General features: G+C 49.5%; 1 long non-coding RNA gene across 1 annotated transcript; it reads left to right on the forward strand.

Moving 5' to 3' along the window:
- Positions 1-33,070: 33,070 nt before the first annotated feature.
- LOC140396736 (uncharacterized) lies at positions 33,071-211,815 on the forward strand. The gene is made up of 3 exons (XR_011936607.1): positions 33,071-33,164; positions 145,115-145,221; positions 211,694-211,815. It is a non-coding gene; the product is annotated as an uncharacterized lncRNA (long non-coding RNA).
- Positions 211,816-288,358: the final 76,543 nt, after the last annotated feature.

Below are 288,358 nucleotides of genomic sequence, written 5' to 3' on the forward strand. Positions count from 1 at the left end.
TCTTTGGCAGTGGTGACACCTGCTGCTGGTCATGACAGCATGCCATATTAATTCTTCTGAACATTGATGACTCGTGAGTCATAACAATGAAGCCCCTTGATTCAGACAAAGCTCCCGCTGATTATAACATCTGAACTCCTTGATCAATAAAACAGCACAAGTAAAAACTGAGCGATTTAATGTTGTCTGAATCTTGAAATGTGATTGATTTTTCTCTTGCAATCGTTTCCTCCTGTATGTTTCTTTTAAGTAAAGTCGAGCTGCATCTCAACCACTGCTTTCTCATTGTGGGGCAGGTATAATTAACCTAGAGGGGAAGGAAATTCTCCTGGGAGAATTTTCTGTTCGTAATATCCTGCTGATTTCTTTACGTGAATGGACCTTCCGCTGAGGTTGTGGACTTAGTGACCGTCTACTGTTGCTGGGATTTACTAGCTGGTGTTTAGCAGGTTGGCCTCCTGTCTGATTGAGGAGCCACTTGTTTTACTTATGAGATATCTGCCTTCCTCCAGCTCTATTTCTTGGCCACGTGCCAGTGCCTTCGCCTCAGTATTGGTGGCCACGCCTTCAGCTCCCTTGGCTCTGCAATTCCCTCCATAAATCTCTCTACCTGTCTCTTCTCCTTTTTGACACGCCTTAAAAATATCCCTTCGATCATGTTTTTATCTGTCCTGTCTCCTTTGGCTCGGTGCCAATTTTTGTCTGACAACATTCCTGTGAAATCTGTGGAACGTTTTATGATTTAAGGAAGTTTGTTAAAGGTGCCCGTGGGAATAATCAACAGGGAAAACTGGGTGTTGGGCAAGTGTTGAAAGTCCAGCCTTCTCCAAACAGGCCAGCCCCAGAACAGGTTGAACAGACTCAAGATGCAGAATGACCTTAATCCAGCTTGCAGAAAAATGCCCAATGTGATGACCACCATTTCCCCAAAATGACAGATGTACCTCTGGGCTTCCTATTACTGACCCTGATCCATGAGTTTGCATGGAAGAAGTATGTGTTTTCTTATTCTCAGAGTGAGTAATCCAATTAAATATATCCAGCAGCATGCATTTTGTTAGTTTAAAAGTAAACAAGGTTATTTATTCTCACACTCGTACGTGCATTTGACTCAATGATTATGCTCCCACAAGGCAGGCCGGGAGTTTCTTACATAGTTTTGGCGCTTTGAAGTTGAAGTGAGGGATTTGTAAAACAAAGGAGACTAAGGAAACTCTGAGGTTTCTTCTCGTTGTCATTCTAGGAGGTTGATTGACAGGTAATTTTAACTGGAACAGTTTGGGGAGTCCTTTGTTCAGGTGGGGTTTCCCGCTTTCAAGATATTGCTATTAATTAGCTGGGCAGCTTGCTGATTTGCAGGTAGTTTGCCAGCTTTGGTGGAAGTCTCTGCCTGCTTCTTGCTGATTTCAAAGAAGAGTACAAAATGACTTATGCAAGTTTGAAGTATTTTTTTCCAAACAAAAGGGTGGTGCGTATGTTGGTTACAATCATCCTGTGTTGTCATTTGACACTTTAATTTATCACCCAGTTTAGTTTGGATGTAATTGGACACAGTGGCCCATAACCTCTGGATTCCCCAGCATCTCATTTAGGGGGGACACCTATGATGCTCTGGAAATCCATCTGGGACATTCCCATATTAGACAATTGCTCTGCGCGAGGCACCATCCAACAAAGCGATTTAAATCGCAAACTTTGGATTGTTCCTCCAGTTTTACCCTGATAGTTACTCTGAAAGAGTTAGAAGGAAACAAAACTTCTCACTCCCGAGAAGCTATTTTAAAAGTCCAGACCCAACCTTGCACGGGACACCCCGCACAAACACGACCCCCAAGCGGACCCACCACCATCCCCACAACCGACCTGACCCGACCCTACCCCTCGTGCGACACAGTCCGTACCTCTTCTCATCCTCCCCTCTCCACCAGGTCCCACCCCTGCCCGCCACCACTCCCGGTCTGACGACCTAACCCAAGTCCGACCTCCCTCAGAGAAGGTGACGTACCTCTCTGGTTGGGTGAGATGTGGGGCTGAGGAATTCCAGCACAGGTAAGTCTGGTGAGAGTGACAATCCAATGGAGATTGCCACTCTGCGGAACTTATGGGCCGATGTGTCAGTTTGACTCAGTTAGCCTAGACTGGTGTTTACACACAAGAGTCTCCTCCCATTTCAATGATCTCACCTCAGCCTCTTGGCACATCTTTCCATTCCGTTTTTCCTCTCATGAACTTATTTTGGTTCCTTTTGAAAGCTATTTGCCTCAACCACCTCTGAGGGTTTCAAGATCTGCAATCCAACCACGCTCTGAGTAAAGAAATTTCTCCTCGTTTCCCTATTGGATTTGTTGGGCCGTGTGAAGGGTCAGGGCTACAGAGCGAAATGACAAAAACATTTCTGCTTGAAGAATATTTTTGCATTGTGTGTGCCAGCCTCGGGGTGTCCGGTTCCTATCCCTGGAAAAGTCAACCTGTGTTGATGATAAAACGGCCGGATTTATGGCCATTTTCTCTGTTGCTGACCAAAGGTGACCAGGTTGATTCAACTCCAATTTCATAACTTAAGACAAAGGAATCCTGTGCTGACACTCCAGAGGAGGCAATGTTCATCGCTTGGTTATCCTCCACTCCTCTTGTCTATTTGCATTGTGGATCATTGAGTGTGTGAGTCATTTTGCCAGCTCATGTCTGTCAGCAGCTATATCACTGAAATACAGATAATACACACTTTAATTAGAATTCACCAATGAGAAGTTAAATTAACAGCTCCGAGTAGCAGTGCTGAAATGTCGCACGTTGGCAGATCCACAGGAGAGCAAGTTCAACCCAAGCACAGTGCTGTTTTCTAATTAATCTTTACAGCATTAGTTCATGTTCGAAGTATGCTGTTTCATTTGTAGTTTCCTCTAACTAAAATGTGATCTGGATTTTCTATTCAGTTCATCTCAACAGTCGCTTATCAAGTGCTACAAGGGAGTTTTCAGTGCAGATCTTGGTTAATTTAACCAAGTTTGGGCCTTCCTTTCTCATCCGTACTGTGTGAAGCTCCTGGTTTTCCAGATGAAATGTCCAATTGTCAGCCTATGCATTTTATTTTTATTTGTTTTTTGGATGTGAGCAACATCTGGGTCGTAAAGTTTTGGGACTCTTCCCCATATGGCAATTACTAAAAAAAACAATTGTTAATTTTAAATCTAAGGTTTGAAGATATACTTGGTGAACAAAGATATGAGGGAAAGGGCAGCTATTTCACCAAAGGTCACATATCAGCCATGGTCCCAATGAATGGCAGATCAGGGTCTCGGCTAAGTGGCCTCCTCCTGGAACAATGTTCCCATGAATAACGCAGTTCCACACCAAGCACCACATTTACCAACTGAGCTTTTGAGCAAGTCAAAGAATTCTTGCCCACTTTAAAGAAGATGAGTCATTCGTGTGTTGGATTTCATGCTTCAGTCCAATTGCCGTGCACCATTATATCAAGGAAGCAGTTCATCCAAAACATGAGTCAAATGAACTACTATGAGGTTGATGAGTCAACCATGAGTCACAATGCCTTTCAACCAAAAGACTTGAAAGATAATGACCCAAAGGTAAGGGGCGGATTCTCAGTTCCTGATACTGAGTGTTGACGCCAGGGCAGGAGTCACGTGGACTTTCACAACAGTGAAACCTGCGTTGAACCAGGACTGATTCAGCGACTGTGGTGGGGCTCGCACCGGCGCCACGCGGAACACAATCAATTCCAATGAAAAATGGTGCAGGATTCGCCGGGTCCATGATTGACACTCGAGAGGCTGACAAGCTGCAGCCGCATAATCACATTCCAATCCCCACACTCACTCATCCCAGCCAATAAGATGGCACTGGTTGTGCTGGAGTGCGCCCATACAGCTGATGGGTCAGCTGGGGCCAGAGGGCAACTGGGGGTGGGCGGGGAGGGGGGGGGGGGGAGGTGGGGGGTAACCTGGGGGGAAACCTGCACGGCCTATGACCCTTGTTTAAAGTGGGCTGTCAGTGGCATGCGCAGCTGCATGGCAGCCTTACTGGCCGCGGCAATGATGTTCCATGCCTGTTCATCCCAACCTCACAGCCAACCTCCTGACCACCCCCCGCTACTCGCCCCCCCCCCCCCCCTCACCCCACCCGGCCCTGGCAGAAGACCCCCGGCCAGTGGCACAACTGTCAGCAAACTATGACGATGTTGGACACTTTCTGTACCCCCCTCTCCTTCCCTCAGTAGCCATGGAGCCGGTTTCCGCACCAAGTGAACCGCACCATCAGTAAAATCGGCCCATCGAAGGCGGAGAATCGCGGAGGCCCACTGATGATATGCAAATAGTGTTTACTGTACCTTTGTTCCGGACTGCATTGATGCAGCTGTTGAGATGAATTGCGATGTTCCATTAAATCGGCGCCCGCCTCGATTATGGCGTTGGAACCTATTCTCCACCCAATTGGGTTTCCTGATTTCGGCATCAGCCAACAGAGAATCCCGCCCAAGATGTTCCATTCATAAATACACCTTCTCGGAGAGCAGGAGATTTGCTTGTAATGCATGCACACTGTTCCACGCTTAATGACAGCTGGTGGGAAAGAGATGGCGAGGTTGAGGGACAAGGTGGCTGAGGGGGTTGGTTGGGGGATGTGGCCCTGGGAGTCTAAACGAACAATGGGGATCTGAGAGGGGGCAGAGGAGACCAGTAGCCAGGAACCGGAGAGAGGTGAGCAAGATCCTCTCATTACATTGCAACATTGACTTTAAAAGCATTTCAGTGCTGTAAAGCACTTTGGGATAGCCTGAGGTCATGAGAGACACTTCTAAATACAATTCAAGTGGAAAATGTGCCTCTTTCCTTCAATTAATATTTAATCCTCTGTTTGAATGGCAGTTTCTAAAGTGCATGTTTTAACACCGTGTCAGGTGATATTATTGATGACAGAACCTGTTGTTAAGATATACACACCCTTTACACCATTAAAATGAGCATTTGGACTGCTAATTTTCAAGTGTTTTTCTCCGAAGAAATTTGGCAAAGTTCACATCACGTTCAAAGTAATGCAATCTTGCAAATGTTATTGTTTCCCCTTAGCTACTGAAATAAAATGCATGAACCTCTAATGTTTCCAAAAATAAATTCTGTTGCTTTTCACTGGGGATTGTAAATGGATTTCTCCTGCATGTGCCAGCTGTTCTTGTCCGTGTTCACCTCTGTTTGTGCCACGTCTTAGTTGGAAATATCAGGCCAAGATAGGCAGGAAGATTTTCCATGGAGAGTAAAAGCTGAGTGAACAAGCTTGGGTTGAATTTCACCTTGGCTTGCGGAGTCTACGCAGATGTGCATTATTTGATAGATGAAACAAGATTGAACAGAACACAACGCTGATAATGATTTGCAAGCATCATTTAAAAAGTAAGGGAGCTTTTCTGATCTAAAGAGCGTCTTGTTTGATCAATAGCTATGAGCTGTGTTTGGAAAGTGAACGCTTGAAACATTGGTTTGGGAATATGTTCGATCCCCACTTGGCTGAATTTGCAGCGTGGCCTAAACGTCTGAGTGAAGAAGAGGAGAGAAAATCAACTGGACCGTACCTGGTATGTTTGAGTGGATTTCGGCTGAGGGAAGGATCAGGTTTTGGCTTCAACGCCCCACGATGGACAAATAACCTACCAATGCTGGAGCCCTTTCTGCACAAATCTTGTTGTTGGCAGGACAGGTTAATAGTGCTAGTGGGATCCTGATCTTTAGTAGAGACATAGATTGCACACAGTTCAGCCTGAGATGAAGTGCTGCACTGTGTTCAATTCTGGACACTCCACTTTAGGAATGGCATGAAGGCTTTGTAGCAACCCCAGGAGAGGTTTAATTGAGCAGTTCCAGCAGTGAGGGATTATGGTCGCATGAAGGTACTGAAGAAGCTGAAGTTGCTCTCCTCGGAGCAGAGGAGGCTGAGAGGAAATTTGATGGTTAACATCATGAAGAGGAAATAAAAAGAAACTGTTTCCAGTGGCTGAAGAGTTGATAATCAGAAGGCACATATTTAAGCTGATTGGTGAAAGAAACAAAATCCACATCAGAAAAATTGGTGTTTAGGATTTGGAATGCAAGGGAGATAAAATGGTGGAAACTGATTAAACAGTAGCCTTCAGGAGCAAATTGGATAAATAGTTGATGGAAAAAATTGCAGAGGTACGGGGAAAGAGCAGGGAATTAGTCTAACTGGATTACTCTTCACAAGAGACAGTACAGGCTCAATGAGCCAGTACAGGCTCAATGACCCGGATAGCCTCCCTCTGTGCCGTATTGATGATTAAAATCTCAATGTTGGGTCTCACACATGAAGAATGGAATCAGGGTGACAGGTATCAGAGAGCTACCTCTTCACCATTGAACTTTACCAATGCAACAATTAGAAAGAAAAGAAAAATGAATAATTTGCATTTATGTAGCATCTTCCACAGTGTCGGGATCTGATTCATCCACTGGCTCTCAGCACAGTTGGCAAGGCCAGCATTTATTGCCTATCTCTAATCGCTCAAGAGAAAATGGCGGTAAGCAGTCTTCTTGAATTGCTATAGCCCACGTGGTTAGACCAATAGTGCTATGGCGGGGAAGGAGTTTCAGAGTTTTGACCAAGTGACTGTGATGGAACAGCAGTATATTTCCAAGTCCAGATGGTATGGGGCTTGGAGGGGAACCTCAAGGTGAGACTGTTTTCATACACCTCCTTCCTTTGTCCTTCTGGGTTTTAAAACGTCCAGATTTGTGAGGTGCTGCCAAAGGAACTTTGGTGAGTTGCTGTAGTGTATCCTGTAGATGGTATGCACTGAAGCCACAATGTACTGATGGACTCCTCTTCACCTTAATGCATGTAGCTCCAAACCACACTCAAGCAGCTCATCCAGGACAAAGCAGCCTAGTATTGCTGGCTAGGCCAACATGTATTACTCATCCCTAATTAGAACATGGAACATGACAGAGCAGTACAGGCCCTTCGGCCCTCGATGTTGCGCCGACCTGTGAAACCACTCTAAAGCCCATCTACACTATTCCCTTATCGTCCATATGTCTATCCAATGACCATTTGAATACCCTTAGTGTTAGCGAGTCCACTACTGTTGCAGGCAGAGCATTCCATGCCCTGACTACTCTCTGAGTAAAGAACCTACCTCTGACATCTGTCATATCTATCTCCCCTCAATTTAAAGCTATGTCCCCTCGTGCTAGACATCACCATCCGAGGAAAAAGGCTCTCACTGTCCATCCTATCCAATCCTCTGATCATCTTGTATGCCTCAATTAAGTCACCTCTTAACCTTCTTCTCTCTAACGAAAACAGCCTCAAGTCCCTCAGCCTTTCCTCACAAGATCTTCCCTCCATACCAGGCAACATTCTGGTAAATCTCCTCTGCACCCTTTCCAATGCTTCCACATCCTTCCTATAATGCGGTGACCAGAATTGCACGCAATACTCCAAATGCAGCCGCACCAGAGTTTTGTTCAGCTGCAACATGACCTCATGGCTCCATTGTGGATAGCACAATTGCTTCACAGCTCCAGGGTCCCAGGTTCGATTCCGGCTTGGGTCACTGTCTGTGCGGAGTCTGCACATCCTCCCCGTTTGTGTGTGGGTTTCCTCCGGGTGCTCCGGTTTCCTCCCACAGTCCAAAGATGTGCAGCTTAGGTGGATTGGCCATGATAAATTGCCCTTAGTGTCCAAAATTGCCCATAGTGCTGGGTGGGGTTACTGGGTTATGGGGATAGGGTGGGGGTGTTGACCTTGGGTAGGGTGCTCTTTCCAAGAGCCGGTGCAGACTCGATGGGCCGAATGGCCTCCTTCTGCACTGTAAATTCTATGAATCCTTCCAATAATGCGGTGACCAGAATTGCACGCAATACTCCAAATGCAGCCGCACCAGAGTTTTGTACAGCTGCAACATGACCTCATGGCTCCGAAACTCAATCCCTCTACCAATAAAAGCTAACACACCGTACGCCTTCTTAACAACCCTCTCAACCTGAGTGGCAACTTTCAGGGATCTATGTACATGGACACCGAGATCTCTATGCTCACCCACACTGCCAAGAATCTTACCATTAGCCCAGTACTCTGTCAGTTGAGAAGGTCGCTGTGTGCTGCCTTCTTGAACCGCTGCAGCTTCTGTTTTATAAGTTCAGGATTTTGTCCCAGCAACACTGAAGGAATGTCGACATTGTTCCAAGTCGCTACAGTGTGTGGCTTGGAGGGGAACGTGAAGATGGTGGTGTTTCAATATATCTGCTGCCCTTGTCCTTTTAGGTGTTAGAGATCACGCGTTTGGAAGATGCTAGCATAGGACGCTTAGTGAGTTGCTGCTGTGCATCTTTTAGGTGGTACTCACTGCTTCCGCTGCGCATTGATGGTGGAGGGAGTGACTGCTGAAGGTGATGAATGAAGTGCCAATCAAGTGGGCTGCATTGCCCTGGATGGTACCGAGCATCTTCAGTCTTGTTTGAGCTGCACTCATCTATCACACTACCGGTGTGTGCTTTGTAGATGGTGGACAAGCTTTGGGGAGACAGGAGGTGAGTTACTCTCCACAGAATTCCCAGCCTCTGACCTGCTCTTGTAGCCAAAGTATTTATATGGCTGAGTCCAGTTAAGTTTCTGGTCAGTGGTAACCCCGAGGATGTTGATAGTGGGGGATTTCAGCAATACCAAGCCATTGAACGACAAGGGAAGGTAGTTAGAGTCTCAATTGTCATTGCATGGCACTTGTGTGACACCAATGTTACTTGCTACTTGTCAACCTAAACCTGGATATTGTCCAGGCTTGCTGCATAAGGAAAAAGACTGCTTCAGTATCTGAAGAGCCGTGAGTGGTGCTAAACATTGTGCAATCATCCACGAACATCCCCCCTTTTGATCTCATGATGGAGCGAAGGTGTTTGATGAAATATCTTAAGATGTTTGTTCACTCCTTCCTGCAACAATGCAACATTGCTGCGGTGTGCACTATGTACAAGATGCAATGCATAAAAGTCCAAGGCAGCACTTCCCAAATCTCCTCTGGTGTATGGGAAAACAATCACCTCCAAGTTACCCACACACAATATCTTGACTTGGAATGGTTCCTTTAATATCACTGGGTCAAATTCCTGAACTCACCATCTGATAGCACTGTGGGTGTATGTACATCACATGGATAGCAGGTTTTTAATTACAGGTTCTGCGAACTTATGACCAAAAGTCTCCTGCTTCGATTGATGACTTGGTTCCGGACCATTTTGCCTTGCTCTTTGGTCTCCCAAACTCTCTCCTTTCTCCCATCTCCCCCTTCATGTCTGTGATGAAGTACTCTTCTGTCAAAAAACTGTCAGTGGAGCTTTGTTATGTCAAAATGCTGATTGTAACATCAATCCCAGTCACTTTGATTGTGCTGTCTCTGGGTGAGATTGACGAAAGAATTAGCTCCATTATCCCCAGTTCTCATAGTGTCAGTATACACTGTGGTAAACATGTCCTGTACCTCAGTGGGTCAATGAGGCAGCTCACTACTGTTTTCTCAGGGGCTTTCAGGGTCGAGCAATAGGTGTTATCATTGCCAGGGAAGCCCACATTCCCGGAAGGAATACTTTGGCAGGAGATCCAGGAATCACTCACTAAATTTCCAGGTGCTGGTGTTATTTTTCAGTGATCCAGGCATTTCACTTCAGCTCCTGTTAGTTTCAAGGATATAGGGTGGGATTCTCCCCTACCCAGCGGGGCGGGGGGTCCCGGCGTGATGGAGTGGCGGGAACCACTCCGGCATTGGGCCGCTCCAAAGGTGCGGACGTCTCCGCACCTTTAGGAGCCAAGCCCTCACCTTGAGGGACTAGGCCCGCGCCGGAATGGTTTCCGCTCCACCGGCTGGCGTGGAAGGGCTTTGGCGCCACGCCAGACAGGGCTGAAAGGACTTTGCCGGCCTGCGTAAGTCCACGCATGCGCGGGAGCGTCAGCGGCTGCTGACGTCATCCCTGCGCATGCGCAGGGGAGGGGGTCTCTTCCGCCTCCGCCATGGTGAAGACCATGGCGAAGGCGGAAGAAAAAGAGTTCCCCCACGGCACAGGCCCGCCTGTGGATCGGTGGGCCCTGATCGCGGGCCAGGCCACCGTGGGGGCACCCCCCGGGGCCAGATCACCCCGCACTCCCCCCAGAACCCGCCAACGCCGCCTGCTCCCGGAGGTAAGATAGGTGGTTTAATCCACGCCAGCGGGAGAGGGTTGACAGCGCCGGGACTTCAGCCCATCGGGCTGGAGAACCACCGGGGGTGGGCCCGCCGACCGGCGCAGCGCAATTCCCGCCCCCGGCGAATCTCTGGTGGCAGAGACTTCGGGACACGGCCGGGGCGGGATTCACGCCAGTCCCCGGCGATTCTCCGACCAGGCGGGGGGTCGGAAAATCCCACCCATGTTCTTTTGAAATTGAGGGGATGCTTTGTTTTTTAAGCCTTCTTCCCCAACCTAATGACTGATAGATGTGACCGGTTAGCGCACAATTATATGAATTAAAATCCAATCTGGAAGCTATGTTCATGATTTCCTGTAAACAGCGACGGCAGTTCAAAAATGTGCATCGGCTGTGAGGCACTTTAGAATGTCCTAAAGTTGTAAAGGCATGTTCGAGGTACAGGTCTTTTTTTCTTCCCTCTTCTCTAGTTTGATGCCAACATTGTCCTATCTTTGCATCGATTGATGACTTGATTCTTGACCATTTTGCCTTGCTCTTTGGTCTCCCAATCTTTGCCCTTTCTCCCATCTGTCCCTTCATGTCTGTGATTATCTCTTCTCATCAACTGTGTATTTCAAAATGTTGGTCGTGACCCTCGGATGGGTCATGGGCGATGGTCGGAAGGGTTGAGGAACTATTGTTCGCACCATTCCCTGGGTGGCCCCGAATGCGGGAGGAGCACCCACCGGCTGCTACTGGAATCTTTATGGAGAATGGCGGCTGCTGCCACATTTTACTTGAGAAGGAAATGAGGCTGGATGCAGTCCTCCGGCCAGAAACGGCAGCATTGAGCCGGTCACGTGCCCTGCAAGTAGACTTGATGTCAAGCGCCCTCTATTTACATGGTTTTGGCGTCAAATCAAGCAAGACAAGAGGACAGTGAAGATAAATCATTTTCTCACAAGTAAGAGATGGTCGGAGACACTAATAGGCAGTGTACCTACTGGCCAGGATCTCTCATCTGAACCTGCTGGAGGGATCTGTTCAGGAGAGTCCAGGGCAGGACAGAGCTGTGCTAGTGTTAAAGATGTCTTGAGGTCTGGTTTTGTAAATTGTGCCAGTGCAAATAAGGATGCAAAGCCCATGTGTGTGAGATGCAGGGATGTAGTGGCAAATGAGAGAAGTTTCAGATTTTGAAAGGGAAGTGGTGGGTAAAACATTATTTTCGAGGTGGAGACACCAGCGTCAGTTGTTAACTTACAGCTGATTCCAAATGAAAAGATTCTGCTGCTGTATCCTGGGTGGGATTCTCAAAGCCCGGGGCCGTGCCGGAGAATCCCCGCGACCGGCGCGAATCGCGCCACGCCGCCCCGACGCCGACACGTGATTCTCCGCAGAGCGGAGAATCGGCGCCATTGGCGCCGGCGTGGTTGCCGAGGCGCCGGTCGGGGGCAGCTCTACGCAGCCAACCCGCCAATTCTCAGCCCAGAATGGGCCGAGCGGCCGTCGTAAAAACGCCGAGTCCTGCCGGCGCCGTCCATACCTGCTCTCAGCCGGCGGGAACTCGGTGTGGAAGGGTTGGGGGGGAGGCCTGTAGGGGGTGAAGGGATGTCCGACCCCGGGGGGGGGGGGCCTCCGATGTGGTCTGGCCTGCGATCAGGGCCCCCTTTCGCATTGAAGGTTAACAAACATGGCAAGTGTCATGAAGGTCGGCCGGTGTGGGACATAGAATTTACAGTGCAGAAGGAGGCCATTCAGCCCATCGAGTCTGCACCACCTCCTGGAAAGAGCACCCCACCCAAGCCCACACCCCCACCCCACACCCATAACCCAGCAACCCCACCCAACACTAAGGGCAATTTTGGACACTAAGGCCAATTTAGCATGGCCGATCCACCTAACCTGCACATCTCTGGACTGTGGGAGGAAACCGGAGCACCCGGAGGAAACCCACGCACACATGGGGAGAACGTGCAGACTCCGCACAGACAGTGACCCAAGCCGGGAATCGAACCTGGGACCCTGGAGCTGTGAAGCAAATGTGCTCACCACTATGCTACCGTGCTGCACCAAAGGTTAGCCAGTTGGCAAAAGTGGGTCCCGGAAAAAAGTTTGAAAAACACTGCATTGGTTGACTCTATCCACTAAAAGTGGGGCGAAGAGTGAGTGGCACTCACCTGGACCTTACATAGGTGCCGCTCCTTGTCTGAAAGGACAGACTCAAACAACTACCTTTCTGGTCTCTAATTCTAACTGGTTCATCCCCAAGTCCTTGAAGCTGTGGAATTCATTACCGCTCCCAATCTTACTTTCCTTTGAGCAATCATCATGATGCCAAATCATCTCAACTTTGTGATCTTGCCTTCCACAGCGATTGGAATTGAGTTATTAAATTTCATACGAAAAATACAAGGCACCCTTGTGGCTTAGTGATGAGGGTCTGTTTCTCATTATGTTTGGAGAATAACTAAAAAACAGGCTGGGCCAGCTCAGCAGGAGACCCTTCAGGCTCTTACTAAATATAACACCCTCCACCAATTCCTTTTCCCAAGACTTGGTGGCAAATTGAAAGTGAATCTCACACGCCCACACTGAATACCCAGTGGGTACTGACTGGCCTCCCAGATGCAGCCATGGCTAACTTTGTGTGATTTTGGGTGATGTTATCAGTGAAAAATAAACATCACAACTTATTCAGGCGTGAATACAGGCGACACTCCATGGAATTCTGTGGGGCTGAGGGATTGAGAGTGCCGACCTCCATTTGCCAGTTCTTAAACAGAATTGGTTGATCACGCAAATCTGACACAAAAAAGCCCTATTTTCCCGCACGTGAACTTCTCAACCCTTCGAGACCACAAAGTTATTTTGTAGGATTTTTGAAAAAAAAATTGGAATACAGTGTTTGGCTTGTGACAGAGAATAAATTTGATTAATTTGAAGCATTTGTTTTTATTTAATAGAAATAGAAATGATATTTTTCAAAGGTAAAATATGATTCAGCATTCAGTGGTACTAAAAGAGAAATATATTACATCAATTTATACAACTTTGCACTGCAGCTATTGGCTCATACATAAGTAGTTTACCTCTAAATTGTCAAGCACATAGTTACAATCTTCACGTTACAATCATCAGAACAGATTTACAGAATTAGAAACTTTTTATACCATCCAAGAGGCACGAGGGAAGGTCCCACAAGGAGGAGAGAGAATAATAGACATTGAGTAAAAGTTGGGCAGAGAGTTTTGGAGCTGACTGAAGGAGTCATCAAGGGCTAAGACTTCAAGCAGATTGTTGAAGGTGGGGAGGTACGAAAAAAGGGTCGAGGGATGAAAGAAGTGAATTCGAGAGAGCAGCACCATGAAAAGTGAAGATCCTGACGCAGTTTCTGCAGCAGGAATTGCACCCATCAATGGAAATCTGAGTGCTAGTCAACAGCTACAACAAAAGGAGGTTTCACAGGGAGAACAAAGTGCAAAATCAAGTGAGGAGGGGGTCAAATAACACCCCTTTTTGCCCTCTCCTCGCTTGATGACAACAGGGTTTTTTTTGTTTGAGAAGGATATACTTGCTAATTCAGTGAGTATTTAATTGTAATCGTAAAAGGACCAATTGGACATATTTTCTTGAGTTCAATAAAAAAATTGGTAAGCTTTAATTACACTTTAATTGATACAAATATTTGTTGATCAAGAGGAAACATCGGGTCCACATCCACCTTTGCCTGGCCATTGCTCCACCCTTCTACACTAACCCTTCCTCCCTTCCTTCGTCAAGCAACAGTCCAAGCAATTTGCACTGCCACCACCAGTCTGAACCATAGGCTGGCATTTACAGATACGCATAGAAAGAGGACAGTGCAGTGGAAACGCAAGGTTAACCACGGACAAAGTCTACTTTGCCAGGTGATGTGTTGGGTGTTCTGGATCCGTGGAACACATACAGGTCACCAACACTTGAAATAGTGCAACACTCTGATTCCCCCTGTCTTTATAGTGCGTGTGCTCGAACTGGTGATTGGCTGCGGTGTTGTGTGTGTTGATTGGTCCATCAGTGTGTGTCTGCACCACGATATACTGGTGTATATTATGACACCAGGTGCATTCTACTTAGGTACAATCATAGTAGTTGAATGTTTTAATTTCTGATTGGTGGGGAACTTAATCTGGCGGACAGATTTCGATGAGCATTCATGACACGGTCATGCCTGCCAAAGGGATTCCAACATTGTGAGTTGGGAAGCTCGACCAACTTTTAAAGTCCTCAGAACAGAATTCCAAAATTTAATCCCGTCATCAGGAAACTAATTATTGGCCGCCCGCCAAATTAAGTTCCCTCACCTGCCAAGGTTCTTGCTACTGGTGGGCCCGGAAGATTCTGACCAAAGATGTTGACGGTTCCCCAGCAGACTGTAGTGCTGGCTCAGATTCTTTCAAGAAACTTCTGTCAGCGACAGACCTTCCCAGTCAACAAACAGGGCTTGGAGATTACCAGATGGGTTGGAGGATTCAATTTCCTGACAATGGAATGAATTTTTGCAATTTAAAGCATTTCTCAACTTATGTCTTCTCCCTCAGCTGCTTGTCCTCAGTTCTGGTGAGAAAGCATGTGCTTGTCACCTTCATTCTCCAACTGTCAGGGGAATAAAATGAAATTGCCTGTGTATTCCAAAGGTAGCTGAATTATTTTACGCGTGGAACCTAACATAGCCAGGGTCCCAATGTACAAGCGATTCGCCTTATTCGCTTATCTCCAACAGTTGAATACCTGAAATGATTGCTTTGCTAACAGGACAGGAGAAGTAAGTCCTTCACACCCTGCTGAAGTTATCTTTGGTGAGTTTTGCACACAGACTGTCTCCACTTCAACGATATGGAATGCAAAACTTATAGTAATGCAAATTGGGGTTCGCCATCTGAGGCTGTGAGTTCAAATCACTTTATCCTGTGTTTTTAAAAACCTCTCTGTGAAATAAAGCAAATTAGCGCGGGCAAGAAAAATGTAATGTATATAAGTAACAACTGTTTATAAATATGAGAAAAGCCAATGAAAAGATTTTCTATTTTCTTTTTAAAAGCTTGTTCCCATGTAAGACAAACAGCCTGCTCGATTGGACATCATATCCAGCACTTTAAGCAGTCACTCTCTCCACCACTGACGCACAGTAACAGCAGTGTGTACCATCTACAAAATGCAATGTAACAATTCGCACCTTCCAAACTGGCACCTCTACCACCGACAAGAGTTAGAGCAGCAAACATGTGGAACTCTGACTTGAAACTATATTGGCATTCCTTCATTGTCACTGGGTCAAAATCCTGGAACTCCCTCACGAACAGCACTGTGGTCCTACCACCAATGATGGCTCATCATCATTGTCTCAAGTGCAATTAGGGATGGATAAGAAATCATGGTCTTGCCCAATAACAATTTTAAAAAATAAGAACTGAACCATGCAAAGGTTCCACTGATGTCAACTGGAGATACTTCTATTTTTATGTTTAAAACATTTATTTTCAGCCTTCGTGGGCCGAATTAAAGTAGACTCTGAACTGCTGGAGAATCCACAGAATACAGGGAGAAGAAATTGGTCTTAACCCGGTACTGGAAATATGGGGCTGGATTCTCCTTTACAGGGACTATGTCCCCAAGCTGTCGTGAAAACTGTGGCCTTTTACGCCGAAGAACTGGTGCCAAAAGGCCACATATTCACAACCCTGCAGAGGGCTAGCAGGGTGCCGTCGTAAAGCTTGCAGCTCCAACTGCAGATACGGCCCCCCGCACCTCTAGGTCAGAGGCCACGCATGCGCACGGTGGCGGCCTCCAGTGGCTGGGCCGTGCCCCATGGCGGACATAGATTGTGGAGCTGGACTGCAGAAATAGTGCCCCCGATCGTCCGCGTGCCCGACCTGGACCACCCGCCCAAAAATACCCCGGTCCTGTATGAGGCCCCCATGCCCTCCGATTGGCCCGCCCTTGACAATTGCGGCCGTGGACTGAGTCCGCAGCCACAACGCGAGTATCCCGAACGACAGGACCAGATTAGATCCACGCCATCGAGACTTCGGCTGGTCGGGGGCGGAGAATAGCGCGGTGGGCCTCTGGCAATGGCCGCAGGTGGGGGGGGGGGGGGGGGGCGTGGCGTACTCCATGGGCTCGCCGCTTTTCGGGGGCCGGAGAATCAAGGAACCAGCGCTGGTCCTGATTCCATGTGTGGAACTGGATTCTCCGCCCCGCCGCCGGACACGATTTCAGTGTCAGGGTGCGGAAATCCAGCCCTTGGGCTCTTGAAGTTGCAACCTGTTCTACACCATGTCCAAATTTGTTTCGGATTGACTTTGATCGCAATGAAGATAAGACAATCGGCGGGATTCTCCATCCCGTCGCACCCGTTTTCTGGTCCCGCGCACCCCCGCCGGTAGCAGGCTTCTCCATCCAGGCAGACGGCCAATGGGGGTCAGGAAATCCGCGGGTGTGAATGCGCTGCTGGCGAAACGGAGGATCCCACCGACGGAGAATCCAGCCCGATGTGTAACAAGCAACCAGGGAGGAGCAACTTCACTCCGCAGATTCAAAATCTAAATATCTTTCCAACTTTGACCCCACAAAACAAAAAATGGGTGAGGAGGTGCAGGAGACAGTGGGAACATGGTGGACTACTTCTCCAAACAATTTTAGTGTCTTGCTGATCCCACATCCAATACAACATTGGTTAGGCTGCCGGATCAGGTGGGTGTGGCAAACAGAGGTCAGTGTCGGAAATTCAGGTAGTTGTCCTCACAAGTTGTTTATGTCCAATGTATTTTGTAGAGCTTTCTACATTTTTGGGCCTGTGTCAAATTCCGATAAATATGGTTGTGGTGAAATTGACAGAGCTAAGTATGGAGCCACTCACAAGACATTAAAATGGAATAAAGCACTTGTTAGGTCAGCAATATTTTTCTGTTTTGCTGGAAGGGGCAGTGCTCTGGCTGTCACAGCAGGGATTTGGTCAAGAGGCATACCTTGTTTTCAGGAGCAGTTTCGTGAAATAAAATGTCTTCCACTTTGTAATATTTAAAGAGATGGAAATGAAATATAAATCCATCACTCCAATACACTAAATTTATTGAGCCGCCCATGTATAAAATGAAGGCATGCAGGCTTCCGTCTGTTTAAAATCTCTCTTGCATTACGTTATTATTCATTAAAGAATTGAAATACATCTGTGATTAATAGCATCCTGCCAAATATTACATTGGCTGCTTAACTGCAATTGCTGCAGATACCAACTTTGAGCAAGCAGTGAGGGAACCTCATTCTTTGCTCAGCCTGAGCCAGGGCCTCCAATATGTCTGAAGAAAACATGCTTTAAGCTGACTTGAGTACTATCGTAAACATTTCTAGAACTGGAGCCAAGCTTACCCGTACTCAACGTAATCTGCAGGTTATACCTTGAATGACCAGGAAGCCAGTGGTAGGAAGAACATGGATGTTAATTAAGGTAAAATAAAGTCTGCTCACGGCAGTGAACTATTTACACTATACAGTTCCGTTGGGACAACATTAAAAATGTTCCCAGAGGCAACTCAGGCTTAATTCAGTAACCTGAAATATTGAAGAATTTTCTGAGTTTCAACTAAAATATATATATATATTTTTTAAAAATATGTTTATTCAAATTTTTCAACAAACCCTCCCCCCCCCCCAACAAGAAGAAAGAAACAAGAACACAACAAGCAGAAATTATACATTGGATTTCCCTCATATACAATAACACCCCATATAACATTTAAAAACACAAATAGGGGGAAAAAAACACCTTCACCCAAATGCCACCCCAAAAGAAATCCCCCCCCCCCACCCCCCCCGTCCTTGGGCTGCTGTTGCTGCTGACCTCCTCCTAACCACCACCTGAGAAACCCTTGCACAGACCCTCGCCAGGCAAACTTTATCCTCTCCAGCTTGATGAACCCTGCCATGTCATTGATCCAAGCTTCCACACTAGGGGGCTTCGCATCTTTCCATAGTAGCAAAATCCTCCGCCGGGCTACCATGGACGCAAAGGCCAGAATACCAGCCTCTTTCGCCTCCTGCACTCCCGGTTCGGCGGATACCCCAAATAATGCTCATCCCCAGCTCAGCTTGACCCGAGCGTTCACCACCTTGGACATAGTCCTCGCAAAACCCCTCCAAAACCCATCCAGCGCCGGACACGACCAGAACATATGGACGTGATTTGCCGGGCTCCCCGAGCACCTCCCACATCTGTCCTCCACCCCAAAAAACCTACTCAACCTTGCCCTTGGAGCTCGCAAACGTCCCATCGATGAACAGGTCCCCCATTCTTCTAATCCCTGCCCAATGCCAGCTCCGAAACCCCCCATCCATCCTTCCCGGGACGAACCGATGGTTCTCCCGAATTGGGGATCAAACCGAGGCTCCCACCTCGCCCCTGTGTCACCTCCACTGCCCCCAGATATTCAGCGTCACCGCCACCACCGGACTCGTGGTGTACCTTGTCGGCGAGAGCAGCAGCGGTGCCGTCACCAGCGCCCTCAGGCTCGTGCCCACACAGGACGCCATCTCTAGCCTCTTCCATGCCGCCCCTCTCCCTCCATTACCCACTTACGGATCATCGCCACATTGGCTGCCCAATAATAGCCGCACAAATTTGGCAGAGCCAACCCCACCCGTCCCTGCTATGCTCCAGAAACACTCTCTTCACCCTCGGGGTCTTATTCGCCCACACAAATCCCATGATGCTCCTGCTTACCCGTTTGAAGAAGGCCTTGGGAATCAGAATGGGAAGCCACTGGAACACAAAGCGAAACCTCGGGAGGACCATCATTTTGACCGACTGCACCCTACCCGCTAGTGAGAGTGGCAGCATATCCCATCTTTTAAAAACCTCCTCCATCTACTCCACCAACCGCGTCAAATTGAGCTTGTGCAGGGCCCCCCAACTCCTATCTACTTGGATCCCTCGGTACCGAAAGCTCGTCTATCCCCTTCCCTGGTCCCCTGAATGCACCACAAGGAGCTCACTCTTCCCTACATTGAGTTTATACCCCGAAAAGTCCCCAAACTCCCGCATGACATCCGCCATCCCCTCCACTGGATCCACAACATACAACAACAGGCCGTCGGCATACAACGACACCCGGTGTTCCTCTTCCCCCCCGGACCAACCCCCTCCATTTCCTGGACTCCCTCAGTGCCATGGCCAGCAGTTCAATTGCCAGTGCAAACAACAAGGGGGATAAGGGGAACCCCTGCCTCGTCCCCCGGTACAGTCCGAAAGTACTCTGACCTCCGCCGGTTCGTAGCCACACTCGCCACCAGGGCTCTACATAGCAGCCTGACCCAACTGATGAACCCCTCCCCGAACCCAAACCTCCGCAACACTTCCCAAAGATACTCCCACTCCACCCGATCAAAGGCCTTCTCCGCGTCCATAGCTGCCACTACCTCTGCTTCCCCCTCCACCGAGGGCATCATAATCACATTGAGGAGCCTCCGCACATTTGTATTTCGCTGCCTACCCTTCACAAATCCTGCCTGGTCCTCATGAATCACCCCCGGGACACAGTCCTCAATTCTCGTAGCCAGCACCTTCGCCAGCAACTTAGCGTCAACATTGAGGAGCGAGATCGGTCTATATAACCCACATTGCAATGGATCCTTGTCCCGCTTCAAGATCAACAAAATCAGCACCCTGGACACCCTCCCTCGCCTTGTTAAAATTCCTCACTAGCAACGGGCCCAGCAGGTCCACGTATTTCCTATAAAATTCAACCGGGAACCCATCCGGCCCCGGGGCCTTCCCCGCCTGCATGCTCCCCAACCCTTTAACCAGCTCCTCCATCCCAATTGGCGCCCCCAAACCAGCCACCTCCTCCTCCTCCACCCTCGGGAACCTCAGCTGAGCTAGGAATCGTTGCATCCACTCCTCCCCGCTGGGGGCTCAGATCTGTACAGATCCCCATAGAAGTCCCTAAATACCTTGTTTATTCTCACAGCACTCTGCACCGTATTACCCCCTCTATCCTTAACTCCACCAATCTCCCTCGCTGCCTCCCTCTTATGAAACTGATGTGCCAGCATCCAACTCGCCTTCTCCCCATACTCTTACGCCCCCCCTGCGCTTTCCTCCACTGTGCCTCTGCTTTCCCCATGGTCATCAGGTCGAATTCCATCTGGAGGTTCCGTCGCTCCCTAAGTAACCCCTCCTCGGGGGCCTCTGCATAACTCCTGTCCACTCTTAAAATCTCCCCACCAACCTCTCCCTCTCCCTCCTCACTCTCTTCTCCCTGTGGACCCTAATGGAGATTAGCTCTCCCCTGACCACCGCCTTCAACGCCTCCTAGACTACCCTCACCTGCACCTCCCCGTTCTCGTTGGCCTCCAAGTATCTTTCAATACACCCCCGCACCCGCCCGCACACCCCCTCATCCGCCAACAGTCCCACATCGAGGCGCCACAGCGGGCGCTAGTCCCTCTCCTCTCTCAACTCCAGCTCCACCCAATGCAGGGCGTGGTCCGAGATGGCTATGGCCGAATATTCCGTTCCCTCCACTTTCAGGATTAGCGCCCTACTCAAAATGAAAAAAATCCCCATTATCAAGCTTCCTCCCTCCAGATCCGGAATCCGACCCAGGATGCGTTTCATAAATCCGGCATCATCCCAATTCGGGGCAGAGACATTCACCAGTACCACCCGCACCCCCCTGCAACCTACCGCTCACCATCACATATCGACCTCCATTATCCACTACAATATTCATTGCCTCGAACGACACCCGCTTCCCCACCAGTATTGCAACCCCTCTGTTCTGCGCATCCAGCCCTGAATGAAAGACCTGCCCTACCCATTCCTTTCTCAGCCTAACCTGATCTGCCACCTTCAGATGTGTCTCCTGGAGCATGACCACGTCTGCCTTCAGTCCCTTTAAGTGCGCGAACACCTGGGCCCTCTTGACCGGCCTGTTCAGGCCCCTCACCTTCCAAGTTATCAGCCGGATCGGGGGGCTACTCGCCCCCTTCCCCCCCTGCCGACTAGCCATCTCCTTTTCTAGGCCAGCCATGTGCTCGCGCCTCCCGCACCCTCCAGTCCTCCAGGCGGCGGACTCCCGTCCTGACTACCTCTCCTACTTCCAGCTCCCCTTTGGCCAATACAACAGCAACCCAGTTCCCTCCCCTCCCCCCCTGCCTCCCGCTAGATCCTCATCTAGCCATTTTGCTCCCCCTATGACACTCCCGTACGTCAGCTGACTCCTGCTGACCCCAGCCCCTCCTGCCATTCCATCGACCCCCCAGTGTGAGAATCCCCCCACCCCCTGGCAGTCAGTTTGCGCTCCTCTCCAGCACCGCCCTTCCCCCCGGCCCCTCCCCCATCCTTCCCTAACGCAGGAAAAAGCCCACGCTTTCCTGAAACGGCCCCGCCCCCCTAGCGCAGCTCCTTTTTGCGGCCTTATACCAACTCCCCATCCCCGGGCCTCCACCCCCCCTCTTCCTTAGCCCGGTTACAACCAGCCCTCTTCTTAGCCACCTCCGCACTCCAATCTTGGTAAATTCGGATCTCCGTGTTTTCCCACCTGCTGCTCCGCTCTTTTTTGGCCCATCTCAGGACACACTCTCTGTCCATAAAGCGGTGGAACCTCACCACTACAGCCCTTGGCAGCTCATTGGCTTTGGGTCTCCTTGCCAGGACCCGATGAGCCCCATCCAGCTCCAGGGGCCTCGGGAAAGCTCCCGCACCCATCAGCGAATTGAGCATCGTGCTCATATATGCCCCGGCATCGGGACCCTCCACTCCTTCAGGGAGACCCAGAATCTGAAGATTCTTCCTCCTCGACCTATTCTCCAGGTCCTCAAATTATTCCGCCCACCTCTTGTGCAGTGCCTCGTGCGCCTCCACCTTCACCGCCAGGCCCAAGATCTCGTCCTCTTTCTCCGAGGCTTTTTGCCGCACCTCCCGGATCGCCGCCCTTTGGGCCTTCTGGGTCTCCACAAGCTTCTCAATCGCCGCTTTCATTGGCGCCAGCATTTCTGTCCTCAGCTCCTCAAAGCAGCGTTTAAGAAACTCCTGCTGCTTCTGCGAGCACGCTGCTTGGTCTCCACCCGCTGCCATCTTGCTTTTCCTCCCTCGTACTTTCCGCTGCACCAGGATCAATTTTTTCACCACTCCACTCCTGGTCCAATCCATATAATGTCGAGGGACCCTTGCTGTCACCTTCCCACACTGGAAGCCGTCAAACAATTGCCGTTGGGGCCCCTCTGAAGAGCCCAAAAGTCCGTTCCCGGCGGGAGCTGCCAAACGTGCGACCTACCTAGGCATAGCCGCAACCGGAAGTCATTTCAACTAAAACATAAACTTTCTTATCTCACTTCTCTCCCACTCTATTTTCTTCTCTTCCGTTCCTTCTTTATCTGATGGCAGTGTCTCACCTGAGACTTCAGTTCCGTAGATGCTCATAACACTCATTTATTTATAAACCTCGACATTGATTGTTGGCAAGCATTGCCATATGATACATCTCAGCTGATCCCAGTGCTTGGGAATGAGTTACAGGCTGAAATCTTTTTTTCCTTTTTTTTTGGTGGAAGCAGGCTCGATGGGCCGAATGGCCTCCTCCTGCTCCTATTTTCTATGTTTTTAAAAATAAATTTAGAGTACCCAATACATTTTTTCCAATTAAGGGGCAATTTAGCGTGGCCAATCCACCTACCCTGCACATCTTTGGGTTGTGGGGGCGAAACCCACGCAAACATGGGGAGAATGCGCAAACTCCACACTGACAGTGACCCAGAGCCAGGTCGAATCTGAGACCTCGGCGCCGTGAGACTGCAGTGCTATCTACTGAGCCACCGTGCTGCCCCTACAGGCTGAAATATAATCACTAAGAAGGGGTTGGGGGTGCTGGGGGCAGACGTTGAGTGGTTTATAATGGATGCTTAAGAAGGGTGGCACGCTGGCACTGCTGCCTCAGCGCCAGGGAGTTTGGTTCGATTCCGGCCTCGGGTGACTGTGCAGAGTCTGCACATTCTCCCCGTGTCTGCGTGGGTTTCCTCCGGGTGCTCCAGTTTCCTCCCACAGTCCAAAGATTACCCCTTAGTGTCCAGGAAGGTGCAGGTTAGGTGGGGCTACGGGATTGGGGGGGCGGGGGGGGGGGGGGAGTGAACATAGATAGGGCGCTCTTTTGGATGGCCGGTGCAGACTGGAGGGGCCGAGTGGCCCCCTTCTGCATGTAGAGATTCTTTGATTCTATGATTCTCATGAGTAACAAGCTGGATTTAAACTGAGAGTTAATTATGATTTATGTCCAGAACAGTGGATATGGAGAAATGAGTACAGGCTGGATTCAAATTGAGGGATTTGGATGGTTCACGTACAGAATAATGGATAACTGTGAAACAGACTGGAATTTAATCGAGGGTCTCAGGTGTTTTATATATAGATGGTTTGTAATAAAGGATACCTGGTTGTGAGCTACTGTCTGGAGTCTAACTGAGGAGTTTGGATCATAGAATTATGGATACCCGCTGGAATCTAATCGAGTGATTGGTTTACATGGGTGATGATGGTATTATCTTGGAAATCCTTTTAAATATCCTTCAAGGTGAGTTGCCTCTTGCGTTTTTGAAATGGAGCTATTTAGGACTATTATAAATCACAGAGCAAGTGACTTTCTGTTGTTGGGGTACCCGTAGATAGCTGGGTTCACTTGACGGTCTCTGTGCTGTTGTCAAATCATTGCCAGAGAATAGAAAAGTCGAAAATATGACAGTTCACAGTCTTGTAAAATATGAAACTGCATAAATTTACATGCCATGATGAGTTTTAACATGTGACAGCAAAAGCCTTTTTTGAAAGGTGCAATGGACAGTTTGATACTGTCACTGTCATTCCTTTCACAATACCGTTGCAGTTTGAGTTGAATATTAATCAGCGAGCATTTGATGGCATGATCTGAAGGCGAAGAAAAGAATATGAGTGAATTTTAATACAGTTGGAACAAATTCAGGTTCCTTCAGTTTAAGATCCTGTACATGTTGGAGGATTAAATACTGTACATTTCCAGGAAAAGCTTGTATCAGATTATTTATCTCTCAAGAAATAGTGATCCACATAATGAATTACTTTTCGGGTGCAGTGATTTTTATAATGTTGCTCAAATTCAAATGTTATTAATGCGCAAAACCTCACCAACAGCAATGGTGAATTGACCTGTTTTTTGTGGTGGTATTGGTTGAGGGAAGATGGTTGCCCAGGACATTTTCTGCTCCATCTGTCATGCCATGGATTCTTTAACATCCGCCTGAATACGTACTAGGCCGACATAGGCTGGAATTCTCCGGCCATTGGGATTCTCCGTTCCTGCCGTCAGTGTAACCCCACCCGTGGGTTTTCCGGCAACGTGGGGTGCTTCATTGGGAAATGTCATCGACAAGCGGCGAGAGTAGGGAATCACGCCGCCACCGACCAGCGCACTACCCAGCGGCTGGGGGACCGGAGAATCCAGCTTCCCATTTAACACCTCACCCCGAGGTGCAGCATGAGTCCTTTTAAACAAGCACCATGCTCCATTTACACTACGTTGTGTAATATTGTACAATTGTAGCACAAATATACTACAGTTATATTACTGTAATAATGCACAGGAGGCAGGGGTACCGTCACTACACCAGTATTTATTTGCAATAACTATATCCAACAGCAGCTCCAAACAGTGCTGCTAGTATTCCAGTCAACTGGTTCACAAAGCCTACACAGGTGCTTATATGGGCCCCCTAGCTGAGCTATCATTGAGGGAGCTCATACTCCAACTGGCCAACCAATAATGCCAATTGGAGGTCATTACAATTACACTGAGCTTCAAAGCGCAATTTTTGAAATGTTGCAGGCGATTGTGCTTGGTTTAACATCCCGGGCAGGATTCTCTGATCCTGAGGCTAAGTGTTGGCGCCGTCGTAAACGCCTTTGTGTTTCTCGACGGCGTCAACATGGCCTCAGGAGCAGCAATTCTGACCCCTACAGGAGGCCAGCGCAGCACTGGAGCGACACACGCCGCTCCAGCTGCCGATCCCCGGCGTCAGATGTGCAGCGTGGGTCTGCGCATGCGCAGTGGCTCCCTTCTCTGCTCCGGCCCCGACGCAACATGGCATAGGGCTACAGGGGCCGGCGCAGAACAAAAGAGGCCCTCAGCCCGAGAAGCCGGCCCGCCGATTGCTGGGCCCCGATACGGGACAGGCCACAGATGAGCCCCCCCGCCATCTCCCGGGGTCGACCTCCCCCCTCCCTCACCAGGCTGCCCCCGGATGGATCCACGCCCAGGTCCTGCCGGGTAGGAGTAGGTGTGAACGGCTCCGGCGGGACCCGGCTTTTTCTCCCGGGTGGAGAATTGTCGGGGGGCCGCTCGGCGCCTCGCCGACCGTGCCGGCACCAATGGCGCCGATTCTCCGCCCTCCGGTGAATCGGCGGACCGGCGTCGGGGCAGCGCGCCGCGATTCGCGCCCGTCCCAGCGATTCTCCGGCCCAGCCCTGGGAATGGTTATCAGGACAGATAAAATATGCAGAAAATGGATCTTGATCCACTTGCTCTCTCGAGTCATCTGCAGTTCTTTCTTCCAGAACACACCCTCTGCTTTTCTGGCTTTGTTTTTTTTTGCAATGTGTGACCCTCCCCTTTCTTGTTGGTGGCAGATTGTTCAGCCACCAGAGCCCAACACACTGGACCTCTCGCTTGATTCCACAGCTCTCACCCCTCTTTCAACAGAGTTCTTCAAAACCAACTTCTTCATGTGAATCTGCAGTTACCTTCTGGGAATTCTCTTCAGCTTCCTGCTCATGGTGCCCAATGCCCTGTGAAGTGCTTTGGGAATTTATTACTTGGAAATTTCTGTATCCGTGCAATGGACTCAGGTGGTATCCTTAACAGCAGTTTTGCAGCTGAATAGATCTCTGTTATTGCACTCATTAAATGGCTCTTGTTAAACTTACATCCAGTTGATGAAAGAGAAGTCAATTTTTACTCAGTTTTAGATTTATTCACCAAATGAGACATTCCAAATATAAAACTCCTAACTCCACATCACCACTGCCAAGAAGTGCCTCTTTATACTCTTTTGAACAGTCAAATTAACCAATGAACAAATGGTCAGACCCTTGAAAGCGGTATGTTCATGTTATTTCATAGAATTTACAGTGCAGAAAGAGGACATTCAGCCCATCGAGTCTGCACCAGCTCTTGGAAAGAGCACCCTACCCAAGCCCACACCACCACCCTATCCCCATAACCCAGTTACCGCACCCAACACTAAGGGCAATTTTGGACACTAAGGGCAATTTATCATGGCCAATCCACCTAACCTGCACATCTTTGGACTGTGGGAGGAAACCGGAGCACCCGGAGGAAACCCACGCAGACACAGGGAGAAGGTGCAGACTCCGCACAGACAGTGACCCAAGCCGGGAATCGAACCTGGGACCCTGGAGCTGTAAAGCAATTGTGCTAACCACTGTGCTACCGTTATTGTCAAAAGAAAGTCAAAAAACATGAAAGCAAACTTATCAAATCAGAACTTCATGATGCACTCTAACCCCCGTGGTGCCCACCAGTCGTACTGCTGGACACCATGTGCTCCCTTGCCAGGAACACCCGGGCATGGCTATAACCTTATAAACAAGTAATTATCCAACGAGTGCCCCCATCTGTACACACTTAACCTTAATTTATACAATCAGCAATAATTCACATCCACCCATTCATTGGGATTGACATTGAGTCCTGGTGTAAAATGGTTGATTGGGAGTTGGCTGCATGTTTCAGTCCACCCACATGGCTTTGCTTTGACAGCACGTTAGAGGCCTCTAGTTGAAGTGAAGACATGAACCCTTTTTCTTGGCAATAAGAATATTTTGTTTTTGTGCCAGAATTTGTGATGGATATTTTTAGTTTTAATAAAGTGAGTTCATCAAAAATAACTGTCCCCAGTTGACATTGGGAGTGAGATTCTCTGGCTCCCCCATAGCGTGTTGCTCTGGCCGGTGGTGGCCCGCTGTTCGCTGGCAGCAAGATCTCCGCTCCCACCGCTGCCAATGGGATTTCCCATTGAATCCAACCCACCCCGGCAGGATGCCCGCAGCAGGAGTGAGCTGGCCTACCAGTGTGAACACCCAGAAAATCTCGCCCTGTGGAGGGAATGCAGCTGAGTATTCTTTATCCCAAACCACGGGGCCATTTATGGATGCTTTGGTTTCTGATATTTTCTGTTTATGGATGTGACATGCCTGCTATACTGGCTATAATTAGGATGAAGAAGTGATGACTTGTGGAAAACTAGCTCCCCATGAGGAGTTGGAGAAAAGGTTTTGTGTCCCTCAGGCACACACTAAGCCATTTCTGAAACAAGTAAAGCAACCTCTGGCAGACTGGACTCGGCACTCATACCTGTTCTTCCAACGACTTGCTGATTCCACTTGGATTGCATATCATTACTTGCCTGAGCGGCAGCATTTTTTTGACTGAACTGAGTTGCCACGGTAGGGTTCGGGTCAGAAGGAAAACTCTTACAACAGCTGGGCAAAATGGAAGGCAAAGAACCAGACTTCCTGTGCTAAAGGTTGGGTCCTGTTGGCGAAGTTTGTGATGTGTTTGGTTTTCACATACATGGATAAAGGACCTCAACCGAGATTACTATGTACATTCTAATCAGATCATAGAATCCCTCCATGCATAAGGAGGCCACTTAGCCCATCGAGTCTGCACAGACTCTCTGAAAGAGCACCCTCCTCGGCCCAATCTCCCATCCTGTCCCTACAACTTTGTAACCCCACCTAACCTTTGGGCACTTTGGGCAACTTAACAGGGCTAATCCACCTCACTTGCATACCTTTGGACTGTGGGAGGAAACCGGAGCACCCAGAGGAAACCCGCGCAGACACGGGGAGAATGTGCAAACTCCACATAGACAGTCACCCGAGGTTGGAATCAAACCCGGGCCACTCGCACTGTGAGGCAGCAGTGCTAGCTACTGTGCTGCCAGATATGTTGGACAAGTTGTATTTTGAAGGAATCTGGATATTCTGACTTCAGGAACAAGAGTGGTGTGATGAGAGAGGTGTGATGATAATGATGATTTTCTTGAACGTACTACAATACAAAAGATCCTAAATATTATGGCTCGAAAATATTGGGCTAGATTTTACAGAATGCAGTGGTCCCTCTATTGCTGGGAAGGGGAGTGCTGGGGGAGTCAACCCACGGTGCCCATCATTGCCCCAGGACCAGCATTTAAAAAATATATATTTTAATTCAGGTATTTGAAAATTTTCATAAAAATAACATTCACAATGACATCAACATGGTATAATAAACATTCCCCCCCCCCCCCCAACCCAATCTTCACACACCCCAACTATAAAACAACAATCCGGGCACCCCCCCCTTGGAATACTGCATCTGCTGACATTTTAATTTCCCCCGAGAAAGTCGAAGAACGGCTGAACCCGACCAGTGTCCCTCTTAAGGCGAACATTATCTTATCGAGACTGAGAGACCCAGCCATGTCACTAACCCAGGTCTCGACACTCGGGGGCTTCGAGTCCCTCCACATCAACAAGATCCGTCTCTGGGCTGCCAGCGAGGCAAAGGCCAAGACGTCAGCCTCTTTCGCCCCCTGAACTCTGGCTCTTCCGACACTCCAAAGATCGCTACCTCCGGACTCAGCACCACCCATGTTTTTCGCACCGTGGACATTGCTTTAGTAAAACCCAGCCAAAACCCGCTAAGCTTTGGGCATGCCCAAAACATGTGGACATGATTTGCTGGGCTTCCCGCGCATCTCGCACACCTTTCCTCTACCCGAAAAACTTGCTCATCCTAGCCCCTGTCATGTGTGCCCGGCGAACTACCTTACATTGTATCAGGCTAAGCCTGGTACATGATGAGGAGGTATTAACCCTGTTAGGGCATCCGCCCATAGACCCGCCTCTCTCTCTCCTCCTATCTCCTCCTCCCACTTGCCCGTAAGCTCCTCAACCGGAGTTTCCTCCGCCTCTGAAAGCGCCTGGTAAATATCTGAAACCTTCCCCTCTCCCACCCAGGTATCATAGATTATCATAGAATATCATAGAATTTACAGTGCAGAAGGAGGCCATTTGGCCCATCGAGTCTGCACCGGCTATTGGAAAGAGCACCCTATCCAAGGTCAACACCTCCACCCTAGCCCCATAACCCAGTAACCCCACCCAACACGAAGGGTAATTTTGGACACTAAGGGCAATTTATCATGGCCAATCCACCTAACCTGCACATCTTTAGACTGTGGGAGGAAACCGGAGCACCCGGAGGAAACCCACGCACACACGGGGAGGATGCGCAGACTCCGCACAGACAGTGACCCAAGCCAGAATCGAACCTGGGACCCTGGAGCTGTGAAGCAATTGTGCTATCCACAAGGCGACCGTGCTGCCCCTGGGGGTACTGGAGACTACTCTATCCTGTATCCCCCTTGGCGGCAGCAGCGGAAAGGCCAGCACCTGTTTTCTCAGGAAGTCTCACACCTGCAAATACCTAAACCCATTCCCTGGTGGCAATTCAAATTTATCCTCCAAGGCTTTCAAGCTGGGAAAGCTCTCATCTTTCAATAGATCCCCCATCCTTCTAATTCCTGCCCTTTGCCATCTCCGGAACCCACCATCTAGCCTACCCGGTACAAATCGGTGATTATTATAAATCGGGGTCCAAACCGATGCTCCCTCCACTCTCTTATATCTCCTCCATTGCCCCCAGATTCTCACAGCTGCCACCACCACCGGACCTGTCGACTATGGGCCGGCGAGAACGGAAGAGGTGCCGTTATCAGTGCTCCCAAACTGGTGTCTTTGCAAGACGCCGCCTCCATCCGCTCCCATGCTGACCCCTCCCCCACTACCCACTTCCTAATCATGGCTATAATCAGCCGCCAGTAGTAATTGCAGAAGTTCGGCAGCGCCAACCCACCCTCCCCCCAACTACGCTCCAGCAACACTTTCTTCACTCGCGGGGCTTTACTCGCCCATACAAAGCCCCAAATAACCTTATTCACCTGCTTGAAAGAAGCCTTTGGGATGAAGATGGGGAGGCACTGAAAGACAAACAGAAATCTGGGGAGGACCGTCATTTTCACGGTCTGTACCCTCCCCGCCAGTGATAGCGGGAGCAAGTCCCATCTCTTAAAGTCCCCTTCCATTTGTTCTACCAGCCGGGATAGGTTTAACTTGTGCATTGCCTCACATTCCCAGGCCACCTGAATTCCCAGATACCGAAAGCTCTTCCCTACCATTCTAAGCGGCAGCTGTCCCAGTCTCTTCTCCTTTCCTCTTGCCTGGATCGCCAACATCTCGCTTTTCCCCATGTTCAATTTATAACCCCGAAAAATTGCCAAATTCCCCCAGGATTCGCATTACCTCCCCCATCCCATCCAATGGGTCTGAAATATGCAAGAGCAGGTCATCTGCGTAAAACGAGACCCCTCCACCCCAGCAGGGGGTTCCGACTCATATAATTTACGATAGAAATCCTAAAACACCTCGTTCACCCCCGCAGGGTCCAGGACAGTATTCCCGCCTCTACTCTTTACTTTACCTATCTCCCTGACCTCCTCCCTTTTCCTGAGCTGGTGCACCGACATTCTGCTTGCCTTTCCCTCATAAATCGCCCCAATTGCCTTCCTCAACTGTTCCACCGCTTTTCCTGTAGTCAACAGCCTAAACTCCGCCTGTAACCTCCGCCGCTCCCTCAGTACCTTGCGTCCGGGCCTCCTTGTATCTCCTGTCCCCCTGGAGTATCTCCTCCACTAACCTATCCCTCTCAGCCCGTTCCGCCTTTTCTCTGTGGGGCCCCTATCGAGATTAATTCCTCTCTGACCACTGCCTTCAGAGCTTCCCAAACCGTCGCTGCGGAGACCTCCCCCGTATCATTTGTTTCCAGGTAGTTCTGGATGGACTTGTTAACTCGCCCACAGATCGTTTCGTCCGCTAGCAACCCGACATCCAGTCTCCACAGCGGGCGTTGCCCTCTTTCCACACTAACCCATAGATCCACCCAATGCGAGGCATGATCTGACATTGTGATTCCCGAGTACTCTGTATCCACCACCTCCGGTATGAGCACCCTGCTCAGAACAAAAAAGTCGATGTGAGAGTATACCATGTGGACATGTGAGAAAAAGGAAAACTCCTTCGCCCTTGGCCGTGCAAACCTCCATGGGTCTACTCCCCCATCTGTTCCATAAACCCCTTCAATTCCTTTGCCGCAGCCGGCCTCCTCCCTGTCCTGGATTTTGACCGGTCCAATTCCGGATCAATGACTGTGTTAAAGTCTCCTCCCATGATCAGTTTATGTGACTCGAAGTCTGGGATCTTACCTAAAACACGCCTCATAAATTCCACATCGTCCCAATTCGGAGCATCACAATTCTTCCACTTGCTGCTCCGTTCCTTCTTGGCCCACCACAGAATGTGTTCCTTGTCCAGGGATCGGTGAAAGCGTACCACCATGGCCCTCAGCGGCTCGTTCGCTCAGGCCTTCTTCATGGGGCTCTGTGCGCTCTATCCACTTCCAGGGGCCGAGGAACGCCTCAGCCCCCATCAACTTCTCCAACATGTCCGTCACATAAGTCCTCGCATCCGATACCGCACTACCTTTAGGGAGGCTCACAATTCTAAGATTCTGTCTCCTGGACCTGTTCTCCAGGTCCTCCAGCTTCTCCTGCATTCTTTTCTGGCGGTCGTTCATCATCTCCATCTTGGTCTCCAGCACGGTTATGTACTCCTCGTGCTCGGACACCTTTTTCTCCATCTCCTAGATCGCTCTCCCGTGGGTCTCTTGATTCTGCACAACTTGATCAATCGAAGCCTTAATCGGGTCCAGCGTGTCCATCTACAGCTTGGCGAAGCAATCTTCAAAAAACTCCACCAGCTGCCCCGTCGACCACTGCCGTCTCCCCGTGGCCCTTGCTCTCCGCCATGCTTTCCCAGGAAACTGCAATAATGTTATTTCTCCCTGGACTTGCCTGACACCAACCCTGTGGAGATGCAGCTGCCAAGCTTCCTCCAGGGGTTAACAAAAAAACAGCAGAACAGGATGAGGCTCTTCAATTGCCATTAATTGACCTCATACGGGGTCAATAGGTGCATGGGCAGTTCGACTGCCCGACGGGCTTCCTGCTACCTGTGAAATTTCAGACAAGTCAGGGGCAGGTGGCGAGGCAGCGGGAAGAGAACCCACTGGATTTTACAGTCATATCCCACCTTCAAAGCCAGCAACAGAGACATATCACGCCTGCCCCATTACCTTTTACTGCGAGAATTGTTCTTTTCCTGCCCTCTTACACTGGTTCCGCCTGTCTGGGAACCTGTGGATCTGTGGTGTCACGCTTAAATGGCCAAATTTCACCTGTGAGTCAGCGTCATGAATGCTGGCAGATTACACAAACATCAGCATGTCTGAGCAGAGCCATTCCAACCCTCGCTCAGCACCCATTCTTTTTAGTACAGGCCACTGGAAGCAGAATCAGAGGCCCTGGCTGATTGCTGTCTAATATTGCAACCTGCCTGGGATCAGCAAACTCAAGAGAGAATAACAATCAAACCTGCAGGTCTCAAGATCATGCTGATCAATTCAGTCCCTCACTAAGACATGCTGTTAAGTAATAAGACGTGCCGTTAGTTAATTTGGACATTCTGAATTCTCCCTCCGTGTACCCGTACAGTCGCTGGAATGTGGCGATTCGGGGCTTTTGACAGTAACTTCATTGCAGTGTTAATGTAAGCCTGCTTGTGCCAATAAAGATTATTATTATTATATATTAAATTATAAGCTGTCTTTATTTTCATTCCATCCAGTCAGGCATTTGTTGCCTATTCAGAACCTCATCTCCAGAAGGTGGTGCTTCGTGAACCACGACAGTCTGTGTGGGGATGGTGCAATTCATCTACAATGGTAGAGGTAGGAATACCAGGATTTTGACCCAGTTGCAATGAAGGAACAGTGACATCTGTCAGGGTGGGGGTATGTGACTTGGCAGGGAATTTGAAGGTGGTGGTATTACCATGCACCTGTGGTCTTTGTCTTTTGAGGCGGGAGAAGTCACATGTCTGAAGAACCCTTGACAAATAACTGCTGCGTATCCTGTAGGTTGCAAATCCAGCACCATAGTGGCGGATAATGTTGACGTTTCAGCTGGTGGATAGGGTTCCGGCGAAAGAGAACAATTGAAGCTGACTGTCCCAGCTAATGAATTTCATTCATATTAGTTTTTGATTGTCTGAAATCAAAATTGACAATGTTAATTGCTTTGTAGAGGTAGGATGCTGGTTAATATTTTTCACGTCAGACCCTGCTGTCAAATGTAGTCCTGAATTATGTTCACATCAAAAATCTCTGCATATATCCTCTTGCAATTCTATTAGTGGCAATAAATGCAGGTCAGGTTCATGTCCAGTATTGATTCTTGACAATATTGTTTGGTTAAATTACCCTGTTTATTGCTAATAACATTACAAGCCTTGTGTTGCATTCTCTCGGAGCCCAATCTGGAATGTTGACAAATAAATTGCTAAATGCAATCCTATTTTGCCTGTTCTGACAGTTCAGATTAAGAAAAGAGAAAGACTTGCATTTATGGACCAGATTTTAACTTATTCAGGAGACTCCATGGGGAATGGGGGGAGGGGTGGGGGGGGGGGGGGGGGGGGGGTGTAATGGCAACCTGGATGCGGTTTCAGGATTCCCAACCCCACTCCCGACCTGGTGGGCTTCAGTGTGAGGATAGACATGTCCTAGGGTTGCATGTTATGTGGGGGGGGGGTACCCTTTATTTGGGACGATGCTCAGTTCACCAGCAGTCCTGCCACCACCAAGAGCCCTTTAGTGGGCACTGCCAGGACTGCAAGCAGGCCCAATAAAAAGCACCATGAATCACGGGCCAAGGTGTGGCTGGGCATGAAATATTCGAGCAGTTTAGTGATGGGGAAGGGTTAGGGATGGTGGGTTTTGGCAAGCAGGTGGATAGGAAGAAAGGAAGGATATTATCTTCGGAGTGGTCTTTGCCGTGATGCACAATGTGCACCCTGAAGATATGGTGTGTAAATAAGCATTATGCAATTGGCTGAAGACATCAGAGAACCACCGTTTTCCCTGGGGCTCAGCTGTTAACAGTCTAATGGAGTTTTGGATTCTCAGTCAAGCGTAATTGTGTATTCTTGCATCCTCCAAAAAAATGGCACGTTATCAATGAATGACTTTTTTCTTTGTAGGTTTCTTTTGTATACATTTTATTGTTACTATTGGGTTGGGTCTTCAGTGGGTGAATGGGCATGAAGTGTCATACCTTGGCATGGGGGTATGAGGGTTCATAAGGGGTGGGTGTCGGGCATGCAGTGGCAGAAATAGGGTATGGGGGAATATGTGGGGGTGAGGAGGGATTGAGGGCTGAGGGCTACAGGATCTTACTTTTTCTATGTAACTGGGATGAAGGCTCCCAGCACTGAGGCAGACCTTTTAAATACCCCATTTTGCACTCAGCAGCCCTTGTAGCTGCCTCTGAACCATTACCCTGTCGGCTGGCTTGACTGCAACCACACCCAACCTCAAACTTTCACCCGAGGCAGGCAGGCTGTGCCATGAATATTCCTGACTCCCACTGCCTGCCTTGGGGATGAAAATACAGCCCGATGTCATGGGCTGGATTCTCCGCACCCCGACGGCGAAATTGCGTCCGGCGCCGGGGCGGAGAATCCACTTCGGCGCGCAAAATTGGGACCAGTGCCAGTTCCCCGATTATCCGAGTCCCAAAAAGCCACATATGGCCTACCTGCGGCCCTGGATGGAGGTCCACCCCGCCATTCTCTGCTCCCGACCGGCCGAAGTCCCGATGGCATGGATCTAATGTGGTCCTGCAGTCGGGATTCTAGCGTGGCGGCTGCAGGCTCAGTCCGCGGCCGCCATGGCCGGGGGCGAGCCGACCGGAGGGCAGGGGGCCTGAAACGGCACCGGACTAATTTTGGGCGAGAGTTCCAGGTCGGGCGCGCGGCCGATCGGGCGCACTATTCGGAGGGTCCAACATGGAGCACGATGCGGCCTCTGACCCAGACGTGCGGGGGCCGTATCTGCAGCAAAAGCTCCAAGCTTCCCGACAGTTCACTGCTAGCGCCCTGCAGAGCTATGAATATGTGGCCCTTTCACGCCAGTTTTTCGGTCATGAAAGGCCACAGATTTTATGACGGCGTGGGGACATAGTCCTAAAAACAGAGAATCCAGCCCCACATCTTAAGTCAGCTCCTGGTTGTCCAGCATTTCCAATTTCAAGTTCAAATCCTCAACTTTTCCGACCTCTGTAATTTCCTTTGCCCTAAAGCCCCAGCCCAGAACTCTCCGCTTGCCTGACTCTCGCTGTTCCACCCTGGCACCCTTGCCCTATCGTTGCCGTAAGACAGCTAAGGCACATACTGCCCAATTCTCTGCACCCTGATCACCCCTGTTCTTCCTTTGCGATTATTATTAACACTCATCTCTTGGACAAAACCTTTGGTTAACTCTCCGACTTCTGTCTGATCAAACTCTGTAAAGTTCCTTGCCATGTCTTTCCACTGTGAGGTGCTAAGTAAATGCAAGTTGTTGTTTTCTTGTAATTTGTAGCTGAGGAGTATCAGTCTCATTGGCCAGTCCTGTAAAGTGGAAATACATTAATTCCGGACATTAATAATAACTTCCTTTCAAGTGCACCAATTATCCTTGACAACTAAAATTTGGAATTAATCCTTTGCAAGATCTTTTCTCCTCCTCCAAGAGACAGGACTGTCTCCTGATAGTGCTGTCAAGTGCACCCATTAGCCCTGAGCTTACTGAGGTCCTTTCATATTCAAATGGAAATTTTAGAAGGTTAAAATCAGGAGTTGATTGTCAATTTATTATCAGCATGTCCTTACCACTTCTCACAGGGGCTACTGAATTCATTAAGTTCTGTGTAAACGAATGCTCACACCTTCTAGTGGAGCAAACGTAATATGACATGGCTGATGGGAACCATTCCACATTAAACCGAGAGCAATTGCTCACTTCTAAGATGAAAGATTTGGGAAGGCCTTCTGTTTGCCTTCTTTAAAATTATTAGTCATTTTCGTGTGACGTCATTGACAAGGCCCTGCTGTTCATGTCAGGGTGATGATACAATTCTGTGACTTACTAGGCTACTTGTAAAGGTGCGTAAGAACTAGAATTACCACACAGAACTGGATAGGACTGCAGATTCCTTTTCTTAGAAGTACATTTGTGAACCAGTGGATTTTTATAACAATCCAACAACTCTGTGGTCACTGATAGCAGCTTTTCTCCTGTTTTTTTTAGTTGGATTTAAATGATCAAATTGCGATTGTGGGATATGAAGTCATACCCCAGGCCCAAGCCTTTGATTTATCATCTGAGCATTATAACCGCTACACTGGTATACCCTGGCCCTCTGCTTTCCAGTTTGTGCTCTTAATTGCGATCTTGGCAATCCTGCTGTAGCGTGTTGTTAGGTTGGCCGCGAAGGACATGGGGATCATCAATAGATCTCCCCGTGGGCTTGGCGGAGTATGAACTTCCCTCTTGAGCGGGTCGGTATTCTGTAAATTCCCAGGCTTAGACTTGTGCGCTATAAGCTGCAGCACTGTTATTATGTAAATGGGAGGAAACGGTGCTGGAGGAATGGCCTTGGCGAGATTATTAAATGTGCATGTGTGGAATATTGAGTGAGAATTGTGGCTCAGCGGGAATTTTTGCGAGATTTAGCAACCTGTCGGAATGTAGGAAAAGGAGAAGAACATTTAACCTATTCTGGCATTCATTGGGATCATGCCTAATCTGTTATCAGACTAGTTCCACATCCTTGTCTTTGTTTTTTCTTCCTCAGTACCTTTGATTAACAATCATCCATCCAACTCAGTTTTAAATTGAATTTTAATTTAATCTGACATCAATTGCCATCTGCACAAGAGTGTTCCAAACTTGGGGATGAGTAACTATAATGTGTTAGAATTCTTTACATTGGTGAGGTATTCTTAGAAAAGGTAATGCTGATGGGATGAGACATGATTTGACTGGGAAACATTCCTGAAAGGAAAGACAGCGGACAGGCAATGGCAGGCACCCTTGGGCGGGATTCTCCCAGTCCCGCGCCGGGCCGGAGAATGCCCACGAACGGGCCATGCCGCCCCGACGCTGGCACACAGTGCGGAGAATCGCCGCCATTGGCGCCGGCGTGGTTGGCGCGGCGCAGGTCATGAGCCGCTCTACGCGGCTGGCCCGCCGAATCTCCGACCCGGATGGGCTGAGCGGCTGTCGGAAAAGAGCCGAGTCCCGCCGGTGCCGTTCTAACCTGCTCTGGGCCGGCGGGACCTCGGCGTGTAAGGGTTCGTTGGCGGCCTGTGGGGGGGAGGGGAGGTCTGACCCCGGGGGGGCCTCCGATGTGGCCTGGCCTGCGATCGGGACCGACTGATCGGCAGTCTGGCCTCTGTGGCTGGGGGCCTCCTTTCCTACGTGCCGGCCCCTGTAGCCCTGCGCCATGTTGCGTCGGGGCCGGTGCGTTGAAGGAGGCCACTGCGCATGCGTGCGTTGGCGCCAGCGCTACTGCGCATGTTCTCTTTGGCGCCGGCGGAACTGCTCATGCGTGGATCCCAAGGTGGCCAGTTCGTGCCGGGATCTGCAACTGGAGCGGCGTGAACCGCTCCAGTGCCGTGCTGGCCCCTGTAGGGGCCAGAATTTGACGTGGGAGCGGCCCGTTCACGCCGTCGGATTTTACGACGGTGTGGACGCTCTGCTGTGGGATTGGAGAATCCTGCCACACTCCAAAAATTGTTTATTTCTATTTGGAACAAGAGTAGAAAGGGGCTGTGGTCAAACCATGGCTGACAAGGGAAATTCGAGATAATAGGAGATTCAAAGAGAGGCAAACAAGTTAGCAAGAAAAAGCAATAAACCTGAGGATTGAGAACAGTTTTAAAATTCAGCAAAGATAGATAAAGGGATTGATTAAGAAGAGGAAAATGAAAGTAAGCCGGTGGGGAAACATAAAAACTGACTGTAAAAGTTTCTACAGGTACGTAAAGCGAAAAAGATTGATTGGAAACGATTATAGGCCCCTTACAGTCAGAAACGGGGGAATTCATTTTTTAAAAAATAAATAAATTTAGAGTACCCAATTATTTTATTTTTTTTCCAATTAAGGGGCAATTTAGCGTGACCAATCCACCTAAGCTGCACATCGTTGGGTTGTGGGGGTGAAACCCACGCAGACACGGGGAGAATGTGCAAACTCCATACGGACAGTGACCCAGGGCCGGGATTCGAACCCAGGTCCCCAGTGCCGTAGGCAGCAATGCTAACCACTGTGCCACGTGCCGCCAGAAACAGGGGAATTCATAATCAGCGGCAGTCGTGTGTGCACGGTTGACGCGGTGCCTGTCGAGGGCCATTGAAAACGGCCCCCGCGGCGATTCTCCATGGCCGACGGGCCGAGTTCCCACTGAGTTCCACCACCGTGGTTCCAACCTGGACTCAAACTCACGGCGGTGGTGGCCGTTCTGGTGGGGAGGCGGGGGATCAGACTCCAGGGGGGGCCTGCACGACGGCCAGGCCCGCGATCGGGGGCTACCGATCAGCAGACGGGTGCGATCTGGAGGTGGCCTACCTCCTTCTGCGCAGGCCCGCTGTGTGGCTCCGCCATGTTGCGCAGCGCTGGCGCGGAAACGGCCACCACGCGCATGCGCGGACCAGCACCGGTCCTGGGGCTAAGTGTTGATGCCGTCGTAAACGCCGGAGCGTTTTACGATGGCGTCATCTGGCCCCTAGGAGCAGCGATCCTCATCCGCACAGAGGTCAGCAACGCACTCGAGTGCTTCACACAGCTCCAGCTGCCGATATGGGCGCCAGCACGGCCGCTGCGAGTTCACGCATGCGCGCCATGGCCGGCACGAGTTTGTGCATGCGTGTGAGGTTGCCTTCTCCGCGCCGCCCCCCCGGGCTAAAGGGGGCAAGGGATAGGGGGAAGGCAGGATCAGGGTATTGAACCTGATGATCAGCCATGATCATAGTGAATGGTGGAGCAGGCTCAAAGGGATGAATGGCCTCCTTCTCTATGTGTGTATGTTTCAACCACCTTTTACATGATTGGTACCAGGTGGAAGAAAGACGTGGGTGCAAGGATGCTCCAAAAGTACCGTATTGTTCGGATCATTAGTTTACTGCTTCCCGGCCTCAACACCAACCGGAACAACCCGAGACCTTAACCACTGTTCACACGCTTGGTCAGCAGACAATAGGGCTCCCGGAAATGGGGAAGCTGTAAGTTGGTGCTTGGGCAACGGTATTCCCGAGTGGTACACAGCTGGCTGGGTGGTTCACAGCAGTGGGGTCTACGCTCAGCCCAATCCTCGGACCAAGGGAGACCTCTCTCCTGTTTGCCAGATTTTCCATGGTCCTTTACTGTCTTCTATTCAGCCATGGCTATTTACACATCCTCTGGGCAAGTCTTTTGTTTCGGTGACCAGTCCTTCTGTCATCCATTTTCCCTTGCACCATCATCCCTTTTGTCATTTAATGACTTCTGCCCTTCAGTGGAGGAGAGCAGGTGCTCCGACTTTTTTATCTTTCAGCAGCAGAGCAATTTTTTCAAAACTAAATATCTCCTGACACTGAAGTCACAGACCAAATAAAACAGGAGGTTTTCCAGCATATTTTCTGCAGTTTTGAGTTCATTATGGTACTTTCTCCAAAGGAACAAAACACTCTAATTCATCCCAACAATTAAAACATGCTGGTTAATGTAATGGTTTCAGGACAGAGCCCTTTGATGAATCACTGCAGTTAATATACATCTATATCGTGGGGCCGCACGGTAGCCTTGTGGATAGCACAATTGCTTCACAGCTCCAGGTGCCCAGGTTCGATTCTGGCTTGGGTCACTGTCTGTGCGGAGTCTGCACATCCTCCCCGTGTGTGCGTGGGTTTCCTCCGGGTGCTCCGGTTTCCTCCCACAGTCCAAAGATGTGCAGGTTAGGTGGATTGGCCATGATAAATTGCCCTTAGTGTCCAAAAATGCCCTTAGTGTTGGGTGGGGTTACTGGGCTATGGGGATAGGGTGGAGGTGTTGACCTTGGGTCGGGTGCTCTTTCCAAGAGCCGGTGCAGACTCGATGGGCCGAATTGCCTCTTTCTGCACTGTAAATTCTATGTATCAACTATGTATGTAGCAGCTGAAGGGTCTAACTCTAATTTTTTAGACCATGCCCCTTTCTTCCCAGAATCCTCAATTATCAAAAATAGTTTATCATTGCATATGCATTTCCTTCCCCACCACATAGTCATAGAGTTTGACCCATTGTGTTTGGACTGCCATCAAACACCTGTCTATTCTAAATCTATTTTCCAGCACTTGGTCCGGAGCCATGTATGCTTTCGCATTTCAGGTGCACGTCTAAATGCTTCGCGAGGCTTGCCACCACTCCCAATCTTTGAGGCAGTGAGTTTATCACCTCTGGGTGAAAAAGAGTTTTCTCAAATCCCCTCTAAATCTCCTACCCCTTACCTTAAATCTATACCCCATGTTTATTGATCCGTCTACTATGGAGAAAGATTTCTTCCTCATCTAGCTCTGTCCCTCATAATTTTCCACAACTTAATCAGGTAACCCCTCAGCCTTCTCTGCTCCAAGGAAAACAACCCCATAACCAGCCTCTCTTCACAGCTGAAATGCTCCTGCCCCAGCAGCATCCTGGTGCATCTCCTCTGCATCGTTTCTCGTGGAATCACATCCTTCCTACAAGGTGGCGACCAGAACTGAACACAGCACTCTACCTATGGCCTAACGAGTTTTATGTATAGCCACCCTAAGCTCTTATAGTCTTTGCCTCAGCTAATAAAGATAATAATTGATGTCTTGAAACCAGCAATGAAATGACTGCTGAATATTGAAACACCCAAGGAATACAATAACGGATGGGACTAAAGAAATTATCACTTATTTGAGGTATGACAAGAATGGCGATGTCTGTGGACCACCAACAGGATACCTCAACAAGACACAGCATCATTAGGGGAAGAATAAGCTGATGGGAGGTAAAAACTGAGTCATGGGGCTGGATTCTTTGGCTGCGCCCGCTGCAAGTTGCCAGGTTTCCAGTTGCCAGGAGGGAGTGGCTGAAGAATCCTGCTCATTCACAATTTGGCTCTGGTTATTTTAGCTGTATGTAGGATATCCGTTAAACTTGTTTGCCAATCCCTCCGTCACTGACTCAGAGGGTTTCAAATAATTTGGGGGAATTTGGTGCATCAAATTAATTGGTACCCTCAGTGCAATGCTGAGGGAATGCTGCAGTGTCAGAGGTGCCATTGTTTGAATAAGCTCACAAATTGGCATTTCAGATTGAAGATAAAGATCACGTGGAATTTTTAAAAGGAGGAATAGGCAGTTCTACTGAGGCCTTTGGCAAGCAGCATCCATCAGCTGGCGTCACATTGCTGAAGATGTTGTGCTTCAAGATGAAACAGGGCGTACTCATTCTTCTGGCTCCATGCCGTTGCAGAAGAACAGAAACATAATCTGCTGTGTTAACCATTGAAGGTTACCATTGAATCGTAGAATTTTGCAGCACAGAGGGAGGCCATTCGGCACATTATGTCTGTTCCACCTGAGACCGTGCTGCTCAGCTGAATCCCACTTGCCAGCTCTTGACTCCTAGCCTTATAGTTTCTGGTCTGCCAATCACACATTCAAATCGTTGGCAAGTAATTAATCTCAGCGTTGATAATGGGATTGTGTATGAAAATAATGTTTTCCTTTCCCAACGTGGTGGCAGTCAAACATTTCAAAGTGACTCATCACTTTGGGACGTCACTGAGAGATGCAACAAGTGCGATATAAACGTATCGCACGTTATTTTCTTCTGTTTGTTACGAAACACGGAAACCGAAAGGTGTGTTTTCTGTTGAAAGTGTTTATCCTGAAAGAGTGGCTGCTTTGTATATTTTTGTGGCTTAATTTTCAAGTCATGTTCTTTTCTTAATATTGCTTCAGAAAGATTATAAAAGATTGTATGATTGAAACTCTCTGAAGGGTTAAGTCTAGCAGCAATAATTTGTTCCTATGTTGACCATTGTAATCGGCTGTGATGATGTGTCTGAATTCATACTGAAGTGTATAATCAAAGAAATGCTTTGGAATGCAAATAGCTACTTGCAGAGGAAAATTGATCTTGGGTAAGTGATTGTGACATTGAGGCATTATAATTTGAAAATGTCACATTTGTCACTTCTCTTCATTTGAAATGTTTCACGTGGTTCAGATGGAAGAAAGCAGAAAATTTCATTTGGAAATAACCGAGGGGGAAAATGTGCAATTTTTTTTTCAGATAGTTTCCTTGTGACTCACTAAGCGTGCCCTGAAACCAGATTGCTTTGGTTCAATATTTTATCTCTTGGCTCTCAGCTGTGAGGTTATGACAGCGCAACAAATGTTATTTGTCAAAAGAAAACTGCCATCAAATTTCAACACTGTTACGTGGTTATGCATTTTAGGTCAGTTTTTTCAAAAAATTCTATAACAGAAGGACCAATCTGAAGGAAGAACTGAACCAACAAGAGATTACAAGCAAGATTATTGTGATGAATCAATCACCACATCACAAGTGATTGGCTCTGAACAGATAGTCATAGACAAAAATGGTCATTGCCAGCTCTCCCTAGCCACATGCCACTTTGATAATTGTTATAGATGATGAAAATCCATGGTTCCAAACGCTTAAGCCAAGTGTTTGTTTAGCCCATCATCACGTGCCCTCCATTAAAGGGCCAATGTCCATCATCTGAAGTGCTTGTCAGCTGTTCTTGTTGGGGAAAGGGTAGAGTGGTTTCTGACAATGCCCTTTAACTGCCCTCAGTCTGTACATAGCATACCCTTGCAGTATGATATCGTCCTGGAGGATGACAGGCGGCTGAGCACTCCCCGCAGATGTGACTGTGCATTCACAATGAGGGTCTTAATTAGACTCAAAAGAACCATGTCCTTTCACCCACAGTCTGGCTTCTGGTAGTTTGCGTCCAGTGACCTTGACATTAAATATTGACCCCAGTCCTTGCACTTATGTCATGAATGGTGCTTTGACTGTCATAACCAGTACACTGGGACCATTGAGGCTTTTAGGTTCTATGTTACTCTTACTCAGCAGCTGTGGTCCTTGATTGCTGCCGTACCTTTTTTGCACTTTCTGCATTGCTTCTTTTTATACAAGCCATAACTATGCAACTTTATGATCACTTCACTGCTTTGAAATAGATCCCAGTGTTTTGTTAGCATTTGTGATTGCTTTGGAAATCGAAAATCTGGCATTTGATGATTTATTCACCTCTATCTCGAGACCCCTTTGCTCTTCCACTCCACTTTTGGAGGGTGTGGGTAATGTCTTTATTTTTGCTACCAAGATGCAACACCTCACTATTTATCAAGGTTAGTCTGAATTAGACACCTAACAGTCCTGTTCTGACTTGTCCAGGAAGCGCAAGGACAGCATTATATACAGACATACGAATTAGACGCAGAGGTTGGCCATTTGGCCCCTCCAGCTGATCTGATTGTGGCCTCAACTCCAGAGCTGGGATTTTCCAGTCCCACCCGTGGCAGGACCAGTTGCAGGTGGGCCGGACAAATGAGAGATGCAGCCAAACATCTATTGACTTTGGACAGTGGGACCGGAAAATCTCACCTGATCTGCCTGCCCCGGTAATCTTTGACTCCCTTGTTCGTCAAGAATCTGCCTTTAAAATATACATTGACCTTGCATCCATCGCTTCCTATGGAAGATTCTTGACCCTCTGAATGAAAAAGACCCCTTACTTTTCAGTTGTGTTCCCTTGTTCTAGTCACTCCCACAAGGGATCACCCTCTCAACATGCACTTTGTCAAGCCTCAGGATTTTACATGTTTCAATAAGATCACCTCTCACTCTTCTAAACTCCAATGATACAGGTCCAGCCTGTAAAGTCTTTCCTCAAAGGATAACGCCCCCATCACAGGTACCAGCCAAGTGAACCTCCTCTGAATTGCTGCTCATGCATAATGCATTCAGATTGTTCATTGATCAAGAAGACCAAAAGTGGACACAGTACTTTGAAAGTGGTCTCACCAACGCCCTGTACAATTGGAGCAAAACATCCCGACTTTTATCTTCCATTCCTCTTGTAATAAATGACAACGACTGCTTGACTTGTGCCAGGAGATCCTTTAATAAGAGTTGAATGGGGGACAATGTCTATTTTCATAATGCTTTACTCGCCTTTGAATTTTACAACAAAATATAATTTGACTGCTGGAGCAAGTCTTAAAAATTGTGCTTGACTTTAAATCCTGACTTAACGAATAATGAAACTCAGCTGCTCTCGACTTCAAAATGCCCTGATTTACGACAGATAAATCAGATTGGTGACTAAAGCCTTCTCTTCAAGGGGAGAGTTATTGAATCGGACTTTGATTATGACTCAAATAACGCATATTCAGTGCCTTAGAAAGTGGTGGTAAATCATCTGTAAACTCATATTAGTCAGACTGCCCCATAATGTTTGGGTTAGTTTGTACTTCTTCTGCTTGAGTTGTAATGCTTAAAGCCTGTGATTAATTCACAAAGCAAAACGCAGATGAACTGTAAGAGTGGGCAAAAATTAAATACGTTGAAAGGCAAAATAAGCAGTCGTGCACCTCCCAAAGTACTGCCAGTGAGTCAGATCCATCACCTAAAATTAATAACGGCAACAGAAAATGATGGAAATGCACAGCTGGTCAGTCGATATCTGGGGTTAAAGAGCATTCAGTGATCAAAGCAGGATCTTCCCTGAGGAATCTACCCTCCTCAGGTAGGGTGGCTTCCTTTGACTGTTTAGAATAGAGCCCCCTCCTTGAATATCTCGAATGGGAACAATTCCTCAAGATTCAAGGTGGGTCCCTGGCAGAGAATGTTTTAGTTGGGAACCTGCCTCAAAACTTCTGAGGTTGCAGCCTTTCGACAGTGTTTTGACTTGGGCCACTCCTCATTGTTTTGGATGAAACTATTGCTCAGGACAATTCCAGAGTGACCATCATTTTCATGAGAGAAAAAGAGCCAATGTTTCGGTCCAATGACTCTTTGTCAAAGCTATCAGACAGAGAAAGTGAGAAATATTTATACCGTGGAGTGAGAATGAAAGATGAGTCATAGCCACAGAAACCCAGGGAAAAGAGTGTTAATGGCAGCCCCCAGAGAGAACAAAAGGCGTGAAAGAGCTGAATTACACAGATTGCTGGAACAGGAAAAACAGTTATACCACCTTCTTGTAATTGACATTGCTACAAGGTTCAGCGTACTGATTTGCTTCATTCATAAATTCCATTCAAGCTGGGCCTTTCTAATTGAGGCGAACTAGGTTGTTAATTTATTTCAACTTTTACATGCAAATTGAATAACAAAATGACGCCAATCAATTAACTTTATTTTGTTGGGCACTGACCCATAGCTGCTCATTTGCTGAACTAATAAATTTCTGAAAGTGTTCTATTATGTAAAAAAAAAAGTGCTTTTTGCAGAAAGGAAACAAGACCAAACTGAAATCTCGACCCGACTGCCCATATCTGCTCCTCCCATCGAGGGGTTTAGGCTTGATTTACTCGGGGTCTGTGACTTTGTGATACCTTTCCATGAAATGTTTGACAGTTCTCCTCTGTATCCTTTCATGATTGGTCCTGCTCTGCTTTGGGAAAGCGTTACTGCTCAAAATGCAAGGATGTGAGTCAAGAACTCAGGAAAGCTTAATTCATCAACAGTCATATTTGTACGTCAGTCCCTTCGCTGTATTCTATCAGTCAACTCTTTGTCTCAGGAATGTATTAATCAATTGCAGGTATTACAATGCATACTTGTTTTGTGATTCCATCATGCCACATCTTTATTAATATTACTACCACAAACATAAATCTCATGGACTGTGTGACTATTAACATACAAATGCTCCATGTGCTTGGTTGAATACCTTGGTTCATTATATATCAGTGGAGGCATTAATCCATCAAAGTACAATGAAGATCATTGCTATTTATTCACCTTCTTAAAAAAAAAGTTTGGTGGTGCTGTGGTTAGCCGGCCCACAGTCACGCCCCAGAGCGTGACCCAGTTATCACCATAACAGCTTTGTGGTCAGACCGGATGGCCAAGGGCCACCACAGCTCGATGGGCCATCTCCCCAGTGGATGATGAGGAGTACCCTCAACAATGCTGCAATTGCAGGAACCGTGGGGGTTGAAGCTACCAGAATCGACAGCGAGCGCCCTGGCCAGGTGACACAAGCGACACAAGTGCCCGAGCCAGGGCTTTGCACATTGCCCCACCCGAGGAAGACAACTTCATGCAGTTAAACTGCAATTTGGCCCCCAAAGTAGATCCAATAAGAATAAAACTCCAAGTTTTATTCTCCAAAACTCCAACCATCACCCCTTCCTTGGACATGGAAATCGATAGGGAGGTTGTTGTTTCTATTAATGGACAACAAACATTCCATGAGCTCCTTTAGGGAATCCAACACCTGGGCTTGAAGGATACCAAGGCCTGGCTGGCAACTTACACTGGGAAACCATTGACCATCTTCGGGACCATGGTGACTCCAGTTACCCACAGGCAACAGTCGGTCGAGCTACCACTGGTAGTGGTGCAAGGACCCGGACCCAGCCTCCAAGGCCGTGATGGGTTACAAAAACTCCACCTGGACTAGCAACAAATTGTCCAGATGGGTACTGGCGGTTCGTACAAAGTCCTTGGAAAAAATTTGGAAATTTTCGAGGAAGGCCTGGGAAAAATAAAGGCTTCCAAAGCAAATATCTACATTGACCCGGAGGCCCAACCGAAATATTTTAGGGCATGACAATCCCATATGCCCTGTTTACGAAAGTGGGTGACAAACTTTTGTTTATTCATTCATGGGATGTGGGCGTTTCTGGCCGGGCCAGCATTTGTTGCCCATCTCTGAGGGCATTTAAGAGTCAACATGTCTGGAGTCACATGTAGGCCAGACCAGATAAGGATGACAGATTTCCTTCCCTAAAGGACATTAAATGTGAACCAGATGTTTTTTTTTAACAACAATCAACAATAGTTTCATGGTCGTCATAAGACTTTTTTAATTCCAGCTTTTTATGGAATTCAAATTCCACCATCTGTCCTGGCGGGATTTGAACACATGTCCCCAGAGGATTACTCTGGGTCTCTGAGCCGGCCGGAGAAATTGAGCAGCATACGCCCGGTCCAGTTCACAGAGAGGGCAAAGCCAATAGTTCTGGTGTTGAAGCCAGATAAGTCTGTTGGCCTGTGTGGCGATTACAAGATGACAGTAAACAGGGCCACCCGCTTGAACAGGTGCCCCATGCCACATGTAGAAGACCTGTACGTGAAGTTGGCCAAGGTCATCCATTCACAAAGCTGGACATGATTCACGTGTACCTCCAGTTGGACATGGCCACGTCTAGAAAATGCATCAGCATCAACACCCAGGGGGTTGTATGAGCACACCTGGCTTCCATTCGGGGTGTCATTGACATGTGTGATTTTCCAGCAGGTAATGGAAAATATTCTCCAAGGGCTCCCCAGAATGGTTGTGTACCTGGACGATGTACTCAATACAGGAGCCACCAAGACGGAATACCTGGGAAACCCAGAAGAGGCCCTGAGATGATTTTCCATCATGGGTGCCAGACCAAAGAGGGCCAAATGCATCTTCGAAGTAGAAGAGGTCACTTACCTGGGATACCACTTTGATAAGGGCGATTGCGCCCGGTGGAGGAAAAGGTTTCGGCTATCAAGGGAGCCCTGACACCTAAGAATACAAAAGAGCTGAGGTCGTTCCTAGGCTTGTCAGTTGTCACGGAAAGCTCATCCCAAACCTGGCTACCTTACTGTGCCACGGGTAGCACAGTGGTTAGCATTGCTGCCTCACAGTGCCAGGGAATCATGGTTCAATTTCGGCCTTGGGTGACTGTCTGTGTGGAGTTTGCACTTTCTATCCCTGTCTGCGTGGGTTTCCTCCGGGTGCTCTGGTTTCCTTCCACAGTCCAAAGGTGAGCAGGTAAGGTGGATTGGCCATGCTAAATTGTCCCTTAGTGTCTAGGGATGTGCAGGTTAGGTGGGGTTATGGGAATAGGGTGGAGGAGTGGGTCTCGGTGCTCTTTCAGAGGGTCGGTGCAGACTCGATGCCCGAATGACCTCAATATGCACTTGAAATTCCATGGTTCCCTCCACACACTTTTAAAGAAGAACCAGAAATGGGCGTGGAAAGCGCCGCAAGTGGACACATGTGCCAGAGTGGAGTGGCAACGATCATCTTCCAAACTATTGACGCACTACAGTCTGTCGCTCCACTTGTCCTCACATGTGATGCCTCTTCACATGGCATTGGGCAGTGTTGTCCCATCGGTGGGCCGATGGAATAGAAAGGCTGATAGGTTACGCGCCCAGAACTCTGGCCGATGCAGTGGCGCTATGCGCAGATTGAAAAGGAAGGACGGGCTGTGATCTTTGCAGTTCAGAAATTCCATCAGTATATCTATGGGCATCATTTTACGGCAATCATAGACCATAAGCCCTTACTTGGCCTTTTTAAGGAAAATAATACAACATCGCCAAAAAGCTTTGGCCAGAATCCAACGGTGGGCATTGCTGTTGGCAGCGTATTAATACACTTTTGAATGTTGTCCAGGCGCACAGATTGTACATGTGGATGTCCTCAGCTAACTCCCACTGCCTGTAAGCCCCCCAGCCCTGCCAGTGGTGGACAAAGTTATTTTAGCAGCGAACTTTATGGGTACGTCACTCATCACAGCCACACAAATTCTCATGTGGACCCAAAAGGACCCTGTATGTGTGAAATTGCACCATGTCATCCTACATGGCAGACTACAAGAGAAACTCTCAGAGAAACTGCAGGCCTACCTAACAAAACAGCAGGAGCGCAGCATAGAAGACGTCATCCTCCTGCAGGGAGCCCACGTGGTTGTCCCGCTGCCAGGTCAGCGAACCATCGTGCAGGACTTGCATAGTGGACACCCAGGTGTTCCCAAGATGAAGAAGCTCGCTGGGAGTTACATGTGGTGGCCAGGGCTCAGTGGTGACATCGAGCAAATGATGCAGCGATGTACAGCTTGCCAGTAGAACCAGAAGCTCCCTCCGTCAGCCTCGCTTCACCCTTGGGAGTGGCCGGAATGCCCCTGGGTGTGGGTGATGCCCACACAAAGTGGATAGATGTGCACCGAATGTCTTCCACTGCTTTGCGAGTCACATTGGATAAGTTACACGAATCCTTCAGCACCCGCGGGATTCCAGAGGAGCTTGTCACTGGCAATGGTAGCCCCTTCACCAGTGAGGAAATTCAGAGGTTTATGCACAGTACTGGAGTGAAACACATCCGAACCGCCCCATATTGCAGGCTGGCTGAAAAAGCAGTCCAGACATTGAAACAGGGTATGAAGAAAGAGACTGCAGGTTCTGTTGAAACAAAGCTGGCATGGTTTCTATTTAATTACACCACATATTACAACCAGGGCGAATCGGTCCATCAACCCTCCTGTCGACCATCCGATAGCCAAGAAGCTCTTCTCACTCGGGACCTGTGCACAGGCCAGCAGGACGTGGATGACTCGGCATCATAGATGGGCATAGAATCCTCAGTTCTCTCACAGGACACTGGGTCAGAGACGGACCTCCGCCAGGATCCCCTCGGCGTTTGGCGCGAAAAATGTACTCCCCAACACGATACACATTCTCCAACCTGATGCCACAGCTGCTAGAAGCACAGCCACAGGCAAAATGGTGAAGGACACCCCCTCTGCAACCAGCTACAGGGGAACCTTTGGACTTTGCGGGGGTGGGATGTAATAACCCCCATGAGACCCATGGGGACACCCCAATTATCTCCCCTTGGGACTTGTGGAATATGAGTGCCCCTGTTAGTGGGTAGAGGCCCACCAACTGGGGCTCGTAGAAATCGCCTTAAAAAGGCTGGCAGAAACTGGGACCGATGTGATTGGTCGCACCAGTTGGGACCTGTGGACTGTAAGGCAGGTTGCGGCCTTTGCTTTTGTCATTGAGTTACCCTTCATTTGAGCTTACCTTCTTGGGCCTCCAGAGCTTTTATAGACAGCAAACTAAGCACCATATTATAGAAGAATGTCCAGCCCACAGACTGAGTGCACATCTATCCGCATTCAACACAGCAGGACAAGAAAAAAACTGCTTGGCTTGGGAACTTTGATTCACTAAATAAATACGTTTGTGTTGATCCTGCTCGTGTTCATGAACAGCGTGATTTTGTGACATCTGAACTGCTCAAGTAAATTAACTGGGCCCGATTTTTGAAGCAAGATTGATAGTCCAACGCCCGGATAATTCACAGAATTTACAGAGCAGAAGGAGGCCATTCAGCCCATCGAGTCGGCCCAAATTAACAGGTCCCAACCATTTTAATGTAATTTTGAAATGTTAATGGCCTAATTGGGCAGGAGGGGACCAAATTAGCAGCCTCTACCGTCTCCAGAAGGTGGAAGCAGCCTGCAAAGGGCCGCAGCATTGGCAGGTGGCAGCCAACACGGGGGTCTGCTGCTGTGTTACAAAAATGCAGGCAGTTCCTCAGAGGGCTGAAAGCATTAAGACAAAAGAAAATGGCTATTTAGGAGCCTGTTTCCCTGCTCCTCTCTTTATTACTGAACTGGGTCTTTTTCCTGACCCAGTCCCCTCTCTCGGGCTCTTCCTTTGTGACCACTCCCTTTGCGGCCTCTTACTACCCCCCCCCCCCCCCCCCCCCCCGGCCTGGGACTCTTCTTCTTGCTGGCTCTCTGCCATCCTTACCTAGACTGGTAAATATGACTTCAGACCCACAGCCATGTGGTTAAATGTTTTCTGAAGCCACTGAACACCCGCATTGAGAGATCCATTCCCGGCGACATCACAGCAATTCACACTGCTTCAGCTGAAGCCATTGAATGATTGTTCACCTCAACATCGAATGATAACTGCTCACCCAACCCGACAAATAAAGGGAAACTCTTCTTTATTTAGTTGGTGTGCACACTGGGGCACAGCTTCTGATAATCAGCCCGAGAATCATCTCCCCACCATTCCTCAAAGGGGGAAAAGGCATGCATGAAGATAAGCTTAAAGAAAAATTAGGTCTTCTCAAGCTGGAAATTGTGACTTTTATGTTAAGTCCTGTCTGGTCACCAATGCGTGTGTAAAACAATTGAATCATTTTGTTTTGATTGCATATTTGTGAATTTGGAGAGAGGAGGGGGAAATGGTGGAATGGTTGGTTTTTACTCGAATATACACTTGGGCAAGATAGCAGAGGACTAAACTTGCCCAAAAAAACTATATAGTGGGAAGTTTAAAAAAGAAAATTGCCCACTGATAAATGTATTAACTCTTACTCCTTTGTGATATAAGATTCTTGTTTCCAATGAAATAATGAACAAGTGGGCACCAGATGACATGTACTGTAACCACTTAAAATAGCCCTGCTCTGATTGTGTTTCAGTTTAATCTGTGCGGAGAAATGTTTCTATTGGATTCTGAAGGCACAACTGACATGATCTACAGAGAAACATAATGCTTTGAGCCTCTTCAATGAGGAGCTGGCTGCCGTTATCAAAGCCGTGCCTCTCATTGTATCCCTCTGTCAAAATGGACGCAGCTCAGACCCCGGAAAAGTATTCCATTCAATTGCTCATAACTCGAGGGATGTGGAAGGCAGCTTAACGATATTTATATTTTCTCATCGTGGTGTTGATGGGCAGCTCACTGTTCACCCAGCTGAAGTAACACAAACATCTTGTGGAAATGGTCAGCTTGCTTCGGCTGGTTGCGCGTGTTCCCTGGATCAGAATGCTGTGTGTTCCAGCTATCCCTTTGCAGCATTTGAGCACATCATCGAGCTGGCACTCAGTGCACTGCTGAGGGAGGCAGCCTTTTAGATGTGCGTTATTTCAGATCAGACATTAACCCCGGTGTTACTGTTTGGTGGACCTAAAAGGAAGATCAAAGAGTTTGGTTGCTGCCTTCTCCAATGTTCCTCGCTTAATCAGCACTATCTCAAAGGAATTAGAGTGACATTTATTTCACAGCTGTTTGCCTATCTTGCTGTCTGCAAATTAGTTTCTGCATTTGTTCACACAACAACAGGAACTGAAATAAATGTAATTCCTTGGCTGAGCAGTGTTTGGGATATCCCAAGGGTGTGAGAGGCAATACATACGTGAATGCAAGCTGTTGCTTTCTTTCTCTCAAATCCACTTTTAATTTCCACACAGTGACACCTGCAAAGCCCCATCAGCTCTCGTCCAAATGTCCTTTCCTGTATAGTTTGAGATTGGCGGACATGGTATACTCAAGACAGTGAGCTGGATTTTCAATTGGCAGTGGGGTCAGGGTTAGGTCACTGGACTAGTCCAGGCTAATGCTCAGGGGAGTAAGGTTCGAATCCTAGCACAGCAGCTAGTGGAGTTTAAATTAAATTGGTAAATCTGGAATTGAATAAGCCAGTCTCAGTCATGGTGACCATGACAACTATCAACAATTGTTGTCAAAACCTATTAGATCGGTAATGTAGCTAACAGGGAAGTGTACACTCCTCGAGCCACATGGGGACTACCATCAAACCTATTTGTGTCCAATTTTTGAAAGTACTGGATGAAGTTTATAATTCGACGTAATACTGGACATGACAACAGAAAAACTTTGTCCTTACTTGTTCCCAATATAATGCAGTTGGGAGTTCACTTGACCAACTCCTTCCCTACCTGCTGCCTCAAAGCTGTGCCCAGAAAACACTTCCTACAGCAAGACCTCCAATGTATGCTCAGAATACTTCTTACATTGTTCTTACATTGCTCCCATTTAATTGCACAGTCAAGGATTCCCCAGTCTGTGGTCTCTAAATTGGCTGCCAGCAGATCCCTGCCAGTCCCAAACAAGGACTGGCAGCTGTGCAGACTTGCCAGCATCACCAAGAGAGGTGGCCACTAAAAGCTGTAAGGAGAACGATAGGGCATCTCTGTATTGAAACATTCGAGTTAGATTTGTTTATCTCCCAGGACCAGGCAGTCAGGCACCTCTGGTGGCAGCATTGGGGCCAAGGGGGTCAGCTGTGATGACCCCCATGCCCAGCATGGTAGCCATGGTCAAGCCATCTCTAACTGGCGGCTGCTCCGCCAGTGGCAAAATGCTGGTGGTCCGGGAAAATGACCCTGAAATGGGCCTTTTATAGGCTGACTGCCTCCAGTGGGTGGGCGGCCTTGCCACTGATGTTCCCACTGATGGTAAAATGGCAGGATTGTGACAGAGAGTTCCCTCAACATGGCTTCCCAGCATTTTTCTGGAATCCCCTCCTCCTCGCTCACTGGGGTTCAGTATAATCCAACATTTTAAAGTTCAGTTCCTTGGAGAGTCTGCAATTGTTCTCCTCCCAGCAGAGAAGATTAAGGAGATTGGTAACAATCCAAATTGTTTTGAGTGAAGTAGAAAAGGAGAAACTGTTTCACTGGCATTGTGGTCAGTAATTGGAGGACTCAGATTTAAGGTAATCAGCTAAAGTATGAGAAGAGAATTGAGAGAGATTTAATTTTTTAGACAGCGCGTGACAGCAATCTGAAAGGGTGATAGAAGCAGATTCAATCATAACTTTCAAAAGTGAGTTAGATGTCGATGTGAAAAGGAGAAAGAACAGGGGAGTGGAATTAATTGGATAGCTCTTTCAAAGACTTCTCAGAGGCACAAAGGGTGAATGGTTTCCTTCTGTGGTGCAATAATTCTGATTCTATGAAAGATTCCTATTGAATTTTGATATATCATTACCTCAAATTCAACTTTGATCTGTAAAATTGTACCGACCGCACAGTACATTTCTCACCAGACTTTGATCCTGTGCAACGCCGTATCTGCAGCATGCGTGCCAATGTAGGATTTAAAATATTACTGGCAATTCGCGAAGCTCTCAATTTAGCTCCAGAAAGTTCAATTGTTGAAAATGGGACAGGTTAATCAGCAGAGCGATATGAAAATATACTTATTAATTCAGCCAAGTTACAGAAGATTCATTTTTACAAATCACCTGAAGGGTCCTCCATCTCATTTGCCCACTTTCAAGGATTTTGGGAGTATATTCTGACCCCCCGCTGGGCCGAGAATCGCGGGGGGCGGTGTGAATCCCGCCCCCGCTGGCTGCCGAATTCTCTGGCGCCGGGAATTTGGCGAGGGCGGGAATCGCGCCATGCTGGTCGGCGGCCGCTGGCAGCGCCCCCCCCGGCGATTTTCCGGCCCGCAATGGCCCGAGTGTCTGCCGTTTTCGGCCGGTCCTGCCGGCGTAAATTAGAGTAGGTACTTACCGACGGGACCTGGCTGCGCAAGCAGCCTCTGGGGTTCTCGGAGGTCGCAGGGGGATCTGGCCCTGGGAGGTGCCCCCACGGTGGCCTGGCCTGCGATCGGGGCCCACCGATCCGCGGGTGGGCCTGTGCCGTGTGGGCACTCTATTCCTTCGCATCGGCTGCTGTGGTCCTCCGCGATGGCCGACGCGGAGAAGATCCCCCTGCGCACGCGCTGCGATGATGCCAGCACACACTGGCGCTCCCACGCATGCGCCAACTCGCACCGGCCAGCAGAGGCCCTTCGCCGCCGGTTGGCGTGGCACAAACCACTCTGGCGCCGGCCTAGCCCCTGAAGGTGCGGAGGATTCCACACCTTTGGGGCAACCTGACGCCGGAGTGGTTCACGCCACTCCTTCACGCCGGAGTTGCCCGCCTCACCGGTTCGTGGAGAATCCCACCCCTGGTCTGGGCTTAGTTAGCTGGCCTCAACCAGGACAGCAGTGGAGGTGCTCAACAATTGGTCTCATGTTGAGTGAGGGAGGGGAAATAAAGATAAGCTGGCTTGAGTGCTATTCAGTAACTTGTTGGAAGTTCATGTTACTGGAGGACAAGATCACACTTTAACTGAGAATGCTCTTCCCCATCCAGTTGGCACTCACTGTGTTGCTTTCACATGACAAATGAGACTGGAAGGTGATTGATTCTGTGCCGTTGTGCTTTTCCATGAGTCAGCAGCTTCAGGAAGAAAGGACAAGGTTAGAGCTGATAAAAAGTTACTGTTAAAAGAGCTGGTTTGTACTCGGTGGTTTCAAAAATAAGATTTGCTAATCAGATTGTGGAAAGAATGTGACAAGAGCAAAGCTTTATGATTCACAAAGCGTAAAGCCATAAATTCACACGAACTCTTACCTCCCATTAATCCAAGATCAATTTAATCATTATTCATTGTTTTGTTCATCTCCAGCTCTCTTCTGAAGCCACTGACCATCATTGGGCAACATCATACTTCCCAACAAGTATCTACGCCTCAAACTGTCTTTTCTCCTTCTGTGTAATTGTAGCATTTTCTGGAATGCTTCTATTTGCATTTCCTTCTTCAAAATCGACTTTTCCCTTTATTAAAGGAACAAATCACAAAGGATATTCCCCACAGTACCTGAGAAAATGAACTGTTTATAATGGCAGGAATAGAAAGAAAGAACTTGCATTTGTACGATCCCTTTCAAAGTGTCAGGATGCCTCAATGCACTTTACAACCAATGAAGTGCTTTTGAAGTAAGGGATAGAACCCAGCTGCCAATTTTGCCACAGCTAGCACCCACAATCAGAAATGTGACAATAATTGGATAAGTATATTTACTGTTATGTACACAAAATAGAATACATATAGAAGAGAAGGGAACACACACAAAAAACAAAACAAATTTTAAAAAAGTTAGAATAAAATAACTGGTATTATGTGCTAGCTCAACAACAGCCGTTCTGTACAATTGGCAGGATTGTTTTTAGCACATAAGTAAGCATCTGTTTGTGTGTGTGTGTGTGTGGGGGGGGGGGGGGGCGGAACTGGAGGGAGTGCATTTGGGTGCCGGGGAAACAATTACAGAACAATTACAGAGGGCAATACGTGAATGGATCTGGTGTTGGTGTTGTCGCTTGCTTCTCCCAGACGGTTTTCGCTGCCGTTGTCGTCTCACGATCACCTCCGCTTCAGCCGTTCGTCCCGTCTTTCGCCCGGATTTTCCTTGTTCTCTGCTCCTGTAGATGCCAAGTTTGTTATTGTTTCCTGTACCCTCCTTCCGGCTGTCATTCCCTTGCCTCCACCCCCCCCCCCCCCCCCATACCTCACTGGTTCCCCTCTATTGTTCCCTGTCTCCTCCCTCTTCCACCCCTTCTCCTGTGGTTTGTCTTTCTTTTCTCTTAGGTTTAGCTGCTATCCCCCCCCGCCCTCCCCCTTTCCCGGTCTAACCCTCCCTCCCCCGCCTCGGCTACTTTCCTCTGATTCTTGGCTACCTGGCTATTCTTCTGCTTGTTCGTTGGCCACAAACAGTTCCCGGAACAATTGGGTGAATGGCTCCCACGTTCTGTGGAAGCTGTCGTCTGACCCTCGGATGGCAAATTTGATTTTCTCCATTTAGAGAGATTCTGAGAGGTCGGACAGCCAGTCTGCAGCTTTGGGTGGTCCTGCTGACCGCCAGCCGAACAGGATTCTGGTTTCCGTGTTTTTTTTGTCTCTCGGATGCGACTGTCCGGATAAACTTTCACAATGTTGGTTGAGAGATGAATACTTGTCAGAATGCCAGGGGCAGGATTCTCTGCCGACGTGATTCCCCACTGGTTCAGCACACAGGACTAAACAGCTGGCTTGAAATGCAGAACAATGCCAGCAGCGCGGGTTCAATTCCCGTACCGGCCTCCCCGAACAGGCTCCGGAATGTGGCGACGAGGGGCTTTTCACAGTAACTTCATTGAAGCCTACTTGTGACAAGACGCGATTATTATTATTCTCCGTTTTGCCAGCGCCCGGGGGTTTCCCAACGGCGCGAAGTTGCCCCACAGTGGGAAACCCCATTGACCGGCCGCTGCGGGGTGGAGAATCCCGCCCCAGGTTGAGGTTATAACCTTGAAACAGTGCATGGGATCTTTTCCATTAGCCTGTGAGGACAGATGGAAACTCGGTTTATCGTCGTATCAGAAAGTCACACCTGCTGCTCAACTCTCCCCAAAGTCCCTTTTTCACTTCAGGCGGCCTTCCTTCGTGCCCAGTAACTGCTAGTCCTGCACCACCCACCTCCCCCGGCTGCCCCCCCCACCCCCCAATCCCCCATCCACCACTCACTACTGCCAGCCTTCCCTACTCTTGGGACCCAGGGATGCATGCAGTCCCTGTCCTGTCCACTGCATCTTCTGGTGCCGCAGGGACTAGAGAGCTTCTGACCAATCAGATTGGCTGATAGATCTCTTCCGCTCGGCAACAGGAAATCACTCAAGTGCGGCCTCGGCGGAAGAATCTCCCGGAGGCCAGAACAAAGGCAAATTGCTGTCAAATAGCGAGTTGTTTCTTGGGGCAGCAGCCACCAAGAACCACACTGTTAAACACACCGGAAATTGGACATAGACATTTTTCTGGTGAGTCACGCCAATAGTCCTTTGTCCAAAGAAATCTTAGTTTGCAATCCCCTTCTCTTATTTTTTTATTTTATTTTTTTATTTTTATTGATTTTTTAATAAATTTAGAGTACCCAATTGATTTTTTCCAATTAAGGGGTAATTTAGCGTGGCCAATCCACCTAGCCCGCACATCTTTTGGGTTGTGGGGGTGAAACCCACGCAAACACGGGGAGAATGTGCAAACCCCACACGGACAGTGACCCAGAGCCGGGATCGAACCTGGGACCTCGGCGCCGTGAGGCAGCAGGGCTAACCCACTGCACCACCGTGCTGCCCTCTCCTTTTCTTACAAGCAGTTGCTATTCTCTGCTACTATTGTTAAGCTCCAGAGGTAACTCTACAATAAGAACTGTGAAGCAAGTCTTGTCTTCTTCAACTCCAAGTTGATTGTGTTTAATAATCACTTCTCCGCAACACAACATATGCTGGTGCAGTCCATTAAACAATAAGTGCGACCCATTAAACAATTAAAACCCCAATTCTAACTTCAATACAAGGGAACATTAACTCTTACCTAACAATTGAGGAGGGTGGTGGAGCCTGGTGCCAACTAGAGGGGGGACATTTTTGCCGAAGAGAAGGGTAGGGGGTGTGAAGGGAGACACTTTGGGAGGGCCCTAATGTGTTAGGCAGGTAGGTTCAATGTGGACTGCACTCGATGCAGGGAAGCTAGAAACAGACATTTAACACTGGAGAAGATCCAACACTGTTTTATTCAACGATAGAACTGATATACGTATTCAGCTGTGGGTCGACACTATACTGAACTGACTGGAGACCTTTTCGTAGCCTGACCAGACTTACTAGTGTAGCCATCTGGGATGGCCACTTCCCGATTACAAAATGGACACTTTGCAAAGATTGCAGGGAAAATGAACAATACTAAGAAAGCGAGCAGGTGCAAGGTTTGTCTGTTGATTGGAGCCATAGCTCCCAGACAAGACTGATACTGCAAACCATTTCCATACTAATGAGCCATCCCCAGGAACAAAAAGGTAACATTTAAATAAACAATACCAAGACAGGCACCCCGGCGCCAGAGGAGACCAGAATAAAGCAGGCCAACGGCCACCTAGGACACGCCCAGCCATCAGGGCATCCACCCCTCTATTGGAGGAATTCGATGGAAACGATTGGGAAACGGCCCAATTAATTGGGGCAAAGTTCAAGGCCCGCCCAAAAGCACGCAAAGCCCCTTTTGGGTATAAGAAGAATCCCCCAAGAGAGAATCGCTCTTTTGCGGCTCCGGGTCTCACCAAGGAGAGACCTGCCCAACAGCAACATCAGAACAAGTCCAAGGTCAACGCATGCTACGAGACATATGCTCCTAGCTGTTATTCCGTACCAATTCGACCCCAAGAGCCTCAGAACCGAACAAAGGCCATTGTTCCTCTGACTGAGTGGGCGCCCGAAGCTAAGTATAGGCTTTAGCAGTAGTGATAGTTTAGTTTGTAGAGTTTTATGCATGAGTATATTTGACTGTGTGTGTAAATAAATGAGCATTGAGTTTGAACTTACTAACTGGTGTATCGAGTCTTTGATCAGTATTCAGTTTTGAACCTTGTGGCGGTGTCGAAAGATACCTGGCGACTCGAGAGAGAACATAATTAGAATTAAGGAAGGCGACCATATTGGCCGACATCTTCAGAGCCAAATTAAGAGAAACACAATTAGCAACACTAGCTACCGCATGGTGTTTGCACTTGCTAGCTCGTAGACTCTGATTGTCTCAGAGGCTGGGTCCCGAGAGAGTGGGAAACCTAGTGCCCTCTGGCTTTATAGTGGTAGTGTCCTATCTGGTGATTGGCTGCACTGTGTTGTGTGCTTACTGGTCATCCTGTGTGTCAATCACTGCCTGTCTGCATCTCATTATATACGTGAGTGGATATTATGACAGGCCCCTATGTCAACGATCCTTGGAGAGGGGGTGGGAGATGAGGTTGATGTTTGCGAGGGTGTTAACATGGGGGTTCTGAAGTCCCAATGCTAGAGATGTTGGAGGGGAGGCCTTGACTGTCACTCAGAGATCAAATTGAAAATGGCAACTGGATCCTTGTGAAACCAGATTTGGCGGTGTGTTTAGGCCCCATCCCCCTCAGTGCAAAACTTGCTCCCCTCCAAAAAAAATTCAAAGTGGATTGCACCCAACTCTTGGAATCCAGATATTGGGTGAAATCTTCCGTTCGTGGCAGCGAGATCTTCCATTCCCGCCACCAGCTTTCCCAGTGACATGGGCGGGTGCAATGGGAAATCCCATTGGCAGCAAGGGGAAGTCGGCCCACAGCAAGCTGCCTCCCGCCGCTGAGAAACACGCTGGGGGGAGGGCAGAGAATCTTGCTCATAATCCTGGTAAATCTATCCTGCACACAGGAAATATTTATTTCCCCTCAATTTCAGAAGCTGAATTGAGGGAGTTTGGACTTGTTTTTTAAAAAAAAAACATTATTTCGTGGGGCGTGGGCATCGCAGGCTGTGCCAGCATTTATTGCCTCTCCCTAATTGCCCTTGAGGGGGGCATTGAATTCAAATTTCACCATCTGCCATGATGGGATTTGACCCGGGTTCCCAGAGCATGACTCTGGGTCTCTGGATTACTAGTCCAGTGACAATACTACTATGCCACTGCCTCCCCTTAATACCCTCTGGTTGGACACTGGTTCCGGCAGCTAAGTAAAGATATAGAGATAGAACAAATAGATAGAACAGATATCTTGGTGTACGTTCTTTTAACGCAGTTGGTGATCTGTGGGAATTTTATGTAAATACATTAACCAGTGCACTGCCAAAGGAAACCACGCTGCTTATTTATTTCCGTGGTGTCCTTGCACCCTAAGGGTGATTTTTTTTTTTACAGTTGAGTGCTTTACAGTGCGATGATTAATTAAACTTTCTTGGTGAAATTGTAATGCGATTTAGCCTGCAAATGTGTCACAATTCATAACCTTTAAAGAACCACAACTTCACAAGGGGTTCTCCCGCTTGTGTGATTCAAAAGTATTTAAATGTGAGAGTAGGAGTACAAAGAATATCTGTTCTATAAACTAATGCTAATGGCTTTATTGTTGACAGTTGTTAAATCAAATGAAAACCTTTCTTTGAAATCATTTTGGAAGGGTTTTTAATGAGCAGCACCCACGGTGCAGTTTGGAATAAATCTCTCATTTTCCTGTGAGTCTTCTTTCTCCGTCACACAACATCTACATCAGAGGGGCGGTTGCAACTCCTCAACAAACGACTCACTTCCTGACTCTCTCTGTACTTTTTTCTCTGCCCGTCTGTCTTCTTATGTCTTATTCTCTCTTGCGAGGAAAGGTTGTCAGAGGTTAGGTTTGTATCCACTCGAGACTAGCAGAGTAAGAGGCAACTTGACTGAAACCTTTATGATCTTGAGGGGTGTTGACAGGGCGGATGTGGAGAGACTTGTTTCCTCTTATCAGAGAATCTACAACTAGGGGTCAGTGTTTAAAAATCAGGGGTCGCTCATTTGAGACGAAGGTGAGAAGAATTGTTTTTCTCTGAACAGCCTGAATCTCTGGACTCTTCCTCAAAAGGCAGTGGAAGCAGAGTGTCAATGTTTTTAAGGCAGAGCGAGATAGATTGTTGATGAACAAGTGGATTAAAGATTACTGGGTTACAATCTTATATGATCTTATTAAATAGGGGAGCAGGCTCAAAGGGCCAATTGGTCTCTTCCTGCTCTTAATTCGGACATTAATTTCTTTCTATTTTTGTCTTTTTCTCTCACCTTTCTCTGATTTTTACCCCCTCCCCCCTCACTCACTTTCCTTTTCATCTCTTTTGTCTCTCTCTCTCTCACTCCGTTTTTCTCTCTGACTGTTTACTCCTTCCCAACAGCACCATAACAGTGGGGAACAGTGGGGCTGAATACTGGTTTTGCCAACGATGCTTTCAGGCAGCGGATTGACTTTGTATCGTTTCCCCTCCCTCAGAAATAAAACAAGCCCATGCAGTCCTAATAAATCCTGAGGAAGGTTCCTTCACAGCGAGTGAAGAAGCTGAAAATTAAATGTGGTGGAAGGACAGACCAAAACACGCTATTTGAATGTTATATTGTGAAACCCGATGAAAATACTTTACGTGGCTGGATAACCTTCTGGTACAATGCGGTTGTGGAAAGGCGAATGAATCAATGTTAATGTGGCATTCAAAGTTTTCACTGACTGTACAGGAGCTGGAAACAATAGCTTTCAATTCCCATATCAACCTGCCATTGAGTGCAGGTGCAGCTGCCTGTAATACCCTTGTACTGCCAGATGAAGGCAGTATAAACTAAGAAACAGTTTACGCAAGGCTACTGGTGCAGACATCCGCTCACTGACTGACAGGCCCATTCCAGATCAACAGCCAACCCAGAATATCCTCTCCGCACCAGTTTTAGTGAAAGAAATACAAAGTGGTAACCCAAACTAGATTGAACAGATGATGGATGCATTGAGGGAATTACGGAGAAACTATCTGAGATTCTGAGGAGTCTTTTCACCTAACTTGCCCAGCAGGACGCTGACAAAAATCAAATACCTCCTGTTTTATCCAACGCCTAGTTTTACTTGGCAAAATGTAAAGTAAGAATCACAGGACTGATTGGAGTGTTTGGTTCTGACTGGGTGGGTTTGTTTAAAATTATGCTGTGTGAAATTTAAAATGCTTTTGCAAAAAGATCCATGACTGTTGCTAAGATGACGAAGTTTGTCTTGAATTGCAGCCCCAGGGGGCTCGATTTTATAACAATAATCTTTATTTGTGTCACAAGTCGGATTACATTAACACTGCAATGAAGTTACTGTGCAAACCACCCCCCCCCCCCCCCCCCCAGTCGCCACATTCCGGTGCCTGTTCGGGGACACTGAGGGAGAATTCAGAACGTCCAATTTACCTAACAAGCACGTCTTTCAGGACTTTTGGGATAAAACCGGAGCACCCGGAGGAAACCCACGCAGACTCGGAGAGAACGTGCATACTCCATACAGACAGTGACCCAAGCCGAGAATCGAACCCCCGGTCCCTGGCGCTCTGAAGTAACAGTGCTTACCACTATGCTACTGCGCCCTGGAGGTTGCCTGAATTGGATTTGCATGAGACAGGAGTAAATGTCCAGGTTTGTGTTAGGCGGAAAAGTGAAGTGAAGAATTGTTTGTGCCTCTTGCAGGGCACAAAGCACTTCAGAATGAATGAACTTGGTTGTGAAGCGTAGCTACTCTTATCATTGTTTGTTTTTTAAAAAATATATATTTTATTAAATTTTTCAAACAAAATTTTTCCGTTTTTACAAATCAACCTAAAAATAATACAATAACTAGTAAATAACATTATTTAAATAATATAGTGAACTAACAAAATAACAAAAAAAAAATAGTGCTCCCCCCCCCCCTTCCCCCCCCCCCCTGGGTTGCTGCTGCTGTCACTCTATCTACCCTTAACGTTCCGCGAGATAGTCAAGGAACGGTTGCCACCCCCTGGAGAACCCCTGAGCCGATCCTCTCAACGCAAATTTTATTCGTTCCAGCTTTATGAACCCTGCCATGTCGTTTATCCAGGCCTCCACGCCGGGGGGTTTTGCTTCCTTCCACATGAGTAAAATCCTACGCCGGGCTACTAGGGACGCAAAGGCCAGACTGTCGGCCTCTTTAGCCTCCTGCACTCCCGGCTCTTCCGCTATCCCAAATATCGCTAACCCCCAGCCTGGCTTGACCCGGACCTTCACCACCTTTGAAATCACCCTTGCCACGCCCCCCCCAGTACTCATCCAATGCCGGACACGACCAGAACATGTGTGTGTGGTTCGCCGGGCTTCCCGAGCACCTCCCACACCTGTCCTCCATTCCGAAGAACCTGCTCAGTCTTGCTCCCGTCATGTGTGCTCTGTGTAGAACCTTAAATTGAATCAGGCTAAGCCTGGCACACGAAGACGAGGAATTTACCCTGCTTAGGGCATCAGCCATAGCCCCTCCTCAATCTCCTCCCACAGCTCTTCTTCCCATTTTCCCTTCAGCCCCTCTATCATCGCCACCCCCTCGTCTCTCATCTCCTGATATATTTCAGACGCTTTGCCCTCCCCGACCCATACCCCGGAAATCACTCTATCTTGGATCCCCTGTGTCGGGAGCAGCGGAAATTCCCTCACCTGTTGCCTCGTAAACACCCTCACTTGCATATATCTGAAGATATTCCCCGGGGGCAACTCATATTTTTCCTCCAGCACTCCCAGAATTGCAAACGTCCCGTCTATAAACAGGTCCCTCAGTTTCCTAATCCCTACTCGTTGCCAACTCTGGAATCCCCCTTCCATCCTTCCTGGGACAAACCTGTGGTTATTCCTAATCGGGGACCACACCGAGGCACCCCGTCACCCCCCTATGTCGCCTCCACTGCCCCCAGATCCTCAAGGTTGCCACCACCACTGGGTTTGTGGTATACCTTTTCGGGGAGAATGGCAGCGGCGCCATCACCAGCGCCTTTAGGCTCGTTCCTTTACAGGACGACATCTCCAGCCTCTTCCACGCCGCCACCTCTCCCTCCCTCATCCACTTATAAACAATCGCCACATTGGCGGGCCAGTAGTAGTCGTTCAGGCTCGGCAGCGCCAGTCCCCCTCTGTCCCTACTGCACTGCAGGAACCCCTTCTTTACCCTCGGGGTCTTCCCTGCCCACACAAAGCTCATAATACTCCTGTCTATATTTTTGAAAAAGGCCTTTGTGATCAGAATGGGGAGACACTGAAATACAAAAAGAAACCTCGGGAGGACCATCATTTTTACCGCCTGCACTCTGCCCGCCAATGAGAGCGGCAACATATCCCACCTCTTGAAGTCCTCTTCCATCTGCTCCACCAGTCGCGTCAGACTAAGTCTGTGTAGAGTTCCCCAGTTCCTGGCTACCTGGATCCCCAGATATCGGAAGCTCCTTTCCACTCTCCTTAACGGCAGAGCATCTATTCCTCTTCCCTTGTCCCCGGGGTGTATTAAAAAAACCTCGCTCTTCCCCTGTATCCCGAGCCTGTATCCTGAGAAATTTCCAAATTCCCTCAGTATCTGCATAACCTCTGGCATCCCCTCTACCGGGTCCGCAACATGTAGCAGTAAGTCATCAGCGTAGAGCGACACTCGATGCTCCTCTCCCCCTCTAACCACCCCCCTCCACTTCTTGGAGTCCCTCAACGCTATGGTTGAACCAGTGGTTCAATTGCCAACGCGAACAGTAACGGGGACAGGGGACACCCTTGTCTTGTTCCCCTGTGTAGCCGAAAATACCCCGATCTTTGCCGGTTTGTGATTACACTTGCCACTGGGGCCCCATATAGGAGTCTGACCCATCTAACAAACCCTTCTCCGAACCCAAACCTCCTCAGCACCTCCCACAAATAGTCCCACTCCACCCTATCGAATGCCTTCTCCGCATCCATCGCCGCCACTATCTCTGCCTCCCCCCCCGGTGGGGGCGTCATCATCACCCCCAGCAGCCGTCGAACGTTAACATTCAGTTGTCTCCCCTTTACAAACCCTGTCTGGTCTTCATGCACCACCCCCGGGACGCAATCCTCTATCCTTGTCGCCAGCACTTTTGCCAGCAGTTTGGCGTCTACATTTAGGAGTGAGATAGGCCTGTATGACCCGCATTGCAGCGGATCTTTATCCCGCTTCAGAATTAATGATATCGTCGCCTCCGACATTGTCGGGGGTAGTATCCCCCCTTCCCTGGCCTCATTAAAGGTTCTCGCCAGCAGCGGGGCCAACAGGTCCACATATTTCCTGTAGAATTCCACCGGAAACCCATCTGGTCCCAGGGCCTTCCCTGTCTGCATGTTCCCCAGTCCCTTAGTCACCTCATCCACCTCGATTGGCGCCCCCAGACCTGCCACCTCCTGCTCTTCCACCCTCGGGAACCTTAGTTGGTCCAGAAAATGTAGCATTCCCTCTTTTCCCCCGGGGGTTGGGACTTATATAGCCTCTCATAAAAGGCCTTGAACACCTCATTTACCTTCCCTGCTCTCTGCTCCATAGTTCCCGTTTCGTCCCTAACTCCCCCAATCTCTCTCTCCGCTATCCTCTTACGAAGTTGGTGGGCCAGCAGCCGGCTCGTCTTTTCCTCATGCTCATATCACATCCCCTGTGCCTTCCTCCACTGTGCCTCTGCCTTTCCTGTGGTCAGCAGGTCAAACTCCGTCTGAAGTCTTCGCCTTTCTCTATATAGTCCTTCGTCTGGGGCCTCCGCATATCTTTTATCCACCCTCAAAATCTCCCCCCCTAACCTCTCCCTTTCTTTGCCCTCTTGTTTCTCCTTGTGGGCTCTAATGGAGATCAGCTCTCCTCTAACCACCATCTTCAGTGCTTCCCATACTACCCCCACCTGAACCTCACCATCGTCATTGACCTCCAGGTATCTCTCAATACACCCCCGCACCCTTCCACAGACCCCCTCATCCGCCAGTAGTCCCACATCCAGTCGCCAGAGTGGGCGCTGCTCCCTCTCCTCTCCTAGTTCCAGATCCACCCAATGCGGGGCGTGGTCTGAAACGGCTATGGCCGAATACTCCGTTCCTGCCACCTTCAAGATCAGTGCCCTACTCATAACAAAGAAGTCTATTCGGGAATATACCTTGTGGACGTGGGAGAAAAAGGAAAACTCTTTAGCCAACGGCCTGGCAAATCTCCACGGATCCACTCCCCCCATTTGTTCCATAAATCCCCTAAGCACCTTCGCCGCTGCCGGCCTTCTCCCGGTCCTGGATCTAGACCGGTCTAGCCCTGGATCCAGCACAGTGTTGAAGTTCCCCCCCCCATTACCAAGCTTCCCACCTCCAGGTCCTGGATACGTCCCAGCATCCGCTTCATGAATCCCGCGTCATCCCAGTTCGGGGCATATACATTCACCAGCACGACCGCCTCTCCCTGCAATCTACCACTCACCATCACATATCTGCCCCCGTTATCCACCACTATGTTCTTAGCCTCGAACGATACCCGTTTCCCCACCAGTATCGCCACCCCCCTGTTTTTCGCGTCCAACCCTGAGTGGAATACCTGTCCCACCCATCCTTTTCTTAACCTAACCTGATCCGCCACCTTCAGGTGCGTCTCCTGGAGCATGACTACGTCCGCCTTCAGTCTCTTTAAGTGCGCGAACACCCGGGCCCTCTTAATCGGCCCATTTAGGCCTCTCACATTCCACGTGATCAGCCGGATTGGGGGGCCGCTCGCCCCCTCTCCCCTCCGACTAGCCATCCCCTTTTCTGGGCCATCTCCCCGTCCAGGTCCCGCGCACCCATCTGACCGCAGCTCCCTCATTCCCCCTCCCTCTCTGTCCCTTTTTCCCCACCGGCGCCCACATTTCTTCGTGTCCCCCCATCAGGGGGAGAAAAAATTCCCCATCCAACATTGAACATAGAACATCGAAAATACAGCACAGAACAGGCCCTTCGGCCCACGATGTTGTGCCGAACCTTTGTCCTAGATTAATCATAGATTATCATTGAATTTACAGTGCAGAAGGAGGCCATTCGGCCCCCTGAGTCTACACCGGCTCTTGGAAAGAGCACCCTACCCAAACTCAACACCTCCACCCAACACCAAGGGCAATTTTGGACATTAAGGGCAATTTATCATTGGCCAATTCACCTAACCCGCACATCTTTGGACTGTGGGAGGAAACCGGAGCACCTGGAGGAAACCCACACAGACACGGGGAGGACGTGCAGACTCCGCACAGACAGTGACCCAAGCCGGAATCGAACCTGGGACCCTGGAGCTGTGAAGCAATTGTGCTATCCATAATGCTACCGTGCTGCCCTTAAGACAAATAAATCTACACTATATCATTTTACCGTAATCCATGTACCTATCCAATAGCTGCTTGAAGGTCCCTAATGTTTCCGACTCAACTACTTCCACAGGCAGTGCATTCCATGCCCCCACTACTCTCTGGGTAAAGAACCTACCTCTGATATCGCTCCTATATCTTCCACCTTTCACCTTAAATTTATATCCCCTTGTAATGGTTTGTTCCACCCGGGGAAAAAGTCTCTGACTGTCTACTCTATCTATTCCCCTGATCATCTTATAAACCTCTATCAAGTTGCCCCTCAAACTTCTCCGTTCTAATGAGAAAAGGCCTAGCTCCCTCAACCTTTCCTCGTAAGACCTACTCTCCATTCCAGGCAACATCCTGGTAAATCTTCTTTGCACCTTTTCCAAAGCTTCCACATCCTTCCTAAAATGAGGCGACCAGAACTGTACACAGTACTCCAAATGTGGCCTTACCAAAGTTTTGTACAGCTGCATCATCACCTCACGGCTCTTAAATTCAATCCCTCTGTTAATGAACGCGAGCACACCATAGGCCTTCTTCACAGCTCTATCCACTTGAGTGGCAACTTTCAAAGATGTATGAACATAGACCCCAAGATCTCTCTGCTCCTCCACATTGCCAAGAACTCTACCGTTAACCCTGTATTCCGCATTCATATTTGTCCTTCCAAAATGGAGAACCTCACACTTTTCAGGGTTAAACTCCATCTGCCACTTCTCAGCCCAGCTCTGCATCCTATCTATGTCTCTTTGCAGCCGACAACAGCCCTCCTTACTATCCACAACTCCACCAATCTTCGTATCGTCTGCAAATTTACTGACCCACCCTTCAACTCCCTCATCCAAGTCATTAATGAAAATCACAAACAGCAGAGGACCCAGAACAGATCCCAGCGGTACGCCACTGGTAACTGGGATCCAGGCTGAATATTTGCCATCCACCACCACTCTCTGACTTCTATCGGTTAGCCAGTTCGTTATCCAACTGGCCAAATTTCCCACTATCCCATGCCTCCTTACTTTCTGCATAAGCCTACCATGGGGAACCTTATCAAATGCCTTACTAAAATCCATGTACACTACATCCACTGCTTTACCTTCATCCACATGCTTGGTCACCTCCTCAAAGAATTCAATAAGACTTGTAAGGCAAGACCTACCCCTCACAAATCCGTGCTGGCTATCCCTAATCAAGCAGTGTCTTTCCAGATGCTCAGAAATCCTATCCTTCAGTACTCTTTCCATTACTTTGCCTACCACCGAAGTAAGACTAACTGGCCTGTAATTCCCAGGGTTATCCCTAGTCCCTTTTTTGAACAGGGGCACGACATTCGCCACTCTCCAATCCCCTGGTACCACCCCTGTTGACAGAGGACGAAAAGATCATTGCCAACGGCTCTACAATTTCATCTCTTGCTTCCCATAGAATCCTTGGATATATCCCGTCAGGCCCGGGGGACTTGTCTATCCTCAAGTTTTTCAAAATGCCCAACACATCTTCCTTCCTAACAAGTATTTCCTCGAGCTTACCAATCTGTTTCACACTGTCCTCTCCAACAATATCGCCCCTCTCATTTGTAAATACAGAAGAAAACTACTCGTTCAAGACCTCTCCTATCTCTTCAGACTCAATACACAATCTCCCGCTACTGTCCTTGATCGGACCTACCCTCGCTCTAGTCATTCTCATATTTCTCACATATGTGTAAAAGGCCTTGGGGTTTTCCTTGATCCTACCCGCCAAAGATTGTTCATGCCCTCTCTTAGCTCTCCTAATCCCTTTCTTCAGTTCCCTCCTGGCTATCTTGTATCCCTCCAATGCCCTGTCTGAACCTTGTTTCCTCAGCCTTACATAAGTCTCCTTTTTCCTCTTAACAAGACATTCAACCTCTCTTGTCAACCATGGTTCCCTCACTCGACCATCTCTTCCCTGCCTGACAGGGACATACATATCAAGGACACGTAGCACCTGTTCCTTGAACAAGTTCCACATTTCACTTGTGTCCTTCCCTGCCAGCCTATGTTCTCAACTTATGCACTTCAATTCTTGTCTGACATCGTATTTACCCTTCCCCCAATTGTAAACCTTGCCCTGTTGCACGTACCTATCCCTCTCCATTACTAAAGTGAAAGTCACAGAATTGTGGTCACTATCTCCAAAATGCTCCCCCACTAACAAATCTATCACTTGCCCTGGTTCATTACCAAGTACTAAATCCAATATTGCCCCGTCTCTGGTCGGACAATCTACATACTGTGTTAGAAAAGCTTCCTGGACATATAATAATCTGCTGTATAATAAACCTCCCCTTTCCCCACTTTACATTCCTGTACCACCACCTCGTTACTTCCCCCCCAACATCAACCTCTCAGATCTAGTCCAGTTTCTCTTCTTGAATGTCCATGCCTCATCTGCCGTTTCGAAGTAGTAATGCTTGCCCTGATGCGTGACCCACAATCGCGCCGGCTGCAGCATCTCAAATTTTATTTTCTTCCTGTGAAGCACCGCCTTGGCCCGATTAAAGCTCGCCCTCCTTCTTGCCACCTCCGCACTCCAGTCCTGATACACTTGTATCACCGCATTATCCCACTTGCTACTCCGTACCTTCTTGGCCCAGCTCAGGACCGCCTCTCTGTCCATGAAGCGGTGGAATCTCACCACTATCGCCCTTGGTATTTCACCCGCCTTTGGTCTTCTCACAAGGACCCGGTGCGCACCTTCCACCTCCAGGGGGCCCGTTGGGGCCTCAGCTCCCATTAGCGTATGGAGCATCGTGCTCACATAAGCCCCAACATCAGCTCCTCTGCTCCTTCGGGGAGACCTAAAATCCGTAGGTTCTTCCTCCTCGAGCTGTTCTCCAGGGCTTCCAGCCTTTCTATGCACCTCTTATGTTACGCCTCATGCGTCTCCGTTTTTACCACCAGGCCCTGTATCTCATCCTCATTCTCGGCTGCCTTTGCCTTCACTCCACGGAGCTCTATCGCCTGGACCTTTTGTGTTTCCTTCAGTCCCTCGATTGCCAGTAGCATCGGCGCCAGCACCTCTTTCTTTAGTTCCTCCGCACATCGTCGGAGGAATTCCTGCTGGTCCGAGCCCCATGCCGTCTGGGCTCCATCCGCCGCCATCTTGCTTCTCCCTTCTCTTCTCTGCCGCTGCTCCAAAGGATCCTTCGCAATCTGGCCACGACCAGTGGTCCTTTCCATGCACACACGGGGAGGGATCTTCCTTTGTCACCCCACACTGGGCTTGGTCTAAAAAAAATTCCCGTTGGGGCTCTCGAAAAGAGCCGAAAAGTCCGTTAGAACGGGAGCTGCCGAAACGTGCGACTTAGCAGTGCATCGCCGCAACCGGAAGTCACTCTTATCATTGTTGACAAACACAGCAGCCAATTTGCACACATGGCCCCACAAAGGGAAAATGAGGTGTAACACTGGTTAATTTGTTTTGGTGTTGAATGATATTGGTCGGGACACCCAGAAGGCTCCCTTGCTCTTCTTCAAGAACTGCCACATCATTTTTTAGCGTGACCGGAACAGCCAAGTGGTTCTCGCTTCAATGCCTCACCTGGAAGACAGCACTCTTGGCAATGGAGCACTCCCTCATTACTGAAGTGTCAGGCTAGATCATGTCCGAGACTCCCGGAGATGGTAGTTTTCTGTGTTAGCTTCATCGATTAATTTCAGTTATCAAGCATCATTCATTAGCGTAAAGTGCATACTGCAAAAACAACTGTGAGCAAAACAGCATTAAGTACAGGTCCTGTGCCACTGCAGTTGTTGCTTGTTAACTGCTCATTAAGCATTATTTATTCCCATTCCAACCAGGAGTCAAAGCGGTTGATAAAGCTCGTGCGCTGAGTGCATCTGCTTGTCTCTTATGATTATTTGCAACAGGAGACTTATGCCGGACAGTTGCAGCAGACTGGACCTGTTGCTGGAGGAGATTGAGCAGGAGACCATGACCGTGTCACATGTTGAAGACTGCATTCTGCAGCAAAGACACTGAACCGTACAGATTGCATGAGATGAAATTTTGTGAAAGAAAGGGAACTCTACGCTCCATTGTGTGTTCTGATGTGCACGGTGAATCGCTTCGTTACCTGCAGATTCTGAACCAGATGTCACCTTTCAGATAATCTGAGAATAGATTGTTGCAGCTGCAAGCCAGGGTGTTTTTTTCTTAGAACCAGTGAAACCATACTGTTTCTCCCAGAGAAAACGGTTCAGGAATCAATCAGACAAGGAACTTGCATTCATATATCCTCTTTAATGACGACAGGATGTTCCAAGGGACATTCACATTGGAGTGACTGTTGTGATGGAACAAACACAGCAGATGGTTTCTCCTTTTTTCATGCAAGCGTAGAAATCAGCAGGCTCCAAACAGGCTGAAGTGAGAATTAGCGAATCATCGACATTCAGGACAATTTTTACCCAAATTCCAGAGGGACCATCAATTCTTGTCAAATGATCCCATCTCTGACCCAGCGCTTATTGTCCCACGAGTCCTGATGAACTCCACTAGTAACATAGTAATGGAGGAGCAGGGCAGTGGTTAACATCAATCCTGACTCTGGGGCACTGTTTATGTGGAGTTTTGCCCCCACAACCCAAAGATGTGCGGGATAGGTGGATTGGTCACACTAAACTGCCCCTTAATTGGAAAAAAAGTGAATTGGGTACTCTAAATTTTTTTTTAAAAGTAATGGAGGAGCATTAGGGACAGCATTAGGCCCGAAGGAAGTCAAAAATAGGGGCAGGAGTAGACGTATATGGCCTGCTCCACCACTCAATACAATTACGGCTCATGTGCCTCATTGCCAATTTCCTGCCTGCTCCCCATGATCCTGATGTCCCGAGTGACCAATGTCTATGTACGTCAGCCTTGAGTATACTTAACAATGAAACATATTTAGTCTTCTTGCACCAAGAATTCCAAAGATTCCTTCCGAGGAAAGAAATTTCTTCTTATCTCAGTTCTAAATGATTGGTCTCTTCTCCTGCCACTATGCCCCTATGCTCTACATTCCCAGCCAGTGGTAACAACCTCTCAGTGTCTACCCTGCCAAACCCCTTCAGAATCAAAGACACTTCAATGAGATCACTTATCATTCTCATAAAGTCTGGCCGATATTTAAACATCACACCTGTTTTAAAAAATATCCTGGGCGGGATTCTCTGACCCCGGGGCCGGGCCGGAGAATCGGTGGGCCGGGCGCGATTCACGCGACGCCACCCCAACGCCGGTCCGCCGATTGTCCAGTGACCAGAGAATCGACGCCATTGGCGCCGGCGCGGCTGTTGGGGGCCGTTCTACGTGGCCCCGTGGTGATTCTCCACGTGGGATGGGCCGAGTGACCGCCAAGATAGCCAGAGTCCCGCCGGCACCGTTCACATGTGGTCTGTTCATAGATTTCATAGAATTTACAGTGCAGAAGGAGGCCATTCGGCCCATCGAGTCTGCACCGGCTCTTGGAAAGAGTACCCCACCCAAGCCCACACCATCACCCTATCCCCATAGCCCAGTAACCCCACCCAACACTAAGGGCAATTTTGGACACTAAGGGCAATTTAGCATGGCCAATCGACCTAACCTGCACATATTTGGAATGTGGGAGGAAACCGGAGCTCCCGGAGGAAACCCACGCAGACACGGGGAGAACGTGCAGACCCCGCACAGACAGTGACCCAAGCCAGGGATCGAACCTGGGACCCTGGAGCTGTGAAGCAATTGTGCTATCCACTATGCTACCGTGCAGTCTTACCTGGCGGGACCTCGGCATCCATCCTGCAGGGGGGGCGGCCTAGTGGGGGGGAGGGAGGAATCTGACCCCGGGAGGGGGGCCTCCACCATGGCCTGGCCCGCGATCGGGACTACCGATTGGCAGGCCGGCCTCTCCTGGTGGGGGCCTCTTTCACTGTGCGCCGGCCCTTGTAGCCCTACGCCATGTTGCGTTGGGACCGGCGCGGAGAAGGAAGCTAGCGTGCATGTGCGAGTTCGCGCCAGTCGCAACACGCATGCGTGAATTTGCACTGGTCGCAGTGCGCATGCACAGACCCGCGGCGCCCGTTTGACGCCGGTATCGGTAGCTGGAGCAGCGTGAGTCGTTCCAGTGCCGTGCTGGCCCCCTGTACAGCAGAGGATCGCTACACTTAGCGGTCCGATGACGCCGTCGTAAAACTCTCCGGTTTTTATGACGGCGTCAACACTCTGCCGTCAGAAAGGAGAATCCCGCCCCCTGTTTTTCTATTCTTTCAACTTCACCATTCCCTGCATTATACTCTAGCTACCACCTTGTTGACCATTCATTTAATTTGTCTATCTCTCTTTGTAGACTCTTTGTGTCCACCTCACTGCTTATATTCCAACGAAGCGTTTGTCAGAAAATATCGATGCATTACTCTCTGTCTCTAAATCTGAATGTAGATTCTAAGTAACCATCAACGCAGCATTTCATCCCTTAAGTGTTCCTAATTCTCTTTCTTTGCTGTTGTGACTTGATGTTTCTCAGAAAGAAATCTACCCTTAAAATGTCCTCGCCTACCATATTTCCCACTTAAGCAATCCATCTCGCAGTACTCAGTCAAGCTCGGCTTTGCGCATCAACAAAACCTATTTCCGTATTTATACTAACTGAAATTCCAGAGGCCTGAGCCAGGCCCTGATGGCTTGGGAGCCAGTTCTAACTCACTACCTAAGTAACTAACTGCAGTTACCTTGATCAGGGAGCTTGTTTATCACTGGCTAAAACTGAACAAAACTACAATTTTACATGACAATTAAATTCAAGTTTGACTAGATTTTAGGAGGCAAGAACCCTTAAGATTCCCTCACTGAGGAAATTTCCCAAGATATGCACCCTGTCTCGCAGTGCTCAGCTGAACTGGACTATGTTCTCCTCACTTCGTGCTTAACGTTGCCAACTCTGGCTGGAGATATTCTGGGAAACGTTGGCGGAAGTGACATCACAAAAGCCAGTGGGGTGGTGCGAGCAGGTTCTAGGTTTGAGCTGACCACGAACAGAGATACATAAATGCAGCCCCACATCCTCTTACTGCTGTCTTGGGGTGGGGGGCAGGGTCTGGTGTTTCCCTTGATACCTCAGTGCACTCCACCTCCCATACCCACAGCCACAGTGACCTCCAAGAATTGTAGTCTGCCTGCTACCCCATTCCTCACTCTCCTCCACACAGAGATAGAGGGATTACTTCTCCTAGCCTGGTCTGGACGGGCTCTCCATCTTGGTTTGGAGACATGATGATAGTTGTGGAGCAAACTGGACCAATTCACTCAGTGGTGTCAATGCAAAGTATTGTTTAAAATCTGCTGGAAGGCTTTCTTTGGCAACCGGGAGATTGACGCTGAGTCCAGGAAACCCGTGGCAACTCCAGGAGGGTTGGCTATAAGGAGTCTGAAATCAGGAAAGCAAGACAATGGCATGGAGAGGTTTCGGACGAGAAGAGCTTCGGGCCTAAGCAGCTGAAGGCATGGCCACCAACGGTGGGACAATTAAAATTGGGCTTGTACAAAAGGCCAAAATTGGAGGAATGCAGAAATCTCTAAACGTTGTAGCGGTTACGGAAATAGGGCCGAGGCCATGCTGCGATTCGAAAACAAGGATGAGAAATTTTAAGATAGATGCGTTGCTCAACCCAGAACCAATAAAGTAGAACTCTTCTCATTGAAAGTATTTCTGTTGCAAAATATCATTCATAAGATAAAATTGATTCAATCGTCAAATTATTGTACGTAGATAACAAGATAGTTATTGGATGAACAAAGTGATCTCGCAGGATATGTCTTTTGGAAGAGCATTGGACCAGGTGAAAGAATCTCTGCTACATCTGGAAGCAAAGCGAGGGGGGCTCTCGGTTGCAAGGCAATTGAAATGTGCGTGTTTATAATTTTTGGTCTGCAAAGCAACCAAAGCAATCATCTCCTCACAACACTTTCGTCTTTCAGTTTGGGCAGCTATCTGTTACTGGAGTGAATGCAATTTCTGAAATTGAAAAGTTTTCCAATTTCAAATAATTGCAAAGAGACATGTCGAACATATGCCACTTAAGAGCCAGAGCTGCTCGAGCGCGTCAATCCAATTCAGTCGTGTACTTACTTTTTCTTAATCCTACCTTATGTTTCTTGTCGATTGAAATCCCCTCATTTGTATTCAATAAAGTACGAATTGCAAGAAACAATAGAGATTCTAATACTATTATCTGCAATCTCTCAAAGCCAGGGCTTCAAAACTTTGAAAGCTTATCAAAGAATTCAAACGTACCCACAATCTTCGCAGTTTATTACTGTTAAATCAAATTTGATACCATCGCTTATGGTGAAACCTCAGGAGAGTTTCAGAGGGGTGGGGCAGGGGAGTACATGATTAAATTATTGAGACCAATAGCGCAGGGTAGGCTTTTAGATTTAATGAATTAAGTAGGAGTCTCCGCATACTTATGAAGACATATCCTGATTTCACAATGTTCATTGTGGGATTGCATCTGTTAATGACTTTACACTCCACGTTGGTTTAGATTTCTCTTGTGGTCTGTGTTTCATTGCTTTCGGCACAGTCGCAGAGCAGTGCCTAATAACAAAATCACAACATATCACCATTTGTGAAATGTTGCCCAAGCCTCTGTTAATCCTTTTCAAGATTAACGGGAATTATTCCAGATCAAGCAAACCTGACAGAAATTCCCTAGCTGTGCTCTATTGATTGACCAACAGAACATACATTACCTCTTGCAATCTTGCACCGTGTTGCAGAACCAAACGAAAACCATAATCAACACAGATTGATTTTAAATGTTAAATCTGTGCTTTTTTTCTTTTTCCCACTCACCTCTTTCTGTGCACTTAATCTGCCAGGTTCATGAGATGTCACTGGATCAAGAGGAAGAGCAGGCAATCCAGTCCTTCAACAGAATTGCCACCTCTACCATATATGTCCCACTGTCTTGGCATGCGACACAGATGCACTTATCATCCAGAAGATAGGGTTGAGGAAAAGGCAGCAAACGCTTTCTAATTTTCAAGGGTCAAAAGTGAGAGAAGCAGATTACCTCCATGAGCTGATTATGAGTGTAAACAAAAGAACGCAGCTGAGTTCTACTCCCATTGAAGCCCTGAAACCTTGAACCCAAACTTGGATCGCAGCAAAGGAGAAAATGGTTTCGATAATTTCAACTGTGTTGCATGTGGTACCATGAGCCACCTTAAACTGGTACCATGAACCACCATGCAACACCTTGAGTTTTGGAATGAAATGTCCCTTACATTGCACCAATAAGACATAAATAAAACTTGCTATTAATAGGACGTCTTTCCCAGCCTCAGGACATCCCAAAGCACTTTACAGATAATTCAATACTTCAGAAGTATAGTTACTGTGTGATCTCGGAAATAGAACGTAGAACATAGAACATAGAAAAATACAGCACAGAACAGGCCCTTCGGCCCACGATGTTGTGCCGAACCTTTGTCCTAGATTAATCATAGATTATCATTGAATTTACAGTGCAGAAGGAGGCCATTCGGCCAATTCAATCTGCACCAGCTCTTGGAAAGAGCACCCTACCCAAAGTCAACACCTCCACCCAACACTAAGGGCAATTTTGGACACTAAGGGCAATTTATCATGGCCAATCCACCTAACCTGCACATCTTTGGACTGTGGCAGCAAAGGTTATAATCTGGTTTTGTGATGTTGAGTGAGGGAGTGCCATTGGCCCAGGAACCAGGAAGAACTCCTCTGCCCGTCTTCTAAATATTGTCCACCTGAGTCGGTTAGTGAGCCTTGATAATGTCTCAACTGAGACACAGCACTTCCAGTGGTGCAGGTCCTCCTCAGTACTGCATTGGGGCATTGTCTCAAATTTATAGAATTTTCATCCCACTGCATTACTTGTGAACTTCTCTTTGCAGCCTGTTGGCAATGTATATTTAATTCATTGACACTTTCCTTTGTCTCCATCCATCTGACAAGATACCACACAGAAGATGACTAAAATTGACTCCTGTGAGATAAATTGGCAGATTTAGGTTGGATCTTCGCAGACAGGAGATAATTATGCATGGTTGTGGTCCAGTGTGAGAACTCCGAGAGATTGGTGTTTGGATTGTTGCTCTTCACAAACTTCAGCAATAATCCGTGAAGGCTCTTTGTTCATGAACGATAGAAGGGTATGTGTGGATGTCAGGACTTTAAATGAAAAATATATTTTAAGCGGAGTTAGATTTTCTCTGGGATTGGACATGTGTCTGTCAGATGTTTTTAAACACAGATAACAGTAAACATAAGAAACAGGAACTGGAGGTGACCACACAGCCCATCAAACCTGCTTCACCATTCAATATGACCATGGATGATCTGAGGCTTCAACTCCGCTTACCTGCCCCCTCCACATATCCCTTAATTTCCTGAGACCAAAATCTTTCTATCCCAGCCTTAAGTGTTTTCAACAAAAAGAAACTGGCAACACTCTAGAGTAGAGAATTGCAACGATTCACAGTCCTTTGAGCGAAGTAATTTCTCCTCATCTTAGTCCTAAATGATTGGCCTATTATCCTGAGACTGTGGCCCCTTGTTTTAGAACCAAAAAGAAAATGCTGGAAAATCTCGGCACGTCTGGCAGCATCTGTAGGGCGAGAAAAGAGTGAACGTTTCGAGTCCAGATGACCCTTTGTCAAAGCTCAACAGAATGTCCCTGCATTTGTTTGCCCCTTTTTGCCCCTTGTTTTAGATTCCCCTACCAATGGAAACAATCTTTCATCATCCACCCAGTCAAGCCCCTTTCGAAGTTTATAGGTTTCAATGTGATCGGCTCCCAATCGTCTAAACTCCAGAGAATTTAAGCCCAATTTACTTCACCTCTCATCATAGGACAACCCCTTCCCCCAGGTACCAATTCAGTGAACATTTACTGTACCCCCTCCAATACAAGTAAATCCTTTCTGAAATGTGGAGACCAAAACTGTACGTGGTATTCCAGATGCAGCCTCACTAAAATCCAGTGCAACTGCAGCAAGACTTCTTTATTATTGTACTCTAATCCCCTTGCAATAAAGGTCCATTACGGCATTTGCCTTCCTAGTTGTTTGCTGCACATGCATGCTAACTTTCTGCGTTCCTTGTAGTACACCACAGTCTCTTTGAAAATCAACACTTCTAAGTTTCTCACCTTTGAAAAAATATTCTCGACTTCCGGTTGCGGCTATGCCGAGGTAGGTCGCACGTTCGGCAGCTCCCGCCGGGAACGGAGTTTTGGGCTCTCCAGAGGAGCCCCCAACGGCAATTGTTCGACGGCTTCCAGTGTGGGAAGGTGACAGCAGGGTCCTTCCGACATTATATGGATTGGACCAGGAGTGGAGCGGTGAAAAAAGTGATCTTACGGCAGCGAAAAGTGCGAGGGAGGAAAAGCAAGATGGCGACGGGTGGAGACCAAGCAGCATGGGCGCAGTGGTCGCAGGAGCAGCAGGAGTTTCTTAAACACTGCTTTGAGGGGCTGAAGACAGAAATGCTGGCGCCAATGAAGGCGGCGATTGAGAAGCTTGTGGAGACCCAGAAGGCCCAAGGGGCGACGATCCGGGAGGTGCGGCAAAAAGCCTCGGAGAACGAAGATGAGATCTTGGGCCTGGCGGTGAAGGTGGAGCCGCACAAGGCGCTGCACAAGAGGTGGGTGGAAAAATTTGAGGACCTGGAGAATAGGTCGAGGAGGAAGAATCTTTGGATTCTGGGTCTCCCTGAAGGAGTGGAGGGGCCCGATGCGGGGGCATATATGAGCACGATGCTCAATTCGCTGATGGGCGCGGGAGCTTTCCCGAGGCCCCTGGAGCGAGATGGGGCTCATCGGGTCCTGGCAAGGAGACCCAAAGCCAACGAGCCGCCAAGGGCTGTAGTGGTGAGGTTTCACCACTTTATGGACAGAGAATGTGTCCTGAGATGGGCCAAAAAAGAGCGGAGCAGCAGGTGGGAGAACACGGAGATACGAATTTACCAAGGTTGGAGTGCGGAGGTGGCTAAGAGGAGAGCTGGTTTCAATCGGGCTAAGGCGGTGCTCCATCGGAAGGGGGTGAAGTTCGGAATGCTGCAGCCAGCGCGATTGTGGGTCACGTTCCAAGATCGGCACCACTATTTTGAAACGCCCGATGAGGCATGGAGCTTTATACAGACTGAAAAGTTGGATTCAAATTGAGGATTTGTCGTGGGGGGATGTTTACTGTGTTCACTGTGTTTATTACGTTTGGGGAATGTTCTTTTGGTTTGAGTGCTGGGTGGGGATAGGTGAATGGATTTGATGTGGGAGCTGTGGGAGAGTGTGGGTGTCGGTGTTGGAGGGGCAGGCCCCCACAGAGGAAGAGGGGGAGCGGAGGCCCGGGGATGGGGAGTTGGGGTAAGGCCGCAAAAAGGAGCTGCGCCAGAGGGGGCGGGGCCGGCTCAGGAAAGCGCGGGCTTTTTCCCGCGTTAGGGAAGGACGGGGGTGGGGCCGGGGGGGGGAAGGGCAGTGCTGGAGAGGAGCGCACACTGACTGCCAAGGGAGGGGGGATTCTCACACTGCGAGGTCGATGGAATGGCCGGACAGGCCGGGGTCAGCAGGAGTCAGCTGACTTACGGGAGTGTTATGGGGGTGCAAAACGGTTAGATGTGGATCTAGCGGGGGAGGGAGGAGGGGGGAAACAGGGTTGCTGCTGCATTGGCCAAAGGGGAGCTGGAAGTAGGAGAGGTGGTCGGGGTGGGGGTCCGCTGCCTGGGGGACTGGAGGGTGCGGGAGGCGCGGGCACGTAGCTGGCCTAGTAAAGGAGATGGCTAGTTCCGGCTGATAACTTGGAATGTGAGGGGCCTGAACGGGCCGATCAAGAGGGCCCAGGTGTTCGCGCACTTAAAGGGACTGAAGGCAGACGTGGTTATGCTCCAGGAGACACATTTGAAGGTGGCAGATCAGGTTAGGCTGAGAAAGGGATGGGTAGGGCAGGTCTTCCATTCAGGGCTGGATGCGAAGAACAGAGGGGTTGCAATACTGGTGGGGGAAGCGGGTGTCGTTTGAGGCAATGAATATTGTTGTGGATAATAGAGGTCGATATGTGATGGTGAGCGGTAGGTTGCAGGGGGTGCGGGTGGCACTGGTGAACGTATATTCCCCGAATTGGGATGATGCCGGATTTATGAAATGCATGCTGGGTCGGATTCCGGATCTGGAGGTAGGAAGCTTGATAATGGGGGGGGTCTTCAACACGGTGCTGGACCCAGCACTGGACCGCTCTAGGTCCAGGACGGGTAAGAGGCCGGCTGCGGCCAAGGTGCTCAGGGGGTTTATGGACCAGATGGGGGGAGTGGGCCCATGGAGGTTTGTCAGGCCGCTGGCTAGGGAATTTTCCTTCTTTTCCTACGTCTATAGAGTCTACTCCCGGATAGATTTTTTCATTTTGAGTAGGGTGCTAATCCCGAAAGTGGAGGGAACGGAATATTTGGCCATAGCCATCTCGGACCACGCCCCGCATTGTGTGGAGCTGGAGTTGGGGGAGGAGAGGGACCAGCGCCCGCTGTGGGGCCTTGATGTGGGACGGTTGGCGGATGAGGAGGTGTGCGGGCGGGTGCGGGGGTGCATTGAAAGATATTTGGAGGCCAACGACAATGGGGAGGTGCAGGTGGGGGTAGTCTGGGAGGCGCTGAAGGCGGTGGTCAGGGGAGAGCTAACCTCCATTGGGGCCCAAAGGGAGAAGAGAGAGGGGAGGGAGATGGAGAGGTTGGTGGGGGAGATTTTAAGGGTGGACAGGAGGTATGCAGAAGCCCCCCGAGGAGGGGCTACTCAGGGAGCGACGGAATCTCCAGACGGAGTTCGACCTGTTGACTACAGGTAAAGCAGAGGCATAGTGGAGGAAAGCGCAGCGGGCGACATATGAGTATGGGGAGAAAGCGAGTCGGATGCTGGCACACCAGCTTCGTAAGAGGGAGGCAGCGAGGGCGATAGGTGGAGTTAAGGATAGAGGGGGGAATACGGTGCGGAGTGCGGTGAGAATAAACAAGGTATTTAGGGACTTCTGTGGGGATCTGTACAGGTCTGAGCCCCCAGCGGGGGAGGAGGGGATGTGACGATTCTTAGATCAGCTAAGGTTCCCGAGGGTGGAGGAGGAGGAGGTGGCTGGTTTGGGGGCGCCGATTGGGCTGGAGGTGCTGGTTAAAGGATTGGGGAGCATGCAGGCGGGGAAGGCCCCGGGGCCGGATGGGTTCCCGGTTGAATTCTACAGGAAATACGTGGACCTGCTGAGCCCATTGCTAGTGAGGACTTTCAATAAGGCGACGGAGTGGGGGACCTTGCCCCCGACAATGTCTAGGCCGCTGATTTCTTTGATCCTGAAGCGGGACAAGGATCCACTGCAATGTGGGTCGTATAGACCGATCTCGCTCCTCAATGTTGATGCTAAGTTGCTGGCAAAGGTGCTGGCTACAAGAATTGAGGACTGTGTCCCGGGGGTGATCCATGAGGACCAGATGGGATTTGTGAAGGGTAGGCAATTAAATACAAATGTGCGGAGGCTCCTCAATGTGATTATGATGCCCCCGGTGGAGGGGGAAGCGGAGGTAGTGGCAGCTATGGACGCGGAGAAGGCCTTTGACCAGGTGGAGTGGGAGTATCTTTGGGAAGTGTTGCAGAGGTTTGGGTTCAGGTCCCCGATTCGGGAGAATCATCGGTTCGTCCCGGGAAGGATGGATGGGGGTTTCGGAGCTGGCATCGGGCAGGGATTAGAAGAATGGGGGACCTGTTCATCGATGGGATGTTTGCGAGCCTAGGGGGCGCTAAAGGAGAAGTTTGGGTTACCCCCGGGAAACGCTTTCAGGTACATGCAAGTGAGGGCGTTTGTGAGGCGGCTGGTGAGGGAATTCCCGCTGCTCCCGGCACAGAGGATTCAGGACAGGGTGATTTTGGGTGTATGGGTTGGAGAAGGAAGAGGAGGAGGCCTCGGTGGAGGAGTTAAAGGGCAAGTGGGAGGAGGAGCTTGGGGAGGAGATAGATGGGGGTCTGTGGGCTGATGCCCTGAGTAGGGTTAATTCTTCCTCCTCTTGCGCCAGGCTCAGCCTAATACAGTTCAAAGTCACTCACAGAGCTCATGACAGGGGCGAGGTTGAGTAGGTTCTTTGGGGTGGAGGGAGGTGCTCGGGAAGCCCGGCAAATCACGTCTATATGTTCTGGTCGTGCCCGGCGCTGGATGAGTTTTGGAGGGATTTTGCGAGGACTATGTCCAAGGTGGTGAAAGCCCGGGTCAAGCCGAGCTGGGGGTTGGCATTATTTGGGGTAACGGACGAGCCGGGAGTGCAGGAGGTGAAAGAGGCCGGTATTCTGGCCTTTGCATCCCTGGTAGCCCGGCGGAGGATTTTGCTATTATGGAAAGATGCGAAGCCCCCTAGCGCGGAAGCTTGGATCAATGACATGGCAGAGTTCATCAAGTTGGAGAGGATAAAGTTTGCCTTGCGAGGGTCTGCGCAGGGGTTCCTCAGACGGTGGCAACCGTTCCTAGACTATCTCGCGCAGCGTTAGGAGGTCAGCAGCAGCAGCCCAGGGGCGGGGGGAGGGGGGGGAGGTTCTTGTGGGGGCCGCGTTTGGGTGGGTGGGGTGGGTTTCCCTATTGGTGCTTTTAAATGTCATATGGGGGGTGTGGTAGTATGCATTAGGGGTCATGTGGGACTGTGAAGCCGTGATGTCATTGGCTGACAGATCCCGGGTCCTGGTTGGCTGTTGATCTCTAGCTCCGCCCTGAAGGCGGAGTATAAGAACCAGGAGTTCTCCCCCGCAGGCCAGTCTGCTACTGAACTGCGGGGAACAAGTCACGCTTAATAAAGCCTCATCGACTTCATCTCTATTCGTCTCTCGTGAGTCTTTGTGCGCTACAATTTATTAAGCGTGCTTAAAGGACTACGGAGCTCAGGATCATCCCGGAATGCCTGAGGATCAGCCCCAACGCAGTGAACTCAGCAGCAGTTTTCAAACACTGGCAGACTTGTTTCGAGGCCTACCTCAGAACGGCCCCCAGCCGGGTCACAGAAGACCAGAAACTACAGGTCCTGCACTCGAGGGTAAGCCCGGAAATTTTCCCTCTCATCGAAGACGCAGATGATTTCCAGACGGCGGTCGCAGCTCTAAAGAGCATCTATGTTCGCCCAGTGAACCAGATCTACGCACGCTACCAACTCGCAACGAGACGGCAAAGTCCCAGAGAATCGATAGATGAATTCTACGCCGCGCTACTAATTTTGGGACGGGCCTGCAGCTGCCCGCCGGTAAACGCGATGGAACACACGGACATGTTAATGCGTGATGCTTTTGTGGCTGGTATGAACTCTTCCCAAATCCGCCAAAGACTTTTAGAAAAAGAGTCGCTAGGACTCTCAGAGGCACGGGCCCTTGCAGCCTCCCTGGATGTGGCCGCGCGAAACGCCCGCGCCTACGGCCCCGACCGCGCGGCAGCCCCTTGGGCTCCGTGGACCCCCGTCGCGACAAACCCCCCCCTCCCCCCCACCCCACAGGCTTGCGCGGTTCAGACGCCAAGTCGTCCTGGGGGAGCCCGCTGCTATTTGTGCGGCCAGGCGAAACACCCCCGGCAGCGCTGCCCGGCCCGCGCAGCGATTTGTAAGAGCTGCGGGAAAAAGGGCCATTTCGCGGCTGTGTGTCGGTCCCGGGGGGTCGCCGCTGTCCCCGGAGAACAAGGAGTCCTGCGCGCTTCTAACGCTCCCCAACCCCCCCAGCGCCCCATGTACGACCCGCAGGCGCAACCAGTTTGGGCCCCGGCCACCGCTGTCCAGCGCCCCATGTACGACCCGCAGGCGCAACCAGTTTGGGTCCCGGCCACCGCTGTCCCCGGAGAACAAGGTGACCTGCGCGTTTCTGACGCTCCCCAACCCCCCCAGCGCCCCATGTGCGACCCGCAGGCGCCGCCATTTTGGGTCCCGGCCATCACGAGGGGAGGAGGGGCGCCGCCATCTTGGGACCCCCCAGACCTGTGCGACGCATGGGGACGGCCATTTTGTCCCCCCCCCGCTGCCATCTTGTGACCCCCCAGCCATGTGCGATGCATAGGGGCGGCCATTTTGTTCACCCCCGCCGCCATCTTGGACGGCAAAAACGGACCCCAGTGTCGACGGCTCCACGGGGTTCGAGGAAGACGCTCAAGCACTACGATCACGTCTGGCCTCAATGACGCTGGACCAAGCATGGCCCCGGACGCTCCAGACGACGACAACAACGGTGCTGATAAACGGGCACGAGACACCATGCCTGGTCGACTCCGGAAGCCCGGAAAGCTTCATCCACCCTGACACTGTTTTTTGACCATCCGTCCCAGTGCGCAAAAGATTTTCCTAGCTGCAGGATCCCACTCCGTACAGATCTACGTCCTTCCCCAACTCTGCGCGCCCACATTACTGGGATTAGATTTCCAGTGCAACCTGCAGAGCAAAACGTTTCAATTCGGCGGCCCAATACCCCCACTCACTATCTGCGGCCTCGCAACCCTCAAGGTTGAGCCCCCATCCTTGTTTGCAAACCTCACCCCGGATTGCAAACCCGTCGCCACTAGGAGCAGACGGTATAGCGCCCAGGACCGGACATTCATTCGGTCCGAAGTCCAGCGGCTACTGAAGGAAGGCATAATCCAGGCCAGCAACAGTCCCTGGAGAGCACAGGTGGTAGTAGTAAAGACAGGGGAGAAGCAAAGGATGGTCATAGACTATAGCCAGACCATCAACAGGTACACACAACTAGATGCGTACCCTCTCCCCCGCATATCCGACATGGTCAATCGGATTGCCCAATATAAGGTCTTCTCCACCGTGGACCTCAAGTCCGCCTACCATCAGCTCCCCATTCGCCCAAGTGACCGCAAGTACACAGCCTTCGAGGCAGACGGGCGATTATACCACTTCCTAAGGGTCCCATTTGGCGTCACAAACGGGGTCTCGGTCTTCCAACGAGAGATGGACCGAATGGTTGATCAACACGGGTTGCAGGCCACGTTCCCGTACCTCGACAACATAACCACCTGCGGCCACGATCAGCAGGACCACGACGCCAACCTCCAAAAATTCCTCCAGACCGCTAAAGCCTTGAACCTCACATACAACGAGGACAAGTGCGTTTTTAGCACAAACCGGCTAGCCATCTTGGGATATGTAGTGCGCAATGGGATAATAGGCCCCGACCCCGAACGCATGCGCCCCCTCATGGAATTTCCCCTCCCGCACTGCTCAAAAGCCCTAAAACGCTGCCTGGGGTTCTTTTCATATTACGCCCAGTGGGTCCCCCAGTACGCAGACAAGGCCCGCCCCCTAATACAGACCACGACCTTCCCTCTGTCGACAGAGGCTTGCCAAGCCTTCAGCCGCATCAAAGCGGATATCGCAAAGGCCACGATGCGCGCCATCGACGAGTCCCTCCCCTTCCAGGTCGAGAGCGACGCCTCCGATGTAGCTCTAGCGGCCACCCTTAACCAAGCGGGCAGGCCCGTGGCCTTTTTCTCCCGAACCCTCCACACTTCAGAAATCCGCCACTCCTCAGTGGAAAAGGAAGCCCAAGCCATAGTGGAAGCTGTGCGACATTGGAGGCATTACCTGGCCGGCAGGAGATTCACTCTCCTCACGGACCAACGGTCGGTAGCCTTCATGTTCGATAATGCACAGCGGGGCAAAATTAAAAACGACAAGATCTTAAGGTGGAGGATCGAGCTCTCCACCTTCAACTATGAGATCCTGTACCGTCCTGGAAAGCTGAACGAGCCGTCCGATGCCCTATCCCGCGGCACGTGCCAACGCACAAATTAACCGCCTCCAAACCCTCCACAAGGACCTCTGCCACCCGGGGGTCACTCGGTTCTACCACTTTATAAAGTCCCGCAACCTCCCCTACTCTGTGGAGGAGGTCCGTACAGTCACAAGGAACTGCCACATCTGCGCAGAGTGCAAACCGCACTTTTTCAGGCCGGATGGTGCGCACCTGATCAAGGCTTCCCGTCCCTTTGAACGCCTTAGTCTGGATTTCAAAGGGCGCCTCCCCTCCACCGACCGCAACACATACTTCCTGAATGTGGTGGACGAGTACTCCCGTTTCCCCTTCGCCATCCCCTGCCCTGACATGACAGCGGCCACAGTCATTAAAGCCCTTAACACCATATTCACACTGTTCGGTTGCCCCGCATACGTCCACAGCGACAGGGGGTCCTCCTTCATGAGTGACGAGCTGCGCCAGTTCCTGCTCAGCAACGGTATAGCCTCGAGCAGGACGACCAGCTACAACCCCCGGGGGAACGGGCAAGTAGAGAGGGAGAACGGCACAGTCTGGAAGACCGTCCTACTGGCCCTACGGTCCAGGGACCTCCCAGTTTCACGGTGGCAGGAGGTCCTCCCGGACGCTCTCCACTCCATCCGGTCGCTATTGTGTACTAGCACTAACCAAACGCTTCATGAGCGCCTCCTTGTCTTCCGACCTGGATGGTGGTCCCAGGACCCATCTTGCTCCGAAAACATGTGCGGGCGCACAAGTCGGACCCGTTGGTCGAGAGGGTTCGCCTCCTCCACGCGAACCCGCAGTACGCTTATGTGGAGTACCCCGACGGCCGACAGGACACGGTCTCCCTGCGAGATCTGGCGCCCGCCGGCAACACGCACACCCCCCCGACACCAATCACCCCCTCCCTGCCACCGGCGCACCCCGCGAGCGCCCCCTTCCCGGGAGGATCGGTCCTCCTCCCAGGTCCGACCAGAAGTGAAGCTGAAGCAGAAACCGTAAGGCTCCCGGAGACGACAACACTGGAACAAGCACCACCACCGGAGCCGAGGCGATCAACGAGGACGACCAGACCGCCCGACCGACTCGTGGCATCGATGTAACACTACAATGTTGTGGACTTTAACGAGAACTCTTTCTTTTTCCCCTTTCACTGTAAATAGTTCAAAACAAAAATAAACCTCTGTACATACTGTGATGACATGCAAACGTTTTCATCCCAGGACCAGCCTTGTAAACCCTTACCACCATACGAAGCACCACCCTGCCGGGTTCATTTTTAACAAGGGGTAAATGTGGTAGTATGCATTAGGGGTCATGTGGGACTGTGAAGCCGTGATGTCATTGGCTGACAGATCCCGGGTCCTGGTTGGCTGTTGACCTCTAGCTTCGCCCTGAAGGCGGAGTATAAGAACCAGGAGTTCTCCCCCGCAGGCCAGTCTGCTACTGAACTGCGGGGAACAAGTCACGCTTAATAAAGCCTCATCGACTTCATCTCTATTCGTCTCTCGTGAGTCTTTGTGCGCTACAGGGGGTTATTGTATATGGGGGAAATCCAATGTATAATTTTTGTATAATTTTTGATTGTTGTGTTCTTGTTTCTTTCTTTTTGTTGGGGGGGGGGGGTTTGTTGAAAGTCTGTTAAAAAATGTGAATAAATATATTGAAAAAAAAAGAAAAAATATTCTCCTTTTCTAAGCCGAAGGCTATTGTAAATAGCTTTACATTTTCCAGTATTGGGTGGGTGGGGGGGTTCCGAGCCTGTTCATCGCGGGCGCAAATCCCTTTATAGCTGCTCACTCATAAGGGGACCAGAACGGCCCCCCCTCCCAACGGCGATGTAAATTACCATCAACCTTGAGTGGCATAACATCGGAGCTTCTGGGGGCTTCTCCCCTATGTTGTCTTCCGTTCCCCCGCTGTCGCCGATGGTGTGATGTCACGCTGGCGAGAATCACTGCTGCTCTCCAGCAGTCGGGATGGCCATGCCGGGGGTGGGGATGCGGAGGCCAGTGTAGCCTCTGGGTGGTCAGGGACATGGCAGGGGATGGGGCACGAGGCATGCCAGCGGGGGGGGGGGGGCGAGAGAGCTTGCCAGCGACGATGGATGGGGTGGGGTCCTGATGTCTATTGGGGTGGAGCATGGCTGGGAGGCTGTCTCTTAAATTTGGTTTCAGTGTGCCCTTTAAAAAGGACTCACCGATTGCTGTGAAGCAGGGCTTGCCAGCGTCTTTAGTCCCCCCCCCACCACTCTCTTACCACCCCACCCACCGTCTCCCACCCAAAGAATGACGGCTGCTTTTTTTGGACAAACGTCAGAAGACCTGGGGAGAAAATCTGGTTTATTCTCTGGGCAAAAACACACCGGTTTTCATGCCAGAGCCTGATACTGCCATTCTCTTGGAAAATTCTGCCCATCATATTCCATTTTCTACTTTGCTGCCCACTCGCCGAACATGTCTAGATCACTTTGCAGCCTCTATATCCTCCCAGCAGCTTACCTTTCCATCTCGCAAACTTCGATACATTACTCTCTGTCTCTTTACCTGAGTAATATAGATTGTAACTAGCTGAGGCTAATGTAGTATTATGCTCTTAAAAACAGGGTAAAACGAAACATGTGCAAACCCTACAGGGCTGCATGCTCAAAGTTGCATAGTTGCAAAGAGAAGGTCTTGATTGTAACAATGGCGTCCCAATCTCCTCCTGTACTGAGGAGTTCCGAATATTTGGCCTCGGCAGGGTGTCCCCGCTGAAACCTTGGATTGCAACAAAGTCCCTTCAGAGAGCGCGGTGTTTCTTGGCGCTGTGAGCGCCTCGGCAATGCCCACCTGCAAACGGACAAGCTCCGCAGCGCCTCGGCAATGCCCACCTGCAAACGGACAAGCTCCGCAGCGCCTCAGCCATTCCCACCTGAGAGCAGGACATGTCCCGCAGGTCAGGGTCAGCCTGGTACTGGCTCACAACCCCCAGCGAGGCGGACCTTCTGTTGAGACCCTCAGCCATGGCCGTCACCGACTGCGCAATGCCTTAGACACCTTCCCTAATGGTCCTGACGTCGTGCACCAGGCTCTCCATTGCGGTTGCCATCCTAGCAGTGTTGGGCTTGGTGCCGTGCATTGCCTCCGACCTCTCCTGTGCCCGTAACCTCTGGGAGTCCTCCAATGGGCAACGGACCTTTGGAGTGTCATAGACATCTCCCTCTGAATGTCCTGGGCACTGCCTAACATCTCCATCAGCTCCGGGTAACCCTGGCCCGGTGGTTCCTCACCTCTGCAGCGTCCACCAGCCTCTTTGTTGATGCTCTATCCTCGGCCACACCAGTCACCTCCAGGGCACACTCCTCGAAGGTGGTGAGGATTCCCAGGTCCGGCACGCCACCGCCAATCTGGGCCTTCTCCCAGTGATTGTGGGAGAGCTTTTCCTGAGGAGTCACAGAGAGGGTATCATTAGCCACATGCATGGTTCACAGTGGTGGGAGGAGGGGTATGAAGGAGGCAGGGTTTGAATGAGGAGGGGTGGAGGAAAGGTTGGGAGGGTTGAAGGGAGAGAGGGGTAGATGCTCCCGTGGTGGAGGAAATATCTTGGAGTGGGGGGGAGTGGGGGTGATGTTGCCTACTCACTGGTGCTGCCCGGTGTAGGTCATTGACCTTCTTCCTGCACTGGAGGCCAGTCCTCCTGTTCAGACTCCCGGCGCTCTCAGGGTGCAATCCTCTGGAATGATTTTGAAGTTCAGTAGCGAGCGGGAATTGCCATGAGCTTCCCGGCACTCAGCCCATTGAGGCCGGCAACGCTAGTCAATTGGTCTACTTAACAAGGCCTCACATGCTTCTCGCTGCATGTGCCCTAGCTGCCAGGTAGCCCTAGCTGCCCTATGGCTATCCTTCCTGGATCCTCGGGAGAACAGGACATCCCTCCTGGCCTCCACGGCATCTAGCAGCTTCCCCAGATCTGCATCCTCGAATCTTGGGGCTGGTCTCCTTGGCAGCATTGTTGCGAGCTGGCTGGGGTTGGCTGAGTAAGTGCAGCTTAAGTGCTGCTCGACATTGTTGGCAGGGGACTGGTGAGCGTGGTGCCTGCGAATCAGCTGGAGAGCCAACATTTGCAGCGAGAAGCATGTGAGGCCTTGTTAAGTGGACCAATTGACTCGCGTTGCCGGCCTCAATGGGCCGAGTGCCGGCAAGCTCATGGCAATTCCGGCTCGCGACTACACTTCAAAATCATTCCAGAGGATTGCACCCTGAGAATTGTGTCTGGAGTGAGGAACTAAAGATGCTGGCAAGATGGTTCCTTGGAGATCGGGGCACCCTTTTGAAAAGGATGCCCAGATTTCAAAGTTAAGTTGCAGGTCCCCTATGCTCCCCACCCACAGAGAGCACAACCCCTTGGAGACATGGGCAATACCCCCCCAACCCTCGACCCTGGGCCCCGATCACTAAATGTCTGTGTCAACCACCCGCCAACACCATGCAGACAGGAGGGTGAACCGGCCCCACCCCCATCCATCCCTGCAGGCATCGGGGCATTGCTCCCCCTCCCAAATGTGCATGCACTTTTAAGGGCCCCTTTCAGGCCACCCCTTCACTCTGCCACTCTTCCTACCCCGCACCATTACCCCACCATTTAGGCATCCCCTTCATGACCCCCTCAGGGCCTTCCCTTTGCAAGTGCCCCTTACCACCCTGACATAGCCCCTGGCAATGGGTTACTGGCTATCCGGACACCCCTGGAGCGCCTACCAGTTAATGCCAGGTTGGCACTGCCCAGGTGCTGGGCCTGGTGAAACCCAGGAGCCGGGAGACTCTGTCCTTGAAATGGGCTGCGCATATTTGAAAGAGTTTAATGAAGCATTTAAAAATGCTGATCTGGATCACGCCTGAAGTGTTGGGTGCTCTGAGGTACAGACGAACCAACACGGTTGCGATTGGTACAATGCAGTTTTATTCCATTAAACTATTTATCCATCAGACTTGTTACTCAGCACGTTGTGACTGTGTGAGTGTCTTGCTATGAGGTCCTGGACCTGTGCCGTCTCCAGATGGACTGCCCAAGAAGCGTTGTGTTTCTTGTTTTATACTGTGTCTGCTCTTGTCTGTGATTGGCTGTCGCGTTATGTGTGCTAATTGGTCCGTTGGCCTGTCTATCATTATGTCTGTGTTATGATGTATGTTTGAATATCATGACATCTGCCCTTTTTTTACAAGATTATGTGCCTATGTGGTTATAAATATAAATGTGTCCTGAGTGCAGCTAAAGGTGTGTGTGCGTGATATTTACATCATGTACATGGGGCTTAACTATATACAAGGGGCGATGTCAGGTGTGACATGCTAACGCGGTTGTACCATAACAAAAAGAACAACGTGGAAATTTGGAACGATCAAACGAAGCCTGTAACGATAAAACAGAGACATGTTATAAAACAGTGGTTGCAAAAGTTTGACAGTCTCATAAGTCCAGTCTAGTAGGTGGGCGACAAATTTGTGTTGACCGTTAGGGTGGCACTCCATTCATCGCCCGGATTGATGGTGTTGACCCCGGTTCCCATCAATGACCGCAACCCGGGTGGCGTCTTGGTCATGTGCCATCGGTTTGGATGTCGTGATGTGGAGGCTGAATGGTCCGCACGTTCCTGCGAGGTTGTCGGAGATGTGGAAGATCAACAGGTTGAGCCGCTCGATAGTAGGCAGCGTAGTGGCCCATCCTGCCACAGCGTAGGCATTGTCGGGTTTTTGCAGGACATTGCCCTTTTAAATGTGCAGCTCCACAGTTGCCGCCATCATGACGTCATGGTGTTCGTTACGCCACTGCGCATGCGCAGTTCGGTCTTGCGTCGGGCGCACCTGCGCTGCATGTCCCTCAGTGTTGCCGTAGGTTTTGGCGCGCACAAATGCGGGAGGCCTTGAAAAGTGCGCGAAACGTCCGCCCTCGTCCGGGCCGCGGGCCGGAAGAAACTCGATTGCCTGGATGCGTTCGGCCTCGTGGGTGGCCTGGCTTGCTGATTCGGTCGCGTGGGACCCCTTCCGTGCCGATTCGGTCGCCTGAAATTGGGCATAGCGGCTAGTCGCATTCTCATGCAGGACACAAGCTTCAACTGCAGATGCTAAGGTCAGGCCTTTTATTTTTAGAAGCTGCTGGCGTAGGCCACTGGAGGCAACGCCAAAAACGATCTGGTCCCGGATCATGGACTCTGAGGTGGTGTCGTAGCTGCAGGACTGCGTGAGTATGCGGAGGTGCGTCAGGAAGGAGTGAAAGAGCTCATCCTTACCTTGCAGGCGCTGCTGAAAGACATACCTCTCAAAGCTTTCGTTGACATCAATGTTGAAGTGCTTGTCGAGCTTGAGGAGGACCGTGTCATACTTAGCTTTGTTCTTGCCTTCCGCAAACACCAAGGAGTTGTATACATGGATGGCGTGCTGACCTGCGATAGCGAGGAGCATGGCAATCTTTGTTTCGTCCGAGGCGCCCTGTTTTTCATTGGCTTGCATGAAGAGTTCGAAGCGCTGCTTGAAGAGCTTCCAATTTGTGCCCAGGTTCCCAGCGACTTGCAACGGCTGCGGTTTGTTGAGGGTGTCCATGGCTCAGGATGGCAGATTTGCCGGTAGGTATCGATTCACTCCTGTTAAATATCATGACAACGCCCAGCGAGGGTCTGATCCAGATCGTGTGGGCACCGTGGGCCTGGAGCATTGCGACTGGTTAGGCTCCTGGCGCGAAACCCAGATTTGGGCTCACCCGCAATTCACCAGGATTGGCGGCACGGGCGCCGAGCACAACGCAGCCAGAAATTTTGCCCCGAGTGTTTATTCCAATTAGTTTTGTTTTCTCGAGAATGATGTGAAGGCCAACTTAGGCCGATATTTGCATCAAGTGACAGGTTTTATCTTGCACCTGTATATGGCTGTGTGATAATAACGGCAAGTCATCCACAAAGTCTAAATCTGCCAGCTTTTCTGCGAGGGTCCATTGTATGCCATTTCTTCCGTCTGATTGTTATTTGCCTCAAAATCCAATCAATCGCAAGCAAAAAAAACTTCAGCCACGTGACAGCCAATGAAGTCCTTAACTGATGTAATCTGGGAAATGCAGCAGCCAATTTGAGCTCAGCAAGTTCCCACAGACAGCAAGGTGATAATCCGTTTTTGTGATGTCGATTCAGGGATGAATGTTGGCAGGACAAAATTACCCTGCTCTTCTTCAAACTGCTGGGGTTGGTATAGCACAGTGGGCTTGTAATGCAGAACAAGGCCAGCAGCGTGGGTTCAATTCCCCTACCGGCTTCCCCGAACAGACGCCGGAATGTGGCGACTAGGGGCTTTTCACAGTAACTTCATTGAAGCCTACTTGTGACAAGTGATTTATTATTATTAAAATATTGCCATGGGGCCCTTTTCCATCCACCTGAGAGGGTCGAAGTCTCAATGTTCATCTAATTTCCTAACAATAGACAACTAATGAGGTCGTGTTGGCTGCACATTTTACTTTGATCTGTGTTTTGTGACCTGAGAGTAAATATTTCATCACCTTAAGTTTTACAAGGTGACATTATTCCCTGGAAATTGTTAATCTGTCATCTTTAAGTCCTGATTAATATATTTTTCATATTGTAGATCCTGAGGGTTGACGAAGGACATTCAGCTTTAAATTTAATAGAACATTTAATTAATTTGAAGTGTAAGGTTACATTTAGAATTTGATTATGCGATCTGAAATTTCTGCAACTGTAGGCTGTTCCACCTGACACGAGTGAATTGAAAAAAGCATTGCAATGCCCCCTTGAAGGCACAGGCAGCTTGCCCAAGACACATGGCTTCCCATTAATGCTTAAAAGAAAATTAACTTTTGGAAAAAACAGAAAGGAAAAGAAACTGGAAAATAAAATGGTTCCTTTTTTGTACTGTGCTGTGGACCTGATTGGTCATGATAGCCATGTGGCAATCTAAACCAACCAATTAGTGGGCAGTACGGTAGCACTGTTGCTTCACAGCTCCAGGGACCCAGGTTCGAATCCCGGCGTGGGTCACTGTCTCTGCGGAGTCTGCACGTTCTCCCCGTCTTCCTCCACTTCCGCCTGCGTGGGATTCCTCCGGGTACAAGTCCCAAACGATGTGCAGGTTCGCGAGGGCGGCACAGTGGTTAGCACTGCTGCCTCATGGCACCGAGGACCCGGGTTTGATCCCGGCCCCGGGTCACTGTCCGTGTGGAGTTTGCCCATTCTCCCGGTGTCTCGCCCCCACTACCCAAAAAGATGCGCAGGGTAGGTGGATTGGCCGTGCTAAATTGCCTTGAGTCCAAAGAAAAAGGGTTGGGTGGGGATTACTGGGTTATGGGGATAGGGTGAAGGTGTGGGCTTAAGTAGAGTGCCCTTTCCAAGGGCCGGTGCAGACTCGATGGGCCGAATGGCCTCCTTCTGCACTGTAAATGCAATAATTCTATGAACACACATGAATCTTGTGATTTTGGACAGGGTCTCGAATTAACAGCGGGCAGCACGGTAGCATTGTGGATAGCACAATTGCTTCACAGCTCCAGGGTCCCAGGTTCGATTCCAGCTTGGGTCACTGTCTGTGCGGAGTCTGCACATCCTCCCAGTGTCTGCGTGGGTTTCCTCCGGGTGCTCCGGTTTCCTCCCACAGTCCAAAGATGTGCAGGTTAGGTGGATTGGCCCTAGTGTCCAAAAATTGCCCTTGGTGTTGGGTGGGGTTGCTGGGTTGTGGGGATAGGGTGGAGGTGTTGACCGTGGGTAGGGTGCTCTTTCCAAGAGCCGGTGCAGACTCGATGGGCCGAATGGCCTCCTTCTGTACTGTACATTCTATGAACAGTGGGTGAGGAGTCTGTTCCATTGCACTTGGAACTGTAAAATACTTACTTCATGGCTAGGCCAGCATTTATTGCCCAGCTTGACTGCAGTCTATGTCGTACAGGCACACCACACTGCTGATGGCAAGGTATTGGCCCAGTGATAGTGAAGGAACTGTGATGTACAGAGAGATGTGAACACAGCCCATTCGATCACACAAATCCACCTCCCATCCATCGACTCTGTCGACACCTCCTTGCTGTCTTGGGAAAGCAGGCAGCATAATCAAAAACCCTCCCACCCGGGTTATTCTCTCTTCCAACCCCTTCCATCGGCCAGGAGGTACAAAAGCCTGAGAACACGCAGTAACAGATTGAAAACAGCTTTTCCCCCACTGTTACCAGCCTTCTGAATGACCCTCTCTTATGGACGGAACTGATCGTTCCAAACATCTTCTCTATGGAGTAGTACTACACTCCGTATGCTACACCCAATGTCTATGTCTATGCATTGTGTAGTTATCGTATGTCCTATGTTTTTCATGTGGGGGCCTGTACGCGGAACAACACTTTTCACTGAACCTTAAATTAAATCAATTCTTTTGTCGATGTTTGGACCAAGGCTGGAATGAGGCTGTCATAATATACCCCAGTATATCATGGTGCAGATACACACACACTGATGGACACACAGCGGGACCAATCAACACACACAATACCGCAGCCAATCACCAGTTAGAGCACACTCACTACAAAGACAGGGGGCATCAGAGTTCCCGCTCATTTGGGATGCAGCCTCCTAGGACAGAGCTTACAGTACAGATCTTCACCATGTGCTGAGTGCATAGACTGGTTAGGACAAGCATAGGTCTTTAGTTTAATCTTACATCGAGTTAACCCACAGTGAAAGTATGTTCAAGTTTCTAACTTAATAAAATAGTGTTGCACTATTTTAAGTTTTGGTGGCCTGAATGCGTTCCACGGATCCAGAGCACCCAAAACATCAGAGGCCTGAGGAAATGAAAGGCCTTTGTTGGTCACCTTTCCATTGATTGATATTGTGAATATCTTTTAAGTGTGCTGAAATACATTTTCATATTGGGTGCCAACCAAATTTGAAATTGTGTCACTTGCCTCAAAATATTGGCTCACACAGCATGCAGCTTTGGTCCAACAATGATGCTTGCAACATTTCAACTCCACAATGCATCTCGCTCTGCATTTTATGATTTATGTTCCAAAATTACTGCAGTGTGATTAATCTCACTCACTCAAGTTGTGTTGATAGAAAACTAATAGACATGACAGAAGTTGGGCATTTTTTCTTGAGTCTGCAATGAATTAGATGGCACAACTCCAGTTTCACAGTCTGATTATTATGTATCCAGGTGAAGGATTCAGACCCACAGCAGAGGTTATCACCAAGTCTGAGGAGTCATGGTTGGCTGATACCAAGCTTGGGCTCCAGGACTGTTTAGCAAACAAGAGAGGAGGTAGGGATTTGAGGTTCTGGAAAGAATAAATGATTAAGTGATTAGTCTTGATTTCATCATGGTAAAGAACTCAGGGAGGAGAAAAGGTATGTCAGCTGACATTTTGGATCTCATGAGGATTCTCCTGTGGTTCCTGCTCTTGTCATCTCAGTGGTAGAGGTTGTTGGGCAAAGAATTGGTAACGCTAAGAGGGGTCAGGAGCTGAGCTAATCACTGCAGAGCACTTCAGTCCTGCTCTGTGGCCACACAATTGATCTGGCTGACAGGGTTCAGCTTCTGGTACCTCAAGATGCGAAAGATTTGAAAAAGGCGGCTGGGCTTTCTCTTGTTGGAGATTGTCATTCCCTGCCACTTCTCAACCCAACCCTGGATGCTTTGACAAAGGGTCACCTGGACTCGAAACGTTAGCTCTTTTCTCTCCCTAAAGATGCTGCCAGACCTGCTGAGATTTTCCAGCATTTTCTCTTTGGTTTAAGATTCCAGCATCTGCGGTAATTTGCTTTTAACCTGGATGTTAACTATTACTTCATTATTGGAGTAGTTGTTGCAAGGAACGTAAATATTGTGTACTATTCCACCTCTGACTGAATGATGGAGGGAGGTTCACCAGATGAACGAGCTGAAAATGGCCGCACAAAAGAACTTGTGTCACAAAATCCTAGGCCAGCAATAGCTGCAGCCATCTGCAAGTATGTCTCCAGCCATTGGAGGGTTCCCCCCTGAACTTCGATTACTCTAAATCTTCCCTGAGATATCTGATGCCGCAATTGGCAGAATGCTACCTTGATGTCAACAGTGACTCAGACATCTCCTCTCAGCCTGCTCTTCAGTCTGATGGTGGGCTGTTCCAGTTCCACAGCTGCGGACATCATCATGGGCAGCATGGGGAAATTTGGAAAGCGGCCAAAGGTAATTTTGGCTGCTCTCCAGCTTTTCCTGTTGTAATTAATTTCTGCCACTATCGAGACAAGAAAATCCTGACCTGTGTCTGGTCTTGCCAATGTTTAGCACACGATGCCATGTTTGCTTCAGTCAGAAATTGCCTGGAGGTGCTCATTAAACAGACTGCACAGCATTTTGGTAGCCAGTGCTTTAACTCATGTCCTTTTCGAACCGGGACCAGCTGTTTGGGAACAAACAAGTCACAGGAGAGGAACTCAAATATTACTTCCAGGTATATTGCCTTTTATTGTTTCCATGGTGCTGGAGGTATTGTTTAAGTGCACTGTGAGACTTTTAGGAGCACTTTGTCAAGACTTCACCAATCAAGATGTATTCCAGAAATTCTCACCAAGACAACATGCTGTGCTCCTCTACATGATAGGGACCAAGAGTCAGGATTGCTCGGTCTTTGACATCTTGCAAAGGGTCCTCCATGGTCTGCTGCAGAATGGGAGGAAGAGATAGAACCAGGAAGGGCAGCACATGCTGCTGAGGGAGAGGAGGACTCCTTTGACTGGACTTACAGAGGCTCCACCACCTCTGAATCCCCTCCAGGGGGTCTTGGAAAACCTTCTCAGCCTTGAGTCAACCCAAAAGTAATGCCAGCCGAATAGCTCCACAGCTTTAAATGTGGGTGCATAGAGTTAACCGATACTGCTCCAGAAAGATTGTGTCCAATCTTGACTGTTAAACCTACAAATAACTGTTTAGTGCTTCCAGGCAAGTTCAAATTATATTTATCAGTAATTGGGACAAAAATTGTCTTTCAAATAGATGTGTCTTATTATCACAGCGACCAATTTAACACTTGCTTCCACACTTCATTAAAATAATCACAAGTGTGGCCCTGAGAGTTTTAACCCTTTTGTCAGCTGAATGTAGCCCGACAGAAATGTCAGTCACAGCATCAATTAAAACAAAATCCACAGCAGGCCACACAGAGAAATTCCAAAAAATATGCCAGTGGCTTTCTGGGAAAATGGGAATTCAGCCTTGGTATTGTTGAATCTTTGCCAACACTGAAACTGACAGTGGGAAATGGGGTAATCAGAACCAAAATATCACTTTGGATATCTGTGTCTTCATACTCCGACCCCCCAGCCGGTCGGAGAATGGCCGTTAGCCGCCGTGAATCCCGCCCCCGCCGGTTGCCGAAGTCTCTGGTACCGGATATCGGGCGGGGGCGGGAATCGGGCCACGCCGGTTGGCAGGCCCCCCCGCTGGATTCTCCGGCCCGTATGGGCCGAAGTCCCGCCGATAAATTGCCTGTCCCGCCGGCATAAATTAGAGTACCTATTTACCGGCGGGACAAGGCGGCATGGGCGGGCTCCGGGGTCCTGGGGGAGGCGCGGAGCGATCTGACCCCGGGGGGTGCCCCCACGGTGGCCTGGCCTGCGATCGGGGCCCACCGATCCGCGGGCGGGCCTGTGCCGTGGGGGCACTCTTTCCCTTCCGCCTCCGCAAAGGTCTCCACCATGGCGGAGGCGGAAGAGACTCTCCCCACTGCACATGCGCGGGAAACTGTCAGCGGCCGCTGACGCTCCCGCGCATGCGCCTCCCCGACATGTCATTTCCGCGCCAGCTGGCGGGACAACAAAGGCCGTTTCCGCCAGCTGGCGGGGCGGAAATCCCTCCGCCGCCGGCCTAGCCCCTCAATGTTGGGGCTCGGCCCCCAAAGATGTGGAGCATTCCGCACCTTTGGGGCGGCGCGATGCCCGTCTGATTGGCGCTGTTTTGGGCGCCAGTCGGCGGACATCGCGCCGTTTGGGGAGAATTTCGCCCCTGATGTGGTTTATTTGGACTTTCAGAAGGCGTTTGACAAAATCCTACATTAGTGTGTAAAATCAAAGCACATGGGATTAGGGCAGCACTGTCTGTGTGGAGTCTGCATGTTCTCCCCGTGTCTGCGTGGGTTTCCTCCCACAGTCCAAAGTTATTCGGGTTACGTGGATTGGTCATTCTAAATTGCCCTTAGTGTCCAGGGGGGGTTGGGTGGAGTTGTTGGGTTGCAGGGTTGGGGTGGAGCCGTGGGCTTGAGTGGGATTCTCTTTCCAGGGGCCAGTGCAGACTCGATGGGCCGAGTGGCCTCCTTCTGCACTGTAAATTCTATGATCTATATATTGAGATGGACAGAAAATTGGTTGGCAGGCAGAAAACTGAGGGCTTTGATTTTACACACTAATGTAGGATTTTATCAAAAGCCTTCTGAAAGTCCAAATAAACCACATCAGATACCGGCTGTTTACACCGGCGAGAGATTCCAGACCCAAGCCGGCAGCGAGGGGTGATGTCAACGGGAAATACCATTGACAACGACGGGACCATTAGATCCCGCTGGCAGGCCATCGCTGGAAAACATGCAGCGGGGTGGTCGGTAAATCACACCCAAAGAGTTGGAATTAAGTGGTCTATTTCCAAATGGCAGGCAGTGACTTGTGGGGTACTACAGGGATTGCTGCTAGGACCACCCCAGCTAGTCACAATTTATAACAATGATTTGGATGAGGGAATGAAATGTAACAGCTCCAAATTTGCAGATCACACAAAGTTAGATAGGTGGGTGAGCTGTGAGGGGGATGCAGAGATCCTTCAGTGTGATTTGGACAAGTTGAGTGAGTGGGCAAATGAATGGCAGATGCAGTATAATTTGGAAAAATGTCAGGTTATTCACATTGGTAGCAGTAGTGAAAACGGGAAGGCAGATTGTTGTCTGAATAGCCATAAATTAGGAGAGGGGAATGTGCAACGAAACCTGGGTGTCCTCGTACACCAATCTCTGAAGGGCATGCAGGTGCAGCGTGTGGTAAAGAATGTTAGACGTTTTAGTTGCTGTGATATGAAAAAGTTCTGTTTCTTTTTCCCAACACACATTTATTTCCTTCCAACAGCCTTTGCACAAATCTCTCACTATACATCACCTGACAAAGGCCACCTGAAGCCCCTTTACATATCAGTGTCAATTAATGGATACTTAACATAAATGAGACAACTAATTGCAATGTCTCTTAACCCATTACTTAACAGTCTCCCCTTCCTTGGAGAAACAAATTAGGTGAAAACAAAATTTCAAGAAACTCAAAAGCACACACATGATTTCCCCTCTTTTTTGGGGGGACGAGAAAGGAAAAAAAACAGTCACAGAAACAAGCGCCCTTCATTAACAATATCCAAAAGTTTCTGTGAACTTCGCCCCTCTTTTCGTAAAACAGTCTGACAGTTGATAGCCCCTGTTGACCCATTTAATTTTTGTTATTTCCCCTCTGTCCAACATCTGCTTCAAACTTGCGATGTCTATCCGTAACCTCTTTTCATTGACAATTTTTGTAGAGTGCACATTTTCCCACAGGGATTTATTGTCAATGTGACAGTCAATAGGTATATTACCCAAATCCCCAAATCCCAAAATTTCTGTCAATATCATACTTATATAAAAGGCCATATTCACCGCCTCTACAAGGCTTAATGTCTCAGCAGCCAAAGTGCTTTTTACCACTCTCCTTATTTTCTGTTTCCCACACAAGCGGGCAACGTTTACCATTGTTCCCCAAAAGGAAAATTATAAAACCTCCTGCACTTGAAACCCCATCACATAAATTTGCGTAGGACGCATCACTATAAACTATGAGTTTCAAGTGCCTAAGGTCACCTAAAACCGGGAACTTCAAAACACACTCCTGCATTTTTAGTTTGGCCAACCCTTTATTTGCTCTTATTATGTCTTCCACTTTGGGATCATTCATTTTTGGACTCAACTCTAAGACATTAAAACTCACGTCCGGTCTAGTCTGTCTACCTAACCAGTTTAGTTGCCCAATTCAACTTCGCAGTTGCTCTTTTTCTATCTTTGAAACCATTGCATCTTTTTGTGAAACTCGGCCACGACTAATTGCTATTGGGCTGATGCTTTCCAAATAAGATTGCTGACGTAAAGTTGCCCCTAACGTAGTCTGTCCAATTTCCAGTCAAATATATTTAAATGCACCGGAAGCCTGACTTCCAACCCTGAATTCTTTCCTCAAACCAGAGATTACAAGAGCTTCAAAATCACTAGTCCCACCCCACAAAAAATCATCGACATGCATCATAAAAATGCCAGAAAGATTTCCTTTATAGTGCCAGTAAAATATTGCAGGATCTGCTTTCAACTGGCAATAGCCTAACTTTAACAAAACTGACCTGACCGAAAAATACCAGACTCTAGATGCATCATTTAATCCATATACACATTTGTTCAACTTCCAGAGTACCCCTTCTGTGTTAGCTGCTTCTTTAGGAGGACGGAGAAAAATGTCTCTCTGGAGCTGATGCCCCTGCAAAAAGGCAGCTTTTATATCTATAGATTTGCATTCCCATGCCTTTGTGGCTAATAGAGCCAAGAAGATCTTTAAAATAACCTTTCCTGATGTAGGTGAATCTACCCTTAAATCCTGATATTCTAAGTTTTCTTCAAATCCCCTTGCCACAAGCCTGGCCTTTGCCTTATAAGTTCCATCCGGAAGAACCTTTTCCGTGCAAATCCATCTGTGGGATAGAGCTCTTTGTCCCCTATCCGGTACTTACGTGTATACCCCAAATTCACTCCAACTATGCAATTCTTGCTATTTAGCTTCTTTGATAACTTTTTCATCTAATTTATTTGAAGCCACCAAAATCTCACGTGCATGTGGGCTTCTGCTCCTCTTAGTATTCGTAGTCTTACTCATGTTCCGAGACCTTGATAAACTACGTCCCCTCTCCCGCCTGGTATCTCGTTCTGTACTGCTACTGCTTGATCTTTCCCTTCTGCTGTGGGATGTCCTTTCAATAGTTCTCGATCTTTTCCTGCGGACCTGTTCACTATCCGATGTACTATCTGAACTGGCACTGCGTCTCTGTGCCCTCCATTTTTGAACTTCGTTTTCCCAATCCATTGTCTTGACTCCTTCCCCTGAATGCTGTACATTCAACCAATGGTTATACTTCCCAGTGGCCTTCCCTGCTCTACTAATAACAGTTACATCCTTCCATTGACTAGACCCTTCAGGCAAGTATGTCACTTTGTACCAACTTTTGGCCCTTTCGGAAAAATGGCCTGTTCTAATTCATCAGAAGTGTTCCTCCACAGAAACCCTGTCTATACCAGTTAATTGGTCCTCATAGTTCTGTAACACATGCGTACCAGATGACTCTGGTTCCTCGTCATGTCTGTCTACTCTGTCTAAATTTGAAAATTTGTAATCTGTACCCATTATCCTTGATGAATGTACCCTCACAGTTTGATTACCATGTTGCAAAATAATTGTTTTGCCATCTATGCCTATGATCTTCCCTGAGCCTTTCCATTCATTAGAATTGTCTCTCTTATAGTATACCATGCCTCCTTGCTGAAAAACAGCATCTGATGGTCGTACGCTATGTCTTAAAGCTCTGCAAATTCTTTCAGAGACTTCTGCTTCCAAGAAAGCTTTTCTACTGCTATGTAATGCATTTAAATGTTCAGCAAAACCAGAGCTAATTGTAGTCCCCTCCCAAGCTGGAGGCTGGTCATCCAAAATGGACGGAATTTTAGAATTTCTACCAAACACTAATTGATAAGGACTAAAGCCCCCAACCATCTGCAATGAATTCTTTGCATGTACTGCTCATGCTAAAGCTGAATTTAGCCTGCAATTTGGTCGATCTGCCAAAATTTTCCGAAGCATGTCATCGATGACAGCATGATTTCTTTCACAGACACCATTACTCAATGGGCTTTCTGCAGCCGTATTCATAACTCTGATATTCATGTTTTCACACATATGCCTAAACTCATCATTAGCAAATTCTCCCCCATTGTCCGTAAGGAATTTTGCCGGTGGACCCATTCCTGTCCCTATCCATTTTTCCACGATTTGATCCAGAATTACTCTCTTTTCTTTACTTTGTACAATCGTTGATTGACTAAATCTGGTTGCTAAATCTACAAAATGCACAATAAATATATTATTTGCTTTATTCGAGATCTTAAGGTCCATGGCCACAATGTCGTTAAAATCCCTGGCCAAATGTAGGGTTACTATCGGTCGTGCTGGTGTCCTTCTGTACTTCCTACAAACTTCACAGCGGTCACTAACCTGTTCTATCAGTTTAGTATAGTCGTCATCCCTTACCCCTGCATCCTTTAATACATTGTTCAGCCTCCGAGGAGATGGATGTGCAAATTGCCTCTGAAGTTTTAATACTACAAGCTTTTTATCAGCTAAAGTCCCATTTTCAACTGCCATTAACACATCCTTAACCACTCTACTTGAAAAATTATTTGTCAGTAATGGAATACAATAGTGTCCCGACTGTGTCAATTGTAAGTCCACCGTCTTTCCAAAAACTGTTGCCTTATCCTGTTCCATATCCAGTTTCATGTGTGCTTTCTTCATCGACGGTCTGCTCAGAAGCAAAGGTATCTCACTTGATACAACATCCGTGCTAATGAAATGATTCACTCCGGCAATATTGCAAGGGATCACCACTCTTTTCAGCGACTTCAGAGTATTATCATCCCCAAACCTGAAACTTGTGGAACTTTCAAATTCCTTAACCTTGTTATGATTTTCAGCATTCAAAGAGTCCAGGTAACATTTTAACCAGTCAATTCCACACACAGTAGATGTGTAGCCACTGTCCAATACAGCACAGTTGAAGGATTCTGCAACCAACACCCTCATTACCGCCGTAAAACTGCTTGTTAATAGGACAATGCCTTCTTTCTGGTCACTATCTTTTTCCTCTTCTGACTCTTCCGTGTCATGTGTCGCTTCAAACACTCTATCATAACGAGTTGGACAGTTGAAAGCATAATTGGTATTGAGAGTCACATCGAAAACATCGATTTATCATGCCCCGTGCATTTCTGGGGTTCATCTTCCTATTATAGGTTCTAACTGGGTTTCTGTCTTCATAATTTCCTTGTCTTGGTCTCCTTCTAAAGTCTTGAGCCCTGTTGGTAGCCCTACGATTTCGCCATCCTGTTAGTAGTGTATCTTCCATATTCTGCCTTAGTGCAGGCTGACCTATTTGGGTCATCAGAGCCATCGAATCAAATGTTTCCCCAGAAACTTTTGTAAAGCTTTTGTCATCTGTTCGAATAAGGTATCCTTATCAATAAACTGAACTCCTGTCAAAACCAGGAGCCTATCCATGTTGCTCACTCTAGCACAGTCAAGTAATTTAAAGGCCAACGCAGACTGTGGAAATTCCAGGTTGTGTTTCTGCAGTCTTTTATTTAGTCTGCCAAATTCCATTATATAGTCTTCCATGGAGATATCCTCCATTTTCCGGAGCTTATCAAAATCCGACCATGCTTCATACGCACTTAACAAGTTATCTTTCTTATAAATCTTATCCATATAATGTAATAAAGTCTCCAGACCTTCTTCTGAGTCTAACTCTTCCAATTCCAGCTCAGAAAGCACTTTGTTTCGGATTTTACTGCCATATGGTAGCGAAAGAGCCAATGCCATACCTTGTTTTCTCTTTCCCAAAGCAGTTACCTTATTCCACATAACTACTGCACTTCTCCATTGGTCATACGATTCCCTTTCAGAAAATAAGGGAGGATAGTCATATCCAGCCATCTTTATCCTTGGTTCAGCCATATATTCCTTCTTTTTTTTTCTTTTCTCACTCACTCCTTGGTTTGATCTGGAAAAGTTGTATCTTTCAACCCTTCACATTTACACAGCAACCATCCTCTGCGACCAATTGTTAGACGTTTTAGTTGCTGTGATATGAAGAGTCTAAAGTTCTTGTTCCTTTTCACAAACACACATTTATTTCCTTCCAACAGCCTTTGCATAAATCTCTCACTATACATCACCTGACAGAGGCCATCTGAAGCCCCTTTACATATCAGTGTCAATTCATGGATACTTAACATAAATGAGACAACTAATTGCAATGTCTCTTAACCCATTACTTAACAAAGAAGGCAAATAGCCTTCACAGCAAGAGGATTTGAGTGCAGGCGCAGGGATGTCTTGCAATTATACAAGGTCTTGATGAGGCCACACCTGGAATATTGGGTGCAGTTTTGGTCTCCTTACCTGAGGAAGGATGCCCTTGCTACAGAGGGAGTACAAAGAAGGTTTACCAGACTGATTCCTGGGATGGCAGGACTGAAGTATGGGGAGCGATTGAGTTGGTTAGGATTGTATTCGCTGGAATTCAGAAGAATCAGGGGGATTCTCATAGAAACCTATGAAATTCTAACAGGACCAGACAGGGTCGATGCAAGAAGGATACTCCAGATGGTGGGAGTGTCCAGAACCAGAGGTCAAAGTCTGATGATACTGGGTAGACCATGGAGGACTGAGATGAGGAAAAACATGTTCACCCAGAGAGTGGTCGGCCTGTGGAATTCGCTACCACAAAAAAGTTGAGGCCAAAACATTGTCTGGATTCTTCCGCCTGCCCGCCGCAAGATCGCCACGGGCAGGACGTGGACAATGGGAAAGTCCATTGCCCTCGGGCGGGATTCTCCGGTCGCCGGGCGGGCTTGGCGGGAGAAACCCTCCCTCTGTGATGTTTTCAGGAAACTGTTAGATATAACTCTTGGGGTGAAGGAGATCAAAGGAAATGGGGGCAAGGCGGTATCAGGCTATTCATAATCATGGAAACTCTGCATTGCAGAAAGAGGCCATTCATACCATCGAGTCTGAAAGAGCACTCTTCCTGGATCCAATTACCCACCTGTCTCCTTAAACCCACCTAGGGGCAATTTAGGTGGCCAATCTACCTAACCTGCACATCTTTGGACTGTGGGAGGAAACCGGAGCACCCGGAGGAAACCCATGCAGACACTGGAAGAATGTGCAAACTCCACATAGTCACCCGAGGTCGGTATCGAACCCAAGTCTCGAGTGCTGTGTGAGAGAGCAGTGCTAACCACTGTGCCACCGTGCCGCCCCTATTGAGTTGGATGATCATCCATGATCATAATGAATAGTGAAGGGCCAAATATCCACCTCCTGCTCGTATTTGCTATTTTACTATGTCACTTCATAGAGACACAAATGAGTCAGTCATGAAGGTGCTTGGGGTACTTTACCGTGGTAAATGTCATAAATTATAAGTTGTTGTGATATTCTCATGCCTCATTCCCACCGGAACTTTCTTTGTGCCTGTAAATTATTCCTTATGAATTTAATTTTACAATTCTTGATCCTTTGAATTGTTTCGTCATCTTTTCATATTCTCTTTTGTCTTTCTTTCCAATCCTCTCCCTGCACATATTGTGTATGTCTTTTCCTTACCAATACTTTCTATTTGGGGAAGGGTAGGGTCTTCTTTTGTCCGTCCCTCACTTCCCCAGTTTGCCTTTGTTCACTCAACCTTTGGAGGTCCTTGGGTGGCGCTTAGAGATAGTTTAAACACATGGTGGCCTGCTAAATGGTCTCCCTTTGTGCTGTCCCCTTCATTTGTCAGTCTCACACACACACACACCCCGCACTCAATCGCCCCCAACTTGATCAAATACGTACAACAGAGAGTGTGGGGTCATTGCAGATCTTGGAAAGAGGAACTTGATACATTTCTGAGAGGACACTGCTCGTTCCTGCTCGTGATCAGTTTAGAATTGGTTGTATCGGGAGTAACAACGTCATGTGCCCTGGCGCCTCGGAGAGTGGGGAGAGCAATTACTCTGAGCATTTTCCTGAATTGGTCACCGATTTCTCTGTTCCAAGGGACAGTGTTATTGGTAGATGGGATGGGTGTGCAGGAGGTTAGACAATACAGGGCAGGGTGAGCTTGATGGAGCTGATGTACAGTTTGTGTGTACAGACTGGAGATTGACTCTGGGACCTACCTGGTCTGTGAGTCAGAGAATCCACCCAATCAGTACCTGAACCTCAGGGCAATACAGAAGCATCGGGGTTATGTGACTGAAGGAATAATGTGAAGACCTGAATGAATGATCCAGATATATGAGTTCAGATCTCACCGTGGCATTTATACCCATTAATAAAATCAAAATCTGAAATTAAAAAGCTAATATCTGCAATGGTGACCTTGAAACTGCTGAGTTGTAAAACAATGGCGGGTGGACTCCTGTCCGTCAGGACAGGGAATCTCCCGTTCTTACTCAGTCTGGCCTCTGTGTGATTCCAGATCCACAGCAATGTGGTTAACTCTTAACGGCACTCTTGAATAGCCCAGAAAGCCACTCAATCGTATTCTGGAAGATGACTTACCCCCTCCTCAGGGTAATTAAGAATGGGCAATAAATGCTGGTCTTGCAATGACACTCACGTCCTAACTTCTGAGTGAGTTCCTGGCAACGACCCATGCAAGAGTCAAAAAACACACATAAACATTGATCCAATTTCAGTCCAGATTTATTTTCAGATTTGAGTTGTTAGAATAATGAAATTTGAAAGGTTAATGGACAGACAGCTTCCTCTCTCTGCTCCACCTCACTTCCCCCACAATAACCGCAATGCCTTATTCACTACAACATACCGACTAACCCCCACCCCCCACCCCATCCAGACCATGTGATCTCCAGGGAGAGGCAAAAAACCAGAGTTAAAAACCCAGGGCCAATATGGGAAAATGTTCTGGGAAATTCCTCTCCGACCCCTTGTGGCGATCGAAACGAGTCCAGGAGATCACACTGGCCAGGATTGGTTAATGCTTCCCAACACTTTCCCACTAGTTTCTCCGACACATCTGAACACACTGCCTCGCAGCCTGGTGTCCAACTATCTGCAGTCCAGCTCTGTTCCAGCAACCAATCCACAAGACAATTGCTTTCCCATTTCCAGTTCACTGACACATCTGAACACGCGGCCGTGAGCCTGGTCTCCAACTCTCTGCAGGCTAGAATTTTATAGAATACCGACAGTGCGGAGGGAGGCCATTTGGCCCATTGCGTCTCCAAAAGAGACCAGCCGTGATCTGATTGAATGGCGGAACAGGTCGAGGGGCTGAATTGGCCACTTCTGCTGCCAGGCAGCATGGTAGCAGAGTTGTTTGCACAGCTGCTTCACAGCTCCAGGGTCCCAGGTTCGTTTCCCGGTTTGGGTCACTGTCTGTGCGGAGTCTGCACGTTCTCGTGTCTGCATGAGTTTCCTCCGGGTGTTCTGGTTTTCTCCCACAGTCCAAAGATGTGCAGGTTAGGTGGATTGGCTATGCTAAATTGCCCTTAGTGTTCAAAAAAGGATAGGTGGGGTTATGGGGATCGGGTGGAGGTGTGGGCTGAGGTATGATCTCTACCAAGGGCCGGTGCAAACTCGATGGGCCAAATGGCCACCTTCTGCACTGTAAATTCTATGATACTATGAATTCCTATGTTCCTATGGCACATCCCATCCCAGTTGATTCATTTCCATGTTTCCAACAGCAGGTTCCTGTGAATTGAGGTTTGTTTTGAACATTGATATGAATGAAGCAGTTGAGACTACCTCATTGAATGTTTTCAAGGCATAGATAGATTGTTGAACAGTCAAGGAATTAAGGGTTACGGTGAGTGGGCGGGTAAGGAGCTGAGTCCACAAAAAGATCAGCCATGATCTTATTGAATGGCGGAGTAGGCTCAAGGGGCCAGATGGCCTATTCCTGCTTCCAGTTCTTCTGTTGTTGTGTTCTTATCAGAGCACCCTACTCAGGCCCACTGCCCCATCCCATCCCCATAACCCCACTTAATCTACACACCTTTGGACTGTTGGAGGAAACTAGAGCACCTGGAGGAAACCCAGACACAAGCCTAGCATTCACTGATGACTTGAAACTAGGCGACGAGCTGTTGTTTCCACTTCTGTGGTTCAGTTTGAACCAAAGTCCTTCGTCTGAAGTGCGAATGGTGGCAGATACCCTTCAATTTGCTGGGAACTGATGCCCGTTCCTTTAGTTTGTACTGGACTCTCGCTGGATTGGACTGTGACTTACAGAGCCAGAAATGGTTAGATGTCAATGTTCCCTGTTGATTATTCTTGTCTCTACTATGTACGTACTGTGTACGTTCCTCGGCCGCAGAAAAATACTTTTCACTGTACTTCGGTACGTGTGACAATAAATCAAATCAAATCAAAATCAAATCAAATCAAATGGAACATCAGTTCCAAAATATTCACAGCCAAATAAGGGGCAGGATACAGGACTGTGGATACTCTTCAGACATGGCCTCCCTTTTAAGACATTTTTTTCCATGTCCGATCTCTGGAGACCACGCCCACGTGTTATTCCACTCCTTCCCCTGCTCCTGTCCAATGTTAAATTTGAGCAGACTCCAAACTGACTCCAAAAGACAGATCAAACGCTCCCCACAGTTCTCAAGGGACACCCAGCTGGGTGTAAAAATCCACATTACTTGAAGAATTAAGAGGACCTTACAAGGGAGCAGTTTGCAAAGGATCATCATTCAGGCACCTTCATAAGAACATAACATAAGAACATAAGAACTAGGAGCAGGAGTGGGCCATCTGGCCCTTCGAGCCTGCTCCGCCATTCAATGAGATCATGGCTGATCTTTTGTGGACTTAACTTCACTTTCCCGCCCGCACACCACAACCCTTAATCCCTTTATTCTTCAAAAAACTATCTATCTTTATCTTGAAAGCATTTAATGAAGGAGCCTCAACTGCTTCACTGGGCAGATAATTCCATAGATTCACAACCCATTCGGTGAAGATGTTCCTCCTAAACTCAGTCCTAAATCTACTTCCCCTTATTTTGAGGCTATGCCCCCTAGCTCTGCTTGAACCCGCCAGTGGAAACAACCTCCCTGCATCTATTCTATCTATTCCCTTCATAATTTTATATATTTCTATAAGATCCCCCGCATCCTTCTAAATTCCAACGAGTATAGTCCCAGTCTACTCAACCTCTCCATGTAATCTAACCCCTTCAGCTCTGGGATTAACCTCGTGAATCTCCTCTGCACACCCTCCAGCACAAGTATGCCCTTTCTCAGGTAAGAAGACCAAAACTGAACACAATACTCCAGGTGTTGCCTCACTAACACCTTATACAATTGCAGCATAACCTCCCGAGCCTTGAACTCCATCCCTCTAGCAATGAAGGACAAAACGTCATTCTCCTTCTTAATCACCTGCTGCACTTGTAAACCAACTTTTTGTGACTCACGCACTCGGACACCCAGGTCCCTCTGCACAGCAGCATGTTTTATCATATAAATAATAATCCCATTGCTGTTATTCCTACCAAAATAGATAACCTCACATTTATCAACATTGTATTCCATCTGCCAGACCCTTGCCCATTCACTTAAACTACCCAAACCCCTCTGCAGACTTCCAGTATCCTCTGCACTTTTTGCTTTACCACTCATCTTAGTGTCGCCTGCAAACTTGGACACATTGCACTTGGTCCCCAACTCCAAATCATCTCTGTAAATTGTGAGCAATTGTGAGCCCAACACTGATCCCTGAGGGACACCACTAGCTACTCATTGCCAACCAGAGAAACACCCATTAATCCCCACTCTTTGCTTTCTATTAATTAACTAATCCTCTATCCATGCTACTCCTTTACCCTCAACACCATGCATCTTTATCTTATGCAGCAACCTTTTGTGTGGCACCTTGTCAAAAGCTTTATGGAAATCCAGATATACCACATCCATTGGCTCCCCATTGTCTACCGCACTGGTAATGTCCTCAAAAAATTCCACAAAATTAGTTGGGCAGGTCTGCCCAATGGGACAATTTCCATCCAGATGCCTCGCTATTTCTTCCTTGATGATAGATTCTAGCATCTTCCCTACTACCGAAGTTAAGCTAACTGGCCTATAATTACCCACTTTCTGCCTACCTCCTGTTTTAAACAGTTTGCTCATTTCCAATCCGCTGGGACCACCCCAGAGTCTAGTGGATTTTGGTAAAGTATCACAAGTGCATTTGCAATTTCCCTAGCCATCTCTTTTAGTCCTCCAGGATGCATTCCATCAGGGCCAGGAGACTTGTATACCTTTAGCCCCATTAACTTGCCCATCACAACCTCCTCAGTGATAACAATCGTCCCAAGGTACTCACCTGTCATAGCCTCATTTCCATCAGTCACAGGCATGTTATTTGTGACTTCCACTGTGAAGATCGACCCAAAAAACCTGTTCGGTTCCTTGGCCATTTCCTCATCTCCCATTATTAAATCTCCCTTCTCATCCTCGAATGGACCAATTCTTTAGCCATTCTTTTTTGTTTTATATATTTGTAGAAACCTTTACTACCTGTTTTCATATTCTTAGCAAATTTTTTCTCATAATCTATTTTGCTCTTCTTTATAGCTTTTTTAGGAGCTTCCTGTTGCGCCCTAAAGATTTCCCAATCCTCTAGTCTTCCACTATGCTTTGCCACTTTGAATGCTTTTTCCTTCAATTTGATACTCTCCCTTATTTCCTTCGATATCCATGGTTGATTTTCCCTCTTTCTACCATCCTTCCTTTTGTTGGTATAACATTGTTCGACACATTGCTGGTCATGAACCAAGTAGCACTGAGGATGAAGAAGCTGGAGAGAATCTGTGTGGGAACAGAATCTTAAATGCTCAGGGACAGACATGATAAAAGCATCACTCATGGGTGCCACATTGCTGCTTTATCCTAATTTGATGGGCATTGCATGTGAAGTCGGATCATCAGTCACTAGCTGACATGGTCCCAATCCATATCAGCTTATTGTTTGGTCCTGGCGCTGGTGAATAACACTCACTTTCATCAATTAGTCCTGGGAGCTGGATCCTATTCTCTTGCAGGATCCACCCTTCTTACCCTGAGTCCCAGTTGGACAGTGTCCAGCCGTGAGTGGATGACGTTGGCATGAAAACCGAAGAATCCCTTGGGGATGTGCTGAGCAGTCGAAATTCAGGTGGCTCTCCCCCGTAAAACAACACAATAGGCTCTCAAAATCGGATTAAAACATCTCTTGTCCTCAATGATAATATGTGCAGAGAAAATGCTAGAAAGCAGCAGCTCAAGAGGCCGCAGGCGGGGTCCAGGACGGGACACCGGTGGAGCTAGTGAATGTGTGCGCCCAACTGGAAAGATACCGCATTTGTAAAGAAGATCATTGCGGAAAGCCCCGACATAGACACGCACCGACTGAACATGCGGGGAGACTTTAACTGTGTAGACTGGACCCACTGATGGTCAGGTCGAACCCCAGAACGGGGAAAACGACAGGCATGGTTAGATGGGGGCAGTTGACCCATGGCAGTTCATGCACCCAGGTGAGAATGATTTCTCGTTTTTATCGCCTGTTCACAGGGTCTACACCCACATCGACTGCTTTGTAGTGGGGAAATCGGTGCTCCCAGAGATAGAGAGGAATACTCCGCGATTGTAATCTCTGACCACGCTCCACATTACATGGATGTGAGGTTGGAGACGGGTTGTGCCCATCACAACCCCATAAATGTGGGACACAGCCTTCTTGGCCAACAAGGCCTTCAACAGAAAACATCACAGGCCATAAGCAAGTACGTTACTAACAACCGGGACGGGGAGACTCGCCTTCCGTGTTTTGGGAGGTACTGAAGGCTGCGATTACAGGAGAAAGTATCGCTTATAAGGCACAAGGGACACAGGGAAGAGAGGGCGGCTGGGCAACAACTGATTGACTCCACTGTGGAGGTTGACAGAAGATACTCCGAGGCCCCAGCTGTAGAGGTTGCGGAGAGGAAAAAGTTACAAATGGATTTTAATCAGGAAAGCAGTGCATCAACTCCGTCAGACACGGGGGAAATTTTACGAAAATGGAGACAAGGCTTGCTGCCTTCTGGCTCATCAGCTGAGAAAGCAGGCATCCACGAGGACCAGCACATGTAAGGGATAGCAGAGGAGGACTGATAGACAACCAATAAAGGTCAACGAGTTGTTCAAGGCCTTCTTCCGGGAGCTGTACACCTCCTAGCCCTGCCAGTGGGGACTCGGGAATGAAACAGTTTCTTGATGGACTAGATATGACAGTCGTGGGGGACGATGAATGGAGGGGGCTGGAAGCACCACGAGGACTGGGAGAGGTCATGCAACTCAATGCAGGTGGAGAAGGTGCCAGGACCCGACAGGTTCTCTGCGGACAGCTGCAAAAAACAGGTGACGGCACCGGCCCCACACCTTTGGGAGATGTTCAAAGATTTGCTAGCGAGGGGCATGATGCCCCCAATGCTAACACAGGCCACCAGATTGCTGATATCCAAAAAGGACCAGGACCCAACAGAATGCAGATCATACAGACCCATTTCGCTGCTCAATGTAGATGCAAAAATATTTGCAAAAGTCCGAGCTAACTAAGCAACTGGGTAACCGCAGAGGATCATACGGGCTTTGTTAAGGGTAGACAGCTAACTGTAAATATCAGACGACTGCTGACCGTGACACCAGAGGTGATCATCTCCCTGGACGCAGAAAAGACCTTTGACAGAGTCGAGTAGAAATACCTCATTGAGGTACCAGAGTGGTTTGGACTAGGGACAGGGTTCACATCATGGGTGAAACTCCCGTACAAAGCTCCCAAGGTGAGCATTCGGACCAATACCACCAGCTCTGAATACATCCAGCTGCACAGAGGCTCAAGGCAGGGATGCCCGCTGTCCCCGCTCTTATTCACCCTGCCTGGCAATTGAGCCGCTGGCGATTGCCCCCAGAGTGCGAGAAGCTCGAAGAGACTCAGAAGAGGAGACAGAGAGCACAGAATCTCGGTCTTTACGGATAACCTGCTCCTTTACATCTCGGACTCACAAAGTGGCATGGAAGGAATCATGAAACTCCTGAGAGAGTTTGGAACATTCTCGTGAACACGTGAGGGGGAGGGACAGAGCTGGAGAGACTACCATTCAAACTAGACCAAAATAAATCCCGCTACTTGAGGATCCAGATTCCCATGACATGACACGGATCCACTAGGAGGAAGTTAAAAAGTACCGACAGAGATGGGATACACTCCCGCTCTCCCTGGCGGGGAGGGTGCGGACAATCAAGATGAACGTACTACTGCCCAGGTTCCTCTTCCTGTTCAGGTCCTTACTAATCTCCTCCCCAAGGCCTTTTTAAAGTTGATAGACAAGATGATTATGGGGTTTGTATAGTGGGGGAAAGAGTCCAACGATCCCCAAAAACGTCCTACAAAGAGGAAGAAACATGGGAGGCCTGGCCCTCCCGAACATATGGTAATACCACTGGGCGGCCACGGTGGAAAGAGTGAAGAGGGGGGTGAAAGTACCAGACACGGAATGGATGAGGATGGAGGAGGCCTCCTGTACAGGAACGACCCTCTGGCCCTCGCCATGGCAACGCTCCTATCCCTGCCACTAAAACACTCAACAAGCCCAGTGGTGGTAGCTACCCTCAGAACCTTAAACTAGAAAAAGGCGGGGAAGGGTAGGGTTAAACTACAAGAAGTATAATGGTTAATGGGAACCAGAGCAGCAGGTCAGCATGTGAGGTAAAGGTAGAGGTGAATAGAATGAATAAGCAGGGCCAGTCGAACAACTGTGGAGGGGTACGAAAATGTAAAAAATTTAAATGCAAGGTAACTGGGGGATTGAAAGTTGTGGATGAGGCTGAGTGTTATCAGAGAGTAATAAGGAAGGTCAGATTGTGTGAAAAGCTTGGCGCACAAGAAAATCCTGCAAGGGAAAGACACATCTTAAAGAGCGCGCGAGGAGCTGGGAGATTGAAAAGAGCGTGAGAGGATCAGTAAAGATGGCAGTCTCTTGGAAAGCTTGTGATTTTAAAAAAATTATTTATTTATTTATTTTTGATGTGTGTGACATGCAAGATTTGGTAGGTTTTAGATCCAAAAGACATCTGGGACAGTCACATCTGCAAGAAGTGCCAGAGGATAGCAGTCCTTGAACAACATGTGGCTGATTTGGATCAGCGGTTGTCTTCACTGTGCATCATTGAGAGAGGGAGAGAGGTTTCTGGAACAGTCGTACCAGAGGGTGGTCACTCCCCATTGTGATAGGCAAGCAAGGAGGAGTGTCGGGATGGCAGGAGAGTGGGTGACCATTTGTAGAAAGGAAAAGAGACAGCACGTCCTGTAAACTCAGGACTTCTTGGAGCTGTCTAAACAAAATGAAATTTTAGATGCCTGTGAAGTTAGCAACACGACTGAGTCAAGCACGGATGGCTCGAGGGAGAACCATAGTACCATGGTGCCTGAGGCTACTCTGGGAAAAGAGATTAGAAAGGTGGTAGTAGTGGGTGACTCAATAGTTTGAAGGATAGACAGTCTAGTTTGCAGCCGAGATCATGAGTCCCATATGGTCTGTTGCCTCCCGGATGCAAGTGTTTGGGACATAACGGATCGGCTGGACAAACTTCTGGAAAAGGAGGGTGAACTACCAGAGGTTAGAGTCATGGAGTCATAGATGTTTACAGCATGGAAACAGGCCCATTGGCCCAGCTGGTCCATGCTGCCCAGTTTTTATCATTAAGCCTGCATTTGACCCATATCCCTCTATACCCACCCTGCCCATGTAACTGTCCAACTGCTTTTTTAAAGGACAAAATTGTACCCGCCTCTACCACTGCCTCTGGCCTCTGGCAGCCTGTTCCAGATGCTCACCACCCTCTGTGTGAACAGAATTTCCCCTCTGGTCTCTTTTGTATCTCTCCCCTCTCACCTTAAACCTATATCCTCTAGTTCTGGGAGGGTCCCGGTGGACTGGAAACACGATAATGTGGCGCTCCAATTCAAAAAGGGAGAGAGGCAAAAAGTAGGGAACTATAGACCGGGGGTAGAATATTAAATGGACTGGGGATTGGCTGACTGACAGAAAGCAGAGGGTTGGGTTAAATGGGTCCTTCTCTGGCTGGGAAACTGTATCTAGTGGGGTGCCGCAGGGTTCAGACCTCGGACCTCAACTGTTTGCAATCTATATCAATGATCTGCAAGCAGCGACAGAATATAACAGCAACATTTGCGGATGATACTGAAATAAGTGGGAAAGCAGGCAGTGAAGAGGAGATACATATTTTACTGACAGATCTGGATAGGCTAGGAGATTGGGCCAAAATTTGGCAAATGGAGTTTAGTGTGGGTAAGTATGAGGTTATCAGTTTGGCTGTAAAAATAGTCAAGCACATTATTTAAATGGAAAGCAGATTCAAAATGCGTCTGGGCAAAGAGATCTCGGAGTCTCTGTTCATGAATCGCAGAAAGTCTGGATGGTACAAAATGGAATAAGAAAAGCATTGCAAATTATTGCAAAAGGAGTGGAGTACAAAAGTAGAGAAGTATTGTTGCAATTGTACAGCGTGTTGGTGAGACCACGTCTAAAGTATTGTGTCCGATATTGAACTCCTTATTTAAGGAAGGATATGGTGGCATTGAAAGCAGTTCAGAGGACATTCACCTGATTGATTCCGGGGATGACGTTTGAGCAGAGATTAAACAGTTTAGGCTTATACTCGCTGGAGTTTAGATGGATGAGATGGGATCTGATTGAGGAATATAAAATACTAAAATGGATTGATAAAGTAAATGTGGACTAAATGTTCCCCCTTGTGGGGCAATTTAGAACAAGGGGTCACAGATGTAGGTTGAGAGGCGGTAGATTTAAAACTGAGGTGAGGAGCAACTACTTCTCGCAGAGGGTGGTGAATTTATGGAACTCACTGCCCAATAGTGCGGTGGGGTCCGAATCGTTAAATCTTTCCAAGAAGGAGATCGATATATTTCTGATAAGAAATGGGTTGAAGGGAAATTGGGAACAAGTAGGGAGGTGGCTTTGAGATCTGGAAGATCAGCCATGATCGATTGATTGGCGGAGCAGGTTCAAAGGGCTGAATTGACGACTTCTGCTCCTAATTCCTATGTTCCTAACCTGGAACCAGATGTGGCAGCACTTTGGTTTGACCGAAATGTTCACCATGTTCCCCCCTCTGCGGAAACCAGAGGTTTGCCCCAGCCATGCTTGAGGTGGAGTCAGGATGGGGGGGACGCTGATGGTTAGAGACTTTAACACAGGACAGACTAGCGACCCTAAAGGAAACAAACTCCGACATCGACAGGTCAAGAACCTTCTCCACAAGGAGACAACCGCTTACCCACGGACCCCAAGAAACACAATGCTTGAGGAGCTACTGGACGCGGTCAGTCTGGGGAGGGGAAACTGTGGGGACCTTACAAATGACTCTGAGAAAGGACATGTTCCCGACTGGACGAAACACGGGAACAATGTGAGGAAGAGCAAGGGACGGAAAGAGGGTGGGGACTCTGGAGCAAAGTACTGAGCAGGGTTAACTCCACCTCCTCATGCACAAGGCTAAGCCTCATGCAGCTCAAAGTAGTGCACAGAGCACACCTGACAAGAACCCGAATGAAGGTTTTTCCCAGAGGTGGAGGGAAAATGTGAACGTTGCCAGGGAGGTCCAACCAACCACAGCCACATGTTCTGGGTATGCTCCAGACTTGTTGGGTTTTGGACAGCCTTCTTCGAGACAATGTCCAAGGTGGTGGGGTGAGGGTGGAGCCGTACCCCAAGAATGGCTATCTTCAGGGTATTGGACCAGCCAAAACTATTCCTGGGGAAGAGGGCCGATGCTCTTGCTTTTGCTTCCCTAATCGCCCGCCGAAGAATCCTGCTTGGCTGGCAATTAGCAGCACCACCCACAGCTACAGACCGGCTGGCAGACCTGTCGGAATTTCTCCACCTGGAGAAGATCAAAATCGCTATCCAAGGCTCAGAGGATGGCTTCCACAAAGCGAGGAGGCCATTCACCAACTTGTTCCAGCGCCTGTTCGAGGCCAACAGCCAATAGAGCGACAACGGGAGCCAACGAGACTATAGGGAACAGACAGGGAAGGGAGGGGAGGCCAGAGATAGAGGAGTGGAAGGCTGGAAATGTTGTCTACCTCATACGCTGCAGGAAAGGATGTCCCGAAGCATGGTACATTGGCGAGACCGTGCAGACGCTGCGACAACGAATGAACGGACATCGTGAGACAATCACCAGGCAGGAATGTTCCCTTCCAGTCGGGGAACACTTCAGCAGTCAAGGGCATTCAGCCTCTGATCTCCGGGTAAATGTTCTCCAAGGCGGCCTTCAGGACGCGCGACAGCGCAGAATCACCGAGCAGAAACTTATAGCCAAGTTCCGCACACATGAGTGCGGCCTCAACCGGGACCTGGGATTCATGTCGCATTACATTCATCCCCCACCATTTGGCCTGGGTTTGCAAAATTCTACCAACTGTCCTGGCTTGAGACAATTCACACCTCTTACCCTAGGGTTATCCTATCTCTGGATCTGTAAACACTTAATTAACTGCAAATGCTCGCATTCAAAGCATTGTCTTGCATCTTTGAATTTGTCTATATATATGTTTCTGGAACATACCTCTTCATTTTAACCTTTAACCTGGTGTTGTAAGACTTCTTACTAAGGGGCTTCAGAGATTGAGAGATTTTAAAATGGCGTCCCGATCTCTCGCTTCACAGAGGAGTTCCAGCGAGCGGAGCTCCTCAGTGTAGAAAACCACGTTATGTGCGGCCTCGGCCACGCGTTCCCCGCTATCTAACCTGAGAGCCGTTCGATAGCATTGTGTTTCTCGGCGCTGAGTGCCGAGAAACATGCCTTTAAATCGGAGTTTGTTCTCATTTAGTTAAATCGCGCCCTCTGCCTTTCACAGGGACTGATACAAACTGGATCAAGCAAACCTTCCACGGCAACATCTTGCCCTTGTCAGCTGTTTGACGATGTCTCCATTCTCCACACTCCCATCGCAAAGTGAAGATGTTTAGATCTTCTCTCCGACCACATTCGCTGCGGGGCAGAGCAGCCAGTTAGACAGTCAGTGCAGTGAGCTGGTCTTCACGCTGACTGATCGTACAGCCTCCCCATCGCCCCTCAAATTAACCCACTTTACAAACCCATTGTAGTATCTGATCTCACTGTGATGTCCAGGCTCAGGGTCACACTTGTTCTGTGAGGTCACGGTTTGACGTGTCCAGTTCAGGGGGGCCTCGCCCTTGGGCCAAACAGGGAGTCGCAAAAACCTTCAGAGTTTACTGAGGTTACAGATGTTCTCAAATGCACAAACCAGTTTCTAGTTACAACATAGAATAGGATGCATGGGCAATGGTAGTGACAGGACTGTCAGGATTCTCTGTCTCTGCTTTTGTTGGTATCCAATAAACACTTGTTCCCATTGCCCACTGTCCACTGGGCTGGGAAGAAGCAGCTGATAAGGGAGCTGAGAGTGAGGACCAGCCACCATTATTAACCCCCAGTCTGCAGTTTCCAGACCATCTATGTAATAATAATAATCTTTATTAGTGTCTCAAGTAGGCTTACATTAACACTGCAATGAAGTTACTGTGAAAAAACCCTTACGCCACACTCCGGTGGCGCCTGTTCGGGTACACTGAGGGAGAATTAAGAATGCCCAATTCACCTAACAAACACATCTTTCGGGACTTGTGGGAGGAAACCGGAGTACCCGGAGGAAACCCACGCAGACACGAAGAACATACAGACTCCACACAGGCAGCGACCCAAGCCGGGAATCGAACAGAGTCCCTGCCGCTGTGAAGCAACAGTGCTAACCATGATTAGATCCATGATTGTATTGGTGCTGCTTCATGCTCTCATCTGAACCTGGAAAAATAGATTGATTTTGCTCCCAATTTCCACCCGTCTCTCACCTTCACATGGTCTGTATCTGACACTTTCCTTCCTTTCCTTGACCTCTGTCTCTATTTCAGGTGACCAATCTTAATTACAAGTCCACTGACACCCATGGCTACCTCAACTGCAGCTTCTCAAATCTCCTTTCCTTGAAGGACTCCATCCCATTCCCCCAGTTTCTCCACCTCAATGCCTCTCTTCCAATGATGCTGCCACTTTCAAAAACGGCGCTTCTGACATGTCTGCATTTTTCTTTAATTGTGCTTTCCACCCCACACTGTGCTTGACAGGGTACACAACCATGCCTGACCCTTCTCCCACACCTCTGCCCTCACCCCTTCCCCTCCCAGAATCATGGTAAGATCCCCCTTGTCCTCAATTTCCACCCCACCAGCCTCCGCATGCAAAGGATCGTCCCCTGCCTTTTCCTCTAACTTGCATGATGCCCCCAGGAGACACATCATCCCCTCGCCCCCTGCCATCAGCACTCCACAGGGACCGCTCCGTCTGTGATATCCAGGTCCATCTGCTCCTTGATCCCAACTCCTCATCCCCTTCCCACAACAAATTCCCATGCAATCGCAGAAGGTGCAACACCTACTCCTTTACCTGCTCCCTCCTCACTACTCAAGGCCCAAAACACTCGTTTCAGCTGAAACAACGTTTCACTTGCACCTCCCTCAATTTGATCAACTGTATTCACTGCTCCCAATGTAGCCTCCTTTACATTGGAAGACTAAACGCAGACTGGGTGACTGCTTTGTGGAACATCTCTTCTCAGTCCGTAAGCATGTTCCCAACCTTCCTGTTGCTTGCTATTTCAACTCATTATCTTGTTCTCATGGCCACATGTCAGCCACTGGCCTGCTGCAATGTTCTAGTGATCCCGGTCCAAATGGCAAGATCAGCACCTCATCTTCTATTGGTTATTCTCCTGCTCTGGACTCAACATTGAGTTCAATAATTTTGGACTGTGACCTTTCTCCTCCATCTTGACCACTTTTTTTGTTCACCCAAAAACGTTTTTTGCCCAATGAAACAGCGCTCCACATGCCCTGCAGCACCCCCCCCCCCCCCCCCCACCCCCCCACCCCAATCTCCCGCCACAACCTCCCCACAGGGTCGCCTGTCACTTATTCTTCAGTTTTGTTTTCACTGAGCACCGGCTTTTGCTCTCCCAGCGAACAATTATGCCACTGTCAGCACCTTTTATCCTCCTTCATTCTACCATGAGTACTTCCTTTGTCTTATGTCCTACAGATCTATGTGCAATCTCACCTAGCTCGCATCTGTCACTGACATTCTACTTTGCTCCACCTGCTCCCTTCTCTCTAATACAGTGTAAAATCTACATTCCACCCTCTCTTTGGCATGGAAGAAGAATCATGTGGACTTGAAACATTGTGGCCGGGGGGGGGGGGGGGGGGGGGGGCGGGGGGGTTGATTTGTCAGACAGGTTTGGCGACAGGAGCAGAAAATGTTGCAAGTGGTCACACGGGAGGTTTTTGTCGTTGGGGGTTTGGTGAGGAACCTTTGTGCAGTGGGGGCAGCCTTTAGAAATGTGCTCCCAGATCTTTAAAATTTACGTTACTGGGTGGCGGGCTAAAGCAGAGCCTGCTCTGCCAGTGTGATGCCATGGGATCACCCCTTTGAGTTTTATTTTTCTATGTTCCCAACTATATTGTGACATAGTAGAAATCTACAGCATGTGAAGAGTCAATGTCATGTTACAATTAACCATTATATGGAGCTCGGGACAGTACTATAAAAGGCACTGACTCTTAGGCTTCTGGGCGAGAGTGTGGATTAGAGAGGAGACTGGACTGAAGTGCATAGTAGAGCTGGAGAGGATAGAATATAGTTGTAGTTAGAGTATACAGATAGTGTTAGTGAGTGTAGTTCAATATAATCTGTTTGTTTACAATAGGAATAAGTGTTGAACGTTAATTTAAGTAGTGTAAATACATTTAGCTTTGTTGATGAACATAGCTTCAAGTCTCTTTGTGAACACTACACTTTCCATCCTGAAGTCAACCTCACAAAGATCACCACATATATGGTGAAGAAAGTCATCATTGGTGGTGGAGACCTCAACGCCACTTTTCCTGCCTGCTCTCGGTCTCTGCGAGATACAAGTAAAGTTTTGCTCATTAACTCTGTTTCTAACTGCACAGATGTTGCCAGACCTGTTTTTATTTTAGATTTTGATTTCCAGCATCTGCAGTAATTTGCTTTCATTTTACTAACCCATTGTGATGTCTGATCTCATTGTGATGTATAGGGTCAGTGTCAGACGTACTGTGATGTCACGATCTGATCACCACTTCATAGGGGACACGATTCAGCCATCTTGGCGCCCGACTCGGTGGCAAGACGAGGCCGTTGAATCTTGCAAGGGGCCTGTCGCGGGATTTGCGACGCTTGAAACCTCTCGTGGGTTTCAGCGAAATTTTGCGAGGGTTGCACTCTGGATCTTGCCCACACTGGCTGTGGTCTAGGCCAGCTCATTTAAATGAGTCAATGGCTGTGCCTGTGCGCCATTTAGGACTTGTCCACACAAATATGGACCAGGTGTAATGGACCTTGGGGGCGGGGGTCTCCCAAGCCATTGGAGACTCCCGGGTGGTCGGAGAAAGGGCAAGGTGGCCGCCTGGCTCTCCCACTGGCACCTTGGTACTACCAGCCTGGAACCTTGACTGTGCTACCCTGAGGGCCTTCCCAAGGTTCGGCGGGGGGTGGGGGAAATTGAAAATGGAAGGGGCCTGAAAAGGGGGGGGGGGGGGGCGGCAGCCTTCCAAAATGGCACCCCGATCTGCAAGGAGCCTTTCATGTTTGTAAGCTTCAATTCACCAGCTGGAAATCCCTCGAAGTGCGGTCTCAGTGGAGGGAATGTCCCCGAGGCCAAAAAAAACTGCAAAGTGCGATTGAATAGAGAGATGTTTCTCGGCACTGCAGGAAACACCCCGCTAAACGCTCCGTTCAGCGTAATTTAACACAAGTCCACTGAATCATTCCCAGGGTCTCAACTTGATCAAATAGGGAGCTGTAGTTGCCATAAATTGCCAATCTAGAACCTTTCACAATGCCTGTAATCTACTGATTTTAAATATTTCTGGGATCCATTGCACCGCCCACTGTGTGATGTAGTCACATGTTCAGAGAACTGTCTAGAAAGAACTCAGGAAGTAGCGAGCCTGTATGGTCAGTATTGCCATGCAAGACCATACTTGGAACTGTAAATAATTAAGGCCTATCAATAAAGGTGTTTGTTTTTAAACTCACAAGCCTGAAGATCTCAATTTCAGCAATAAACCCCCACCACTGCAACATAAAGAACCCACATTACTTCTTAATATAACATGGAGAATGCAGAATTTAAATGACGATTGTTCAAACCGGAAAACCATGTTTTATCTTTTGTAACTGGAGGCTATCTTTGGGATGGAACAATTTTTGTTGCTGAAATATTTAATTACAGGAAAGGAATTATCATAAGAAACATCAAATTGGCATTGAAAACTCATTAACATGCCAGCTTGCGAATGCTCAACAGATTCAAGTGATGCTGTTGCCAAATTGTAAGACCTCAAACTTATCTATGTTCAAATTCATTTGCCAATTACATGCACATTTGTAAGTGTTATAACCTGCCTACTGACGATTGGCTGGGGACTAATGATTATCCCACAATCCTATGGGAGTATGAACTTCCCCAATGAGGAGGGCGGAGAAACTCCTACTATAAATAAGCTGGCCAGTCCAGGAACCAGGAGGAAGGAGAAGGTAGCAAGGGAAGTTACTGCTACTGCTATGTATATGTTGTTATAGTAAATAAACTTTATTATTTTGTATCCTTAAAACTCGTGCTGGATTCTTCGGGGCCCTTAAAAAAGTAAGTTTGTTCACATCTTATTGTAATTTGTCAGTCTTTTCACTGTTACCAATCCCCTCAAATTTACTGTCTGAGACCCAACCATGTTCAGCTGCTTCATCAATGATCAGCTCAACACTAAGGACAGATTTAGATTTATTGTCACGTGTACCAAGGTACAGTGAAAAGTATTGTTCAGTGTACAGTCTAGACAGATCGCTCCATACATGAGAAACATAGGACATATGAAAAATACATGATGTAAAAGAGATCTAGGAGCACAGGTCCACAGGTCATTGAAAGGGGCAACACAGGTGGAGAAGGTAGTCAAGAAGGCATACGGCATGCTTGCCTTCATTGGCCGGGGCATTGAGTATAAGAATTTGCAAGTCATGTTGCAGCTGTATAGAACCTTAGTTAGGCCACACTTGGAGTATAGTGTTCAATTCTGGTCGCCACACTACCAGAAGGATGTGGAGGCTTTAGAGAGGGTGCAGAAGAGATTTACCAGAATGTTGCCTGGTATGGAGGGCATAAGCTATGAGGAGCGGTTGAATAACTTGGTTTGTTCTCACTGGAACGAAGGAGGTTGAGGGGAGACCTGATAGAGGTCTACAAAATTATGAGGAGCATAGACAGAGTGGATAGTCAGAGGCTTTTCCCCAGGGTAGAGAGGTCAATTACTCGGGGGCATAGGTTTAAGGTGAGAGGGGCAAGGTTTAGAGTAGATGTACGAGGCAAGTTTTTTACGTAGAGGGTAGTGGGTGCCTGGAACTCACTACCGGAGGAGGTGGTGGAAGCAGGGACGATAGTGACATTTAAGGGGCATCTTGACAAATACATGAATAGGATGGGAATAGAGGGATACGGACCCAGGAAGGGGAGAAGATTGTAGTTTAGTCGGGCAGCATGGTCGGCACGGGCTTGGAGGGCCGAAGGGCCTGTTCCTGTGCTGTACATTTCTTTGTTCTTTGTTCTTTGTAAACACATTGACATAGACATCGGGTGAAGCATTCAGAAAATATTGCGACAACTGTAGAGAAGATGCGTAGAGGGATCAGTTCGGTTCATAAGAGGCCATTCAGGAGTCTGGTAACAGTGGGGAAGAATCTGTTTTTGAATCTGTTGGTGCATGTTCTCAAAATTCTGCCCAATGGAAGAAGTTGGAAGAGAGAATAACCCAAGGCAGCAGGAGGGTAGACTGAGTTAATGGATGGGAGGTGGGTTTGCGTGATGGACTGGGCTGTGTTCACGACTCTCTGTAGTTTTTTACGATCTTGGGCTGAGCAGTTGCCATGTCAAGCTGTGATGTAGCCAGATAGGATTTCTATGATGCATCTATAAAAATTGATAAGAGTGAATGTGGACATGCCTAATTTCCTGAGGAAGTGTAGGTACGGTTGTGCTTTCTTGGTTGTCGCGTCGACGTGAGTGGACCAGGACAGATTGTTGGTGATGTGCACACCTAGGAATTTGAAGCTGTCAACCAACTCCACCTCTGCACATTGATGCAGACAGGGGCGTATATGACACTTCGCTTCCTGAAGTCGATGACCAGCTCCTCAGTTTTGCTGACATTGAGGGAGAGATTGTTGTCATTGCACCATGTCACTAAGTTCTCAATCTCTCTCGTATACCCTGCCTTATCATTGTTTGAGATCCGAACCACTATGGTTGCGTCATCAGCAAACTTGTCGATGGAGTTGGAGCTGAATTTTGCAACAGTCGTGTGTGTATAAGGAGTATAGTAGGGGGCTAAGTACGCAGCCTTGCGGGGCCCTGGTATTGAAGATTATCATGGAGGAAGTGTCATTGTTTATCCTTGCGGATTGTGGTCTGAGGGTCAGGAAGTAGAGGATCCAGTTGCAGAGGGTGGAGCCGAGTCCTAGGTTTTGGAGCTTTGATATGAGCTTGGCTGGGATTATGATGTTGAAGACGGAGCTGTAGTTAATGAACAGGAGTCTGACTTAGGAGACCTTGTTGTCGAGATGCTCATTGGCTTTATGCTCGAAACGAGCATGGAATGCTTTTAGTTCATCGTGGAGGGGTGCTCTGTTGCCAGAGATTCTACTCGGCTTTTTGTCACAACCGACGAGAGTTTGTGTTGCGAGTCTGCGATTCTAACTTAGTCTGATATTGTCTCTTGGCGTCCCTGATTGCTTTGCGGAATCCACACCTAGATTTATTATCTTGGTCAGGGTCACGCGTCTTGAACGCTTCAGACATGGACTTCAGTAGGGAATGGATCTCCCAGTTAAACCATGGTTTCCGATTGTGGAATGCACGTTCTACCTTCTTTGGCACGCAGTCCTCAACACACTTACTGATGAAGTCTGTGACGACAGTGGCATACTCGTCCAGGTTGGCGGCTGAGTTCTTGGATATGGACCAGTCAGCAGACTCAAAGCAGTCGCGTAGGAGCTCTTCCGTTGCCTCGGAACAGCATTGCACAACCTTCTTAATTGGATGCTCCCACTTACGTTTCTGCTTATAAACCTCAGGCTGGTTTAGCAGAGTGGGCGAAATAGCTGGATTTTAAAGCAGGCCAGCAGCGCGGGTTCAAATCCCGTACCGGCCTCCCCGAACAGGCGCCGGAATGTGGCGACTAGGGGCTTTTCACAGTAACTTCATTTGAAGCCTACTTGTGATTTTCATTTTCATGTCATATGCCGGGAGAAGGAGCGTCTTGTGGTCTGAATCTGCACTGACCCTTCGAAAGACCACCTTACCTCCCACTCCATTCCCCGTCCTTCCTGAAACTCCAATTTATCATGGCCAATCCACCTTACATACACATCTTTGGACTGTTGGAGGAAACCGGAGCGCCCGGAGGAAACCCACGCAGACACTGGGAGAATGTGCAAACTCCACACAGTCAGTCATCCAAGGTCAGAATTGAACCCGGATGCCTGGTGCTGTGAGGCAGGAGTGCTAGCTGCCGTGTCACTGTGTCGCCCCTTTGTGATTAGTTTCTGATAGGGTACAGTTATATGGGCACTCGTCCTCATTTAACGCCTTGACGAAGTGACCTTCATTACCCTATCAGCGAATATCTACTAACTATTTGATCGTGCTTTCAGATGTTTTATTTATACTTCATTGGGTGTAAAGCACTTTGAGACATCTGGGGCGTCATTCTCCGCCGGCGGGAGTCTCCGTTTTGCCGGCGCCCGGGGGTTTCCTGACGGCGTGGGGGTGCCCCACAATGGGAAACCCCATTGACCGGCCGGTGTTACGGAGACTCCCGCCGGCCGGTCGGCGCAGAAATGTGGCAGGGCGGGTAGGAGAATTTCGCCCCATGTGATGAAAACTGATATATAAAAGAAAGTCTTTCTTTTTTTTTTGTCTCTCACAATGCTCAATCTCTGCACTCAGCAACAGATTTTATTGCGCTAAAGGTACTTTCAACTTGCAACCTTTGTTGGGGAAAAAGGAAGGAGAATGCATCATCCTGATCTTGTTCTCAGTCAATTTTAGCGCTTGACCTTTCCATTACCAAGCGATCAGTAAATGAAAGGATAAGACTGAGGAACGATCTGATAGAGGGCCCTAAGGTTATGAAAGGGCTTTACAGGGTGGACGTCGAGGGTAAGACAAGAACCGGGGGCCATAACATAAAACAGTCACTAAGAAATCCAATTGCGAATTCAGGACAAAGATCTTTAAGCAGTGAGTGGTTCGAATTTGGAACTTGAGTATTTGAAGGAAGTAACATAGATGCGTTCAAGGAGAAGCTGGATAAGCACATGAGGGAGAAAGGACTCAAAAGGATAGCTTGATGGGATTAATGTGAAGAAGTGGGAAGATGCTTGTGTGGAGTATAGAGATCAGTATCAGCCAGTTGGATGGAGTAGCCTGTTTCTGTGCTGTAAATACATTGTAAAGCCCTGCCTGATCATTTTTTAACTCTCCTGATGTCGGGGGTGGGGGGGGGGGGGGGGCTGAGAGTAGATCGAGCACCTCTACCAACATCATGGCTGGGATCAAGTGAACAAGAGAATTGAACCAGTTTGCAAAATGCACTGGAAACTCTGGGATACGGAGAAGCCAGAAAAGAAGACAGACATGCACCGCATCTCATCTTTCAGAGATATGTCAAAGCATTTCACACACAATGAAGTGGAGTTATTTTTGTTATCTAGACACAGAGTTGAAGCTATGAATAAAAAGGAAGCAGTTCTTATTTGATATTACATTTCGCAATCATTTTATGCATTAACTTTATTGTCAGCAAAATTGTTGAAGGTATTTCTGGGAATATGTTTGGAAAAAAATCTATCTTGGTTGCCCTTGTTCTTTGTCACATGAAAAAAGATTAACTGGATGTTATTCTGACTGTAATTTACCAGTTCAAACAGAACAACAGTTATCAATTGCGATGTATAATAAGTTTCAGTTGTCAGTAATGGGTATGTTTGGAAAGTGAATTCGCGGAACACAGTTTTCCTGATAATGCATTTACATGGCACTGTAGGTTTATGAAGGTAAAGGTCACTGCTTAGTTTGAGGCCCTTATCCAAGATTTTCACACAGGAATTTCAAGGTGTTGCATTTTGAAGATGCCATAATTATTTGCAGTGAGAAAATATTACTCCATCAAGAAATCTGGCTTAATTTTCTAACATATTACCATCTTTCACTTCTTCAAGTATTTTGTGCACCTTCGATGATGGGGTCACTTCATCTGTTTTTGACTAAAGATCTAGATGGAGAGTGCGAATTGGACACTGGGAGGATTGCACAAGGTCTTTTGAGAGTAGTGCTGCAGAATATTTGGCATATCTCAGAGATGGATTTGAACTTTGGTCTTACAATGGTATGACAAGGCATCCCTCCATCTGAACAGTGGCACAATGGTTAGTACTGCTGGCTTACAGCTCCAGGAACCTCGGCATAAATTCCGGCCTTGGTTGACTGTCTGTGTGGGGTTTGCGCGTTCTCCCCGTGTCTGTGTGGGATTCCTGCGGGTGCTCCGGTTTCCTCCCACAGTCCAAAGATGTGCAGGTTAGGTGGATTGACCCTGGTAAATGCGTGGGGTTAGGGGGATAGGGTGGGGAGTGGACCTGGGTGGGGTGCTCTTTCAGTAGGTCGGTGCAGACTTAATGGGCCAAATGGCCTTCTTCTGCTCTGCTGGGATTCTGTAGTCCTGCAATGAATGCAAATCCTCATGAGTGCTCATGGAGCGCGTCTCGTTTCTAAAGAGTGACGCAAACAACCAAGCTGACAAATGCTTCCCACATTGTTTAATCCTTCCGATCTGTGCTCTTTGCCTTTTCTCATGTTGCACATTGTGGTCAGATTGAGAATTGCTTTCTGTGCTGTGTGCAGGAAATTTTGCATGCTTTAATTGTGTTTTCCGATCAAGCCCATTCATTGGATGGCGCACACTGCGTTCGAGTCCCACGGTCTGGTTTCTAGTCAGCTCGGGGGGGAGAAGTTGAGAGGTTAATTCAGTTCCACCAGGATCTGGGAAATCCTCACCCATCAAAGAAAAATATTGTTGCAAGAGGTGATACAGGTCGAGTATCCTTTATTCATAAATCTAAAAACCAAAACATCCAAAAACCACACTTCTTTTGAACCTCATCAACCTTGCAACCTCGTTGTTTGCACTGTCTATCTTGTGATTTTTGAGATAAGATAACATGTTGAGATAACATGTGAAAAAGAAACATACTCATTGATGCATATTACCTTTCTCGCCATTTTATTTATTTTAGATCAACTTAAGCTGAGGCTTAGACAACTAATAAGTTTATAACAGATGTACGAAAACCAAAATGATCTGAAATCCAAAATGCAATCTGCCCCGAGGGTTTCGGATGAACAGTACTTGACCTCAGTATCTCCGAAAGTTCCATGTGTGAATCTTACTTTACTTGTCACTCAGAGCTCAGTCTGGGGGGGCGTCAAAACAAAATCGCAACTTGGAAAAGGGGACAGCATTTAATTTGTTACACAAGGACAAAAATCTGCGAAATGACTTCTCATGTGGCCAAATGTGAAAATGTCCATTTTGACAGGAAAAATTAAAAAAGAAGCTTATTATCGAAATGGTGAGAGGTTACACCCTCTGCGGTCCAGGGGGATTCTGAGTTTCCTCATGCATGAATCACAAAAGGCGAGTGCACAGGTGCAGCAAGTAATTAGGAAAGCGAATAGATAAACACTGGTGAGACTACACCTGGAGGATTGTGCACAGTACTGGTCTCCTTATTTATGGAAAGATGGCCATGTATTCGAAGAAGTTCAGAGAATGTTTCCGAGACTAATACCTGGAATGGGCAGGTTGTCTTATGAGGAAATGTTGGAGAGGTTAGGTCTGTATCTATTAGAAATTAGAGTGAGAAGTGACTTTAAGATCCTGAGGGAAGTTTAGAGAGTGGTGTGGAGAAGTTAGAACAAAGAACAGTATAGCACAGGAACAGACCCTTCGGCCCTCCAAGCCTGTACTGGTCATGAGACCAACCTTTGCCAAAACCCTCAGCTGTTCCTTGTGCCGTATCCCTCTATACCCATCCTATCCATGTGTTTGTCAAGATGCCTTTTGAATGCTGTCAATGAATCTGCTTCCACAACCTTCCCTGGCAATGCGTTCCAGGCACTCACCACCCTGTGCGTAAAAAAAAAAAAAACCTGCCTCGCACATCTCCTCTAAACGTTGCCCCACGGACCTCAAACCTATGCCCCCCGGTGACTGACCCCTCCAACCTGGGAAAGCATGCCTGCCCATCCACTCTATCCATGCCCCTAACCATGGTCCTCTTGTCGGAGAATCTAGAACTAGTTTAAGAATACTGTTTAAGAATAAGAGATTGCCCATTTGAGACAGAGATGAGGAGATTTTTTTCTCAGAGGGTTGTGAGTCTTTGGAACCCTTCCTTAAAAGGCGGTGTAAGCAGAGTCTTCTCAGGCAAAGTGAGATTGATTCTTGATTAACAAGGGGGTGAAAGGTTATTGGGGGTAGGCAGGAATGTGAGCTTGAAGTTACATTCAGCTCAGCCATTGAATGGTGGAGCAGGCTCGAATGGTCCATTGGCTTATCCTGCTCTGAATTTGTACGTTCATGGTCTTCCATTCTTCCATTTGATGCAAATGTGCTAATCACGTGACAACGGTTGGTAAAACAATAATGTGAGCTCTTTATTTGAAGATCAGACAATGTACAAATAATGTCAACTTGGAGGCAAAGTACACATGTCTGACTTCTACCATCTGCTGCTGCAGACTGAATACAGGGGACTATTACATCAAATCTTATCTCGGTTGTAAGTGACTGACAACAGTTTAAGATACGCTTCCATGAATTATGTGCAGATCATATCACAACATACAGCAAATATAAAGCATTATTTTCCACTTAACATACTGGTTCCAAAAATACAGACCTTGGGACAAATTGTAAGATATCAATCCATAATGGCGATCTGCTTACTGATCCTTCTGATGCTGTGTATGCTATGTTCCCGAAATCCTGGCACCCTCCTCAGCCTTCATGTTGTGTACGGCTCAGACAGTAAATATGATTAAATTGGACAACTTTGTGTCTTTCAGTCCATGTTGAGATTTAATTTGGCTTTGGTTCATCCAATGTGTATGTAATATTTTTGTTTTCTTTGTTAAATGCTGTGTCTTTTGTGTATTCATCTTTCAATTGATTTTTCATTCTTTTTTTCTCATTGCGTTATTTGTTTCCAGTTAGAGCATGTGCTTTTTCTCTCGCTGTACCGGGAAGTTTGTTTGCTTTAATTATGTTTGTAAAATGTCCCCATGAGCTGATACCACCAAGAAGGGTCAGAAATATTGGGCGTGATTGTCCCACCACATTGCGCCTGGTGCAGCAGGTGACTTCCAGAATCCAGGAGAATACGGCCTCAAATAGGCCACATGTATTTGAATGAACACATCATTACCTGGATCACGTCAGCGAGTGTGTTATCCAGATCGTGCCAGAGGCCATGGGTCGGGTGACTCGTGAAGCACGATTTGCTTGGGCGGATGTTAAAGATCCCGTGACAATATTTTGAAGAAGAGTCCGAGAATTATACCCCTGGTATCCCAGGCCTCAGAGGAAGAACCATTTTTTAAAAATAAAAATTTAGAGCATCCAATTCATTTTCTCCCAATTAAGGGGCAATTTATCAAGGCCAATCCACCTACCCTGCACACTTTTGGGTTGTGGGGGTGAAACCCACGCAGACACGGGGAGAATGTGCAAACTTCACACAGACAGTGACCCAGAGCCGGGATAGAACCTGGGACCTCGGCGCCGTGAGGCCGCAGTGCTAACCCACTGCACCACCGTGCTGCCCTCTCTGAGGGAGAATCATAAGGACTCGAAGCGTTAAATTTGGGCGCAATCTACCGGCCATGTCGGGCCCAAAAGGCAGCATGGCACAACCGGTAGATGCCAGGAGATCCCTCTTCTGGGATCCACCCAGCTCGCCATGCCTCATGAAATCTAATGCGATCTCGCGAAACATCACGATCTGAATCCCGCCCATTGTGGGCAGGATCACTTTTTTGAAAATCTTCATATTAGAGTGAAACAGCTATTCTCATTCTAATATGCGCTTCCTTAATCTACCCGAGGCGTTGGGAATCTTAACCCCTTCACCTTGGAGACCTCTGGAAAGCGCTGTTCAGTTCCGGTTCCCACAAACAGGGATGGCACTTGTGAGGATCCTCCAGATCAGAGGCCCCAGGTGCTTGCCAAGGGCAGTGGCAGGCTGGGAGTGCCAAGGTGCCAGATTGGCGTTTTTCCTGCAGCAGGGATCGGTCTCGGGGGTGCCCAGTACCTGTGAGGTGGGGTGCAGGGGAGGGGGTGGCGAGGATCCCCTTATAGATTTATTGGGGGGTTGCGTCAGGGGTTGAGAGCTCGGAACGCCTTAAGAATAGCATTCCGATCTCTTCCTGCACTGAGGTATTCCAGCGAGAGGAGCGCCTCAGTGCAGGAAACGGGACTAACTGCGGCCCAGGCGGGTCCCGAATTAAACAGAGTCCTGGTAGATAGTGTGATGTTTCTCGGCACTGCGAGTGCTGGGAAACACCCGGCTAAACGCGCTCGTCACGGGACTCTGTTCCAGTTTGGTTAGATCGTGCCCATTGTTTTTCTCTCTCCACAGGTGCTACCAGACCTGCTGAGTTTTTCGGCGCATTTTTTAATTTCAGTTATCCCTGGTATCTTGGACAATATTTATTCCTCATTCAACACCACCAAAAGCAGATTATCTGACCATTGTCACACTGCTGTTTCAGGGAATTTGCCGAGCGCTAATTAGCCGCCACATTTCCGACAACAGTGGCTACACATCAAAAAGTACTTTATTGGTGGGAAAGCACTTTGAGACCTTTGGTGGTGATAAAACGTTTCATATAAATGCATGACTTTCTTTTTTCCCCTTCGATCTTTTTGTTCCTGGTTACCTCAGACCTGATGTTGCCAGTGAACATTGAGATGGAGTGCACCACCTCGAGAACATGTTTAAATGTCCGTTACTGATGGGAGACTGGAAGCCAATTGGCATTGCATCGATTTTGATAGTTTCAACATTTCATTGACAAAGAATTATTCATCCAGTTCTGGTGTAAAGTCATTCAGTTCAAATTTTAATAAGAATGCAGGGACACCTCTCAGGTAGCTCAGCAGCTTCAGTCAAACTTCAGCCTCATTCTGAAGCAACCTATATCCAGAAGTTATTCAAACTACTTTTAATTCACATTTCTTTTCAATCGCCTTTTCTTCCCAACTGGCTGATTCTTAACTATTCTTCATGAGTACTTGTGTTCATCTAATTATAATAATATTTATTCTTGTCACAAGTAGGCTTACATTAACACTGCAATGAAGTTACTGTGAATATCCCCCAGTCGCCACACTCCAGCGCCTGTTCAGGTACACAGAGGGAGAATTCAGAGGGCGAGATTCTCTGACCCCCCCACCGGGTCAGAGAATCCCTGGTGGGAGGCTCAAATCCTGCCCCGCTGCAGGCTGCCGTATTCTTCTGCGCCGTTTTCCGGGCGGGGGCGTGATCGACGCCACGCCGGTCGGGGGCCGTTGACAGCGGCCCCCTCCCGGCCCTGATATGCGGAGCGTCCGTCCATTTTTGGCCAGTCCCGCCAGCGTGAATCATTCACCTCATGCACCGGCGGGACCTGGCAGGTGAGTATGCGTGGGCGGTGCTCGAGGGGGGGCAGGGGGATCCGACCCCGCGGGGCCCCCCATGGTGGCCTGGCCCGCGATCCGGGCCCACCGATCTGCGGGTGAGCTTGTTCCGCGGGGGCACTTCTTCCTTCCACGCCGGGCCCCCGTAGGGCTCCGCCATATTGCCTGGGGGCCGGTGCGGAGAAGAGAACCCCCCGTACATGCGTGAGAATACGCCGGCAATGCCGCGCATGCGCGAACTCGCACCATCCCTTCGGCGCCGGCTGGAGCGGCGCCAACCCCACCGGCATCAACCTAGCCCCCTAGAAAGGTGAGAATCCCTCACCTTGGGGGGCCGTTGACGCCAGAGTCGTTGGCGCCGGTTTTCCCACCGACGTGGGGACTTAGTGCCCAGAAGGGAGGATCCGGGACAGATTGTCCAATTCATCTTATAGCACGTTTTCAGGACTTGTGGGAGGAAACCGGAGCACCCGATGGAAACCCACGCAGACACGGGGAGAACATGCAGACTCCGTGCAGACAGTGTCCCAAGCCAGGAATCGAACCTGGTAACCTGGCGCTGTGAAGTAACTAACCACAATCTAGCATTTCACCAAACATTTGTGTTTTCTGTCTGCTATTGTTTGTGTTTTTTTTTAGTCAGTTCATTGGTGTGGGCATTACTGTCAAGCCCCAAATTTGTTACCTATTCCGAATTGCTTTTTCAAGAGATGACAGTGAGCTACCTCTTGAACTGCATGTGATGTAGGTTTAATCAGGACATGGGGAGTCCACATCGAATAAAAATAAGAATAACGTTTTTTTCCAAAGACTATGGGCGAAATTCTCCGTTATCGGCGCAAATCCGACTTGCGTCATGTTGGAAAAATGGGTCGAAAGTCTCCGGCCCGAAATGGGCTAGCAGCGACGTAACGGGATCCGTGCTTGCGCAGTGGTTGATGCCGTGCAGCGTCATACGCGCCGCATGGTGTGACGGCTCATAAGGCCGCACTGCTCCCCGCCACCCGACCGGAACACCCGACCGGAACACCCGACCGGAACACCCGACTGGGTGGCTAGTCGCCGCTCAGCCCCGAGGTTTGAGTCACGGGATGTGGAGGCGCTCCTGGACGCAGTGGAGCAGAGGAGGGACGCCCTGTATCCCGGGCACAGCCGCAGAGTTGCCCAACGCCACAGCCGATGTCTGTGGAGGGAAGTGGCAGAGGCCGTCACCGCTGTGGCCCTGACACCACGGACAGGCACCCAGTGCCACAAGAAGGTGAACGACCTCGTCAGAGCAGGCAGGGTGAGCCTCCCCCATATCCCCCCCCTCCCCCATATCCCCCCCTCCCCCATATCCCCCCCTCCCCCATATCCCCGCCCTCCCCCATATCCCCAAGTGAATCCAGCCCTAACCTTAACCTCTGCAATGCACGTGCAACCGATGGCGTGCATTCATATACCTGCCGAACAGTGTTGCCTTTTACCCCTGCCACCCCCCCCCCCCCCCCCCCCCCCCCCCCCCCCACAGGAGAAGCGCGCACACAACAATAGGGAGCATGTGAGGACTGGAGGAGGCCCCGCTGATGAGAGGCCACTGACCGAACACGAGGAAAGGGCCCTGGAACTGGCTGGCGGACCTGAGGACCGGGAGGTTGCTGATGCAGAGGTCAGGGGCGTACTAGCAAGTGAGCCACCGACAGCCCGTCCCCATATCCCCCCTCCCCTATATCCCCCTCCCCCACATCACCTGATCACTGCCTGCGTGTCTAACCATGCATGCTTCATTGTGTATCACAGGACCAAACGTCCAGGCACCCATCCCCGCAGATGCAGACCGCCCGCAGGATGCCCCTCGGAGGCCACGGGAGACAGAGAGACCCGGACCCTCTAGCATGCGACGCCCGCAGGATGCCCCTCGGAGCCCACGGGAGACAGAGTGACCCGGACGCTCTAGCATGCGACGCCCGCAGGATGCCCCTCGGAGGCCACGGGAGACAGAGAAACCCGGACCCTCTAGCATGCGACGCCCGCAGAATGCCCCTCGCACACCATGGGAGACGGAGAGACCTGGAGCAACAGGGAGATGACACCCCCGACACGTGCGGGAGCGACCACCCAGCGACGAGGGGGGCAGCCACAGGCCCCCGTCACATCCGAGCCAGGACACCACTACCCAGGACACCACTACCCAGGACACCACTACCCAGGACACCACTACCCAGGACACCACTACCTGGGACAGCACTGCCCAGGACACCCCTACCCGGGACAGCACTACCCAGGAAGACGAAATACCGGACAGTGACTCAGAGTGGATGGGTGGAGAAGAACTCCCACCCCAAAGTGCCATGGACTCAGAGTGGGACGAAGAGCACGACACAACGCCACTGCTGTCACCAACACCCTCCACCATCGCAGAAACACTCACCTCGGTTGGGCACTTTAGTGATGAGGCGTCTGGTACACTCACTGGTGCGCACAACACAGCCGTCCCGGTACAGCAGGTAGAGGTAGGAGCAGCAGAGGGGCCGGGCGGTCGGAGGGCAGCCCAGCCCAAGTGAACATCTGCCGCCCAGATGGATCCCGGGTTCCTGGAGTTTCCACACCCACACATAGATCCGATGCAACCACCGACCCGGAGACGAGCGAAGAGGGTGACGGCCGTCTTGCGGCGGCTGCAGTCGCAGGTGGAGGAGTCCACCCGCGTCCAGGAGCTGGAAGTGGTGCCGGTCATACGTGCCACCCAGGCCGAAACCGCACGGGTGGCGTCCGCGGTGGAGGCAATGGGTGCGACGGTGTCAGACATGGGGAACGGTTTGCGAGGCCTGGGGCTTTCCGTGTAGGCGGCGTCTGTGGCCCAGGACATGGCTGCCCTCTCACAGGAGGCCATGAGCCAGTGCCAGCGCCAGATGGCAGAGGCGCTCAACACCATAGCCCAGTCTCTGCAGGCCATGGCCCAGTCTCTGCAGGCCATGGCCCAGTCTCTGCAGGCCATGGCCCAGTCTCTGCAGGCCATGGCCCAGTCTCTGCAGGCCATGGCCCAGTCTCTGCAGGCCATCGCTGAGGGCATCGGCGCCAGTGGCCATGTGCGAGCCGGCGTCGCACTGTCACAGACAGGGTTTGCCAACCCCCTGGGCTCCATGGCTGCAAACCTGCAGACCCCTGTCGATACCAGCATGGGCCTCCAGGACTGGCAGCGCCAGATGTCGGGGGGCATCGGATGGCCAGTCCGTTCGCATTCCCCACCCATGTAGAGGCCTGGGGGTCATCGGGCACCCCGAGGGAGGAGGAGGTGGTGCGGTCCGTCCCGGCTCCCCTGTAGGGGAGGTCCGGGAACACCGCGACACCTCGGACTCCCCCCCCCCCCCCTTCCGTCCCAGGTGCATCGGGTGGTCAACGGGCTGGACAGGCTGGCAGCTCGCCATCCCAGTCGCCCGGTCCGCAGCCTGGCCCATCTAGGCCAGGACGCCCCAGGAAACGGCCGCCAAAGGGATCCAGTGTCAGAGGGCAGGAATCACAGGAGTCCACCTCCAGTTCTGCTGTACCGTCTGGGGAACCACGTAGACGTAGTCAACGGGCCCGTAAGGCCAAACAATTAGACACTGAGTAAGTTGGCACAGGTGCAGGGCACAGATGAGTTTTAGGAGCTAGGGCACGTGCATGAACTGGTTTGGTTATTAAAGTCAATGTTACACCTACAGAAGCTGCCTTTGTGCTCTGTCCAAACCGTGCGGGGGTGTCATGTACGTTGAGCGCAAGTGTGTGTGTGTGTGAGGGGTGGTCTTACCTCAGCCCCAGGTGAGTCTGTCCCGTTCCCCCTGGGCCGCCATCAACATCCCCCCCGGGCAGAGGACGGGACCGTGCGCTGCAGTGTCACAGCCGCATGCAGGGATGGTCCGGGTGGATGGGTGGTACTGTGGCCATGGGTCAGACATAGTCCAACGATGTGGAGCCAGGGGCTCACCGCAGAGCGGGTTGTCATCATCCTCCATGGCCTGCAATAGACACGCGTCCACCCGCAACTGTGAGCCCGGCCCGTTGTGCCGCAGGTGGATCGGCAATGGGGGGGGTGGTGTGCATGCGGGTGGGATGGGTGGGGTTGGGGAGGGGGGTGAGGGTGCTGGGTGGGTGGATGGGTGGGGGGTGTGGGTGGTCGGCTGTTGCCATGGTGTGCGGTCTGTGGCCATACTACCCGATTCCCACAACCATCTAGTCAGTGAAGCGGGCGGCTATCAGTCTGTCCCGTGCCCGCTGGGCCAGCCGGTAACGGTGGACAGCCACCCGCCTGTGTCTACCCCGTCTGCCCTGACCATTACGCCCATCCCCCTCATCTGGGGAGGACTGCGCCTCTTCCTGCTGCTCCTCCACTCCGCCCTCCTCTGCCTGCGGCACATCGCCCCTCTGCTGGGCTATGTTGTGCAGGACGCAGCACACCACAATGATGCGGCCGACCCTATCTGACCGATACTGGAGGGCGCCCCCAGAGAGGTCCAGGCACCTGAAACGCATCTTCAGCACGCCACAGCACCTCTCTATCACTCCCCTTGTCGCTACATGGGCATCATTGTAGCGGTTCTCCGCCTCATTGCGTGGCCTCCATATAGGCGTCATCAGCCACGATCGCAATGGGTACCCCCTGTTGCCCAGCAACCAGCCCCTCAGCTGAGGATGGCGTCCCTCGTACATGCTGGGGCTGGATGACCGCGACAACACGTATGAGTCGTGTACACTGCCTGGGTAACGGGCGCAGACTTGCAGGATCATCATGTGGTGGTCGCAGACCACCTGTATGTTCATCGAATAGGTCCCCTTCCTATTGGTGAACACGGCCCTGTTATCTGCAGGTGGCCGCACGGCGACGTGCATCCCATCAATCGCACCCTGGAGCATGGGGAACCCGGCCACGGCAGAGAAGCCCACGGCCCGGGCATCTTGGCTGGCCCGGTCCACGGGGAAGCGGATGTAGCGGTGCGCCATGGCATATAGGGCATCTGTCACTGCCCGGATGCACCGATGCACCGATGTCTGCGATATGCCGGACAGGTCCCCACTCGGTGCCTGGAATGACCCCGTTGCATAAAAGTTCAGGGCCACCGTAACCTTGATGGACACGGGGAGAGGGTGTCCCCTGCCAGTGCCACCCGGTGACAGGTGTGCCAGCAGGTGGCAGATGTGTGCCACGGTTTCCCGCATCCGGAGTCTCCTCCTGCAGTCCCGGTCCGTGAGGTCCTGGTATGACTGCCGGGGCCGATACACACGGAGCGCCCTCGGGTGCCTCCGTTGCTGTGGGGCCGCGACGTCCTCCTCCCCCTCCTCGTCCTGTCGGTCAGGTGTCCCTCCAGCCTGGGCGGCTGCCGCCTGCCCCTCTCCTGCACCGCCTCTCTGGCACGCTCCTCCTCCTCCTCCTCCTCCTCATCCAGGGCAACATGGACATTAGCGGCTGCCGCCACGGCGGCCAGCATCGCTGGATGATCGGAAAACATGACGGCCTGGGGGGGGGAACGACGACATGTTATCATTGCCCATATCCCCTCCTTCCCCCCAGCCAGGTGGCATGGACCGCATGGGTCCAACTGTTGGAGGCTGGCACCTGGCCAGGTGGACCAACTCACTTGCCCTCGCACCCCCCCCTCCCCGGCACGGACCCCCCCCATCCCCCTCCCCGGCACAGATCCCCCATCTCCCTCCCCGGCATGGACCCCCAATCCCCCTCCCCGGCCCGGACCCCCCCATCCCCCTCCCCGGCACAGACCCCCCCCATCCCCCTCCCCGGCACGGACCCCACCAACCTCCTCCCCGGCACGGACCCCACCAACCTCCCCGGCACGGACCCCCCATTCCCCTCCCCGGCACGGACCCCCCATTCCCCTCCCCGGCACGGACCCCCCCCCCATCCCCCTCCCCGGCACGGACCCCCCCCAACCTCCCCGGCACGGATCCCAACCACCTCCTCCCCGGTACGGACCCCAACCGCCTCCCCGGCACGGACCCCCCATCCCCCTCCCCGGCACGGACCCCCCCAACCTCCTCCCCGGCACGGACCCCAACCTCCTCCCCAGCACGGACCCCCCCATCCTCCTCCCCGGCACGGACCCCCCTCCCGGCACTCCCCCGGAGCCCAGCACACTCTAACCACCCCCCCCCCCGCCGCACACACACACACACACACACACACAACCGGAGACACACCTCTCCCCACACATTCAGACTGCGGCCACGCCATCGCCTGCCCAGCGGTCAACCCCCCAGGCCGTCACTCACCTCCACGCTGGTCGGCGTGAACCTGGAGCACAGGTTCACGCCGATGAAAAGGAGGTTTGATTTACGTCGACGTGAACAGTCATCACGTCGACGGGACTTCGGCCCATCCGGAAGGGAGAATATCGGCAGGCCGAAAATCGGCTGCCTTGCGCAGACCCGTGCCATTCTCCGAAGTCAGCGGCGCCATTAACGGCCCGCCGACTTTTCTCCCTTCGGAGACTTCGTCAACCGGCGGGGGCAGGATTCACGGCGGCCAACAATATATGACGCCCTATATTTCCACTTTCCGGCAGACCCCTAGCGGGTTCCTGCTTGGTCGGTGCCTTACTGGCCGACATTATATACATCGGGTAATTGAGGTACCCCACCCTCAGCAGGGGAGGTCGTACTCTGCAAGGAGCATGGGGAAGGCAAGCATTTCCACCCCATAGGTTCTGTGTGGGATACTACAGGAGGGAAAGCTGCAGTGCTGTCACTGAAGGGTGTTCCAATTTTCTGACCCAGTGATGGTGATTTTGATCCAATGTATTTCCAAGTCAGGGTGATGTATGACTTGGAAGGGAACTTGAAGGTGGAGGTGTTCCCTTGTGCCTGATACCCTTATTCTTCAAGACAGTTTTCTTTATGTCTTGGCTGACATTCGGCCTTTGAATAGTTACGGATGAAATTTAATGTAGCGAAGTGCAAAATGGTAGCATTTCAGTTTCGAGGATGAGGAGAGGCGGTATGAGCTAAAGGATAAAATTCAGTGAGATCTGGGGATCAGGGCAGTTTGAGAAAGTACTTATATTGAATAAAAATATTTTTAAGTAAAAGAGAAAGTACTGATCATAGTTTATTGTATCCTGGGGCGTCATTCTCCGCCGGCGGGAGTCTCCGTTCTGCAGGCACCGGGGGGTTTCCCGACGGCGTGGGGCTGCCCCACAATGGGAAACCCCATTGACCGGCCGGTGTTACGGCGACTCCCGCCGGCCGGTCGACGCAGAAATGTGCGGGACGGGTAGGAGAATTTCGCCCCAGATCTTTTAAAATGGAGACCAGGGGCGTCATTCTCCGCCGGCGGGAGTCTCCGTTCTGCCGGCGCCTGGGGGTTTCCCGACGGCGTGGGGGTGCCCCACAATGGGAAACCCCATTGACCGGCCGGTGTTATGGAGACTCCCGCCGGCCGGTCGGCGCAGAAATGTGGCGGGGCGGGTAGGAGAATTTCGCCCAAGGTGTACAACTGCAAGGAAATTATGATACACCTTCATGACATACTGATTTAACATCAACCAGAGTATTATGTCCAATTCAGGCATTAAACTTTAGGAAGGATATGGGAGAGGTGCAGAAAATATTCAAGACAATGGGGCGGGATTTTCTGAGCCTCTGCGCCGTAATCGCGCCCGGCGCGAGGGTGGAGAATGGGTCATCGACGCGCCGTCGGTCGGAGGCCATTGAAAGAGGCCCCGCGGCGATTCTCCGCCGGCAACTGGCCGAGTTCCCGCCGGCATGGTTCACTCATGGTTCCAACTGGCGGGCACTCGCGAGTGGCGGCTGCGGACACAGTCCACGGCCACCCTGGTGGGGGGGCGGGGGGGGGGGGGGTGGAGGGATCCGTCACCAGGGGAGACCTCCAGGAAGGCCAGGCTCACGATCGAGGGCCCCCTGTCATCTGGACTTGAAATTTGAGCTCTTTTCTCTCCCTACAGATGCTGCCAGACCTGCTGAGATTTTCCAGCATTTTCTCTTTGGTTTCAGATTCCAGCATCTGCAGGAATTTGCTTTTAACAAGAAATCAGAGATGCATATGGCAAAGGGACATTTGTGATTATGGATGATTTTAATCTGCATATAAATTGGGTGACTCAAATTAGTCACAGTACAGTTGAGGAGGAATTTCTGGAGTGTATATGGGATGGTTTTCTGGACCAGTATGATGTGGAACCAACAAGGGAATAAGCCATCTTGGACTGGGTGTGGTGCAATGAGAAAGGATTAGTTGGCAATCTGGTTGTGAGAGAACCCTTGGGGATGAGAGACCATAATATGGTAGAATTCTTTATCAAGGTGAATAGTGAGGCAGTTGACTCTGAGAGCAAGGTCCTGAACCTCAATAAAAGGTTGATGGTATGAGGCATGAGCTGGCAATGATAGACTGGGAAACATTACTGAAAGGAAGGACAGCGGACAGGCAATGGCACTCAAGGAATGAATAGATGAACTCCAAAAGTTGTGTATTCTTATTTGGCTCAAGAGTAGACAGGGAACTGTGGCCAAACCATGGCCAACAAGGGAAATTAGAGATAGTATTAAATTCAAGGAAGAGACATACAAATGAGCAAGAAAAAGCAATAGACCTGAGGGGCGTCATTCTCCACCGGCGGGAGTCTCCGTTCTGCCGGCGCCCGGGGGTTTCCCGATGGCATGGGGGTGCCCCACAATGGGAAACCCCATTGACTGGCCGGTGTTACGGAGACTCCCGCCGGCCGGTCGGCGCAGAAATGTGGCGGGGCAGGTAGGAGAATTTCGCCCGAGGATTGGGAACAGTTTAAAATTCTGCAAAGACAGATCAAGGAATTGATTAAGAAGGGGAAAATACAATTTGAAAATACTAACGGGGAACATAAAAACTGACTGTAAAAGTTTCTGTCGGAAGGTAAAAAGAGAAAATATTAATAAAAATTAATGTAGGCCCCTCACAGTCAGAAACAGGGGAATTCATAACAGTGAACAAAGAAATGGCTGAGGAACTAAATTTGTATTTTGCTTCTGTCTTCACAAAGGAAGACATGAATAATGTACCGGAAGTGCTGAGAAGCACAGGTTTTAGTGAGGAGCTAAAGGAAATTAGTATAAGTAAAGAAATAGTTTGGGGGAAATTAATGGGATTGAAGGCGGACAAATCTCCAGGGCCTGATAATCTTCAACCCAGATGGTAGATCCATTGGTGTTCATTTTCCAAAATTCTTTGGATTCTGGAATGGTTCCTACAGATTGGAGTGTAGTGAATGTAACACCCTTAAGAGAGAAAACTGGGAACTATAGACCAGTGAGCCTAACGTCCATAGTAGGGAAGTTGCTGGAGTCCATTATCAAGGGTTTCATAGCACAGCATTTGGAAAGCAGTGGAGCAATCAGACAAAGTCAGCATGGATTTATGAAAGGAAAATAATGCTTGACAAATCTACTCGAGTTCCTTGAAGATGACTAGGTAGAACAGGTGGATGTGGTTTATTTCGACTTTCAGAAGGCTTTTGACAAGGTCTCACACAGCAGATTAATACATAAAGTTAAACCGCAATGTTAAACGGGTAATGTTTTGAGATGGATAGAAAGCTGGTTAGCAGATAGGAAGCAAAAAGTTGGAATAAATGGGTCTTTTTCTGATTGTCAGGCAGTGAATAGTAGGCTACCACAGGGATCTGTGCTATGATCCCAACTGTTCACATTATATATTAATGATTTGAAAAATGAAATGAAAATCGCTTACTGTCACAAGTAGACTTCAATGAAGTTACTGTGAAAAACCCCTAGTCGCCACATTCCGGCGCCTGTTCAGGGAGGCTGGTACGGGATTTGGATGAGGGAACTAAATGTATTATCTCCACATTCGCAGATATACAAGTTGAGTGGGAGGGTGAGCTGTGAGGAGGATGCAGAGATGCTTCAGCGGGATTTGGACAGGCTGAGTGAGTGCGCACATGCATGGCAGATACAGTATATTGTGGATAAATATGAGGTTATCCGCTTTGGTCGCAAAAGTAGGAAGACAGCTTATTAGTTGAATAGGTGTAAATTGAGAGAGGTAGAATCTCAGTAAGACCTTGGTGTCCTCATGCACCGGTCGCTGAAAGCAAGCGCACAGGTACAGCAGTAAAGAAGGCAAATGGTATTTTGGCCTTCATAGCGAGATGATGAGAGTATAGGAATAGAGATGTTTTACTGTAATTGTATAAGGCATTGGTGAGACCACACCTGGAGTGTTGTGTGCAGTTTTGTTGTCCTTATCTGAGGAAGGATATTCTTGCTACGGAGGGAGTGCAACAAAGGTTTACCAGGCTGATTTCTGGGATGGCAGGACTGCCATATGAGGGGAGAATAAATTGGTTCGGAGTGTATTCATTGGTGTTTGGAAGAGTGAGAAGGGATCTCATGGAAACATACAAAATTCTACCAGGATTAGACAGGGTATATTCAGAAAGAATGTTCCCGGTGGTGGGGGTGTCCAGAACTAGGGGTCATAGCTTGAGGATCAGAGGTAAACCTTTTAGGATTGAGGTGAGGAGAAATTCCTTCACCCAGAAGAAATCCTGTCGAATTCACGACCACAGAAAGTAGTTGAGGCCAAATCATTGTGCGATTTCAAGAAGGCATGAGATATTGCTCTTGGGGCTGAAGGGATCAAGGGATATTGGGGGGAAGGCAGGATCAGGGTATCGAACTTGATGATCAGCCATGGTCATAGTGAATGGCGGAGTAGGTACGAAGGGCCAATTGGCCTCCTCCTGCTTCTATTTTCAATGTTTCTATGTTTCTCAAAAACATTATTGAAATAATACTTGCGAAGTGAACAGGTGCTGGCCACAAATGGGGGCTTTTGGCTTGCACAAGCATCTCATTATTCTTTTGTCATCAACAGTTTTTGACCTCCAACGTTTGATCGAGCCATGTTGCTAAGTTGAAAACCAGCTGTGGAGGGAAGACCAAGCAAATCAGGCAGTCCGCCCCTTCGAGTCATCTGACTTAGTAAGTAATAAGCCAAACAAACCTACAATGTTTTACCATGTTGTCTGGGCCAGAATTTTCCTAATGCACCAATACGTTCTCTTGAATTTGATGTTGACTTCCCAAAGATTGGGCCTGAAATTCTTGATGGGCTCCAATGGGGCCAACTATAAACCAGCTGTTGAGAGGCTGACAGGGTCAGATGCAACACCAGTTTTACACTTGGCTCAAGTTTACTGTTTGATGAAATCAGTGGAGATTATTCTGGAGCAAGATGTCAGAAATTAACCCGATCTTGTCAGCTTCTTGAAGGGTGGGTGAGGTTAAAATTGGACACCCGTATTTCACAGTTATGGTTTCAACAGTATGTTGAAATGCAGGAATGTACTGGAAGCGAAGACCCATTGTGGCTCATCTAACCAGTGCCTAAGATTTTAAAAATAGCAGTCGTAACCTTGAAATTCTGATGCACTGTGAATCCAATAACTACTGTTGATCTTCCTCTGAGGGTTCATTATACTATCGATCTTTGACATCTTTCACCAGGCTTTGTAACATCACCGTATATAATACCGTCTAACATCTCTGACATCCTTTAATCGCTTCTCGCACAAAAGAACTATTCAGCTGCCTCTTGAATTTGCTGACACATTCCACCTCCAGCATCTCCTTGGGCAGTCTATCCACACAATTACCAACCTTTGTGTGAAGTAGTTACGGTAAATCTGAACTGTCTGCTCCCTGTCCCTCTTCTAAGCTTCTCAGTTTTCACAAGTTCCTTATCCTGGACAGAGGAATGGGCAACAGTTCAAGTGAACAGAAATTACCAGTGGGGCTGAGAAAGGGGAAGAACGAAAATGAAGCAGCTGCTGTGCTTCGAGAAGTGAATGTGCAATGGAGTGCGGGCAAAATTCAGAAATTGATAACATGACTGCAATTCTGGAATAAGTCCCATTTCTTGTGTTTTTCTTTTGGTGACAGACAGGCTGATCAAAGTCATTGTTTCCAGCATTCTGTTTGAATGCAAATTACTTTGTAGAAGTGTCCAGTTTGATTTCTGCAGGAGAGCTTCATATTGTTCATAAAGGAAAATGCTGCAGCTTCACAGACCAGCTGTAAGGATCAAACCTGACTGCTTAATCTGCACTGGAGTGATCCGCGATACAGTCTACGATGAATTTGCAAATCAACCAACACAGGGTCTGTGACTGCAGGCTATACACAGACCTGAAATGAATTTTCTACTTCACGCTCCGTAGTATGATTTAAAATACCATAATTCAAACAAAAAGATGCTATTCGCGAAAAAGATTAACCACAGCACAATTTGAAACAGATTAAACTCATGAATATAATCGAGCATTTTACCTGAAGATTTATTTTCCATCCAGGTTAAATGACATACCTCATTTCTGCCAAATCTGAAGTGCTCGAAATGCCTTTCTCATTTGCCCGGTGGTACGAGTTTTATACATCAAGCTGTAAATGTCTTTCCATAACAGCTTGTCCTTTCCAATCTCTCAAGGTTTTTCTCACTCGCCCTGATTTTCCAACCGACCACTTCTTTCTGAATGTCATTTTACACTCAGTGTGATCAAAATTGCAAATGCTGAACATATTGGTACCAATTGCCAATAAATGTGAACCTTTGGAGGTGGGGAAATGTTACCTTCATCTCAGCTGTGATATTAGTAACCAAATGCTAATCTAAGGATTACATAATATGTGAACACTTTGTATACAATACCTTTATCAGCTGCTTTGATTTAGATTTAGATTTATTGTCACGTGTACCAAGGTACAGTGAAAGTTATTGTTCTGCGTACAGTCCAGACAGATTGTTCTATACATGAAAAACAGAGGACATTGGATAAATACACAATGTAAATACATAGGCGTAGACATCGGGCGAAGCAAACAGAGTGTAGTGCTATTCGTAGAGAAGATGGAAAGATCAGCTCAGTTGATAAGAGGCTCATATAGGAGTCTGGTAAGAGCAGGGAAGAAGCTGTTTTTAAAAGTGTCAGTGCATGTTCTCAGACTTTTGTATCTCTTGCCCGGTGGAAGGGAGAATAACCCGGGTGGTTGACAACATGAGTGCTAGTTAGTTGAAGTTTCACCTTTATCTCCCAGCAATAGGCTTTTTTATTCACGACTATGCCGATGCCAGTGTTGGATTCTCGGAACCCCTTTGAGAAATGTTGCAGAGGGAAATAATTATAATCCTGTTCTGTTTTATGGGAACTTTTTGAATCAGTGAGTGCCAATGGCAACAGTGATCCTCATTTCAACAGATAACAGAACCAATCTGAAGGAGTTTAATTAATAGATGCTTCTGACTCACCCCTGGGTTAATAAGTGTATCTTTTCTGGTGTTAATTCACATCACTGACACCCAGAGACCAATCCCTTCAAGGAAGGCTCTTCAATCATTAAATTGTTTCAAGGAAGGAATGCAGAATGATACTCCTGTGAACACTATCTTTCTCCTGTTTTCGGTTTCATTCTGGGTCCTCTGCTTCCTCCTCCCCGAGCCATACTAAGCTGGTGCCTTTTGGAATTGGTTCATTGGCTTTGGATTTATCTGGTGGCTCCTTTTGGAAAGTCACAAACCTGCTGAATACACATCAGCACCAAGCCAGCAGTTATTGGAATTGGCCTTCAAGAGCAATCCAAAGTGCTGGCTTCCATTTGAACTTGCACATAACATCATGCCAGGCACAATCTCCATGAGTCTGGAAAGGGCTCACAGAGCCTTCAACTTGCAGGTTTCCTCAAGCACAAAAATAGACAGCTGAGTAAAATGCATTGGATGCGATTGAGTTCAAGCAAGATTGAGCATGAACATAAATTGAGGTTGAATGAAAAATTAGGGTTTTAAATTATTGTTCTTCGATTACAGTGTTACAGGTGAGCATAAAGGCAAAAAACAACAAAGCCGGTTTAAAGGACAGGTGGTGTGGTCGGGGTTTCCTCACTCCAAGACTTCAAACCATTTTTCAAGTCTGAGATTCCAGCACAAATGGAGGCCTGCATTATTGGAACCTTGCGATGAGATGTTAAACGGATACCCTCTCTCTCTCTGCATGTGTACGCCAGGTTGTACAAAATTGAGCAAGGAGAGCACAAAATTGTGGGGGGGAAACTGTAAAATATTGAAAAAATTCTGGCACAGCCCGCCCTCGCTGGCAATGGGATCCTCCGTCCCAGCAGCCGGCCACTGGGGTGTCCCATTGTGGGCACCCCCACACCGTTGGGAAATCCGTGGGCGCTGCCAGCGAAGCGGAGGATCCCGCCGACAGAGAATCCCACCCACAATGTTTTGGCCTGTAGCCACCTAAAATGGCTGATTCCCGAGTAAAATGGTCAAACCGGGGACTTCCGGGTGCAGCTATGACCAGCTAAGTCGCACGTTTCGGCAGCTCCCGGTGGAACGGACTTTTGGGCTCTTAATAGGAGCCCCAACGGCAATTTTAACGGCTAAAAACACTGTGCGGTAAACCAGAAGGGAATTCCCCCTGGACACAGATGGAAAAAGGAGAGGAAGGTGGCCGGATTGCGGAGGATCCTCCAGAGCAGCGGCAAGGAAAGCAAGCACAAAGCAAGATGGCGCCGGAAGGTGGCCGTCTAGTATGGGGCCCTGACCAACAAGAGTTCCTGCGGCGCTGTGTGGAAGAACTTAAAAAGGAGATGAAGAAGGAGCTGCTGGCCCCAATATTACAGGCGATTGAAGGGCTAAAGGAGGAACAAAAGACCCAGGAGCAGGAGCTTCGGGTCGTGAAGGCAAAGGCCGCTGATAATGAAGACGAAATACAGGGCCTGGTGGTGAAGACAGAGATCTTCATGATCTCTGATGGTATACGGTGACAGGGACGGAGTACACGGCAATAGCTATCTCGGATCACACTCCACATTGGGTGGACCTGGAGATAGGGGAGGAAAAGAACAGCACCCGCCCTAGAGAATGGACATGGGACTATTGGCAGATGAGGGGATATGTTTAAGGGTGAGGGGGTGTATTGAAAGGTACTTGGAGCTTAACGACAATGGGGAGGTTTAGGTGGGAGTGGTCTGGGAAGCGTTGAAGGCAGTGGTTAGAGGGGAGCTGATATCTATTAGGGCACATAAAGGAAAGCAGGAGGGTAGGGAAAGGGAGCGGTTGCTGAAAGATCTTTTGAGGGTGGACAGACAATATGAGGAGGCACCGGAGGAGGGACTGTACAGGGAAAGGCAAAGGCTACATGTAGAATTTGACTTGTTGACTACGGGTAATGCAGAGGCACAATGGAGGAAGGCACAAGGTGTACAGTATGAACATGGGGAGAAGGCAAGCCGGTTGTTGGCCCACCAACTGAGGAAGAGGGGAGCAGCGAGGGAGATAGAGGGGGTGAGAGACGAGGAGGGAGAGATGGAGTGGGGAGCGGAGAGAGTGAATGGAGTGTTCAAGGCATTTTATGAAAGATTATATAAAGCTCAGCCCCCGGAAGGGAAGGAGAGAATGATATGCTTTCTGGATCAGCTGGAATTCCCTAAGGTGGAGGAGCAGGAGAGGGCGGGACTGGGAGCACAGATTGAGATGGAGGAGGTAGTGAAAGGGATTGGGAGCATGCAGGCGGGGAAGGCCCCGGGACCAGACGGATTCCCGGTGGAATTTTATAGGAAGTATATGGACTTGCTGGCCCCGCTTCTGACGAGAACCTTTAATGAGGCTAGGGAAAGGGGGCAGTTGCCCCCGACTATGTCAGAGGCAAAGATATCGCTCCTCCTAAAGAAGGAAAAAGACCCGCTGCAATGCGGGTCCTATAGGCCCATTTCTCTTTTAAATGTGGATGCTAAGATTCTGGCCAAGGTAATGGCGACGAGGATAGAGGACTGTGTCCCAGGGGTGGTACATGAGGACCAGACTGGGTTTGTGAAGGGGAGACAGCTGAACACGAACATACGGAGGTTGCTAGGGGTAATGATGATGCCCCCGCCAGAGGGGGAAGCGGAGATAGTGGTGGCGATGGATGCCGAGAAAGCATTTGATAGAGTGGAGTGGGATTATCTGTGGGAGGTGCTGAGGAGATTTGGCTTCGGAGATGGATATATCGGATGGGTACAGCTGCTGTATAGGGCACCGATGGCGAGTGTGGTTACGAATGGACGGGGGTCTGATTATTTCCGGCTTTGCAGAGGGACGAGGCAGGGATGTCCCCTGTCTCCGTTGTTGTTTGCACTGGCGATTGAGCCCCTGGCCATGGCACTGAGGGGTTCCAGGAAGTGGAGGGGAGTGTTTAGGGGAGGAGAAGAACACCGGGTATCTCTGTATGCGGATGATTTGTTGTTGTATGTGGCGGACCCGGTGGAGGGGATGCCAGAGATAATGCGGATACTTGGGGAGTTTGGGGATTTTTCGGGGTATAAATTGAACATGGGGAAAAGTGAGTTGTTTGTGGTGCATCCGGGGGAGCAGAGCAGGGAAATAGAGGATTTACCGCTGAGGAAGGTAACAAGAGACTTCCGATATTTGGGGATTCAGATAGCCAAGAATTGGGGAACCCTGCACCGGCTTAATTTAACACGCTTGGTGGAACAGATGGAGGAGGACTTCAAGAGATGGGACATGGTGTCCCTGTCGCTGGCGGGTAGGGTGCAGGCGGTTAAAATGGTGGTTCTCCCGAGATTCCTCTTTGTGTTTCAGTGCCTCCCGGTGATGGTCACAAAGGCTTTTTTTAAGAGAATTGAGAAAAGCATTATGAGTTGTGTGGGCCGGGAAGACCCCGAGAGTGAGGAGGGGGTTCTTGCAGCGTAGTAGGGATAGGGGGGGTTGGCACTACCGAGCCTAAATGATTATTACTGGGCCGCCAATATTTCAATGGTGTGTAAGTGGATGGGAGAAGGGGAGGGAGCGGCGTGGAAGAGATTGGAGAGGGCGTCCTGCAAGGGGACCAGTTTACAAGCAATGGTGACGGCACCGTTGCCGTTTTCACCGAAGAAATACACTACAAGCCCGGTGGTGGTGGCAACATTAAAAATTTGGGGGCAGTGGAGGCGGCATGGGGGAAGGACGGGAGCCTCGGTGCGGTCCCCGATAAGAAATAACCATAGGTTTGTTCCGGGGAGAATGGATGGGGGATTTGGAGCATGGCAAAGAGCTGGGGTAGTACAATTGAGAGATCTGTTCGTAGATGGGACGTTTGCGAGTCTGGGAGCGCTGACGGAAAAATATGGGTTGCCCCAAGGGAATGCATTTCGGTATATGCAACTGAGGGCTTTTGCGAGGCAACAGGTGAGGGAATTCCCGCAGCTCCCAACGCAGGAGGTGCAGGACAGAGTGATCTCAGAGACATGGGTGGGGGATGGTAAGGGAAATGAGGGACGAGGGGGAGATCATGGTAGATGAGCTGAAAGGGAAATGGGAAGAAGAGCTGGGGGAGGAGATTGAGGAGGGGCTGTGGGCTGATGCCCTACGTCGGGTAAACTCGTCGTCCTCGTGTGCCAGGCTAAGCCTGATACAATTCAAGGTTCTACACAGGGCGCATATGACTGGAGCACGGCTCAGTAAATTTTTCGGGGTAGAGGATAGGTGTGGGAGATGCTCGAGAAGCCCAGCGAATCACACCCACATGTTCTGGTCATGTCCGGCATTACAGGGGTTCTGGGTGGGGGTGGCGAAGGTGCTTTCGAAGGTGGTGGGGGTCCGGGTCGAGCCAAGCTGGGGGTTGGCTATATTCGGGGTTGCAGAAGAGCCGGGCGTGCAGGAGGCGAGAGAGGCTGATGTTTTGGCCTTTGCGTCCCTAGTAGCCCGTCGCAGGATATTGCTTATGTGGAAGGAAGCCAAACCCCCGGGCGTGGAGACCTGGATAAACGACATGGCAGGGTTTATAAAGTTAGAACGGATCAAGTTCGTATTAAGGGGTTCGGCTCAAGGGTTCACCAGGCGGTGGCAACCGTTCGTCAACTACCTCACAGAACGATAGAGGGAATAAAAAGAAAGAAAGACAACAGCAGCAACCCGGGGGGAGGGCGGGGGGGGGAAGATCCGGGCGGGCTCTTAGGGATGTCATTGTATATGTATAGACATTGATTATAGGTAATGTATATTGGACTGTTGGATTGTATTTTTGGAGAGTAACTATTTTTGACAAGGCAGTTGCCATTTAGATTTGTTTTTGTTTCTGTTTATATATTATTTATTTACTTGTTTAAAACTGGCCACTGTTATTCATATTGCTTTATTGTTGTTTAAAAGAAAAACCATGTACTGTTATGTTTGGCCAAAAAATCTTGAATAAAATATATATATATTTTTTAAAATGGTCAAACCCCGATCTAAAATGGCGAACAAGAGAGGCTGATGGGAAAATCAGCCAAAAGGACTCAAACGGACGGCTGCAGGCAAAACAGTGTTTTCGGCTCTGAGGAAATCGGCCCAGACCGATACCTGCAACCATTAACAGCACAACAACCCAGCCATCTGCATACTAAGCAGCCATCCCCGGGAACAATTGCTACACATTAGCAACATAAAGCCGATCCAGACTTTTCGGCGCCAGCAGTGGCTGTGACAAAGAAAGGTGGACGACCACCCCCCGATCAAGGAATCGCCCCATTATTGGAGCATATCGAACCAAGTGATTGGGACCAAGTCCAATCACTTGGAACCAGGGTCAAGGTCCGCCCCGAGAGGCGGGAAGCCCCTAGGGACTATAAAAATAAGGGCCAAGTTCAGATCGACCCTTCTTCTCCTACTCGCAACCTTCGAGACCCTTCGACGAAGAAACAAGTCAGTGTTACTCCAGTGATCGCTACCAGATAGGTGCTCCAGACTATCAACTCGTACCAGCCTTTTTGAATCCCGCAGGCCAGACCCCATTCGATAGACCAGTCGTTTCCCTGACCTGGTGGGCCATCACCAAAGTTAAGTATTGGCCTTTTGTGGTAGGTAATAGTCTAGAAGTAGGATTATTGTATAAGTATTTATTGCTGTATATAATAAATGATCGTTGATTTAACTTTTACAAAGCGGTGTGCTGCATTATTAATCATTACTTGAGCTTGAACCATGTGGTGGTATCAGAAAGATACCTGGCGACTCGTGAGCAAAGGTAACAGAATTAGAGCTAATAAAACTAAGGCTAATAAGAGCAACAGGCCTTAACTACTTCTTGTGGTAATGAATTCCACAGGTGGGCAGTGGTTAGCGCTGAGGACCCAGGGCCGATCCCGGCCCCCCTGTTCATGTGGAGTTGCACATTGTCCCCGTGCATGGGTCTCACCCCCACAAACAGAAAGATGTGCAGGTAAGGTGGATTGGTCACGCTAAATTGCCCCTTAATTGGAAAAAAATAATTGAGTACTCTAAAAAAAAATTTTTTTTAATGAATTCCACAGGCTCACCACTCTCTGGGTGAAGAAATTTCTCATCTTTGTCCTAAATGGTCTACCCCGCGTCCTCAGACTGTGACCCCTGGTTCTGGACTCTCCCACCATCGGGTACATCCTTCCTGCATCTACCCTGTCCAGTCCTGTTAGAATTTTATCGGTTTCTATAAGATTACCTCCTCATTCTTCTGAACTCCAACAAATATAATCCTGACTGATTCAATCTCTCCTCATACGTCAGTCCCACCATGCCAGGAATCAGTCTGGTGAACCTTTGTTGCACTCACTTGAGACCAAGAACATCCTTCCTCAGATAAGGAGGCAAAAACTGCACACAATATTCCAGGCATGGCCTCAGGAAGGCCCTGTAAAATTGCAGCAAGACATACTCGCTCCCCTACTGGCATTCTCACCACTGACGGTGTGTACTTTCAACGCATGGACGACAGCAGTTCACAAATGTGGCTCAACACCACCACCACAAGAGTATTTAGGATTGGTAATAAATACCAGTCTTTGAAGTGATGCCCACATACCACCACATCATGAATTAATTTTTAAAAGATGCTCAGAGGAAGGGCAGCATGGTGGCGCAGTGGGTTAGCCCTGTTGCCTCACGGCGCCGAAGTCCCAGGTTTGATCCCGACTCTGGGTCACTGTCCGTGTGGAGTTTGCACATTCCCTCCGTGTTTGCGTGGGTTTCGCCCCCACAACCCAAAGATGTGCAGGGTAGGTGGATTGGCCACGCTAAATTGCCCCTTAATTGGAAAAAATGAATTGGGTACTCTAAATTTTTTTTTTTTAAAAGATGCTCGGAGGAAATGGTGATCAGATCATACAGATTCTGTGTTTTAAATGCCTGAATGTTTGAAGAGGAGGTGCATTAGGAGTAAAGAGGTTTGTGTTGTCTTAACCTGTTTAAAATGAAGAGGGAAAACTACCCTCAGTGGACTTGATTTGACCTCTATTCAAGCAAGACAACTTTAACATCGTATTACATGGTGCAGAAACTGGCCAGCTGTCGAACAGGTCTATCCATGCTGGTGCGTACGCTCCACTTAAACTTTCTTCATCTCACCCCATCCAGCATATCTTCCTATTCCTTTCTCCCGCATGTGCTTACTTAGCTTCTCCTTAAATGCATCTATAATATTCACCTGAACTAATCCCTGTGGGAGCGAGTTCCACATTCTTAACACTCTCTGGGTTAAAGAGGCTTTCTCCCAAGTACTCTTTTATATTCAGGCCCCTATTTTGGTCTAACTCACATATGGAAATATATTCTCTACGGACAAGATTTTACTGTAAAGTGTCGGCAGAATTGTTGGCAATCGTGACCGTAAAATGTCTCTGATGGCCTTTCCGCCAGGCTCTCGCCCACCTGACCTCACCACAATTTTACGCTTGGACAGGCGAAGCCTCAACTGGCCCGCTGCTCTTGCCTCACTTGGGACCCTTAAGTGGCCAATTATTGCCCAGTTAAGGGCCATTCCCTGCCCCTCCTCAATTTTCAGGCTGATGGGAGGGGTGGGATGCCTGAAGATGAACGCTGTTCTGGCCATGGGCAGGAAGGGGTGGGGTCGGCACCCTTTCAATATTGGGCGTTCCCCTCCACCATCAGAAAGTCTGGCCGCTGCAGGTCCTTCCTCCCCACACCCCTGCCTTTCACCAACACCAAACACCACCCTGACCTGTTTATATAATATAATAATCTTTATTAGGGCGCAGTGATTAGCACTGCTGCCTCACGGCGCCGAGGACCTGGGTTCAATCCCGGCCCCAGGTCACTGTCCGTGTGGAGTTTGCACATTCTTCCCATGTCTGTGTGGGTCTCAACCCTGATGTGTTTGGCAGGTAGGTTTGATGTGGACTGCACCCGATGCAGGGATGCTAGAAACAGACATCTAACACTGGAGAAGATCCAACACTGTTTTATTCAATGATAGAACTGATATACATATTCAGCTGTGGGTTGACACTATACTGAACTGACTGGAGACCTTTTAGTAGCCTGACCAGATTTACTAGCTACCACATGGTGTTTGCACTTGCTAGCTCGTGGACTCTGACTGTCTCAGTGGCTGGGTCCCGAGAGAGCGGGAAACCTAGTGCCCTCTGGCTTTATAGTGGTAGTGTCCTGTCTGGTGATTGGCTGCACTGTGTTGCGTGCTTACTGGTTATCCTGTGTGTCAATCTCTGTCTGTCTGCATCTCATTACATACATGAGTGGATATTATGACATCTCCCCCCTTTTTTTTAGATCAATAAATACTAAGGTGTGCGTGCGTATATGTATATATGCCTGACTACATACAAAAGGTGTCTAAATGAACATATATACATAGGAAGGTGTTGATATTGCAGCTAAATGGCAAATGAAACAATATTTACAGAGGTTAAATCGATGAAGTCACAAAATGTACAAAAGTTCCGTCTACAGATTCAGTCTTTGTGGTGGGCGACGAATTCTTGTCGATCGCCGTAGAGGTGAATCAGGAGCCGCCTGCACGTGAATAGGCGGGATCGCTGCCATCGCGGTGGTTGCATGGGCTGGCAGGATTGCTGGTAGATCGGTGGCCTCGTGGCAGGGAACGTCCGGAGGAAGCATCGTAGGCGGCGGGACACTTCGGTCAGGTAGCGGGCGTGGAACTCTTCGCAGTGCCCGTCTTTGCACTGTAGCAGGGAGCCATCAGCCATGCGGACAAGGAACGATCTTGGGCCACTTGTTTGATCACAACAGCTGTGGCTGACCAGCTGCCCTCAGTCAACTGGACACGAACATGATCAGTTGGGGCCAGCTCAGGTAGATCCATGGCATGAGCATCGTATGTAGCCTTCTGTTGGGCCCGTGACTGCTGCATTTTCTGTAAGACCATGAGGTGGTCAAGGTCTGGAACATGGATGGCTGGAACTGTGGTCCTCAGAGTGCGATTCATGAGCATCTGCGCTGGAGACAACCCAGTGGACAGTGGGGTTGCCCTGTATGGCAACATCGCCAGGTTGAAGTCGGCGCCTGAGTCTGCAGCTTTGCACAGGAATTGCTTTACAATATGGACCCCTTTCTCGGCCTTCCCGTTTGACTGCGGGTAGTGGGAACTGGAGGTTACGTGAAGGAAGTTGTTGGACTGTGCAAAATCAGACCATTCCTGGCTGTAAAAGCAAGGACCATTGTTGTTCATTCCCGTGAGTGGAATCCCATGCCTGGCGAATGTTTCTTTGCAGGCTTTGATTACCGCCTTCGCCGTGAGGTCAGACAGTTTCACCACTTCTGGGTAACTGGAGAAGTAGTCGACCAGGAGTGCGTAGTCACGCCCCTTGGCGTGGAAAAAGTCTACACCTACTTTGGACCACGGATAGGTCATGATCTCGTGCTGTTGCAGCGTTTCCTTGGGTTGAGCTGGTTGAAATTTCTGACAGGTAGGGCAGTTGAGGACTGTTTCGGCAATGTCCTGGCTGATGCCCAGCCAATAGACCGCCTCCCGAGCTCTGCGTCGGCATTTCTCGTCCCCAAGGTGACCCTCATGGAGTTGGCTCAGCACCATAGCCCGCATGCTCTGAGGAATTACGATCCTGTCGAGTTTCAGAAGGATTCCCTCCACTACCGTCAGGTCGTCTTTTACGTTATAGAACTGGGGACATTGTCCCTTCCGCCAGCCATTGGTAAGGTGCTGCATCACACGCTACAGCAGTGAGGAAGCAGAGGATCCTTGGCCGTTTCCTCACAAATTTGGACCACCCGTTCGTCAGAGGCCGGAAGGTTGGTGGCACACAACTGCACTTTGTTCACACGGTGTGGTAATGGACCCGGATAGGGCATCTGCAACGATCAGCTCTTTGTCTGGCGTGTAGACATGTTTGAAGTCGTAGCGGCGTAGCTTAAGAAGAATTTTCTGTAACCGAGGTGTCACGTCATTTAAATCCTTCTGGATTATATGGACTAGAAGCCTGTGGTCCGTTTCTACCGTGAATTTTGGCAGGCCGTAAACGTAGTCGTGAAACTTGACTATCCCTGTCACGAGGCCCAGACACTCCTTCTCAATCTGAGCATACAGGGAGCGTCATGGCCCTGGAGGCTTACGCCACTGGAGCCCAGGACGAGGAGTCATCGCGCTGAAGGAGCACCGCCCCAATGCCGTCCTGGCTTGCATCAGTCGATATCTTGGTTTCCTTGGTTGGGTCGAAGAACGCGAGAACCGGGGCTGTGGTGAGCTTTGCTTTCAGCTCACGCCATTCCTCTTCATGCGTGGGCAGCCACTGGAATTCCGTCGACTTCTTGACGAGATGGCGGAGGGCCGTGGTGTGGGATGCCATATTGGGAATGAATTTCCCGAGGAAGTTGACCATCCCGAGGAAGCGGAGGACCACCTTCTTGTCCTCCGGGGTCTTCAGGGCTTTGATCGCCGAGACCTTGTCGGCATCTGGCCGCACACCCTGCTGCGAGATGTGGTCACCCAGGAACTTAATATCTGATTGACCAAATGAGCACTTGGCCCTGTTGAGCTGGAGACCATGTTCATGAATTCTCTGGAATACCTTCTTGAGGCGAGCAATGTGTTCCTGGAGCGTTGTGGACCAGATAATTAAGTCATCAACGTATACTCGCACCCCCTCGATGCCCTCCATCATCTGCTCCATGATGCGGTGAAATACTTCGGAGGCAGATATGATCCCAAAAGGCATCCGGTTCTAGCAGAAGCGACCGAACTTGGTGTTGAACGTGCACAGCTTCCGACTGGACGCGTCCAACTGTATTTGCCCAAAACCCTTGGAGGCGTCCAGCTTAGTAAAGAATTTGGCATGAGCCATCTCACTGGTCAACTCTTCACGTTTTGGTATCGGGTAATGCTCCCACATGATGTTGCTGTTTAAATCCTGAGGGTCAATGCAAATGCAAAGCTCCCCTGACGGCTTCTTTACGTAGACTATGGAGCTCACCCAGTCTGTTGGCTCCGTGGCCTTCGATATGATGCCCTGGTAATTGCTTCTTCAGACAATCCTTGAGGGGTGCCGGCACCCGGCGTGGTGCATGAATTACAGGGGTGGCGTTCGGCTTGAGCAGGATTTTATATAGCAGGTATGGGAGCCTGCCCATTCCTTCGAATACGCTGTGGTACTGCGTGATAATGTCATCAATGTCGGCTTGCAAGTTTCCATCAGGCGAGGCCATCGCCAGTGATGATGACATGGTGTGGACTCGTCGAACCAGGTTCAGGAGCTTGCAGGCTCGAGCACCGAGCAGGGACGCCCTGTCAGGCCCGACGATTTCAAACGGGAATGTGTTGCCTTGATCGCCTTGTTGGATACCGCTAGTTGACAGGAGCCACTGGCAGCTATGGCATTGCCATTGTAGTCAAGGAGCTGGCAGGCCGGTGGAAGAATGCTTTGTCTGGCGCGGATGGTGTCGAGGTCGGATTTTGAGATGAGGTTCGCTGATGCGCCGGTGCCCAGTTTAAATCGGATGCGAGCCTTGTTAACTGTGAGGACAGCACACTGGATCAACACTGAGGTTCGAGAGGCGTTTCGCCGTTGTGGTGGAAGGCAGCGCATGTGTAGTTATGATGCCCACCCGGTATGGGGACTTGAGGCACTCAGCATCAGGGTCTGTTGGGCTGTCGGGTTCGGAATCTGGCATGCCTTGTTATATAGAGCGGATGCTTCTGCGCCACAGCTGGGATTGCTGGCTGCTGAGAGGTGGAGCAGATCTGCAAAGGGCTGCGTAGTGGCCAAGCTTGCCACACTGTAGACACCGGCGTCCTTTTGCCGGACATTGCCGCTTTAAATGGGCGGAGCCACAATTTGGACACGTCATGATGCTGCGTCAGCGTGTTCCGTGCGCCATCGCGCATGCGCAGTGCGGTCGGTCGACGTACGCACCTGCGCAGTCGGGTTGTCGGGCTCATCGTCCACTCGGTCGTGGCGCGTAGGCGCAGGGACCCGGGAAAAGCGCGCGAAAACTCCTCGATGCTCAGGCCCTGCATTTGTGCAATGGCCTGCACCCGTTCCACCTCGTGGGACGTCAGCTTTGCAGTTTCTGCCACCCTGATGTGGGAGTAACGATTCTTAGCATGCTTATGGACAATGCACGTCTCGATAGCGACAGAGGGGGTCAACTGTTTGACTTTCAGGAGCTGCTGCCGAAGGGAGTCAGAGTGGACCCCGAAAAATATCTGATCCCGGATCATGGAATCAGCCATCGAGTCATAGTTACATGACTGCGCTAGGATGCAGAGATGGGTCACGAAGGACTGCAAAGGTTCATCCTTACCCTGAAGCCTCTGCTGGAAAACGTACCGTTCAAAGCTCTCATTCACCTCAAAGTCGCAGTGGCTGTCAAACTTCAGGACTGTTTTGAATTTTGTTTTGTCTTCGCTGTCAGCGAACGTAAGGGAGTAGTAGATGTGGATAGCGTGGTCCCCAGCGGTGGAGAGAAATAGCGCGATCTTCCTGGCATTCGATGCTGCTTCGAGGTCGGAGGCCTCGCTGTACAAGAGGAACTTTTGCTTGAAGATTTTCCAATTGGCGCCGAGGTTGCCGGAGATGCGGAACTGCGGAAGAGGCTGGATGTTTTCCATTTCAGTGGATGGCTGCTTGCTGGTCAATGCTGATTCACTCGAGGTAGGTCCGTCAAGATCAGTATCACTCTGGTACCATGATGTGTTAGGCAGGTAGGTTCGATGTGGACTGCACTCAATGCAGAGAATCTAGAAACAGACGTCTAACACTGGAGAAGATCCAACACTGTTTTATTCAATGATAGAATTGATATACATGATATTCAGCTGTGGGTCGACACTATACTGAACTGACTGGAGACCTTTTAGTAGCCTGACCAGACTTCTGCCTGTCACTGCATCTCATTATATACATGAGTGGATATTATGACAAACCCCACAAACCAAAAAGTGCAGAGTAGGTGGATTGGCCACACTAAATTGCCCCTTAATGGGAAAAAATAATCATTGGATACTTTAAATTTATTTTTAAAAATTATAATCTTTATTGTCTGAAGTAGGCTTACATTAACACTGCAATGAAGTTACTGTGAAAAGCCCCTTTCCCATTCCCCTGAGCCTAACCTCGCCTTCCAACCCTGAGATTCCCACACTTAACTGGTCCTGGACTCCCGAAAGGCGAGTTTTTTTTCTTGTTGTTAAAACGAATCAAGGGTCCTTTGGCTCTGTTGCTGCATGTTTAATTTATTAAAAAGTTAAATTTATGCAGCGGGATTCCCAGCCGGCAGGATTTTCTGTTGTGCTGGGAGCGCACCCACAGCCGCAGGTTTTCCGGCAGTGTGGGGTGGCCACAATGGGAAATGGCGGGAACGGAGAATTCCACTGCCAGCGAGAGCGCGATGACCAGGATCGGAGAATCCCACCCATGATCTTTTGAGCCAGGGTTCCATTCTGGAATCTTCCCGATCAGTTATAACATCAACTGGGATCGTAACAGGTGTCACACCCTTTCATTGTCTCAATGATCTCTCCAAGGTCACCTCGCAGCCTTCTCTTTTCCAGAAGAAAGTGCTCCAGCCTGGTCAGTGCTTCCAGCTGATAACCTCTTAGTTCCTGCATACTTCTGGTAAATCTATTCTGCATATTTTCTCATGCCTTTACATCCTTTCTGTGAACCTTGCAAGGTCAGTTCAAACAAAGCATACGATTGGTGTCCTTTTAGCTCTTTTGAATTTTGCAGGAACATTCCTTTCTGATGTGCTTAATCTCATCAGTGGTCTTCCCTTTGAGTTACTCATTTATGTAGTTCACCTCTTTCCTGTTGACAAGAGATCTATGTCTCCTTTGCACAGAAACACAGCAACATATGTCCCCACATGAAACGTGGATTCTGAGACACAAACAATTGTCTGAATTTCCTCAGCTAAGCGGAGGGAAGGAGATTGGGTAATAAAACTGGGAGCTTAGCAGAGAAAGAGAGAGTCAGTATTGGAAGGGAGAGAAGGAAACTGTGTCATAGGGATCGGTGTAGGGAGCAGGGAAAGGAAAACCAAGACGGGTGAATGATTTTACAGTTTGACTCAAGTTGCTCTATGACAGCTTGTGAAGTCCATGTTTCACATTGGCTCAGACTGAGACTCCCAGTTCAAAGACAGAACATTCATTCAGCTGCAGAGTCCAAGTCAGAGCCCAAAGACATAAGGAAACTCAATATGGTTGGATTCTGTTCAAAGCTGTATCAACTGGGAAACCTGAATGCATCGTGCTGGTGCGAACAGAAGATATTGTTGAAAATGGAAGCAGAAAGATGAAGCAGTTTGTGAAGAAAGGGCATTCTCGTCAGCGTGGAACATTAGAACCTTCAATCTTTCAGAGATCGAGAAGCGTTACAATGGAACTGTTACTTCAAGAGACATTTGAAAATCCTTCAGCACTTCAGCGCAGATTTAAGTTTTCAAAGCTGCACTCCAAGATTCAATGGCATGCCCCCAGGTCACTGTCACACTGCCAAATAGAAAAGAATCCTGTCTTCATTTGGAAGGATGAGAAAGCAGCACCAGAATATAAATGAATGACAAGTCTGTTGGGGCATTTATTGAAGAACAAGCTGTGTCACATCCTTTTAAAGCAATTCCACAGACACCTGCAATCAACGCTATTGTTAATGTAATTGTGCTTTGAACAACAACAAAAAATTAGCTCACGGCAATTTCTTTCTCCAGACAGTTTGTTTGCTCTCGTCAAGGTAAGGGTCACCTGTGCTGAAGAATGGAGCTCCCATTGAGCAATGCAAGGTCATATCAAGAGGATCAGCCAGAAGTCGGACAGAGCTCTGTTTCCAATGTCACAATTGGCCTAGTCTGGTGGAATCATCATGGTTTAAGAATGTTGACAGAACAGGCAGGACTTAATTACTAATCAAACAGTTGTGTTGACTTTAATTACAGTTCAGGTTTTGGTGTTTTCTTCTCCCTCATAAGATATCTGGGGCTGGTTTAGCACAGGGCTAAAGAGCTGGCTTTGCAAGCAGACCAAGACAGGCCAGCAGCACAGTTCAATTGTCATACCAGCCTCCCCGAACAGGCGCTGGAATGTGGCGACTAGGAGCTTTTCACAGTAACTTCATTTGAAGCCTGCTTGTGACAATAAGTGATTTTCATTTTATTTCATATTTCTTGATTTTTTTGGGACATTTCCCACACTTGTCCCTCGTGCACGTTCATTCTTCAATGTGTTGTAGCGCAACATCCCATTATTTTTTGCAAGAACAGTGTATTGTTAGGAAATAGAGATGGTTTTAAAGTATTTTTTCGTGCTTTTGTGGATATCAGGAATAAATATAGCTTGAAGTAATCTTAATTTTGTGTTTCTATATTTTTGTGTTAAAAAAGGGTTCAAACTTCAGGTAAGCTGCATGTTGTCTGCAGTCAGATCCTGAAATCTGACTTGTCCAGCAATAACATTAGCTGAAATCCCATCACAGTATGCACCTCCCTTGAAGAGCTGTGGGTTACCTTTAAATTGCACAAGCCACCTGCGATATGAGCCCCTATGCGCAGCCAATGAGCAGCACAAGTGGTGCAAGTAGCATCCAACAATTATGTAAAAATAGCAGGCTGGATAAATTTAGCGTGCCGCCAGCAACTCAATTTACAACAATGGGTTAATCATGTCTCTGAATCAGAGGTTCTTGGGCTCCCTAATCAAAAATTCTGCTTCCTGTATTCAAACTCGTACCGAGTCCTGAACATCCACCATTCGCATCCGAGTTGACCTAAATTGCCTTTTGGTTTGGCAAAGCCTCATTTTAATATTCACATCCTTTTTTCCAAATCTCTCAATGGCCTAACCCTTTCTGATCTCGAAAGCTCCTCCAGTCCTTACAACTCTCTGATGTCCCTGTGCTCCTCTGCTGGCCTATTGGGCACTTGCATCTTTAATATTGTTCCAACATACCTTTGAACGTCTGACCACTCTTAAATTCCCCCCCGATAGCTCTGCGATTCTTTCACTCCTGAAATCAACCTCTTTGACCAAGCTTTTAGCCACCTACCCTCATATCTCATGTGGCTGAGTGTCAAATGTTGTTATTTGCTGCTCCTGTGAAGTTCCTTGGGACATTTTAGACACATTTTGGATGCATGTTGTTGTTTGTCATGGATTCATGCTGCACTGTTGGATTTGAACACATCATCTAATCTGACATTTCAGTGCAGTACTGAGGAGTGCTGCATTGGCAGAAGGCATTGCTATTCTTCGGGTGAGATATTTGGGTTCATTTTCAACTGGGATCTCTGGGTGCTGGACCGATGGAGCCAATTGTAGAAACCTTTTGAAATGTACTACCATGGCAGTGAAGTTGAAAAACTTGAGTTCAAGTGTACATAAAGATACCATGAGAAAGAGCACAGAGTTTTCTGGATGGTATTTCAATCTTCGCCATTGATCTTCGTTGGATTTTGATGTGTGCAAAAATGTTTCTGCATTTTCCTCCAGAACGCAGCTCACGTTGTTTGAAGTTAAATCATTCAACTGTTAACTGTAGAGTAAAGGATTAATGGTTTTGTTAATTAGACAATGGTGTTAATGACGTAAGAGTCAGATGACCAAGAGGCTTCAAGGAAGCAAGACACCGACCGTCTGTGACAAGAGAATAATGTACTTAACCGTGAGCTCTTGGATCCAGATGTTTATTAATGAATAGTTTAAGAAAAACTTAATACAGAGTATGTCCAAGTCACACAGAGGATAAGAGAAGACTCATCCAGTTAGAAAAACAACACAAATAAAGGACAATGATCCGAGCCATGGTGGTAGTGCTGGCGGCCACAGTTTAAGAAAACTGAGGGCACAACTTGGTAACCCACGGGTGAAGAGCCAGGAACAGTTTGACTTCATAAATAAGAAGAACAAAAATAATATGTTCCTTCATAGGGGACAGGGACTCGCGATGTCTACCACCATTGAACAGCCATTACCCCTTTCATAGGCCTTCAAACGCACCAAACGTCTACAGCAAGGACAACAATGGGAATGTCTGAAAGATACCAAACAGTTTGGGGCTTACAGGAGAAGGCACCAAAACATAAGTTGTGACTGTGAGCAGAGCTGATGATGTCCAGGCAAGACAAGGGTTGCAATTCAACAAAAAAAATAACAGAGCCACATTGTGGGTGGGTTTAGCGGGGTGTTTCCCACACCTGTAACACAGGGAACGACCCCGCTATCGAGTGGGACTCTGACATTTTTTCGGGCTTTCATTTCCTGCACTGAGGCACCCTGATCTCTCAAGCCCCCAACCCGAAACCCTCCAACATGCCTGTTGGGGAGGGGGGGGGGGCGTCACCCGCCCTGCACCTCACCTCTTAAGGGCAGAGCACCCCCATGCCCAGTCCCCAGCATGGCCAAAATGCCACCTTGGTACCATGGCCCTGCCAGCCTGGCAGTGCCACCTGGGCACCCTGGTGGTGCTAGAGTGGCACCCTGGTGGTGCTGCCAGGATGATAGGCTGGCGGCCCAAGGTTCCCAGGTGCATCAGCAGTTCCTGGGTGCTACCCTACCCAGAGCCTCTGATTGCCTGGGAGACCGCCCCAAGAGTGGTTCTGCCTGGTCCCCAAGGGGGTCTCTTTGGCGAGTGCATTTGATCCCAGGCGCTGATTAGATCTGGCACGTACATATTCAAATGTGCACCACTGCACAATTAAATATGCAAATTTAGATCCTGCCAATTGTGGGAGGGATCCAGATCGCAACAACAGGTAAATCCCATGAGAATCCTCTCACATGATTTACCAGCTGCGTCGCATCCCTAGTCGAGTGTGGCGCTGCAGTTAGATTTCGCCCAATGAGTTGAGGAGACCTCTGCGTCCTATGGCGATAAGGGAACATAGCGCTAAAACACTGCTGGGGTTAGCTGCCTTTGGTAAAAGTGAATTGGAGGGGTAGTAAGAGGTGGGAGTTGGATGGATACTGTAAACAATACATCTAGTTAATATGCATCAGGTGGAAATGTAATCATCGAAAGGGCAAGGTTTAGTCAAAAGAGCCAGAGGCCAGGTGAATATGTTGATTTATTCATGAACAACTTATACAGACTCAGTAGTTGTGACTATGAAGATATGGCTCCGAAAATCAGGATCTCTGCGAAGAATGCCCAGCTGAATGCTTTCTCTGTGGCAAGGCCAGACATTTTAAACTAGTCTGCAGATCAAAAGCACAATTTAAAGGCAGAAAGCTGGACAAACTTCCAGTAATTTTAGAGTCCAAGAAATTGCAAATATACTATTTCAGCAGAATGATTTCCTCGGAGATATACAAGATCCCAAGATGCAGTTCTGGCAGTCAAAGGGCGCTGAACTGAATATAAACTAGATGAAGTAATGCAAGATCACAGCTCAGCAATATTCAAAAATGAATTTCCAAAGTTGTTCCGCGGACTGGGAAAACTCCAAAATGCAGTAGAAATTGAAATTGACTCACTGCGCAGCGAACCAGTCGTAATTAAAGAAAGATTTGCTTCTCTTCGGAGAAAGGCTAGGAGAGCCGGAAACAGACACCGACTATCGTCAAATGAGCTTCTAGACCTGAGGGCTCTTCCGGGACCGACTTCAAGAGAATTAAGCCACCGCAGAGGCGGACAATCCAATGGGAGAAGAGGTTCTAGGTCAGACTGCACTTTTTGACTCTGTGGTATTATCAGGTATTGCAGTACCCGAGAGGCTGTAGACCATTGGGTAAACCTAGGAGTTTACCATTGGCTGTTTGGTATGTAGCTCCGCCCTGACACGCGGGGTATAAGAACAGGTGCTGTCCCAGCAGCCCTCATTCTGGACCGAAGCTGCTGGGGAACAGATCTGGCCTATTAAAGCCTTCAGTTATGTTACAACCTCGTCTTTGAGTTTAATTGATCGTGCATCAGACTCCACTGCCAATTATCATAAAGCCTTTTGAGAAGAACCTTCCTTTTGTTGAAGAAGGTGATAAAAAGGTGAATTTGTCTATTTATTTCATCGAGCTCACCGATGACATACATCAATAACTGCCAACAGCCAGAAAAAAAACTATTCAGGGATAATGAGACGCTTAACTCCAAATTGAATGAAATATATCGTGAAAGTGCAGAGGCTATTAATTTTTTGGAAACCTTAGCATGAGCTTGCACTTGGATCTCATCAAGGCACAGATGCACTCGAGTTTTCTTTTCCTCATAAAGTAGAGGCCCCAAAAGACAGAGCTTCTACAGCTGACGAGTAGCTTAGAAAAACTCAAAGTCGAACATCAAATGGAGCTTGAACATATTGAAATTAAGCAAGAGTTGGAGAAACCTAATTACCTCAAAGAGAATGCTGAGTGGAAAACCCAGCCATTTGCAGTCACACAGCACTGCCAAGCCACAGAAGGGATTCGGACATGAGAAATTATGTAACTGAAGTAAGTGAACATGTTGCAGTACAGGAGTGTTTAAATGTTATACCGCATCGAAGGGAATTTTCCCAGCATCAGACATGAGTCTTGGCTACAGAACAACTATCTGAAGGAGTCCTGACTCTCGCCGTCTTTCCTCTTACTGCTGAGACTCTTGTAGCAATAGTACCAGTCGCTGAAATTGAACTTTCAAGCAAGCTTGCAGACCAGAGTACTTTGCAGAGATTTCCTCTGGATCCCAGTCCAGAAGTTATTCCATTCCTGATGGTGCTTTCTGCTGCTGATCCTGAGATCCCATTGTCTGCAATGGAGCAGCCTCACATTGAAGCAAACCATGGAACATCAACATACCAAAAGTAAAATCCCTAAGAGCAGCCGGGAGGCTTCCTTTCCTTGTATTTAACAGTATTTTCAGAATCTTCTTCATTCTTCTTTTCTTCTGCCTTCATTCCTTCATGACTCAGGTATTGGATGCTTCTCTTGTCACAGCAATGGTGAATGATACAGTTGCAAAGGTCTTCATCGGTGCTGAAAGTGCTTCGTTTTTTCAAGCTGGTTCTTTCACCTTTCCCCAGTGTGCAACTCAGAAGACCAGAGAGAGAGAGAATTTCAGTTATTTGTCTGCCTTTCCAACGGGTTATGATTGCTCGGGTCCTGGAGGGTTCTCCCCTTCAATCAGTTTTTCCTGGATTTGTCTTCGCTGCCTTTAGATTCAGGTCATCATATGTCACAGCCCAGGATCCAGCTGTCGTGAGAAACCGCTGTCCCACTCCACCAATGTGTTTGCCCTTCAAGAAGAAGATACGGGAACATGGAACTAACCACACTGCTGGGGTTAGATGCCTTTGGCGAAAATGAATTAGAGGGGTAGTGGGAGGTAGGAGTTGGATGGAAATTGTGAACAATACATCAGGTTAATAGCTGGTGGGAATGCAATGTAAATCGTTGAATCATTTCTGGACATTATATTTGGAGGGAGATGTCAAGTAAAGGGTTAATGTTAATGATGATATAATCTGTGGAATTCTCTACCACAGAAGGTTGCTGAGGCCAAGTAACTGAATAGATGGAAATAGATAGATTTCTAGACATTAAAGGTGTCAAGGAGGAAGGAGAGAGCGCAAGATTATGGAGTTGAGATAAAGGATGAAGCATGATCATATTTAATGGAAGAGCAGGCTCAAGGGGCCAAATGGCCAACTCCTGCTCTTATTTTCAATGCTTCCAAGTAAGAATGTCATCAGGGTCAGATGACCAATAGCCTGTGTCCAGGAAATAATGGGTTTACCACAAGGTCTTGGGTATAAATAGCTGCAAGTAAATTGTTTAAGAGAAACTTAGGACAGGCTATGTTCAAATCACTCACAGAGTAAGAGAAACCTCATCCAGCTCGAAGACCAAGGACAATGATCCCAACAATTAACAGTTCAGAGAAGCCCATTAGGCTTGCTGTGCTTTTGCTGGCTTTTTGAAAGTGCTGTCAACTCAGTCCCAAACCCTAACATTTTCCCCAAATAACAGCAGATTAGTTTTCTTCAAACAAATGTCCAATTGCCTTTGGCAAGTTCCGGTGGAATCTAGTTCTACCATCTTTCCAGGTGGTGCTCTCCAGATGACAACAACTCACTGTGTCGAGAAACCTTTCCATTATTACATTCTGGTTCTTTTGCCACTTACTTACTCTGTTTCTAAATTGCCCGCTACTCCTTATTTACTCTCAAAACTCTTCAGGATTTTGGGTACCTTTATCAAATCTCCTCTTAACTTTCTCTGCTCTAAAGCAATACAGCCCCAGCTTCCCCAGTCTCTCCACATAGCTGCATCTCTCAATCCTGGCACCAATCTAGTGAATCTCTTCTGCCATCTCTCGAAGCCTTGACGTAGGGTCCGCAGAATTGAACACATTACTCCAACTGAGGCGAGGATTGGTTTATCAGGCTTCAGCATAGCTTTCTTGCGTTGCCGATCGTGGGCCAGGCCCCCTGGGGTCGGACCCCCCCCCCCCCCCGCCGGGGGGCCCCTGCCAACCGCCGCCGACCGACGTGGCGACGAGGGGATTTTCACAGTAACTTCATTGCAGTGAGCCTCTTTGTGATAAGAAATAAAGATTATTATTATAATTAGATACATTTCTGTTGCAATCAAGGGCAAAAGGTTAATCAGAACAACATTTGAGAAACACCCTCGACACAAATTGCGGTCACATTGCATATCGAGGTGTTGGTTATCTCCTGTAATGTGCAGAGAAACAAAGCTCAAGCTTGTTCGTTCTTTTTCAGAGCATAGTTCTTCACTTCAAATCACAAGATTGTTTGCTTGTCCCTATCCATTTCCTGGAGTAAACCATTCCTACATTGACACCAATTGGCATTTTTACACACGTGGACCACTGACCAGTTGGCCAGTCTACAAGATAGACAATTCCATCCTAAAATGCTCTGTGTTAGAGGTTGCCCTGGTAATTTGGCCACACGTTACCTTTGAAATTGAGCTGGTTTTCTGAAATGAAATATTTCTTCATGTTTTTGCTTAAACTTATTTGCATTACCACCAAACGTAAAACATTTCCTGAACCAGCGCAATCTGACAGTCCCTGAGTATTAATAATATCCTTTGATTATGTTTAAGAGTGGCTGCCTGGTGCATTTTTATCAATACACCTGAAAATGGATTTATCACAAAAAGAAGCATTTTTAATACGAGCGCCAGGTCTACCGAGGAAATGAAAATGGCTTTGAACAACTGTACAGAATCGTTTGTTCCCTTGCTTAGTGGAGTCAATTTCTTCATAAATTAAATATTTTTTTCTTAAATTAAAAATTATTCAATATTTAGAAAGCTGTATAAATTGCATTTTTAAATTGCACCTAAAAGTAATGCTGAATTTTAAGAGCTTCCTCAACGTGCCAATTCCTTTATTTTCTGCTTCACTTTAATGTCTGCACACCACAGTGCCCCATCCATGATTTGGCTTTTAACCCAGGCTGATATCATGAGAGGGCATTTGGGGCTGGGACTGAGTCAACAACCCGAGGATGGCACAGAAGCATGCGTCTTGACATGACTCAAACTTCCTTTGAAGAAAGGACATTTGGTATAAGCTGTTGGGCAAATGGAGCATTGAGGAGGGATCATCATTTTATAACACTGCGGCGAGTTCTCTGCCTCCCCAGCCACGTGTTCCTGGCGGCGCGCCATCACCGGCAGCAGGATTCTCCGTTCCCGCCAATGGGATTTCCCATTGTGGCCACCCCTAGCTGAGAAACCCGCGGGTGTGGGTGCGCTGCTGGCGGAACGTAAAATCCCACTGGCGGAGAATTCACCCCACTGCTTTCAGAACAATAGAGCGTGCTTTTCACTTTCATTGTCTCAGCACTTCTTCTAAGTTCTCTCAGAAAGCAACACGCAGGAAGCATCACGCAGGAACCAATCACTGACTGTTGTCAGGCAGAGCTTTGTCCCTGGCCAACCCAGCAGTTGCCAGTCAACTAATTGAACCGACTCCTCCAAAGCCAAGATGCACCCAGTGCCATAGAGTCTGGCCTTTTCTCTCCAAGCATGAAGCCTGGGAACACCGTGTCCTGGCACTCTTCTGTTTGAAGGCACATTGCGATTGTGGGTCCATGGACCAAAATGATAAAACAACATAAAATAAATAGGAACAAAGGAAATAAACAAGAAGAATTACAAAAGTGAGATACGTGAACACAGAGGTTAAGATATTTAACATAACCACAAATGTTAACAGCCAGAAAGTGATCAGAAAATTTGCACTGAGTCCATCATGGATAACAAGTGTGCTCTTTCAACTCTTACACATTGTCCAAACAATGGCACAAAAACAGGGTTTCACAGCTTAAGGGAAAATAACTTGTCATTATCTATGCTGGTTTTGCATCAAAATATACATTTGCACAAATTACTTTGATTCCTTGGTCATTAAAACTGCCAAACTCCACTTCAGCCACATAGCTCTGCCCTACCATGCAAAAGAATCTGTTGCAGCAAAAAAAATCTTTCACGGTTGCATTTTCTTTACCACACTGTTCTCATTGTGCAAAAACGATGGCTTGAAAATTTATTATATATAACACCAGGAAGGGAAAAGAAACATAACGAAAGAAGAAAATGTGCATTCCACGGGCGGGATTCTCCGACCTCCCGCCGGGCCGGTGAATCGCCGGGTGGGCGGCGTGAATCTCGCCCCACCACCCCGACGCCAGCTGCCGAAATCTCCGGCGCCGGGGTTTTGGCGGGCGGGGGGATCACGCCGCGTCGGTCGGTGGCCGCTGGCAGCGGCACCCCCGGTGATTCTCCGGCCCGTGATGGGCCGAGTGGCCGCCCATTTTTGGCGGGTCCCGCCGGCGTAAATCAAACCAGGTCCGTACCAGCGGGACCTGGCTCTGCGGGTGGCCTGCGGAGTCCTCCTTTGCATGTGCTGGGATGACGCCAGCACACGCTGGCGCTCCCGTGCATGTGCCAACTCGCGCCGGCCGGCGGAGGCCGTTCGGCGCGGCGCCAAGCCCTTCCGCGCCGGCTGGCACGGCGCCAACCCCGCTGCCGCCAGCCTAGCGTCGGAAGGTGCGGAGGATTCTTGCGGGTAGGAAAGAATTCCGCCCCGTGTTTTACTCAGGCCTGATGGGTTTAACAGATGTCGCTTGACTTAACTCAGTTTGTAGATTCTGGCCTGCGATGGCATATTAATGAGATTCTCAGGTAATTTTGGTGTAAATTAAAGATTGGTTCGAAACCATTTTAAATTTCAATGCAGTTGGGGAGAAGACATTCTGTGCCCGATTGTGTCATGAATCTGACAAGTCTGTTCCAGGTGGATTGACATCATTTGAACTTCAACTTGCACTGGATAGATACATTCCCTTGACTTAGGAAACGCAAGCTCTTGCACAAAGCGTGAGTTTCCTTTTAGTATTCTTCCTTATGAGTTATAGAAGCTGAAGAGGAGTGTACTATAAAACATTACTTTCTGTATGCTGTTTTTCATTCATTCATGGGATGTGGGCATTGCACGGCAGCATTTACTGCCAATTCCGAATTGCCCTTGAGCAGGAATGATGGGTCACCTTCTTGAATACAAATGAGTGGTTTGCTGAACCACATCAGGAGGTAGGTAGGTGTCAACCACATTGCTTTGGATTTGCAGTCACATATGCATCGGATATGTAGAACATGGCACAGAAAATGGCCATTTGGCCGAACCAGCCCATGCTGCTGATTATGGTCCACTGCCTTCCCTCTTATATGTTCTCACCAAACGTAACTGTATATTCCTTTCTCCCTCGTATGCTCGTCTGTTCCCCCTTTGATGTATTTATACCATTCACTTCAACCGCGGCAGCAAGTTCCACATTCAGATGGGTCAAGAAGCTACTTCTGTTTACCCTGACGGACATTTTGGACAAGGCCAGAGCAGATCAGGATGGAAGATTTTCTTCCTCGAAAGGAGATGAGTGAACCAGGTGGGGTTGTATGAGAATCCAGTAGGTTCATGGACACCATCAGTAATACTCATCCCAGATTTATTCAATGAAATGGATTTAAACTTCTTGCTGCCATGGTGGGATTGAACTCATGTCCCCAGATCATTCACACCTATCTCTGCATTGCCAGGCCAATGACATAAACACTCTAAACCAGACCTTGCACATGTATTGTAACACACTGATAAGAGGTAACTGTGACCCTGAATTTCTACAGAGTTCTCCTGGCATGGCTATGCTTATTGGCTGGTTTAGCACAGGGCTAAATCGCCGGCTTTGAAAGCAGACTAAGGCAGGCCAGCAGCACAGTTCAATTTCCGTACCAGTCTCCCCGAACAGGCGACGGAATGTGGCGACTAGGGGCTTTTCACAGTAACTTCATTTGAAGCCTACTTGTGACAATAAGCGATTTTCATTTCCTATGCGTATTCCTGATGCCCCACAGAAAAACAAAGCAACAGAAATTCTCATTATGTGTCTTCATTTCTGTAAAGTAATTGGCAGCTTCAGGAAAATTGCAGCAACAGATCCCAATGTAATTTTTTTTTTTTTTTTTGCTTTGAATTCTGAAAAGTCTGTCTGAACAGACCAAAATTGCCAAATTACGCCGGGCAGGATCTCCACCGCCTGCTGCCGATGCAGTGGATATTCCAGCACTGTCCAAAAAAACTGGGCTGATCCCGTTAGAATCATAGTATCCACACAGTGTAGAAGGAGGCCATTCGGCCCATCGAGACTGCCCTGAACCTCTGAAAGAACACCCTACCTCGGCCCACTCACCCACCCTATGCTTGTAACCCTATCTAACCTGCACATCCCTGGACTCTAAGGGGCAATTTTGTCAGGGCCAGTCCACCTAACCTGCACATCTTTAGACTATGGGAGGAAAGTGTAGCACCTGGAAGAATCCCACGCAGACAGGGAGAATGCACAAACTCCACAAAGACAGTCATCCAAGGTCAGAATCGAACCCGGGACCATGGCATTGTGAGACAGCAGTGCTAACCACCGCCATCCCTCCAGTGTTCCGATACTCTGGTCCCCCATTGGTGGCAGTTTTGAGGTTCGCCAAGCCTGAGTGATTCTCCGGTCCTCTGAACCAGGATTCATGTGGGCGAGAATTAGTGCAGATATTTCCCAGTGGGGCCCTGGCACGGTTGACCTTGCCAGGGGCCAAGCGAGTAATTCTTTAAGGGTGTTGTCCCGAAGGCCTTTAGGAGAGCTCTCCTCACCCACTATGCAAATCCTGCCCACCCAACGCCCCACCTGAGATGCCCATAAGTGTGACCTCCACCAGAACCCCACCTTGAGAGACCCCCCACCACACCCCCCCCATTGCAGAGACCTCCACAGGAGACCTTCCATCACAGAGACCGCCCATTACAGAGACACCTGCCTTAAATCTAGAGAGCAGTCTAGAAGAGACTGGGGGAGGGGGGAAATACCCCGGCAGCACGGTAGCATGGTGGTTAGCACAATTGCTTCACAGCTCCAGGATCCCAGGTTCGATTCCCGGCTTGGGTCACTGTCTGTGCGGAGTCTGCACATCCTCCCCGCGTGTGCGTGGGTTTCCTCCGGGTGCTCCGGTTTCCTCCCACAGTCCAAAGATGTGCGGGTTAGGTGGATTGGCCATGCTAAATTGCCCATAGTGTCCAAAATTGCCCTTAGTGTAGGGTGGGGTTACTGGGTTTTGGGGATTAGGTGGGGTTACTGGGTTATGGGGATAGGGTGGAGGTTTGGACCTTGGGTAGGGTGCTCTTTCCAAGAGCCGGTGCAGACTCGATGGGCCGAATGGCCTCCTTCTGCACTGTAAATTCTATGTCCATGTCCAAGAGACTGTGGGGAAAAAAAATCACTGCTTTAAAACTCACCTACTGGCTCATGCAGAGCAAGCAGCACCTGTAATTCCTAGAAAGTGAACACCACATCAGCTGGATTTAGCCCCCATCAAATCTTTGATCTGCAAGGCTTTCATTCAAATCAATTGGAATTGGTTTTACTAAGCTGTGATTGACAGATCGCATTCAGCAAGCTCTCTGGATTGTTTAATTTCAGTTCTCTTCATGCTTGAATGGATCTCAAGTACCCTGCTTTATAGTTTACCACAATGCTTACAAACATCTAGCTATGATTAATAGCTTTTGGACCACTCAAGAGTGGTTAAGTTCTTTCTGCAGGGAAAAAGAAGAGGTGAAAGCACTTAACTGCCTTTTATACCAAGTATACTGAGAGTATACCAATTCCCATACTGGTATTTGCGAGGGAATCTCTTGCAATCACCCCCATACATAAATTTGCAAGGAAAGGGATAGTGAATCACCCCTGGATTCCCTCTCCCAGTACGAGCGTAAATCAGAGGCAATTCATCTCCGGCAGGAGATTGCAGTGACACAGTCCACCCAAAAAATGGCATTTTGGGCAGGTTTGTTTGTGTGTTTCCTGTCACCTGTTTGGGTGAGATCCAGGCATGTCTGCATGCACACTTAGGCCGGAATTAAAATTAACTTTTCCCACCGTGTGCGCATCCCCGCCAGCAGGTTTTGCCGCCCTGTGGGGTGGTTACAATGTGAAATCCCATTGACAAGCGGCAGGAAGATAGAATCCTGCCACCAGTGAATGGCACACCGTCGGGGAACTGGAGAATCCCACCCTTCGTCATCTTTTTGGGGCTTGGGGAGTTTCTCACCAGTAAAGCCCACATTCTGCAGTGAGGAAATAAACTCGCCAGCCAAACCAGCTCCTCAGAGATTGGGGCACCATTATGAAAGGGTGCCCTGATCTCAAGGTGAGGTTCAGGGTCCTCCACATCTCCCACCCATGGGCAATGTGATCCTCCCTCCCCCCGCAGACATGGGCAACACCCCCAACCATCGACCTCCGAGAGGCAATGTTCCCCCCTTCATTGAAAGTTAGAGTAAACCCCCCTCCGCCACCACCCAGGCATAAGGGTGACCCTGCCTCATACTCATACATCCTTGCGGACATCAGGGTATTTCCCCCCTCCCACCTGCTAGTGAGCATACCCAGCTACAGGGTTATCAGAGAATTTACAGTGCAGAAGGAGGCCATTCGGCCCATCGAGTCTGCACCGGCTCTTGGAAAGAGCACCCTACCCAAGGTCAACGCCTCCACATAACCCAGTAACCCCACCCAACACTAAGGGCAATTTTGGACACTAAGGACAATTTATCATGGCCAATCCTCCTAACCTGCACATCTTTGGACTGTGGGAGGAAACCGGAGCACCCGGAGGAAACCCACGCACACACAGGGAGGATGTGCAGACTCCGCACAGACAGTGACCCAAGCCGGAATCGAACCTGGGACCCTGGAGCTGTGAAGCAATTGTGCTATCCACAATGCTACCGTGCTGCCCTAAACTATAAATTCACAGTTACTGAAGGCCCCCCCCCCCACCTTTAGGCCTCCCCTTTCGGGACACCCCCCCTTCACCCCCTAACCTTCATGATGTCCCTCTATACCCTCCCCTTCATCCCCCCTTTCATGGGTATGGCCCCATTGGGCCACGTCCCTTGGTACTGCCAACCTGGAACCTTTGCCATGTCCTGTCCCCCACCATCCGATGGCCGACAATGGCTTCCGAGACCCCCAGAGTTGCCACCACGCCTGGTCTCCGCCTGTGAAAACCAACCAGTATTAATCGCCGCCTGGGTGAGGTCCCGGCAGTGTAGCCCGTGACTCCCCATGGCTCATTTAAATTTGAATATGTGGATCACGCCGAGCGAGGGCGTGATTCAGATCACTCCGGGTGACTCATGCGTGGTTCAGCGTCCGGCGCAGAGTGCCAAAACCCTGCCCATAGCCTCCCAAACGGATAATTCAGCCCCAGTAACAGGTTGTGCTCTTGTTTTAATCCTTTTAAAGTGAACAGGAATTGGAATCTTATAATTGGCCTTCCCCTAATGGAGATGTCATTGACTGTGAGCTTACTGCAGATAGATAACCCCCATCATCCCAGGAAGCACAAGATCATGCATGTGGTGTTATTTTAAAGCACTGAGTTTACATTTAGAATCTTTTTTATTGATTGATGAAATTGATGAGAAGAGCATTATGAGACATTGCTATCTGCGTTTGTAGATGACTGTGGCACACTGATAACAGCTGATATTATCTCAACCACTGAAACGCTTCTTTGAACAAGGGTAAGCTTTGTTCAGAGGTTGAGCTTTGGAACAGAGCCTGCATTTAATTTGCAACAGGATTCTTGGGTTTTTGGAATGCAATCATTTGATTTTATGCTTCAGACAGTAAAACGGATGAAAATAACTTGGAATTCAAATCGGGTGTGTGCGAATTTTTAAAATTCTAATACTTTATGTGTGATGACATCATAAATAAACGGGAGAAGAACTGGGAGTTGAGATGACTCAGGAATGATTCAACAGAAAGGATGGAGCAGAAAACAGGAAACTATGGGCACGAATCACCGGAAAGATTTATAAGTGTGGTAGCGAGCGGGAACTGCTGCGAGCTTCCCTGCACTCGGCCCGGAGTGGCCGGCACGGCAATTGGCCCACTTAAGGAGGCCCCGCTGGCATCACGCCGCAAATCATGGCTCGGCAGACGATTCGCTGGGACCGCACTCGCCAGCCCTCCCGAACAAGGTCGAGCAGAACTAAATAAGCTCTTGTCCCCAACCCTTCTTCACCTCCCGCAGGAGAGGTTGTCCCACAACCGTTGAGAGAGGCCCCAGACAGGCGGCGGTGTGCCGAACATCAGAATCCTCACATTTGAGGAACGAACCCTGGAGGTTACGGAGGTCAGAGTGGTCACCAACGCAGAGGTCAGCGCACGCCGCAGAGGTGAGGATCCACCAGGCCCCATCCGGACAATCTATCACACATGAGTTGTTAATGCCAGACAGACTGACTCATCCTTCCCACTGACCATGTGTTCATTCTCCCACAGAACCTCCAGCCAACGGGGACAGCCCATCTGGTGCACAACGTTGGCAGCATGAGTGGAGCTGTCGAAGGTGTGATGCAGTCAGTGGTGGCCATGGCTGAGGGCTTCGGTAGACTGTCCCACTCGCTGGGGGACATGTACCAGGTGGACCTTGATGGGGTGCTGCAGTCTGGCCTAAGATCATGACAGCACTGAACATGAGGTTGTACTTCTGCTTCGTCTTTTATTCATGTGGCATTGTATCACAGTTACATCAATAGTTACATCAGTATCAGGTCTTCCTGGTGTTAACCCTTTGACCTATATATTGCACTCTTCATTTTGCGTTCAACTCCATAGATCATTTGTCGTCAGGTTGAATTAATTAAATTATCAGTCTTTTACATCTGGTTTATGAGCTTTATAAAGTAGGGGATTGGCTTGTCCTGCAGCCGACTCATTCTACATCTTAGTTGTGGAATTATGTCTTTCCTCCTCAGTTCTATCACACATGTACTTTTATGTGGTCGTGGCAGGAGATAGTGGCAATGGGGGGGTGGGAGTAAAACCTTTTTCATCAAAGTCCAGACGGAGCACAGAGGCACATATTCAGTTGTTCGATTGTGTCAGAGTAGCTTTGGCACACATTACCTCGGATTAGTTTCACTGCTCGATCCCTTATGCTTTCAAGTTTGTTCATGTGCTCTTGGTCAGCCCAGCATTCCAAACAGGTATTCAACAGTGCGTGCAAACATCAAACGTGGTGAATAGGTCAGTTTGAGATGCACTGTGGTGCTTGAGAATGTGTAGCAAATGAAATATTCCATTATCTCGCCTACACGCGTTGACGCCGGTACCACTGCTCCTGCGCGGACCCCGCGGCGCCCAGTTGACGCCGGGATCGGCAGCTGGAGCGGCGTGGGTCGCTCCAGTGCCATGCTGGCCCCCTGTAGGGGCCAGAATTGCTGATCCTGAGGCCATGTTGAATCCGTTGGGAAACGCAATGGTGTTTACAACGGCGTCAACACTTAGCCTCAGGATCAGAGAATCCTGCTCCCTGTACCTGCAGGCGATACAATTATTTCCCAACCCACTGGCTGGAACCTCGCACTCTCCCAACATCCGACCATCACGCTTGTTCCTCAGAACCCCCTGGCATATACCAACACAACACCTTCATGTCTAGGCACGGTGCTCACACATGCCACCTGCTCTCGACCCCCTGATCCATCAGGCGTGCAGTTCACAATTGCTCTTTGTCCCAATACCAGAAAATAGCCCATAATAAGAGGGAAACAGCGAATCTCAGGGATCCAAATCCTCACCCCCAATGAGAAAAGGGCGCTGGAGATCGCAGGGTTGCCCGAGGAGGGAGCAGTGACCGACAGCGAGGTTGGCCTGTGCCAGCGAAGTGAGGACCCACTGCACCTTCATCGTGGTGACCTGTTTCAAATGAGTTGATCATGCCCCACGCAATTATCCTTCCCTTTCATTAAACTCATGTCCATTGTCTTGCAGGATCACTATCTGATGATGCCCAGCCATCTGGAGGCACTGCCCCTGTCACCCAAGAGAACACCTCGGAGGAGTGCTCCGAGCAGAACACCGGCAATACGTCACAACTATCACCCGCACCTTCTGCCATCAGAGAGACACATACCTCGGTGAGAGACGTTAGCAAGAAGGCTTATGGGACCCGATCTGGTGAACACAACACATCTGCTGATGCACATCAGGTGGAGACAGGAGCATCCGTGGGAGTCAGCAGTCAGCGGTCCACTGGACTCCAGGACTCAGCTGAATCCCAGCCAGATGCCGAGCCTCTGGGCAAGGTGGTCGCAGGGCTGAAGCAGAAGATAGGCCACAGCCTTAGGAAGGTGTGTCAGTGACATTCCAGCGACTGCAAAGCCAATTAGAAGAGTACCAAAGCCTTCAGGCACAGGAGATGGTGCCGGCATTGCGTGGCACCCAGGCCAACACCGCTAGGGTGGCAACCGCAGTGGTGGTGTCTAAGGGGTTGCTCAGTCTGTGACTACCATAGCTGAGGGCTTCAACATCATGTCCCAGTTGCTGCGGGACACGTCCCTGATACAGGTGACATTGCCGAAGTACTCCAGAGCATGACTCCCGTCACTGAGGACCATTGCTGGGGGCGTCGACATCATGGTACAGACAATGGATTGTCACCAGAATTGGTAGTCCCAGATGATTCTGAGGCTTCTGGAACTCACTGCAGCTTATCCTCTATCCCATGGAGTCACCCAGCGGCCCTCCTCGGAGCTCATTCTGCGGCCTCAATCAAGGTGCTAAGGCGGTCTCCAGTTCTTCTGAATCTCCTCCTTATGACACCAGTATACCCGCAGGGCAAGAGTTATATCTGGGGGAAAGGCAATTATGATGCGATAAGGCAAGACTTAGGATGCATCGGATGGAGAGGAAAACTGCAGGGGATGGGCACAATGGAAATGTGGAGCTTGTTCAAGGAACAGCTACTGCGTGTCCTTGATAAGTATGTGCCTGTCAGGCAGGGAGGAAGTGGTCGAGCAAGGGAACTGTGGTTTACTAAGGCAGTCAAAACACTTGTCAAGAGGAAGAAGGAGGCTTATGTAAAGATGAGACATGAAGGTTCAGTAAGGGTGCTCAAGAGTTACAAGTTAGCTAGGAAGGACTAAAGAGAGAGCTAAGAAGAGCCAGGAGAGGACATGAGAAGTCTTTGGCAGGTAGGATCAAGGATAACCCTAAATCTTTTCATAGATATGTCAGGAATAAAAGAATGACTAGGGTAAGAGTAGGGCCAGTCAAGGACAGTAGTGGGAAGTTGTGCTTGGAGTCCGAGGAGATAGGAGAGGTGTTAAATGAATATTTTTCATCAGTATTCACACAGGAAAAAGACAATGTTGTTGAGGAGAATACTGAGATTCAGGCTACTAGACTAGAAGGGCTTGAGGTTCATAAGGAGGAGGTTTTAACAATTCTGGAAAGTGTGAAAATAGATAAGTCCCTGGGCCGCTTCTTTGGGAAGCGAGGGAAGAGATTGCTGAGCCTTTGGCTTTGATCTTTGTCAACAGGAATAGTCATCTTTGTCAACAGGAATAGTGCCAGAAGACTGGAGGATAGCAAATGTTGTCCCATTGTTCAAGAAGGGGAGTAGAGACAACACCGGTAACTATAGACCAGTGAGCCTTACTTCTGTTGTGGGCAAAATCTTGGAAAGGTTTATAAGAGATAGGGTGTATAATCATCTGGAAAGGAATAATTTGATTAGACATAGTCAACATGGTTTCGTGAAGGGTAGGTCGTGCCTCACAAACCTTTATTGAGTTCTTTGAGAAGGTGACCAAACAGGTGGATGAGGGTAAAGCAGTTGATGTGGTGTATATGGATTTCAGTGAAGCATTTGATAAGGTTCCCCACAGTAGGCTACTGCAGAAAATACGGAAGCATGGGATTCAGGGAGATTTAGCAGTTTGGATCAGAAATTGGCTAGCTGGAAGAAGACAAAGGGTGGTGGTTGATGGGAAATGTTCAGACTGGAGTCCAGTTACTAGTGGTGTACCACAAGGATCTGTTTTAGGGCCACTGCTGTTTGTCATTTTTATAAATGACCTGGAGGAGGGCGTAGAAGGATGGGTGAATAAAGTTGCAGATGACACTAAAGTCGGTGGAGTTGTGGACAGTGCGGAAGGATGTTACAAGTTACAGAGGGACATAGATAAGCTGCAGCGCTAGGCTGAGAGGTGGCAAATGGAGTTTAATGTAGAAAAGTGTGAGGTGATTCATTTTGGAAGGAATAACAGGAAGACAGAGTACTGGGCTAATGGTAAGATTCTTGGCAGTGTGGATGAGCAGAGAGATCTCGGTGTCCATGTACATAGATCCCTGAAAGTTGCCACTCAGGTTGAGAGGGTTGTTAAGAAGGCGTACGGTGTGTTAGCTTTTATTGGTAGAGGGATTGAGTTTCGGAGCCATGAGGTCATGTTGCAGCTGTACAAAACTCTGGTGCGGCCGCATTTGGAGTATTGCGTGCAATTCTGGTCGCCGCCTTATAGGAAGGATGTGCAAGCATTGGAAAGGGTGCAGAGGAGATTTACCACAATGTTGCCTGGTGTGGAGGGAAGATCTTATGAGGAAAGGCTGAGGGATTTGAGGCTGTTTTCGTTAGAGAGAAGAAGGTTAAGAGGTGACTTAATTGAGGCATACAAGATGATCAGAGGATTGGATAGGGTGGACAGTGAGAGCCTTTTTCCTCAGATGGTGATGTCTAGCACGAGGGGACATAGCTTTAAATTGAGGGGAGATCGATATAAGACAGATGTCAGAGGTAGATTCTTTACTCAGAGACTAGTAAGGGTGTGGAATGCCCTGCCTGCAACAGTAATGGACTCGCCAACACTAAGGGCGTTCAAATGGTCATTGGATAGACATATGGACAATAAGGGAATAGTGTAAATGGGCTTTAGAGTGGTTTCACAGGTCGGTGCAACATCGAGGGCTGAAGGGCCTGTACTGCGCTGTAATGTTCTATGTTCTATGTTCTATGTTCTATTTCACACCTGAAACATGTAAAGCCTCTGTCATTTTAATCATAACAGTGGGCCTGCCTGTACCCCCACCCCTGTTGTCCCTGCTTCCCCCTCCCACCTCAGCACAGTAGTCCATGATCAAAAACCCCAAATGTAGGCTCCATCATGAGTATGGGTGTGAGCGTGCTGTCAGCAGAAAGACAGGAATCAGACTTAATCAGAACCTGAGGAGCACCAGAGCTTTCCTCATAGCACGTGGTCATCACTCTCCTGCCTTGAAAAGTGACCTGCTGATAGTGCTAACACAGGCCCAGCACCCTGTTACAGAGGCCCGTGGAGGGGGGAACAGGGAAGGGGAGGAATGAAGTGTGAATAGGGGGTGGAGCTGGTGGACACACAGCCTCATCTCATGCATGTGAATCTAGAGACTATGAGGGCCTCCCACGTCCTCCTGGCATGTTGGCCTCTTGCCGCTGACTGCCCTCCAGCCACCCATGGTCCTCCTCCTCAGATCTCTGTCAACCTCCGCTGCCTGTCCATCGTCCTCCAGCTCCTCCTCGAGCACGTCGGGAGTGGACCGGGTGAATGGCAAAATGGCTCACGCACGATGCAATCCCATTTTGGACCTTTCCTGGTATTCACTCTGCGCAACTGGATCATGCTCAACATTATGCTCGCTCAGTGCTCCACTGGAATGTCATGTACTCAAATCCTAGACTGCAGCTCAGGAACTCAAACTCACATTCCCAAGGCTCAGAAGCAAGAGTGCCACGAGGCAAGTGTCGGGCAGTGATTGTCGAGTGAATTTGGCGACAACATACAATGGAAAATGCAAACGGTTGTACTACATCGACAGACACATGGACGTATAAACAATGTGCTCCACAGGAATAACAAGGTCACATTCAAGCACTTTAAACAGCCCTCACTGATTGAACTCAAAATGGCTCAACTTGAAGCCCAATTTGGATGAGCAGGGTTAAGTACAGTGAAAAGATTCCTCAGAGCTCTGTGGAATCCTTAATAATGTTCTGACAGGATTGAAATGACCTACCTTTTTTATAACTAATGTTCATGCAAAAAATTGGATTATAACAAGGCCACTAGTGGTGTAAATCGCCTGCGCTCTACATTTCAATGTTTTATGGCTTTGGCAAGAATGGTGATTAAAGCTGTGATATATATTACTGATAATTTTAACTATATATTCAGTCTTGCTTTAAATAATACACAGGGATGAATTCGCACAGCAAGTTAAAATGAGAAACGTGTACAGTGCAAAGCAACAACAGATGCAGGCATTTGATTGTTACTCTCTGGAAAAAAACATGATTTAATCTTTCTGCATTTTGTAAGCAAAGCCGGTGGACTGGGACAGCAAAACAAAAGACCAACCACAAGTGCAGACATTTCAAAGGGAATGAGTGAGACTTCCAGGAAAGAAACCAATAAATCTAAAATTTCAATGAGAGGAATTTTTATGGACAGGAAAACACTCGGCGGGATTCTCCGGTCCCCCAGCCGCATGTTTCTTGGCGGCGCGACGTTCGCTGGCGCCGGGATTCTGTCTTCCCGCCGCTTGTCAATGGGATTTCCCATTGAAGCCACCCCACACCGCCTGGAAATCCGCAAGAGGGGGCTGCCAGCAGGAAAACTGGATTGCAACCACCAGAAAATTTCAGCAACTGTTTCCTGGCAAGGGTTATGTTTCCCTACTTTATTTAGACCTCCTTCCGAACATAATTTACCTCTCCTGTGATACAGCCAGGTGTCTCCTGAACCCATTTACACTACCCGCCTCAAATGAGCCTTCCTGGTAATTTGCTGCACGGTTATAATACCCAAGGGATGAATCAATACTGCCTGACTTCCCTGTTAACACATGAATTCCCCTCTTTTAGTTTGTCTCCAACAGTGGCAGAATGGTTTTGTGTACTGTAGCCAATGAGCTTTGGGACCTGTATTGACGTACCACTGTGGTGCTTTAATTTTGATGGTTGTGGAATTAGTGCTTTAGTTCCAAAGGAGAACCAACTTGTTCCACAGTGACATGCACATAACCCCTGATAATGAAACTGAGGGAAGTCCTGAGGACCAACCAGGCCAGAAGGAATGAGGCAAAATTAATTGCAGGATGTTCAAATGTCCACCTCAGCCACTGGAACAGGCAGATGGGATGGAATTTTACCTAAAGGCTGTGGTGTTACCATAAGAGTCAGAACTGCAAGGGTTAATGAAGTGTCGAGAGTAGCCACTAGAGGGAGCTACAGTTACAACTATATAAGGCAGTGGTGCTAAGCCTTGTGGGAGAGAATGTGTGCAGGAGTTAGCGAGAGAGAGCCAGGAGTACAGATAGTGTAAGTGAGTGCAGATCATAGTTTAAACCAGTAGTGAGATTAGCTGTAGATGAGTGTAGTTTAGATGTTATTAATCAAGTGTGTTTTATTTCAGAGTGCGTGTCGAATCGAAGTTAATACTGTTAATAAATTTATAGCTTTGTTTCAGTTCAAGCTATTTTGTGGTCTTTGTGAACAGTACGCCAACCATCCTGAAATAAGCAACACAAGGAACACCACAAAGGTCAGCACTTGAGTGTTGGTCTTCAAGAAAAGCCTCAAATTAGCAAAAAGAAAACCAAAGTAAACACTTAGCGAGCCAACATCCAAATGTTATTCTCTGAAGACAAAGTTATTCTTACTTGGATAAAATTGAACATACAGTGCAGAAGGAGGCCATTCGGCCCAGTGAGTCTGCACCGACCCACTTGAGCCCTCACTTCCGCCCTATCCCCGTAACCCAATAACCCCTCCTCACCTTTTTTGGTCACTACGGGCAAATTTATCATGGCCAATACACCTAACCTGCACGTTTTTAGACTGTGAAAGGAAGCCAGAGCACCTGGAGGAAACCCACGCAGACACGGGGAGAACGTGCAGATTCCGCACAGACAGTAACCCAGTGGGGAATCGAATCTGGGACCATGGCGCTGTGGAGCCACAGTGCTATCCACTGAGCTATCGTGCTGCCCGAGAGGATGGAAGTCAGATTCCAGAGTAAGGAGTTATTATAAAGAAAGGAAAGAAAGACTTGCATTTAGGGGCTTTTCACAGTAACTTCTTTGACGCCTACTTGTGACAATAAGTGATTATTTTTATTATTATTACCTTGCCTTTTGCAGCATCTCAAGGCATTTTACAGCCCATGAAGCATTTTTGAACTTATGTCACTGTTTTAATGTGGGAAATGTGACCGCTAATCAATGCACATCAAGCTGTGGCAGCACGGTGGCACAGTGGGTTAGCCCTGCTGCCTCACGGCACCGAGGTCTCAGGTTCGATCCCGGCTCTGGGTCACTGTCCGTGTGGAGTTTGCACATTCTCCCTGTGTTTGCGCGGGTTTCGCCCCCACAACCCAAAGATGTGCAGGCGAGGTGGATTGGCCACGCTAAATTGCCCCTTAGTTGAAAAAAACAAACTGGGTACTCTAAATTTATTTAAAAAAATGTACAGCAAGCTCCCGCAAACAGCACTGTGTTCTTTAGGTGATGTTGATTGAGGGATAGATTTAGCCTGACATTCTCCCTTCTTCAAAATAGTGTAATTGAATCGATTACAATGAGCTGAGAGACTAGATGGGGTCATGGTTTAAATATTATCTGAGAGACCTCTGACATCCCTCAGGTACTGGCACCGGAGTGTCAGCTAAGGTTTTTTGGCTCACGTCCCTGGAGTAGCACTTGGATTCTAAAACCTCTGACTCAAAGGCAAGAGTGCCTCCCACTGAACCCTGACAGGAGGGTCACAATTGACGAGACTGGACGATACTCTGTGCAGGATATTTGTCCACCTCATCCTACTTTCCTCTTCCCCTCGCACACTCTGCCTGATAACAAGGTGCTGCTGTTTTGATCTGCCACTCACCTGTTGCTGCTAACCCTTGCTTCTGCTTCCAGATGGAGCGGGAGACACAGAAGGAAAGTCCTCTTGTTTTTCAGGAGCCGTGAATTCTCCTGACTTTGCACTCCCGACCTGGGGAGCGCAAATTCAGACCTCTGCCTGTCTTTGATTCATTCAGGGGATGCTGGCTAGTTTGTTGAATTTGCTTGAGTTCCAAAGGAGAACCAACTTATTGCCTCTCCCCAATTACCCTTGAGAAGGTGGTGGGTGAGTAAACTTCTTAAACCACTGCAGCCCATGTGGTGTTGGTGCACCCACAATGCTGTTAGGAAGGGAGTGCCAGGATTCTGACCCATCGACGGTGAAGGTATCATGATGTAGTTCCAAATCAGGATGGTGCGTGGCTTGGAGGGGAACTTGCAGGTTGTGCCTTTCTCTTTCTGGGTGATAGTAAGCGTGTTATCATGGCCCCTTCAAGTGACTATTTTTCGTGAGCCACATGACCCGCTCAGGGCCTATCGCTCGGGAATGCGTGAATGCGACCAATGAGGAAAAGGCGTGGGGCCCTGTGAACGGGGGCCATTGCAGTGTGGACCCGGGAGTCAAGGAGTACAAGACCCGATGATATACCTTCGTGCCTGTATATAGTTAAGCCTTATTGTTTTTTCCAATAAACCTCTTTGTTATAAAGAAGGCTTCTCAGTGGTACCTTGCGTGTGGAAAACCTTGCAGTGCTGACAGTGCTGGCTTTGCCATTGTAGTTTCTGGTGCCTAGGTCGATGCCGGTGGTCTGTCTGTTTGCATTCCCTTTCGGGCTTGTAGCAATTTGACACAACTGAGTGGCTTGCAAGGATGCTGGGGGTTGGAGGGCGGGCACTGAGACCTCAATGCCGATGATGTTGTGGGGTTGGGGGGGAGGGGGCAACTCTGAGAAGTAAGGCTTGCTGGCGAGTTCAGGCCCTGCCCTTCTCAGTGACTGTGCAAATCACCCCCACCTCTGTAGTACTGACCAAGGGCGCGATTCTCTCATCTGAAGGCAGGGTGTTGACGCCGTCATAAAAACTGGAGAGTTTAACGATGGCATCACTGGACTATGTGTAGCGATCCTCTGCCCTACAGGAGGCCAGCATGGCACTGGAGCGACCCACGCTGCTCCAGCTGCCAATACCGGCGTCAAATGGGAGCCGCAGGTCTGCGACCGGTGCGAATGTGCGCATGCACGGTAGCTCCCTTCTCCGCACCGGCCCCGACGCAACATGGCGTAGGGCTGCAGGAGCCGGCGCGGAACAAAAGAGGCCCCCACCACAAGTGGCCGGCCCGCTGATCAGTAGGCTCCGATCGCGGGCCAGGCCATGGTGGAGCCCCCCCCCCCCGGGGTCAGACCCCCCTGCCCTCCCCACTAGGCCGCCCCCGACAGGATGGATGCCGAGGTCCCGCCGGATAAGACCAGATGTGAACGGCGCCGACGGGACTCAGGCGTTTTTGGGTGGCCACGTGGCCCATCCCGGACGGAGAATCGTGGAGCGATTAATCAGAATTGAAGATTTTCTTTCTCAGGCTGCCTGAATCTCACACTGCACGTTGGAGTACAGAAGAACTCTCACATTCCCTCTCTCTTTCTTATTTAGTCTGAAGGTCTTCTGGCAATTCAGATCGTTCACAATCCAGATTCCAGATGACTACCCTTGTTTTTGATGCAGTGATATGTAATGTGATGCTTCAAATGTGACACGAAGGAACTGTGTTCACTTAATTGTCTTATATTTAAGAAAATATTTGACACAAATAAGGGGCGGGATTCTCCGACCCCCCCGCCGGGTTGGAGAATCGCCAGGGGCTGGCATGAATCCCGCCCCCGCCGGTTGCCGAATTCTCTGGCACCGGATATTCGGCGGGGGTGGGAATCGCTCCGCGCCGGTTTGCGGGCCCCCCCCCCAGCGATTCCCCGGCCCGGGATGGGCCAAAGTCCCGCTGCTGGAATGCCTATCCCGCCGGCGTGAATAAAACCACCTATCTTACCGGCGGACAAGGCGGCGCGGGCGGGCTCCGGGGTCCTTGGGGGGGGGGGGGCACGGGGCGATCTGGCCCCGGGTGGTGCCCCCACGGTGGCCTGGCCCGCGATTGGGGCCCACCGATCCGCGGGCGGGCCTGTGCCGTGGGGGCATTCTTTTCCTTCCGCCTTCGCCATGGTCTCCACTATGGCGGAGGCGGGAGAGACCCCCTCCACTGCGGATGCGCGGGGATGCCGTGAGCGGCCACTGACGCTCCCGCACATGCGCTGCACGGCAAAGTCATTTCTGGCCCAGCTGGCGAGGCACCAAAGGCCTTTCCCGCCGGCTGGCGGGGCGGAAATCAGTCCGGCGCGGGCCTAGCCCCTCAAGGTGGGGGCTTGGCCCCTCAAGATGCGGAGAATTCCGCACCTTTGGGGCGGCACGATGCCGGACTGATTTGCGCCGTTTTTGGTGCCGGTCGGCGGACATCGCGCCGATTGCGGAGAATCCCGCCCAAGGTCTGCAGACTACCTTATAACTGGAATATTTCTGTCTAGCCAATGAATCAGCTCTGATAGTGTCCACTGTGTCGGCGTTACGAAATCAGTTCTGTGTGAAAAGGGTCAATCTGTATCAGAAGGCACCTTTCAAATGAAAAGGCACATTTTCTGAATAAATCAGAAACTGATATAAATTCATCATATCAGACTGCACAGGCAACCTCACCAGTTCTAATGGAAGAGACATAATAAGCACAGAATAAAAAATGCAACTGGACTGAGTAATATGCACTAATATATCAACTAATAGTGTTGGAATAACATGTACCGGAACCAATAAGTCATGTCAGGATGAATACAAAAAATAAAATGAGATGAATACAACTCAATGAATATTACTCAGCTTAAGGGAGTTAATTGGCTGATGAACCAGGGTACAACTGAGTGGTGGAAACCGTCAAACAAAGAATGCCTCTTTGCCCCTTTCACTCATTCAGTGAGGAACAATTCCCCCTGAGCTGACACCCTCCGCCCCTCCCCACCCCGGCCCTCTAGATTTTATCTTCATTCCAGGCACTGTATTCAGTAAATGAAATATTCTCCAGCAAAATTCATTCAGGGATAGCATGACAAAGGTGCCTTGGATTCGGCAACTGGACAAGAATATAGATTACCCTGGCCTTGTTGAGCTCCTCGTCGTTGCGGATGGTAAGCTGCAGGTGGTGGGGACGAGGCGAGTCTCCTTGTTGTCCTGGGTCGCAAAATTGAAAGACACGCTACTTGACTTTGCAAACATTCAAATACTTGTGCCGTTTTTCACAGTGAGTGGTCAGGTTAGATATGTTGATTACTTACCTGTCAAGACCTGTGCAGTTTTTCACGCAAAAACCCAAACTATTTCAGGCATAACAACTTGTCTATTTTAGCTCTCACTGTCCCTATCTGCCAACTTGCTTGCTGCTGTGTCACAACCAGATTACTCATCCAGAAAATACATTCAGCATTTACGCAGCCACAATCAATAAAGTATACTGCAGGACAATCTATCTAACGGTTAGCAGCTGACGGGAAGGGCTGGACATAAGCATGCTTATCAAAAACATGTTTCACTGTAATTGTAAGCCCTCGCTGTATTCTCCCAGTTCCTTGCACAATGGCCTTCTTGCAGATAAGAAAGTGAAAGCCCCGGTGTTATTTCATGGAAGCTGCTTCTCATTATGCAATCAAAGCTTAAGTTGTCATGTCTTTATCAGGCACGGTAACATTTTGAAATAATTGTTTTCTCTTTTGGGACGCCTGAATTTTCCAAAGTACCAGTGTCCATGTGGTGCTGTTGTTTAACTGCAGAAGAATGCACTTTGCTAATTTGTATTAAAAACTTTTAAATACACCATTTTCATAAATTCCATGCAAACTTTTAAATTCACCATTTTCTTTTATGCTGGAAGGGGAGGCAGTAGCATAGTGGAATTATCATTGGACTAGTAATCCAGAGACTGAGTAATGATCTGGAGACCTGGGTTCAAATCCCACCACGGCAGATCATGGAATTTGAATCCAATCAAAATTCAAACTAAAAGTCTATTGATGACCGTGAAATCAATGCAAAATGATGATTGTAAAAACCCACCTTGTTCACTAATGTTCTTTTGGGAAGGAAATCTGCTACCACGGCTTAAATGGCGTCACTCTTGAACCACAGCAGTGTGGTTGACAGGCGGCATGGGTGGCACAGTGGTTCGCATTGCTGCCTCACAGCGTCAGGAACCCGGGTTCGATCCCGGTCTTGGGTGATTGTGTGGGGTTTGCACATTCTCCCCATGTCTGTGTGGGTTTCCTGCGGGTGCCTTAGTTTCCTCCCACAGTCCAAAGATGTGCAGGTTAGGATTGGCCATGCTAAATTGCCCCTTAGTGTCCAGGGATGTGCAGTTTTGGTTATGGGGATAGGGCAGGGTGGGCGGGGGAGAGGACCTGGGTGGGGCCGAATGTCCTCCTTTTGCACCGTAGGGATTCAGTGATTCTATGACTCTTAAATGGCCCAGAAAGGGCAATTAGGGATGAGGAATTAAAATTTCAGCTGGATTGAATATTAAATGTTTTCTGGAAGAGAAAAGGATTGTGTGACAATCCGAGGTGAGCATGTCACATTGCAGCTTTCAGTGAATCAGGTCACTTGTAGTTTAATCTTCCGGCCGTACCACCCCTCCACCCCTCCAACGCGCTTTCCAGTGGCGGTGGCGGTCGCCATTGGCTGCCGGTGAGATCTTCCGGTCCGGCCGATGTCTATGCCGTTTTGTGTGGCTCATCCATCGCGCTGCTGGGAACCCGCTGTGGGAGGGTCGCCTTTGAAGGGACCGGAAGATCGGGAAAAGGGAGTGGAAAACCCTGGCCAGAGTATCCAATTTTGCTGCTAAAAGCAACTTGAACAACCTTCACCATCACAACACATTGGTCTCTCTCTCTCTCCTGACCTCTTCGGCAGCGTTCTATGTTTTGCGATGCCAGAAGCACGAATCGCGATCGGGCCGAGAATCGGACGTAATTGAAAAATTGAGGCTTGCACCTGCCGTCGATTCTGACACCATGCCCCGGTCGCTCATTGGCGGTTATATCGATGTTTGCGCCCCGTGCCAGCGGATCGTTGCAAAACGGTCATTTGCATGGATTTCAATATCAGAAGGGGGTTGGGTGCAGTATGCTCCACCCTTCTGCCCCACCTTTCTTAGGCGGATGTCTTGCGGGCACGAATGAGTGTAAGTTTTGACAAGCGGGGCCTAGGCGCCATGGTTGCGGAGCGGGAGGGGGAGGTTAAAAACACTGTGGGAAAACCCTGGAAGATTGTCGGGCTTGCTCGGGTGTGGCTGCGACTTTTTGCCAAGTCCGTGGACTCAGGCTGTCCCCTTCGGAATCGGAGTGGTCTGGCTTGGACCGACATTGCTGCAGTCTGTCTTTTAAACACACCCTTTGGTGCTCCTTACAGGCCCCTGGCTGTTCACTCAGCTGATTGCTGCATGTGTCCTTTAAATGCTCAGGGGGCTTCTGGTCATCTGGGAGCCCACCCAGGCCACCCCCCCTGGACACCCTCATAACACAGCTGTTTCACCAAGGGGATGGCATGGCCAAGCTCAAGCAGGGACCCACCAGGTGTTGCCACTCCACAGAACCGCCGCCTCACTGCAGAGGAAGCAAAGGATTAGCAGAGCTCACCCCAACCAGAAGACACCTGCACCTTGGCCTTTGGAGCCCTCTTTGGTTCTCTGCCCTATCTCCGTGGCTGCAGTGAGTGGAACGCTGAAATACAGCTCCAGCACTAAGTAAGGCCCTGGCGGTTAGAATGCCTGCTGGGCCGGGAATTGCTCTAAATTTACGCCGGCAGAGTGCTGGCCAATTTGCATGTCATGACTCACTTTCAGAATAGCGACCCCACAGCGCACCTCCACCCATGGGTTTTCCGGAGGCGTGGGGTGGCTACAATGGGAAATCCCATTGGCCAGTGGGGGAATGGAGAATCCCTCTGTCAGCAACGGCATGCCGCCGAGAAACAGGCGGCTGGGATACGAAGCATTTACCCTTTATTCTCCCAAATGGAGAATTCTGCACCTTATCTTAAAATCCCTTTCTTGTCTGTTCCTTGTCACTGGAGTTCTTAATGCACCTTTTGTATTATCATGGCAAATAAATATATTACAGGCCTAATGGGCAGTTACTGCTCTTTGACCACATCTCTCAATCCTCCTCCCCGCTCTTTGCGAAGTCCATTTGGATCCATGTTCACCCTGTCAATTGAGTCAAAATCTGACACCACTGTTCATGCTGTTTCTTACATCCTCCTGGGTTGGATATCTTGTCAATGTCTACTGCCCAGGTTCACATGTGTCCTTCAGGGAAAGAAATCTGCCATCCCGACCAGGTCTGGTCTATATCTAACTCCTGGTCCACGGCAAGGTGGTTGACTATGAAATGGCCGAGCAACGCCCACATCCCATAAATTAATTTTTTTTAAAATATACGAGGGTATAAGAAATTAGTTTGGGACACTGCATAAAACATTGTACTTTATTTGTTTGCTCTTCCACTTTATACAGTCCACCTATCACCAGTGTAGTAGGTTAGCAGCCCGCTCCGAGCGTGCACTAAGATTACCTTCTCTTCGCCATTACCTTGTGATGCGAAATTACATGTGTCCACATTCTCTGCAGTCAGATAGCCCTTTGCCTTCAGCATTGAAGCTCTGCACTGAAGCTGTGAAAAAGGAGCATAACATTGTCAGCTGGATTCTCCGTCGGCGGGATCCGCCGTTCCGCCGGCAGCACACTCACCCCCGCGGGAAACCCCATTGGCCGGCTGCCGGGATGGAGGATGGAGGAATGGGCAGGGTGGAGAATCCCGCCCTGTGTCTTTGAGAATGTTCCCTCTGTTGCCTCGCTGCCGAGCCTTTGCGGGAGCAGAAATAGTCTTTCAGCAGGTTGGCAATTTGACCCAATGACCCCGCACTGTAATAACGGTCAAATAATGTTGAATACCGCGTTTCTCTCACCTATAAAGGTTGCTGCACACTATTTTCATATCAACATTTTTCTCATAGCCTTGGTGTCAACTTTTGTGAGCAATGTGTTGACTTTATTTTTCTCACACTGAAGGAGACTGGCAGTATTTTGTGGAAGTCTAAACTAATGAACCGACCATTTCTTTTTTGATTACAACGGGACTATTTTGTTCTCAAGTTTGGCTGGTATTTCTGCTGCGAGTGAATGCAAACAGCAAGACATCAATCCACAAATCGAGTTGCCTGCAACAGCACCAATATTTATGGTCTTTAATGGGCAATTGTGGTTTCCGAGCATTTTCAGGTCTGTAGCTGTCAGGGAAAGCTGTTAAAGGGAGCTAGAATTCCACTTACACATTTCATGTTTGCAAAATAACAACTGGAAAATCTTCCCATTGACATATGACAGGTCAAAAATACATTTCCAAAGACACCTGTCTGCACAGAAAACCACTCATTAGGATTTTAAAACCAATGTTGCAGATGCCACAACTGCAAAATAAGTACTGATCTTACTTGAATTGATTTGGATGAAGATGGTACTTGTGTTTCCCTGTTTTCTCATTCTTTACTTCCTCCTCCAATTTCAGTTCCCTGTGTCAGCTTGGCTCAGTTGATTGACACCCAGCTCCAAGTCTCAAGCACTGGAGTTACCTTGGCCCTCCTGTGCAGCACCTCAGACTGGCTGCTTTGTCAGACGTGCTGTACTTTAGATGAGATGTTAGACGGAGGTCCCATCTAGCTTTTCCAGCCATTGGCTTGACTGCTGAAGACCCCATTGAGCAATTCTGACAAGTTTAGGAAGAACTCCTGAAACCCGACATGTGTCGAATCAAAATAAATTAACTGCCAATTCATCTGGTTACCGTTTCTGGGATCCTCTGGAATGGCTGCTTTATTTTCCAACAAAACGGGTGGCAAATTGCCTCTCAATGAAGGAATGCTTTTTTAAAAAATTCCTCCATTGACTCACCTCTCCCAATCTCTGCGACCTTCTCCAGCCCTACAAAACTCCGAGGTCTCTGCTGTCAACTAACTCCGGCCTCTTCAAGGTCCCTGATTTTCATTGCTCCCCCATTCACGGCTGTGACTTCAGGTACCTGGGCCCTGAGCTCTGGAATTCCTTTGCTAAACCTGTTCACCTCTCCCGTCTTGCTTAAGACTTTCCTTCTAACATATCTCTGTTGCCAAGCCGTTGGCCACCTGCCCTAATATCACCTTATGTGGCTTGGTGTCAAATTTGCAACATCGCGTTCCTGTGGGTGTTTTGCACTTTTGGGTGTTTTGTTATGCTAAAGGTGTAAACGAATAGATCTTTTGAAAAATCAATTCATTACTTTTCCAATTAAGGGGCAATGTAGCGTTGCCAATCCACCTGAACATCTTTGGGTTGTGGAACTGAGACCCATGCGGACACAGGCCCTCGGTGCTGTGAGGCAGCAGTGCTAGCCACTGCGTCACCCTGCTGTCCCTCGACATTGTTGTTGCAAATAAAATACAGTTGCTTTAGCAGGTGGAAATGTTAGAAACCAAAGTCTTTGTAAACTGACATTGTGGTGAGATATTGCCACGAGAACAGACCTGCCACGGAGAGGTGATGGAGCTGAACACATGGATTGCGATTATGATTTATGGCTTCCTGAATTGTTGCTTTACTTTCCATTGAGTGATTGTCCTGACTGCTATTTTCAGTCACAAAAGAGGAAAATTGTAGTAAGGAGAAGGGTTGAGCTTTAAATAAGTTATAAAGTGGTTTCTTGTGACTTGGAGGAAAATATGTTCACCCACTTGGCTCAAGAAGATCAGGGGCGTCATTCTCCGACCCCCCGCCGGGTCGGAGAATGGCCGCTGGCCGCCGTGAATCCCGTCCCCGCCCCCGCCGAAGTCTCCGGTACCGGAGATTGGGCGGGGGCGGGAATCGGGCCGTGCCGGTTGGCGGGACCCCCTGCTCAATTCTCCGGCCCAGATGGGCCGAAGTCCCGCCCAGAAATTGCCTGTCCCGCCGGCGTAAATCAAAGCTGGTATTTACCGGCGGGACCAGGCGGCGTGGGCGGGCTCCGGGGTCCTGGGGGGGGCGCGGGGCGATCTGACCCCGGGGGGTGCCCCCACGGTGGCCTGGCCCGCGATCGGAGCCCACTGATCCGCGGGCGGGCCTGTGCCCTGGGGGCACTCTTTCCCTTCCGCCTCCGCCACGGCCTCCACCATGGCGGAGGCGGAAGTGACTCTCCCCACTGCGCATGCGCGGGAAACTTACAGCAGCTGCTGACGCTCCCACGCATGCGCCGCATTTCCGCGCCAGCTGGCGGGGCAACAAACGCCATTTCCGCCAGCTGGCGGGGCAACAAACGCCATTTCCGCCAGCTGGCGGGGCGGAAATCCCTCCGGCGTTGGCCTAGCCCCTCAATGTTGGGGCTCGGCCCCCAAAGATGCGGAGCATTCCGCACCTTTGGGCCGGCGCGATGCCCGTCTGATTGGCGCCGTCTTTGGCACCAGTCGGCGGACATCGCGCCGTTGGGGGAGAATTTCGCCTCTGAAATCTAAACAGAAAAGGCTGGAAAACTCAGCAGGTCAGAGAGAATCAGAGGAGAGAGAGAAATAGAGAGAACATCGGGGGCTGGATTCTCCGTTCCTGCGTCTAAGTGCTAACATCAACGGAGGATCCATAGAGTTCCACAAATGAAAAATCGGAGCCACACCCGCACCGATTCCGCTACTGGTGAGGGGCTAGCACCGACGCCGGGCGAAACACCCGAGGATAGGAGTCAAGATATCTTCCTGTAGTTATGTAGATCATTGGTGAGACCACACCTGGAGTATTATGCGCAGTTTTGTTTTCCTTGACCAAGGCAAGATGTACTTGCCATCAAGGAAGCACAATGAAGGTTGATCAAACTAATTCCTGGGATGGAGGTATTGTCCAATGAGGAAAGATTAAATAGACTGGGCCTTAATCTGCTGAGAGCGAGAGGTGATCTAATTCAATGCGCAAATTTCTTCCAGGGCGGAACAGAGTAGATTCAACAAGGATGTTTCATCTGTCCAGAACCAGGGGGTACAGTGTCAGGACAAGAGGCAGGTCATTTGGGACTGTATGAGGAGGAATTTCTTCACTCAGAGGGTGGTGCATCTGTGGAATTTTGTACTTCAAAGAGCAGTAGTAGCTCAGTCATTGAGTATGTTCAAGACTGACAGCGATAGATTTCTACATATTAAAAACCAAGGGATATGGGGAGAGCGCAGGAAAATTATGATGAAGTGGGAGATCAGCCATAATCTTATTGAATGAGGCTTGTAGCATTGCATGGTGCTGACCTATTTCATGTTGTAACCCTAGAGTGAACAGTGGTGTTAAAATAAAACCTTTGAAAGAAGATAATTCATTGGAAACATTCCCCTTTGCTTGGAAAAAGGTCTGATCTGCAAGCTAAAGGAAATGCGAATCATCCAGATCCTTTGAAGTATCAAAACCCATAAACCTTTAAAACCACCTAACTTGCATAAACAAACAATGTGAAATTGACTGCAGAGATCAAATAGCCTGAGCTACTTTTATACTTCTGTGGGATGTGCTTGCTGCTGGCAAGGCCAGCATGTGTTGTCTATCCCTAATTGCCCTGAACTGAATGGCTTTCCATGCTATTTCAGAGGGAAGTTAAGAGTCAACCACATTGCCATGGATTGGGAGACACATGTAGGCCAGACTCGATAAAGATCGCAGATTTCCTTCCCAGAAGGACATTCATGAACCAATGGGGTTATTTTTCTTTGTGATGATCGAGAATGGTTTCATGCTCACCATTACTGAGACTAGCTTATTCAATTCCAGATTTATTAATTGAATTTAATTTCCACCAGTCACCATGGTGGGATTTGAACGCTTGTCTCCAGAGCAATACCCTGGGCCCCTGGATTACTAGTGCAGTGACATTGTCACGATACCACAGCTTCCTCCAAGCCTATGCTTGTTAAGAGCTCAGACAGCTCTCACAATCTGGGAACACCTGCACCCCAGAGGAAACATTGTTCGATTGAGATCTCAGGCTCTCTGAACTCTGCAGTCAATTTCACAATGTTTGTTCACACAAGCTAAGTGGTTTCAAGGCTTTGTGGTTTTTGAAAGCTCAAAGCTCAAAGGATCTGGATTATTCACACTTTTATTAACTTGTAGTCCAGAATTTTGTTCCAAGCACAGGAAAAAATAAAAAATAAATAATAATAAAAGCTTTTTTTCCACACATACAACTGTATAGTATGGGGTTCATCGGTCCTAGAAGGTTTACAGTGGGTCACTGGGCATGGAGGTGCAGAGATAAGCAGAGGGGGTATGAGGGGCCTGAAGGCAAATATGGAAGGCCGGAGCTTGACATAGGTCGCATGAGAGTACTGAGGGGCTGGGGGAGGGCGGGGGGGGGGGGGAGGGTAGGGTAGGAGGTAGTCATATATTGCAGAGGGGGGCATGAGGGGAACCTTTTGAACTTAACTTCAAAAGATCCCTCATGCACATTAGAGTTAACCTCTCTCCCATGAATCATGGCTGTAATTTTCAAGCCCCACTCCCGCGATGGTTCCCATGGAAGGGTCGCATCAGCAGGACTGGAACATTCAGCCAGTGTGAGGGGATGAAAAATTCTGGCCCACAATTCTCTAAAAACCTGCCCTGACTCCATGAAAATTGCAGAGACATACGGCAGGCTTATCTCTGCGCAGTGGAGCCAACCAGGATTGGGAGTGCTGGATGCGGGCTTTTGACAGGGTCCAGCTGGTACCCTTTCAACGCACTCCCCAAAATGAGACAACCTGGGAATGAGTTTGGGAATCTTGAAATTGGGTATTATTGAAGAGCTACTGAGTCAACCCAACTTGGTGAAAATCCAAGCCATTGAGTTTCGATGTTTCTTTTGTCTGTGGTGAAATAGAAAGATGAGTCAGCTGGAATGCTGTAGTTCTTTGACAGCTTTGACAAAGGGTCACCTGGACTCAAAACATGAGCTCTTTTCTCTCCCTACAGATGCTGCCAGACCTGCTGAGATTTCCCAGCATTTCCTCTTTGGTTTCAGATTCCAGCATCCGCAATAATTTGCTTTTGTGCTGTAGATTCTGTTGTTGATGGTCTATCCTGAGACAAAGAAATGTGTGAATTACCCAGCTGGCTGTGAATCTCCATACTCGATGAGATATTTTATTGAGAATGACGACTGTCTGGCTCAGAATTCCAAAAGTCATCTGATTTGCAGTGACCTTTTTCATCGGCTGTTGGTGTATAAAAGTTTTGTCTGTAAGTTCATAATATACCGGAGCATGACAATGCCCCTGTTTATCAGGCCAAGGATCCGGGATGTCTTTTGAAAAGTCTTCTCAATTTGTCCTGTCATTGTCAAAGGCTTGTGCAAGCACACCCCAACATTTATCTGTTCCTGCAGTTTGCTCGATGACCACGAAACCTAAGCCAATAAGTTGGTTCCAATGGGCAGGATTCTCCGAAAGCTGGCGCGATGTCCGGGACCCAGCACCAAAAACGGCACGGATCACTCCGGCGTTGGGCCCCCCAAACAACGGAAATTCTCCGGCCCCGAATGGCGTCATCCGACGTGGACGGTGACGCCGTGTGGCGACATTGACGCCGCATGGCGTGACGGCTCAAAAGACGCGCCCCCCACCCCGGAAGACCCGACAGGATGGCCGCCCGCCCGCAGCCCCGAGGTTCCCCATATCCCATCGACGCGCTCCTGGACGCAGTGGAGGAGTAGAGGGACACGGCCGCAGGGTCGCCCCACACCTCAGCCGGCGTCTGTGGAGGGAGGTGGCAGAGGCCGTCAGCGCTGTGGCTCTGACACCACGGACAGGCACCCAGTGCCACAAGAAGGTGAACGACCTCGTCAGGGCAGCCAGGGTGAGTCCCCCTCCCCTCCTCCCTGCCCGATGTGCGGCACCCCCCCAGGTGAAACCAACCCTAACCCTAACCTCTGCACTATACACGCAACCGATGGCGTGCATTCATATACCTGTCTAACACTGTTGCCCTTTACCCCTGCCACCCACCCGCCCCCCAAAGGAGAAGCGCGCACACAACAATAGGGAGCATGAGAGGACTGGATAGCCCAGCTGATGAGCGGCCATTCACTGTACATGAGGAAAGGGCCCTGGAACTGGCTGGCGGACCTGAGGACCGGGAGGTTGCCGATGCAGAGGTCGGGGGCCCACCAACAAGTGAGCCACTGACAGCCCGTCCCCATATCCCCCATATCCCCCCTACTCCATATCCCCCTCCCCATATCCCCCCATACCCCCACTCCCCCCATATCCCCCCTCCCCCATATCCCCCTCCCCCATATCCCTCCTCCCCATATCCCCCTCCCCGTATCCCTCATGTCCCCCCTCCCCCATATCGTCCATATCCCTCCCTCATATCCCCCCTCCCCCATATCAGCCATATCCCCCCTCCCCCATATCCCCCCTCCCCCATATCCCCCCTCCCCCATATCACCTGATCACCGCCTGCGTGTCTAACCATGCATGCTTCATTGTGTATCGCAAACGTCCAGGCACCCATCCCCGCAGATGCAGACCGCCCGCAGGATGCCCCTCGGAGGCCACGGGAGACAGAGAGACCCGGACCCTCTAGCATGCGACGCCCGCAGGATGCCCCAGGGCGACCATGGGATACGGAGAGACCCGGACCCTCTGGCATGCAACGCCCGCAGGATGCCCCAGGGTGACCATGGGATATGGAGAGACCGGACACTCTGGCATGCAACGCCCGCAGGATGCCCCAGGGCAACCACGGGATACGGAGAGACCCGGACCCTCTGGCATGCGACGCCCGCAGGATGCCCCAGGGTGACGTTGGGATATGGAGAGACCCAGACCCTCTGGCACGTGACACCCGCAGGATGCCCCAGGGAGACCACGGGATACGGAGAGACCCGGACCCTCTGGCACGCGATGCCCGCAGGATGCCCCAGGGTGACGTTGGGATACGGAGAGACCCGGACCCTCTGGCATGCGACGCCCACAGGATGCCCCAGGGTGATGTTGGGATACGGAGAGACCCGGACCCTCTGGCACGCGATGCCCGCAGGATGCCCCAGGGCGACCACGGGAGACGGAGAGACCTGGAGCAATAGGGAGACGACGCCCCCGTCTCGTGCGGTTGCGGCGACGTCGGCCTCAGGTGACTCTGCCCCCTTCCCCTTGGGCCGCCCTCACCATCCCCCCGGGCAGAGGACGGGACCGTGCGCTGCAGTGTCACAGCCGCATGCAGGGATGGTCCGGGTGGATGGTGGTCCAGTGGGAAGCCAGGAGCTCATTGCAGAGCGGGTTGTCATCATCCTCCATGGCCTGCAATAGACACGCTTCCAGCGGCGCCCATGAGAGCCCGGCCGTCTTGCCGCAGGTGGATCTGCAATGGAGGGGTGGGGTGGGTGTGGTTGGGGGAGGGGGGGGTGAGGGTGCTGGGTGGGTGGCTGGGTGGGTGGGGGGGGGGTGAGGGTGTTTTGGTGTTGCCATGCTGTGCGGTATGTGGCCATACTACCCGATTCCCATGCCCCCTAGTCAGTGAAGCAGGCGGCTATCAGCCTGTCCCGTGCCCGCTGGCCCAGCCGGTAATGGTGGACAGCCACTCGCCCATGTCTAGCCCGTCTGCCCTGACCATTGCCCCCATCCCCCTCATCTGGGGAGGACTGCACCTCTTCCTGCTGCTCCTCCACTCCGCCCTCCTCTGCCTGCGGAACATTGCCCCTCTGCTGGGCTGTGTTGTGCAGGAGGCAGCACACCACAATGATGTGGCCGACCGTATCTGATAGACACTGGAGGGCGCCCCCAGAGAGGTCCAGGAACTTGAAACGCATTTTGAGCACGTCCAAGCACCTCTCTATCACTCCCCTTGTCGCTACATGGGCATCATTGTAGCTGTTCTCCGCATCATTCTGTAGCCTCCGTACAGGCATCATCAGCCACGACTGCAACGGGTAACCCCTGTCGCCCAGCAACCAACCCCTCAGCCGGGGGTGGCATCCCTCGTACATGCCGGGGATGTAAGCGCGACAACACGTATGAGTCATGTACACTTCCCGGGTACCGGGCGCAGACATGCAGGATAATCATGCGGCGATCGCAGACCACCTGGATGTTCATGGAATAGGTCCCTTTCCTATTGGTGAACACGGCCCTGTTACCCGCAGGCGGCCGCACGACGACGTGCATCCCATCGATCGCGCCCTGGACCATGGGAAACCCGGCCACGGCAGAGAAGCCCACGGCCCGGGCATCCTGGCTGGCCCGGTCCACGGGGAAGTGGATGTAGCGGTGCGCCATGGCATATAGGGCGTCTGTCAGTGCCCGGATGCACCGGTGCTCCGATGTCTGCAAGATGCCGGACAGGTCCCCATCTGGCATCTGGAATGACCTCGTGGCATAAAAGTTCAGGGCCACTGTTACCTTGACGGACATGGGGAGAGGGTGTGTCCCCCCCAGTGCCACGTGGTGCCAGGTGTGCCAGCATGTGGCAGATGTGTGTCACGGTTTCCCGGCTCATCCGGAGTCTCCTCCTGCTTTCCTGGTCTGTGAGGTCCTGGTACGACAGCCGGGGCCGGTACACACGGGGCCTCCTCGGGTGCCTCCATTGCTGTGGCACTGTGACATCCTCCTCCCCCTCCTCGTGTTCCTCCTCCACTACGTATTTCCCCTGCTCCTCCTCCTCGTCCTGTCGGGCGGGTGTCCCTCCAGCCTGGGCGGCTGCTGCCTGCCCCTCAGCGGCAGCCTGCGCCGCCTCTCTGGCACGCTGCTCCTCCTCCTCCTCCACCAGGACAACATGGAGAATAGCGGCTGCCGCCAAGGCGGCCAACATCGCTGGCTGATCAGAAAACATGACAGCCTGCGGGGGGGGGGGAAACGACGATATGTCATCATTGCCCGTGCCACCCCCCGTCCCCCCCAGCCAGGTGGCATGGGCTTCATGGGCGCGACTATTGGGAGGATGACACCTGGCCAAGCGGACAAACTCCCTTGCCCTCGCACCCCCCCCCCCCGGGCACCCATCCCCCCCCGTCCCACATCCCCCTCGCCGGCACTCACCCCCCCCCACCCGGCATTCACCCCCCTCCCCGGCACATCCCCCGTCCCTGGCACTCATCCCCCCGTCCCCGTCACTCATCCCCCGTCCCTGGCACTCATCCCCCCGTCCCCGTCACTCATCCCCCTGTATCCAGCACTCACCCTCCCCGGCACTCATCCCCCCCGTACCCGGCACCCCCCCTACCCGGCACTCATCCCCCCCGTACACGGCACCCCCCCCTACCCGGCACTCATCCCCCCCGTACCCGGCACCCCCCCTACCCGGCACTCATCCCCCCCCGTACACGGCACCCCCCCCTACCCGGCACTCACCACCCCATCCCCGGCACTCACCCCCCATACCCGGCATTCACCCCCCCCCGCACCCCTCGCCGGCACTCATCCTCCCGTACACGGCACTCACCCCCCCGTACACGGCACTCAACCCACCCAGTTCCCGGCACTCACCACTCCCCCCGTCCCCGGCACTCACACCCCCGTACCTGGCACTCACCCCCCCGTACCTGGCACTCACCCCCCCTGTACCTGGCACTCACCCCCCCGTACCTGGCAGTCACCGCCCCTCCCCGGCACTCATCCCCCCCCGTCCCCGGCACTCATCCCCCCCGTCCCCGGCACTCATCCCCCCCGTCCCCGGCACTCATCCCCCCTGTACCTGGCACTCACCCCCCCGTACCTGGCACTCACCCCCCCTGTACCTGGCACTCACCCCCCCGTACCTGGCACTCACCACCCCTCCCCGGCACTCATCCCCCCCCGTCCACGGCACTCATCCCCCCCGTCCCCGGCACTCATCCCCCCTGTACCTGGCACTCACCCCCCCGTACCTGGCACTCACCCCCCCTGTACCTGGCACTCACCCCCCCGTACCTGGCAGTCACCGCCCCTCCCCGGCACTCATCCCCCCCCGTCCCCGGCACTTATCTCCCCCGTCCCCGGCACTCATCTCCCCCGTCCCCGGCACTCATCTCCCCGTCCCCGGCACTCATGCTCCCCGTACCCGGCACTCATGCCCCCTGTACCCGGCACTCATGCCCCCCGTACCCGGCACTCATGCCCCCCGTACCCGGCACTCACGCCCCCCCTGTGCCCGGCACTCACCCCCCACCTCCCTGGCAATCATCCCCCCCCCTCCCTGGCAATCATCCCCCCCCGTACCCGGCCCTCACCCCCCCCTCCCCGGCACTCACCCACCCCATCCCCGGCACTCACCCCCCCATCCCCGACACTCATCCCCCATACCCGGCATTCACCCCCCCCTCCCCGGCACTCATGCCCCCCGTCCCCGGCACTCATCCCCCCCCCCCCCCGGCACTCACCCCCCTGCACCCCTCGCAGGCACTCATCCCCCCGTACCCGGCACTCACCCCCACCTCCCCGGTACCCATCCCCCCATACCCAGCACTCACCCACCCGCACCCCTCGCTGTCACTCATCCCCCGTACCAAGCACTCACCCCCCCCGTACCCGGCACTAACCCCCCTCCCCGGCACATCCCCCGTCCCTGGCACTCATCCCCCCGTCCCTGTCACTCATCCCCCCTGTATCCAGCACTCACCCTCCACGGCACTCATCCCCCCCGTACCCGGCACCCCCCCCTACCCGGCACTCACCACACCATCCCCGACACTCACCCCCCCTGCCCGGCACTCACCCCCCCATACCCGGCATTCACCCCCCCCCGCACCCCTCGCCGGCAGTCATCCCCCCCGTACCTGGCACCCCCCACCTACCCGGCACTCATCCCCCCCGTTCCCGGCACCCCCCCCTACCCGGCACTCATCCCCCCCGTACCCGGCACCCCCCCCCCTACCCGGCACTCACAACACCATCCCCGGCACTCACCCCCCCTGCCCGGCACTCACCCCCCCATACCCGGCATTCACCGCCCCCTGCACCCCTCGCCGGCACTCATCCCCCCGTACCTGGCACCCCCCACCTACCCGGCACTCATCCCCCGCGTACCCAGCACCCCCCCTACCCGGCACTCACCACCCCATCCCCGGCACTCACCCCCCCATCCCCGGCATTCACCCCCCCCGCACCCTTCGCCGGCACTCATCCCCCCGTACACGGCACTCACCCCCCCCCGTACACGGCACTCACCCCCCCGTACCCGGCACTCACCCCCCCCCCCCAGTCCCCGGCGCTCACCACTCCCCCCGTCCCCGGCACTCACACCCCCGTACCTGGCACTCACCCCCCCTGTACCTGGCACTCACCCCCCCGTACCTGGCACTCACCGCCCCTCCCCGGCACTCACCCCCCCCCCCGTCCCCGGCACTCACCCCCCCCCCGTCCCCGGCACTCACCCCCCCCCCGTCCCCGGCACTCACCCCCCCCCCGTCCCCGGCACTCACCCCCCCCCCCGTCCCCGGCACTCACCCCCCCCCCCGTCCCCGGCACTCACCCCCCCCCCCGTCCCCGGCACTCACCCCCCCCCCCGTCCCCGGCACTCACCCCCCCCCCCGTCCCCGGCACTCACCCCCCCCCCCGTCCCCGGCACTCACCCCCCCCCCGTCCCCGGCACTCACCCCCCCCCCCGTACCCGGCACTCACCCCCCCCCCCGTACCCGGCACTCACCCCCCCCCCCGTACCCGGCACTCTTCCCCCCCGTCCCCGGCACTCTTCCCCCCCGTCCCCGGCACTCATCCCCCCCCGTCCCCGGCACTCATCCCCCCCGTCCCCGGCACTCATCCCCCCTGTCCCCGGCACTCATCCCCCCCGTCCCCGGCACTCATCCCCCCCGTCCCCGGCACTCATCCCCCCCGTCCCCGGCACTCATCCCCCCCGCCCCCGGCACTCATCCCCCCCGCCCCCGGCACTCATCCCCCCCGCCCCCGGCACTCATCCCCCCCGCCCCCGGCACTCATCCCCCCCGTCCCCGGCACTCATCCCCCCGTCCCCGGCACTCATCCCCCCCGTCCCCGGCACTCATCCCCCCCGTCCCCGGCACTCATCCCCCCCGTCCCCGGCACTCATCCCCCCCGTCCCCGGCACTCATCCCCCCCGTACCCGGCACTCATCCCCCCCGTACCCGGCACTCACCCCCCCGCACCCCTCGCAGGCACTCATCCCTCCGTCCCCGGCACTCCCACGAAGCCCCCCCCCCATCGCACACACACCCACACACACCTCTCCCCCACACACACAGACCAGTCACGCCATCACTTCTCCTGCGGCCACCCCCCAGGCCGTGACCTACCTCTGCGTTGGACGGAGTCAACCATCAACACTGGTTGACGCCGTTAAAACGGTGTTTTGATTTACGCCGACGTGACCCATGGTCACGTCGGCGGGACTTCGGCCCATCCGGCTGGGAGAATATGGGCAGCCCAGGAATCCATTGTCTCCCGCCCGCCCCTGACATTCTCCGAGGCAGCCTGCGCGATTGACGCCCCGCCGACTTTTCACCCTTCGTGGAATTCAGCGGGCGGCGGGGCGGGATTCACGCCAGCCCCCGGCGATTCTCCGACACGGCGTGGGGTCGGAGAATCCTGCCCAATAGTACAGACAGAAGTTAGATGTAATTGTATTAATAAATGGTTCAAAAGATTGTACACAGGAATGTCATCAGATTTGGTGAGTAACTTAACTAAGTTACTGTCATAACCTCGTATTTTAGGGGCAAAACTGCCCCCTGGCCAGAAACAGATCCCACTTGAATTTTTTGCAGTTGGAACAAAAACATATTTCTGATTGAATGTGACAAGGGTGCCAAACACTGGAGCAGACGTCAAGCTCGAGGGAAAATTGTTATTGTTGTCAAAAAGAAAACATTCAGGGAAAAATAGTCCCAACAAATTCATGGTGATATTAAACATTGACTCTGTAGAATAAATTATTTAAGACACAGATAAAATATTAATGCAGCAAAAATGAATAGTCTGAACTCTCAATACTGCTTATCTTTTATTCAAATTGGTGAAATATTCGAGTTTTCTCAACGCAAAATTAAATTTGATTCAGATGCCACTCGGAAAAGAAATGATGTGCGCTGTCATGCCGTCTTAATCATTTTGTTTCTTCATGAACCTCTTTGTCAATATTTGGTCTAAACTCATTTTCAATTGGAAAATAATTGTTAGATCTTGAAGCTTGTTAAATGCTTCATTACATCTGATAATTAGCGGAAATACCACTTCGTAATATAATAAAGTGATCATGCATTCTCGTGTTTTTTTTAAATGCAAAACCTTTTGGCACATTGTCTTCCGATGTTTAATTCATTGTAATAAGGTTTATTCTGTTATACTGATCTATAATATAAGCAACCATTCAAGGATTTCAGCTCACAGAATAAACAGTTCAACACAAAACTCATGCTTTCTCTCTCAAACATACATTATTTATTACAGCATTATTTTTTTCATTTTGTATCTTTTTTCACATTGGTGTGTCTTATTCATTTTGGTGCAGATTATTCAATACTTTGCACGGCGCTTTCATTTTATTAACTGCTGTGCTTCTCTCAGGTCATACAGGATGCAGACTGTGCCTTTCAAAATTCCACATCATTCATCAAAAAACTGACCTCCTGCATTTTGTTTTTTCAATAACTGGGTCATTGCACAATTTACAAGGAGGGAGAAAATGGTGGAAACAATTAGGAGGGGGAAAACGAGAAGGTTTGATGAAGTTGGGTGAAGTGAGAGGTTGGTGGCAGGATGAAGGAGTTCCATAGAGTGGAAGTGGAGTGGCCAAGGAAAGTCGAGTGGGAATTGGCCGGGAAGATTCACCAAGCGCCAGTGGGGCTCAACGAACATCTGGGGCCATCTGTCTGGAGAAACGGCAGACAGAGGTTAGGATGCATCCACGGAGACATTTGAAAGCAAACCTGAGGCTCCTCAGGTCAAGTGGGGCACAAAGAGACGCACTGGGTCAAATCAGAATCTCCCAAAACTTGAAGCTAAATTTGTTTTGGAGGAGGCTGCGATCAGAAAATGGACAAATAGTTTGGATTATGGTATATTTATTTAACAAAGGTGGAAATCAGATGGCGAGAATTGAATATTTTGTCCGTGACAATTTTTTACCATGCCTCTGACTGAAATCAATTTTGAAGCATTACCATTCAGAATGGAAGGCCTGGATTATCCAAAGACCAAAATATCGATTTCAAAAAAGCTGTACAAACTCTGCTCTCACTATTAACCCTCACAAAATAGGGAGGGGTTCAAGGAGTCAACTGTGTGGAATATGGTGCCAATCTGTCATCCATGTCACCTCCGTCTTTTATGAGGCATCGGACATCAGCAAAGTCTAATTAAAGCTACATTAACATGTTTAAATCAGGCTGCCACAGTGCAAAATATCGCTGCATGTTGATTGCAAGGTTTGGCAAACAAGGAAGGGGAGAGAAATCAGCTCCATAAATGTCTGTTGCGGCACTCAGTGTGGTTCAGTAGGATAAGTGCTCCTGCCCATCTACCTCTGCAAAGAAGCCTCCCAGAAGGAAAAAAACAGTTCCGTCCAGGATTCTATTTCCCCGTTTTCCCTTCTGGCCTTCAGCCTCTCCTCATCCCCGACCACCAGCCTGACCTCTTGCTGATATCACCTCCGCCCCTCTGCCAAACCAAGGTGATCTCAGGTCTCTTCAGCCTCCCCATTGCAAAAATTTTTCATGTCACCAGGCTTTCCAAGAACTTTGGTTATTTTCATCCTCTGCACGTCTCCATATCTCGGGACCTCTGCAATAGGGGCCTGAATTCTCCACTGGTTGCGATTCACTTTTCCCACTGGCAGCAGACCCCTGCTCGTAGGATTCCCGGCGGCGTGGGGGCGGTTACAGTGGGCAATCACATTGACAAGCAGCGGGAAGATAGAATCCCACCTCCAATGAACGGCGCGCCACTGAGAAAGATGTGGCTGAGGGACCGGAGAATCCCTCCCGTGAGCAGCACAGAAATGTTCTTTTGAAGAGTGTTGACATTGTTACAAGATTCTCCGCTTGAGAGACTAAGTGCCGATGCCGGGGCTGAATGGTGGATGTTCCATGGTCCTGATGGCAGTGTCAATCCCGGAGCAATTCAGGACATGCTAATGGGCCTGCACTCACGCCACGTGGAACTTGTGAAATTCCAACTCATGCCGGCGTTGGATTCATTGGGGTCAGGATTGACACTGGAGAACCTGACAAGCTGGAGCTGCAGATAAGCAGTCCACTCCCCACACACTCTCATTCCAGCCACGAAGACGCCACCCCGGAATGCAGCCCCGAGATTTGCAGATGCAGAGCTGGAGATGTTGCTGGATGCTGTGGGGGAGAGGCGGGCCACCCAGTTCCACAGGGTGGGAAAGAAGCTGCCATCTGCCAACGTCAATCAGGCATGGGCGCAGGTGGCAGAGGCCTTGAGTGCCTTGGTCCCCACCACGAGGATTGGGCAGCAGTGCCGAAAAAAGCTGCACGAACTCCTCAGGGTGGCCTGGATGAATGATCACCTCTTTTCCTCTGGCTCAACCCCCATCTCACACATCCCCAGCCACACCTCTCACCACCCCCTCCTTTCCACCTCCCAGAACGTGGCCTCACCACACCTTCTGGCAGCTCCCTTGCATCCCACCCTGCACCACATGACAACACTCGTACCATCTGCCTTGGCCGGGCTTCCTGGACACAGTAGCCACCAGCTGCTGACCCCCTGCACTGCCAGCATCAAGAGTTTCTCACACTGCATTATCTGTCCCCTGAGGAGAAGGCAGACAAAATTGAGGATTGCGAGGGATTCCCTATCACTATTCCTTATCACAAAAACAAGTCCGGAGCGGGTAGTCTGATAGCGAGATCCCTCAAATGGGCACCCCTCCCCCGCCATGCAATTCAGCCCCCCTTCCCCTCCCAATACGGGGCTGACCAACCCACCCCCACCAACCCCCTCAACAGAGACCTCCTAATTAAAGGGACTCCCTGTAGAATCCCAAAATAGAGAGTCCCAAAGAGACCCCCAAAATAAAGACACTCCTGCAGACCCTGAAACAAATAGACCCCCCACAGAGACCCCCTTAATAAAGAGACATCCACAACCCCCCTAAATAAAGAGACCCCCCACAGACCCTCAGAAGAGAGACCCATGTCGAAAGCCAGAGAACAGTCCAGTCAGAGGCAGTGACAAAAAGTACTGCTTTAAAACTCACCTGGGAGGTAGGCTGTGTTTCCCAACCGTGAAGAGAGATGAATGGAAAGCACTTAACTCTGTTTGAACCAGCCGATCCCGTTTTTTCCCCAACGCTGGATTCTCCGCCGCATCAGGAACTTCGCTAGTGGTAGAGGGCGGTGGAGAATCCCCTGGTATACACCAAATGACCACTGAAGCATCGCTTTTTATAAGGGAGCCATGGCACAGTTTGTGGGCTGGTGTTCAGTTTTGCTTGGTCCTGAGGTATGAAGGTAGAACCTGGCTCCAGAGGGTGCAAAGACAGTATTCCTTTTGTTTACTATGGGATTGGAACTGTTGGATAGATTCGGCTGTTGGATAAAATGTTTTATTGGGCAGATTCACTACCTGGAATTACATAAGATGCAATGGAATCTGATGTGGATTCTGATAACAATGAAATTCATTGCACTGAACATGCTCTGCCAACCAAATTCAACATCAGGTCATGTTTTAGCTTACGAGAGTTGCCGATTAAAGGAGACTTGTACCATTGACCATGATTAAAAAGTAACTTGGGTGAGCTGGATTCAGAACAAATTCCCCAAAACAGTTGCCTCAACATTTTTGCGCTGAATATCAAAATGTCGTCTTGGGGAGAGAGAGAGAGAGAGAGGTGCCACAGATGCGGTCTCAAGTTGGATAATTTGTTCAGTCAAGATTAGAGAATTAAAGCTGAGATGTATTGTCCAATAAAAAAACTCAAGTAATAGAATTCATTATAAAGTTAGTCTGAAGAATAAATTACCAGACTTGTTCCCATGGGGATGATTATATGAATTGAGTGTCTTGACTGCAGTGTTTGCAAGGGCGGGCATATTAACTTTATTCCCAGGTAATATAAAACAAGTCAGTCAACTGTCAAGGGTGAATTTTATGTGGCTGAGTTTTATTTGCATGAGAGTTTTCTTTGTCAGTCTGCAAGACCTTAGAATACATTGTGATTCTAACTGCTTCCCAGATGTAATATCTTGAATTGTTCTCACCATTGACTGAAGCAAGACTGTGGAATATATTTTGACCATTGAGATGCATTCCACATGGCTGTCAAGTTCACAAATGCTCACTGTCAAAAGAATATTACTAATATGGGACTCTGCCTTGAATCAATGAGAGGTGCCCACACCAAGCAGTAGCTCACACCTCCTTCACTCCCAGTGCAGTCATTCTGGTGCAATCATTCATCACTACAAGCAACCTGTTTTGGGGAGTAAATGGGAGAGATAGTTGTTTTTTTAAGTACCCAATTCACTTTTTTCCAATTAAGGGATAACTTAGCGTGGCCAATCCACCTACCTTGCACATCTCCGGGTTGTTGGGGTGAGACCCACCCAGACATGGGGCGAACGTGCAAACTCCACATGGACAGTGACCCGGGACCGGGATCGAACCTGGGCCCTCGGCGCCATGAGGCACCAGTGCTAGCCACTGCGCCCCATGCCGCCCCAGGAGTGGTAGTTCAGGTTTGAAGTTGTTAAAGTCAATATTACAGCCAGAGGCAGGAACGAGCCGAGTAGAAAGATTAGGATCTGGGAATCCCCATCGCAAGTCCACCCCACTGCCGCTGCGTTTGCTGGCGGCGGGACTTTGTACTCCCGCCACTTGTCAATGGCATTTCCCACTAAAACCACGCCACGCCACCGGGAAACCCGCTGGCAGGGTGCGCTGTCGGCAAAACCAGAGATTCCCACCGTCGATGAGCGGCCGGAGAATCATAGAATAATGTAGGAGGTTAATGTGCAGGTTCAGTCAGCAGTTAAGAAGGTAAATGCAATGTTCGCATTCATGTCAAGAGGGCTAGAATACAAGACCAGGCATGTACATCTGAGGCTGTGTAAGGCTCTGGTCAGACCCCATTTAGAGTATTGTGAGCAGTTTTGGGCCCCGTATCCAAGGAAGGATGTGCTGGCCTTGGATAGGGTCCAGAGGAGGTTCACAAGAATGATGCCTGGAATGAAGAACTTGTCATATGAGGAACGGTTGAGGACTCTGGATCTGTGCTCGTTGGAGTTTAGAAGGATGAGGGGCGATCTTATTGAAACTCACAGGATACTGAGCGGCCGAGATAGAGTGGACGTGGAGAGGATGTTTCACTTGTAGGAAAAACTAGAGCCAGAGGACACCATCTCAGACTGAAGGGACGATCCTTTAAAACAGAGATGAGGAGGAATTCCTTCAGCTAGAGGGAGGTGAATCTGTGGAACTCTTTACCGCAGAAGGCTGTGGAGGCCAATTCACTTTAAGACAGAGAGAGATAGGTTCTTGATTAATAAGGGGATCAGGGGTTATGGGGAGAAGGCAGGAGATTGGGGATGAGAAAATATCAGCCATGATTGAATGGGGGAGCAGACTCGATGGGCCGAGTCGCTTAATTCTGCTCCGATGTCTTATGGTCTTATAGGAGGTCAAGGACAGGAACGTTAGAATGGGAGTGGGCAACGGAATTGAGGTGACTGGAAACTCATGGCCATGTTTGGGGGAAGGTTGTCAATCCTCCCAGAATAACTTGAGTCTACTGTAGCTGCCATCAGTTTCCTGGTGGCTGTTAAAAGCGATCTAGGAGATTTTAAAACAAATTTCAAGCAAATATTGCTCATAATTCGGATAGATTTTCTGGACAGTCATCATTCATTGTAAATGGGGATCTGATTGTATTTGCAGTGTCATGACGTGAAACATAAACTGCTCACGAACATTGCTGCACTCCCCGTTTCCCTCGTGATGCTGAGCCTCGCTCTTGAGGAGAGAAGGAGATAAAACAAGTGCCGCCATGAGGACAACTAGTATCGGTAAGCGCCCAATTGATTTCTTTGTTGGATGTCCTGTTTGAACTATGTGAGAAAATACCAAAAAGTTGAAACTGGATTCACTGAGGAGAAAAGTTACATCTGTCACTAGCCTCTGTAGTAAACAGAAGAGATATGCTAATGAATGATGTAGATGATGATGTACTTGGGAGAGACAGTTTGGAATCATGCCGAGGAGCAATATGCTCAGTCTGTAACCTGTATAGACGTAGCACTAATAAACAAGTGGTAAGCAGGTACCAGAGAACGTTTACAGTCTGTCTGGAAACCAGGGGCGGGATTCTCCACTCCCACGCCGGAGTGGCCGCGCCGTCGTGAACGCCGTCGAGGTTCACGATGGCGCGGAACGGCCCCGGTCCCGACTGATTCAGGCCCTGACAATGGGCCAGTATCGGGGCCGCATCATCGACCCGCGCCAGGTCTTGTCGCCCGCGTAAAAGCGGCGCCGCATAGATGACGCGGCCGGCGCTACATAACGGACGTCATCCACGCATGCGCGGGTTGGCCGGCACCAACCCGCACATGCGAGGTTGCCGTCCTCTCGAAGTCCGCCCCGCAAGAAGATGGCAGACGGATCTTGCGGGGCCGCGGAGGAAAGGAGGTCCTCCTTCAGAGAGGACGGCCCGACGATCGGTGGGTACCGATCGTGGGCCACCCCACATCTGAGGTACGCCCCGGTGCAGGATCCCCCCTCGCCCCCCCGCAGGCCGCCACCCCAGCGTTCCCGCACCGCCCACGACTGCAGCGACCAGGTGTGGACGGCGCCGGGGGGAACCCGCTGTTTTGGCCTGGCCGCTCGGCCCATCCGGGCCTCAGAATAGCGGGGGTGCCGGAGAATTGCCATTTTGGGTGTCTCCGGCCATTCTCCGGCCCGTGAAACGCGACCGTGCCATTCCCGCCTCTTGGGAGAATCGCGGGAGGGCGTCGGACCGGCGTCCCCGGAAATTTTGGTGGCCCAGGCGATTCTCCCAACCGGAGTGGGAGTGGAGTATCGCGCCCCAGGTGCCTGCCAAGGTAAAACAACTCGGGCGTCATTCTCCGCCGGCAGGAGTCTCCGTTTTGCCGGCGCCCGGGGGTTTCCTGACGGCGTGGGGCTGCCCCACAATGGGAAACCCCATTGACCGGCCGGTGTTACGGAGACTCCCGCCGGCCGGTCGGGGCAGAAATGTGGCGGGGCGGGTAGGAAAATTTCGCCCCTCATCTCAGAACATTGTGGCGGAACTGGCGACATTGATGTGAAAAACACTGATATAGAACATAGAAGATAGAACAATACAGCGCAGTACAGGCCCTTCGGCCCACGATGTTGCACCGAAACAAAAGCCATCTAACCTACACTATGCCATTATCATCCATATGTTTATCCAATAAACTTTTAAATGCCCTCAATGTTGGCGAGTTCACTACTGTTGCAGGTAGGGCATTCCACGGCCTCACCACTCTTTGCGTAAAGAACCTACCTCTGACCTCTGTCCTATATCTATTACCCCTCAGTTTAAAGTTATGTCCCCTCGTGCCAGCCATTTCCATCCGCGGGAGAAGGCTCTCACTGTCCACCCTATCCAACCCCCTGATCATTTTGTATGCCTCTATTAAGTCTCCTCTTAACCTTCTTCTCTCCAACGAAAACAACCTCAAGTCCATCAGCCTTTCCTCATAAGATTTTCCCTCCATACCAGGCAACATCCTGGTAAATCTCCTCTGCACCCGCTCCAAAGCCTCCACGTCCTTCCTATAATGCGGTGACCAGAACTGTACTGATGAGAACACTGGTGTTCTCAAAGGAGGCACAGAATGAAGAAACCTTTGAAAGTAGCATGAAAACAAAATTGGTGGAAGAAGGCGGCACACTGGGGAGAGATAAAGATGCCCTGGTGAGTAGTCTCTGCTCTTACCCTGCCTGCAGACCAAGTGGTCACGTGATGACGTGGCTACAAACAGGATCACGTGTCGGAAGCAACATTCTCCTTGGAGCACGGGCATGGAGTAACTTCTCAGCTAGTGAATAAAGTATTGTTTGTTTCAAGTCCTTGTTGTCAGTGTTTGGGAATCCAGAACTTCCACACTGCCGTTTGACTGCCTCGAGGGCACACACAGATGCCAAAAGTGGGAGTTATGGAAAAGTAATTTTCTCTGGTACCGAGCTGTTTCAGGCCTTCACGTAAAGGAGTAAAAGTTTCAAGTGTGTTCCTTTCTTTAGGCAGTTGGTCCAGTGGCAGACAAAGCTCTCCTGAAACAATCCATTTCCAAAGCCCTTGATACCTATTTTAGTCCATAAAAGAATTTAGTAATTGAACAAGTACGCTTTAACCAGCAGACCTGGGAATCAATTGAATTATTTCTAATTAACTCTAGTCCTTGTGGATACAGGATGCTGGAGGATGAGCTGACCCATGATCACATCATGGGTGTCCGTAATAAAAATATCTTCAACTTTGTGCAGACCAAAGATGATCTTACTCTGGATTAAGCAGTTGAGTATGCAAGGCAGGCAGAACTGAGAGCATTTATTCAGGCTATATTTTGGGGGAACTCTGAGGCTTCACATGGATTGTGTAGACCCCCGGATAGTGGCCCCACCCATACGAAAGCCCACCAAGCCAGACGAAAGGACAGGAAACTCCACTCAGCCGCCATTTTGAGATGCTTGCACTGTATCACGAAAGCCCAGGATAAAGCCAGGACTGCCCAGCAGAGGGCACGGAACGCTTCCAGTGTGGCAGAACTGGACATTTCACGCATTTCTGAAAACCCAGTAATTTTAATCAAAGTCGAAGACCAGAAAGTACTTATGAAATGCATTCCTTCCAAGAAATAGAAAGACAAGAAAAAGATGGGATGACTGAGTTCCCAGAGGATGTGGACAGTCAGAGTCCAGGCGATTGGTCAGTTAGATGCAGTCAGAGTTCAAGGCTTTGATACTAATTTAAAAACTGTTAGCATATTAACAGATGATCTCAACAAGCTTCAGCCAATGACCCTTTATCCATCAGACATCAAGTTGCAAAGTGCAGGCGGCAAAGACCTTCCAATCAAATCATTGCTCCTCTTAGTTACAAGGGGCAACAGATCATTGATCCTCTCTATGTTCTTCACAGACAATGTTCATCTTTCTTGAGTGGCATACTTCTAAGGAATCCTCAAAAAATTAGATGTTGCTCAGCATTTGGACAACTCACTGTCTTTCATGCAACAATCTTCAATCTTTTATTTAGAAGCAGTGGAACCTCAACCTCCAGGAGTCGAAGAAGTTTGTACAATCACAGTAAGTTTCTTTCTTTCACAGAGATATCATTCACTAAAACCTGAGCAGAGTTTGAAGTTATGAATCTCTCAGTTCTTCACAAAGTAAGACCAGAGGTGGCAGATACAGAAGGCAGTGCAGTAGATGGTGATCATTCCCACGAAGACCTACTGGACCTGAACTGGCTCTTCCTGTAGTCATATCATGGTTGTGTTGTAATTCACCGACTGACTACTAGGAGTCTCATTAGTATATAAGTGAATGTTAGAGTCAGTTGACCTCAGACTAACTGAAGAGCTGGAAGAGAGAGGTTGCTTGTGCATGATCATACTGCTATTCATCTGTTGTTTTGTATTTAGTTGACCGATAGTTAATGTTAATAATTTATAGCTTTAGCTGCAAGTGTTCTTGGATCTGGCCATATGATAAGAGCTGATTCTATGGGCATAATCTCCCACTGTGAGCGTGGCGGGGGCTCGCGCTTCTCTAGCCATTTTCCATATGCATCAGTTGACTGGGTCGAATGAAAGGTTGTGTGTACTCATAAAATCGATGCCTAGGATGTGTTCTGCTGCCTGGGGCAAGTCTACTAAAACAACCAAATGTTTTGTCCTAATATTACCACGCTGTACGTCCACAGGGGCTGTGATGTGTCCCTGCTGGAGGTGGCCTGTAAAGCCACTGAGGGTAATGGTATCCGTTTGTGGTAAATGATGGAGGAGTTCAACATGGTTCGGGGCCCTCCTGTGTCCCAAAGGAACACTACGGGGTGTCCCCGGACTGTGCCTGCAACGACCAGTCTTCCGGACATATCCCGAAGGGTATCGCAGACCCAAGTTAGGGAGCCCGAACACCGTCAATCAGTGCCATCCAGGGCCGAATTATCTGGTCGGGCGCTAACACTGTGAATGCGTCGGGTATTGTTCCTGGGGGGGGCGCGTTTGGGTGCTGATTCCTTTGCTGCTTTGGGGGGTCTTTACATTCTCTGGCGTAATGTCCTTTCTGTCCGCAATTGTAACAATCTTTTGTCTTGGGGTGCTGCGCTGTACCTCTGCCTTCATTTACCCATGCGGGGTATTGGTGTGCCCTTACTGGATGCATTGTGGCATCTACTCTCTCATGCTCTGCCTTTTTCCGTACAGACTGTTCCCAAGCGCTGGACAATTGTTTCAGAACCCACACTTCATTGTGTGCTGGTTCTGAGGGGTCATAACTGGCGCATGCCTTCTGTCCTGCCTCTATGGCATGGGATACTAACGTACGGGTCCATTTGGCCGTATTGTCTGCTGATAAATGGGCGCTGGCTAGCTCACCAAATACCGCAGTAAAATGGATCCAAAGGCGTCCAACAAACGCTATTGGATGCTCTCCCTTTTTCTGCCTGCACCAGTTGAGTCTGGATCTCCTCGGTTATATCCTATGGCGTACTAAAATGGCCGTTTTCATTTCTTGGAGGCTACCTCCTCCTGCATAAATCAGGCCAACCGACAAGAACATTACACTTCCTATAGCCGGATGAGGAAAAACCCCTTGCAATACTGATCTCTTGGAGGCTTTTCCCTCCTGTTGTCCACAAATAATCTTCAAGAGAGGATGCATTTCCTGAGTCCATGTCAGAGCCCACAAGGATCACACCTCTAAAGAGCTGATATCTTCCCAAACACCCATGCCTCTGTCCCAGCTGAAAGTCTTCTTCCCACCAGAGCTGGAGGGCAGCCCAGAAGCTGCGGTAGAATCTTTAGCACTTCTGAAGCTGCAGAATCCTGAACTGGATTATTATCTCTGAGAGGATTGTTGACAGGAAATTTGTCTTGTTACAGAGATGAGGCTGTCTTGTCTCCATATCCTCCGCATTTCTTCCCATTGCACATTGTGGAACAAGCTCACGTACAAACACTGCGTACAAAAAGTAGACAGTCCTCTCGAACTGTCATTGGGAAATCATCTCTTTTGTTCCTCACAGTCTGACAGGAATTTGGTCAGTTTTTCCTTCACTGTCAAACTTCAATCAAATTTTGGATCTTCAATGCCTTTTCAGTCTTCATTACAGCAGTGGATGATATGTCTGTGACAGTCTTCCCTGGAGTTGAAGTTCATTCACCTTATTAATCTTCTTTGAAGGAGCAACAAATTCCACAGATCATCCGGAGTTCTTCTCTTCTAGTCCCAAGAGAGTCTAAAGATCAATTGTCTTTATTCTTCTTTTTTGGATGAGTCTTACATTGTCCTTGCCGTTCAGTCCTTTTGCAACCTACACTCTGCTTCCCAGCAATGCTGCTAACATGTTGTCCTATTCTAGAGATGATGATGTCTTACCAGATGCAGAAGAAAGCTCTTACGTCTCCAATATGTCTTCTGTCGGGGTTGAGATTGCTGTGGGCGATTAAATCTCCCAAGACTGTGACTTGGGGAGGGGAAGAGTAAGAGTTGGGCGTGGGTAGAATCTGTAGTTGTAAAACACAAAGTTTCAGAAATGCAGTGTAAAAATAGTTGAAGATGTTGCTTCATGTTGTTGTTCAAAAGTAGGATGTATACTTGGGGTAGGGGGGGTTGTACAGTATAAAGGGTTAACAGATGGGATATGCTAGTGTATGCCATAGATAATGATGAACCACTGCAATTTGTCAGCCGTGTGTTAGACCCTAGAGAGAAAGGTTTGGAATCGTGCCCAAGAGCAACGTGCTTACCCTAAAACCTGTTTAGTGGTTCTACTCATGAAAATATATTAAGCTGATACCAGAGTATGCCTACAGTCTGACTGAGAAGCAAATCCCACGCTCAGAATCCACGGTAGAAGGACACATCTCAAAAGAGTTTCTATTAGTTTTCAACTCTTTTTGCGTGTGTGTGTGTGGGGTGGGGGGGGGGGGGGGGGGGACACGAGTGTAGTGTGGGGTGTGTGGGGGGGGGGGAACTCCTCAGTCTCTGCCCCTCTGCAATCCGCAGGGCCGAGCTGGATCCTGGGGTGTGCGTGGACCGTGCTTGGGAATCGGTGCCGTTTCCAGAATATTTCCCCTGCTTCCTATTCACTGATCCTAGCTCACAGCAAGCCTTTTGGGGTTCAGAATCCAACTTCATGCAGGTGATCCCGGCGGTGTACCCGGTGGTGTACCCGGCGAAGTTGAGAGTAATATATAACGTCAAAGACTTTTATTTTGAGACAGCGGAGGCGGCTGAAGTATTCGTGAGGGCAGAAGGCTTGGGACAGACGTGAAGAACGGAACTGGAAGAGAGACTGTGGACTGTGTTTGAGCGGCTGGAAAATGTACAAATGTTACAACTTTCTTTTTACTGATTTGTATTGAAATTTACTTCTCTTTGCATTGTTACAGAGTTCAAGTTAGTGGTGTTCTGTGTTGCGACGGTTAAGTGTTATGTTAGTGAATTATAGGGGTTGGATTGTTGGGTTTGTTTTGGAGTTTCTTTCTCTGGGACTGGGTGGAAAGGGGCGAGAGGTCTTGGCAGGGGGAGCCACCCGCGCTAGCTCACTAAAGTCAGTTAGTGAACTGGGGGAGGTGAGAGGTGGGCTGCGGACGTTGAAGCCTGGATAGCAGGCTTCAATGGACCTACGAGGCGAGCAAGAGGGGGTGGAGGGATGGATGTTGGGGGATGTTTTTGTCGGGGGGGTTCTTGGGAGGGGGGGGGGAAAGGGGTTCGATGTTAACAATGGACAGGGGCGGGTCAGGCTTATGGGGCAGGGCCCGGTGGTATGGTGATGGTGGATAAGAAGGGGGGTGGGGGGTGAGAGACCCCCAGTAAGGATAATCACGTGGAACGTGAGAGGGCTAGGAGGTCCGGTCAAGAGGTCAAGGGTGCTAGCACATCTTTAAAGTTTGAAAGCCGAAGTAGCAATGCTGCAGGGGACTCACTTGAGGGTGAAGGACCAGGTGAGACTTAAAAAGGGCTGGGTTAGCCAAGTGTTTCACTCCGGATTTGATGGAAGGGCTCGAGGGGTAGCGGTGTTGGTCAGCAAAAGGGTACACTTCCAGATGGAGAAGGTGGTGGCAGATCAGATATGTGATTGTGGCAGGGGCGCTGGAGGGGAGATTAGTGGCGCTGTTAAGTGTATACGGTCCCAATTGGGACGATGTGGGATTTGCGAGGAAGGTGTTTGGGGCTATTCCCGACTTGGACACGCATGAGCTGATTGTGGGGGGGGGGGGGGGGGGAAATGGAACTTGGTGCAGGAGCCAAGGTTGGACAGATCACGGCCGCGCTCGCTGGTCCCATCAGGGGGGGGGCGAAGGCGCTGGCTGGGATAATGGTGGAAATGGGAGGGGTGGACCCTTAGAGGTTCCTGCACCCAAGGGAACGGGAGCACTCGTTTTTCTCAGCGGTCCATAAGGTATACTCGCGGATCGACTTTTTTGTGGTGGGGAAGGCTTTGCTGGCTGGAGTCAAGGGGTCGGAATACTCTGCAATTGCAGTGTCAGATCACGCTCCACATTGGGTGGATATGGTGCTGGAGAAGGGGGCAGCGCAGAGACCGGGGTGGAAACTAGATGTGGGGCTTTTGGGGAACCAAGTGTTCTGTGAGAAAATTGAGAAGGTCATTAAGGAATATGTAGGTTTCAATTGTACGGGTGATGTGTCGAAGGCAGTCGTCTGGGAGGCTTTGAAGGCAGTGGGGAGGGGTGAGGTAATTTTGTTTAAGGCCAGAGTGGACAAAGAGGAGAGGTTGGAGTGGCAGAGGATAATAGATGAGATGTTGGAGGTAGATAGGAGGTATGCAGAGGATGGGACCCGGCGAAGCTGGAAAAGAGGAAGGAACTACAGGCGAGCTTGGACTGACTGTCCACCAGGAAGGCGGTGCGCCAACTGAGACGAGCAAGGGGTGCAGTTTATGAACATGGAGATTAGCAGGTCAGCTCCGGAGGGAGGCAGCAGCAAGGGAAATTCTTCAGGTGAAGGACAGGGCAGGGAAGTTGGTGGTGGCTCCAGTGCTGATTAACAACGCTTTTGAGGAGTTTTAGGAGAGGTTGTACAAGTCAGAGCCACCCGGGGGAGACCGTGAAATGCAGGAATTTCTGGACGGGTTGGAGTACCCAAGGCTAGGGGAGGGGGACAGGGCTTCATTAGAAGGAGCAATAGTAGAGCAAGAGATAAAGGATGCGATTGGGAGGATGCAGTCGGGTAAGGTGGCAGGGCCGGATGGGTTTCCGGTGGAATATTATAAAAAATTTAAGGATAGGTTGGCACCCCTGATGGTGGGGATGTTTGAGGAGGCGATAGGGAAGGGGGTGTTGCAGCAAACCTTGGGGCAGGCATCGATTTCACTGTTGCTAAAAAAAGATAAGGATCCGACGGAGTGTGGGTCGTATGGGTCCTTATCACTTCTGAATGTGGACGCAAAAGTGTTGGCGAAGGTACTGGCGGGTAGGCTGGAGGAGTGCCTCCCGAAGGTGATAGGGGAGGATCAGACGGGGTTCGTGAAAGCGAGGCAGCTGTTTTCGAACATTAGGAGGGTTTTGAACGTTGTTATGGCACCGGTGGAAGGGAAGGAAACAGAGGTAGTTGTGGCATTGGACGCCGAGAAGGTGTTTGATCGGGTAGAATGCGGATGCCTGATGGCAGTCCTGGAGCGGTTTGGGATTGGACCAAGGTTTGTGAACTGAGCAAAGCTCTTATACAAGGAGCCGAAGGCGAGTGTCCGCACAAATAATATCAGTTCGAGATACTTTTCTTTCCACCGTGTGACGAGACAGGGATGTCCTATGTCCCCCCTGCTGTTTGCACTTGCAATTGAGCCGTTGGCCATCGCATTGAGAAGTTCGGGAGCATGGAAAGGAAAGTGCAGGGGGGGATAGAGCATAGGGTGTCCTTATATGCTGACAACTTGCTGCTGTATGTGTTGGAACCGAGTGCGTCGATAGGAGGAATATTGGAGCTACTGCGGGTATTTGGGTCTTTCTCGGGGTACAAGCTGAACCTGGACAAGAGTGAGTATTTTGTGGTGTCTCGGCCGGGGTGGGGGGCAGGGGTGGGGGGGGGGGGGGGGGGGGGGGGCTGCCATTCCGTAGAACAGGGACTCATTTTAGGTATCAAGGGGTGCAGGTTGCCCGGGAGTGGGGGAGGCTTCGCAGGTACAACATCATTAGTTTGGTGGGGAGAGTGGAAGCCGATCTGGCAAGGTGGGACGGCCTTCCTCTGTCACTGGCGGGTCGGGTACAGGCGGTTAAAATGAATGTGTTGCCGCGATTCCGGTTTATTTTTCAATGCCTACCGATTTTCCTGCCAAAGTCTTTTTTCAGGGCGATTGAGGGAAGGATTACCTCATTCTCTGCGGAGGGAAGGTGGCCAGAGTAAGAAAGGTGCTGCTACAGAGGGAAGGCAGGCAGTGGGTTTGGGTCACCCGAAACTGTTGTACTACTACTGGGCGGCGAATGTGGAGAAGGTGCGGAGCTGGGTCAGAGGGGTTGATTCTCAGTGGGTCAGAATGGAGGAGGAGTTTGTGCAGGGGGTCGGGGCTGAAGGCACTAGCAACAGCGCCGCTCCCGATAGCTCCGGGGAAATATTCAGGGAGTCCGGTAATAATAGCTTCATTGAAAATCTGGAGGCAGTTTCGTCAACACTTTGGGTTGGGTTTAGGGTCAAGGGAAATGCCGATTCGGGGGAACCACAGGTTTGATCCAGGGAGGTGGGATGGAAGTGTTCGGAAATGGGAAGAGAAGGGGGATTAAGACGCTAAAAGATTTGTTTCTTCGGGGTCGGTTTGCAGGATTGAGGGAGCTGGAAGCGAAGTATGGGCTGCAGCAGGGAGAAGTGTTGAGGTACATGCAGGTTCGGGATTTTGACAGGAAGGAGATACAGAGCTTCGCAGAGGAACCGGCCTCCACATTGCTGGAGCCTTGCTGGAGGAGGTGTTGACGACAAGGGGACTGGAGAAGGGGGCAGTGTCAGCGGTGTACGGAGCTATTTTGGAAGAGGATAAGGCACCACTGGAAGGGATCAAAGCAAAGTGGGAGGAAGAGCTGGGAGAGGTTATAGAGGAGGTGGTCTGGTGTGAGGTGCTCCGGTGAGTGAATGCCTCCACCTCATGTGAGAGGTTGGGGCTGATACAGCTGAAGGTGGGATATAGAGCGCACCTCACGAGGGCGAGGATGAGCCGTTTTTTTAAGGAGTAGAGGGTGTGTGTGAGCGTTGCGGGGAGGGGGGGCCTGCTAATCACGTTCATATGTTTTGGTCCTGTCCAAAGCTAGGGGAGTACTGGAAGGAGGTGTTTCGGGTAATTTCCAAGGTGGTGCGCGTGAAACTGGACCCGGGTCTCCAGGAGGCCATATTCGGGGTGTCGGACCAGCCAGGGTTGGAAACTGGAGCGGAGGCAGATATCATAGCCTTCGCCTCGTTGATCGCCCGAAGGCGGATCCTGCTGGGATGGAGAGCAGCCTCTCCACCCAGTGCCCTGGCGTGGCAGGGGGACCTGTTGGAATACTTGACCCTTGAGAAGGTTAAGTTCGAACTGAAGGGAAGCTCGGGGGGTTCTACAAGTCATGGGCACTATTTATTATGCACTTTCAAGGACTGGATAACATCGAACAGGAGTTGGGGGGGGGGGGGGGGGGGAGTGGCTGTGTAGATTAAGGGTGACTCTGGGTAATCCCAGATTCCTTTTTGTCATTTGTTTATGTAAACATGCGGGCTGATGTTTGGGGGTTGGTGTGCGGATGGGATCGTTGTTATTATGGGGATTGACATATCTTGCTGATTATTGTTTATTGTTGATGGGTGTAAATGCAGGAGAAAATGTGAAAAAGGAGAATAAAAATATATATATTTTAAAAAAAAACATCGCTGCTGGAAACATTGGCTTTTAGTAGTTTTCTTGCCAAGGAAGTCTTCCTCCTTTCTAACTTAGCGGACTCCTGTTCACTCTTGCGGCATCAGTGAGTGGCAGTTTTCCCTAAAAGGGGTCCTTTAGCCCAGCATTGCGCTCCTCCCATACTGCCTCAGACTCCTACCAAGCAAATTCACTGTAACCTTTGTATTGATCGAAGGCCTTACAGCAAGATGGTGCTTCTCCAGACAGAATTCGATGCTCCCTCTCCCACTGTCCATTTCATATCCCCCCCCCCCCCCATGCCCCGATACACACCCTCCCCATCCCCACCGAGCCCACCGTATCGGGTCATACAGCACATCAGATCATAAGACTATATAGGTTAACTTCCACCACCCTCTGGGTAAAAATGCTTTTCCTCACATCCCTTCTAAACCTCCTGCCCTTACCTTCAATCTATGCCCTCTGGTCATTGATTCCCCCACCATGGGAAAGGTTTCTTCCTATTCTATCAATGCCCGTCATAATTTTATACGTCTCAATCATGTCCCCCTTCAGTCTCCTCGACTCTAAGGAAAACAATCCAAGTCTATCCAATCTCTCTTCAAAAATAAAACTCTCCAGCCCCGGCAACATCCTGGTAAATTTCCTCTGCACCCTTTCCAGTGCTATCACATCCCTCCTATAATGTGGATTCCAGAACTACACACAATACCCTATGTAATGATCCACAGGAGGCAGGGGTTCCGTCACCACACCAGTATTTATTTGCAATAACTTATGTACACGAGCAGCTCCAAACAGTGCTGCTCGCATCCCAGTCAACTTAAGACTGCCTCACAAAGCCGGCACAGGTGCTTATATAGGCCCCCTCAATGAGCTATCATTACACCTCGTGAGGTGTAATGACTCTCAAACTCTATGCCTCAGCTAATAATGACAAGTATACCATATGTTTTCTTAATCACTGTATCCACCTGCACACCAAGGTCCCTCTGATCCTTGGTGCATCCCAAGGTCCTGCCCTTTAACATGTATTCCCTTGCCTTTGTCCTGCTCAAGTTCATCATCCCCCACACTTATCCCGGTTGCATTCCATTTGTCACTGATCAGCCCCTGTGACCAGTGCATCTGTATCCTCCTGTAATCTAATGCTATCCTCCTCACGATTTACCACCCCACCAATTTTCATCTCATCCACAAACTTACTGGTCAACCCTCCTACATTCATGTCTAGAAGAATGATATTGGATTGGATTTGTTTATTGTCACGTGTACTATTTTGTGAAATAACTCAGATCTGCTTCTTTTTCAAAATTTTTAATGTTCCCAAGTTATTCCAACATCACATAAATGACAGATTTGGGGTAATACTTTAATGGATGAGAGTGGCACTGTGTGTCAGTTTAGGGACGTTGTCACGAACCACATTGATGGTATCTGCGAGGGAATCACAATGTGAAACACCGGTTTATGGGGGTGTATGGTTTTGTTTTTGGAATGGTTTGAGGAGGCGCATGAAACTCCAGTGAGAATAACCAGTCACCTTGCAACAACTCTCAAAGACTGTTAATTAAATTAAAGAAAGGACAATTACACACAAACAGGACTACAATACTCTCAGACGATTAAATATATGAATCATTGAACACAGCCACAGTTTATGTAGAACAGTTTATGTTCCAAGGTATATCCAAGATCCCTGAACTCCTCAAGCCTTCACCTTGCTCCAAACAACATCCAAATTAAATAAATCTGTAAGTCAGATCCAGCCTACAATTATCACACAATACAGTGCTGATAATCAAGTCTGGAAAACAACTTTTCCTGGTCCAACAGAGCTATTTAAACTGCCTTTATGCACCACCTTGGCTCCATGTAAAACTGGCCTCCAGGCTGTGAGATGTGAACTGGCCTGCCTGCTTCTGAGGGTGCTGGCAATTATACCACGTTTCCCCTTTGATTCTTCAATTTGTGCATTTGGCAATCTGCCTCTCACAAAATTCCTTGACTCTAGAAATTAGGTATTAGTGTATACCTCCACTGATCAATCAGTTATCTAGGTCAACTGTTTCTACTAATATGGTGATTTACACCTGATTCTGTTTGAATACCCTGCTTATATCATTACTGGGATAATCACACTCATCTTTCCTTTTGAATTATTTCTGCTGCTGTCGCTAGGCAGATTTCTACCTGTTGCTGGGCAGATTGCATCCAATCATGCCTTGTTAAATTTGTTTTATTTATGCTACTAGATCCATGACAGCATTCGCCTTGTATTGGAAAGTGTGTGGGTTCTCGAGAGATTGCTAAATGTTTTGGGAACTTTGTTTTTGTTCAGTTTTAGCAGTTGTGGTGAGAATTACTCAGGTCACTTTGGTGAGATTGTCGAGGTGTTGGTGAAAAAGTGATCAAGCTTTATCGATTTGATGGAAAGTTTTAACTGTACCATGTTCTGATTTTGCAACTTCAGCAGATCTGCTCCTTCATCACCACAGCAAAAAAAAATTCAGTGCTTGTGTCTAATTTGCATTTATCCAAATTCCTTAACATTGAATGGATTGAAGTTCCTTATTCTGCCGTGAATGCATGTGATTAAAACCGGTGGGATGTAAGTGTGAAAATCCATAGAATTCACACAGTGCAGAAGGAAGCCATTCGGCCCATCGTGTCTGCACTGGCCCTCTGAAAGAGCACCCTACCAAGGCCCGATACCCCACCCTATCCCCGTAACCCGTACATTGCTAACGGCCAACCCACCCGACCTGCACATCTTTGGACTGTGGGAGGAAACCGGAACCGGAACACCCGTAGGAAACCCACGCAGACACAGGGAGAAAGTGTAAACTCCATACAGGCAGTCACCCAAGGAGAGAATGGAACCCAGGCCCAGGTCACTGAGGCAGCAGTGCTGACCACTGTGCAACCCTGCTGCCAATCAAGTCCGGCAAATATCATTCCAATTCTGTGTATTCATGAGGTTTCAGTGCAGACCAACCTGAGAATTGGCAACTTGCAGAACAAAAAATTAATCTCTCAGAAATCACAGAAGGAACTGATTGCAGAAGGTGCAAAATGACAAACAAAATGAAGTAATAAATGATGCTTAAAAAAAAACTGGAAGAAATACAGTGAAAATTCAGTTATTTCCTTCAGCTGTAAATAACAATTTCTATGTTTATGGTTTCTCTATGTACTGCACTCTGTTCTTTATAGAGGTTCATAAAATGTCCTGACAGCATCGAATAACTGCCTTCTTCCAGGAGCGCGACTGTTAACTACAGGCATGTATAATTTACTGCCTGTACTTTGATGGTCCACAAAGAAATCAAATGATATTGGATCCCACAAGAAACAAACTTTCAACCATTTACTGTTCACTGGCTTTCTCGTTTAAGTTTGTGTGGTCGCATGGCCCCTTTAATGGGGGTGGGGGGCACTTTGCAGTTGGCTTGGCATCAATCGTGTCGGAGTGCGGCAATCCTGACCAACGGAGGGAATGCACGGTGCTCGGGAAGCAGGGTCCCGGGCGGTATGGACCTCGGAGCTGGAGGGTCAAGATCTAACCATCATTGCTCTGTCGCTGCTTTTGCCTACTGCTAATGAGCATGCCTTGTTGTTCCTGGAAGTCTCCAATGCATTGTCTCGAGTCATCGCACATTGAAGTTTTCATATCCCAATCAAAGTATGGCCGGAATCTTAACAAATTTTTCAAAGTTTCAGTTCCTGCACCGGCGGGAAAGCTCGCCATGTATTCAGCCTCTTTGACAATCCCCCCCCCCCCCCCCCACGCGATTCGCGCCACACTCATGGCGGCTTGCCTTTGATTCCCCCACCCTGGGAAGAATTAATCTCTGTAATCAATGGGCCACTACTTTTAAATGCCTCCCCAGCACTTGTTCCAAGTGCAGTTGGGGAGATGGCTGCCAAGAAGACAACGCCACGTTTTACAGAGGGAGCCCTCAGCAAACTTCTCAATGGGGTCGAGCAGAGGTGGGAAATCCTCTACCCACAATCGGGCAGATGTCAATCCAGCAAAGTGAGGGAGGATTGTCAGCTCACTCCAAAAGATGACGGGGCTGCAGTGTCGCAAGAAGGTGAGTCATCTTTTTCGTGCAGCTAGGGTAAGTCTGCCTCCTCATATCTCCCTCAGCACCCCTTAACACATCCAACATACCTCTAGGTAATCTCACTCCCAGCCACCTCGTGGGGTCACAGTCATTATGATATGCCACCCCCATAATTCACCCAGTAGCTCCAGTGCCCTCTCTCACTCACCTCCCACATGTGCCAAACTTCATCCCATCTGACGTGACATGACCCCCACGTCTTCCTATCTGTCTTATTGCAGGCTAAGCTCAAGCACAACAGGCGTCAGCAGGCACAGCTGGCTGGAGTGATGCCAGAGCTCAAGACCCAAACCCCATTTGAGGAACAAGCCTTGAGCTTGCCAGCGAGGAGCATTGTCGCTCCTGTTCAGAGGGTGAGGCCGCGGCCAACGATGCAAGAGAGCACCCTCAACACACACAGCCACATGGACTGTAATGCTGCCCCCTTAAAGGGGCCATGCTACCACACGAGTGACCTTTCTCCGATCTGTGTTCCACTGACCACTCTGCTGCAGGACACCTTCTGTGAGCTGCATTGTAGGTCGCCGTCGAACTGTCCAGGCACTGGAACTGGTGCCTTGAGCAGCCCAATTGCCTGCTCGATCAGTACACACATTGACACACGAGTCTCATTATAGCGGGCCTCAACGGTTGTTTGTGGCCTCCGCACTGTTGTCATCAGCCTCCTTGTGAGTGGGTATCCTTTCTCACCAAATATCCATCCCTCTTGCCGCTGCACTCATGAAAAACTGCTGTGATCGGCGAGTGCTCCCAGATAAATCTGTCATGAATGCTGCCCGGGAAACGGGCACACCTGAATGATGTATACCGTGTGGTCACGGACGAGCTGGATATTGAGGGAGTGGATTCCCTTGTGGTTCAAAAATGGGGAATGCAGAGGCATGTGGGTGTAGTCAATTACACCCTGCACCTGGGGCATGCTTGATATGCAGGCAAAGCCCATGGCCCTGGTGCCCTGGTTCACTTGGTCCCGGTCCAAGATAATGTACATATGGGCCCATGCAAATAATACATCTGTGACCTCGCTTATTCTTTGTGCATTGCTGACTGGGAAATGCCACACAGGTCATACTGTGCAGCCCTGAAATGAGCCACTGGCATAGACGTTTGGAGCGGAGGTAACTTTCAGGGCTATAGGTACTGGGTTACCCAGAACATGTGCTGCTAACTCTTGCATCACCTGGCATATGCGGTGCACCATCCTACATCACAGATGCAGTCTTTTCCAGCACTGGGAGTAGGTGCAAGGGGTCCCCAGGCGCAGGTGGATAAGGCGGTTGCAACGGCTTGCTTGTCTTCTTCAGTCAGTATAGGGGCGAGGGCAGAACCTTCAGCCCAGGAGGGGCCTAGCTCAATGTCTTCTCTTCACATCAACTCCCTGTCTCAGCACAATAGATAATTGTGGAACACAATCAACCCTCCCCCCCCCCCTCAATTTCCTAACTTATGGCGACAGGCACAAACCTCCCATTATCATAAATAAAAAGTTCTTGGCTCCCTTAATTGATTTTAGCACCAACTCTTCCTGTAGGTCCTGAAGCCTCAGGCTCTAGGTTCCAGGCACCCTGGTAGGATAGGCTGCTGCAGCACTCGTCCTTTGCTGTAGCTGCGAAATAGAAGCAAGCTGACTAGGTCCTACTGCAGCATAACCTGCAATTAGGCCTGCAGACAGACAGGAAGTCCAAATGAACACAGTCTCCCCCATCCCTCTCAAAACTATGTTGTATCTTTTACACCACAAAATCGAGTCTGCACCAGCCCTTTGAAAGAGCACCCTAACCAGGCTCCCACCGTATACCTGCAACCCCATAACCCCACGAAACCAGCACCTCGCTAGACATGAGGGGGCAATTTAGCATGGCCAATCCACCTATCCTGCACATCTTTGAGCTGTGGGAGGAAACTGGAGTACCTGGAGGAAACCCACGCAGACAGTCACCCAAGGCTGGATTCAAACCTGGGCCCCTGGCACTGTGATGCAGCAGTGCTAACCATTGTACCACCATGCCACTCTTACTGCTTACTTGCCGAAAGCGTGTCCAAGGTCCAGAGGTGGTACCTCCAGCTCCCACAACTAGGGAAAGTCACTTCAGCAATTCCAGCTCCAGACTGCAGCAGAGACATCTCTCAGCAACAGGTGTTCACAAACCAACACTCCCAACTAAGTTAGGCCCAATCAGTGGCACACTCAAGTGTTGCAATACTGACTAAATTGGCACAATTGACTCATCAAGGAAGGGTCATGGGCCTGATCAGGCAACTGACCTCGTTGTGGCAGGTGACGCATACGTGATGCTTGCGAAGACTGAAATGAACATGTCAACTTCATCCTGAAAGGGCACCCTCATTCCCCAGCTCACATGGGCTGCAGATTAATCGAGCCATCCAACTGGAACAGTCACCCAGGCACTAATCCCTAATGCCTGGCCTCCATAACCAGTGGCCTTGAACTTCCACACATCTCATGCCCTCTGGTTTCACAGAACTACTTGATTTTGGGGGTTCATTCTCACTGCAGTCGCCCTCCCCGTGGAGTGAGGATCTTCAGGCCTTATGACTGACCACCCCTTGTCAGAGTCCTGCTGGGGGCGGGGGGGGGAAGGGGTTGTCCCGGTGAGAGGTCTCGTGAATGACAAAATAATGTATTCAAATGAGGTTCCCAGCCTTCCATGGCGGGGTTCACATTACGCCACCAGTGATGGGCATGGCAAATCGGAAAACACAACCTCGCTGGGGAGAATCGTATTTCCTGTTTCTTGCCGGATTTTCCACCCACGTTGCCGTTCTCGCTGACGGCTACGGTAATCTGAAAATTCTGCCCACAATAATTGATTATTATGTGTTGAGATTATCAGTTTGTTCATGAAGATTCCTTCCGTGTGGCATTGGTGGTGAAATCATAAATGTGCTTATTTTTAGTGCACGGACTGCGGGCGGGATTCTCCAATCCCGCGGTAGAGTGTCCAAGCCGTTGTAAACGCCGTAGCGTTTTACGACGCTGTGAATGGGCCGCTCCCACATCTAATTCTGGCCCCTACAGGAGGCCAGCATGGCACTGGAGCGGTTCAGCCGCTCCAGCTGCAGATCTCGGTGCGAACTGTGCGCCGCGGGATCCGCACATGCGCAGTTGCGCCGGTACCAACGAGCGCATGCATAGTGGCCTCCTTCAACGCGCCGGCCCCGACGCAACATGGCGCAAGGCTACAGGGGCAGGGGTGTAGGAAAGGAGGCCCCCAGCCACAGAGGCCGGTCCGCCGATCGGTGGGTCCCGATTGTGGTCCAGGGCAGATCAGAGCCCCCCCCGGGTTTGGACCCCCCCCCCCCCCCCCCCTCTCCCCCCACAGGCCGCCACCCGAACCTTACACGCCGAGGTCCCACTGGCTCTTTTCCTACAGCTGCTCAGCCCATCCGGGCCAGAGAATCGGCGGGCGGGCCGTGTAGAGCGGCCCGCGACCGGCGCCGCGCCAACCACGCCAACGCCGATTCTCCACACTGTGGAGAATCGCGTGCCGGCGCCGGGGCGGCGTGGCCCGTTCGCGGGGATTATCCGGCCCGGTGGGGTGCTGGGAGAATCCCGCCCTTTGTCTATGCACAGGACTATTCTTCTTCCACTATTTCTGATTCTTTTCTCTCTCATATTCTTACCATTTCCAATTATGCTGACCTGGGTGATGGGGGAATTACTTACCTTGCAGACATTGGACCTTCAAATATTTTCTGCCTATTGCGATAGCAGAGGGGCAGGTCACATGAATGCTCGAAAGAAACAGTTCTGTGCGAGTCTGGGAAAGTTAGAGCAAGAAGCTTTTTTCTTAATGAGTCAAATTATTTGACATCATGGTTGGTTTTTCTAATGCCGAAACCACAGCAAGGTAAAAGGGAATCAACATTTTAAATAAAGTTAACGATTTCCTCTTAGAATCAAGATTTCTTTCAAGAATAGTCAGCAGGCCGTGTATCTCCCTCTCTGTTGCTAATCATTGGCTTTGTAGTTCACCACTTAACAACACAACAGTTTCTGAGAGATAGTGTTTCATCTCCAGAGATGAAAGCTGCGTGGAACCCAATCCGGCGTGAGATTGCTCATGGAACGTTGTTGTTGATTGATTTCAAAGGCTGACAGAGTTTCTTTGAAGCCCATCTTTAAACAGCTCAGAAATATCAACATTTTGAAAATCACTATGAACTCAATGACTCCTGCAAAGTTGGAGAGCTCCAGTTTGGCCACTTGGACACACTTGGATACTCTTGACCCAGGGTTTATGTGCAACACTAGGTTTCTCTCCCAACTGGCTACTTGAAAAGTCATGAATTCAATGAATTCATAAAAAGACATCAATGAATTTGACATTTAAGATATTAGCACGAGAAAACTGAATACGAAGATGTCTCAAAACAACCTGAAAGAGGTGTGTGAGGGGGGAAGAAGATTCGGTCGCATCAATTTGGATCCAATTATAACCATCTTCATTTAAAGAAAGTATAGAACAATTATTTATAGAACAATTATTGAGAATAATTTATATGGAGCCTGAACACGCGATCATTACTTATCAAAGTGTTTAAAATTGCTTTGAAATGTGAGGCCTTGAATGCAGGTATATGTAGCAACCGTTATGTACCAGCCAATCTTCACAAACAACCAGTGAACATGATTTTCGCAGTATTGAAGGTTAGCCAGCCCACCTTGCTGTTTTTGAGGTAGTGTCGGGAGATCCTCACAGACCACCAAAGCCACCTGCGGCGATTGTCCCTTTGAGGGCAACACAGCAGAGTAAGGGTCACCTGGCCTGGGTGAACAATGGGTATCATTAGAGTGTGGAATCACCCCATGGTGCGAAAGGCTCCTAGGCAGAGACATTTTTGGGAAGCTGGCTACAGCCATGCGGCTGCTGTACAATTCTAATTACTTAACTACCTTCTGTGTTCATTGGCGAAGTCTGTGAAACTGCATCCTTGCACTCCAGAACTCCAGTTCGGCTGCCACCAGGATGATTTCAAACTTTTGCTGGAATGCCCGCCAGTTTTTGCAGAGATCGCCATGGCACTGGAGCTGCTGCGGAACCCGGATCGCGAACATCTTGCCTGGGTATCGTTGCTGGTTGTCACTGTACGCTGAGGTCTTGCTATGTGGATTGAAACAGTTCACTGCTGGTACCATGATTTGTTATGTTGTCGGTGTAACATAAGCGGCTTCCTTGTGTGCACTTGACAAAGGAAGACTTGGAGATAACTTCAACACGTTTATTAAACTATTTACACTTCTATTACTCGGGTTCGACACTACTGCTAATCCTACTATAGCTACCCAGACTGACTAACCAGCTGCTGCAATCCACGTGATGGGTGTAATATTGTGTCTGTACTCACTGACTGTCTCCACTGGAAAGAGGCAGATCATGTGTGTGGTGTCCTTTATATCTGGGGTGGTGTAATGCCCCCTTGTGGTTGTGTTACCTCCTTGTGTACCGTGAATGTCTATTGGTCCTGTCCTATCTAATTGATCTATTGATTGAGCGTGTGTGTGTGATGTTTCAGGTGCTCCCTCTAGTGTCTAGTTAGCCTACATGCATTTACATTGATGCACATCACCACACCAGCTACATGTTTCTCGGCAGCAGGCCATTCGAGGACGCGCTGCCAACGGGAAAAGTGAATCCCGATGAGCGGAGAATTCTGGCCATTATTTCTGACAATGCAGCAGTCTCTCAGTACTGCGCTGATGTTTCAGACTTGCTTATGTCTAAAAATGCTCTCACAGACACACACACTCACAAACCTGTGGTGCGCTTTCTAGAGCAATTAAACTGAGTAATTCAGATTGGATTACAGATCCAATCTAGTGTGTCAAAACTGAGCAACCATCTGTTGTAAACTCCAGGGTCTCCAATGGATCCCCCCCCCCCCCGCAAAACAACAGAGAATGTGCTGAACTCCAATCTGCCCAATGGAGGAGTGTGGAAATGTCATCCAAGAACTTCTATTCTGATCCTTTTTCTCTCTTTTGGCATGACAGTCCCATCTTAATCTATAATTCACTTGGAGTACTTTGCGGGCACTGGTTGTGTTCAAGGGAAAAAATAATTCTTTGTTAACATGAGCACAGGGATACACACGTTTACTCAGATTGGGATTCAGTTGAAAATTTGTCTGTTGTATATTCACTGCATTGGGGAATGAGCCAGGCTAGAGAGCCAACCTCCAATGCCCTTGAATATAACAATAATCTTTTATTGTCACAAGTAGGTTTACATTAACACTGCAATAAAGTTACTGTGAGAGTCCTCTAGTCGCCACACTCCGGCGCCTGTTCGGGTACACAGAGGGAGAATTCAGAATGTCCAATTTACCCAAAAGCACGTCTTTCGGGACTTGTGGAAGGAAACCGGAGCGCCCGTAGGAAACCCACGCAGAGATGGGGAGAACGTGCAGACTCCGCACAGACAGTGACCCAAGCGGTAATCGAACCCGGGACCCTGGCACTGTGAAGCCAATGTGCTAGCCACTGCGCTACCGTGCTGCTCACGGTATGAATATGCTCAGCTATGGTTTTCCATTCTATTTGTTGAATCTTCCTCTCGTTAAAAGAATCTTGATGTGATCCTTGCTCCACAGCTTACCAACAGTGTCCTCCTCTCATCAGTGTCTTCTGTTCTGACCATCACTGGAACTCTGCCAACTCCTTCTCGTTTTTTTGGAGCCAGCAGAGAACGGGTTAAATTAATAGGATATGGAAGTGATGTAAATCATGAGTAAATTTGCACATTCACTGTTAATTGCTGCTTAACGAGCCAGGCGCCGTATGTTTTGATGCATTTGAAATATATACCCCCAGGAGAAAGTTTAGTTGCATGTGCACAAGTTAATGGCTATTCAGTTGACACAATCGCAAAATGACGACCCCCATAATACGTGTGGGCACTGACTTTAGTTCAGTTGTTCTTTGGTGGCAATATAAACAAAAAAAAAACACTTGTTGCATTTTGTATATTGTGAGAGTGAGCTTTAATGAAGGATGGACATTTTCAGTGCTGGAAGGATTAAATTACAACGGGAGATTACACACACCCGGGCTGTATTCCCAGAAATTTAGATGGTTAAGGGGTGATTTTATTTAAATTTTTAAGGTGTTCATGGGGACAGATTAGCTATCGTAGAGAAAAACTACCTCTGCTGGTTGGGGAGTTCAGGAAGAGGCCTTCAGTCCAAAAAATGGCGGCAGACCTTTCATGGACAAAATAAGGAAACACTTCTCTCCAGTGGGCAGCTGAAATTTGGACCTCTGTTCCACAAATGGTAATTGATGCTCGATCAATTGTTAATTTTAAATCTCTGAGAGAGGTAGGTTTCTATTGAGCAAAGGTCTGAACGGAGATGGGGTTAGGTCACAGATCAGCTGTTAGCTCATTGAATGTGAACAGGCTTGAGGAGCTAAATTGCCCCCTTTCTGTTCCCGTATCTGTGATTCCAGGCAGCAGAGTTTGTCTGTATTCTTGTGCAGGCACCTGCTGGGCTACCGTTGTATCACAGGTATGTTATTCTCTAAGTCTGAATAAAGATTGTAGACTTCCAATTAACACAAATACTTTATTCAGTAGGTTTGTTCTGTTTCCAGAGCTTAACTAGATACAATACAGTCAAGAGGTATGACCAGTGAAGCTAAGGTAAGCTGCCTATGCTGAGCTGTCTCTGTGTGCTGCTGCTCACTAGCCCTGTGCTTCTGAAAGAGACGGATCCTATCTTGGGCTGGACCCTTTATACCTGTCTCAAATTCCCTTTAGTGATGCTGTGGCTGTTACATCTGTCTGCAGTCCCTGGTGTATGTGCAGATGTATGTACAGATGTACAGACCACTACATTCCCCCCCCCCCTTTTATTGGACATGTTTTCTAGACAAATGGACTCGGTCAAGTCCAGTGTGGGAAATACTGGCGTTGGAGGTCAAATCTCGAATAGATCCCGGTGGTTACAGCAGTACTCTCGCAGACGATTTGACAATGTAGGACCGCGGTGCCTCCTGCCTGAACACCGTGGCTGACTCAGACCATCCGTCTTCTGGGTTCCTGATTCTGATGGTGTCATCTATTGTCAGTGGCATGAATGGGATCGCATGTTGATCCTAGTTTGGTTTTTGTTTGGAGTATAGTGTCCTCATGTCGTCGAGAAACGGTGCATTGCCGGGGTCTCGGAATTGCTTTGCCGGTAGGGTTGTCCGGATGTCTCTGCCGAAGAGCATTTGCGCTGGTGACAGTCCTGAGCTCAATGGGGTTGCTCAGTACGATAACAGAGCTAGCTTGATGTCAGAACGTGACTCGACTGCTTTGCTGATGAGCCGTTTAATGATGTGGACACCTTTTTCCCCTGTTACATTTGATTGCAGGTCGCGATTCTGTGTCGCACCATTGTCTGACCTCGACTTTTTCTCGTGTTTGTAGTATTGATTCTATATGTCATCGTTCGTGAAAGCTGTTTTGCCTGTTTGTTCTGGAGCAGATGTGAATTTGTGAGATTCTTTATCATGCCATGGCATGTTTGTAGTCTTGTCATTGTTTCGCAGTGTGCTGTGGCATTGACCTTCACGTGCAGAGTTGTACCATATTGTACAGCTCGTTGTTTCATTGTTGTTGTTTCTGTCGTTTCTGTCTTGGTTTTTTTCGTTCACATTCTTGTTGTTGTCGTTCTTGGTGTTCTTTTTGTCGCACTTGTTGATTCTCTTTTCGTTGTTTTCGCTTTTATTCGTGTTTTTTTTCTTGTCATGCTAGTTGTTTCTGGGATGCTTCTTGTTGCTTTTGTCGTTCTTGTTGCGCTGCATGCCATGTGGATGATTTGAGTCATTGTCACAGTTATTGGTGTCAGTGTACTTTGTGGTATCTGCTACATTGAGCGTTTCTTCTTGAGAATTGTGAGAATGATCTGATGTTGCATTGATGTTGGTGACATCAGTCATTTGTGGATTTGATTCCTCTTCTTTGCTTACTTGGTACTCCTCTTCTAGAGTCATTTCTGGTTCACTTGAATCAGCAATGATTTCTAGGTGCTCCTCTTTTGGAGTAATTTCAGGTTCATTTGAATCATCTGTGATCTCTTGGTGCTCCTCTTCTGGAGTCAAAATCTTCAAGATTTAAATTGACGTGGTCTCTCTAGACTCATGGGTGGCCGTCCTCTGATTATTGAGTGCGTCTTTGCAGACGAGCTGAGATATGTCAGTCTCACTGTGATCCTGCACATCCTGTATGGGAATTGTGATTTCTTCGTCACTTGTCTCACATACAGTGGGTAGACATTCAGTGTCTTCTTGTTGGTTAAATGAGCTGGGTAGACTTTCATAGTCTTCTTCTGGTGGCTCAAATAAGCTTGATAGATCTTCATGGTCTTGTACATGCATGGCGTTCGCTATGGAGTATTTGCTTGCTTCCATTTTTGTGTCTGTCACCGAGCTGTCTGTGGAGACTTGCGTCACTCTCTTTGTGGAGGCTTGCGTCGCTCTCTTTGTGGAATCCTTCATCGCTCTCTCTGTGGTGTCCTTCATCACTCTCCCTGTGGAGTTTGTCATCGCTCTCTCTGTGGAGTCTGTCATCGATCTCTTTGTGGATTCGTTCAGTATTCTCGCTGTAGAGTCGATCTGTGCTCTCTCAACGGAGTCGTTCTGTGCTCTCTGTGTGGCGTCGTCTTCGTCTTGGGTATTACTGTCATCCAATGTACTGACGATCTGCCATGGCACCATGGTATTGGATTCATCTACCATGAGAAGAATCATATTGAGCTTTTTAACCGTGTTGCTGATGCTGTGATCAGGATCTTCGAGTAACTCAGCCATGTCTGAGCAGTATTGTGTGTATTGTTCGTTGGACAAATCATCGCTTTCTGTTTCAGAGTTGTGATCGTTCGCTTCATGTTCAATGAACAAATCATCTTGTGTGGAGGCTGGGACCCTTCCTGGTGCATGGACCATTCTCTGTTTCTTGGCGTCAGGCCGCAGCATAATCCTGCACTCACGAGTCGAGATGTCATCTATGCTGGGCTGAAGATTCCCCAATCCGAAGAACTCACCGTCGGGGTCTTCACGGTACACCTCTAGTTGCGGTTCGGATTTGGTACTGGGGTAGCCAGTGGATAAGAAGGATCGATTCCCCTCAGCAGAGAGGACAACAACCGAGGGACGTAATTGAGGGAAGGAGGGAGGGGAATTGAGGAATAATTTTGTTCACACAGAGTATGGTGGGGGTCTGGAGTTCACTGCCTGAAAGGTTGGTAACCCTCATGGCATTTTAAAGTATTTGGATATTTGCCACAACCTTCAGGGCTGTGGATCAAGAGCTGGAAAGTGGGATTAGGCTGGAGAGATCTTTTTCAGCCAGAAAGACATTGCATGCTGCTCAGCTTCCTTCTGTGCTGTCAATTTTGATGAAAATAATGTTCACCATTGTTGCCTTTCAGGCAGTTGTGTAAGGATCCTACAATTTATATTGGAGTGTTTTGTTTTTATGAAATTCAGTTCAAAACAATTTTAAAGCCACCTCAAAGGCATATTCTGGAGTCAGTGGGACAAAGACGGGAACGGCAAGATCATAAGCTCACCCAGGAGGCAGTAGGGGGAATTTTAACCACTCCACGAGTTGTTGGGCATGGTGCAGGGTCTGTTTAGCACAGGGCTAAATCACTGGCTTTGATAGCAGACCAAGGCAGGCAGCAGCACGGTTCAATTCCCGTCCGAGCCTCCCCGAACAGGCGCTGGAATGTGGTGACCAGGGGCTTTTCACAGTAACTTCATTTGAAGCCTACTTGTGACAATAAGTGATTTTCATTTCATTTCATTTTAGACGGGACGGTCCTCAATGTTGGCATCAAAAAAGTCAAAAATCTGAAACAGGGATGCCTCATACTTGTTCACTTCCGGTGTTAACATGGATGACTGAGGGCTGAACACCCGGTCCACTCCCAGGAATGAAGTTACTCGCTGAAACCTTTCACGGAGGGAGCGTTCTTTCATTTTAACACTGATTTGATTGCTAACCGCAGTTAACTGAGCCTCAGGAAGCACTCCATGCAGAAGGAGGCGAGGAAGGCTGAATCTAGCAGGCTGAATGCAGTCTTTATTGCACTGTGTGTGGACCAGTTTGTGGGGGTGTTTCCTCCAGATCCTGCACACTGAACCACTGAACCTCCCACCGCACGACTTCGGAAGTTTTGTGAACTTACTTTAACACAAAGGCAAATCTCCAGCCTCAGTCACATCTGAAACCTTCCCATGAAGAAATGTTCATCCTTTCCAAAATTCAGCAGGAACATGACCTTAGTTCCCTCAACCTTCACCTTAAGATCCTGCCTTTAAATTTTGCTCATCTCTCCTGGCCCTCTCTCATCAGGATCTCTTTCCGGTTCTGTCCAAGATAATTCAACCCAACATGTGCTGTGACAATTGGATCATTCCCCCTCTCTTTCCAAATTCCTTTCTGTGTGATCCCGAAGGTTGCTTATGCATCTATATTTTAAAAGATTGGAGCAGTCAAACAGGATGTGGGCTGCTACAGGATGTCTTAAATTTTCCAGTGGTCAGGAAAGAGCAGAGGTACGTGCAAGTTTGATAACCTGCGCTAGCTGAAAAGGTTTCAGTGATACACCTTGGGCAGGATTCTCCGTTCCACGACGCAGATTTCATCATCGGCGATCGGGCGGACGATCCCATTTTACGATGGAATCGGGGGCAGCACCTGTTTTTGCACGCTCCGCCCCCTCCTAAACGGCTTCGTTGAGGAGCGTGCCGTACGCCTTTGGGACAGCCTCAGGACGTCACCTGAAGGCTCTCCCCCGATCCTCTATCCCTGATGGGCCGAGTTCCCGATCGCACGGTTGACTCATGCTCTCAGTGGTCGGGAACCCGACGTGGCGTCTGCGGACTGTGTCCAGCACTGCCACAGTCTGGCGGGAGCCATGCTGCTGGCCGGGTGGGCTTCGGCGAGGGCTGCGGGGACTGTTGGGGGGAGGGTGGCCAGGCGGTGTCCAGAGGATCACTATCTGGCAGGTTGGGTCCATGCACGGCTGGCGCCATGTTGTACGGCACGACCGGCGTGCGCATGCGTGGCCATGGACCTGCCAATTCTCTGGCTGTTTTTGTCGTGGAGGCTGTCATGATATTCAGATAAACATCATGGTGCAAACACACATACACACTGATGGACAGATCAACGGACCAATCAACACACACGCAACATCACAGCCAATCACAAGCAAGGGCACACGCACTATAAAATGGGGAACACCACAGTTCCCGCTCATTCCAGCAGGAGACAGCTCAGGGCACAGAGCTCACAGCAAGCCACTCAGACATTCACCATGTGCTGAGTGCCTCTCCAAGATAGTGTTAGGGCTGGGTCCACAGGTTAAAGGGTAATGAACGAACCACAGTAACAAGTTTACAGATGTTGTTACTGATAGTAATAAAACAGAGTTGTACCATCTGCAACCGTGTTGGTTCGACTGTGTAGCAGAGCACCCAACACGACAGAGGCCGGGTGTTTTACATAGCGTGGCTGTTAGCCCCTCATTGGCGTCAATTTTTGTAACATAAAATGCCACAGATCCTCGGGACATAACCTGGAAATTGGAGAACCCAGCCCCTGATGTTTCATCAAATGGCTGTTCCTTTCATGTCAGTAATCAAGGTTTGCTGAAGAATACAGGAACAGTAGAAATATAACGAAGTTATTATTTGCTGTTGCTAAGTGATGAACTACCTGACAATTAGTGCTGCAATAGCTGAGTAATCGCTGTTGGTAACATGAGTTCAATGAATTCATTGTGACATTCCTCCGCCTGCCATTTTAGCTGAGGTGTGCGGCAAATGCTAATACCATTCATTTTGATGAAAGCTCATCAACCTGGAACAGCAACTCTGGGTTTTTTTCTCCCCACAGATGCTGCCTGACCTACTGAGGTTCTCTGACATTTTGTTTTTATTTCAGATTTCCAGCATGCATAGCATTTTGCTCATGTATTCTGCAATGTTCACACCCGATCAATGCAGAAGCATTTTTTTTTTCAAAGAGATTAAAGAATATTTGGAAGAAAAAAGTCACACAATATTGATATCAACTTTAAAATGTTGGATGTCAGTGAGGATCTTGCCTCGGAAATGAAGTATTCTGTGCTTTTCCAACGATTTTTAAACTTCTTAATGTTGGGTTCAATTAATTACAGTCTCTGTTCCTCACATCAAGTCCAAGAAATATGATTTAATTCAGCGATATCGAACCAAAGAGCCAATGAAATTCATTATTTGCAACTGCTTTTTGATCTCAGTACCTCACTATCTTGGTTCATTAGAGTGATTCTATTTGTTACATGACTGAGAAATTATCACTCAGTACACCCTGCCATCAATGTGAAACAGTTTCAATGCCCACACCGATCAATCGCTTTCAACTGCGGCTCGAATCCAACCAAGGGAACAAATAAGGCTCTCTGCAATCTAAGTCTTTGCACGGAAAGCAGCACAAAAAGGCACAACAGCCATATTGTTTCCCTGCGCCAGGTGAAGAATGCATGCAGAGTCCAAAGGAAACCATGGCGGTTGTTTTTTTCCCTTTGGAGTCGGGAACAAGCTCATTAACGTCTCGTTAAGTGCTGAGTCACAAAGCTCAAACTCAGTAAGCAAGTCGGTTCGAACAGAAAGAATTGTCAGATCTCCTACAGTTTTGCGCATGCCACATTGAAGGACACTGCTTTGTGAGGTTGGAGGCAGAACACCGTGCAACATAGGCGAACATCTTCGCACCGCCAGACTAAAGCTGTGTGAAATTGATATGTCTCCATCATGTTGGAGAGCCTAATTGCTGGAGAGGCACATTCTAAAATTGATTGGAAACTAATTGCTATTAGGCAGACCCAGAGGTAAACTGGTCGATGTTTTCTGTAAGCAAAGTAAATTACTCTGAAACCAACAAGAAATAAAGCAGCCTTCTTTCTGTTTTCTCAAGTGTGACAGATGAAATTTGCATGGTGATATTTCAAGTATGCTTGGTTGCAAACTGGTCCATAGTTTCGTTTGTTTCTGTGACAGGCATTGAATTCCATTTTATTTTTATTTCTGAACTTAGGTTTATCAAAAGTAAAGTACCATGCTCATGTAGTTTAGACCATGGGCGACAGAGTTCCACAAACTATGAAATTGCATTGTGCCTTTCATGACCTTAGCAGATCCTGCAGTGCCTTAGCACCAATTCAGTACTTTTGAAGTGTCCGTGGTTGTGCTCACGAAGGAATGTGGCAGCCAATTTGTGCAGAGAAAGCTTGCACAGAGAGCTGTTATAATCCCCATCGAAACCAATAACGTTTGAAGATTAAATTCTAACTTGTAGCTAATAACTGAACAGTTGACACAACAAACTTCATTATTTTAAAATGTTTTCTGAAATGGATCACTTATTTTTGCAGGCAATTTTTACTTCAAATTACAGAATAGGACTTTTAACACAGCCGAAAATACCCGCTATCAGGAATATGTTCCGCTGTCTTTCAAGTAAACTTCAATTCTCCTGGAACCAGTCCAGAATGATTCTTCTCGGGCAGGGCCATAAAATGAGGCGAGCCATTCAACCCCCCATTGACTTGGGCGGGAATGGAAGGTCTCATTGGGGGCAGGAGCCGTAAAATGTCATTATCGCTGGAGGGTTCACTTCCAATCCTCTCCTTTCCAAATCTGGACATTTTTAACTCTTTTACAGTGTGTGTTTTCCTGGAGACTTGAATTGAATTTGATTTATAGAATTGAATTGAATTTGATTTATTGTCACATGTACCGAGGTACAGTGAAAAGTACTGTTCTGCGTGCAGTAGGCCATGCAGATCATTCCATACATGAAAAAAACATAGGACATGCATAAATACACAATGTAAATACATTGGCACAGGCATCGGGTGAGCATACAGAGTGTAGTACTATTCAGTAAAGAAGATGTGTGAAGAGATCAGTTCAGTCCATAAGAGGGTCATTCAGGAGTCTTAACAGCGGGGAAGAAGCTGTTTCTGAGCCTGTTAGTTCGTGTTGTCAGACTTATCAAGTACTTGAATGGGATTATAAAGCAAATGTGAGAGCAACACAAATAAATAGCTTGCATTTTGGCAGTGTCTTTAATATGGAAAAAAGAAACATCCCGAGGCAGTTTGCTGTGATGTGCCCTGGCCAAAGGCTGTTGGGGGTTGTGTCCCAGAAGAGTTTGCGTGAGATGCGAACAGAGTTTTAAAGAAACCCAATATTCATATTGCCTCGAGCAGGAATACGAACCAGCCAAACTTGCCTAAAAGCTTGCCTACCGTGTGTCATCAATTCAGCTCTTCAAGAAAGTATTCAAATGGGTGGGAGGGTAACGATGAAAACCGGTATTGGATGGATGCAGTGTCGATAAGACTAGTCGGTTTGAACGTCTGCATTTACCACACAACCGTGGGCCTAATTGCTGATTACCATAACTTTCAAGTTGTCTGGAAGCGCTAGAAAGTGCCACACCTTCCCCATAACAGTATTTCCAGTTCTCTCCAGCTTTGGCAAAGAGAAATCCGGACTCGTAACGTTCACTCCCTTCTCTCTCCACAGATGCTAGAAAGTGGGGATTAGATGCATTTTTTGCGGGCTAATCAGACCCACTGTACTCGAGTCGTTGAGTGCTCCAACTGGCGTGCAGCAACATCTTGCAGGAAGGCTCAGGGATTGACGGACAGGGCACTCATGTTTCCTGAGGTGTTAGTGGAGGAGGCTCAGGGGAGGATCTGCAGAGGGGAAAGTCGTCACTTTGTCCACACCATCAAATAACCTTCCCTCCCTCTCCTGCAGGAGCAGGGTGCTGCACTGCCTGACCCACCCTGTCTTCCTCCTATTCCTCGCCCACACAAAGGAGTATCCCGAACAAGATGCCTATGACCAAGCTCACAGATTCTCCTGGTGATTCCGAGATGAGAGCCCGGCCGAGATTATACCTTGGAGACCCTGGAGCGAGCCTTGAATCCATGACTTGCTGACTCACAGGCATGGAGAACCATCACTTAGCCGAGGTCAACACTTGGAAAGGAATTCTGCAGCTCAGGCAGCCGAAGGCACGGTTGGCAATGGATGAGGATTCAAAAACAAAGTGGTGTCAGTGGAATGGAAAGCCGGAGTGAGGGAAGAGTTTGTGGAGGTTATAGAGGCAGGAAGGAGTGAGGCATCGAAAGAATGTAAATATCCTCTTCTGCCTTATAAACAGTATCATATTGGATAGATTTTAGGGTGCTATCCAACTGACAATTTTCGACAAGATGTTGATCAATCCCAAGTTACTATGCATGCTTTGGCTCTGATTAAAGAATTTCAAGCTGGGGCAGCACGCGGCACAGTGGTTAGCACTGCTGCATAAGGTGCTGAGGACCCGGATTTGAAACCCTGCCCTGGGTCACTATCCATGTGGAGCTTGCACATTCTCCCCGTGTCTGCGTGGGTTTCACCCCACAACCCAGAGATGTGCAGGCTAGGTGGATTGGCCACGCTAAATTGCCTCTTAATTGGAAAAAAAAATAATTGGGTACTCTAAATTTAAAAAGTTAAGTCCAGTAGCATTGCTTGGACTTAAATTAAACGAAGAATGTGGGGAGCTAAGTTCAGGAGAGAGTAATCACTGTGGATGGCCTAAGACTGAAAGATTCAGACCCTCTTTTCTTTTAAAATGACATGATGAAAGTAAACGGTTTCAATGCTACCTCCCCTATATCTGTCAATGCCTTCTTTAAAATCACACACAAATAAATAGATGGTAATGCATTAAATTAATATTGGAATTTCAAGTCTCTTGTTTGTGCAAAGTTATTAATTTTTTTTCGAACCAAAAGCTTCTGATAAATTACAATGAGCAACTTTCTATGTTGCTGCAAATAATGAAAGCTGTTGCAGGTAATTCATATAATGTTCCACCATTACATGGACTGGAGTGCGATATTTCACCCTGTCACTAGGAATTAAATATGCAGAAATGTAGCTCACTGAAACAATGAACAAAATGGTTCTGGCAGTTGAGGGATGACACTTCTCATAAGATGTTCTTTGCAAAATGAATCTTGGTGAGCAGATCAAGGTTTGAGGTCACCTTGAGCTATCTCCCAAGTCTTGCAATATACAACTGAAGGCAAGACTAATATTTTCGAGCAATGTGCTTGCAGCTAACTACTCTCTCTTCCCACAGTAAAGCATAACCTTTTCATTATTAACAATAGGGCTGTCAAAATTGAGTAGCGATTCTCTGGAAAATAGCTGTGTCAGGCATGAGGTGCTTGCAACAATATAAAGAGCAGAACTGCACGGTACACTAAATCTTCAATGGAGTAATTTCAGAAAAATCTCATCTGAGAGCTCCTTGATATTTGACAGAATACCTTCTTTTCCCCAAACATGCTGGTGCAGTATCTACAGCCAATATTTCTCCTTTGTTAGATGCGGGTCTCTCTCTCTCTCTGAAGCCTATTGCGTGATCAAATTGCACATTATCTGACACCAAGCAAGTTGGGAGTTAAAGATCTCTCCTCATTCTTTCAGACCTGGTGCTTATCAAACAACTGCTGTTGAATTGGTCAGATGCAAACATGTTCAAACTAACTAAAAGATTAATATTGCCACAGGCGACCAACTACTTTCTGATACCTGTGAGATTAGAGTCACTGTCAAAGCCTGCAAAGTTTCCCTGAAACCATTGATGCGCACAATGTGGCATAATTTCTAACCTAAAGAGATAGTGTCACAAAAATGTCAACACACTGCTTCGGTGTAATATTATGACCAAGTATTCCCTTGAATAAAGAAGGTTAAGAATGATTTATTTGAGGATGTGAAAAGAAAAATTGATAGGGTAGGTGGGGAAGGACTTGTTCTACTGGCTGAGGAGTCCAGGACAAGTGGGGTGTTATAACTCCAGCGGAGGTCACAGAGTCTGTAACCTCAGAGTCCCTGTGGCCTCACCTAAGTAAGATCTTCCTCGATTAGGTGGAGCCACCCCCTTAATCCAGGGACCTCTGGGACATAAATACCGACGACTCAAGTGTAGACCGGGTGCGGGAGACCCTTCGGGGACTAGGAGGTGTAAAATTATAGGTGAAATAATCCGTGTGGTCACTCGCCTGGTACTTTACATTGGCAACGGGGTAAAGTGGAGCTGCCATTTCCTCCTGACCAGGCTCACCATTACTAGACCTCCGGATTCGCCCAACACCCGCCAGTTTGCAGTGTTACTTTCTTTGGTAAGCAACCATCTTGATCCAAAACCGCCACTGATAGTCAGCCATTTTCGTTTTCACAGTGCCACCCAAAGCCAGGGAGCGACTGTGACCGACGTCTTGGCCCGTTCATGAAAACTCTGCGCGTTTGTCCCAACTGTATCCGAGGTGCTCAGAGACTGGTTTCTCTGCGGAACCGTGATGCAGCGACCCAAGAATGCTTGCAAGGGGAAACATGTCTCGATTCGAAGAAGTCAACCGAAATGGCCTTGTTTGGGGAAGTTGCAGAACGCGGTGACCAGGAGCTTTGCGGAATAGCCATCGTCAGCCTAGGGGCTTAGTTGGATGTGGAGCGCCCCCTCCTCTTGCTGTAGTTCAGGACTCCCACCATTGGGGATGCCCTCTTTGAGGCCAGGGCCAACATCAGTGAGAGATGCCGGCACTCCCCCACGCTAGAGACTCTCAACCTGCGGGATGTATACACTGTACCCAGAGAAGCCAGCGTAATGGACGCCAGCAGGGAAGCCCGAACAGTGCTACATTCCCGGTGACTGTCCCAGGTGATGGGCTCATTTTGTGGAAGACCAGGCGTAGGGTGCCGACCACCTTGTATCTCAGCACCACACCTGATGGTCCGGATCAACGTGTTCCCTACCCATATGCAGCTCGATACCAGGGCCACGGTCTCAGTAATCAGCCGCTGTACTTATGACTAAGTCCGCTTGGGCATCCGCGGCTTGGTATTGTGAGATACCGACGCAACATACATGGGGGAGCCCTTGGAGATCGCAGGCAGCTTGGAAGTTCCTGTGGAATACAGGACACAATCAGCAAATCTACCACTGTAGTGAAAGGTTCGGGCCCCAGCTTGTTGCGGCGGTATTGGCTGAAGTGCCTACGGCTGGATTGGCAGCAGGTGTGCCGCATGCATCCCCACTGACCGGACACAGTGTTGGCGTGCTTTCTGGAGGTCTTTCAAGACGGACTAGGTACTATCCGAGGGGCTTCTGCCAGGATTTTGGTGGATGCCGAAGCCCAGCCACAGTATTTTCGGGCCTATCCCATCTGTAAGGTGGAGCAGAAGGTGAAGCCTGAGGTAGATGCAGAATTGGACCGCCTAGAGCAATCAGGGATCATCCACCCGGTGCAGTTTGCAGATGGGCTGCGCCGATTGTGTCAGTCATTAAGCCTGATGGCTCTGTCTGTTTCTGCGGGGATTATAAGATGACGATCAATCAGGCATCTCGTTTGGGCAGTGCCCAGGATTGAGGACCTATACAGCAGAAGGCGTACCTTCATCAAGCTCAACATGAGTCAAGCTGAAACCAAAAGAGAAAATGCTGGAAAATCTCAGCAGGTCTGGCAGCATCTGTAGGGAGAGAAAAGAGTGAATGTTTCGAGTCCAGATGACCCTTTGTCAAAGCGTAGGGACTGCCAGACCTGCTGAGATTTTCCAGCATTTTCTCTTTGGTTTCAGATTCCAATATCCGCAGTAATTTGCTTTTCTGTGTCAAGCTGATCTCCAATTAGTTTTGGACCCAGCCTCATGGAAGTACTTGACCATCTTGGAAGTACACACAGGGGTCTCTATGAGTACACCAGGTTGCCTTTCAGATTGGTAATGGAGAATATCCTCCGAGGATTGCCGCAGGTAGCAGTTTACCTGGACGATGTGTTGACCATTGTTCATCTGAGTATGATCTCCCGAGATGAGGGGGCGGAGGCATCCCCTTAAGCCAGGGGACTCTGGGATTTAAATACCCTGGCCCAAGCATGGGCCGGTTGCGGAAGACCCTTCGGGGAGGAAGACATGTAATATTAAAGGTGATTTCCTTACAGTCAGTGCTTCAGTGTGGTTGTTCGCCTGGAACTTTAAAGTTCCCATGCCCTCCAGGGAATGGGTCAGTGCTTCCCTTAATAGGTGTGCCCCTCACGTCTAAAAAACGCAAGCAGTGTGCAGGTTGGATGGGGAAGGAGACCCCTAGTGTGTGGTGGTATTTGATTTCAACTTTGGTATGTGCTCTAAACTACTGCTTCTGCTCACCTTGGATCGAACACTGGCGACGACGATGCAGTGGAACTGCTGCCGACACCAATTGCTATGCACCCAGTCTCCCTCGTTTAGTCCTTGTCAGGCCCTACTGGAAGCCATCACCAAGCCACATATCAGGAAGTTAGTGCCATTCAATACAGGTATAGATGACTGGCGACAGTACATAGAGAGGATGCAGTTCTTTGACGATGCAGACCCATCATGGGGGGGGGGGGCATGAAGTGTACATCCAAAATCTCGCCGATGGGGCTTTATGGATGCCAGAGACAGTGGTAAAGCGATCAGGACTGATCTCGTACTCTGTACAAGTACAAGGAATCAAACAGGCACGTGGACCACAACCGCAGCCAAGCCTTACATGTCCTCGAAGACAAATCAACGTACCCCTTCTTCTGGAGCAGTCACCTGTGATACCCAGTGAGGCAGATGAGCCTCTCGATTCGGAGATGCAGGGGGTCGACTCATCTGACCTGGAATCGGACGTTGGAGACTTTGCCAACAGCAGTCGAAACGGGTCCAATAGTGACTGCCGGGCCAAGCACAGTGGAATCACCCAGACATTCACCCACTAACGTCGCTCCTTGATTTGTTACACCCCTCTGGACCTAGAACAGCGGGCATTTGGGAGGCAGCTCTGGGCAAAGCGGGCGAAGGCTCATCCCCCTTCTGCAGTCGAGATAGAAGACATATCAGACTTAGAGGGGGAGGAGGGAACGAACGTGTGGGTCAGCGGTGGACCAGGTGCTGAAGATTTAAATTAATCCAGCTCTAAAACAGTGTTGGCTTTCCTTTGAATATGGTGCCAACCACATCGCAACCATCAGGCGATGCTGGCTTTCTGTCATCAGATCCAACGGCAATCCCGCATCACCCACGCTAATTGACTGGTAGTGGTTGCGCCGGAGTGTGGCAACTAGGGGATTTTCACAGTCACTTCATTGAAGTGTGAATGTAAGCCTACTTGTGACTTTAATAAAGATTAATATTGCATACGGCTGCCACTGTTTTTCGGTGGTGGAGGGATTGAATGTTTGTGGAAGGGTAGCAATCAAGCAAGGACTTCTTTGGACCAGATGGTGTCAAGGTTCTTGAGTCTCGTTTGGTCTGCAATCATTCCGGCCAGTGGGGAGCATTCTATTACACTCTTGACTTGTGACTTGTAGGTGGTGGACAGCAATGGTACTGCCATTGAATGCAAAGGGGCGATGGTTAGATCCTTTTTGTTGGAGATGGTCATTGCCTGACACTTGTGTGGCGCGCATGTTATTTGCCAGTTGTCAATGCAAGTCTGGTTATTGCTTGGGCATTCTGTTTGAACCACCCCACAAACCCTCCAAAAACTCCCACATTTTATTCCATAAGTGCTCAGAAAAAACTTTTGATTCCCTCATCTTTTTATTCCTGTGCAACCTCCAGCTGCTCCCAGGCCCTGGGCACACTTATTCTCTCAAGACTCTCAGATCTTACAGTCTCCAGCTCAGGTTTGTCAAACATCTACACTCCAAATGCTGTCAAATCTTAGGATATCTTTTTAAAAATAAATTTAGAGTACCCAATTCATTTTTTTCCAATTGAGGGGCAATTTTAGCGTGTTCAATCCACCTACCCTGCACATCTTTGGGTTGTGGGGGCGAAACCCACGCAAACACGGGGAGAATGTGCAAACTCCACACAGACAGTGACCCAGAGCCGGGATCGAACCTGGGACCTCGGCGCCATGAGGCAACAGGGCTAACCCACTGCGCCACCGTGCTGCCCTAAATCTTAGGATATCTAACTAGTTCCTGCAAATGCTCGGGCTCTCCCCCTGTACATTCCATCATACTGGGCAGGATTCTCCGTTTGGGAGACCAGAGACGGGTTTCTCCGTCGCGGTGCAGCACACAGTCAGGATTCTCCATTTCGCCGGCCGCTCAATGGGATTTCCCATTGTGGGGCAGCCTCGTGCCGCACTCTGCCAGCAAATTCAGAGCAATTCCCGGCCCAGCCGGCATTCTAACTGCTGGGGTCTGAGTTAGCGTTGAAGAGCCTGGCAGCTGGATCTGTTTTTCAGTGCTCCACTTACCACACGTTCACTGCAACCACCAAGATCGTTCGCTGAAGACGTCACCCGAGGTCGAGAGTCCAAGGTGAACACACAGCACTATGCCAGTGAGGAGCATAGGACCACCCTCTTCCCCAAGGTGGGCTGTAGACTCAAGCCTGCCCTCCTGAAGGGAGGTGGCAGAGGTAGCCAGCGCTGCCAGCTTCACCAGGAGGCAACAGCTGGTGATCTGGAGGGGTGGGGTCACTGGTGAGGCCTCTGCCCTGAGAGGGGCAAAGAACTAGGGAGGGCTCCGAAGGCCAAGGTGCAAGTGTCTTCTAGTTGGGGTGAACTCTACTGAACCCCTGCTTCCTCTGCAATGGGGCAGTGCTTCTGAGGAGTGGCAGCACCTGGTGGGGCCCCTGCTTGAGCTTGGTCCTTGATGATATAGCTGTGATACGAGGGTGTCCAGAGGGGCGGCCTGGATGGGCTCCCAGATGACCAGAGGTCACCTGAGCATTCAAAGGATACAGGCAGCATTGAGCAGATTGAACATCTAGGGGCCTGTGAGGAGCACCCAGGGATGCGTTTAAAAGACAGACAATTGCAATGGGTATTGTTGTGTTGGGCGCTCTGGATCCGTGGAACACATACAGGTCAACACTTGAAATAGTGCAACACTATTTTATTGAGTCATTAACAGTTTAACATACTCTCACTGTGGGTTAACACAATACTAGCTTTAACTAAAGACCTTTGCCTTGTCCTAACCAGTCGATGCACTCAGCACATGGTGAATGTCTGTGCTGCAGGCTGTGAGCTCTGTCCTACTAGGAAGCTGCAACTCGAATGAGCGGGAACTCTGATGCCCCCTGTCTTTATAGTGCGTGTGCTCTAACTGGTGATTGGCTGCGGTGTTGTGTATGTTGATTGGTCCCACTGTGTGTCCATCAGTGTGTGTGTCTGCACCATGATATATTGGTGTATATTATGACAGCCCCCTTTTATAAAAGAATGTACATGTGTGGCAATAAATAGTGTATGGTGAGAATGTCCCTAACTATATGTGTGCGAAAGACATATTTACAGGACTATGTACATGAGAAGTAAGCTATTTGCATGGGAAGGTGCCTGGTGCAGAAAAACAGTATGCAACAAGAATAACGAGATGAACACTGTATACAAACCATGTAAACGATCAAACGGAAGAACAGAACAATTCAGAAAGTCTATAAGTCCACAAAGTTCACAAATTCAGTCTCTGAGGTGACCGACGAATTCTGGTTGACCGCCTCAAGGGTGGGTCGGGAGCCACCGGCTGAGGAGTGGGGTGGACTGCGTCAGAGTGAGGAGGATGCAGAGTGACAGGGATATCTGCATAGTCCATGGCAGGGTGAGTAGGAGGGCGAGGCGACAGTGGAGGATCATGTAGCGAGCGTGGAACGAGACGAAGGGCGCATCGATTGCGGCGCAGAATGGAGCCATCCGGTAGATGAACCAGGAACGAGCAGGTTGCAGATCAGCCACCATCTGGAAGATGGATGCGGACGTTGTCATCTGGAGCCAGAGCAGGGAGATCAGCTGCATGAGAGTCATGAGCCGCCTTGTGCTGTGCACGAGACAGCTGCATCCGTCGAAGGACCGGAACGTGGTCGAGGTCTGGGACATGAATGGACGGCACCGTCGTCCTCAGGGTACGACCCATGAGCAATTGGGCTGGCAACAGGCCAGTGGACAGTGGGGCGGAGCGATAGGCCAGCAAGGCGAGGTAGAATTCGGACACAGCATCGGCAGCCTTGCAGAGGAGCCGTTTGACTATATGGACTCCCTTCTCCGCTTTGCTGTTGGATTGAGGGTACAGGGGACTGGATGTCACATGGGCAAAATTGTACCGCCTGGCAAAGTTGGACCATTCCTGGCTTGCAAAGCAAGGGCCATTATCCGACATAACCGTGAGTGGGATGCCGTGTCGAGCAAAGGTGTCCTTACAAGCACGGATGACTGCAGATGATGTGATATCGTGCAACCGTATCACCTCCGGGTAATTTGAAAAGTAGTCCACGATCAGGACATAGTCTCTACCCAGCGCGTGGAACAGGTCGATGCCCACCTTGGTCCAAGGTGACGTGACCAACTCATGGGGTTGCAGGGTCTCACGTGGTTGGGCCGGCTGGAAGTGCTGACAAGTGGGACAGTTGAGCACTGTGTTGGCTATGTCTTCATTAATGCCGGGCCAGTAGACTGCCTCTTGGGCCCATCGGCGGCACTTTCCCACGCCAAGATGGCCCTCGTGTAGCTGTTCCAGGACGAGCTGGCGCATGCTATGCAGGATGACAATACGGTCCAGTTTCAGAAGAACCCCGTTTACTACCACCAGATCATCTCTGACATTATAGAACTGAGGGCATTGGCCCTTGAGCCACCCGTCTGTTAGGTGGCGCATGACACGCTGTAGCAAAGGGTCAGCTGCCGTCTCGCGGCGAATTTGGACGAGGCATTCATCCGTGGCAGGTAGATTGGAGGCCACGAAGGCCACATGGGCGTCAACCTGGCAGACAAATCCCGCTGGGTCACATGGAGTGTTGACTGCCCTGGAGAGAGCGTCAGCAATGATGAGGTCTTTGCCCGGGGTGTATACCAGCTGGAAGTCATATCGCCGGAGCTTGAAAAGAATACACTGGAGGCGAGGCGTCATGTCATTCAAGTCTTTCTGTATTATATTGACCAGCGGGTGATGGTCGGTCTCAACGGTGAATTGAGGAAGTCCGTACACAAAGTCGTGAAACTTAACCACACCGATCAGAAGGCCCAGGCACTCCTTTTCTATCTGCGTGTAGCGCTGCTCCGTGGGGGTTATGGCGCGTGACGCATATGCAACAGGGGCCCATGATGAGGCCTCATCGCATTGCAGGAGCACTGCCCCATTGCCGGATTGGCTGGCATCGGTCGAAATTTTAGTCTCCTTTGCTGGATCAAAGAAAGCTAAGACCGGGGCCGTGGTGAGTTTGGTTTTGAGTTCTCTCCATTCGCGCTCGTGGGCAGGGAGCCATTGGAAGTCTGTCGTCTTCCTGACCAGGTTCCTGAGAGCCGTGGTATGAGAGGCGAGGTTAGGGATGAACTTCCCTAAAAAGTTGACCATGCCCAGAAATCGGAGGACCGCCTTCTTGTCCTCTGGCGTTTTCATGGCTGTGATAGCAGCCACCTTGTCCGCATCCGGCCGCACACCCAACTGGGAGATGTGGTCCCCGAGGAACTTGAGTTCCGTCTGACCAAAAGAGCCTTTGGCCCTGTTGAGGCGGAGGCCCTGCTCACGTCCACGTTTGAATACGCGCTGGAGGCGACTGACATGCTCCTGCGGGGTGGTGGACCAAATGATTATGTCGTCGACATAGACGCGAACACCTTCAATGCCTTCCATCATTTGTTCCATAATCCTATGGAACACTTCTGAAGCAGGTATGATCCCATACGGCATCCTGTTGTAACAATATCTGCCAAAGGGGGTATTAAATGTACACAGTTTTCTGCTGGATTTGTCGAGCTGGATTTGCCAGAATCCTTTTGAGGCGTCGAGTTTGGTGAAGAGCTTGGCGCGAGCCATCTCGTATGTGATCTGTTAGCGTTGGGAATTGGATAATGCTCCCTCATGATATTGCGATTTAGATCCTTGGGATCAATGCAAATTCTCAATTCGCCGGAAGGCTTTTTAACACATACCATGGAACGGACCCAGTCGGTTGGTTCCGTGACTCTGGAAATCACTCCTTGGTCCTGGAGGTCCTGCAGCTGCTACTTGAGGTGGTCCTTGAGGGGTGCTGGAACCCTGCGAGGTGCATGCACCACAGGCATGGCATTCAGTTTCAATAAGATCTTGTAGGTGTATGGGAGCGTGCCCATGCCTTTGAAGATGTTGTGGTGCTGGGTGATGATGGCGTCGAGTTGCGCCCTGAAGTCGGTGTCCTGAAAGGCAGATGTGTCATCAGGAGAGAGAGAGTGAACTCTCTGAACTAGGTTCAACAGCTTGCATGCCTGCGTGCCAAGGGAGGCTTTCGAGGAGCCCACAATTTCAAAAGGAAGGATGGCTTTGCGTGACCTATGCGTCACTTCAAGTTTGCACGAGCCGCTGGCATCAATGGCATTGCCATTGTAATCCAATAGCTGGCAGGCTGATGGAAGGATGACTGGTTTGACACGAAGGCTTTGGAAGTCAGACCGCGCAATGAGATTGGCGGAGGCACCAGTGTCCAGACGGAATCGTATTTGGGACCGGTTGACCGTCAGGGTGGCACACCACTCATCGTCTGGATCGATGCTGTATACCGACAGCGGCTGGTGTCTTTGCTTCAGGGACACCCTGTTTTTTGTCACGATACCGACTCGAAAAGGCGCCTTCGGGTCCTCGGTGTCACTGCTGTGTGGGAGGTCCGCATCAGTCTCCGTGACCGTGGGTTGAATTGCCCGGACATTCCTGCGAGGCTGGCTGAAGTGATATGAATTGGCAGGCTGAGCTGCTCAGCATAAGGCAGCATGGTGGCCAAGTCTGCCACATCTTAGGCATTGTCGAGATTTGGCAGGGCATTGCCATTTTAAATGGGCGGAGCCACAGTTGCCGCACGTCATAGCATCAGAACGCTCGCTGTGCCACCGCGCATGCGCGGTGCGGTTGTGCATGGTGCGCGCCTGCGCATTACGTTCTTCGACGTTGACGTCTCCTTGTTTGGTGCGCACAAGCGCGGGTGTCCGCGAAAAGCGCACAAAATGGCCGCCCTCATCCAGGCTGAGGCCCTGGAGTTGCACAATTGCTTGGACCCGTTCCGCCTCGTGGGGACCTTGCCGCGCCGTTTCAGCCGCTTGGATGTGGGAATACCGACTCGTGCGTTTTTGTGTAGGACACAGGTCTCAATGGCGGTCGCTAGGGTGAGCTGCTTGACTTTGAGGAGCTGCTGTCATGGGGGTCCGACCGAACACCGAAAACGATCTGGTCGCGTAACATGCAGTCGGAGGTGGGCCCGTAGCTGCAAGACTGCGCAAGGATGCGGAGGTGAGTGAGAATGGATTGGAAAGGTTCATCCTTACCCTGCAAACGCTGTTGGAACACGTAGCGCTCGAAACTTTCATTCACCTCTACGCTGCAGTGAGTGTCAAATTTGAGGAGAACCGTCTTGAACTTTGTTTTATCTTCATCATCCGCAAAGGTGAGAGAATTGAAAATGTGGATGGCATGGTCCCCGGCCGTGGATAGGAGGAGATAAATCTTCCTGGTAACCGAGGCGTCCTCCCTGTCTGTGGCCTAAAGGAAGAGCTGTTTGAATATCTTCCAGTTGGCCCCTAGGTTGCGGCGATGCGGAGCGGCGGCGGGGGGCTGATGTTGACCATGATGCAGGATGATGGAATGCTGGCGGAAGGCAGATCACTTACAGGTAGGTCTAAGAAGTGCTAATATCCCTCAACTCCTGGTATCATGTTGTGTTGGGCGCTCTGGATCCGTAGAACACATACAGGTCACCAACACTTGAAATAGTGCAACACTATTTTATTGAGTCATTAACAGTTTAACATACTCTCACTGTGGGTTAACACAATACTAGCTTTAACTAAAGACCTTTGTCTTGTCCTAACCAGTCGATGCACTCAGCACGTAGTGAATGTCTGTGCTGCAGGCTGTGAGCTCTGTCCTACTAGGAAGCTGCAGCTCGAATGAGCGAGAACTCTGATGCCCCCTGACTTTATAGTGCGTGTTCTCTAACTGGTGATTGGCTGCGGTGTTGTGTATGTTGATTGGTCCCACTGTGTGTCCATCAGTGTGTGTGTCTGCACCATGATATACTGGTGTATATTATGACAGGTATCTGAGCCAGGTCACCCAATCCGAAGTCCACGGACCAGGCACCAACTCACTACTGCCCGAGGCTAGGGCAGCCAGCCCCCAGCAAGCCTGACAGTATTCAACGGTTTTTCAGAGTTTTTGTAGTCTCCTGCTCCCCGTGTGCAGCCATGGCACACTATATCCATTATAAATACTTGTAGTAACTCGTGCCTGTGTGACTTCTGCCTTCGAGTGGCCAGGCATCACGGAAGGACGGAGAATGTTGTGTCCATGCCACTAATAACATGCAAATGTCGGTTTTGCAGGTCCCCGCCAGTGCGGGGCACCCGAATCAGCACCGGACGCGCACCTAGATTTTTGCCACACACCTGGGGCGTCATTCGCCGACCCCCCAGAGGGTCGGAGAATGGCCGTTGGCCGCCGTGAATCCCGCCCCCGCCGGTTGCCGAAGTCTCCGAAGGGAGAAATGTCGGCGGGGCGTTAATGGCGCCGCTGCCACGGAGAATGTCACGGGTCTGCGCAAGGCAGCCGATTTTCAGCCTGCCGATATTCTCCCTTCCGGATGGGCCGAAGTCCCGTCGACGTGATGACCGTTCACGTCGACGTGAATCAAACCTCCTTTTCATCGGCGTGACCCGGTGCTCCAGGCTCACGCCGACCAGCGTGGAGGTGAGTGACGGCATGGGGGGTTGGCTCTGGGCAGTCAATGGCATGGCCGCAGTCTGATTGTGTGAGGAGAGGTGTGTCTCGGGTTGTGTGTGTGTGTGTGCGGCGGGGGGGGGGGGTGGTTAGAGTAGGCTGGGCTCCGGGGGAGTGCCGGGAGGGGGTCCGTGCCGGGGTGGAGGTTGGGGGGGAGTCCGTGCCGGGGTGGAGGTTGGGGGGGGGTCCGTGCCGGGGTGGAGGTTGGGGGGGGTCCGTGCCGGGGTGGAGGTTGGGGGGGGGTCCGTGCCGTGCCGGGGTGGAGGTTGGGGGGGGGGTCCGTGCTGGGGTGGAGGTTGGGGGGGGTCCGTGCTGGGGTGGAGGTTGGGGGGGGTCCGTGCTGTGCCGGGGTGGAGGTTGGGGGGGTCCATGCTGGGGTGGAGGTTGGGGGTTGGGAGGGGGGGTCCGTGCCGAGGAGGGGGATGGGAGGGCAAGTGAGTTGGTCCACCTGGCCAGGTGCCAGCCTCCAACAGTTGGACCCATGCGGTCCATGCCACCTGGCTGGGGGGAGGAGGGGATATGGGCAATGATGACATGTCGTCGTTCCCCTCCCCCCCACCAGGCCGTCATGTTTTCAGATCATCCAGCGATGTTGGCCGCCGTGGTGGCAGCCGCTCATGTCTATGTTGCCCTGGATGAGGAGGAGGAGGAGGAGGAGCGTGCCAGAGAGGCGGCGCAGGCTGCCGCAGAGGGGCAGGCGGCAGCCGCCCAGGCTGGAGGGACACCTGACCGACAGGACGAGGAGGGGGAGGAGGACGTCGCGGCCCCACGGCAACGGAGGCACCCGAGGGCGCCCCGTGTGTACCGGCCCCGGCAGTCATACCAGGGCCTCACGGACCAGGAATGCAGGAGGAGACTCCGGATGAGCCGGGAAACCGTGGCACACATCTGCCACCTGCTGGCACACCTGTCACCGCGTGGCACTGGCGGGGGACACCCTCTCCCCGTGTCCGTCAAGGTTACGGTGGCCCTGAACTTTTATGCAACGGGGTCATTCCAGGCACCGAGTGGGGACCTGTCCGGCATATCGCAGACATCGGTGCACCGGTGCATCTGGGCAGTGACAGATGCCCTATATGCCATGACACACCGCTACATCCGCTTCCCCGTGGACCGGGCCAGCCAAGATGCCCGGGCCGTGGGCTTCTCTGCCGTGGCCGGGTTCCCCATGGTCCAGGGCGCGATCGATGGGATGCACGTCGCCGTGCGGCCACCTGCAGATAACAGGGCCGTGTTCACTAATAGGAAGGGGACCTATTCGATGAACGTACAGGTGGTCTGCGACCACTGCATGATGATCCTGCACGTCTGCGCCCGTCACCCAGGCAGTGTACATGACTCATTCGTGTTGTCGCGGTCATCCATCCCCGGCATGTACGAGGGACGCCATCCCCGGCTAAGGGGCTGGTTGCTGGGCGACAGGGGTTACCCATTGCGATCGTGGCTGATGACGCCTATACGGAGGCCACGCAATGAGGCGGAGAATCGCTACAATGATGCCCATGTAGCGACAAGGGGAGTGATCGAGAGGTGCTTTGGCGTGCTGAAGATGCGTTTCAGGTGCCTGGACCTCTCTGGGGGCGCCCTCCAGTATCGGTCAGATATGGTCGGCCGCATCATTGTGGTGTGCTGCGTCCTGCATAACATAGCCCAGCAGAGGGGCGATGTGCCGCAGGCAGAGGAGGGCGGAGTGGAGGAGCAGCAGGAAGAGGCCCAGTCCTCCCCAGATGAGGGGGATGGGGGCAATGGTCAGGGCAGACGGGGTAGACACAGGCGGGTGGCTGTCCACCGTTACCGGCTGGCCCAGCGGGCACGGGACAGACTGATAGACGCCCGCTTCACTGACTAGATGGGCGTGGGAATCGGGTAGTATGGCCACAGACCGCACACCATGGCAACAGCCGACCACCCACACCCCCCACCCATCCACCCACCCAGCACCCTCACCCCCCTCCCCAACCCCACCCACCCCACCCGCATGCACACACCCCCCCCCCCCCCCCATTGCCGATCCACCTGCGGCACAACGGGCCGGGCTCACACAGTTGCGGGTGGACGCGTGTCTATTGCAGGCCATGGAGGATGATGACAACCCGCCCTGCGATGAGCTCCTGGCTCTACATAATTGGACTATGTCTGACCCATGGCCACAGTACCACCATCCACCCGGACCATCTCTGCATGCGGCTGTGACACTGCAGCGCACGGTCCCGTCCTCTGCCCGGGGGGTGTTGATGGCGGCCCAGGGGGAAGGGGGCAGACTCACCTGGGGCTGAGGTAAGACCACCCCTCACACACACACTTGCGCTCAACGTACATGACACTCCCGCACACTTTGGACAGAGCACAAAGGCAGCTTCGGTAGGTGTAACATTGACTTTAATAACCAAAGGAGTTCATGCACGTGCCCTAGCCCCTAAAACTCATCTGTGCCCTGCACCCGTGCCAACTTACTCAGTGTCTAATTGTTTGGCCTTACGGGCCCTTTGACTACGTCTACGTGGTTCCCCAGACGGTACAGCAGAACTGGAGGTGGACTCCTGTGATTCCTGCCCTCTGACACTGGATCCCTTTGGCGGCCGTTTCCTGGGGCGTCCTGGCCTAGATGGGCCAGGCTGCGGCCCGGGCGACTGGGATGGCGAGCTGCCAGCCTGTCCTGCCCGTTGCCCACCCGATGCACCTGGGACGGAAGGGGGGGAGTCCGAGGTGTCGCGGTGTACCGGGACCTCCCCTACAGAGGGAGCCGGGACGGACCACACCACCGCCTCCTCCCTCGGGGTGCCCGATGGCCCCCAGGCCTCTACATGGGTGGGGGATGCGAACGGACTGGCCATCCGACGCCCCCCCGACATCTGGCGCTGCCAGTCCTGGAGGCCCGTGCTGGTATCAACAGGGGTCTGCAGGTTTGCAGCCATGGAGCCCAGGGGGTTGGCAAACCCTGTCTGCGACAGTGCGACGCCGGCTCGCACATGGCCACTGGCGCCGATGCCCTCAGCGATGGCCTGCAGAGACTGGGCCATGGCCTGCTGAGACTGGGCCATGGCCTGCAGAGACTGGGCTATGGCGTTGAGCGCCTCTGCCATCTGGCACTGGCACTGGCTCATGGCCTCCTGTGAGAGGGCAGCCATTTCCTGGGCCACAGACGCCGCCTGCACGGAAGGCCCCAGGCCTCGCAAACCGTTCCCCATGTCTGACACCGTCGCACCCATTGCCTCCACCGCGGACGCCACCCGTGCGGTGTCAGCCTGGGTGGCACGCATGACCGGCACCACTCCCAGCTCCTGGACGCGGGTGGACTCCTCCACCTGCGACCGCCGCAAGCCGCCCGTCACCGTCTTCGCTCTTCTCCGGGTCGGTGGTTGCATCGGATCTATGTGTGGGTGTGGTAACTGCAGGAACCCGGGATCTATCTGTGCGGCAGATGTTCGCTTGGGCTGGGCTGCCCTCCGACCGCCCGGTCCCTCTGCTGCACCTACCTCCACCTGCTGTACCGGGACGGCTGTGTTGTGCGCACCAGTGAGTGTACCAGACGCCTCATCACTAAAGTGCCCAACCGTGGTGAGTGTTTCTGCGATGGTGGAGGGTGTTGCTGACAGCAGTGGCGTTGTGTCGTGCTCTTCGTCCCACACTGAGTCCATGGCACTTTGGGGTGGGGGTTCGTCTCCACCCATCCACTCTGAGTCACTGTCCGGTATTTCGTCTTCCTGGGTAGTGCTGTCCCGGGTAGGGGTGTCCTGGGTAATGCTGTCCCGGGTAGGGGTGTCCTGGGTAGTGGTGTCCTGGGTAGCGGTGTCCTGGGTAGGGGTGTCCTGGGTAGTGGTGTCCTGGCTCGGATGGGACGGGGGTCTGTGGCTGCCCCCCTCGTCGCTGGGTGGTCGCTCCCGCACGTGACGGGGGTGTCGTCTCTGTTGCTCCAGGTCTCTCCGTCTCCCGTGGTGTGCGAGGGGCATCCTGCGGGCGTCGCATGCTGGAGGGTCCGGGTCTCTCCGTCTCCCGTGGTCTCCGAGGGGCATCCTGCGGGCGTCGCATGCTGGAGGGTGCGGGTCTCTCCGTCTCCTGTGGTCTCCGAGGGGCATCCTGCGGGCGGTCTGCATCTGCGGGGATGGGTGCCTGGACGTTTGGTCCTGCGATACACAATGAAGCATTCATGGTTAGATATCAGGCAGTGATCAGGTGATACGGGGGAGGGGGATATAGGGGAGGGGGGATATGGGGACGGGCTGTTGGTGGCTCACTCGCTAGTATGCCCCAGACCTCTGCATCAGCAACCTCCCGGTCGTCAGGTCCACCAGCCAGTTCCAGGGCCCTTTCCTCGTGTACGGTCAGTGGCCTCTCATCAGCGGGCCCTCCTCCAGTCCTCACATGCTCCCTATTGTTGTGTGCGTGCTTCTCCTGTGGGGGGGGGGGGGCAGGGGTAAAAGGCAACAGTGTTAGGCAGGTATATGAATGCACGCCATTGGTTGCGCGTGCATTGCAGAGGTTAAGGTTAGGGCTGGATTCACTTGGGGATATGGGGGAGGGGGGGATATGGGGGAGGGGGGATATGGGGGAGGGGGGGATATGGGGGAGGGGGGATATGGGGGAGGGGGGATATGGGGGAGGGGTGGATATGGGGGAGGGGGATATGGAGGAGGGGGGATATGGGGGATATGGTGGAGGGGGGATATGGGGGAGGGGGGATATGGGGGAGGGGGATATGGGGGAGGGGGGATATGGGGGAGGGGGGATATGGGGAGGGGGGGATATGGGGGAGGCTCACCCTGCCTGCACTGACGAGGTCGTTCACCTTCTTGTGGCACTGGGTGCCTGTCCGTGGTGTCAGGGCCACAGCGGTGACGGCCTCTGCCACTTCCCTCCACAGACGCCGGCTGTGGCGTGGGGCAACTCTGCGGCCGTGCCCGGGATACAGGGCGTCCCTCCTCTGCTCCACCGCGTCCAGGAGCGCCTCCACATCGCGTGACTCGAACCTCGGGGCTGAGCGACGGCCAGCCATCCAGTCGGGTGTGGCGGTCGGGTGTTCCGGTCGGGTGGGGGGGAGCAGCGCGGCCTTCTGAGCCATCACGCCGTGCAGCGCGTATGACGCTGCACGGCGTGAACCACTGCGCAAGCGCGGATCCCGTTACGTCGCTGCTAGCCCATTTCGAGCCGGAGACTATCGACCCATTTTTCTGACGTGACGCAAGTCGGAATTGCGCCGTTTTTTGCGCCGATCGGCGGACTTTCCGCCGATAACGGAGAATTTCGCCCCTGATTCTCCACCCAATCGCAATTCGCGTGTCTGGCATCGGGAGGTGGAGAATCCAGCCCATTGTCTGAACAGTCACAATAATAATCTTTATTATTGTCACACGTAGGCTTACATTAACACTGCAATGAAGTTACTGTGAAAAGCCCCTAGTCGCCACATTCCGGCGCCTGTTCAGGTAAACAGAGGGAGAGTTCAGAATGTCAATTCACCTAACAGCACGTCTTTCGGCACTTGTGGGAGGAAACCAGAGCACCCGGAGGAAACCCACGCAGACACGGGGAGAACGTGCAGATGCCGCACAGGCAGTGACCCAAGCCGGGAATCGAACCTGGGACCCTGAAGCAACAGTGCTAACCATGATAAAGTTTTAAATTAAATATAGGCCGGAAAGGATAAAAGTTAAAGGCCGAGTTCACATAGTTCACAGAATATTGGATATGGTTGTGGAGTTACTGATAAAAGTCACAGAAAAGCCTTTAACGAAAATGGGACTTGACTGTTTTTGTTTTTGTTGGGCATTCCCCAACTCACCATGAACAACACTCAGAACAAAGAAATAATAAATGTTCATGTTTCTTTCACAGCACATCTGAAGATTTATTGGATCAGATGGCGCTTTGGAGAGAGGACGGTGGAGGGACTGATCCAGTGAGCAACAAAGGAGCTAACGTTTTGCCGGTGAAATGAAGATCTCGAACAAAAAAGATGAACAGCGAAGATTGGCAACAAAAGGTAAACATCATAGCGTTCTATTTTCTGCAACCCACCAATGATTGAAATAAATGCACAAGATTGACAGGGGAAAACTGAATGGGATAGTGTAAAGACACCACCACGCGTCATGGAGAGCCAAACCAGATGGTGTTCAGTGCCATGGTTTCATGCAGGTTGAACTGGTTGAATTTGTTGAAACTTGAGGCCAAATAAGTTTCCGTCTAGCAAGAACTGAAATGGTCCAAAATGCGAATGTTCCACAACACCATGCGACATTTATCACTGGAGTATAGATCCCACGAATAATTTGGATGAGATGTTAAACCATATATATTCCTGCCGTGATTGATGATTCCAAGTGGCACAGATGATGTGATATTCTCCAGAGGGAATTCTCAGTTCTGCCCAATATTCCTCCCTCAACCAATGCCGCCACTTTTGCATATTGAATGTTGGCTGGATGGCCATCATGTGGCTCAGAATACCGCCAACAGCAGGGGTTCGATTCTTTTTCCAGCTGGGGTCAACTTGCAGCCACCTTCCTGGTCCTGCCCCTGAGAGTGGAAGACAATTCATAGAATCTCAACACTGCAGAAGGAGGCCATTCGGCCCATTGACTCTGCGCTGACCCTCTGACAATGCACCCTACTCAGGCCCACTCACGCTCCCTATCCCTGAAGCCTCATAACCCCACCTATCTTGCACATCCCTGGACACTCTGGGACAATTTATCATGGCCAGTCCACCTAACCTGCACATCTTTTGACTGTGGGAGGAAACCGGAGCAACCGGAGGAAACCCACGTAGAGAATGGGAGAACGTGCCAACTCCACACAGTCACCTGAAGCCGGAATTGAACCCAGGTCCCTCGTGTTGTGAGGCAGCAGTGCTAACCCTTGTGCCTCCGTGCCTGTGGCGAAAACAATGGGCTGGATTATTCAGCTGCACCCGCAGCAAGATCGCCACGGACAGGATGGGGACCATGTAAAGGTCCGTTGACCTCGAGCGGGAATTCCCGGTCACCGGGCGGGCGCAGCCAAAGAATCCCGCCCAACAGTACAACATGATGCATCAGCAGACAATTAACCAAGGAGCTGCCTTTAGGCGCAGCACAAATGAATGAATGTCCCAGTACCACTGGAAATATTGCAATTTACTTCTGTATTTCTCAGCTCCAAGTTGTGAAATCTTGCTGTAATTTTGAGCAATATCAGGTTATAACGGTCTTCAACTTCAAGCTCTTCAGTTTTATCCTCAAAATCCTTCCTTCCATCTCCCCTCCCTTTCTCTGAAATCTTCTCCAGCTCTCCATCCTTACTTTTCTAATTTTGATCAATTAAGTGCCCTCTGAAGCAGTGGCTGTTTAGCACAGGGCTAAATCGCTGGCTTTGAAAGCAGACCAAGACAGGCCAGCAGTACGGTTCAATTCCCGTACCAGCCTCCCCGAACAGGCGCCGGAATGTGGTGACTAGGGGCTTTTCACAGTAACTTCATTGAAGCCTACTTGTGACAATAAGTGATTTTCCTTTCTTTCTTCTTTCTTTTCCCTCTGCTCCACCATTCTAGGATGGCCATCAGCTGCAAATGCCTTCCTGAACCTCTTTTACTTGCTACTTTGTTCTCTACTTCTAAAACCCATCTCATGAACGCTCATTTGCTGTACACACTCTGTAAATGTCACTGACACATTATTTTCCCTGAAAGATTCCCTCTTAATAGAACCTTGTTGAATTGCTCGGCCGAAATAGCAAAAGACTTGATTGAATGCTCACTAAGCATGCGTTCCCAAGAGATTTCACATTTAAATTAAACATTCTTTAATAAAACGGCAGTTAACTATACAACTGGATTGCAATAACCAGGAATTGTTTGTCATTAATAAAATGGTGCAACGGAATACCTTGCAATTTACAAGAAATAAAATCATGTTTGAAGAGCTGATTTTTGGCTCTTTAAATGCTCCGTTGAAGGCTGTGAATAATGAGGATCCACAGCATTAATTGCCAGAAAATGCAGATTGCATGCCTCAGAATTTGCTGTAGGTTTTGTTATTGTGGTCCGTAAGTGAACCAGGGTTGTGCTCTGGTCAGTTAAATTTTTCAGGTGGCTTGTGGATGTTGTTCTTGCCCGGTGCTGATGGCATCGAAAGAGAAAAGCTCACGTTCCTCTAGCGCTTCATTACTGGGGAATCCGACGGAGGGGATGGACTGCCTTGAGCGTTAATTGGGTGTAACACTGCCTGTGGTTCCACTCAGTGCACCCCACCATAAAGCCATTACAAGCGCATTCCCCTCATTTTGCACTTAGCATTGAAATAGCTTGCAGCCTTGAAGAGATTTGGACAAATAATGTTTTAATGTAATTAAAAGTTCAATTTTGTTTCACTTGTGCTTCCTTGAGGATGATGTATTCCATGGACAGTTTAAAAACTGTGTGGAGTTTATTTAATCGTGGATTGGAGTGCCAACTAGTTTAGCTGACGGTTGATGATAGTTGTTCTCCATTCATTACTGATGTGTTATCAGCATGTCTTAATGGTCCATGCAGAGTTCAAAATTAACTTTTCCGGCCATGAGCACAAATTGATTACAGCTCATAAACCCAGTAGCGAATTTCATTTGAAATTGCAAAATATACTGGAGTACAAATGCCCTAAAACTCTCATCCATTTTTTCATATGCCTTTTCGATTACACTTTTGTTATTTTCCACAATGGATGTTTTTCTGCAAGCTTGTGTGTTTGGCAGGCAGCGGCCCACAGACATGTCCCACTTGTGACCTTGTCCGCTCTTGCAAAGTCAGAACAATCAGGAGTCCACATCAAGAAATACGGTTCGCTTGAAAACAGTCCCACAAGACGCAGAAACGTTTCGAGCATGTTCTGACAATTTTAGTCCTCAGCTGCTTTTATCAACGATGTACCTCATCACGGTTTGGTATTGGAAAGAAAGTTTGCAAAATAGCAAGCTTCCTTGTGAATTCCTGCAAATATTGATACGTCCGCAGGAACTCCTTGAAAATATGAACAATTTGCTACAAACCTCTGACAAGCACAGACACGTTGTTGGAGACCTGCAGCAAAAGCCAAACACACTCCCAGGCACCTTTTGTAAATATTGGTGCCCTCAGATACCCCTGCTAATATTTACAGATGCCCTGAGACTTCTGCAAACACCAGCACACTCCTGGGACCTCGTTTAAATATTGACACAGACATAGGGACTTACTGCAAATATTAACCCATCTCCCTGAGACGCCTGCAAATATTGACAGACCCCTGGGACCACTGTCAAAAGCCTTTTGCATATATTCAACAGGAAATTACTTTTATTAACATAACGTGACTGAAATACTCTGCTTGCACATTGTAAACTGGAAAAAATATGGAACAGGGAATCTTGAGGCACAGGGATTGCTATGCACAATGGCCAGGATTCTATCAGACCGCTGGAGACAGGCTGGGAGATGGGGAGGCTTGTAAATTGGCAGGGGAAAGACATCAGGAGGGAAAGCAAATGTCTTCCTGCTGCCATGGAATGATTGAAACGGCAAGAATAGCAGTGACTCGGCTCACCCATTGACTGGAGGCAGGCGGCCAAATAAGGTAATTATATTCCTATTCATGCCAATTTTATGCCTCTGCTGGAATTTGGCCAGTTTCAGAATGATCTCATGCTGCGTGGAGAGATTGCCAGGTACATCGAAGCAGCTGATGAAAGGCTTCCCTGGAGCGGGTGGGGGAATGGGGACTTCATTTAATAATGCTTGATGATCCATGGAAGGGCACCAAGCGGCAATGACATCCCCTCCTGGAGGATTCACCCATCCGATCAGCGAGGCCCATTTGCCTGCCTGACCCCATCACGTTAAAAAAATCTTTCCGGCCTTTAATAAAGGTACGGGAGTCCAATGTAAGTTGTAGAGACATTTATTAACATGACATCATATACAACCGGCTCAGCTACAGCTTACCGGGTCCGCTCTCCTTTCTCGTCAGCCTCACACTGGCTGACCTTTTATCCCAATGCTAGTAAGCTTGCACTCCCAATGAGCACAGGGGAACAATCATCCTCAATTGGATGTGTCTTGTGCAGGTTATCACACGGCCCTTTGAGGATACTTCAGTCTGGAGGCCTCAGCAGCAGCCAGCTCTGAAAGCAACACTACTGGATTTCTCGCACAAGGAGAAGCAGGCTGCTGTCCGTAATGGGGTGATAATCCTGGTGATGGCCCAAATCCCCTCTGTAGTCAAATCATTGGCAAATCATTGGCCCTTATTTGGTACCAGTTGTGGAACCTGTGTGCTGGTTCCATTCCATTCCTTCTGTATTCAGATCAGAAGGTTGCAAATGCTTCTCGGGAACCGTTGGGTGTGAGGACCCCTGTCTGATCCAGGCAAGCGAACGCAAGGGAGCGATGTTGGATATGGAATAAAAAGGTTGAATACTCAATAACCAGTGACACTCACCACTCCCCAAAGGGTCTCCCGCACCAACCCACACTTGGGTCAGGGTATTTATGTCCACAGGGCTTCCCGGTTTAGGGTGTAGCCCTGCCATCTCATCGGGAATGAGGTCACAGGGACCTAATGGTCCAGGCCTCGTGACCTCCGTGTGGGTTATAACACCCCTTCCCTCCACAAGTCTGAAACATCATCCATCTCGACAACCTGAGGAGCAGGACCCTTCTTGGCCCTGGACTGTTTGTCGAGGGTCTGTTGGACCAGATCTGAGGAACGTACTTTACGTCGGTGTCGTGCTGATACATTGGAGCCGCGCACTGCCACTGGATCCATGGGCACTCCGGTCTGCTGGATCTCCATGTCCGACTCCAGGTGCGATGTGTCGGCATCTCACATCGCTATGTCATGGGTATCATGCATCTAAGGGGATGGCACTGGCAGACGGTCTAGCTCCACACCCAATTTCAGTTTCACAGCTTAGGGAACAGGGCAGGCATGAAACGACTGTTGTGCCAATAGATCTATGAAAAGCTTGGCGGCGGTCCTCCGGATAGTCCCCAGGCCTTCCTTAAATACGTCCGGAAACTTAGCCAGTACTGCATCCGGTCCATCAGGATACATCTGGAAAACGTGCTGCCAATCCAAACGGAGGCGCTTTGTCCAATTGCACCCCAGCAAGCTCGGCCCAGCTCCTCGGACTATGACCAGTGGTAAATTGGCAGACTGCTGCTCAACCTCCACAGAGACCAGCAACGGTTCCCCCGTATAAGTTGATAAATGTGCGTCCATGTCCCATAACTCCAACTGTAGAGCTCCAAACTCGATGCGGTTGATCATGGCCCCAACTCACCACGGAAATGGCGGCCACAGAATCCAGTTCCATAAGGATTCAACCGGACAGTGATACGAATTAACACTACTCTCGATGCCGTGATACAGTGCAAGTATTGCCGGCATTTGACGCTGATACAGGTGATTGGAACCAGTACATCGTATCCACTCGATGTACTGGTTCCAATCACCCGTATCAGCGTCAAATGCCTGTAACTTTAATTTATGTAGCACACCTGTTGCCTGGTCGGAGGCCTCCTGAGGCCTTTGCGAAGTGGGCCGAGTTTGGAGGGAATGGCGTCTCCGGCAGCCCCAGTTGATCCTCGTCGCCAGTGTAGTATCCAGGCAAGCGGCCAGGAGGAAGTGATGTTGGATAAGAAGCAACAAGGTTTAATGCACAATGTCATGTGAGAGCACCTTTAAGAAATGGGTGTTTATCGAATGGCTGCAGTCTGTCTGCTTTTACTTTCGCTTTGGGCTCGCAGCTGCAGGGTGTGTTTAGTTTTGTTTTAGATTTGGAGAAGCTGCTGTCATAGCAAGATAGCAAGCTAAAGAATGTTCATTTGATGATTTCAAAGTGATAACTGTTCTCAGTAGAGAAGTTAAATGTGATGTCTTTCTGTAAAAAGGGTTCTATTTTGTCTTATGGATTTATCAAGGAAAGATTAAGAGTTACTTATAGTACTGTATTCTTTGGGGGATTTATTGGTGTTGATAGTTGTTAAGAGGTAGACAGTGGGTTTATAAAGTGTTCACTGGTTTCATAAATAAACATTGTTTTAATTTGAAAGTACTTGAATTCTCTGTTGCACTACACCTGTAAGGTAGACCCGTGTGCTCCCCATAACCACAATCTATTAAAAGTTGTGGGTCAGATATTCGGAGTCTCCAAATGAGGAGCTCCTGAAGGAGCGTCAGAGACTTCAAATGCAGTTTGGGCTCCTTTCCACAGGAAAGGCGGAGGGTCAGCTGAGGAGGGTAAAAGTGGCATTTCATGAACATGGGGAGAAAGCTAGCAGGATGCTGGTGCATCAGCTGAGGAAACAGGAAGCGGCGAGAGAAATAGTGAAAATAAAGGATATGAGGGGGAAGACGGTGACGGACCTGGAGGCGGTGAATGAAGTGTTCCGGGAATTTTATAGCCAGCTATACGAGTCGGAACCCCCAGTTGGGGAGGAGGGCATGAATCAATTCCTGGGGAGGTTAGAGTTCCCGAAGGTAAATGAGGAGCTGGTGTAGGCCCTGGGGAGCCCGATTGGGCTAGGGGAGGTGATAGATGGACTGGGGGCGATGAAATCGGGTAAAGCCCCGGGACCTGATGGGTTCCCAGTGGAATTTTATAATAAGTTCTCTGGGTTACTCCTGGTTAAGGCATTTTAACGAGGCAAAGGATCTGGGCGTACTCCCCCCCCCCCCAACGTTATCACAAGCATCAATTTCTCTCATCCTCCAAGGATCCGGAGAGCTGTGGGTCGTACAGGCCAATCTCCCTCTTGAATGTAGATGCCACATTATTGGCAAAGATCCTGGCCACTCGAATAGAGTGTCCCGGAGATAATTTGGGAGGATCAGACGGGATTTGTAAAGAGCAGACACCTGGAGCGAAATTCTCCATCCCGCCCCATCACATTTCTACCCCGACCCGCCGGCGGGATGCTCCGTTACACCGGCCGGTCAATGGGGTTTCCCATTGTGGGGCAGCCCCACGCCGTCGGGAAACCCCCGGGCGCCGGCAAAACGGAGACTCCCGCCGGCGGAGAATGACGCCCAAGACATCCAACATTAGACGGCTTCTTAATGTAATTATGATGCCAGCGGAGGGGTGCGAGGCTGAGGTTATGGTTGCCATGGCTTTCGACCGAGTGGAGTGGAAGTATCTGTGGGATATTTCAGGCAGGTTGGGGCTTGGGAAGGGATTTATGAAGTGGGTCCGGCTATTGTACCAGGCCCCGGTGGCAAATGTAAAAACTAACTGAGTTCGGACAGAATACTTTGTCGGGGGACAAGGCAGGGATGCCCGCTCTCCCCATTACTGTTTGTCATGGCCAGAGAACCCTTAGCTCTGAGAGCAGCGAATACCTGGAGGGGCATAGTGAGAGGGTGGTGTGGGGGGAGCGGGGGCGGGGGTGGGGGGGGGGGGTGTGGGGTGTGGGGGGGGGGGGTGGAAACAGGGTCTCATTCTCTATGCGGACGATTTGCTGCTTTATATTTTTGGTAGAAAGTTAGAGGAATGGCAGGGAAGGGAGTGCAATGTTCCTCCTGCAGGATGTTTGAGGTGAGGGATGCAGTTAGTGTCCCTGCTGATTTTACCTGCAGGAAGTGCTGCCATCTCCAGCTCCTCCAAGACCGAGTTAGGGAACTGGAGCTGGAGTTGGAAGAACTTCGGATCATTCGGGAGGCAGAAGGGGTCATAGATAGCAGCTTCAGGGAATTAGTTACACCAAAGATTGGAGATAGGTGGGTAACTGTAAGAGGGGCTGGGATAAAGCAGTCAGTGCAGGGATCCCCTGCGGTCGTTCCCCTGAGAAACAAGTATACCGCTTTGGATACTTGTGGGGGGACGACTTACCAGGGGTAAGCCATGGGGTACGGGCCTCTGGCACGGAGTCTGTCCCTGTTGCTCAGAAGGGAAGGGGGGAGAGGAGCAGAGCATTAGTAATTGGGGACTCTATAGTCAGGGGCACAGATAGGAGATTTTGTGGGAGCGTGAGAGACTCACGTTTGGTATGTTGCCTCCCAGGTGCAAGGGTACGTGATGTCTCGGATCGTGTTTTCCGGGTCCTTAGGGGGGAGGGGGAGCAGCCCCAAGTTGTGGTCCACATTGGCACTAACGACATAGGTAGGAAAGGGGACAAGGATGTCAGGCAGGCTTTCAGGGAGCTAGGATGGAAGCTCAGAACTAGAACAAACAGAGTTGTTATCTCTGGGTTGTTGCCCATGCCACGTGATAGTGAGATGAGGAATAGGGAGAGAGAGCATTTAAACACGTGGCTACAGGGATGGTGCAGGCGGGAGGGATTCAGATTTCTGGATAACTGGGGCTCTTTCTGGGGAAGGTGGGACCTCTACAGACAGGATGGTCTACATCTGAACCTGAGGGGCACAAATATCCTGGGGGGAGATTTGTTAGTGCTCTTTGGGGGGGTTTAAACTAATGCAGCAGGGGCATGGGAACCTGGATTGTAGTTTTAGGGTAAGGGAGAATGAGAGTATAGAGGTCAGGAGCACAGATTTGATGTCGCAGGAGGGGGCCAGTGTTCAGGTAGGTGGTTTGAAGTGTGTCTACTTCAATGCCAGGAGTATACGAAACAAGGTAGGGGAACTGGCAGCATGGGTTGGTACCTGGGACTTCGATGTTGTGGCCATTTCGGAGACATGGATAGAGCAGGGACAGGAATGGATGTTGCAGGTTCCGGGGTTTAGGTGTTTTAGTAAGCTCAGAGAAGGAGGCAAAAGAGGGGAGGTTTGGCGCTGCTAGTCAAGAGCAGTATTACGGTGGCGGAGAGGATGCTAGATGGGGACTCTTCTTCCGAGGTAGTATGGGCTGAAGTTAGAAACAGGAAAGGAGAGGTCACCCTGTTGGGAGTTTTTTATAGGCCTCCTAATAGTTCTAGGGATGTAGAGGAAAGGATGGCGAAGATGATTCTGGATAAGAGCGAAAGTAACAGGGTAGTTATTATGGGAGACTTTAACTTTCCAAATATTGACTGGAAAAGATATAATTCGAGTACAATAGATGGGTGGTTTTTTGTACAGTGTGTGCAGGAGGGTTTCCTGAAACAATATGTTGACAGGCCAACAAGAGGCGAGGCCACGTTGGATTTGGTTTTGGGTAATGAACCAGGCCAGGTGTTGGATTTGGAGGTAGGAGAGCACTTTGGGGACAGTGATCACAATTCGGTGACGTTTACGTTAATGATGGAAAGGGATAAGTATACACCGCAGGGCAAGAGTTATAGCTGGGGGAAGGGCAATAATGATGCCATTAGACGTGACTTGGGGGGGATAAGGTGGAGAAGTAGGCTGCAAGTGTTGGGCACACTGGATAAGTGGGGCTTGGTCAAGGATCAGCTACTGCGTGTTCTTGATAAGTATGTACCGGTCAGGCAGGGAGGAAGGCGTTGAGCGAGGGAACCGTGGTTTACCAAGGAAGTGGAATCTCTTGTTAAGAGGAAGAAGCAGGCCTATGTGAAGATGAGGTGTGAAGTTTCAGTTGGGGCGATGGATAGTTACAAGGTAGCGAGGAAGGGTCTAAAGAGAGAGCTAAGACGAGCAAGGAGGGGACATGAGAAGTATTTGGCAGGAAGGATCAAGGAAAACCCAAAAGCTTTCTATAGGTATGTCAGGAATAAGCGAATGACTAGGGAAAGAGTAGGACCAGTCAAGGACAGGGATGGGAAATTGTGGAGTCTGAAGAGATAGGCGAGATACTAAATGAATATTTTTCGTCAGTATTCACTCAGGAAAAAGATAATGTTGTGGAGGAGAATGCTGAGCCCCAGGCTAATAGAATAGATGGCATTGAGGTACGTAGGGAAGAGGTGTTGGCAATTCTGGACAGGCTGAAAATAGATAAGTCCCCGGGACCTGATGGGATTTATCCTAGGATACTCTGGGAGGCCAGGGAAGAGATTGCTGGACCTTTGGTTTTGATTTTTATGTCATCATTGGCTACAGGAATAGTGTCAGAGGACTGGAGGACAGCAAATGTGGTCCCTTTGTTCAAAAAGGGGAGCAGAGACAACCCCGGCAACTATAGACCGGTGAGCCTCACGTCTGTAGTGGGTAAAGTCTTGGAGGGGATTATAAGAGACAAGATTTATAATCATCTAGATAGGAATAATATGATCAGGGATAGTCAGCATGGCTTTCTGAAGGGTAGGTCATGCCTCACAAACCTTATTGAGTTCTTTGAGAAGGTGACTGAACAGGTAGATGAGGGTAGAGCAGTTGATGTGGTGTATATGGATTTCAGCAAAGCGTTTGATAAGGTTCCCCACGGTAGGCTATTGCAGAAAATACGGAGGCTGGGGATTGAGGGTGATTTAGAGATGTGGATCAGAAATTGGCTAGCTGAAAGAAGACAGAGGGTGGTGGTTGATGGGAAATGTTCAGAATGGAGTACAGTCACAAGTGGAGTACCACAAGGATCTGTTCTGGGGCCGTTGCTGTTTGTCATTTTTATCAATGACCTAGAGGAAGGCGCAGAAGGGTGGGTGAGTAAATTTGCAGACGATACTAAAGTCGGTGGTGTTGTCGATAGTGTGGAAGGATGTAGCAGGTTACAGAGGGATATAGATAAACTGCAGAGCTGGGCTGAGAGGTGGCAAATGGAGTTTAATGTAGAGAAGTGCGAGGTGATTCACTTTGGAAGGAATAACAGGAATGCGGAATATTTGGCTAATGGTAAAGTTCTTGAAAGTGTGAATGAGCAGAGGGATCTAGGTGTCCATGTACATAGATCCCTGAAAGTTGCCACCCAGGTTGATAGGGTGGTGAAGAAGGCCTATGGAGTGTTGGCCTTTATTGGTAGAGGGATTGAGTTCCGGAGTCGGGAGGTCATGTTGCAGCTGTACAGAACTCTGGTACGGCCGCATTTGGAGTATTGCGTACAGTTCTGGTCACCGCATTATAGGAAGGACGTGGAGGCTTTGGAGCGGGTGCAGAGGAGATTTACCAGGATGTTGCCTGGTATGGTGGGAAAATCTTATGAGGAAAGGCTGATGGACTTGAGGTTGTTTTCGTTGGAGAGAAGAAGGTTAAGAGGAGACTTAATAGAGGCATAAAAAATGATCAGGGGGTTGGATAGGGTGGACAGTGAGAGCCTTCTCCCGCGGATGGAAATGGCTGGCACGAGGGGACATAACTTTAAACTGAGGGGTAATAGATATAGGACAGAGGTAGGTTCTTTACGCAAAGAGTAGTGAGGCCGTGGAATGCCCTACCTGCTACAGTAGTGAACTCGCCAACATTGAGGGCATTTAAAAGTTTATTGGATAAACATATGGATGATAATGGCATAGTGTAGGTTAGATGGCTTTTGTTTCGGTGCAACATCGTGGGCCGAAGGGCCTGTACTGCGCTGTATTGTTCTATGTTCTATGTTCTATATCATGGTCCCAGTGGGGGGCGGGGGGGATGACCAAAATCATGGAGGTATTAGGAGAATTTGGGCAATTTTCAGGCGAGAAGTTAAATATGGGAAAGAGCGAGATGTTCGTGATTCAGGCACGGGGGCAGGAAAGGAGGCTGAAGGAGCTACCTTTTAAAGTAGTTGGGATGAGTTTTAGGTATCTGGGCATTCAAGTGACCAAGGATTGAGGGCAGCTTCACAGGTTAAATTTGGGCAAAACAGTGGATCAAATGAGAAGAGAGTTTTGTAGATGGGACATGCTCCCACTGATGCTGGCGGGGAGGGTTCAGACGGTGAAGATGACGGTCCTTCCAAGACTGATTTTCTTTTTTCAGTGTCTTTGTCCTAAAGGCTTTTTTCAGAAGTATGAATGTGGCGATATTGAGGTTTATATGGGCGGGCAAAACCCCGAGAGTAAAGAGGACACTCCTGGAACGGGCCCGCGGGGAAGGGGGATTGGCTCTCCCGAGCTTTATTAATTATTACTGGGCTGCCAACATATCGATGGTCAGGAAGTGGGTAGTGGGGGAGGGGTTAGTCTGGGAGCGGATGGCGGCAGCATCCTGCAAAGGTACAAGTCTGGAGGCTTTACTGACGGCGCCCCTGCCGTTCTCGCCGGCTCGGTTCTCCACAAGTCCTGTGATGGTGGCAGACCTGAGGGTGTGGGGGCAATGGAGGCAGCATATGAGACTGAAGGGGGCATCAGTGTGGTCACCGATCTGTGACATTCACCGGTTTGACCCGGGGGGGCTGGATGGGGGCTTTAAGGTAAGGCAGCGGGCAGGGATTGAGAGGTTTGGGGATATATTCATCCAGGAGGGCTTTCTGACCTTGGAGACATTACAGGAGGAGTTTGATTTGCCGGGTGGGAACGGGTTTCGGTATCTTCAAGTGCGGGACGGAGACAGGTCCCAAGCTTTCCTCGCCTCCCCCTGAGGGGACTACAGGATAAAGTGCTGTCAAAAACAGAGGTTGGAGGTGGGAAGGTTTCAGACATTCTAGGGCAGCACGGTAGCATTGTGGATAGCACAAATGCTTCACAGCTCCAGGGTCCCAGGTTCGATTCCGGCTTGGGTCACCCCGTGCGTGCGTGGGTTTCCTCCGGGTGCTCCGGTTTCCTCCCACAGTCCAAAGATGTGCGGGTTAGGTGGATTGGCCATGCTAAATTGCCCATAGTGTCCAAAATTGCCCTTTGTGTAGGGTGGGGTTACTGGGTTATGGGGATAGGGTGGAGGTGTGGATCTTGGGTAGGGTGCTCTTTCCAAGAGCCGGTGCAGACTCGATGGGCCGAATGGCCTCCTTCTGCACTGTAAATTCTATGATAATCTATGATGTACAGGGAATTGTTAGAGTGGGAAGGGGCCCCTATCAGAGAGGTGAAGAGGAATTGGGAAGAGGAGCTAGGAGGGGAGCTGGAAACTGAACTGTGGGAAAAAGCCTTGAAAAGGGTAAATGCATCCTCATCCTGTGCTAGACTTAGCTTGACCCAGTTCAAGTTCGTCCACAGGGCCCACATGACGGTAGCTCGGATGAGCAGGTTCTTCGAGGAGGTGGAGGACAGATGTGGGTGGTGTGGGGGTAGCCCGGCCAACCATGTTCATATGTTTTGGGCATTTCCAAAACTGAGGGAACCTTGGCAGGGATTTGCGGATGTTATGTCGGAAGTCCTGGAAGGCAGGGTAACTCCGAGTCCAGAATTAGCAATATTTGGTGTGTCGGAAGATCGGGGGGCAAAGTGGGGGAGGGAGGCCGATACCCTGGCCTTCTCCTCCCTGGTGGCACGGAGACGGATCTTGCTGAGAAGGAGTGACTCGGAGCCCCCGAAATCAGGAGTGTGGGTCAGCGTTATGGTAGGGTTTCTCAGTCTGGAGAAAATCAAGTTTGCTCTGAGAGGATCAAGACAGGGATTTGCCCGGAGTTGGCAGCCAGCCGTTCATCGATTTCTTTCACAAAAACTGAACGTCAGCAGTAAGGGGGGAAAGGGAAAAAGGGGGAGGAGGAAAACAGGAGGGATAGTAATGTTAAATAAGGACAGAGAACTTAGTGTACGGGTAATTGGGGATAGGCGGTAGAAGTGGGGTACGTGGTTTATTGTTTGTTGTTATTTGAGGGGTTTTTTTTACGCGTCGCCCCGAGTGGCTGTTTTAGAAATGTCAATGTGTTAAATTGTAAAAATTACAAATGCTTCAATAAAATATTTTTTTGAAAAAAGTTGTGGGTCAGGTGAACTCCATGATACACTCTGGGGTTCTCTCAACCCTGGCCCATAACAACGATGACCAGTTATACTCACCACTCCCCGAAGGGCCTCCCCCACCCACCCACACTTGGGTCGGGTTTTTTAAATGTCCACAGAGCTTCCCGGTTAAGGGCCCTGACCCCTCAGCAGGGAAGATCGTATTCGGACGAGGCCACGGGAAGCCTAACGGTCCGGGCCCCGTCTCCTCCGTGCAGGTTATAATAACCCGGTTTGAAAACCTGCGGTGTAACAGCATTAACGTGGCCAGATTGTTGGCAGTGCAAGATTTATACTGGTTTAGATACAAAGTGGCAGCTTGCAAATCCGCTGATATGATGAGAAGTGTGTTTTTCTCTCACAGAGTGCTCTAGAAAAACTGGTTCAATTTATTTACAAAAAAGGCAGTGACCGTCACTGTGAGTAAGTGGGATTTGACAAGTTTGAAACAGCTATTTGTGCAACGGTGACTGTGACTGTGCCCTCGTTCAAGTGCCAGTATCGAAATTAAAGTTGCTGCGCTGCTGGGAGGTTTCATGATTTGTCATTGACGCTATTCATAAAGATCCCCCTTAGCCCCCTGACAGTCATCACATGTTTGCACTCTAGAATTCACTCCCTTAACGCTCAGTGCCTCAGCCCCCTTATTTCAGTGTTTTAGGATGGTCTGCCAAATTCAACATGCAGTGTAGGCTTTGTCATCACGGCAGTGAACAGCCAAATTCTCTGAGTTTTTCTTCCCCATCCTCGTTGAAGAACAGCTGCCCAAAACGCAGTCTCAGGTGCATCGGTCCCTTCCTCACCTTGTGACACCACTGGGGAGGTCCAGTACTTTTACAAGAGTGCTGAACTGTGAGCTTGCATTTTGTTGTGTGCCCGTTAGCCCTGCAATGTGAGCAAGGCAGATCCCACAGCATTGTCTGAATGGGTAACAGTTTGTTGCAAGCTTTGAAAGACACACCTGAATTTCTTTTCCACATCTAAATCAATCCACAAGTTGAGCTTTTTATGTCTGACTCCCCCCCCCCCCCCCCCCCACCCACCTCCCCCGCAGATTTTTTCACAAATGGAAACATTAAATTTGACCTTCAAAATGTATGATAATGATCACACAAAGTTCTATATATCTGCATGAAAAGGACTTGTGATGAGCACATCCATCACACGGAGAAAAAATAAGAAACTTGGGGGCTGAATCTTAACACGTTCATGCCTGCTGGAGAGGTGGGAACATTTTCAGTTTGGAACCTGTGATGGAAGCCAACTTACCTTCCCGTCGAGATCAGCCGAGGTTGAGAATTCCAATTCCTGACAGACCTGAGAACAGATCGGGAGTAGGCTGCGCATGCACAATTCAGTTTTTTGATTGGAGTGTGGGCCAGCTGGTCCTGTGTAGAAAGAGAAAACGGCGTGAAAACCCATTTGACCTGACCGGGAGCTCAGCCTCATTGCAGACAAGAGTCTTCGCCAGGGAACTGAGGGAAGTCCTAAAGGGAGAGGGGACAGGGAGAGGTCCCAAAAGAGGAGATGCAGACAGGGAGCAGAGACAAGGGACAGAGGCAGGTGCCATTGAGGAAAAAAAGGTGGAGCAGAGAAAGAGGGAAAGGACTGCAATTAATAGACTTAAAGTGAAGAGGGCTCAAGAGAAACTCTGAAAATTGAAGCAGGGAGCACAAGGCTAATGACTCCATATTGGAGCCAGTTGACGCAAAGGTATCCCTTTGGAACAGCAGTACTGTGCTTGCTGCAACTGAAGAGCCAAAGTTATACTGATGACTTGCTGCTTGAGTGCATACTCGGGAATCCAGGGCAACAGAATTTCAGAAGACGAGATTGAAACTCTGTGAGTTGAGCCATTGTAGATGCCATCTGTGTTGGAACAACTCATGGAGAGAATTCCAAGGCGAGATCTTCAAAGGTGCAGACTGGAATCCCTCGTTTCAATGAGATTGGTGAATTCAAAGTGACACCATTGTTGCCTTGTCCTCACCAAGCATGTTTCCTCATCCCTGGGATGAATTTCAAAAGCATGGCCATTGTTGTTCCACTGTCTTCCCTCCTAGGCTCCCCTTCCGAACCAAATCTGGTCAGCTCCTCCCTCATGTCTTTGTAGTTACCTTTACTTAATTGAAAACCGTTTCGTCCGATTCCAGCTAATCTCTCTCAAAGTGCAGAGCGAATTCTATCTTATCTTCATCTTAAGTTCCCTAATCAAGACTGCCTCATTGCACATCACCAAATCCAGAATTGCCTATTCCCTCGTGGGCTCTATCACAAACTGCTCCAAAAAAACATCTCGTCGACATTCCACAAATTCCTTTTCTTGGGATCTGTACCAACCCGATTTTTTCAGTCCACCTGCATATTGAAATCCTCCATGATTATTGCCTTTCTTATATGTCTTTTCTATCTCGTGATATATTTTTATGCTCTACACAATGACGACTGCCTGTACATAATTCCCATCACGGTATTTTTTCCTTTGCGATTGCTCAAATCTACCCACACAAAGTCTACGCCTTCCGACCTTACATCGCTTCTTGCTATCGATTTAAGTTCATTTCTTACTGAGAATGCAAAGCCACCCACTCTGCCCATCTACCTGTCCTTTCGATAGTACACATATCCTTGGATATTTAGATTCCAGCCCTGATCCCTTGCAGCCACGTCTCTGTGGTGGCCACAACATCTTACCCACCAATTTCAATGTGAGCATCAAGTTCATTGACCTTAGTTCGTATACTGCGCGCATTTAGGTACAACACCCTCAGTCCTGCATTGACGGCCCCCATTCTCATAGTTGTCCCCTTTTTGTTATGCCTGAAGTTAGATTTCTGTTGCTTTCTATACTCTCTGTTCTATTATGTGATCTGGAAATTTTACAAACCTCTCCTGAGCCTTTGGCCCCTTTAACTAGTTTAAAGTGCTCATCATTAACCTGCACTCCCACCTTCTCCTTAAACTTTGATTTCTTAATTTTCCAAACAACTGAACCCTCCCCCACACTATTTAATTTACGGCCCTATCTACACCCCTAGTTATGCGATTTGCCTGGACTCTGGTCCCAGCTTGATTCAGGTGAAGACCATCCCATCAGAACAGCTCCCTCCTTCCCCAGTACTGGTGTCAATGTCCCATGAATTCACACCCATTTCTCCCACACCAGCTTTTGAGCCACGCGTTTACTTTTTTAATCTTGTTGACCCTGTCCGAGTTCGCTCATGGTTCAGGTAATAATCCGGAGATTATTACCTTTTTGCTTCTGGTTTTTAAATTAGCTCCTAGCTGCTCGTATTCCTTCAGCAGAACCTCTGCCCTGGTTCTACCTCTGCCGTTGGTACTAGGCCACGACAACTGTATCTTTACCCTCCCACTCCCTTCATCAACTCAACGCCCAGCGCAAAACCCATTCTGGGCCTCTCCTGCTGTGCACCCGGTGCAACGGGATCAGCACCGGGCGTAACGGAGTGGGAAACTGTGTCCACCATCTCCAAACATGCAAGCGAAGATGGATGTGGCCAAGGAATGCAACAGCAGAAGTGTGATCCCTCCAACCAGGGAACAGTACAGCATGAGGACCTCAGAAGAACATGGCAGGCGAGTAATGCTTCCAAGTGTCAAGACCCACACTCTGATTTGTCCAGGATTCGCTTTGTAATGACTTAGACCAGGCCTTTGAGATTGGCCAATTGGAATACAGGTTCCCACTCCCAGTGTAGACAGCAAGCTGAATGCACATGGTCATAATGCTGTTGGCTTTGTTCATACAAGGAATTCTGGTGAAGGGATTTCTGCCTCCATGGACATATTACACTCCTCCACAACACGTCTCAGGTCAACAATGATTTCTCAAAGGAGGGGGGGTGCTCAGTGGTGTCATAGTTAGCACTGTTGCCTCACGGCGCTGAGGACCCGGGTTCGATCCCAGCCCCGGGTCACTGTCCCTGTGGAGTTTGCACATTCTCCCCGTGTCTGCTTGGGTCTCACCCCCACAACCCAAAGATGTGCAGGGAAAGTGGATTGGCCACACTAAATTGCTCCTTAATTGGGAAAAAAAGAATTGGGCACTTTAAATGTATTTTAAAAAACAATTTGACCAGTGCAGTCACTTTGCTAGATAAGCGGAACGTGGTTCAGATAACGTTGATTAATTCAAATGCAATTTACAGATTGACCCCCCCCCCTCACAACCAGAACCTCCTTTCCCCAGCCACTGATTCCATCTGTTTCAGCAGAAACTGAGACTAAACCAGTCTTCTTACAATCATGATTTCATAACGGAGCTTAAAAATGAGTTTCTGACAACAAATCCATGCCAAAACCAAGATCACCTATCTCCACCTCAATAACATCGCCTGACCAGCCCTGTCTCGGCTCATTTGCTGAGGGAATCCATCACCTTGTTACCTCTAGATTTGGCTATCGTTGAACTCATTCCTGGCCTGCCACATCTGCCCTCTGTAAACATGGGGTAAACCAAATGTCTGCACCAAATTCACCCATTACCCCTCTGCTCGCTGCCTGATATTTGCTTCCATCAGGTCAGCAACCCCTCAATTTCAAAACCTCTGATTTTTTTTTCAACTCCATTCATGGCATTGTCCCTTCCTATTCTTGTGATCACTTCCAACCGCAAAGGTCCTCTGAGCGAACTGTAATTTCTAATCCTGGCCTTCCAGATCTAAGTTGCTCTGGCATTGGTGCTCTAGGACCACAGCTTGGCAATTCCTTCCCTACGCCTCTCTGCCTCTCCTACCCTCTACCTGCTTTCTTGAAACCTGCCACCTTGACCAAACTTTCCCCCCATCGACCCGAACATCACCTTCTGTGGCCTGGCGTTAGTCTTTGCTTAGTCTGGCTTTTATTCTGATAATGGAACTATAAAAATTGAAGGTGTTGTTGTTATGAAATTGGAACAAATCGCAATTTTGTGGAGAGAGTGCCTGCCGATTAATTAATAGCACCGAAAGAAGAGAAAGGAAAACAGTCTGCAGTCATTAAATCGCTGGCTTTGAAAGCAGATCAAGGCAGGCCAGCAGCACGGTTCAATTCCCGTAACAGCCTCCCCGAACAGGCGTCAGAATGTGGCAACTCGGGGCTTTTCACAGTAACTTCATTTGAAGCCTACTTGTGACAATAAGCGATTTTCATTCATTCATTCAAATGCTGGAATAGTCAGCAGGTCAGGCAGCATTTGTGGACGGAGAAACAAGAGTTCGCGTTTCAGGTCGGTGACCTTTCACAGATACCGCTTGACCTGTTGAGTATTTCCAGCTGTTTGCTTCAGTATTTCAGATTTTCAGCATCCGCAGTACTTTGCCTTTTGCACACAATTTTTAATTTCCCTCAGGATGTTTACAATAGCAATTAAAGTCGAACCACAGCACTTCTCAGAGAGTGAATTTGGTGGCCTGAAAAGGACAGACCGATTAAAAGCACAGACACATGTTCACCAGAGAACACAATGCATCAGATGATAGAGTGCTTCTGTCCTTGCAAAACACCACTTCACCCAACACACTGTGAGACACATCAGGCAAAGCAAAAAAAAAGAGAATGAATGGCAAAAGGCAAGACATTGGGCTGAAATTTCTCGGCTCTGTGAAGTTCCACTGCTGGGGCTGAAAGTGGGAGCGAACCCTGCTTCAGCCGAAGCAGGACCTTGGGGTGGGATAATGCTGACGACAGCTGCTGATCTGGCCCAGTGCATTGCCGGGTCCTTGGCCACGCATGCGCACGGTGGCGGCCTGCAGCGGCAACGCCATGCTTCATGGTGGACTCAGCCCGCGGACCCAGACCGCAAAAATAGTCCCCCCCTTCGGCCAGCTTTCGTGCCCCGGACCCCCCCCCCCCCCCCCCACAGTGCCCCAGCTCCAAATGAAGCCCCCTGCCCGCGGATCGGCCCTCCCCTGACTGTGGCAGCGCTGGACTGAGTCCGCAGCCGCCACGCTGAGTTCACAACGGGTGAGACCACGTGTCCCGCCCCGTTGGGAACTCGGCCGGTCGGGGAAAGGATCAATGGCCTGAGGCCTTTGATAAGGCGTGCGGCGTACTCCTAGAGTAGGCCGCTTTTCAGGGGGTGGAGCATCGCAAAGGTGGCGCTGCCCCCGATTTGGGCTTCATCGGGGATTTTCTGACCCCCTCGCCAACCGCGATCTCGGCGTTGGGGATTGGAGAATCCAGCCCAAAGTGTCTCACATGACAGAGAAGAATGAACAGAGGAGAGCTAAGTTGCAGGGGGAGCCAGTGCCAGGCGGGCAGACCTTGGCAACTGTAGAGACGGTGCAGCTGGAGGAGGGGTGGATGGAGGGCGCCCTGTTGTTTCCCACTCGATCTGCAATGAGCTGGGAATATTTCTGTTTCTCGCTCCTGAATAGCTGTTTTATTCTGCCTGTGATGCGAATCGAGAGATTTACCTCTTTCTCATCCACTGTCATCACACACCTAATATTCACACACATAAAATTAACTCCCCCTGATCTTTCATTTGTTATCGGAATTTACAGATCTGAAAATTCAAATGAATCAACAATTTCAGAAGCCAAAAATTGAACTATTGCCATCAGCATTTAAGATGAGATATCAGAAATGAGAAACAATGAAGAGCAAAGGGGATGAAGTAAGAACAAGGTGAGCTGTGGCTTTACAGGTACTACCAGGGCAATTGAAAATTGAAGCCAGACACATATTACTTTTATCCATTTAAGATTTCATGGGGCTACTGAAAAACACAACCCATATTCCAACTCCACATTGTCATCTAGTTTCCATAGTGACAAATGCCAGTCAGGTTTTTGGGAAGGACCGGACATATTTTAGCTACTTGGGCAAAGGCAATTGTTCACTTTGGAATTGTATCTCAGTAAAAGAAATAGGAGTTGGCAATTCAACCCTTTGAATCTGCCCTGCCAGTCAATTAGATCACGATTGATTGACGTGTATCTCAACTCAATTTCCTCGCCTGGGATCCATATACCTTCTCACCACGGTTGCTACAACATCACCTTCCAAACCTGCAATCACGAGCGCCTGGAAGGACAAGGGCACCAGACTCTGACGCCTGTAAGCTCCCCTCCAGGTTACTCAGCATCCTGATTTGTGTTATGGGCCAGGGTTTACAGAACCCCAAAGTGTATCATGGAGTTCACCTGATCCACAACTTTTACTAGATTGTGGTATGGGGAGCACACGGCCCACTCTACAGGTATGGGACTGCAGAAATGGAAAAGTATTTTTTAAAGCAAAACAATGTTTATTCTATGAACTCAAGTTCACCTTTTTAAAACATACAGTGAACATCTTAGCAACCATTAATTAAAATACAACCCCCAAAGACTACAACACTAAGTAAATCTTTAAGCTTTCCTTTTTAACATCCATACGACATAAAAACAAAAACCTTTACCAGAAGCACATCAGGTTAAAGTCACTACTGAAAACATTTATAATTCTGAATTCACCAAATGATCAAGAGATAGTCTTTTGATGGCAGAGAGAACAGCCGTACACCTGCTTGGTCAGGCTTCAGCTCCAACACTGAAAACGAAACTAAAACACACACTGCAGCCTGCTCAAAAACGAAAGTAAAAAGCGGACAGACAGCCCAGCTACACCCACTCTCTGACATGACTGCAGTAATAAACACCCATTTCTTAAAGGTACTCTCTACAGATATTTATATACACACCCATTTATAAACACCCATTTCTTAAATGTACTCTCACATGACATTTGGAACTGTATCATTGTTCCTTCAGTGCCGCTGGATCAAAGCCTGGAATTCCTTCCCTGACAACGCTACAGGGGCCTACACCAAGTGGACTCCAGCTGTTCGCCATCGCCTTCCCAAGGGCAATTATAGGGATGGAAGATAATTTTCTGTCTTGCCAGTGACACCCACATCCCAAGAATGGAACAAAAATTCCTTGAGCCCCCCCCAAAATCTATCAGTCTCAATTGTGAAATTTTCAATTGATCCAGCTTCAACAGTTCAACCGTCCCGCCGCGCCACATTTCTGCCTCACCCCGCTGGCGGGATTCTCCATTCCGCCGGCTAGTCAATGGCATTTCCCATTGTGGGGCAGCCCCATGCCGTCGGGAAACCCCCAGGCTGCCGGCAGAACGGAGCATCCCGCCGGCGGAGAATGCCGCAGGTTTTTGGAGAGGAGAATTCCAGATTTCCAGTAGCCTTGTGTGAGGAACTGCTTCCTGAAATCACTTCTGAATGGCTGAGTTTGAATCTTATGATTATGCCTCTTGTGCTAGATTGGCCTGACCAAAGGGGCAAGCTTCTTTCCATTCACCCCATTAATGGCTGAACAGTTGTCTGCATCAGAATCTACCTTGGAGGTCAATGCCTTGGAGTTAGGTAGAGAGTAAAGTGGGAGGGGAACAGGAAAACATTAACTGTGTGAGTTAAGCTAGCCGTCAGTAACATCCTGTGTACCTTCTGTTCACATCCAGGGCTGGATTCTTCCGCCCTACCTGCTGCAAGATTGCCACGGGCGGGACGCAGACCATGTGATGGTCCATTGAACTCGGGTGGAAATTTCCGGTCCGCTGGCGGTCCTTGCCACAGAATCCCACCCTCAACTTTCTTGATTCAGCAAATCCAATCATTTCTACGCTTTTAGGTTTTGCACGCCTGACTATGTTGAAGTACTGGGAAGGAGCAACAGCCACAGTTAGTTCTAATAATGTTCAGCATCACTTTACATGTGGATTTGTCAGGTGAGGGGAAAAAAATTCATCAAGCAATATTGCACCTTTGAAAAACCTCTTGGTTTGTCACCTCCAATGCCATTTTACCATTGGCCATTTGTTGCGGTGGGTTTCAGACAACGTGTAGTAATTTGCTTGTAGCCAGTGTTAATTTTAAACCCTGACATGTGTTGGCTCTGTGCAGTGTTTGCTGAAGCATTCAAGCAGCAAAGCAATATGTTGACCTCGGGGAGAAGGCAGACTTTGTATGGCAGCATCATAAATGTTAACTGTTCATTCATCGGAGAACTTCAAATAGCAAGACTGGCAGGAGCAACTCTCCCACCCCCTCCTCTTTCCATTGTCAATTTAAAAATGATTGTGACTCTGAGCCACTAACAAGGGACCTTTAGAAACTGTTCAAAGGGCTTCCATGGTTGGCAGAGAAAATTGTGGATATCATGCAAAGCCGGTCAGGGTTAATCACTGGGAAAAGTGACGAGCTGACAGTCGTCCACTGCTGATTCTGAGTGCCCTATTAGCGAGCAGGAGATGAGCAAGTGAAATGATAATGATTAGGTATTGAAGGATGACTTGGAGTAAGGCAAAAATTCACTTGTGTTGCAGCGTTGGAAAAACATCAATAAAATCCTTGCTTTGCCTTGTCCACAGATTTGCAGGCAGCAGAACCATAAATCCAGAACTCTTCTCTTGCCCAAAGGGTCAAAATTATAAAGGCAATTGTAAATGATTTAATAATCAATCCCTCGGAAAAACACAGTCAGGTTTCTACCCATCCTGCATAGTGGGAAGTAATTTATGTGAGAAATTTTTATTATTTTTTTGTAAAACCATCAGTTTTTCAATTAGCAATTTAAAAAAAAATTGATTCTTAGAAAGCTACCCATTTGTGCAGTTCAGGCATAGTAATTTTCAACTCACTTGGAATCAAAACAAGGATTTAATTGACACTTTTGCCCTTTTAATTATACAAAGTGGTTGATAATTAGTACGTTTCGAAGCTCCTTTGATGTCCCAGTATGATTTTTTTTCATGATAAATACACTGTTTGATGTGGCGCTGAACTGCACAGACCAGTAAATGATCCTGCTGAACTGGTTTCACGCATTACACCAGCTCCCTTCTCTGTGCGCACACTCAAAGAAAGGGTTAAAACAAGAGGTTAGTCTGTCATGGTTCTTGCGGCTCATTGCTGTCAGATCACTTCTGCTGTAAACATTGGCACGAGGACAGGATGAGCCTCGATTACGATTGTCGATGTGATTAAAGTCGCTTGGTGAAGAAATGGTCACTTGGGCAAGGAGGTACTTGAATTCTTGCATGCTGCGCCTGCAGAGGGTGGGGGGGGGGGGGGGGGGGGGGGGGGGGGGGCGGGGGGGGGGGGGGGGGGAGTAAACCGTAAACATTTCGGTCCTGTCTTGACTAATCCCATTTAGTGAAACGCATTGAATGTTCTCCTGAATTGTGTGGCTGAGGTAATCTCCCTGAGCCACATTTTTCTATAGACCTCCCAGAGAAACCTCTGACCTGGGGCGGGATTCTCCCCTACCCGGCGGGGCGGGGGGTTCCGGCGTAATGGAGTGGCGGGAACCACTCTGGCGTCGGGCCGCCCCAAAAGGTGCGGAGCTGGCGGAAAAGGCCTTTGGCGCCATGCCAGCCGGCGCCGAAAGGACTTCGCCGGGCGACGCATGCGCGGGAGCATCAGCGGCTGCTGACATCATCCCCGTGCATGCGCAGGGGAGGGGGTCTCTTCCGCCTCCGCCATAGTGAAGACCATGGCGAAGACGGAAGAAAAAGAGTGCCCCAGCGGCACAGGCCCGCCCGCCGATCGGTGGCCGCCGATCGGTGGGACCCGATCGCGGGCCAGGCCACCGTGGGGGCACCCCCCGGGGCCAGATCGCCCCGCGCCCCCCCCAGGTCCCCGGTGCCTGCCCACGCCGCCTTGTCCTGCCGTTCACAAGGTGGTTTAATCCACGTCGGCTGGAGAGGGTTGACAGCGGCGGGACTTCGGCCCATCGCATGCCGGAGAATCGACGGGAGTGGGCCCGCCGACCGGCGCGATTCCCGCCGACCGGCGCGGCGCGATTCCCGCTCCCGCTGAATCTCTGGTGGCGGAGAATTCGGGACACGGCGGCGGCGGGATTCACGCCAGCCCCCGGCGATTCTCCGACCCGGTGGCCCCTGGTCTTCGTTGCCAGACAAATTCAAGAAAGTTGTCAGGAACAACACCAGGAACACTTCACTGAATTCTTCGCCCTGACCAAAGTGTTTTACTCAGTGAACCATGAGGCGCTGTGCATTGTGCTCCAGATATTTGGATGTCGAAAAACCCTAATCACAATCCTGCAACTGCTTCACGATGAAATGACTGCAACTCTCTTGAGCAGGGAATCAGAAACAAATGCCTTTGAAACACAGGCTGGTGTCAAGAAAGGCTGTGCGATAGCCCCCATACCATTTACAATCTACCTGACAATGGCCATTCAACTCCTCAAAGATCAACTGCCTAACAGGTGAGTATTAAACCACCTTGATGGAAAACTCTTTCACTTCAGCCACCTCCATGCCAAAATGAAACTGACCACAATGGACCTTCATGATCTGTTCCAGATTTGCAAACCATAGAATCACCACAGTGCAGGAGCCCATTCTGCGCATCGAGTCTGCACTGACCCTCCAAAAGAGAACCCTACCGAGGCCCATGCCCCTACTCTATCCCCGTAACTCCACCTAACCTTTGGATACTGCGGGAAATTTAGCATGGCCAAACCTGCACATCTTTGAACTGTGGGAGGAAACTGGAGCACCTGGAGGAAACCCACGCAGACACGGGGAGAATGTGTAAACTCCACCCTGTCAGCCAAGGCTGGAATTGAACCTAGGTCCTTACTGGTTGCTGTGGGACAACAGTGCTAATCACTGTGCCACCATGCTGCCGCACTCCCGATTGTGGTGTTGGGCGTTCTGACACACAGATGAGCCAACACAGTTGTATATGGTACAACGCTATTTTATTTAAACTTTCTATGTACAGTTTTGTCTTGATACTCTGCACGTGGGGATTCCCTGTTTGTGATGTTAAAACAGGTCGTGTCCGTGTCCTTGTCCCCAGACCTACTGTCCACCAGGTGTTGTGTTCGTGCTTTTATATGGTTCCTGTCTTTGTGTGTGATTGGTTGTGGTGTTGTGTGTTCTGATTTGTCTGTTCGTGTGTCCATCATGATGTGTGTGTTTGAATATCATGACACCGATCTTTTCAATTATGCAGACAAGGGACTCAGCCTGTCTTTCAATGTTGTCAAGACCTGGTCTGTCAAATGTTCAACTCCCCAAATATGTTGAAAGAGAGATCCTGGAATATTTTGAACACTCCCCATTGCTTGGCAATCACCTTTCACAAAGGTCCACCATTGGCAAAGAGATCAACATTGGATCAGCCACGCCAACGCCTTCTACAAACTCAAGCAATGAGTATTTAACAACAAAGACCTCCGCAAGTCAACAAAGCTCCTTGTGAACAGAGCAGTTGCCATCACCACGCCCCTGTACTGTGTGGACAAGACCTGGACAGTGTAGCATCAACAAATAAGAGCGCTGGTGAAATTACACTGGCAGTGCCTCTGTTGAATCCTCCAGATTCAATGGGAGGACCATCTAACAAATACTTGTACACCTCCTTGAAGCCAGCTCCACAAAAATTCAGACAAGCCTGCAATATCAGCTTCAGTGGACTTGATAAAGTGTTCGGATGGAGGAAGTGTCTCCCCACCAGATACTGCTTTCTCAACTTAAATGATCAGCATTCCGTGGAGGACAAAGAAAATTCCACAAGGCACTCTTATGCTTTCCTGGAAGGAGAGCGATGAAAGTAACATGAATTTCACAATGACAATAATCTCTGTCAAACTTCCCAAATCTTTTTTAATTCTGAGTGCGCATTCAATTGTTATTCCCCCACATCCATCTGCAGCATCCTGAAGTTCAGGAACAGCTGCTGAAGAAATCGAGAATTTGTCCGAGTACATTTTCAATTAAATTTTCTACCCAAGATCACAAAGGAGGTTAGGATGAAGAAGACTCAATGGTCTATTTGGCTTAATGTATCCTGAGGGAAAATCAATTCAATCACATTCCCACAGCATTTGTCGTGTTGAGTGCTCTGCTACACAGACGAACCAACACGGTTG

This window comes from Scyliorhinus torazame, chromosome 20 (assembly GCF_047496885.1).
Source record: "Scyliorhinus torazame isolate Kashiwa2021f chromosome 20, sScyTor2.1, whole genome shotgun sequence".
In the NCBI taxonomy this organism is placed as follows: domain Eukaryota; kingdom Metazoa; phylum Chordata; class Chondrichthyes; order Carcharhiniformes; family Scyliorhinidae; genus Scyliorhinus; species Scyliorhinus torazame.